The 284,960-nt window shown below is 43.4% G+C and overlaps 3 protein-coding genes and 3 long non-coding RNA genes across 8 annotated transcripts; 5 read left to right on the top strand and 1 right to left on the bottom strand.

The window, feature by feature from the left end:
• The first annotated feature begins 37,497 nt into the window (after nucleotides 1-37,497).
• Nucleotides 37,498-59,898, top strand: LOC137300109 (uncharacterized). The gene is made up of 4 exons (XR_010958028.1): nucleotides 37,498-37,756; nucleotides 44,602-44,778; nucleotides 54,017-54,266; nucleotides 58,521-59,898. It is a non-coding gene; the product is annotated as an uncharacterized lncRNA (long non-coding RNA).
• A 30,989-nt stretch (nucleotides 59,899-90,887) lies between these two features.
• Nucleotides 90,888-103,775, top strand: mrpl10 (mitochondrial ribosomal protein L10). Its single transcript, XM_067968830.1, has 5 exons — nucleotides 90,888-90,943; nucleotides 96,666-96,835; nucleotides 98,959-99,123; nucleotides 100,551-100,695; nucleotides 101,822-103,775. The coding sequence occupies exons 1-5, from the start codon at nucleotides 90,907-90,909 to the stop codon at nucleotides 102,082-102,084; spliced, it is 780 nt and encodes a 259-aa protein (XP_067824931.1). The 5' UTR covers nucleotides 90,888-90,906; the 3' UTR covers nucleotides 102,085-103,775.
• Nucleotides 103,776-112,440: 8,665 nt separating this feature from the next.
• osbpl7 (oxysterol binding protein-like 7) lies at nucleotides 112,441-187,057 on the top strand. 3 transcript variants are annotated; one of them, XM_067968827.1, is made up of 23 exons: nucleotides 112,441-112,802; nucleotides 135,136-135,367; nucleotides 137,581-137,703; nucleotides 138,108-138,161; nucleotides 138,265-138,378; nucleotides 140,994-141,164; nucleotides 142,266-142,398; nucleotides 143,785-143,888; nucleotides 146,736-146,819; nucleotides 149,515-149,665; nucleotides 151,692-151,828; nucleotides 153,121-153,228; nucleotides 156,366-156,491; nucleotides 159,075-159,171; nucleotides 164,904-165,154; nucleotides 166,487-166,624; nucleotides 168,753-168,816; nucleotides 170,108-170,186; nucleotides 170,296-170,440; nucleotides 170,922-171,066; nucleotides 174,576-174,702; nucleotides 177,443-177,565; nucleotides 179,259-187,057. In XM_067968827.1, the coding sequence occupies exons 2-23, from the start codon at nucleotides 135,269-135,271 to the stop codon at nucleotides 179,365-179,367; spliced, it is 2,682 nt and encodes an 893-aa protein (XP_067824928.1). In that variant the 5' UTR covers nucleotides 112,441-112,802; nucleotides 135,136-135,268; the 3' UTR covers nucleotides 179,368-187,057. The 3 variants fall into 3 exon arrangements, with proteins under 3 accessions (XP_067824928.1, XP_067824929.1, XP_067824927.1); XM_067968828.1 differs by having other exon boundaries at nucleotides 112,441-112,920; XM_067968826.1 differs by having other exon boundaries at nucleotides 112,441-113,090.
• Nucleotides 187,058-195,920: 8,863 nt separating this feature from the next.
• tbx21 (T-box transcription factor 21) lies at nucleotides 195,921-232,403 on the bottom strand. The gene is made up of 6 exons (XM_067968825.1): nucleotides 231,724-232,403; nucleotides 213,510-213,664; nucleotides 203,549-203,670; nucleotides 201,759-201,917; nucleotides 199,731-199,792; nucleotides 195,921-198,429 (listed from the first exon to the last, which is right to left on the bottom strand). Exons 1-6 carry the CDS (start codon nucleotides 232,248-232,250, stop codon nucleotides 197,727-197,729), a joined length of 1,728 nt encoding a protein of 575 aa, XP_067824926.1. The 5' UTR covers nucleotides 232,251-232,403; the 3' UTR covers nucleotides 195,921-197,726.
• LOC137299870 (uncharacterized) lies at nucleotides 229,132-249,099 on the top strand. The gene is made up of 4 exons (XR_010957998.1): nucleotides 229,132-229,371; nucleotides 240,855-240,927; nucleotides 243,483-243,594; nucleotides 249,033-249,099. It is a non-coding gene; the product is annotated as an uncharacterized lncRNA (long non-coding RNA).
• A 14,504-nt stretch (nucleotides 249,100-263,603) lies between these two features.
• LOC137300108 (uncharacterized) lies at nucleotides 263,604-268,809 on the top strand. The gene is made up of 2 exons (XR_010958027.1): nucleotides 263,604-263,683; nucleotides 268,459-268,809. It is a non-coding gene; the product is annotated as an uncharacterized lncRNA (long non-coding RNA).
• Nucleotides 268,810-284,960: the final 16,151 nt, after the last annotated feature.

The following is a 284,960-nucleotide window of genomic DNA, read 5'->3' as shown; positions in this document are numbered from 1 at the left end:
TGGAATGTGGATTTATTTTAGCAATTCACACACTCTGATTTCAACCATGACACAAGTTCCCTGCTGGTTTAAAAGAGTCTACCTGGTATTCCAATGCTGCAAAACTATTTTTGCCAGCAGAGACCCTCAGCAAACAATGCAAGTAGCAGAAAGCCATTACTACAAAACTATCATTTTCTATTTGGTGTGGCTGAATGGTCCACTGTGCTTGTTGTGAAGCTGAAAAGGTACAGTGTCCTTGGGTGATTCCCTTTCTTCCTCCTGGATGATGGGAGTTCCTATTTTGTGTGTGGAGATTGAACTCCAGAGAATGAGGAAGATGTGTCTCAGGTAGGTAAGATAATATTTACTCCATAGGCCTTATAGTCGTTACAAAGGTGTTCTGCATATCCTAACTATGAAAAACAAAATCAGATCCTGGATGTCAGACTTATGGAATTTCCCACAGCCAACTTGGGTAAAGGACTCCCAATAAAGATGAGCACCAAGGTGGAGCAATGAAGATGAAGGACTTACCAATCACAACTTTCTCTCTGGTTCTCTCTCCAACTCTCTCTTGCTTGATTGCCTTTGAAGGCCAGGAAGGAATTTCCCAGAGTTTTTTTTCCAAAATTGGCGTACGTTTTTTTCCTGGATATCCCAAGAGACTGAGTGGCGATGTTTTTTTTTTATTCGTTCATGGGATGTGGGCATCGCTGGCGAGGCTGGCATTTATTGTCCTTGAGAAGGTGGTGGTGAGCCACCTTCTTGAACCGCTGCAGTCCGTGTGGTGAAGGTTCTCCCACAGTGGTGTTAGGAAAGGAGTTCCAGGATTTTGACCCAGCGATGAAGGAACGGCGATATATTTCCAAGTCGGGATGGTGTGTGACTTGGAGGGGAACGTGCAGGTGGTGTTGTTCCCATGTTCCTGCTGCCTTTGTCTTTCTAGGTGGTAGAGGTCGCGGGTTTGGGAGGTGCTGTCGAAGAAGCCTTGGCGAGTTGCTGCAGTGCATCCTGTGGATGGTACACACTGAAGCCACTGTACGCCGGTGGTGAAGGGAGTGAGTGTTTAAGGTGGTGGATGGGGTGCCAATTAAGTGAGCTGCTTTGTCCTGGATGGTGTCGAGCTTCTTGAGTGTTGTTGGAGCTGCACTCATCCAGGCAAGTGGAGAGTATTCCATCACACTCCTGACTTGTGCCTTGTAGATGGTGGAAAGGCTTTGGGGAGTCAGGAGGTGAGTCACTCGCCGCAGAACACCCAGCCTCTGACCTGCTCTTGTAGCCACAGTATTTATATGGCTGGTCCAGTTAAGTTTCTGGTCAATGGTGACCCCCCCCCCCCCCCAGGATGTTGATGGTGGGGGATTCTTGTTGGAGATGGTCATTGCCTGGCACTTGTCTGGCGTGAATGTTACTTGCCACTTATGAGTCCAATCCTGGATGTTGTCCAGGTCTTGCTGCATGCGGGCTCAGACTGCTTCATTATTTGAGGGGTTGCGAATGGAACTGAACACTGCAATCATCAGCGAACATCCCCATTTCTGACTTTATGATGGAGGGAAGGTCATTGATGAAGCAGCTGAAGATGGTTGGGCCTAGGACACTGCCCTGAGGAACTCCTGCAGCAATACCCTGGGGCTGAGATGATTGGCCTCCAACAACCACTACCATCTTCCTTTGTGCTAGGTATGACTCCAGCCATTGGAGAGTTTCCCCCCTGATTCCCATTGATTTCAATTTTACTAGGGCTCCTTGGTGCCACACTCGGTCAAATGCTGCCTTGATATCAAGGGCAGTCACTCTCACCTCACCTCTGGAATTCAGCTCTTTTGTCCACGTTTGGACCAAGGCAGTAATGAGGTCTGGAGCCGAGTGGTCCTGGTGGAACCCAAACTGAGCATCGGTGAGCAGGTTATTGGTGAGTAAGTGCCGATTGATAGCACTGTCGACAACACCTTCCATCACTTTGCTGATGATTGAGAGTAGACTGATGGGGCGGTAATTGGCCGGATTGGATTTGTCCTGCTTTTTGTGGACAGGACATACCTGGGCAATTTTCCACATTGTCGGGTGGATGCCAGTGTTGTAGCTGTACTGGAACAGCTTGGCTAGAGGCGCAGCTAGTTCTGGAGCACAAGTCTTCAGCATGGGATGTTGTCGGGGCCCATAGCCTTTGCTGTATGCAGTGCACTCAGCCGTTTCTTGATATCACGTGGAGTTGGTGGAGGGAGGTTGTGTTTGGAAGTTACACTGTGCTGTGATGGGACAGGGTCATTTGGACCAGCTGGTCTTTACCTGACCTTGCTTGTATGTTCATGCCCATCAAGATCAGGAACTCCCTAATGTAGTGCAAAGACATGTCATACCACTCCATGTTTATGCCACATTTCAGAACCAACACACCACATCTCTAAACCAGAGGTTCTTCAAAATTTGTAATTGTAACTATGAAATCACAACAGTTTCACTTGGTGATTTTGAAGTGAAGTCACTATTCCTAAGCAGACAAATGAGGCAAACAATTTGTGCACGAGGGCCCAAATAAAGCAATGGGCTAAATGACCAATAATTTGTTTTGTTGGTGTTGGTTGAGGGATGATTTCCTGCTGTTTGAGTTATCCTATGGGATCATTTACATCCACCTGAACAGGTGCTTTGGTTTAACCTTTCATCCAAAAGACACTGCCTATAACAATGCACCACTTCCTCAGTCCTCACTTCCTGAAGTGTCCTGCAGTGGGAGTTGAACTCTTGACCTTCTGATACAGGAGGTAAAAGTGCTACTGCTGAGCCAAGCTGACATTTTGTATTAGAATCAAACAGATTCATATGCATATGTTTAATTCCAATTCTCTTGAATTTCCGTAAGTTATTTTTGTGAAAGAAAAACATTTGAAAAGAAAGACTTGCATTTATATATCGCCTTTCATGACTTTGGGATGTCCCAAAACGCTTTACAGCCAATGAAGTACTTTTGAAGTGTAGTCACTGTTGTAATGCAGGACATGCGGCATCCAATCTACGCACAGCAAGTCCCACAAACAGCTATGAGATAATGACCAGGTAATCGTTTTTTTTTAGTGATGTTGGTTGAGGGATAAATATTGGCCAGGACAACGGGGAGAACCCCTTTCTGTTCTTCGAAATAGTGCCATTGGATCTTTTACGTCCATCTGCGAGGGCAGGCGGGGCCTCGGTTTAACGTTTCATCTGAAAGACGGCACCTCCATCAGTGCAGCACTCCCTTGGTACTGCACTGGGAGTGTCAGCCAAGATTCTGTGCTCAAGTCTCTGGAGTGGGACTTGAACCCACAACCTTCTGACTTAGAGGTGAGAGTGCTACCCACTGTGGCGCTGTGATTGAATTTTTTAATAAGTTGGTAGGAATTACACACTACAGGAAATACTGACTTCTTTCTCTCAACACAAAAACAACCCCTCTGAGGAACTGAACAACATATTGCCCCAGTTTCTATTATTAAACCACAGTAGCGGACTGAGTGCAACAATATGTCCTTACTTACAAATCCTCCTGAAATTCAGCCTATCTCAGACATGGATGAGGAATTAAGCAGAAACTGTAACATCATTTATTTTTCTATTTCCAAATCACCTTTTAGGCCAACTATCAGTGATGCACTGAATACATTAAAGCACATTTCCTCATTTCGTGAAGCAGTCTAAAGGGACAGGAGACCCTCCGATGTGACCTGTTTGTATATCTGCTCAAACTTACTTTGAAGAATGACTTCTAATTCTAAAGAAATGCTAATCCATCTTGAACACTTTAATCGAGAATTCATGACTTGACTTCACTTTCACAGAATTAATCAGTCCAATTGTGATTTATTTATTAAAACTGTCCTACTCTGTGCTTTCCTTCACTGACTATATGTAGCAGTACTATTCTCAGACTTCAAAAGAATCTGTAACCAGTGACCGTAACCTCTTCAAAAACAGCTGCTGTCTTGTGACATAATCTGCAGATCTTTTTTATTTCCTTCTGTGATCAAACAGATTAAGATTACCCTTTGGCACAGTTTCTGATTTTTTAATTGAAAAACCAAGATGAAAGGTAGAGACCGGCTATGCAGGACATCACTAAGATTGAAGAGAATAAAACAGAAGATAAAGTGTAAAATAAAAACAGAAAATGCTGGAAATACTCAGCAAGTCAGGCAGCATCTGTGGAGAAAGAAACAGAGTTAACATTTCAGGTCGATGACCTTTCGTCAGAACTGGAAGAAGTTGAAGATTTAGCAGTTTTTAAGCAAGTACAGAGCCAGGCAAAAGTGTGTGTGGCGGGGCGGAGGGGGAGTGGAGGAAAGAACAAGAAGGGAAGGTCTCTGTTAGGATAGAGGGCAGGAGTGATTAAATGACAAAAGGGATGATCGTGCAAGGCAAGGAGGGTGGTAATGGGACAAGTAAAGAAACAAAAGATGGGTCTAGAGGAGCTGTGAATGGCAACAGCAGAACCATTACCAGGACCTGCTATCCAAAAAAATGGGAGCAGTGGTTATGATCTGAAGTTATTGAAATCAATGTTGAGTCCAGAAGGTTGTAAAACACCTAATCGAAAGATGAGGTGCTGTTACTTGAGCTTCCGTTGAACTTCATTGGAACAGTGGACGAGGCCGAGGACAGGGTGGGAGTGGGTCGGAGAATTAAAATGGCAAGCGACCGGAAGCTCAGGGTCTCGCTAGTGGACTGAACAGAGGTGTTCAGCAAAGTGATCACCCACTCTGTGTTTGGTCTCCCCAATGTAGAGGAGACTACATATCATGAGCAGCGAATACAGTATACCAAAGTGAAAGAAGTACAAGTAAATTGCTGTTTCATCTGGAACGACTGTTTCGGGCCCTGGACGGTGGGAAGGGAGGAGGTGAAATTGCAGGTGTTGCATCTCCTGCGCTCGAACGGGAAGGTGCCATGGGGTGGAGAGCGGGTGATGGACGAGTGTACTAGGATTTCGCGGAGGGAACAGTCCCTTCAAAATGCTGAAAGGGGAGGGGAAGTGTTTGGTGGTGGCATCGCGCTGGTGGTGGTGAAAATGGTGGAAGATGATCCATTGAATGTGGAGGCTGGTGGGGTGGAAGGTGAGGCCAAGGGGGACCCTATGGTGGTTCCGGGAGGAAGAGGAAGGGGTGAGGGCTGAAGTGCGGGAAATGGGACGGACACGGTCGAGGGCCTTGTCAACCACAGTGGAGGGGAGTCCTCAGTTGAGGAAAAAGCAAGACATATTCGAAGCACTGGTGTGGAAGGTGGCATCATCAGAATAGATGCCACTGAGAAGGAGAAACTGGAAGAAGGGAATACAGTCCTTACAGGAAGCGGGGTGGGAGGGAGTGTAATCAAGGTAGCTGTGGGAATCGGTGGGCTTATAGTAGATATTGGTTGACAGCCTATCCCCAGAAAGGGAGATAGAGAAGTCGAGGAAGGGAAGGGAAGAGTCAGAGGTGGATCATGTGAAGGTGAGGGAAGGGTGGACAAAGTTGATGAAATTTTCCAGTTCGGAGCAAGATTAGGAAACGGCACCAATACAGTCATCAGTGTACTGGAAAAAGAGGTGAGGGAGGGGACCTGAGTAGGACTAGAACAAAGAATGTTCCACGTATCCTACAAAAAGGCAGGCATAGCTAGGGCCCATATGGGTTCCCATAGCAACACCTTTTTTTGGAGGAAGTGAGTGGCGTCAAAGGAGAAGTTGTTCAACGTAAGAACAAGTTCAGCTGGGAAGCTATGGCTTTATGTTTGGCAGTGGGGTCATGGTTCAAGGGGAGGTAGGAGGAGGTGTTGGAGAGTAGGCATCCAACCTCCGCAAGGTAGAGGTCTGTTCGCCAAACAACAAAAGCACCACCCCTGTCAGCAGGTTTAATGACAATGTCAGGGTTGGACCTGAGAGAACGGAGTGCTGCAAGTTCGGAGGGAGGTAAGTTAGAGTGAATGAGGGGAATAGAGAAATTGAGACGGCCGATGTCACGCCGGCAGTTCCCAATGAAAAGATCAAGAGAGGGTAAGAGGCCAGAGGGAGGGGTCCAGGTGGAACGACAATTCCGAAGGCTTGAGAAAGGGTCCACTGTGCGGGAGAAGATTCCTGGCCAAAGAAGTGGGCACGGAGGAGAAGGCGATGGAAGAAGAGCTCAGCATTGTGTCGAGATAAAGTAAGTTGGAGCAGTGATTAGGTGATGCTAAGTTTGCACTTTAAAAGCCTGAAGATTCCAAGAGAGAGGAAATTAAGTTTTCACAGTTTTGAGGTACCGACAAAGAATAAATGGGTAGAAAAGCACGATGAGTTTGTTTTCAACACAGTGGGAATGCAGAAAGGGTGTACAGCATGGTATATTTTGAACTTAGAAGGAACAAAGGAATGAACAATGTTCGGAAAAATATTCATTGTAGTAACTTCAATAAATTAAATGAAAGGTTGGAGGCCAGATAGCAAAGAAAGATTGCTTATGAAATGAAAAGCTTTCTCCTGTACCCTGTACTTATTTAAGAAACATTTGAATGCTGAAGGGTCTATTGGATAGATGAATTAAGATGGGCTGAATGGCATCCCTAATTCATGATTATCTTGTGCTTATCAAATATGGAATGGAAAGGGTTGGCTGTTAAGTGGAAGAGGCCACAATGATGAAGAAGCAAAAGAGTGTGGAAGATGACAAAGCCCCGGGATACCCCTTAGTTCATTATTTGACTCTTTTCCCATTAACTATTGGTAGATAGATACTGGTAGAGCAATTAGAGAAGAAACTTGATAGCCACGAACATAGTTTTGGTGGCAAAACTATTTAATGGTGACTTGTTTAGAAATTCCGTTTCCATACACTGTTCGGGGCTTTGGTGAATCATCATCTATCACTGCCTTGGATATCTTCAGCATGTTCAAATGCAGAGATGCACAATATAGGCATTAGGGGAACAGCCATGCTGCAAATAATGAATTACACCAAAACTTTAAGGGTGATGGATAGTTTCAATGTTAACGTCAGTTTTCATTTCGACTGATAGAAGAATGAGGGAACACCTTTCTAAGGGATAGGATGCACATGAACATATCCCAAGAAGAAGGAATAGTAGACCAGAAGTAATGGATTTTAGACCAGAAGTAAGGGATTTAAGAAATGACATAGAACAAGGTTAAGTTCAGTCTCACATATTGAGGATGATGAAAGGCATACCATCAGGACCAGAAATCTTATTGGAGTCCAGAGCGTGTAGGATCTAGCAGGAATTAAACTTGATGTTGGTCAAATAGAATCAAGGAACGTTGTTTACCAAGGTCATTAAGATTACAGGTGAAGGAGAAAGTGATCTCTTTGGATTTTCAAAAGACATTCGATAAGGTGCCACATAAAAGGTTGTTATGCAAGATAAGGGTTCATGGGATTGGGGGTAACATATTAGCTTGCATAGAAGAAAACAGAGAGTAGGGATGAACGGGTCATTTTCAGGTTGGCAGCTGTAACTAGTGGGGTGCTGCAAGGATCAGTGCTTGGGCCTCAGCTATGTTACGATCTATATTAATGACTAATGATGAAGGGACCGAGTGTAATGTATCCAAGTTTGCTGACGATACAAAGCTAGGTGGGAAAGTAAGCTGTGAGGAGGACACTAAGAGTCTGTAAAGGGATATTGACAGGTTGAATGAGTGGACAAGAAGGTGGCAGATGGAGCAAAATGTGGGGAAATGTGTGGTTATTCACTTTGGTAGGAAGAATAGAAAAACAATATTTTTTTAAATGGTGAGAAACTATTAAATGTTGGTGTCCAGAGAAACTTGGGTGTCCTGGTACAAGAAACACAAAATGTTAGTATGCAGGTACAGCAGGCAATTAGGAAAGCAAATGGCATGCTGGCCTTTATTGCAAGGGGGTTGGAGTACAAGAGTAAGGAAGTCTTACTACAATTGTACAGGGCTTTGGTGAGACCTCACCTCGAGTACTGTGTACAGTTTTGGTCTCCTTATCTGAGGAAGGACATACTTGCCTTGGAGGCGGTGCAACGGAAGTTCAGTAGATTAATTCCTGGGATGAGTGGGTTGAGTAGAAAGGGCCTATATTCTCTGGAGTTTGGAAGAATGAGAGGTGATCTCATTGAAACGTATAAAATTCTTAGAGGGCTTGACAGGGTAGATGCTGAGAGGCTGTTTCCACTGGCTGGAGAGTCTAGAACTAGAGGGCGTAGTCGCAGGATAAGGGGTCGGCCATTTAAGACTGAGATGAGGAGGAATTTCTTCACTCAGAGGGTTGTGAATCTTTGGGATTCTCTACCCCAGAGATGGATGCTGAGTCGTTGAATATATTCAAGGCTGAGATAGATAGATTTTTGGACTCTAGGGCAATCAAGGGATATGGGGATCGGGCAGGAAAGTGGAGTTGAGGTTGAAGATCAGCCATGATCTGATTGAATGGCAGAGCAGGCTTGAGGGGCTGTATGGCCTACTCCTGCTCCTATTTCTTATGTTTTTATATTACAATCAGTTTTCTCTTTAGGAAGATTTTTACAGTCAACAGAAAGCTGCAAGGAGAGAACTTCTGCCCTTGTCAGCAAGAGCTTGTGCTTTTTATGTTAAGTAAACGGCTCACCAAAGTGGGCTAGCGTATATACGTTCTTTATTTTTGTTATCATATGCAAACAGAACTTACACTGACTTGTACCAACTATCTCTCATCATACCCAGTGTTCTGTATATTTTGCCTACTGTGGAATAAAGCAGCTTACAAATCAAACGAAACAACCTCTAGCCTAGTATTAACTCGGTCCACCTTCCGAGAGATTGATGGAGTACACGTGCTTAAGACACAGAGATCCAATCCAGAACACGAGAGTTTCATTACTACGAAAGGTCTTCGACCTGAAACATTAACTCTGTTTCTTTCTCCACAGACGCTGCTTGACTTGCTGAGCTTCTCCAGCATTCTCTGTTTTTATTTCATTGCTACGCTCCTGGTTTCCACTAACATGCTAGTCGATATAGGACAGTGGGAGTCAACGGACTGCTTGAGGAAGTAACTGACATTACTGAACCTGAGTAGATATTTGTAGCACACCCACATTTGTTACAGTCAGCTTGGGTCACTATAGCACTCTGTTTTCTGAATCAGAAGCCTGGAGGTGATGGTTTTGCCACTAAGACCTGTGAGAAAGAGCAGGGCCAATGATCAGATGTAATCCTTTTGACGGATAACTCTGTGGCAAAGGATTTCTAATGATGGATTTATATTGGGCTATCTGTACTTAGATCATCAGTCAGTCTGTTAGCCAGTTGAGAAGCTGGGCTAATTTGATTCCGTGGCAATATTTCACTACACAAGAAGTTAACAGCCATTTTCAAGGTTCAGTGTACGTAAGGAGGAAATTCAGGGAGAAGCACCTTTATTGTTTTCTGTGTCATGAGGAATAGCAAAGTTTGCAATGAGTATCGTTCATTTAATTATTCCAGATCATATAAACTGTCTTTTGGTTTGTGGCCTAAGTCTCGGTCTGATAACGTGTATATTGAATTCACCTATCAAAGATGAGAAGAAGCAAGTGGCAGCATGTGATATATTCTAACAAGTCGGAGTACAGAGGCAAGTATTCTCTGTTCAATATCTGGGTCTCGCTATCATTTACCTGGATATTAGGTAGTTAAAAGCAAACTCTGGATCGTAGAGAATTGGTGTCCACTAATGGGAATGGTTGGTGATGTTGAAGGCAAGTAAAATATCCAGCATAAAGCCCCAAAACATAAATTTAACTACCTCTCCCTTCTCCCTTCTCTCTTTTTCTCTCTCTCTCCCACCCTCATCGCCCCAATACTGCTTTAAATAAAAAATATTAGTTTTTTAGCTGCCATTGCCATGTAAATATCAATAATTATTTTTTATAAAATGAAAATAGACCAGAGCATTATTAGAAAAGATATGTTTCCCATGCATTCCTGTAATTCTAGTTTACAATATCTGAAGAAAATCACTTTGGCAGATAGAAACTTTCAAATTTCTCAACTTGTCAGTCAATTACTGATAGAGATACTTAGCTCAATAGAATAGATATACTGCAGAAAGATTTAAACGTAGATCAGATCACATCTCAAGTGTCTGAGTAGAACTGAAAGTAACACTCTAAATATTTCTGTCCCAGGCGAGTCTGAATATGTATTGTAGGCTGTCAACTTGGACTTTACCCTGGCTGTGAAATTGGACTCTATTGTCGGAAACCAAAAACCCTAATGAGAGCTATTCAGAGATGACTGCTCAGATCACAGAATGCTCACCACTGTGGGCATCAGGAATAATGTAGACGTCTGCAGCTACAAAACAACTAAGTATGTGATAGTTAATCAGTAGCAAATGTGGACTGGAAACCAGTGCTTCACTTGTGTGGTGATTCCCCTTCTGCACCCCTACCCCCACCCCCCAGTGCTACTTTGTACATTTGCACGCCATCCCTAGAGGCTATCGCATCCTTTTCTTTGCCGTGTTTCCTGCCAACCTGTAACTCTTAGTGTGGGCATTCAACTCTTTACACCAACCCCCTACCCACCCCACAAAACCAACCCATCTCATTATCACCGAGTCTCCGTCATTTATTGATCAGGTCCTTTTGAGGGTATTGCCTCCCAATTAGGCTCCCACAAGCATCCAGTGCAGTTTGAACTCAAGGATACTCTACGTCGTTTCCTACTGCACCATACAGTGGATACCTGCATAGTGTATTTACTGTTAGAATGCTATCAGGACTCACAATGGAATTAATTGATGGAATTCCTGATTTTTTTTTTCCTGATTTCTTCTCTAGCTTTTTTTTTCGCCCTCTTTCAATTGGTATCCAAAATTTGAAACCTGAGGCCTGGCAATCCAGCTCTTGAAGCCCAGGCAACACAATCCTTATGTTCCTTATTCCCTGGTTTGTCTTGTTTGAATTTGTTGAGCCTGGAAGTTTGGAGAGGGCTATTCTCAATACTACAACCTTATTGGTGAATAACTCTTGAATTAGGACAGCATTATCAGGACACGATTTTAATCGCTCCACCATTGGCGGCCGTGCCTTCTGCTGCCTAGGCCCTAAGCTCTGGAATTCCCTCCCTAAGCCTCTCTGCCTCTCTACCTCTCTCTCCTCCTTTAAGATGCTCCTTAAAACACACCTCTTTGACCAAACTTTTGGTCACCTGTCCTAATATCTCCTTATGTGGCCCGGTGTCAAAATTTGTTTGATAACACTCCTGTGAAGCGCCTTGGGGCATTTTACTACGTTAAAGGCGCTATATAAATGCAAGTTGTTGTTGTTAGTATCAGCAACCTGAAATGTGAAAATAATGCGAACACGAATTTAAACTTTATATGTGGGCACCCATGTAACCAACAACAACAAAGCTTGGACTTCTGCCTCAAAGGCATATTTGTTCATGGCTATGGTAATGACTCTTGATCACCCGACAATCGTCTGTCTTTTCTCATGCCTTTTTTATTTTAGATTTCCTCAGTTTCTGTCTTCCTCCCCAGTTCACAATACTTTTGATGATAATCCAAGAAATACACTGTGGGTTCATTAGCGATTGTAAAGAGAATTGGCAGGTTACATTTTCCTTGGACCCTTTGTCACATTTCAGATTTGCAGCTTTTGTAGTTCTTACTTTTTGATTACATGTATTTTTAAAAATTATTCTTAGCCTTTAGATTATTCTTGTCCTCCTTACTCAGGTACTTTAGTCTTACTCCTCATCCTGATTTCAATCTCTAACTCAGCTCCCCTTGCTGTCTCCTCTGAGAACGCAGACAGGATTAACATCTCATCCGAAGTAATGCAGCACTCCACACTATGACACTGGTGGGTCAACCCAAATAATGAGCAAGTCCTGGAGTGGGGCTTGAACCTACACCTTCTGACTTAGATGCAAGAATGCCAGCAACTGAGGTAAGCTGTGACGTTGGGGCATGACTGAACTCTCTGACTCCCCTGCCTAACTGGTAGCCCATTCCCCAACTGCTCCAAATTCAGCATACACTACCAAAAGCTTAGATATTGGGAGAGGGGGAGTTTGCAAATTGGGAGCTTTACCCCTTCAGTGATAAAACCTTCTATCATAATATTGGAAACAAATGGGTTTGCGTGGGGGAGATCTGACGGTGTACACAAAAAATACAGTGAAGTGTGCGTCTATTTGTCAAAAGTGGAAAAAAGATACTGCCCACCTCACTGCTACATGAAACCCCAGAGAACTGGCTAAATCAGACCTAAAAGGTCAACAAAATTTGTATCTAATTGTACTACTTTGGTTGACAAGGGTGGGGGGAAAGCCCAACCTACGTGGCATTTACAAAATCGGCTTGCTTGAACATTGGCAGTCTGATTCTGAAGACAGCCATTTTTGATTAGAATGGTGTGCATCTGAAACTAAAGGTACAGTTAATCTACAAAGAAATGATGCCTTGTTCACAGGTGCCAGCTAGCCAATGTTCTGCAAACGACTAATCTCAGAAAATGGTGGTGGGTAGAAAAAAAGACGCAAATACTAGAAGCTTGAAATACAAACTGGAACTGCAAGGTCAGACAGCGTCTGAAAAAGAAAATTAGACTAACCTGAAAGGGGAATTCCACCCAAAACATTAACTTGACTCTATGTAGATGCTGTGCTTTTTTGTGGTAGATAATTGAATTGTGGCTAATAACACTAAGAATGGCATAATAGCATTATCACATCGACTGGATGGTGACCATGTCAACTGGCATCAAATCAGTGGAGATCGAGAGAAGCCTATTTTGACGGAGGAAAAAAAGACAATCTCGTTTTCTTTTGATGCACTGATTTTAAAGACTTGGAGCTGTAAGGATCTTATTTGACCTGAAAATCATGAATCAGGTTGGGGTTGATGAGTGATATGGTTAATATACTGAAACTTACAAGTGTCTGGTCTACAAAAATAATTCTAATTCTAAGTCTAGATTATAATGAGATCTCTCAAGATTACTTTGCTATGCAACAATTCAACCAGTTCCCATGAAGGGATTGTTTTTTTAAAATGCAGTTAATTGAAATGAGTTTTAAAAAATAAAACAATGTTTTAGTGTCCTGTGGCATGCTATGAACACTAAGGAGCTCCAAATTGCTGCATAGCAAAGTGATGAGCTACAGATTCACATCTGCTATGTCTCAAAACTGTGTTCCCTAAAGGGATGAAAGAAACATCAGGAGGAACAATCACTGGAATGCACCCTCCCGATAGCTGGCTGTAAAGCAGCACTGACGTAGGGTCTGGGATAAAATCTTCAGCCTTCCCTGTCACTTGGAGAAAGTGCACAGCATGGAGAGAAAGCAAGATAAAAAAAGAGATTACTTACATTTACATAGCACCCTGTTACATTTCTCAGAAACATCTCAAAAGTGCTCCAACTAAAATTAATTACTTTGAAATGCAGTGAATGTTATGGAGGCAAATGCAGCAGCCACGCTGTGCACAGCAAGATCCCACAAACGGAATCTTGCTGTTATGAAAGAATGAAATGGCAGCTGCAGAACCAACTAGTAGGCCACCCTTTGGGTCCAAAAGCATTTCTTCCTTTGAACCTCCCGTACACTCCATTATAGAACCCAACACAAGCACCATGAATATTCCAAGGCCTAAATCTGCCAAAGGTCATCGTCGCCCGAACTCTGCTTAAATTCATAGCCCAGAGACCTGTTCCTATCCCATTTCAGTTCCGTCTGTTTTCAGTGATCTGAGCAGCAGTCCTCCACCTCCACCTTCTGTGTCAAATCCACCTACCAGGATCACTCGAGTGACTAAAGAGGAAGTCCCAGAACTTCTTCATCAAATTCCATATTGGCCATCCTCATCTTTAAATAGGTACAGAGTTCTACCATCTATTGGTTGGAGATAATCCAGTGATATTGGAATAAAGGGTATTGCACAACTCTTTTTGCAATGAATGACCAGTTAGTCTGTTTTGGTAATATTGGTTGAGGAAACAATGTTGTTGGGGACAAGAAAGAAAATATATAATATAAAAATGAAGTCTTCAATCTAGCACATTCCTGATGTTAGATGAAGTTACTGGAATCTATCATCAGGGTAACTGAGCACTTGGACAAGTATGAGCTGATCAAAGATGGATTTGTGAACTTGTCTGACTAATCTAGTTGCATTCTTTTTTAAGAGGTCACTTGCATGGTGGACAGGGGAGTGTCTCTGGATGCTGTTAAAATGGGCTTCCAGAAGGCATTCGATAAGTTTCTGCAGAAGATATTATCAAAAATGCAAGCGCATGGAATTGGAGGTAATCTTGTGATATGGGCTGGTAATTAGTTTGGAGATAGGAGACAGTGAGTAGTGATAAAGGTAAAATTCTCTGATTATTGGGATGTGACAATGGTGGATTGTCTGGGGCTTCAGCTTTTCACCATATTTATTAATGACTTGGATGAAGAAATAGAGAGTTGTATATCCAAGTTTGCAGATGACACCAAATTAGGAGGCATGGTAAATTGCATAAATGGGAGCAGGAAGTTACAAAGGGACATAGGCAGATTAAGTAAGTGGGCAAAACTGTGGCAAATGGAGTTCAACATGGGGAGGTGTGAGGTCATCCACTGTGGAACAAAGAAAGACACATTGGAATATTTTCATAACGGGGAGACTCTAGGAACTGCGGAGGAGCAAAGGATTTAGGTGTCTGCACACAAATCACTAAAAGCGAGCGCACTTGTACAAAAAGTAATCAAAAAGGCTAATGGAATGTTGGCCTTTATCTCAAGGGATTGGATTGCAAAAATTGAGGAAGTGATACTTCAGTTGTACAGCAGTTGGTCAAATCCCATCTGGAGGACTGCATTTAGTTTTGGGCACTGCACCTCAGGAAAGATTGAAACACACACACAAGATTATTGTTTCTTTGGAAATTTGAGGCAATCAAAAACACCAAGACTTACCTCACTGTCTCTGACCAGTGGTCTCACAAACTTCTTTATCAATCCTTTCAGAGGCCACATTGCTTCCTTATCCACCCCTTCCACATAAAACAACATATCCTCTGACTCACTGTGAGCACTGCCATGGGAGAGTCACGAATTCCACTATTAATTTTGTAATATTACCCAGCTGGTTACTTGGTTGCAATGACCCCACTTAAAAAAGTGCTAAAACTTAATTTTAAAAAAGAGTAGATTTTTCCTTTTTAATGCGTTTTACTCAGGTTGCCAATAGTCTGTAATTTCTCATTGCAGTATAGTGGAACCTCGATAATCCACCATAGTCAAAATTGATGGATGCCAGCCGCCCTGATGCCAACTGGTCTTACACCTGAACTGACCCCATTGTGACCCAAAGCTATGCCTCAATGCCAATGAAAGGCCCAAATCAAATCCCTGAGCTGTGTCATAGCACAGTGCACACAGACGATGCAGTACAAAGGGTCAAGTATTTTTTGCGCAGTCAGTTAAACATCGCAACATGACCCAAATCCAGATTCCCACTGATCTGTTTTATGGATAATTGTGATTGTGGATAATCCATTGCACTGTGTAGTGGATTTGGAGAAAGATTGTAGCTTCTTTTGATTTCAATGAAATGATTACCCAACTTGTAAACTTCCAGGGAATCCCCCTCTTCCTCCCTCGCCCTTTTGTGGAATTTCTCTCTTTGAATTTCAAGCCTTAGATGCAGGAAGGTTGTCTGAATGAAACGTGGGAACCAAAAAAATGACGTTGAACTCAACCGTTCCACTTTTTATATGTATCATATTTTGCTGCTAATTTAAAACCATGCAGTGATTCATCATTTTACTGCAGCAGTTGTGTTTCATAACTTCTTTAACAGGGATGAGAATAGCTGATTTCCCTACCCCCAGCAGGGTGTCAAAAATAGCCCAGAGTCTAACTCGTTGGTATTATGATGCACTCACAAGCGTCTGTTTTACTCAGCAAGGGGAAAGGCAAAGAAAGTGCCTTTTATCCTCTGGTGATCTACTATATTTTGGGTCATTTTGTGTATGTTGCTCAGAATTTGTATAACACTGTTTAACTCTTTTTTTTTCTTCTTTTAGCCTGTTTCATGGCGCAAGTTTCCTTTGACTGTCCTCAAAAAAAAGACTTGCATTAATATAGCGCCTTTCATGACCTGAGGACGCCCCAAAATGCTTTACAACCAACGAAGTACTTTTGAAGTGTAGTCACTGTTGTAATGTAGGAAGAAATATAGAAACATAGAAAATAGGAGCAGGAGTAGGCCATTCGGCCCTTCGAGCCTGCTCCGCCATTCAATATGATCATGGCTGATCCTCTATCTCAATACCATATTCCCGCTCTCTCCCCATTCCCCTTGATGCCTTTTGTGTCTAGAAATCTATCTAGCTCCTTCTTAAATATATTCAGTGACTTGGCCTCCACAGCCTTCTGTGGTAGAGAATTCCACAGGTTCACCACCCTCTGAGTGAAGAAATTTCTCCTCATCTCAGTCCTAAATGTCCTACCCCGTATCCTGAGACTGTGACCCCTCGTTCCGGACCCCCCAGCCAGGGGAAACATCCTCCCTGCCTCCAGTCTGTCCAGCCCTGTCAGAATTTTATATGTTTCAATGAGATCCCCTCTCACTCTTCTAAACTCGAGTGAATACAGGCCGAGTTGACCCAATCTCTCCTCATATGACAGTCCTGCCATCCCAGGGATCAGTCTGGTGAACCTTCGCTGCACTCCTTTTATGGCAAATATATCCTTTCTTAGGTAAGGAGACCAAAACTGCACACAATACTCCAGGTGTGGTGTCACCAATCTATCTCCTCAGAGATAGATTAAGAATTCTTGGGGCCTTGGGAGAGTGGTCCGAGGGAAGAGGTGGAACGAGAGAAGAGCATGAGAGAATATAAATCAGCTTTCATGAAAATAATTGGAAATCAAACATGTCAAATGTCATTTTGTTGGGCTAGGTGTGAAAATTTCTTGTATAGTATATTGCGCTACTTGTTGTTATAAGATCATAAGCGATAGGAGCAGGAGTAGGCCATTCGGCCCCTCGAGCCTGCTCCACCATTTAATGAGATCATGGCTGATCTGATTTTTACCTTAACTCCACTTTCCCACCCTTTCCCCATATCCTTTGATCCCTTGCTGATCAAAAATTTGTCTAACTCAGCCTTGAATGTATTCAATGACTCAGCTTCCACTGCTTTTGGGGTAAAGAATTCCAAAGATTCATGACCCTCTGGGAGAAGAAATACCTCCTCATTTCCGTCTTAAATGGGCGACTCCTTATTCTGAGACTATGCCCCCTAGTTTTAGAGTCCCCCATGAGGGGTAACATCCTCTCAGCATCTATCCTATTGAGTCCCCTCAGAATCTTGTATGTTTCAATAAGATCTCCTCTCATTCTTCTAAATTCCAATGAGTATAGACCCAACCTGTTCAATCTTTCCTCATAAACCTTTCCATACCCGGAATCAACCTAGTGAACCTTCTCTGAACTGCCTCCAATGCAAGTAGGACCTTCCTTAAATAAGGGCACCAGAACTGTACGCAGTACTCCAGGTGTGGTCTCACCAGCACCCTGTACAGTTGTAGCATGACTTCCCTGCTTTTATACTCCATCCCCCTAGAAATAAAGGACAATATTCTGTTTGCCTTCGGGATTAGCTGCTGCACCTCTATGTTGACTTTTTGTGTTTCATGTACGAGGACACCCAGATCCCTCTGTACCGCAGCATTTTGTAGTATTTCTCCATTCAAATAATATTTTGCTTTTTTATTTTCCCTCCCAAAGTGGATGACTTCACATTTTCCCACCTTATTATTCCATCTGCCAAATTTTTGCCCATTAGCTTAACCTGTCAATATCCCTTTGCAGACACATTGGGCTCGATTTTACCGTCGGGTTTCCTGTGGGTTTCCAGCGGGGGGGCCCGAAAATCCCGCTATCCAGTCACGTGACAGGATCGCGCCACGATCCCGCCCACTTCCGGGTTCCCCGATGACGTGCGGGGGTGCGTGCGTGGCCCCCGCTGGTGGGAATCCCGCAGGCAATTAAAGCCAGCGGGATGCCACTTGAGGTTATTTATTTTGCTTGTTTAGGTCATTAACTGACCTGATTAAGGGACTGTGTGTGATTTTGGGGAAATATGGGATTGTTTCACACACTGGGGGAAACAGTCCTAGTTGAACTGGACGTGTTGCAGCCGTCAGCCTGTGGCAGCTGCAAAGGTCCATTTGACAGGTGGCGGGGGGGAGACCCTCACCCATTGCAGGAGGCCGCTCTGCCACTTGGGACAAAGTGTGGCCTCCACCACCCCCCTCCGGACGGTCAAAGTCACCAACCTGCACACTTACCCCAGGGTCCGGAGACATGTGCCTACCTTGCGGACCCCCTCAGATGTACATATTGCGGATGGGGGCCGCCATAGCTGCAGTCATGACCTCCTCGGAGGGCGCACAACATCGCCAGCCTCGCCATCCACGCCGTCCACCTCTGACACGTGGAGCTCCACAACACAGTGCTGTGACACATCCACCTGTGCAGCAGGAGGGAGGGCTACCGCAGAGAGAGACGCGTCGCAGAGGGCACTACCCTCGCCACAGGGTCCACAGACTGAGGCGCAGCTCCCCGGACCTCTCCGAGCAGCAGTGCACACGGAGGCGCAGATTCACTCGACATGTAGTCGTGGACATCTGCAGCCTCTTTCATGCCGAGCTGCTCCTGTCTGGCCCCAGCACCATCTGCTTACCTGTCGCTGCCAAAGTCACCACTGCCCTCCACAACTTCTCCACCGCATCCTTCCAGGGTGCAGCCGGGTACACCGCCGATGTCTCTCAGTCGTCTGCGCGGAAGAGCCCTGCAAATACACCTGCACCTACTCTGCAGTGACACAATGGGTGGCATCAGTTGTGGGTCCTCATAGTGATACCCAGGAGCGGGCATTATTGCACAAAACAGACAGGATTCGCGGAGACATGACAGTGGTGGTGCCAATATAATGTGTGATGTGAGTTGTTCTGAAATTCAATATAGGTAACACCCATGACAAACCCTCAAACACCCTTGTGCATCCCCTTCATGCTCACGACACGTTTGCCTTACGCTGCCTACTGCACATATGTGATGCATGCCCTGTGGCTGCAGCACAGGTGGTGGCAGGTTGAGTGAGGCTGGCCGTGAGGGAGATGCACGAGAGGGTGAGTATGGGATAGAGCCATGAGATTGTATGAGGATTGGGTTGCGTGTTAGTGGCGGGGTGAGTACTCGCGAGGTGAGTAGGTGCAGGTAAGATGAGGATGGGGTTTGAGTGGGTATGAGGGGTGATGTGACAGAGTAGTATTGGCGGTGCCGAAGGAGATGTGGGGTGGGGGCAGTGTTGTGGCAGACGGAGTGTAGGGGAAAGACTACGTGTTCTCACTGTGGCTGACCTACTGAGGTCATTGGAGCACCTCCTGCACTGTATGCAGGTGGGCGATATGTTGGTGGTGCAGGTGACCTCCTCTGCCACCTCGAGCCAGGCCTTCTTGGTGGCAGAGGCAGGCCGCTTCCTCCCGCCCGCCGGGTGGAAGAGCTCTGTCCTCCCCCTCCTCCTCACCCCATCTGATGGTACCTGGGGTGAGGCATCATTAAACTGGGAGCAGCCTTCCCCCTGGGCTGCTCCATGCTGTAATTTGTTCTATTGGTTGCAGCATCTGTCAGTGGAGGACTGCCCCTTTAACTAGAGAGCCTCCAGCTGACAGATTGTACTGCGCATGCGCAGCCCGCCCGACGCGCAGACCAGCAGCGCGGAGCCCGGAAGAGCAGGTAAGTGGCTCCAATTAGTGTGTTGCCTGCTACGATCGTGCGGGCAACCCACTAATTTCTCCGAGCGTGTTGACCACGCTCCCGAAACCCAACCCGCCGGAAACCCGCAAGCCTGGTAAAATCGAGCCCATTGTGTCCTCATCGCAACTTGCTTTTCCACCTATCTTTGTATCATCAGCAAATTTGGCCACAAGTCACGCTGTTCCTTCATCCAAGTCATTGATATATATTGTAAATAGTTGAGGCCCCAGCACTGATCCTGACTCTTTGTTTTCTGTTAGTTAGCCAATCCTCTATCCATGCCAGTATATTACCCCCAACACCATGAGCTCTTATCTTGTGCATTAATCTTTTATGTGACACCTTATCGAATGCCTTTTGGAAATCCAAATATACTGCATCCATTGGTTCCCCTTTATCCACCCTGCCCATTACTTCCTCAAAGAACTTTAATAAATTTGTCAGACATGATTTCCCCTTCATAAAACCATGTCGACTCGCCTTGATTGTATTATGAGTCTCCAAATATCCTGCTACTACTTCCTTAATAATGGATTCTAGCATTTTCCCAATGACAGATGTTAGGTTAACTGGTCTATAGTTACCTGCTTTCTCTCTCACTCCCTTCTTGAATAGGGGTGTTACGTTTGCAGTTTTCCAATCCACTGGGACCTTTCCAGAATCTAGTGAATTCTGGAAGATTACAACCAATGCATCCACTATCTCTGTAGCCACTTCCTTTAAGACTCTTGGATGCAAGCCATCAGGTCCAGGGGACTTGTCAGCCTTTAGACCCATTAGTTTACCTAGTACTTTTTCTCTAGTGATAGTGATTGTTTTTAGTTCCACCCTCCCCTTTGCCCCTTGATTTTCTACTGTTATTGGTATATTATTAGTGTCTTTTACTGTGAAGACAGGTATAAAATATCTGTTCAATTCCTCTGCCATTTCCTTGTTTTCCATTATTATTTCCCCAGTCTCATCCTCTAAGGGACCAATGTTTACTTTAGCTACCCTCTTCCTTTTTATATACTTGTAGAAGATTTTACTGTCAGTTTTTATATTTCTTGCTAGTTTACTCTCACAATTTATTTTCTCCCTCTTTACTATTTTTTTAGTCATCCTTTGCTGGTTTTTAAAGTTTTTCCAATCTTCGGGCTTACCAGTAATCTTTGCCACATTGTATGCTTTTTCTTTTAACCTGATATCATCCTTGACTTCCTTAGTTAGCCATGGTTGGTTCACCCTTTTTGTGGAGTCTTTCCTCCTCACAGGGATATATTTTTGTTGTGAGTCATAAAATATCTTTTTAAATGATTGCCACTGCTTATCTACCATCATATAATCTAATCTGTTTACCCAGTCCACTTTAGCCAATTCCACCCTCATTCCTTTATAATTGCCCTTATTTAAGTTTAATACAGTAGTTTCAGACCCAAGATCCTCGCTCTCAAACAGGATGTGAAATTCTATCATGTTATGATCACTGCTTCCCAAGGGATCCCTTACTTTGAGATCACTAATTAATCCTGTTTCGTTACCCATTACCAGTTCCAAAATGGCCTGTTCCCTGGTTCCCCGACGTATTGGTCTAAGAAACAATCCCTAATACACTCTATGAACTCCTCCTCAGGGCTATTTTTGTCAATTTGATTTGTCCAATCTATGTGAAAGTTAAAATTGCCCATGATTATTGCATTACCTTTTTTACAAGCCCCCCTTATTTCCTGATTTATATTTTGCCCTACAGTGTAGCTACTGTTAGGCAGCCTATATACTACTCCCACCAGTGAGTTCTTTCCCTTGCTATTTCTTACATCCACCCAAATTGATTCGACCTCTTGATCTTATGAGCCAAGATCAAGTTATGGGGGTATAAATTTGTCTTGAGTACTAGCACAAAATGAGCGATAGCAAATCTGCAGCCCATTTTGTATGGCGCTCGATCTTTTCCATTGACTTCAATGGGCTGCCAAATTGCTATCGCTCATTTTGCGCTACCATGAATTCATACCCCATAGTGATAAAAGAAAGAAAGAAATTGCATTTATATTCATGACACCAGGATGTCCCAAAGCACTTTACAGCCAATGAAGTACTTTTGAAGTGTAGTCACTGTTGTAATGTAGGAAATGCGGCAGCCAATTTGCGCACAGCAAGGTCCCACAAACAGCAGTGTGAAGAGGACCAGATGAATCGGTTGAGGGATAAATGTTGTCCAGGACAATTGATAATATCAATGAGCACGCTAGGTTTAAAACTTGTGGCGTTTTATCAGCATGCAATTTCCTTTCTCTGGCTCTTGACCTTTGAAGCATTAGCCACAGCTGGTCTACAATCTTTGATTCGATACTGTAGTGAGTGGGGATTAGCATTCTTCTCTGGCCCAGGTTCTGATCCACACCTGTACTAGTTCAGATGATTCTGGACTGGGATCAGCATATAGGACACAAAGGGTCTGATGAGCTGAGCAATCAGTGCAACACCCATCAGATGCACTTTTTTAATTAAATCAGCAACTTCTTCTATTCATATCTGAACATTAGAGCATAGGATAAATTGAAATTATAATGTACCTCAAAAGTTATGATGAAATTGTCCACTACTCTGCAAACATTCCCATCAGAACCCAATGAATTCATGCAGTATCCTCTACGACCTGGTGACATAGGAACGTAGCAGTAAGCAAAATTGGAAGAGATCATCGCAGTCCATCTGGCTAGTCCCAAAGTCCAAACATATCATTCACAATCAACTCATACCTCTCAATTGCTTTCTCTGCCAAATATCTATCTAGTTCTGTCTTAAATTTTCCAGAAGCGTTCATCACCTTTTAAAAGCATAGCTTGGTGTCACTTAATTACTATTGCCTGATTTGTCTCATTCTCTCTCGTTCCTTTTCAACCTTGCTGATGTTCTGCGCCATGGCTATGACTCTTCTCTTCTTTCCTCAATTCGAAAACAAAGCATCTGGACACAAGGTGAACATGTGACACCTCACTCAGTCAACCTTTGTTTCTGCTTATATTGAGCTTCATTATATTAATTCGTAAGAGACCAATTTTAGACAGTGTGTTCAAACGTTTGACTTCAAAACAAATCTAGATGAGGGAGGAAAACTCATTGAAATTATGCACATTTTTTGCAGTTTAACACAAGAGTGAGGGAAATGGAAATTAAACAGAAATATGTTTCATGTACAGGGGGTGTACAGGGCACAATTTCAAAATTTTCAGATGGAAGTGTATTAAACAGTGAGGAGGATAGTAATAGACTTCAAGAGAACACCGACAGGCTGGTGGAATGGGCGGACACATGGCAGATGAAATTTAATACAGAGAAGTTCGTAGTGATACATTTTGGCAGGAGGGGCAATGTAAACTAAATGGTACAATTCGAAAGGGGTTGCAGGAACATAGAGACTTGGGGGTATATGTGCACAAATCTTTGATGGTGGCAGGACAGGTTGAGAAAGCGTTTAAAAAAGCAGACAGGATCCTGGGCTTTATAAATAGAGGAATAGAGTACAAAAGCAAGGAAGTTATGTTGAACCTTTATAAAACACTGGTTTGACCACAACTGGAGTATTGTGTCCAATTCTGGGCACTGCATTTTATGAAGGATGTGAAGGCCTTAGAGAGGGCACAGAAAAGATTTACTAGAATGGTTCAGGGATGAGGGACTTCAGTTATGTGGAGAGACTGGAGAAGCTGGGGTTGTTCTCCTTAGAGCAGAGAAGGTTGAGAGGAGATTTGATAGAAGTGTTCCAAATCACGACAGGTTTAGATAAAGTAAATAAAGAGAAACTGTTCCCATTGGCGGAAGAGTTGAGAACCAGATTTAAGGTGATTGACAAAAGAACCAAAGGCGATGTGAGAAAAACCTTTTTTACGCAGCGAGTACTTATGATCTGGAATGCATTGCCTGAAAGGGTGTTGGATGCAGATTGAATCATGGCTTTCAAAAAGGAATTGGATAAATATTTGAAGGGAAAAAATTTGCAGGGCTAGAGGGAGAAAGCGGGGGAATGGGACTAACTGGATTGCTCTTACAAAGAGCCAGCTCAGGCTCGATGGGCTGAATAGCCTCCTTCTGTGCTATCACAATTCTATGATTCTACCTCATATTATAAATTAATCTGCTTTCATATTGATATTCTGTTATTCTATATTTAAAAATTCTATGAAATGTATAATTTTTGTTATACCATCACTACAAACAGCACCTCCTGGATATAAAGTTTACTCAAGGGGCAGACCTTGGGTTATTTATCAGTCCTGCCTGTTTAATCAACAACAACAACTTGCATTTATATAGCGCCTTTAACATAGTAAAGCACCCCAAGGCACTTCACAGGGGCATTGTCAGACAAAATTTGACACCAAGCCACATACAGATGTTAGGACAAGTGACCAAAAGCTTGGTCAAAGAAGTAGGTTTTAAGGAGCGACTCAAAGGAGGAGAGAGAGGTGGAGAGGTTTACGGAGGGAATTCCAGAGCTTAGGGCCTAGGCAGCTGAAAGCACGGCTGCCAATGGTAAGACGAAGGAAATTGGGGATGGGAGAGTGCAGGCGATCTAAGAGGATTGTAGGGCTGGAGGAGGTTACAGAGATAGGGAAGGACGAGGCCATGGAGAATTTGAACACAAGGATGAGAATTTTAAACATCGTGTCGAACAGATTCTTGAACTGTCTCCACGCTTTTTTTTAAAGCTACTTCAATTATCAGTTTTGAGAATTGTCGCTGAATTAACTGTGGTCCATGTGCGTTTTGCAACGAGTATGTTGGCCTTTTGTGAGATTGTACAAAGGAGGGCTGAGGTGAAGGGAGCTACAGGTCACAATTCAAATCTAGGTTACAACCACCCTGGTGGTATTTAATTCAAACCAAAAGTGTTAATATACCTTTCCCAACGCCCAGCACTAAGTACTGATACAAACACTTTAGCCACAGTGGAAGGTGTTAATAACATCAGCAGATTTACTGCCACTTATACAACCAGCATTCATTTTCAATGCAAAGGCACTTCCTTTTAGAGTCATAACACCTTGTCTGTTGGATTCCATTGATGTAAGTGCACATTGAAATTTGTTATCGCACCATGACTAATTTATATCTAGTCATTTTTTCCAAAGTAAACTGACTTGTCTACCTACGAGTTTTATCACTCCAAAAAAACAGTGCCCTTTCTGTGGTCCCTGAAACGCCGCTGGACCCTGATATTTTTGGAGCGAGGGATAAGAACAGACTGATGAGATTGAGTTCTTTTTTGTTACCAGTTGATCTTTTGGAGGTGCATACTCATCAGTAGCAAAACTGTATTTTTAAAAAAGTAGCCAGAGGGGTCAGCAAATAAATCTGGTAGATGATGGTGGTGGTGTGAATGGGTTGAAAGTCTGATGTAGCTTTTTGATGGTTCTAAGTAACATTATTGTTGTTGTTTACCTGGAAATGCCACAATTAGAATCATTTGGTTTAATTCTTGAAATACATTTTGCATATTTTAGCCTGTGTGAAAAATCTTAGTGAAGACCAGTAATGGATTTGTGTAATTAGCCTTCAAATCCCAAAATGAGGAAGGGGAAAGAAAATCAGCTGGAGCTTCCATTCCTGATTGCTATCCAGTGTCTCTTGTTGGAAAGTTCATGTACGCAAACACCAGTTAGGGAACAGGATGAAACCCAGCCACGATGCCGTCCACGGTAGAATGGCCTGCCAGCACTCACTGCCTAGGTTCACGTGTGAAGAACGACAGCTTAGATGAGGTACTGAGCTGTAGTAGCAATCACCGCTTATGAAACTGTACTCCAGCAGGAGTTAGAGTCTTCAGGAGAGGAGGGAGTAAAACTGAGGGCGGGGGAGAAAAATGAAGATTTGCTGTTGAGTAACTTGAGTGATAGCATCGCAATAGGAAGTACGAAAAATAGCACAGATAAAGGGATTCAGATCAATGTCAAAGTAGTTTATAAAGTTATGTCAGTCGCACTAAAAAGTAGTAAATTATTCTAACTGTTCTGTTGGTCATAAATCACACGGTAATGCAGTTTATTCAGAAGTTGTTTATTCATTTGTACAAATAAACAATGCCCCTACAGGATATAATGTCTTCTGAATATACAGTTAAAGGAAAATTCTTTTACTAAACTGATTAGTTTATAATGACAAATAAAAATTCATCATCTATCACGATAAAGCAGTATCAGTTTTGTAAAATAATTTATTTTAACAGAGGAAAATATACTGGAAACACTATAATTAGATGCTGAAAACTCAGCACTATTTATATGGTTATTAGGACAGATTTTTTTCTCCCCTGCACAATGAATTTGGATTAGTAAATTATCTGTTTTGTTTTATGTTCAGTCTTTATGCAGTAATAAATGAGTTGTACACATTTCTTGAGTCTTTTGCTTGAAGAAAAGCAAAGTGCTAAAATGGTCACTGATGTGGTTAAAAACTGTTAGATGCATGGCGTCTCACACAGCTTTTCCTTGTCCCGATTTATTGCTCTACAATGAGTAAATCTGATTGAAAATGAATATTTTACTAATAGTCTGACACTATGCAAATGAAACATAAATGTAGAATGACAGTAATTGCTGCAGTGAGAATTGTTCATGCGAAGGACACAATTAATTTATTCTGATTGAATACACCTGAGGCTTAAGAGTTCTGTAAAGCTATCCTTTCTTTGATTAGTTGCTGACAAGTATTTCTAACATTGGTAGTTTTTTTCTATTTTTTTTTACTGTTGTTAAATTAACTGATTGGAAAGAGCTAACAATCGCTAAAATGTAGAAACAGGAGGTTGCCTAAGAGGGTTTTAAAAATAGAAATGAAATGTCGACTTTGCACTCCCCGTGGTGCAGAGTAAAACTGTTGTGAGATGACTTCCTCAAGGTGGTTTCATTGACTGCTGTACCTTAAAAATCACACACCCGAGCCCAGTGCCTACAGCATTGTTGGCAGTGGCACAACGAGAACCCCAGTGCCACATGCAGTATATATAAAAAAAACAGCTCGCCTGTTGTCTCTGTTCCTGCAGTACTCTAACTGGGATCGCCTCTCCATTGGAAATACGGGTACAGGCAGACTAATGCAGTTTCATTCATTTATTTCATGGACGGCACTGGCACAATTGAGGATTGTCAGTTTTGAAACTGAAGGGAAAACACAAGTCGGAGAAGTGTGCATCTGCATCATGTCCCTTTGTGTGATGTTGATCGGGTTGGGTTTACAAAGAGTGATCAGTACATGGAATGGACTCTCAGATAGAATAGTGGAGGTGAAGATCTTGGAATCATTTAAGAAGCAATTGGATACAGCAATGGGAAGGGGGGCTTTACGGTCATTCTGGATGGATGGGCCAAATGGGCTTCATCCATAATTATCTTGTGAACTTACTAATGCAAAGGAAATGTCACAACGCACAGTCGCGCACATGTGTACGCGTTTTTTTGACCCAGCTGCTTCTTCTCAGTTTCAAACTCAGCAATCTCTGATCATCAAATATAAACATACAATGCAGAGCGAGTCCCAACGCATGTAGCTGGCATCATGACACAGACTCACACATGCGCTTGTGAACCACGTAATAACACTACACAGCCAAGGCACTTTGCAGGGAGCAGCCTCTGGACCTGGAACAGTTATGAATTTAATTTGTTAACCTTGCGTGTCTTCCAATTTATGGAGAGGCTGTTTTTTTATGTGTAAGGATTCTAGGAGTAGGGGGCACAGACTAAAAATTAGAGCCAGACCTTTCAGGAGTGAGATTAGAAAACATTTCTACACACAAAGGGTGGTAGAAGTTTGGAACTCTCTTCCGCAAATTGCTAAATTTAAATGTGAGATAGATAGCTTTTTGGCAACCAAAGGTATTAAGGGATATGGGCCAAAGGCAGGTATATGGAGCTAGATCACAGATCAGCCATGATCTTATCAAATGGCGGAGCAGGCACGAGGGGCTGAATGGCCTACTCCTGTTCCTATGTTCTTATGTTCCTATGTTACATCTGGTCATAAATCTACCAGTTGAACAGTAACATTGAGGAATTCCCAATAAAATATTAGTCGAGCTGTTTATTTAAGAATGATTAGAGTATTGATTGACTCAAAATGATGGAATTATTTCAATAAAAATGATTAGAAGTTCAATATTGATGAGCCTCACAGTAAAAATGCTCTCTGATTAAAGGTACTGTACAGACTGTTAGTTTATGGACTTTTACCTCAATATTTTCCTCAAGTTCAGTGCCAAAAACCACCCCTGTAGGTGAACCCAACTCCCTAAAACCCAGAGTGTAACTTTCACCATGCAATATTGAATAATGTAACATGCCCAGGGGGTCGAACACAAATTTTGGTTGTCTGTAGCTTACTGGATCTATTGTAAACAATTTTACAACACCAAGTTATAGTCCAGCAATTTTATTTTAAATTCACAAGCTTTCGGAGGCTTCCTCCTTCGTCAGGTAAATGTTCAGGAGCTCCTTGAAGCCTACGCATTTATACATCACAGAACAATACATGGTGTTTACAGACTGCCCCTGCAACTGCCCGTTGCCAAGGCAATCACCGTGTTCAGACAGAGAGGTGTCACCTGCAGAACCCCCGAATACACATTCAACAAAAAAACAAACAGGAAAAAAAAACAAACAAAAAAAAAAAAAACAGAGAGAGGCAGAAACATCCGGAAGGCAGAGAAAGCCAGCAAATGACCCATTATATTAAAAACAGATAACATTTGTTCGCTGGTGGGGTAACGTGTAGCGTGACATGAACCCAAGATCCCGGTTGAGGCCGTCCTCATGGGTGCGGAACTTGGCTATCAATTTCTGCTCGACGATTTTGCGTTGTCGTGTGTCTCGAAGGCCGCCTTGGAGTACGCTTACCCGAAGGTCGGTGGATGAATGTCCATGACTGCTGAAGTGTTCCCCGACTGGGAGGGAACCCTCCTGTTTGGCGATTGTTGCGCGGTGTCCGTTCATCCGTTGTCGCAGCGTCTGCATGGTCTCGCCAATGTACCATGCTCTGGGGCATCCTTTCCTGCAACGTATGAGGTAGACAACGTTGGCCGAGTCACAGGAGTATGAACCGTGCACCTGGTGGGTGGTGTCCTCTCGTGTGATGGTGGTATCTGTGTCGATGATCTGGCATGTCTTGCAGAGGTTACCGTGGCAGGGTTGTGTGGTGTCGTGGACGCTGTTCTCTTGAAAGCTAGGTAATTTGCTGCGAACGATGGTCTGTTTGAGGTTGGGTGGCTGTTTAAAGGCGAGTAGTGGAGGTGTGGGGATGGCCATAGCGAGGTGTTTGTCCTCATTGATGACATGTTGAAGGCTGCGGAGAACATGGCGTAGTTTCTCCGCTCCGGGGAAGTACTGGACGACAAAGGGTACTCTGTTGGTTGCGTCCCGTGTTGGTCTCCTGAGGAGGTCTATGCGATTTTTTGCTGTGGCCCGTCGGAACTGTCGATCGATGAGTCGAGCGTCATATCCCGTTCTTACTAGGGCGTCTTTCAGCGTCTGTAGGTGTCCATCGCGTTCCTCCTCGTCTGAGCAGACCCTGTGTATTCGCAGGGCCTGTCCATAGGGGATGGCCTCTTTGACGTGGTTAGGGTGGAAGCTGGAAAAGTGGAGCATCGTGAGGTTGTCCGTGGGCTTGCGGTAGAGTGAGGTGCTGAGGTGCCCGTCTTTGATGGAGATTCGTGTGTCCAAGAAAGAAACTGATTCTGAGGAGTAGTCCATGGTGAGCTTGATGGTGGGATGGAACTTGTTGATGTTATCGTGTAGTCTCTTTAGTGATTCCTTGCCGTGGGTCCATAGAAAGAAAATGTCGTCGATGTATCTGGTGTATAGTGTTGGTTGGAGGTCTTGTGCAGTGAAGAAGTCCTGCTCGAACTTGTGCATGAAAATGTTGGCGTATTGGGGTGCGAATTTGGTCTCCATGGCTGTTCCGTGTGTTTGGGTAAAGAACTGGTTATCGAAGGTGAAGACATTGTGATCCAGGATGAAGCAGATGAGTTGTAGGATGGCTTCCGGAGATTGGCTGTTGTTGGTGTTGAGTATTGATGCTGTCGCAGCGATGCCGTCATCGTGGGGGATACTGGTGTATAGTGCCGAGACGTCCATCGTGGTGAGAAGTGTTCCTGGTTCAACTGGTCCGTGGGTACTGAGTTTTTGTAGGAAGTCTGTAGTGTCGCGACAGAAGCTGGGGGTTCCCTGTACGATGGGTTTCAGGATGCCCTCGATGTATCCAGAGAGGTTCTCACACAGGGTTCCATTGCCTGATACGATGGGACGTCCGGGTGTGTTGGCTTTGTGTATCTTTGGGAGGCAGTAGAAGTCTCCCACGCGGGGATCACGTGGGATGAGAGTGCGTAGGATGCTTTGAAGGTCTGGATCGAAGGTCTTGATCAGTTTGTTGAGCTGGTGGGTGTGTTCTTTGGTCGGATCTGCGGGTAACCGTCTGTAGTGTTCCTGGTTGTCCAGTTGTCGGTATGCTTCTTTGCAATAGTCTGTTCTGTTCTGTATGACTATGGCTCCTCCTTTGTCCGCTGGTTTGATGACGATGTTGCGGTTGGTCTTGAGAGCGTTGATGTATCACAAGCTCTCTTGTTTGCTCCTAGATATCAGGAAGCAGTAGAATTAGCACCATATCAGACCATGACTTAGGCTATGCACTATTGAATGAATCTATCAACAATAAAGAGATAAGAAAGCCATAGCAATGACAAACAATAGATGTAGAGTAATATAGAGAGAGCCGAACTACGCCACCTTGGAATATAAAAAATAACAAATAGTTGCATGTCCTATACTAAAACTCACAGTAAAACTGAAGTTAAAACAAGCCCTGACCATAACTCTATGTGGGAGTTTACTGTTAACCTTCCATAGTGCCTCCTGCCCTTAAATCTCAATCTCTCTCTCCCTCTCTCCCCTTCTCTCTCCCTTTCCCTCTCTCCTTCTCCCCCCTCCCTCCCAGCTGGGGCAAGTCTGCCTGATATACCTTACAACTCCTTTTGAAGTCTATCTGGGAACAAAGTAAATCAAATATCTATGTTTCATGATTGCATTATGATGTTAAACACAAAGGATCTTTATTGATCACCGTGACCCCTTGCACCCTTTCAAGTTCGTATTTGTGATGTAGGGCATACCCTGTACAGGTAGATATCAGGGCTGCTTCAGGACAGAACTGTGCTAATGGCTTCGCACTTAACAGGCATTACCATTTAAAACCACCCTTTGATTCATTGTAGCAACCTACAGAAGCTTCTCTTGTTTCTGTGCTGATGTGTCTCAGTCAGACTGGGTCATTTCTTAAATTGAACCTGATTTTAATCCCAAAAGTACTATAACAAGAAAAAAGCAAATAGCATACTACGCCATAGACAAAAGTATTTCATTTTCATCACAGTGACCAGCCTCATTTATATTTGACATTTCTGTCAATTTATATCAGTTCAATGAAGGAAGAAATATTAAGGGGTTTAGCATTTTTGAAAGTAGATAAATCGTCAGGCTCGGATAAAATGAATCCCAGGCTGTTAAGAGAAGCGAGGGAGGAAATAGCAGAGGCTCTGACCATCATTTTCCAATCTTCAGTGGCTACAGGCGTGGTGCCGGAGGATTGGAGGACTGCTAATGTTGTACCATTGTTTGAAAAGGATAGACCGAGTAATTACAGGCCAGTTAGCCTTACCTCAGTGGTGGGCAAATTATTGGAAACAATTCTGAGGGATGGTATAAATTGTCATTTAGAAAGGCACAGATTAATCAAGGACAGTCAGCACGGAATTGTTAAGGGAAGGTCGTGTCTGGCAACATCCTCCTAAATTGATTGAATTTTTTGAGGAGGTAACAAGGAGGGTCGATGAGGGTAGCGCGTTTGATGTAGTGTACATGGATTTTAGCAAGGCTTTTGACAAGGTCCCACATGGCAGACTGGTCAGAAAAGTAAAAGCCCATGGGATCCAAGGGAAAGTGGCAAGTTGGATCCAAAATTGGCTCATTGGCAGGAAGCAAAGGGTAATGGTCGACAGGTATTTGTGTGACTGGAAAGCTGTTTCCAGTGGGGTTCCACAGGTTCAGTATTACGTCCCTTGCTTTTTGTGGTATATATTAATGATTTAGACCTAAATGTAAGGGGCATGATTAAGAAGTTTGCAGATGACACAAAAATTGGCCATGTGGTTGATAGTGAGGAGGAAAGCTGTAGACTGCAGGAAGATATCAATGGACTGATTAGGTGGGCAGAAAAGTGGCAAATGGAATTCAACCCGTAGAAGTGTGAGGTAATGCATTTGGGGAGGGCAAACAAGGCAAGTGAATACACAATAAATGGGAGGATACTGAGAGGGTAAAGGAACAGAGGGACCTTGGATTGCAAGTCCACAGATCCCTGAAGGTAGCAGGACAGGTAGATAAGGTGGTTAAAAAGGCATACGGGATACTTTCCTTTATCAGCCAAGGCATAGAAAACAAGAGCAGGGAGGTTATGCTAGAACTGTATAAAACACTAGTTAGGCCACAGCTAGAATATTGCGCAAAGTTCTGGTCACCATATTACAGGAAAGATGTGATTGTACTAGAGAGGGTACAGAGGAGATTTATGAGGATGTTGCCAGGACTGGAGAGCTGTAGCTATGAGGAAAGATTGGATAGGCTGGGGTTGTTTTCATTGGAACAGAGGAGGCTGAGGGGTGATTTAATTGAGGTGTATAAAATTATGAGAGGCCTAGATAGATTGGATAGGAAGGACCTATTTCCTTTAGCAGAGGGGTCAGTGACCAGGGGACATAGATTTAAAGTAATTGGTAGAAAGATTAGAGGGGAGCTGAGGGGAAATTTTTTCACCCAGAGGTTGGTAGGGGTCTGGAACTCACTGCCTGAAAGGGTGGTAGAGGCCGAAACCCTCAAATCATTTAAAAAGAACTTGGATGTGCACTTGAAGTGCTGTAACCTACAGGGCTATGGATGAAGTGCTGGAAAGTGGGATTAAGCTGGATAGCTCTTTTTCGGCTGGCACGGACACGATGGGCTGAATGGCCTCCTTCTGTGCTGTAACTTTCTATGATTCTATGAATGTGTGCCCATTGAACTCGTACTGGGTGTCAAAAAAAGATTATGTGTGTCATCTTAACATGCAAACAGGCACACATCTCATGCAAATAAGACTTTGTGGAACTCTTTTAAATGTACTCTAGGCTCCCACCAAAAAATTATATGTTTTAAAAATAATTTTTAAAAAAAATAGCTGTAGAGAGTGATTTGCCTGTGTTTTGATGAAATTTATTTGTCATTTTCTTTTTCTTTTTAATGCAAACTCTAATCTCACTAACACTTTCACGAACCTTAATGTAGCTTTTGGCCAAACTCTCAGAGGCGGACATCACAGGTCAGAATATCTTGAGCTCTTTTTAATTCTCACATTATCTTCAAAACAACAGTAAGAATGAGCAGTGGCTTTACTGCAGCTGGCCTGATTAAAAGTCTGACTCCTTCCCAGAAAGTACGACTGTTTCAAATCAGAATGATTAATAATGTTTTCTTCTGAAAGATTCTCCATTTCCTTGTTATTTGACCTCATTTTCGAGTCAAGCAAAGCACAGGAATGGGCTGGTGAAAACTCTGAAACCTAACTGTTTCTCTCAACCACTGGGGCATGTCTGCATGAGAAGGGAGAAGTTAGTTGCACCTACCATCGTATACCATGTTCTGAACCGTCTCACAGAGCAGCTGAATACAGCCAAAGGTATATATCCAGACTAGAATTTAAGTAAACATCTAGCTGGTAAGTCTATTTATTGAAAGTCCATTTATTCATTTGGAAGTTCAATTGAAACAGACACATTTAATTTTACACAAAAGTGATTAGACTTCTAAACTGTGCTGTTGGATTGAGTATATGCAGGTGCTGAGCATTCAAAATCAGATCACCAAGAAGATCTTATGTTTAGAGAAGGAATTTGTATTTAAATGTTATGCTGGGATTGAATAAAGCGATACAATACTAGTGAATGTGAAGTGGTTTGATCTGTTGTGCTTCATTTAATGGGAGTGAATGGAGATGGAATTTTATACACCACAGGCGATTGGTGTGAATAGGAGTGGGTCTGGCCACGCTGGCCGAGCAGGCGCAGGATGTCCCGTCCAGCTGGACTGTACCCCACCACCTGTCCCAGGTGGAGAAGTTCCTGAGGAGGAACCCCTTCGACCACAAGGCCGTCAGACGGTGGTCGACACGGAACGTTCTGAGAATCCTGCAGGGAAAGAAGAGAGTGGATCTGATCAGGCAGTTCCCCAACCAGATGGTCAACGCCATTTGGCAGAATGTCTCATCGCCAGAACAGACCAAAAGGCACTAGGATGGTGTTGAGAAAGGCCCTCCCAGTGCGGTCCTTCCAACGCACACGGAATCTCAGCGCCACTGCGAGCTGCCCTCGAGGCTGCGGCGGGGAGGAGACCGTCATCCACCTCCTGATGGACTGCCCCTTTGTGCAGAAGGTGTGGAGAGAGATGCGTTGGTATCTGTCCCGGTTCATGCCCAATAGTTCGGTAACACAGGACGCTGTGCTCTTCGGGCTGTTTCCCGGGACGCACACCAAGACAGATATCAACTGCTACTGGAAGACCATCAACTCGGTGAAGGAGGCCCTTTGGTCCGCCTGAACCATGTTGGTCTTCCAGCTGAAGGAGCTGCCCACGACTGAGTGTTGCTGACTGGCACACTCCAAGGCTCTATGGGGAAAGGCCACCCCACCTTGTATTGTACAGCGTGTATTATAAGATATGTACTGTGTTTTAAATTGTAATATTGGAATCGTATTGTGTACGATCCGCTTTGTGTTGTTTTGAATTGTATCACTTTGGAATTGTGGTATCTCCAAATTTTATGAAATAAAGTATTTTGAAATATTAAAAAAAGAACAGGAGTGGTTTGACCAATTGCAGCACTGTACAGTAAGAGTGAATGAGGAACCAAAGCAAATAGAAAGCAGTTTGATCTATTGGAATTCTGTACAAAAGCGGTTTGATGAATTGAAACTCTGCAGTGGGGAATGTTTTCCAATTTAGATTATCACTTCCTCTAAGGGGAAGTACTGATAAATAACCCATCTCTCATTTTGTTTTATTTTAGTCTGCTTTTATATCCATGTATTTGTGGGGGGTGGGGGGAGAGAGAATAGGTTATTTATCTACAACTTGTGCAAAAATGCTTCAAAATCTGGGTTTTGTTAATTGATTCTGAATTTATTAATTTTAAACTTTCCTGAAATACTGACTCACATGTTGTGCAATATGTTGATTGTCTAATCTTTGACTCCAATCAGTTAATTGGTTTAAAGTTGATGTCTCATTATCGAATCTGTTGATATGGTATGGTGTGTGTTTTCTGTTATTTTTATATGATCGCATCGTATTTACTGAACAGGATTTCCATGGCTGCAGACGTTCTAATAACACACATTGGGGATTAAATTGGACAAGGCCAATAATCGGGCGCGGGTAGCACGATCCATGACTAACCCGTGCCTGGTGCTTCCTGCACAGGCAGGATGAGACATCCGTCTGGCCTGAGGACTTACCTGACAGCAACGTTAAAAATTAGGCCTGACATGAGGATTCAAGAAAATGCACACTTTCCACCAGCAGGGGGAGCCCCAATCTCTTAAAGGGAGGATGTCTCTTAAAGTCTCTTAAGGGGAGCCAGTATCTGTTATTTGCAGAAAATAACAGTCTACTGTCTGCATGGACTCTGATCAGAGATCAGACATCGCACACGTAAAATGCAGATGCAGCTCCCATCCCTATGTTTACAAACTGATGAGTTATGTTAAAACATTGAATAAAGGTTGCGCACTACTAAATCCCACATCCTCCAATCTGCATGCCAGACCTCACCAATCTGCCGATCTGAGTTTCTACCAGGTCTGCGAGAGTGCATGCACCAAGGTTCTCTGCTGATGCACTAGAGACCTTGATGCAGGAGGTGGGCAGAAGGAGGGACATCCTATATCTGCGGGGGGGAAGAGGCTCTCCAGACATATACTCAAGAGGCAGCAGGATATGAAGTCAATGCCAGGCGCACAGCACCACGAGCAGTGCACGAAGAAGTTCAATGCTTTGACATGAGTGGTCAAGGTGATTGAGGTCAACTGTAAAGTGGCGTCTCCTACCAACTACACCACTAGCCACATCCACTGCTCCACACACTATGCCCCCCATCACCCACAAACCAACAAACTCTTTTCATCAGTACTTAACTCTTCCAATCAGATGCTTCCTCTCACCCTTACACATTACCACTGTTGCAAGCTGCCCACCCACTCACAGGCCACACACACTGGCAGCTATTCAACCATCATGGGCACATCACCCAGACACACGTCCCGCTTTCTTGCAGGAGAAGGTGCCGCATATCAGGAGGCAGCAAGTGGCAGTGTCATTTAGCCCCTTGAGCCTGTTCTGCCATTCAATGAAATCATGATTGATCTGTGACCTAACTCTGTATACCTGCCTTAGCCCCATATCCTTTAATACCCTTGGTTCACAGAAATCTATCAATCTCAGATTTAGAATTCACAATTGAGCTAGCATCAACTGCCGTTTGCAGAAGAGCGTTCCAAACTTCTCCCACCCTTTGTGTGTAGAAGCGTTTCCTAACTTCACTCCTGCAGGCCCTGGCTCTAAATGTTAGGCTATGTCCCCTCGTCCTGGTATTCAAGTATAGAAAACCTCCAAAAACAGTTACAAATGCATCAGCAGCCAGAAGCAATAATCCTGCAACTAACCTGTAAATCCTGCATGGTCCCTTTAAATAGCGCTGGTGGGGGGGTCTCCAGGCAGTCTAAGACATGTTCAGATGGTCGTGGTTAAGACTGTGCGTTGAGTGCAGCGTTAAGTCCCAAAATAGTGTCTATCACTTTAAATCGGTGTTGCACACTGATTGTATCCATTTTCTGCTTACTTTACATGCTGCTGGTGTTCGGTATCTGCGCCTGTGTTAATACCTGTACCAATGATGTGGAGATGCCGGTGATGGACTGGGGTTGACAATTGTAAACAATTTTACAACACCAAGTTATAGCCCAGCAATTTTATTTGAAATTCACAAGCTTTCGGAGGCTTCCTCCTTCCTCAGGTTTATTCCCACAACATTCACCTGAGGAAGGAGGAAGCCTCCGAAAGCTTGTGAATTTCAAATAAAATTGTTGGACTATAACTTGGTGTTGTAAAATTGTTTACAATTACCTGTACCAAGATGGCGTCCGGTGCATGTCATGCTAGAAACGTGGCGTGCGCAGCCAAGACGCCATCTTGGCACTTCGGGAGGCCGCGTAGCGCCGAAACGACGGCCGCTAGACGGCCCAATTTCTAACCCGTAGTGCCTAAACATATTGACTGTTGTCATGGAAGGAAATGTAGCTGTGCCTCTGTGTCTGTGTAGACATTTGCTATCCCAATTATTGTAGTGAAAAAGCAATTCCGCAGAGCCTTCATGTCTCCTTCCTGATGGTGAAACTGTCCCATTTGTGCACCAGGGTCTTTGCACTACTAGGAGCGGTATCAAGCTCTTAACGTCTTTTGGCTGGAGAAATCAACGTGACTTTGGAGGCCTCACTGGTATCATGACAGCTCCTCCCATTCATGCCTGTTTTAAAAATAAACCTGGATAGGTTCCAACTGTTGTAGACACAGACTGCAGTTTTTTCCTCCCAAATTCAATTGGTGCGCTTGTGTAGAAATAGAGGAGCCATAGTTCCTATAAGGTCTTGCTATCTGGTAAGCTGAACTTTAGCTTTGGGAAGAAGCGCCTATTTAGAGAAACAAAGGTTTGGAATAGCTTTTCGGTCCAGACAATATGGAGGGCAGATTTCCTCATTTCACTATTGTGGCAAAACATGTGTTTGAAAGATAAGGAATTCTGACGATTGTTTTTCCCTTCCCTATTACCGGGGCAGTGTAGAAGCTTTTACCTCACATGTTTGCAGTTGGTATGATTCCCGGTGGCAGCATGGATAGGTAAGTGACTAAAGAACAGAGAGTTGTGTTGAATGGATTTTTTTTTGCACTGGAGGCGTGTAAATTGCTGATCTCAATAAAAATAAGCTGAACTCGTGTATAAGGGGCATGGTATCAAAGCTTGCATACGACAGAAGAATAGTGAGCTGGTTAACTGTGAAGGGGACGATAGCGACTTCAGTAGGACATAGATTAATAGATTGGTGGATAGATGCCAGATGAAATTTGCTGTGGAGAAATGTAAGGTGAGGAAGAGTAAGGAGACAATAAATGCAATAAATCATAAAACTTTAAAAGGAGGAGGAGTACAGATAATTTGAGTTTTTCATACACAGATCTTGAAAACTGGGAGGACAGGTTTAGAAAGTGGTAAAAAAAAGACAAGCATATGGGATCCTTGGTTTTATAAATAAGTGTGTACAGAGTGCAAGAGCATTGAGGTAATACCAAATCTATGCAAATCACTGATGAGGGCGCAGTTAGAATATTATGTCCAGTTTTGGTTGCCTTACTTTAGGAAGGATGTCAAGGCCATAGAGAGGATACAGAAGCGGTTTACTAGGATGATACCAGGGATGAGAGGCTTCAGTTATGAGGAGATAGTAGAGAAACTTTGTTTTTTTCTGTAGCACAGAGAAGGTGATCTGATAGAGCTGTTTAAAATTATGAAAAGTTTTGATAAGGTAAATAGGGAAAAAACTCTTTTTGTGGTTGGTGAGTTGGTACCTAGAGGGCATAACAGTAATATCATCGCTTAAAGAACAAAGGGAGAGGTTAGGATTTTTTTAGATAGAGGGTTATTAAGACATGGGATGCCCATCCAAAAACAGCAGTGGCAGCAGAACCTGCAATAGTTTTTAAGAGGGAACTGAATAAATATTTGAAAAGAAAAATTTTAAATGGTGTGGTGAAAGAGCAAAGGACTCGTACTAAATAGATGTTTTTCAGAGAGGTGGAGAATGTGTGAGAGGCTGAATTGCCTCTTCCCGTGCTGTAAAATTCTATGATTCCATGACTCAGTGTTTTACCCTGTGGTGTATTTTCCCATTGAGCTAATGTGGGGCCATTATCTGAGCAAAACCCACACCAATACTTCAACCTCACGCTATTATTAACGCAGCCACTTCAACCTCACACTACCAATGGTTAGTGAGCCTGTGCCAATGATAGTGGAAGGTCAGAGCATCTGTGTCAATGACATTGTGAGGGCGGAAAGCATGTGTTAATGGCAGTGTGAGGTTGGAGAGTTTGTGTCAATGGCATTTATGAGGATCCAGAGCCTGTCGATGATAGTGTGAGGTCAGAGAGTGTGTCTGATAGTGTGAGGTCAGAGAGTGTGCCTGATAGTGTAAGGTCAGAGTGTGTGTCTGATATTGTGGGGTCAGAGAGTGTGCCTGATAGTGTAAGGTCAGAGAGTGTGCCTGATAGTGTAAGGTCAGAGAGTGTGCCTGATAGTGTGGGGTCAGAGAGTGTGCCTGATAGTGTAAGGTCAGAGAGTGTGTCTGATAGTGTGAGGTCAGAGAGTGTGCCTGATAGTGTAAGGTCAGAGAGTGTGCCTGATAGTGTGGGGTCAGAGTGTGTGTCTGATAGTGTGGGGTCAGAGAGTGTGTCTGATAGTGTGGGGTCAGAGAGTGTGCCTGATAGTGTAAGGTCAGAGTGTGTGTCTGATAGTGTGGGGTCAGAGAGTGTGCCTGATAGTGTAAGGTCAGAGTGTGTGTCGGATAGTGTGAGGTCAGAGTGTGTGTCTGATAGTGTGAGGTCAGAGAGTGTGTCTGATAGTGAGAGGTCAGAGAGTGTGTCTGATAGTGAGAGGTCAGAGAGTGTGTCGGATAGTGAGAGGTCAGAGAGTGTGTCGGATAGTGAGAGGTCAGAGTGTGTGTCTGATAGTGTAAGGTCAGAGAGTGTGCCTGATAGTGTGGGGTCAGAGAGTGTGCCTGATAGTGTAAGGTCAGAGTGTGTGTCTGATAGTGTGGCGTCAGAGAGTGTGCCTGATAGTGTAAGGTCAGAGTGTGTGTCGGATAGTGTGAGGTCAGAGTGTGTGTCTGATAGTGTGAGGTCAGAGAGTGTGTCTGATAGTGAGAGGTCAGAGAGTGTGTCTGATAGTGAGAGGTCAGAGAGTGTGTCGGATAGTGAGAGGTCAGAGTGTGTGTCTGATAGTGTGAGGTCAGAGAGTGTGAGGTCAGAGAGCGTGCCTGATAGTGAGAGGTCAGAGAGTGTGTCTGATAGTGAGAGGTCAGAGTGTGTGTCTGATAGTGAGAGGTCAGAGAGTGCGTCGGATAGTGAGAGGTCAGAGAGTGTGCCTGATAGTGTGAGGTCAGAATGTGTGTCTGATAGTGAGAGGTCAGAGTGTGTGTCGGATAGTGAGAGGTCAGAGTGTGTGTCTGATAGTGTGAGGTCAGGGAGTGTGTCTGATAGTGTGAGGTCAGAGTGTGTGCCTGATAGTGTGAGGTCAGAGAGCGTGCCTGATAGTGAGAGGTCAGAGAGTGTGTCTGATAGTGAGAGGTCAGAGAGTGTGAGGTCAGAGAGCGTGCCTGATAGTGAGAGGTCAGAGAGTGTGTCTGATAGTGAGAGGTCAGAGAGTGTGTCTGATAGTGAGAGGTCAGAGTGTGTGTCTGATAGTGAGAGGTCAGAGAGTGTGAGGTCAGAGAGCGTGCCTGATAGTGAGAGGTCAGAGAGTGTGTCTGATAGTGAGAGGTCAGAGAGTGTGCCTGATAGTGTGAGGTCAGAGAGTGTGAGGTCAGAGAGCGTGCCTGATAGTGAGAGGTCAGAGTGTGTGTCTGATAGTGAGAGGTCAGAGAGTGTGTCTGATAGTGAGAGGTCAGAGAGTGTGTCTGATAGTGAGAGGTCAGAGAGTGTGTCTGATAGTGTGAGGTCAGAGAGTGTGTCTGATAGTGTGAGGTCAGAGAATGTGAGGTCAGAGAATGTGAGGTCAGAGAGTGTGAGGTCAGAGAGTGTGTCTGATAGTGAGAGGTCAGAGAGTGTGTCTGATAGTGTGAGGTCAGAGAATGTGAGGTCAGAGAGTGTGAGGTCAGAGAGTGTGAGGTCAGAGAGTGTGTCTGATAGTGTGAGGTCAGAGAATGTGAGGTCAGAGAGTGTGAGGTCAGAGAGTGTGAGGTCAGAGAGTGTGTCTGATAGTGAGAGGTCAGAGAGTGTGTCTGATAGTGTGAGGTCAGAGAATGTGAGGTCAGAGAGTGTGAGGTCAGAGAGTGTGAGGTCAGAGAGAGTGTCTGATAGTGTGAGGTCAGAGAATGTGAGGTCAGAGAGTGTGTCGGATAGTGTGAGGTCAGAGAGTGTGTCTGATAGAGTGAGGTCAGAGAGTGTGCCTGTTATTGAGAGGTCAGAGAGTGTGAGGTCAGAGAGTGTGAGGTCAGAGTGTGTGTCTGATAGAGTGAGGTCAGAGAGTGTGCCTGTTATTGAGAGGTCAGAGAGTGTGAGGTCAGAGAGTGTGAGGTCAGAGAGTGTGTCTGATAGTGTAAGGTCAGAGAGTGTGCCTGATAGTGTAAGGTCAGAGAGTGTGCCTGATAGTGTGGGGTCAGAGAGTGTGCCTGATAGTGTAAGGTCAGAGAGTGTGTCTGATAGTGTGGCGTCAGAGAGTGTGCCTGATAGTGTAAGGTCAGAGTGTGTGTCGGATAGTGTGAGGTCAGAGTGTGTGTCTGATAGTGTGAGGTCAGAGAGTGTGTCTGATAGTGAGAGGTCAGAGAGTGTGTCTGATAGTGAGAGGTCAGAGAGTGTGTCGGATAGTGAGAGGTCAGAGTGTGTGTCTGATAGTGTGAGGTCAGAGAGTGTGAGGTCAGAGAGCGTGCCTGATAGTGAGAGGTCAGAGAGTGTGTCTGATAGTGAGAGGTCAGAGTGTGTGTCTGATAGTGAGAGGTCAGAGAGTGCGTCGGATAGTGAGAGGTCAGAGAGTGTGCCTGATAGTGTGAGGTCAGAATGTGTGTCTGATAGTGAGAGGTCAGAGTGTGTGTCGGATAGTGAGAGGTCAGAGTGTGTGTCTGATAGTGTGAGGTCAGGGAGTGTGTCTGATAGTGTGAGGTCAGAGTGTGTGCCTGATAGTGTGAGGTCAGAGAGCGTGCCTGATAGTGAGAGGTCAGAGAGTGTGTCTGATAGTGAGAGGTCAGAGAGTGTGAGGTCAGAGAGCGTGCCTGATAGTGAGAGGTCAGAGAGTGTGTCTGATAGTGAGAGGTCAGAGAGTGTGTCTGATAGTGAGAGGTCAGAGTGTGTGTCTGATAGTGAGAGGTCAGAGAGTGTGAGGTCAGAGAGCGTGCCTGATAGTGAGAGGTCAGAGAGTGTGTCTGATAGTGAGAGGTCAGAGAGTGCGCCTGATAGTGTGAGGTCAGAGAGTGTGAGGTCAGAGAGCGTGCCTGATAGTGAGAGGTCAGAGTGTGTGTCTGATAGTGAGAGGTCAGAGAGTGTGTCTGATAGTGAGAGGTCAGAGAGTGTGTCTGATAGTGAGAGGTCAGAGAGTGTGTCTGATAGTGTGAGGTCAGAGAGTGTGTCTGATAGTGTGAGGTCAGAGAATGTGAGGTCAGAGAATGTGAGGTCAGAGAGTGTGAGGTCAGAGAGTGTGTCTGATAGTGAGAGGTCAGAGAGTGTGTCTGATAGTGTGAGGTCAGAGAATGTGAGGTCAGAGAGTGTGAGGTCAGAGAGTGTGTCTGATAGTGTGAGGTCAGAGAATGTGAGGTCAGAGAGTGTGAGGTCAGAGAGTGTGAGGTCAGAGAGTGTGTCTGATAGTGAGAGGTCAGAGAGTGTGTCTGATAGTGTGAGGTCAGAGAATGTGAGGTCAGAGAGTGTGAGGTCAGAGAGTGTGAGGTCAGAGAGTGTGTCTGATAGTGTGAGGTCAGAGAATGTGAGGTCAGAGAGTGTGTCGGATAGTGTGAGGTCAGAGAGTGTGTCTGATAGAGTGAGGTCAGAGAGTGTGCCTGTTATTGAGAGGTCAGAGAGTGTGAGGTCAGAGAGTGTGAGGTCAGAGAGTGTGCCTGATAGTGAGAGGTCAGAGAGTGTGCCTGATAGTGTGAGGTCAGAGAGTGTGCCTGATAGTGTGAGGTCAGAGAGTGTGCTTCTGGCGTCTACTATGGATCAACTCTGATGAGATTAAATCTTCCTTCTGATTATGACCTTTTCCCTTATAAAACCTCTTCCTGCTGTCTGAAATAAGATAAACCATGATAAATTGTAAGAGACAAGTGCCACACTAGATAAAAATGTTAGCAATTTCCCAGCTTCCTTTTCATACTGTAGTTATTTCTTTAATAAATCTGTGAATGTTTACTATGTATAATCACCTGAGCAGCGAAACAGGTGGAGTGTTTTCCCAGCATTGGGTGATCCTGAAACAATTCCCAAGCCAGTCGAAAGTTGCATCACCTCTTGCAATGAATGGACCCACTCTGTGACTCAGGTAGCTCCTCCCTGGCAGTGGCATCAGTGCAGCAGCACCCGAAGGAGACCAAAAATAGGTCCACCAGGGCAGTTTCCAATTTAATGCCAAGATTAATTTGGTTCGCTGTTTCTCATTGTCTGTTGTACAAAGGCAAGCAACAGTGTAACATCACAAATGGAACAATTCACATCCATTTGGTATCAGAAATTTTCAACTCACTCATCTAAGCATCCACTGCACTTACAATTCACAGATCTTACAATGGACAGGAAACAGCTGAAAGAAATAAAAGAGAACCAACTTAATCTTGGCACTAAAATATAAACTGTAAGGTGTTCTGGTGGATCTGTTGTTAAACATGCCATCCAGTGTGGAACTGGGACACGCAGATCAGGAAGATGCCAGGTTCAACCCCTCGCTCTCTGAAAAAGAGTCACTGCATTTATCCTCGGCATTCCTGGGCTAGAGGGGAAAAGCTCAGCAAAGATTCTTCTTTATAATCACTACCCAGTGACCCTCGCTGAAAAGTGCGTGTCCAGGGTTGGCTGTGATGCCCCAATGGGGAATAAGCTGTCAAAACTCACAGTCGAAGTTCACACATGAACAGTGGTCATTTGAGCAAAGTACTGGAGGGCAGGCAGGACCCACGAAAGCCCAGAAACAGATGATTGGTGCTTTTAGAAGGGGAGGAATTAAAAAGTATAAATTCAGACCTTTGAACAGACATCTGTTCGGTGCCAGATATTTTACGATAAACATTTCGAATGGGTTTGCTGTAAGACGATTCCTCTGTTTAAAAGTTCACCACTGGTTTCATCCACTGATCTAAGCATCAGTTCACACATCATATTTACAGTCTATTGGAAACCAGAAGCTTTCAATGACAAGAGTAGAAATTGAAGCTGAGAAAAGTGTTGTTATTTATTCACTTCTCCAATGAAGCTATTATTTATACTGGAATCTATCATGTTTGAAATTAGAAAACCCTGAATAAAGAAAATGTTTTAAATCGATATTTGTGTAGCTATAACATGCTGTTTACTTTTAACAGTGTAGAAAGATGACATGAATTGAAGTTTGCAGCGTCAGTAATATGTGTAATCAGCATAATGATCATTATAAGTTGCCAGTCACAGCTCACTCTAATAATTTAACTTCATTTAGATCCTTGTAATTATATAAATTTAATCAGTTAAACCTTTCTTTTCTTCCCTGCTCTCCTGAGGGCACTGAGTCACACTGAGTTATGGTTCCATGGGCACTGTGTGCCTTCCATTACCTTGGCCAAGTTGCTATTCGTCTTGTGTGAGCAGGTACTGTGACTATCAGCCATTCAACCTTGGTGGGTATCAATGTTGAGCCTCATACTGTCCTTACCTGACATGCACACACTTTCCAGCAGGGGATTCTGAGGAGGAATCAGGAATGGAAACCCTGGTTGATGTTTTTTCTCTCCTTAACCTAGGGACTGAAGCCAATTGGAGTTCCCTCCCCACCCGAGATCAATCAACTAACTCAGCACAGAATCGAACCTGGGACCTTCTTGACCTGTACAGTTCAATCCGACACAAGACAATACAACATTGCACAGAGCCATTGGGAAATGGCAGAAAACAGTGCTTCAGGACAGTGTACCAGCACGGTATAACAAAGTGTTAGGCACAACTTTGTTATCATGACTTCATAGACAGTGGCTAGTGATTTACCTTTTTCAAACTGAGAAATCTAATTGCAGGACAAAGGGTCATAGCGCAGGGCACCACTAAGATTGGAAAAAGTAAAAGAGATGAGGTAAATCAGGAATTAGTAATTAGGTGATGCAAAGCTTGGGTTTTAAAAGCCTGTAGATTGTAGAAGGAAGGAAAGACTGAAGTTGTACACTTTTGAGGTCCTGGGAAAGAATGGATTAGAGTCGGAGATGGTGTACAATCAGTCTTAGTTTGAACACAGTGAGGATGCAGGGAAGAGGAAGAACATGTAAGGCATCATGTTAAGAGCTAATGAGAAAAACAAGAGAGTGAAATCCAGAGAAGTCTGGGAAAATGTAATGTGACTTTAATAGGGTCCTGAGAGCAGATTGCCCACTTGGTCTCTGAAACAGGGAACACTAAAGGGGGCGAAAATACATTATACATAAAGTAAAATACTGCTGCTAAGACTTAAAAGTCGGATCTCTCTTTAAGATCTGTTCGTATAAAACCTTTGCTGCTGTTTTACAAGTAGGCAGAGCACCTGCAAAGGATTTTCTGCAAGCATGCAGTGTTGAATGCAAAAGGCTGGTGTTCATCCTGAGAGCATTTGTTACATTCTCAGAATAACTCAAAATGTAGATCAGTGCAGAGGATGTTACTGTAATCCAGGAGACTTTCATCTTTATGTGATCTAAGGTGAGAAAATATTAAGAGTAGAAAATAAACGACTTTTTGATTTTGTGCCATGCGTCGGGAAAGTCCGCTTGTGGTGGTTACTGAAATGTCTGTAGGTGCCATTCAGCGCTAACGTGAAGGGGTTTCGAAAAAGACAAGCCAACGGGTTTGTGCGGTGGGGAGGTTTTATGTCATGCGGTTTTCAACTCCCGAGCTACAGGTCATCATCGCACCATCCGCCCATCCTACGCAGGCAAGATACGTTCAGACGATTCCTTCCATTAACTCACTCTTGTTTATGTCATTGTTAAGGTGAGAGAGACGTAGGGCTGGCAGACGCGGGTTATACTGCTGGCTCAATACCACACCCCACTCAGAGAAGGTAGAACTCTGCATTGACATGCAGGTGCGGGACTTGGCTCATGGAAATCTGAACGTCAGCTAAATTTTAATGTTAGCAGATTCTGTGGCACATCAATGCAAGCCATGTAATATAAGTGGCCGCTATCACTGCCCTGAGACAGGCTTTCTGTACAGATACTCAATGTCAGCCTTTTTACTTGGTTTACACTAAACAATGCAATGTGATGCTGCAATGATTTTGCATCAATAAATCACACTTGCCCATTCTCTGCTTAATGAGGCATGCAATGTCGGCCTCTTCAACGAATCAGTGAAGAAAGGCTCTTCTATGCAGTTCCAGTTGCAATGAAATTGCCCCCAAATTACCCACTAGCATGACACAAGTCCATTGACAAAGATTGTATCGCAGGTTTTTCCTTGTGAACTACATAAAACTTAAGCCACTGAGACGACCATGTCTATCACTTGATGACTCACACTTTGTAAAGACTGAGACACAATTTGAATACCTTTCGTATTAAATGACACAGTATTAAAATCCCCCCCCAACAACCCTTCATCATGACAAGAGTTCTTGGTCAGTAGGAAAATATTTTTTCCTACTGACCAAGAACTCTTGTCATGATGAAAATATTTTTTCCTACTGCCAATTGCCAATATCCTGTGAAAAAATCAGGACTTTTGACTTTTATTCTTAAAAGACTAGTTCTTGTTCACTTCTGTATTTATGGTTCTCATTTGTTTATTTGTAAATCTTTTTTTTTACAATTTGCACCATTTTTACAACGGGGTGTAGAGAGAACTTTGCTCATCCATGAGATTTTTACACAGCCGTCTTTCCATTTTTCCAAAGTAAGAATTGAGAGAAGTTACAAATAAATGTTGAGGTTTTAAAGCAAGTGAATTCACACAAGTTTAAAGAAAAAGTTTTGAGGTGAAAGGTGGTTAAAATGCCTAAAAGTGGGTTAGATGTTGAAATTGTTTCCCCAAAAACTGAACATGGTAATCAATTTATTAACCTTTCTCAGTAATCGATAAACACCTCACACCCATTGTTTTGGTAGATCCCTGGTCCCAGGCACTCAATGTCTGAGATAGGTTCCTACCTCTGCCTGTGAATGCAGGGAGAGACAGGATCACTCACTAATGATCAGGTTTTTAATCGGAAAACTGTGAGAGCTTTCGCTGAACTCAGGAGGTTAGCATCCAGGAGAATAGTTAGAAGTTAATTTAAGTGTAGCAAGTTGACCCACTGAAATGGGAAGTGTTCATTATTTTGTGTTGCATGAAGGCAAATTGTACTGATTGAATGAAAACTGATTATAACTGTTGTTTGGCATGATCACTTGCTGTCTCAGAAGTAATGCAGCTGAACGATTCGTCCTTAAAGTGGAACAGTTCTGCCTATTGGAAGATTGGAGAAATACACCATTGAGTTCATGTGCTAAAAAAGACACACTATCCAGTCCATATTGCAAGGGGTAATTATTGTTACAGCCCCTGGATCACACTATCATACGGGTAGATAGTGGGCAGTGTGACTCGCCTCCGGAAATGTAAGATCCACCTACAGGAACGACTGATGCTATCATTCATGGAGGTTATCTTCTCCCCCCAATTCATTGAAAAAAACTATCTGTATCAATGATGTGGTCATCCCTGGTTTGTGATATCATCCAAACCTATCAGAGGTTATTATCTAGGAATCATCCCATCCTATTATTTGGAGGAAATCTCTCTGTGGTATTCATGGTGTGTACATAGTTTGTTTTAAAGTTGATTTTATTTAATTTTACCCAAGGCATTATGCTGCCATTACTGGTTGTGCTACTGATGTGTAATACGATTTCTGCTAACAGATCAGTAATTGTGGTGTGATTATTGCAGATTTGTCAGGAGATAAGACAATCTATTTCCAGGAAATTCTGTGGCCAATATATATGATGATGTGGTTCGCACATTGTAACTGGATGGATTATACAGTGAACACTCTCAAATGTTAATAAGAACATAAGAAATAGGAGCAGGAGTAGGCCACATGGCCCCTCGAGCCTGCTCCGCCATTCAATAAGATCATGGCTGATCTTCGACCTCAACTCCACTTTCCTGCCCGAACCCCATATCCCTTGAATCCTCTAGCATCCAGAAATCTGTCTATCTCTGCCTTGAACATACTGAATGACTCAGCATCCACAGCCTTCTGGGGTAGAGAATTCCAAAGAGTCACAACCCTCCTCATCTCAGTCTTAAATGGTCGACCTTAATATGGGTAGCAAGAGCCTTGCTCTGATGAAAATTGCAAACTCTTTTAAATTGTTCTCAGGTGTTCCCACTTGAAAGGTTAAAAACCCACAGCAATTTTTTTTTTAGATTTTGTGCCAATTTTGAGATGTGGGCAACCTCATCTCAGCTTCCTTCAATGCAATCTACCTGTCAATTGCCACTACACCCAAACTCTCCGACAAACATACTCTTTTGTTCTATTTATTTCTGACCCTGTGTAGCAATATTTCAAAATCCTACTATTTATTGTGCTTGCTAACTCCGGTGGATTAAATCAAGCTTTATTTGGGGCTAAATTTGTCAGGTTAAATGATAAAATATCCTTTGCTTTATCACCCATATAATAAGTTTACTTGTCCTGTTTCCAATCTATCTTCCAGCCTTGATGGAATCTGATACCATTCCCAGTTCTTTTTCCAGATTGACTAGTTCTCAATCTTGTAAAATTAATTTTCAATGGGGTAACTACAGCAATATCAGTTTCTGCCATATTTAGTATTGCCTGACACTGAACTCGCATTTTGGAATGTCCTGCAGCACACATTGCTTTGACTTTCCTGCTCACTGGCTTCTGTTTTCTGACTCACTAATACTTTATTTACTAATTACTAATTTCCCAAACAGTTTTGTCAGATTTCTGTGAAAATCAGATCCAAATATATCCCAGAAAAAAGAAAGAAAAGCATTCAGACTGAAATTCGCAGAAGAGATTCCAATTGATGAGTATGCTTGAATGTACACTTGAAGTGTTGCAACCTACAAGGCTACGAGCCAAGAGCTGGAAAGTGGGATTAGGCTGGATGGCTCTTTTTCGGCCGGCACAGACACGATGGGCTGAATGGCCTCCTTCTGTGCCGTAAATTTCTAAAAAAAAAATTCTAGCATTCTATGGTAGTTTAATAGCAGCACATCATTACTCACCCATAGGTATTACAGATTACCAGCTAATGCACACAAAAAAACAACTGCATAAGATTCCAGATTCACTGAGGAGAGCAATGAGACCTACAGTAGAAGGGATATGAAATTGGTTTGAGGAAATCCTACACATGAACCCACATGAAATTTAATGCAGAAAAATGCAAAGTGATACATTTTGGTAGGAAGAACAAGGAGAGGCAATATACACTAGAGGGCACAAGTCAAAAACAGGTACAGGAACAGAGAGATCTGGGGGTATATGTACACAAATCGTTGAAGGTGGCAGGGCAGGTTGAGAAAGCGGTTAAAAAAGCATATGGGATCCTGGGCTTTATAAATAGAGGCATAGAGTACAAAAGTATGGAAGTCATGATAAACCTTTATAAAACACTGGTTCGGCCACAACTGGAGTATTGTGTCCAGTTCTGGGCACTGCACTTTAGGAAAGATGTGAAAGCCTTAGAGAGGGTGCAGAAGAGATTTACTAGAATGATTCCAGGGATGAGGGACTTTAGTTACGTGGATAGACTAGAGAAGCTGGAGTTGTTCTCCTTGGAACAGAGACAGTTGCGAGGAGATTTGATAGAGGTATTCAAAATCATGAAGGGTGTAGACAGAATATAGATAGAGAGAAACTGTTCCCAATGGCGGAAGGGTCAAGAACCAGAGGGCATAGATTTAAGGTGATTGGCAAAAGAACGAAAGGTGACATGAGGAAAAGCTTTTCTACACAGCGAGTTTTTGGGATCTGGAATGCACTGCCCGAGAGGGTGGTGGAGGCATATTCCATCATGGCCTTCAAAAGGGAACTAGATAAGTACTTGAAAGGAAAAAAATTTGCAGGGCTACGGGGATAGGGCAGGGGAGTGGGACTAGCTGGATTGCTCTTGCATAAAGCCAGCATGGACTCGACGGGCCAAATGGCCTTCTTCCATGCTGTAACCTTTCTATGATTCTATGATGAGGCAAGCTGAACTGGCTGAATAGATCTTCTTTCATCCTTATCTTTTCTGAGGATATGTTGTGCTCTTTTATAGGTCTCCTTTATCTCTTACAGTTAAGCCAGCAATATGCTTCAACATCTATCTATACATGAGAACAGCCAGGGAAGACCTTATCTATGATTTTAATCGCACAACACCAGGTTATAGTCCAACAGCTTTATTTGAAATCACAAGCTTGCGGAGGCTTCCTCCTTCCTCACCTGACGAAGGAGCAAAGCTCCGAAAGCTTGTGATTTCAAATAAAGCTGTTGGACCAAAACCTGGTGTTGTGCGTCTCCTTACATTTGTCCACCCCAGTCCATCACCGGCATCTCCACATCATGATTTTAATCTTATTCCTTTTGAGGAGACCTTTGGTTGATGCTGAGTAATATAGCTGAGAACAAAATTTCAATGAAGGAATGTACTGAACCTATGTCCCACCATTCTGTGTCACTGCAACATCACCGTAATTGTCCCTACCTCCTTCTTACATTGTTATGTTACGTGCACACACACACACACACACACACACTTGATATTTCTAAGCAGTCATTTCTTCAGTTTGGAAAGCAATTATAATACTCTTTACTTCCATTCATTCCTTTCTTTAACGATATCAAATTTAATTCTTCACTTCCACTCTGAAGGTGCAATTGGAAAGAAGTATTTAGAAAGTATATGTCAAGCAATAACCAAATGAAATATTTTACAACTTTACTTCTGTACATTAAACAGTGCCAACCAGTGCAAGGTGCACAGCAATAAGACAAATAAGATGCTTATATATAGAATTTAGCCCTGAGATTCTCCACACCAGTCATGCAAGCCCATAGTTTGTTGTTATGGTTGATGTTATATGGAAATGCAAATGAATGTCATTTTTAATGATTTAGTGAGGGTTCTGTTTGTTTTCTGGAGTCAATTTATTTGTATATCTTTTTTAAATATATGTATCTTATGTCCCTCTATGTAAGGGTGAAAGTATTTTTCCTCTTTGCACCCACATCCAATACAACCCTCTGAGATGGTTTTCATACACAACTGGGTTAAGTTATCATTCTTTTGGCATATGGGACTGATATCAACAGAGAGCAATAAGCCAGCATTGAAACAAAATCATTTCCATAACACTGGAAATCAAGCTGTGAGAAGATCAGTGTTTTGATTTATTATTGAATTTGTCAGTCAGCATTGTTACTCAAGATGCATGCTTGCAGGTTGGTTGTGATGTAAAATGGTTGTTTCTTCTTCCCAAATTGTCAATCTTTTGTAATATCGAGGTATCTTTAAAGTAACTCTGTAAACTCAAGAGTTGTCCTCCCTTCCTGTTAAAGCCATCAGGATTAACTGTAGGACAAAATTAATGTTGAAAACATACTCTCTTTTAAATGCAGCCTTTTCATTGCTATTCAAACTGCTCCGAGAAAAAACACAGCTTCTCCCCAATTTCAAAGTGGTTGAAGCTTTTCCATTTCTATACCATGGTATTCCATTTTCACTTGTCTGGACAGTACCAGAGCTTTCAGAAAGTTGGGGAGGGGGATTGAGCATGTCGAGATTTAAAATGTTTTAACACTTTGTGCCCCAAAACATCTTTAATTGCTGTGGAAGCTTTGATAGCAAAAGCAGGGGTTAGGGGGAGCAGAAATGCTTGGAACTGGTGCTTTCAGCACCATCTCACAATGACAGGAAAACAAAGACATGGAGCTTGATTTGCACTTTCGACTTCTAAGATCAAGGCAAACAGTAAGATCCGACAAGCCAAAGGTGCAAATCCAACTACGGGTCTTCGCTTTCTTGTCATTCCAGTAAGTCAATCTTAGTGGGTCAAGACCTCATAGGGTTGACTTTCCAATAGAGTATACCACCAGTGATGATGTAAACTCCTAAACTTACCAGCATGATGTAAAACTGATTGATGATATCTTAACCTGGATTTAGGATAAGCATATTCCACACATCCTTTGATCCAAGAACATTGGTTAAAGTGTGACCAACAATGGCTGATGATGTTTATCGGAATTCTACTCAATTACCTGGTGATTGGATCACTGATATTTTATTAGATGACATGTTGTTCTCCTAATGGTCTACAGATAATATCCAGCTTATCAAATGTTTAAAGGATAGTACAAATGTGTTAGGTTATAGAGAGCTGCTAAGGTCGCCAAATCTAAGAACACGGAAAAAGACAAACTTTCGAAATACAGTTATGAGAAGGGAACCTCTGTGTACAGAACAGCCAGAGAAGCTCAGAACAGCTTTGTTAATTACATAAAGAAAGCTTCAGAAGAGAAATAGACCAAACGTTACTTGAGGTCAAAAAGAAGTGCTGAAATTGCAACTACACAGAAAGCAAACCAAACATTGGGGTTCATTTCTAGAGGGATAGAATTGAAAAGCAGAGAAGTTATGTTAAACTTGTATAAAACCTTGGTTGGACCACACTTGGAGTACTGTGCACAGTTCTGGTCTCCATATTATAAAAAGGATATAGAGGCACTGGAGAAGGTGCAAAAAAGATTTACTAGGATGATACCAGAACTGAGAGATTATACCTATCAGGAAAGATTGAACAGGCTGGGGCTCCTTTCTTTAGAAAAGAGAAGACTGAGGGGTGATCTGATAAAGTTCCTTAAGATTATGAAAGGGTTTGATAGGATGGATGTATAGAAGATGTTTCCACTTGTGGGGGAGACCAGAACTAGGGGCCATAAATGTAAGATGGTCACTAATAAATCCAATAGGGAATTCAGGAGAAACTTCTTTAAGAGTTGTTAGAATGTGGAACCTGCTACCACAAGGAGTAGTTGAGACGAATAGCAGAGATGCATTTAAGGGGAAGCTAGATAAACACATGAGGGAGAAAGGAATAGAACAATTCGCTGATAGAGTTAGATGAAGTAGGGAGGGTGGAGGCTCGTGTGGAGCATAAACACCGGCATGGACATGTTGGGTCGAATGGCCTGTTTTTTTGCTGTACATTCTATGTAATTCTATGTAATATTTCAATGAGGTGAAGTATGCAGAATCCTGTTGAATACATCATCAGATAAAGTGAAATGCCAAAGTTAAATGAAATGACAGTATGGCTAGAAGGAACTGTAGGAGGCGACTGGGATAAGTTAATTATTAGCAGTGATAAAGAGATTCGCCAAACATTTTTCACAAATATGGTCCCCTCTAAATGAGGAAATGAAACTCATACAGACAGTCAAGCTTGTTCAAAAAGAAAAAAATACCACTGGACTTTTATAAATAGCACTGTGTTTGTGTTAGCTCAAATCACAGAACCCCAATTTATGATGTGCCATTATGTATTATAGTGCAGTAGGTATCAGGGTAATGGAAAATGGCATAGAAAAGATAAATCTGGAACACTGGCCCAGAATTTCCTGTAATAACGCGATTTGCCACTTACGCCAGCTCATTCTGGGGTATGGTTCATGCTGTGCCAGCCCATACTGGGTACGGTTCATGCTGTGCCAGCCCATACTGAGTACGTTTCATGCTGTGCCAGCCCATACTGAGTACGTTTCATGCTGTGCCAGCCCATACTGGGTACAGTTCATGCTGTGCCAGCCCATACTGAGTACGTTTCATGCTGTGCCAGCCCATACTGGGTACAGTTCATGCTGTGCCAGCCCATACTGAGTACGTTTCATGCTGTGCCAGCCCATACTGGGTACAGTTCATGCTGTACCGGCTAATTCTGGAGTATGGTTCATCAAATGTGCAACAATACACTTATCAATATAAAACATCATCAGTCACTTCTGTAATTGTTATGACCAGAGTTATTTGCTGTTGTCCTTAACTGCAGTCAGTTGTTGTGTAATGCATCTACTGAATCACCTTGCCTCCTAGCTGACCCCGTGATATAGCCGATCTGGCAGCTGCTAGATAAGTTCTCATCGCCACTTGGATTTGTGACATTCAAACACTTTTTTCACTATTGCAGGATGCCACCAATGTTGAAAAGAATAGGAGAGAGGACCAGATAAATAAAGGAGTATTTGGTGATAGCAACCTTGGGGTTCCAAAGCCTGAAGATACTAATTGGAAGAAAGAGAGGTAACAAGTTCCACCATTTTGAGGTACTGGGAAAGAATGAGCAAGAGATGGCAAGAAGAATTATGATTTCAAGAGTGATTCGTGAAAGAAGAGCATGGAGAAGAATGTATTTGGAGCTTAGGAGGAACAAAAGAGAAGTACGTATACAGCCCAGAGTATATTTTTGAAATTGAGATTTTAAAAAGCAAAGATATTCTATTTAATTATTTTTCAGTTCCTTATTTGGGAGCAGACTGTTTTCATGAAAAGTGTTTTCATTTGTTTTTAATAATACATGATGCAATGATGTGTCAAATGCATCACTAGACCATGTGCATGTGAGGGCATTGTGATAAGAATGATGCATGGTTCTATCGAATATTTTTCATCATGGACACACTGCCCCTTGGGATTTAGTCATTTCTTTTTCAGTAACTCAGTGCAGAAACTTTCTTTCAAGATTCATGCAAACAAAACTTCCCACTGGATCACATTTTAATCACCTGTTGAATTAATCAACAGAATTCATTGTTCAGGGAGGCACGATCTAGTCAGAATATGAGTTACTATTTTCAAGTGACTCAGTTGATTTTTTTTTTAAAAAGGGAAAGTATACCAAAGTTCAGCCTGGCCCAAGTGACACACTCATAATTATTTTCAGTGGAACACAGAATACCTGTAAATGATAACTGTATTTTGAAGACTGAGTGTTTAGCAGTTTTTATAAAACAACATTAAATGCTTAATTGGATTAACAATTTTGGTAAATTAACACATATGAAGTTGATGCAGATGCCTTAACCAATGCTCTATAGAAGTAGCACAAAAAGGAATTTCAACATCCTCTCCCTCCATGTAACATCCACATCCGTCCATTGAAACTTGCAAGTTTAGTGATGCCAGACTACACCTCCTTAGAGGGAGCACAAATCTCATTTATTCGGATTCAGCGCGCCCTGTAATGTCCAGTCGTGAATGAGCCAGGACTTTCCGCAGCTCAATATTAGCAAGACTGAAAGCATCCTTGTTGGATTTCACCTGAAACTTTGTACCTTAGCTCCTAATCCCATCCCCTTCTCGGTTTCTCACTCAGGCTGAACCTAATGTCCTATTAAACCACACGTCCATTCCAAAACCAAGATTGTTTATAGCCACCTCTGAAATATCATTCTTACCTCACCCTCCCATTGCTGCTGAAACCCTCATTCATGTCTTCATCACATCCAGAGCTGACTTCCTACAATGCCTTCCTCACTGCCTTTATGACCTTCGCCCTACATAGAATTTTCAGCACAGAAACGGGCCATTCAGCCCAACAGGTCTATTCCGTTGTTTATGCTCCACGTTAGCCTCCTTCCACCTCACCGCACTTGAAACCCCCCCATTACTGCACTTGAAACCCCCCCATTACTGCACTTGAAACCCCCCCATTACTGCACTTGAAACCCCCCCATTACTGCACTCGAAACCCCCCCATTACTGCACTCGAAACCCCCCCATTACTGCACTCGAAACCCCCCCATTACTGTACTCAGACATTACACAGACTCCAACTTATCCAGAATTCCACCAACTGCATCTTAACCATCACTCCTTCGCACTCACCCATTAACCCCATCTGTACTAAATTTATTTCAAAATCCTTGTCCCTGGTTATAAATCCCTCAGTGGCCTTGCTGCATCTTACCTTTGCAATTTCCTGCCACCATTCATATCTTCTGCTCTTCTGACTGCACCACTATGTGACCCCTCCCTCTGCTCCATCACTGGTGGCAGAGCCTTCAGTTCTTAAAGTCTTGCATTCTGCAATTTCTTCCCAAATCCTTACCACCTTCCCATCTTCAAAAACTTCCTTAAAAGCTACCTCTTTGACTGTCGTCCTCAAATCTTCACCCGGCTCCTACTCTGATCTTCACACATTGTGAAGCACCTTGGTGCATTTTTTGCTGTGCTACTGAGGGAGTACTGCACTGTTGGAGTATGAGACGTTAAGCCGAGGGCCTGTCTGCCCTCTCAGGTGGACGTAAAAGATCCCATGGCACTATTTTGAAGAACAGCAGGGGAGTTCTCCACTGTGTCCTGGACAATATTTATCCCTCAACCAACATCATTAAAAAACAGGTGATCGGGACATTCACGTTGCTGTTTGTGGGAGCTTGCAGTGCGCAAATTGGCTGCCACAATGCCTACATTACAACAGTGACTACATTTCAAAAGTACTTCATTGGCAGTAAAGTGCTTTGGACATCCTGAGGCCGCAAAAGGTGCTGTATAAATGCAAGTCTTTCTTTCTAAAGATGTCACGTAAGTGCAATTTGTTGTTTTGAAATCACTGCAAATTTTTAATGCACAATAATGCCACAGCTCATCTCGTCTTGCCCTCAGTTCTCTGCTGATTGCCAGCTTTATTTCCTCTTACTGCACATAGGTTATTTATCCATAGATATGAGAGTGCTGCATGATTTCACTTTGGAACTCAATCTGGTACCGGCTTGACTAGTTTCTGATTGTACATCGCAGTCATTGGGTGCGGAGATCTTACAGCAGCGTATTCCTCACCTTACAAAACAACTGTACACACACAGTTGGTTCCCATTCCTCTTGCAGTGCTTCAATGGCTGTTGAGTAATGTCAATGATACTCCATACAAATGAGATAACCACAAGTAACACAAGGTTGTGAAAAATATAGGACTTTACTTAGAAAACAGTGAAAACTTTAAAAACTGAATAATTGCACAATGTAGTCTGTACGTCATACAAATAATCGATCCATGTAACAAAATAATTAATAAATATCGAAAATAATTTATCTTGGCATAATAACTTTAGTAACAGAAATAAATATCCTGAGATGTGTTCTGCTTATATAGTAATAAATGCTGTCCTTTTCAAAAATTTGAATATCCCAATATTCCCAGATCGCCAACCTCCTTACCAATCTGTGGATTGATCCTGAACTGGTCTGGCACTATGTGACATTTTGCTCAGTAAATAGTTCTAGTCTCATCTAAATTATGGAGCCTAGGGTGGCTGGAGTCTATGGCCATATTTTCCTCTGCTATCCCACCCAAAATTGGAGTCAGAGGGACTAGTGGTGGGCTCCTCTGTATCCAATATGGGGCCCAAATATTAACGTTTCTAGGTCTCTGCCGAAGCCTAAAGAAATTTCCTCTTTGGGGCTCTTCCAGTTTCCTTAAATCCCCTCCGCCTGTTGAAATGCCGCAGCGGTGGTCTCACAGCAACACTGCCGGAACTTTCCGGCCTTGCAGCAGCGGGCTCCCACTAGGTGGCGAGGATCCTGCCAGGTCCCTGCCCTACATGCCTGATGAACCCTGACCCAGGAAAAGGGTTACAACAGGGTCAAAGCAGCGAGTCAAAATCCCATCCTGCAACAATGAAGGAAACCCAAGCCGAATTTGTCTGCCCTTCTCACTACTCAAGGCTCCAAGAGTTGAATCAAGTGTCATACAGCTCAGCTCAGAGTGAAAAGCAGCCCTGTTTTAAACCAAATATTTTTTTCTTTCCATTTTCAACAACTGAATCAGACTGCCACTATGTCAAAAGTCAAGCAGGTTTCCTTTGCAGGGAGCACCAGAGAATATATTTATTTAGATGGATATTCAAGTTTGAAAATTGGGCATTAAGGAGAACCAAACTTTGTTTTCAGTGTCAGCCTCAATAGTAGTACTCTTGCCTTCGAGTCAGAAAGTTGTGGGTTCAAGTCCCATCCCAGGACTTGAGCACACAAATCTAAGTTGACACTTTGGTGCAGTACTGAGGGAATTCTGCACAGTCAGAAGAGCCTCCTATTTGACCTTCAGGCCACCTCTGACTTTTGGTGGACCTCCCAGCTCCCACATCACCCTAGGCCTCTTTTTTTTAAATCTTCACTGGCAAACAGATAGTTTGGTTCCCCTCCTACTGTAGATGCTCTACCTCCCACCCCTCCCTTACTGTAGTTTCTCCTCAATCCCAGTCCGGCCCTTGATTTGCACCCTCCCCCCCACCACCCCGCTTAACTGATTTTTTTTTCTCTTTCCCAGCCCTGCTCTTATTTAAAACCCATCTTGAGAAGATGTCCCTGAGATATTTCCCACAACATAAATATTTGTTGCATAATTTTCTCATTGCATAATTTAAAATCGGAGGGAGGGACGGTTTCCTCTGTGCTTATAAAGAATATATTTAGAATTTTCTTGCAAATATTGGTCAGAGGAAGTCTTCCCTCCAATGAATTGAATTCTAAAGTGTATACGCCTCTGTTTTTTTGTCACACATCAGCAACGGGTTTTAACCAGCGTGATATGCACTTGCCTCATCTGTCATCATTACCTAAACATTTTACATTCTAGCTAAAACATAGCTGAAAACCCGGGAAATATTTTCCATTAACCTTTTCATTTTTTTCAGTAAAAGCCGCAAAGACACTTGTTCCAGAAAGTCACTCCTGAAGTTCAGCTCTCCCAGTTCAACTCCAGATGGTGCTGGGGTGACATCTAAAAGATGCATCTGTTTTTAAAAAAAAAAATCAGGTCAATTATTTCAATTTGTTACAGAATTGCAGTGCTTATGTTTTCAGGCCCTGACAATAAAAATAGATCATATGCATGTTTGCTATGAGTGTGATTTTACACTAGCAAAGAAAGATAAGTCTCTAATAAAAACAGAAATTTAAAATATATTATTTCAAATAGTTATAGTTTAAGATGTGGGCTACTCTCTTTGCTAGATACAAAATAGGACAGAAAGCAGCCAGGCTGCAAGAGTTGAAATTCCTCTATATCAAGAATCAGTTAAGATAAATGTGGTTTGATTGCAGGGCAGCATGTTTAAAATGTTAATGGATGTAGTTTTGACAAATGGATATGTAATTTCTAGCTGTGGTCATGTATGAAAACAGCCTGCCTGAGGAGAAAATGCAAAGCAAACAGAGATGTTGGAGGTCATTTAACTTTTAACATTTTGTTTGCTTGATTGTTTCAAAAGAAATGATTTTACATTAAAGAGGTTGTATGGGATAAGTATCCCAGTTCTGACTGCAGCTTTGACAAGCATGCACCAGACTTTGTATATACTAGAAGACCATGGAGTAGGTTTTGGTCTTTACTGCTTGGGGTTTAAGCATCACCTGGGCGGAGAGCAGAAAGGAAAGTCTGGCAGAGAGGGTCGAACGCTGGTAACAGAACCCAGCTGATTTTCCTTCCATTGAAATTAATGGGACAAATTCTGGCATTCTGAAATAAACAGATAATGCTGGCAAATGCACAGGAGGGTCGACCAACTTTAGAAACAGAAACTCAGGTTAACATGTGTGACCCTTCATCAGTTACCCATTCCATTTCGGAGGCTGCTTTCCACTTCCAACATTGTCTGCCTTTATTTATGTTAACATCCAATGAAATGTAACAGTCACAAGATACGACAACACTGCTCTGGGTCATTAGTTTAAATCACCTGATGAAGAATCATGGGTGCTGTTGGTCAATTTCCTGTTGAACTTTGCAAGAAGCTTACGAATATTTTTATACAGATTATGCCAAATAGAATGCGTAGGAGTATGTATGTCGGCAGTAACACATCCTCAGCTTTCAATAATGCCAATAAAGCACATAAGCTTTGTTCTTGCAGTTTATGACACTAAGTGGGTGTTTCAACTTGTTATTACATGCTTCTATATATGTGAGGAATCTGACATGAACTATGTTGTATTTAGTGACCTGTGTAACAGCGGGAAGAAGATAAGGTATCTGAATGTCCAAATAAGTCTGATCCAATGGATGAAAATAAAGACAAAACACAAAAAGTACTCACTAGCTCCTCAATGTTCAGTCTGAGGTTGTTGAGATCGAAGTGGAGGCCTTCCACTTTCTGCAGCTTTTCCCCCAAATTCTTCCTCTCAATGTGCGCTGTTAGGTAACTGTGGTACTGCTGTAGCACGACTGTCATGTTAATCAGGCAGGTTTCCTGGAGCAAAAGTTAGCATTATTGCCATTGATTTTGTATGGAATTATTTTTCTCCCCTGATGTACTCCCTTAGTGTACAGGATCCTTGATCAGGTGGGCTTGCAGCTGACCTGCTCCCAAGCCTCTGCCTATGCTAGTCGATAACCAGCTGGTGCATGAGCCCAGCCTTATCTCTCCATGTTTGGAGTTTAATGACATTTTATTAGAGTTACACTTTCAAAGTGTATATATTCTATAAAAAGCTATACAGAGCACAGAAGAAAGCCATTCGGCCCATTGTGTCTGTGCTAGCTCTTTGCTAGAGCAATCTGTATTGTATCAACTAAAACAAATGTACAGACTCTATTAGTTAAAGCTGGTTATCTATGATCAGCAAAAGATCCAGGGCTCTATACTTTTCCCTATCAGTGAAAAAGCTGTGAACGTAAATTGTGAACACAATCGTTGCAACAGAGAAACATAACCCCCCCCTCACCTTCCAGGTATCACATTCCACCAATATTTATTCACTGAAATGTTTAAACTTGAGTAGGCTCAAGTAGTTGTACACAATCAGATGTCTTGTAAAATAAACCCAACCTATCTATTGGTGTGTAACACTGATACCTCATTCCCTCCACCCCTACAAATATAACAACCCAATACTACTCACCAGCTGGAAGTTAGTCAGGGTACACCTGCTCATTTGAACTGACATAAGGTTTTGGGATTCTGCCAGCAAGCCTAGTTGGTCTTCATACAAGTACGGATACTCCAATCTCTGTGCCAGGAAAGAAAAGGCAAGTCAGCTACAAAACCACCTTCTCTTTCGTGCCTAACAGTGCATGGGGCAGCCCATTACTTCCACTGCTCTACATCCAGCACATCTCTGCTCTGGGGTGTTTCTATAATAAAGTCCCTTTTTATGTGGACAGGTTGTTATCTTGTCTCACAACTCCCTACCAGGGAAACTGGCTAGATGAAATGGGTTGCCACTCCACTCCCATCAAACAACAGTACGCTGCAGTCCAGTATTCAGAGACCAGAACTCTTGTCTCCGTTCACCAGGGCTGTTTGGAGTGGGGCTTGAACTCTGAACCTTCTGACTCAGAGGTGGGAATGCTACCACTGAGCCAAGGCTCAATCCCTATAAAACTTTGATTGACCCAATTTATCCAATCTCTTGTCAAAACAGTCATTCCACTTGTTCACATCTTAAGCTTATTCACTCTGGCTTCTACAAATGCCTAGGTTGTGATTTGGATCTACGGTGTGATGGAGCCGACAGCATAGTCATTGCTACTTAAGGGTTTACAATACTAAACTGACATCTCATTGGAAAAAAAATCAGTGGGCTTTGATGGTTTTGCGGGCAAATGCAACATGCGGTGTGAAACTGAGATGTAGAGACCACCAAGATCTCAGTTTCTCTCGCTAGTCTATGGTGAATTTGCTGTATGTGAACATTGACTGAAGACAGGGTCAGCTGGGCTGTGTTGCTTCCAAAAGTTGGACTGTCCATTGACACTGTCCAGGTACACATTTGAAGAAGGGCCACAAGGATGCAGGAGGTACTGGTGGATTGCTAACACTCATGAACCATACCCCCCGCATGAGTGATTGTCTTAAGAAGATTCCCGACAGATTCTCTGTTGCTACTATGATGGTAAGTAGATATGCAGCCAACTGCAGTGTGTGTCCAAAGCATGTAATAAAGATGCTTTGGACAACAGTGAAGATGCCTTGCTGGTGTTTTGCCACATAACTGAAATTGGAGTCCGTGGGTATAAATGGCGCTGGAGATTCTACCGATCGACCACAGTAATTCTGAGGAAAATAGAGTAAACACCATTTATGCCATTTTTTCCCGGAATTTCTCCAGCTCTTTCACTGAAGTTACAGCAGACAATCGGGAGAACCTCCTGCGAAATTCACCCCCTCTTCTCTTAAACCCAAACACTGGGTTCAGCAACATCAGCCAATGTAAGTAAGGTTCATACCTGTCATACCTGTCAACTGCCCTACTTAATCATGTCATCCCAATTCCCTAAGTGAACTGAAATCTTATACCATTTCTGAAATCAAATATGTCCTTCAACCCTAAAACTATCAGCCCAAAGACTTTGTTTTGGAATTACAGCAGTGGGAGAATAACTTTTTTTCTCCACTTGTTTGAGGGTTAAGCTATGTACAGAATCTTACAACACCAGGTTATAGTCCAACAATTTTATTTGAAAATCACAAGCTTTCGGAGGCTTTCTCCTTCGTCACCTGACGAAGGAGAAAGCCTCCGAAAGCTTGTGATTTTCAAATAAAATTGTTGGACTATAACCTGGTGTTGTAAGATTCTTTACATTTGTCAACCCCAGTCCATCACCGGCATCTCCACATTTAAGCTATGTACAGTCAAATTACAATAAGGTATTAATCCTTCCAATTGAGAAGTGTGGAAACAAACAAATTAAGCACATACTAGACTGAAACTCCTTCAGTTTGTACTTGGATTTTTGGAAACCACAATGATGCATTAAACTTATTAGAAGTAGATAAATAATAATACACAAATGAAAATAGTAGGTTGTTAAAATATTAATGGAGCTACATATAGTAAAGTGTATCTGATTTTTAGCTAAGTATTTCTAAGTTTCAAGGTGCAAGTTGAGAAGTTTACAACCAGTGTTAAATATAACCATGGGATAGAAATTATTCTATGTGATAAGCATTCATATCAAATTTTTTGTCTGCTATTTTAATGGAGGAACTAACTCATTTATAATGAATGGAGAGGGGATTTTGATCCAAACTTATTAAGCATTCATATGATATCACATAACATGTAGGCTCATTATCTCCAAGTGTCCATTGGACTCTTGCCATTCCAATTGGATCTCACAGAAAGGATCTGTGGTGTTCAAACATGTCAAGAAAATGATAAGAACATTCAAAAAGGATGAGAAGAGACCATTGGGCCATCAAACCCACCACCTCCAGTCAAAAGTGCAACCTAGCTCACCGTTCACCCAACTCCAAGCTATCTCCTAGGAGAGGCACGTCAGGAAATACCCTGGGAAATTCTTCACCAACTCTTTAAGGATAAATAATGTTTTATTGCTAAACATACTTGGCATGTTTGGTCATTTCTACATCAGACATTTTAAAGATATTTAGGGCAGAAAACCACAACACCACCAATGTTTTCTCCATTTAAATACAATATTGGGCTTCTAAATGTTGGTTTTAAAGGATTACTGGAGTGAATTATAACTCCCCCTGCCCACTTTCCACCAGTCGAGGGGGGGCAGTTAAAAAGGAGCGGGTCAATATCACGCTCCACGGAGATTTTAACGCCGCTAAATCAGACGGGAGCCTCATACGTGTATGCAAATCGGGGTCCTATTACATCAAAGGACCTGAAGGCCTTTTCACCGCGCTCGATCCGAGCTGGGTGCCTGCCATGGCCGCTCCGCTCAGTGAAAGCTCCTCTGAAGACTGAAGGTGTGATTTTAATCAACTGGCCAGCCAGCTGCCTCTCTCTGCCAGTTTCAAGCGGGAAGCTGGCCGGAGGGATGTAATTAAGGCCCAGGAGTTAAAATAGCTACAAATCGATGATGTTAGGGGATCTGACGTTTGCCTTGCCCCCCGGTTAAAATTCCTCCCCAAATTCAGAATCCTAAATCTAACAGTGAATTCAACAGACAGACTGTAAAACCCACAGGGAACTTCTTACTTCAGGTTAGTAGGTGTTCAGCAAACAACGGAGTTGACATTTATCAAATGGTGCTAATTCTGTTTCCTTGGAACATGGCATGCGGTTCATATATAGACTCACACTCCCTGCAATTGTACAATATCTTTTGAGTAACTCATTGCATTAGAAACTTCCCTCCATTTTCCAAGCGTGCACAACATTTTTGAGGGGGAATGCTGCCAACTGAGCCAAACTAAGACTGCTTGAAGTTTCCCTTAACTTCTGAGTGGGTATTATCGAACCAGAAGGTAGTGAGGACAAACTTCCTTTATTTCCACACCACACTGATGAACGGAAGCTCAAAATGATCAGTGCATCGAGATTTTTATTTTCCGTTCTCTCCTGACAACATTTCCTCATTGCTGGGGTACAATTCCACAAGTGGGCATGCGCTTGTCGCTGTTTAACTTCGAGGAGCATCACTACCAGCCTGATACTGCTCCTCAAGTGACATCCACACATACATGCAATTTCTATTAGGTACCACTAGGTAACCATCAGGAGCGGGAACCCTGGGTGATATTTTTCCGTTCCTGAGCCAAGCAGTGCTGAAACCCTCTGAAGCACCTTCACAATAATCCTAGTTTAGATCAGTTAATTCAAGACTATCTTGGTCCACTACAACCGACAAAGTAACCTTCATGACCTAACTCTACTATAAAGTAAGGCCATTTCAAATGGATATACTGTACCCAAATGAGAGTTCACCTGTCTTTAAGTATTATTTCACTGATCCATCAATAAATTTTACCAATGTTGTTAAATGTTACTGAATCAGAATGCTTTGCCAGAAAAGTAACATCCACACTGATGTGACTTCAGGGAGGAGTCTGCTCCTGCTCAGAATATAAATCCTGTTTACTTTTAATTAAATGTGACCGTATCCATTGTAAATAGCCATTTGCATTTCAAATGATTTCAAACAACTAATCACAAAGTAATACCGTTGAGAAGGTATCCCCTTCCTTGTCATCCCCCTGGATGGGAAAGATAAGGCAAAAAAGGGAAGCTTACCTCAGATACCAAGAGCTCAATAATGCAGAAAGCCTAGAGAAGTATAGAAAGTGCAGGGGTGAAAATATAAAGGAAATTAGGAAAGCAAAGAGAGGGCATGAAAAAATACTGGCTAGTAAAATTAAGAAAAACCCAAAAATATTTTATGAATACATAAACAGCAAGAGGATAACTAAGGCAAGAGTAGGGCCTAATAGAGACCAAAAAGGCAACCTATATGTGGAGGTGGAAGATGTGGGTATGGTTCTTAATGAATATTTTGTGTCTGCCTTCACAAAAGAGGGGGATGATGCAGAGATTGTAGTTAAGGAGGAGGAGTATGAAATATTGGATGGGATAAACATAGTGAGAGAGGAAGTATTAAGGGGTTTAGCATCTTTGAAAGTAGAAAAATTGCCAGGCCTGGATGAAATGTATCCCAGGCTGTTAAGAGAAGCAAGGGAGGAAATAGTGGAGGCTCTGATTATCATTTTCGATCCTCCCTGGCTACAGGTGTGGTGCCGGAGGATTGGAGGACTGCTAACGTTTAAAAAGGGAGAAAGAGATAGACCGAGTAATTATAGGCCAGTCAGTCTAACCTCAGTGGTGGGCAAATTATTGGAATCAATTCTGAGGGAGAGCATAAATCGTCATTTAGAAAGGCGCGGGTTAATCAAGGACAGTCAGCATGGATTTGTTAAGGGAAGGTCGTATCTGACTAACTTGATTGAATTTTTTGAGCCGGTAACAAGGAGGGTCGATGAGGGTACAGCATTTGATGTTTGATGTTTTAGCAAGACTTTTGACAAGGTCTCACATGGCAGACTGGTAAAAAAGTAAAAGCCCATGGGATCCAAGGGAAAGAGGCTAGTTGGATCCAAACTTGGCTCAGTGGCAGGAAGCAAAGGGTAATGGTTGACGGGTGTTTTTGCAACTGGAAGGCTGTTTCCAGTGGGGTCCCACAAGGCTCAGTACTAGGTCCCTGGCTTTTTGTGGTATATATTAATGATTTGGACTTGAATGTGGGGGGCTTGATCAAGAAGTTTACAGATGATACAAAAATTGACCGTGTGGTGGATAGTGAGGAAGAAAGCTGTAGACTGCAGGAAGATATCAATGGATTGGTCAGGTGGGCAGAAAAGTGGCAAATGGAATTCAATCTGGAGAAGTGTGAGGTAATGCATTTGGGGAGGGCAAACAAGGCAAGGGAGTACACAATAAATGGGAGGATACTGAAAGGTGTAGAGGAAGTGAGGGACCTTGGAGTGCATGTCCACAGATTCCTGAAGGTAGCAGAACAGGTAGATAAGGTGGTTAAAAAGGATTACGGGATACTTTCCTTTATAGAATATAAGAGCAGGGAGGTTATGCTAGAACTGTAAAAACTTTGGTTAGACCACAGCTTGAGCACTGCGTGCAGTTCTGGTCACCACATTACAGGAACTATGTGATTAAACTAGAGAGGGTACAGAGGAGATTTACGAGGATGTTGCCAGGGCAGGAGAATTTTAACTATGAGAAAAGATTGGATCAGCTGAGGTTGTTTTCTTTGAAACAAAGGAGGCTGAGAGGAGATTTAATTGAGGTATATAAAATTATAATGGGACTAGATAGAGTGGATAGGGGTCAGTGACCAGGGGGCATAGATTTAAAGTAATTGGTAGAAGGATTAGAGAGGAGCTGCGGAGAAATTTTTTCACCCAGAGGGTGGTGGGGGTCTGGAACTCACTGTCTGAAAGGGTGGTAGAGGCAGAAACCCTCAACTCATTTAAAAAGTACTTGGATGTGCCTTAACCAACAGGGTTACGGACCAAGTGCTGGAAAAGTGGGATTAGCACAGACACGATGGGCCGAACGGCCTCCTTCTGTGTTCTAACTGTCTCTGATTGCAATATCTGTTTATCGCCAGTATTATATTTAACAAAAATCGACGACTGCTTCGTTTCTTTCTATGTCTTTTGATGCTCTCGGTTTTGACCGAACGCCATTAATTTGAAATCGGAACACGTACCCTCACATTTTACTCACTTGTTATTCGGTGCTGTGGGGATAACTGGGGTTTAAGTGAATGACTCCTGGCGGTGCCTGCATTCAGTCCGATTTAAAACCGGTTCAAATTTACAATCCGGAGCAGGAGTTGCTGGACTAGAAATTGCTTAAATCAAACAGTAATATTGAAATATAAGTTTACAAGAATCTCGAAAAAAAAAAGGAAATTGTTTCTTGCTTGTCCTGTGATTGTCTGGCAGATTGTCCCAAATTGTCTTTATTCCTCAATCTAATTTCACTTTGCGAATTACATTAGAACAACGCGGGGGTTAAAAGAGTGTAAGTAACATGGTTGAAATTGACCCTCTGGTTTTACTCACATGAACTTCCAGCAGAGTTTGCACGGTATTCCGGATTTGAAATACAAAGTTCTTGTTTCTTTCCAGTCCGTCCCGGAACTCCGGCGGGGTTTGCTCGCCCGAAATCTCCAGGGGAAAGGTCGGAGCAGCCCAGAGACAGCCCTTCATCGCCGAGAGCAGCATCCAGAGAGCTGGGGCCGGGGAGGGGGGGGGAGAAAGAACGAGGCTGTGATTATATGACCATCGAGCAACTGCAGTCACACGAAAGGAGTCAAAGTGTGTAAGCCCCTGGACCAGACAATGCTCAGCAAACCCTGGGTTGAGTTATAAGTTTTTTTTTTCTCGGTTAATTTTCTCCCTCCCTCCTCTCTTACCTGTCAGCTCTTCTCTTTTTCACATCCCTCTCTTTTTTTTTTGCTCTGTTTCTGCCTCTCTCCCCACATCTAGCTTCTCTCCTCCATCGCCTCCCTGGAACTGTATCCTCTTATCTCTATCTTCCTAATATCGTTACGTCATGTCACCGAAAGCCAATAAGGAAGCAGATACTATAACTAATATATAAAAGTTTTTTTTTGTTGGGGGGAGGTCCGATCATTAATAACTCTGCACTTACACATAATCAAAAGTCATACTTACAAATAATAGCATTCATATTCTTCATAAGTTCTTCACTTGTCGTTTGTTCCAGAGATGTCAGTGGCTGGCCTGCTCTGTTGTGGGCAGATTAACAAGAGGAGGTGTAGGAGGCATGCTGATAAATAAATATGCTGCATTTATATAGTGCCCTATATGATTAGTCAGCTGTTTCCCAATAAGAAGGGGGGCTGTAAGGAAATGAGGCAAGTGGAAAGTGAGGGAAATCCAAGAATTGGATATTAACATAGATTCAAATATATAAAAATTGAAAATGAGATTTGACAGGGAAAAAAAAGCCAATTTCAATTACATAAAAATGGAACTAGCCCAGATAAAATGGGGGCAAATTGGGAGATGAGATAATACACAAACAATGGGAAACACTTAGGGTATAAACTAGACACCTTCCCACAAGAAATAAAAAGGGTGTAGCAAAAGCTGGACTTCCTTGGATAAATAGAGAATTGAAATTAAAATAAAACTTACGAAAGTGGAATATGGTAAATGTAGGGCTAATAACAAAATAAGTCAAGAAGACTGGAATATTTAGAGAGAAAGCAAAACTGATTAGAAAGGCTGAATTAATGTAAAGAGAAATTGTAAAGAATTTTATAAACATATAAGAAGTAAAGGAATAGTTAAAAGGTAGTGCTGATCGGAGATGAAAAAGGAAATCTTATGATGAAGGGATGGTGAAGATACTAAAATGAGTACTTTGCCTCAGTTTTCATAGAAAAGTCTGGTAGTAGGAATTAAGGGATTGAAGAGAAAGAGGTGAAGCAAATAGGACAATGATAGAGAAGAAAGAAGTACTGAAAAAATTGGTGGAACTCAAAAGTGGAAAAATGCATCCTAGAATGCTGCGGGAAATCAGAGAGGAAATAATAGAGGCTTTGACTTTAGCCTTTCAAACATCCTTGTGTATGGAAGTTGTCATGATGTGGAGATGCCGGTGATGGACTGGGGTTGACAATTGTAAACAATTTTACAACACCAAGTTATAGTCCAGCAATTTTATTTTAAATTCACAAGCTTTCGGAGACTTCCTCCTTCCTCAGGTAAATGTTTTTGAAGTTGTGACAGAGAACTGGAGGATTGCCAATGTAGCACCTATGTTCAAAAAGGGAGAAAGGAATAAACGGGGTAACTATCGTCAGCCTAACATTGATGGCGATGAGCTTCCAGAGGTCATAATATAGGATGAAATAATACTAACCTGGAAAGACATGGGGTTAATTAGTGACAACCAGCATGGATTTTCAAAGGGCATTTGTTATAGTGCCACATAGGAGTCTTATTGATAAAATGAAGGCACATATTATTTAAGGGAATGTGGCAGCATGGATAGGAAGTTCATTAAAGGACAGAAAATAGATGGTAGCAGTTAATGGATATTTGTCAGACAAGAGGTATATAACATGGTGTCCCCCAACTGTGGATCAATGTTGGGACCATTCTGTTCTCAATATATATAAATGACCTGCAATATAGGGAATACAATATCAAAATGTTCAAACGACACAAAAATAGGGGCGGTAATTGAACAATACAGATGGGTTGAAGGTGGCTTTTTGAAGAGGGGGTGATAATGGCAGTTTTGAAAGGGAGAGGGAAGATGCCTGAGGAAAGGGAGCCAATAACAACCTCAGCTAGTGTGGGGGCCAGGAGAGAAAGTTGAGTAGTGTGAATGGGAGGAGATCAAGGGAACAGGAAATGGGTCTCACGGAAGAGTTAAGTTAGAGGGGACATGCGGGAAGTGAGTGAGAAACTGCAGAGCTTCAGGGGGTCAGCTGGATTGGGTGGGAGACGAGGGAAGGTTGGGAGTAAAGAAGGAAATGAAGAAGAACAATGGGCAATGACAGCTGCTTAGATGGTCTCAATCTTACAGTCAAAAAAAATCAATGAGGTCCTTGCATTTGGTGTTGGAAGCGAAGGAGTAGTGGGTGGAGGTCAGAGGTTTAAGGAGGTGAGAAGACAAGCACCAGGGGATCAGAGCTGGAGTGGGTGCCCTCTCAGGATGATCCTGGAGTAACAGGGGTTTTGAGTGCAGAGACTGAGACACAGTAATGCTTGGCAAATCTGACAATAAATAGCAAGACCAGCTGTGCGCCACGTGGACTCAAGTTTCCAGTTCTTAGACTTGAGGGCACAAAGAGACAATACCAGGGGAATGGCAGGGTGAGAGACGGTGACTATCAAAGGCAGAAGCGAGGGAGCAGTTAAGAAAATGAAGATGTCACGATGGGTAAAGGTTCTAGTGGAGAGGGAGTTGAATGGATTTAAGAGTAAATTAGTGAGGGAGCTGGTGAGAGTTTTCTCCATGGGCTGATGATAAGTTGTGGGCGAGTAGAGAGATATGAGTGGAAGAGACACAGAAGTGATTAGAGATAGCCTTGTTGGTGATCAAGACCTTAGGAGTGGAGAAGACATGAGCGATGATAAGATTGAGAGGATGGCCGTTACTGTGGGTACGGGTGGAGAGTTAATGTGAAGGGTGAGATTGAGAGAAGATAAGAGGTTAGGGAATTGGTGCAGAGGGGGCTAGGAGAGCTTAAGTGTAGGTTGAAGCCACCAAGGATGGGGAGACGCTTATTATAGAGCGTAAGGGAGGAGAGAAGAGAGGGAATCTCAGTGAGGTAAATTGGTGTGGAGTTTTGGATGGCGGTACCAAAAAGGACTTCAAATGAGAGGCAGGTGGGATGGAAGATGGCAAAGTGCTTGAAGAAAGGGAAGGAGCCAGAGGATTAGGGGGAAGAGACCAGGGTTCCATCACTGCAGCAGTTTGGGTGGTGCAAGTGATGGAATCTGTAGCTTCCGTGAGCGGGAAGGAATCAGCAGAGTATAAGCCAAATTTCTTTATCAAGTGCCTACTAATAAGGTATGGACGTACAGGCAGCTCTAAGAGAAAAATAGGAGTGGTCACCATGAGGAGGGGTAGAAAAAGGAAACCAAAGGGAAAGTTATGCTGGTTTTAATATATTACCAGTCCAGAAAGAAGCCTGGGATTCTAGGTTTCCTGATTTGGTATTTCTGACAGTCCAGTGGATGGATCTATTGAACATGAAGAACTGTATTGTTTTTCATCTAACTAAGATTTTTATTAATTGCAGTTTTTCATGTATTTGGAAAGTTTCTAAAGGATATTTTTGACCATTTTCTATAGAGGCCTGTTAAAAAAGTTATATTGGTTCAAACTGCATGGCAGGAAGATTTGACATTCGTTTAAACATTCCATTCTAATTTATGAGATGAATTGGTTTGGGAAACTCTTTTGAAACCTTGTTCTCAGCTGATTACAATGCCCCTTATTTCTGATTTTATTTCCATTAACCATGACCTACGTGAGGACACATTTTCTTGATCTCATTGCAGAAATGAACAAAGAATTGAATTGCAAAAATGATTTCCAATTTGCCCAGGCAATTCAGCTTTCCTCTGCAATTGTGTATTTAAGGTTTTCACCTACACGAAATCAGTGAATTTGTGCCCTCAGCGGTAAAGTTATGCAGTTCAGACATAGGCAGACCCCAGCTGAATAGAAGTTTGAGAAGTTTTTTGTACTGAATTGGGACCTTCACCATTAGATGGAAGTGAGCTTGACTGTATTATTCTTCAGGAGTGGCAACTGCTTAGATGTATTAGTATATAAAATACCAGGAATATCTGGTCTGATGATTAAATTTATGGACAGGATGGGGATCCAAAACAAGATAATTTGTATTGATGGCATTTATTATGTTGCCAGTTTTTCTTCCCTCCTGCTATGAAGGCACTGACACTTGCTGGTGGTACAGTTCTGTAGGTGTTGGGTGCCCTCAACTAGCTCAGCACAAACTGGCAATTGATCCTGTGGCCGTTTTGGTCCATATGTCTTTGCTCCACACTAGAAAGACTTGTCGAACCATCAAGGTCTGACACTAACGTTTATAACATGCTGTAAAATGTAACCTTTCCTTCATGAGTTCTTACCTGTGTGTTTTCAGAAATAAGATGGCCGGCTTTAAAAGCTATTTTCAATATTTTTATTCCCAGAGTAAGCTAAAGTTAAGAGGAGGTTAGAGGTGCCATAAAGTGGAAGGATGTGGGTTACATGTGATTTCCCAAGTGCAGAGCTGTTAACATTAGTTAACATTTATAGTAACCTTTGTGATCGGCAAGAGAGACATATATGGTAAGCCCAGATAAACATCGGTGCCATAATGGCTGAGTGGGTACTGATTAGAGGGCCCCAGGATCAGTTTCTGGTCTATGCTGAGTTATCTGATCTCTGCTGCACATCAGTTGCACTAAGGTTCCTACTTCAGAATTGGTGTAAAGTGTGTGCAGCAAGACCGCCTACTTCCACCTCGTAACATCGTCCGTGTCCTCCCCCCACCCCCCCCCTGCCTCAGCTCATCTGCTACTGAAACCCTCATCCATGCCTTTGTTACCTCTAGATTTGACTATTTCAATGCTCTCCTGGCCAGTCTCCATCATCCGCCTTCCATAAACTTGAGCTCATCCAAAACTCTGCTGCCTGTATCCTAACTCGCACCATGTCCTGTTCTCCTATCATCCCTGTGCTCACTGACCTACATTTGCTTCTGGTCTGGGAACGCTCCAATTTTGAAATTCTCATCCTTGTTTTCAAATCCCCCCTTGGCCTTCCCCCTTTCCTATCTCTGTAACCTCCTCCAGCTCTACAACCCTCCGAGATCTCTGCACTCCTCCAATTCTTGCCTCTCGCGCATCACCAATTTTAATCGCTTCACCATTGGTGGCCATGCCTTCAGCTGCCTAGACCCTAAGCTCTGGAGTTCCCTCCTCAAACCTCTCCACCTCTCTACCTCTCTCTCCTCCTTTAAGACGCTGCTTAAAACCTACCTCTTTGACCAAGCTTTTGGTTACCTGTCCTGATAACTCCTTATATGGCTCGGTGCCAAATTTTGTTTGAAAATTGCTCCTATGAAGCGCCTTGGGACGTTTTACTATGTTAAAGGTGCTATATAAATGCAAGTTGTTGTTGTGTGTGTAGGTGTTGGGTGAGGAAAATAGCAGGCTTAGCTTTGATTCCTTTCATGGCCAAATAGCTTGTTGATACTCTAGACTTATGAAGACTGGTCACTTGGACAAACTACTGGAGAAGCCCTGGAATCAGTGGAATCGTGGCCCAGCATGACTCACGTGTCTCTTGGAGAGATGAGGAGAAACCTGAGAAATAATATATGGAGCTGTGGTTATTTGTAACACTGACTTACATAAAGATAGGGCATATTTCTAACCAGCAAAATGAAATTTCATAGGAACAGGAGTAAGTCATTCAGTCCCTCGAGCCTGTTCCTCCATTCAATTAGATCATGGCAGATCCATTTACTTGCCTTTGCACCATATCCTTCTCACTATATTACTATTCACATCCCTTTCAGTATTATTACAAATTCATGACTTTTATGAAGTGCAGTTATGGAGGCAAACACAGCAGCCAATTTGAATACAGCAATCTCCCACAAATGGCAAATGAGAGGAACGGCCTTTTAATCTTGGTGTTGGGTGAAGGATGGATGTTGCACAGGTCACCAGGCGAACTCCCTTTTCCCTAAATATTGTGTGAAGTGCTTTAAGTTATTTTGACACGATAAAGTGCTATATAAATACCAGGATCATTATATTATTATTAATAATTGTAGGGATCTTGAGGTAGCTTTGGAAAATGATTACAAACATATAATTTGGTAGATTATTAACATCAGAATCACATAATTACCTTTACCCAGAAGGAGTAAGAAACAATTAAAATGTTTTAAATCAACACTCTCTGTGAAGCTCTCTGGGGATTTACAATGATGCGATAGGAAGTCACAGTCACAACACCAAACCTGATTCCTTCTCCTTTTGAGATTTAGTCAAATGAAAGGGGAAAAAATACAATCTTTCAAATGGGGTGGTGGTGGGTGGATTGAGTAGAAATCGTTTAAGAGCAATCAGAATCTCTGATGACACAAACAATTGACCTTTCTATTTGGAAATTTAAAATTCTTTAGAAAGATTGGAATATTTGACAGAATACACTTTCTCTTTTACACATATTGGGCCGAGTTTTCCTTTGAGTGTCGAACGGCTGTTTGTTAGACTTGGACTTTTCATGGGCTTTTGCACGGCAAGTTCCTCTCATCGGGCCCTCAATCCAGCGCGGCGTCCTCTACAGGGCATCTGGGACCTGTGTGAACGGGGCAAGCAACTGTGTATCCCCTTAATCAATCAGATTGAAGCATCGTTAATGAGCACCGCAGAGTCTGAACCAGGAAGTGTAAGTTAGAATAGTGAATTCAATGGTAAAGAAAGTGAAATAAAGAGAGGGTAAGAAATATTGAATTAAGAGACAGAAATAAAAGGGATAGAAAGAAAAAGAAAAAATAAATAATTTTTTTATTAAACGACCATCAACAATTAAAATCTGAAGGAATGAGACTCCACACTTGTAAAAGTTAATTTTCAGTGCCAGAGAGGTTGTTTGGCAGTCATTAAGACTTACTATGTTGTTAAAAGAGTGCTTAGACTTGAAATTACTTGACGTACCTTTTTTTGGCAGGATTAGTTCCGATCCATCAGGTCAGTGCAGGAACCTCACACTGTTCCATTCATTTGAATAGGGAGCCAGCTGGCGAGACGTCGTTCTCGCGGAGTTTACAGAGGAAGGTCGCATCTGGTACAGCAACGTCCGATTTCTGCGTTTAACTGCGCGTGTGCGATCACCGGAAGTTGCTGTGCCAGATGCACAGAAATAACAGTGAGCCCCGTTAGCCTCGCCATTATTTTCACAGGAAAATACGGCCCGATGTGATGCGGTGACTCAAAGTATGGGTTGGGGTTCATCAGGTATGAATGGCAGGCTTCCAGAGGGATTCCTGGCACCAAAACAGAGTCCGCCATTGCCCAACTGCCAATTCCTGGTGGTGCCGCTGATGCAGCACTAGAAGAGGCGGCTGGGCAGATAAAGAGACAGAAGCATCCTGAAGATCTGTACATCAGTTGCCATGTCGTCCTCGGCAGTAACCCAGAAAGCATGGAAAGTGGGGCCAGAATGGAGGGAGAGGAGGCCACTACAAGGCACTCTTCCCCCCCTGAGGGGACTGCAGGGCCATTACCACCAATTCCCAGGCCTCCTGACACCTATATATAGGCCAAGGAAGCAGTAGTAACACAGGTGGACACAAAGTAAATCTGCCAGGGACCTGGTCCCTGTCCCACCTGAGAGGGCAGATGGGACCTCGGTTTAACATTTCATCTGAAAGATGGCATATCTGACAGTGCAGCACTCCCTTGGTACTGCACTGGAGTGTCAGTTTGGATTTTGTGCTCAAGTAGCTGGAGGGGGGACTTGAACCCACAACCTTCTAGCTTAGAGGCAAGTGCACTACCACTAAGCCACGGCTGCCACACAGTGGACAATAGCACAGTCTGAGAAAATCATGTCATCTGTAAGGCAGAATCAGAATTTTTTTTTCTAAATCAAGATCCCCAAATCCTGGCTCGCTGCCAGCGGTCAGTTGGCACGCAAGCAACATAGGTTAAGCGCTAAGCATCTGGTCACATGACACCGCACCTGAATAAGATACATGTCAAAGCCCTGGTGATGCAACCAAAACTCACTGGACATTGACACAGCGGGCAATGCACGATAACACCACCGCCACTCCCTGGAATCAATTTCCAGGGTTGTCTACAACCCAAGTATATTTTGCCACATTCACTGTGAATGTAACACATGTAAATGTGTCCTAATCAAACAGCAATTGCATTTAAAAAGAAACAAAAAAAAAAGACTTTCTAATATCACACGATTCAGGTCCACGAAACCCAACCAGGTCTGCCATTTAAGCCTGGGAGCTGTGGGTAGACTCACTTGCCCAGTTCCCCAGGTAAGAGGTAAGGAAGAGTCAACTAGCTCATTACTGCACCAACCGAACTGATCTGGGTGAATTTGGGATTGAGTTGATGTGGTTTGGGGTTATGTTCATTTGACTATGTCAAAATAAACTTTTTTTGACAAGTAACCTCTGGAGGAACAAAGGTACCAATTGTCTCATTTAAAAATATATACTGACTTCAAGTTTTGTTTTCTTTTAAGTGGACTTGAGGCCTTACAGTGAAAATGAAAGTCAGGCCCAGACATTCCCCTCCCCCACAACAATAACAAAAACAGGGAAAAGTACAATTCTGGGGAATTTCTGTTTCATACGGGTCTATGTAATCCTGTAGTAACGTGGGATGTACAGGCTGTTATAAACCATGTGAGTCACTGGGTGACAGACGATCTTTCCAGATGTTATGCAATTGTGGTTTTCTGAGGAAGGAAAGCCCTGTCCTAACTTGTCTTTGCTGAAGGACCTAAAGTGGGCTACAGCGCCTGCCCGCTAACATGGGTGAGAGGTGCGGACCATTTTCGGATTTGTGTGTCACCTCTATATGATGAACGAACTGTCAGCGCTACTCATGCTGGCTTTTGGCAGCTCGCCAAAAGGGGAATGAGGAGGGAATCCAGGTGGGGAGTGATGCCATTTAAAGGTAGCCTGCACCTCTTTGCCTATGCACTTTGCCTGTGCTGCATGGTTGAGACTTCAAAATTGGAGCATACAGTCAATGTGAGTACTAGTAAGGGCCCCCCCCCATTTTCGGACAACGCCATGCAAATCCTTGTTGAGGAGGTCAGCAGGAGGAAGGAGGTCCTGGTTTTGCACCAAGAACCTGGCAGCGATGCCTCCCCACCAAAAAAAAAATGTAATGATTTGACCAGAGCTGCTAAATCAAAAGCAAAATACTACAGATGCTGGAAATCAGAAATAAAAACAGAAAATGCTGGAAATACTCAGCAAGTCAGGCAGCATCTGTGGAGAAAGAAACAGAGCTAATGTTTCAGGTCGATGACCCTTCGTTAGAACTCAAACAGAGCTGCTAAAGTAATGCTGCTACTCATACCTCTCTTACCCTCTGCTCTGCACCACTTGTTACCCCAACACTCCTTTGCCCTGCTTCCCATCACTGTCCTCCACTCACAACAGCACACTTTACTGAACCTCCTTCTGCTACCACTTGTACACTTTGCACCTGCTACTGTCCTCACAATTACTCCCCTCGCCTCCCAACACCTTTCATGCACCATCCAAACTCTGCTACCCTGACATGCACTCTTTGTTATTTGTATCCATATGATTTATATCAATTAGTGTTAATTGTAATAAGGTGGTGTGTATCAATTGGGGACTCTCTTGCATCCATTTATATGAGGGCTTATCTAGGGGGTTTACAGTGGGTAATGTGGAGCTCTGTGAATAAAGGCTTGGAAGCAACTGAAGATCAAGCTCTAGTATTCTATCCTTCACCACCTGGCAGTCCACTTTCTTACATGGTCGTAGAGGATGGTTGCCTAAAGGTGGAGGTTGGAAACTACAATTTCTTTTGGACACAAAAAAAAACTTGAAAGCCTAGTGGCCATTGTGGAAAATGGCAGAAAGCAAGTTTAAATCATCGAGATACAATTTAGCTCCGATGTTCTTGAAGTTGGAACCGTATGGCCTGTGGAAGAACGAGGTTGATACGTGGACACAGGTCACTACTCTGCCACAGAGAAAACAAGGCACGGCCTTGGCATTGTCGCTTCTTGAACGAAGTAAAATCAGAAGTAAGGTATTTTTTGAGATGGATGCAGATCTTTTGGATAATGATGAAGGTTTTACCCTTTTAATAGAATTTCTGGATCAAATCTACAAGAAAAATGACCTGATAAGTGCCTCTGAGGCCTGGTCAGCATTTGATAGATTTCGGAAAACAGATGGCCATTCAATGGTAGAGTATATCCTGGACTTTAACAAATTGTACAAACTGTTGACAAAGTTCAAATTGGGAGTCCCTGGATCGGTACTAGTGTTTAAATTACTAGATTGTGCTAAGGTGTCTCGTGTGGACAGGCAGCTGGTCCTAACTGGTGTCCATTTCTTGGAAAAAGAGACTCTGTTGGATCAAATGTCTCCTGCCTTAAAAAAAAACTCTGGAGAAACAGTCATTCCCTTCAACTTTCATGGAACAAATGAGGCTGGGACAAAAAGAATAGAAGATTCGATGGTTACCAGGTTTCAAAATGTTCCAGATACTAAACACAGACGCCAGACCAGGTTTCAAAATTCTCAAGAAGCCGGACGCAGGCCTCAATATGACGGAAGGATTAAAGACAGCCAGATTGGTGATGAAAGCTGGTACAGCAAATTCAGCTATTTCAAGAGAAGATAAAATTGGGACAATAATAATGGGCCAATAAATTCCAGGAATACCCAAGGAAAAATCAGTAGATGCTTCAGCTGTGACTCTAAGTATCATTATGAGGCGAATTGCCCAGAGCGAAGACGCAGGGTCTTTGAAATAACGCATGAAGAAAGTAGTTCTGAGGAAGAGGATGAAGATAATGATGAGTGTGAACAGATTATACTAGTCACAAGGACTTTCAATCCTGTGATGAATGTATTAGTCGCAGATTTATTTAATTGTGCAGTGTTAGATAATGCATGTACTTCAACTGTATGCGGGATACATTGGTTAAAATATTATCTTGATTCACTAAGTAGTGAGGATCGATGCAAGGTTAAGGAACATAAAAGTTCTACATGTTTTAGGTTTGGAGATGATAACACCTTGAGGTCACTCAAGAGAGTGGTAATCCCATGTAAGATAGCTGGAGTAAGCCATATTATAAGTACGGATGTAGTCTCCAGTGAGATACCTATGCTTTTTGGTAAACCTTCCATGAAAAAGGCAAAAATGAAACTTGACATGGAACACGATGAGGCAATCATATCTGGGAAATCGGTTGATTTGAAATTTATCCAGTCAGGGCACTATTGTATCCCCCTTAATAAAACCTGATGTTTCTCATCAGCTTGATAGACGAGTATTAATGGCATCAGGAGATAAGGATAAGAGAGAAAAAAAACAAATTGTCTTAAAGTTACATAGACAATTTGCCCACCCTACTTGTCAACATTTAAAAATCCTGCTAAAAGATGCAGGTGTAGCTGATGAAGAGTATACGAGGCTAAGAGAAGAGATTAGTGAGAATTGAGAAACCTGAAAGAAGTATAGACGGACATCCCCATGTCCTAGTGTAAGTGTTCCATTAGCACATGACTGTAACAAGGTTGTTGCCATGGATCTAAAGGTATGGGACAAAGACAGAAATGTTTTCATCTTACATTTTATTGACCTGGCTACGCAATTTAGTATTTCTACACTAATATATAGTAAGGAGAAGAACGTTATTCTAGATAAAATTATGGAAAAATGGATAGGGACTGGACTTGGGACACCAGCAAAGCCTTTGACCGATAATGGAGGTGAATTCACTAATGCGGAGTTCCGAGATATGTGTGAGAATATGAATATAATTGCCATGAATACAGCAGCTGAGAGTCATTTTAGCATTGGTCTTTGTGAAAGGAATCATGCTGTGATTGACAGCATGGTACATAGAATTTTGGCTGATCGAACAGACTGTAAATTGTCAACTGCCCTAGCAAGGGCAGTTCATACAAAGAATTCCCTTCAGATAGTTGGAGGATATAGTCCTTACCAACTAGTCTGTGGGCGCAGTCCCAAATTACCTTCTGTTCTTTGTGATAATCCTCCTGCTCTAGAAGGTACTACAATTAGTGCCATTTTTTCTGAGCGTTTAAATGCTATGTATGCAGGGAGACAGACTTTTATCAAGGCCGAGGTATCAGAGAAAATTCGTAGAGCACTAAGGCATCATGTTAGACCATCTGAGACAGAGTTCAATTCAGGAGATTTGGTATACTATAAAAGAGAGGGTCATAGGGAATGGAAAGGCCCTGGTAAGGTAATAGGTTGTGATGGTAAGACAGCACTTGTCCAACACGGTGATCAAACCGCTAAGGTTCATTCCTCGTGATTAATTGGAATTAATTATAAAATCTCGAACTCTGAGCAGTTGATAGAAGTTCATGATGTTCATGATGTTCATAATTTTTTTGATGAGGTTCATGAGGTACAGACAGAGGTAGATCAAGGGCCAGACAGTGGTAATGTCAGTGATCAAGAAACACATGACAGAGATATCACATCCACAGAACAATTACCCAAATTGGGTACATGGGTGACATATGTTCCAGAAGGGACTAATGAATGGAGAGATGCAACAATTTTGGGATGTGCAGACATAGCTACTGGTAAGTTTAAATTTTGGTTGGATGTTCAGGATGATGGCCATGAAGCGAGGTCCATGGACTGGCAGAATGGGGTAAAAGTGGAGTGCAAGTAGTGATAAGGAGTCTGGAAGTGAATCTCACGTCAGAAAACAATTACAAACTAGAGACGAAAGAGGGAGGTCTCGAAGTCGTAGTCCCTACAGACATTGTAGTGGAAGTGGAAGACGTAGCTTGACTAGATCAGACAATGAAACAAAGAACACAGAACAGTCATGTAACAGAACTAGATGCAGAAGTCCTCATGGTCGTGAAGTTTTGGTGGCTGCCAATAAACTTGAGGATAAATGAGTAAGAGAGGCAAAATAAACGGCGTTAGATAGTTGGAAAGAATTTAGAGTTTATTCTGAGGTAATAGATAAGGGTCAACCATCTTTGTCGCATAGATGGGTTTGTAGAAAAAGTCCTTGCAGATGGGACTTATAAGGCTAAAGCAAGGTTGGTAGCTAGGGGTTTTGAAGAGAAACTGGGTGATACAGATGTTCGAGTGGATTCTCCCACCACTGGAAAGGTAATCTACAAATGTCTTTTTGGCCGTTTTAGCAACATATTCATGGGAGTGTAGATCAATTGACATAAAAGCCGGATTTCTGCAGGGTGATACTTCTCAGAGAGAAGTGTTTCTGAAATCACCGAAAGAGGCAGCAGAGGCAGAAGGAAAACTATGGAAGCTAAACAAATGCATCTATGGGCAGAATGATGCTTCCAGGATATGGTATTTTTCGGTGTGATCTATTTTGCTGAAAATAGGTTGCGTTCAACTAAAAGCAGATCCCGCAATGTTTTATTGGTACATAATGGTAAACTTTCCGGCCTCTTCATGACGCATGTTAATGATTTCTTATGGGTGGTATTGCGGAATTTGAGAAATTCGTCATTAATAAGATTAGAGTAGAATTTAACATTGGGAGTCAGGCTTGTGGGGCTTTTAAATATATTGGTTTAGATATTAAATTAGATATTAGACCTCAGAGTGAGTCTGGTATAACTTGAAATCAGCAGTCCTATTTAGAGAGTGTTACTCCCATCCCGGTGAATCGTACGAGGTCATCACAGGAAGGTGATGTTATATCTAACGAAGAGACAGAACAATTATGAAGCTTGATTGGTCAGTTGAACTGGTTGTGCACTCAGACTAGACCAGATACTAGTTTTGATGTGTTGGAGTTAAGTACTTCAATAAAATACCAAATAGTAGAGAATGTTTTAAGGGCAAATAAAACATTACGAAAATTAAATATAGATAAATGTGTACTTAAGTTCCCATCCTTAGGTGACCCAAAGAAAATGAAGCTAGTTATCTTTAGCGATGCTTCACATGCTAATCTTCCTGATGGGTATTCTAGTGCAGCTGGTTTCATAGTGTTTCTTATGGGTGAGAATGGGAAATGTCCTTTGGCTTGGGAAGCTAAGAAAATAAGAAGGGTTGTTAAAAGTACTCTGGCTGCTGAAACACTGGCTCTTGTCGACGCAGTGGATATGGGATTCTATTTGACAAATATTTTGAGTGATATCCTGTACAATGGGAGTACTGAAGATAGTATACCCATTGAATGTTATGTAGACAATCATTCATTGTGGGATAATGTACACTCTACGAAAAATGTGAGTGAGAAAAGATTACAGATTGTCCCTGCTGGCTTGAAACAAATGCTGGAGAGAAAGGAAATCTCTAAAATTAAATGGGTGGATTCAAGCCATCAACTGTCCGATTGTTTTACTAAAAGAAATACATGTACGAAGAAATGATTAGAGGTCCTGGAGAAGGGTCACCTCACCGTATAATGCTTTGAGAGTATGGAAGTTTTCGATTTTTGAAATTTTTGTTTGTATTGTATATATAAAGTTTAATTTTTTTATAGTGAGAGAAGGGAATCTATTAATTGTATCCATATGATTTATATCAATTGTATTCAGGTGGTGCATATCAATTGGGGACTCCCTTGTATCCATTATTTGAGAGCTTATCTAGGGTATGGAGTGGATAATGTGGAGCTCTGTGAATAAAGGCTTGGAAGCAACTGAAGATCAGGCTCTAGTATTCAATCCCTCACCACCGGGCTATCCAGTTTATTACAATCTTCACAACCTTTCAACAGGTCACATACTAACTTTGTATTAGTATTTGTTGACCATGCCATGTGATGTGATAGAAATATCCGTGCTGGTGTTTAAGTTGAGGACATTCACTTGTAGAGCGGAAGGATTGGGTGTGATGGTAGGAGGGAGTGTTGGTGCATGAGGGGAGGCATGATTCAGTCACCGTGTTTCTTAGTGATCTGCTGACACTTGGCAGGATTGGTAGCCCTCATATCCTTGGTGTCCTGCTGTTCCTCTTGCTGTAGCTACAACTTCCTTCACAGGTTGCTTCAAGAGTTGCCTCCTTTGCAGGGCAAAGTTATGGAGCATTCAGCAGACTACAGCGAATCTAGAGACTATCTCAAGGCTACATTACAGGACACCTCCAGTCCGACCTAAGTAGCAGGACCTCTGTTTCAGGATGCTGATGGTTTGCTCAATCAGAGCTCTCGTAGAGGTGTCACTCCTCTGTGTCTGTGCATGGATTCCTGACAGGTGTCATGAGCCATGTGTCCAGGTGATAGCCCTTGTCCCCAGGCAGCCAGCCTGGGTGGTAAAGAGGGGATGATCGAGCGCTGGCGCGGGATAAAGGCTTTATGTAAACTGCCGGGAAACCCAGATGCAGACCTGCACAGCAGCTGCATGCTCAGTGAGTGGAAGCCTTTCCTCTTCATATATACTCCAGGGTCTTGATATGAAGCACACAAGGCTATATGGATGCAGTGATTAATACTCTGCACTTGGGGGCAGCCTATGATCCTGGCCAAGCCCAAAACCCTGTTTTCCTGCTTTTCTGCCTCCAAAGGGAAGGAGATGAACTCACTTGCTTTGGCAAAGAGTGCATCAGTGACCCGCTTGATGCAGGCATGCACCGCAAATTGACTTATGTTGTTTACGTCACCTATTGCAGCCTGGAATGACCCTGCAGCAATAAATTTAGGGCCAGAGTCACCTTTAGAGCCATAGTCAATGGGGTATGTGACCTGGTCCTGGGCTGCAGTTCATACTGCAACGGGGGACATAGTCCTGTCACTGCCTCCTGGACACAGTGCTCCTCGCTTAACTGGAGGTGCAGCTGCAGATCTCTCCACTCTTGCTTGCTGCTGTTCCTCCTCCTGGTCCTCCAGCCATAATGATAGACTGAGCAGCACACCCATGTAGTCAGAGGAAGTTTGTGCATAAGCTCCTTGACAGAAATTGTCTCCAAGCTCCAAAAAAGTAACTTGCCACAAATTTTGTAGTCAGCTACAGCAGCCAGAAATAGGCACAAGAGCCCAGCAGTACTCTGAAATGGCTAACATAAGAACATATGAATTAGGAGCAGGAGTAGGCCATACGGCCCCTCAAGCTTGCTCCGCCATTCAATAAGATCATGGCTGATCTTCTACCTCAACTCCACTGGCCCGCCCTATCCCCATAGCCCTTGATTCCCTTAGTGTCCAAATATTCATCGATCTCAGTCTTGAATATACTCAATGACTGAGCATCCACAGCCTTTTGGGGTAGAGAATTCCAAATATTCACAACTCTCTGAGTGAAGAAATTTTTCCTCATCTCGGTCCTAAATGGCTGACCTCTTATCTTGAGACTATGACCCATAGTTCTAGGCTCTTCAGCCAGAGGAAACAATCTCTAAACATCTATCCTGTCAAACCCTCTAAGAATTTTATATGTTTCATTCTGCTAAACTCCAGAGAATATAAGCCCATTCTACTCAATCTCTCCTCATAGGACAACCTTCTCATCCCAGGAATCAATCTAGTGAACCTTCGTTGCACCCCCTCTAAGGCAAGTATATCCTTCCTGAGGTAAGGAGACCACGGTACTGAACTAATTGCAGCTGAGGATCCCTTTAAATAAGGATGGTACAATGTCCCTCCTGCCCAGGAATTTGTGGGGGGGTTTTAGAATGGGTAAATCCAGTGCTGAGGAAGTTGACAATGGCGGTAGGGTCCTGAAGCAGGCGCAGGACCCTCATTTACATAATGTATCAGGCCAGTTTCGGGCGAGCGCCCTGGACAACTAAAACGCACCTGACTCAAAATGGCATCGGGCGCACTTGTCCAGACACCGGGCACAAGAAATCCCCACACAATATTTGGAGACCCAATGCCCATTTTACCAGCACTAAACGGGTTGAAATTCCTCCCCCTAACTCTTGCTGGGGTATTGGCAGCCCTCAGATATCTCATCCAAGTGGCCATTGTTCCACACATGAACCTAAACAGACCACCACACAACAAAATATGGGTAGCATCACAATGGAGCCCCATTCCTGTCCGCAACTAGAATACACAGGCTATGTGAGCAGTACACTGTCTAACCCACTCATCTTGGCTCCTCATTGTGAGTTTCACTATCATTAAGCCTCTGCCCATATCCTCTCTCTGTGGCGTGTGTGTGTGTGGATGTTTCCAAGATTTTCTGACTCACTTCCTCCAGTATTATTCTGCTTATTTGATCTTCCAGGGAATTTAGACTTGAGCCCAGTCAAAAGCAGAGTGAGATTTGAAAGCCATGAGTCAACATTTCTTCAGGTCTTCTTTCATATACTGGCCACAGCAGTTCTGTCTCCACGGTGTATATGACATGTGATTAATACTGAGTACATAATAAAACTAGATAAATAATACAAGTCATAAATATATATGAGAAATTTATAACATTCAGTAAGTAGAAATTAGGGAACAACAGATCATAGGGATAATTCTGCAATCCTCTGTTCCCAGCAGGTAGTTCCAGTTGAAGGGATTACAGACTGAATGTAGGGCTACAACACTGTAGCAACAATTTTTCGATGCATTTCCCAATTAGCTCTAATATTGTGAAGATTCATCATTTATGAAAGAAGCCCTGAAATTCTGGGTTAATGCATCCATCCAGATATACATCGTAAGCCAAACTCTACCCCGCCAACACAAGAAATTATGACACCAAGCCATACAAACAAGAAGATGATTCTTAAAGATTTCTTGGTGGGGATTATTGTTCAAGAGAGTCCAGAGCTGCCGTAGGATTTAGGGGACTCGAGTGAGATTAGTTATGGGGTCACTTACCCACCCTATCCTTTTCTGCTCTAATACATTTTCTCCTCACTGAACACCCCAGGACAGTGGGTGTGATGACAAGATTGACAAGGTGGCCATTAGTGTGGGTGTGGGAGTTCATTATGGAAGGTGGAGGTTGTGAGGGGCAAGAAGAGAAAGGAAGTCGGGGGCAGGGGGAGTTCAAGTAAAATTGAATCTGCCAAGGAGGAGAGGTAGTTTGGTGCAAAATCACCCAGTTGGAGAGGACGGAGGAGATTTGATCATAAAGGTGCCTGGGGCATGGGAGATAGACAGGGAAGATCCTAATGAAAAGATGGGGGTTAGTGGAGGGTGAGGTGTTCAAATGAGATGAAGCAGCTGGAGGAACAGAACGAAAGGCTGATGTGAGATCTCGATATAAGCACTACCTATTATGCTATTATCCAACTGCGTGGCATACTTTATGTCCAAGATGGCAGCATTTACCAGCAGGCTGTGACCCACACTGGCATCCAGGGTCCAGCCTAAAGCTGACCCTGAGGGAGATACCAAAAACAAATTACACGATACCAGAAACATTTCTGATGTCCTTCTTGAGACCAGAAAAAATGCCAGGTTCAATTTTCAGGTCTGTAGTGAGCAAACTGATTGCTCACTTTAAGTAATTTTACAACACCAAGTTATAGTCCAGCAATTTTATTTTAAATTCACAAGCTTTCGGAGATTTTCTGAGGAATTTGCCTGACATTTGCCTGAGGAAGGAGAAAATCTCCGAAAGCTTGTGAATTTAAAATAAAATTGCTGGACTATAACTTGGTGTTGTAAAATTGTTTACAATTGTCAACCCCAGTCCATCACCGGCATCTCCACATCATCACTTTAAGTACTGTGTCCAGTTATGGTCACTGAGACGTAGAGAGAGATTCAAACACTGCAGGCAGTGCAGAGAAAAGCCAGGAGATTGATCCCCAGTGTTAGAGGTCTCAGTTCTGTGAAAATACCAGAGAAACTTTGACTTTCCCTCCATTGGCAGTCGTTCCTTCAGCTGCCTAGGTCCTAAGCTCTGGTCTTCGCTCCCTAAACCTCTCCACCTCTCAACCTCTTTCTCCTCCTTTAAGATGCTCCTTAAAACCTACTTATTTGACCAAGCTTTTGGTCTCCTTTCCTAAATTCACCTTATGTGGCTCAGTGTCAAATTTTTTTTGATAATCGTCTCCTGCGAAGCGCCTTGGTACATTTCACTATGTTAAAGGTGCTAAAGGGGAAAAGGGAATAGACTTTTTAGTGTGTACAGGGCTCCTTTCTTACCCAATGTTTGAGAAGCCCAACAAGAGAGTAATCACCGCTGGATCTAGTAAAGGGAAATGAACCAGAGCAGATAAGAAGAGTTAGCGTGGGGGAACATCTGGGCAATAGCGATCATACCATAATAAGGTTTAAAATAATGATTGAGAAAGACATAAGTAAGTCAAAGACCAAAGTAATAGATTGGAAAAAAAGCTAATTTTGAGGGGATGAGAATGGAACTAGGGAAGGGAAAATGGAAAAAAAACTTTGACGGATAAAGAGATAGAACAACAATGGGAAATATTTAAAACGGTGATCAATAGAGTTTAGGAGAAATATATTCCTCTAAAAAACAAGAACAAATTAGCCAATAGTGAAACACCATGGATGAATAAAGAGGTAAGGGTAAGATCCCTGGATTGCATCCGCAAATATTAGGGAGGAGATAGCAGAGGCACTATTACATACATATAAAAATTCATTAGAAAAGGGAATAGTGCCAGAAGACTGGCGGGCAGCTAATTTTATTCCTATATTTAAAAAAGTAGATAGAACAAATCCAGGGAACTATAGACCTGTTAGCTTAACATCGGTGGTAGAAAAGATAATGGAATCTTTACTCAAAGATGTAATAGAGAAACATCTAGAGAACGAAAATATAATAAAGAACAGTCAGCATGGATTTCAGAAGGGAAAGTCATGCTTGACCAACTTTATTGAATTCTTTGGAGAAGCAACAGAAAGAGTAGACAAGAGTAATGTAGTAGATGTAATATATTTGGATTTTCAAAAGGCCTTCGATAAGGTACCGCATTGTAGACCCATGACTAAGGTCAGGGCATGTGGAGTCAGGGGACAGGTAGCCGAATGGATAGCAAGCTGGCTACAAAACAGAAAACAGAGAGTAGGTGTTAAGGGTAGCTACTCAGACTGGCAAAAGGTGGGAAGTGGTGTTCCACAGGGATCGGTGCTGGGACCACTGTTGTTCACAACTTACATTAGCAACTTGGATTCTGGAATTGGAAGTAAAATTTCAAAATTTGTAGACGACACCAAGTTAGGGGGTGTAGTTAATACAAAGCAAGAATGTGTCAAAATACATGAGGACATTAATAAACTTGCAGAATGGGCATGTAATTGACAAATGAATTTCCATACAGATAAGTGTGAGATGGTGCATTTTGGTAGGAAGAATAAGGAGGCCACATACTGCTTGGATAATAAGAGTCTAAATGGAATAGAGGAGCAAAGGGATCTCGGAGTAAAGATACACAAATCACTAAAAGTAGAGACGTAAAAAAGGCAAATCAAGCACTGGGGTTCATTTCTAGAGGGACAGAATTGAAAAGCAGAGAAGTTATGTTAAACTTGTATAGAACCTTGGTTAGACCACACTTGGAGTACTGTGAACAGTTCTGGTCTCCACATTATAGAAAGGATATAGAGTCATTGGAGAGAGTGCAAAAAATATTCACAAGGATGATACCAGAACGGAGGCGATATCCTTATCAGGAAAGGCTGAACAGGCTGGGGCTATTTTCTCTAGAAAAGAGAAGGCTGAGGGGTGACCTGATAAAGAGAAAATATTTCCACATGTGGGGGGAGTCCAAATCTAGAGGTCATAAATATAAAATAGTCATTAATAAACCCAAGAGGAAATTCAGGAGAAACTTCTTTACCCAAAGAGTGGTAAGAATATGGAATGTGCTATCACAAGGAGTAGTTGAGACAAATGGGATAGACGTATTTAAGGGGAAGCTAGATAAGCACATGAGGGAGAAAGGATTGGAGGGTATGCCGATAGGATTAAAGTAGAGAGGGAGGAGGCTCGTGTGGAGCAGAAACGCTGGCACAGACCAGTTTGGCCGAATGGCCTGTTTCTGTGCTGTAGTTTCAATGTAACTCGGTGCAACTCGATATAAATGCAAGTTGTTGTTGTTGAAAGGGAACATCTGAGAAATGATCTTAAAGCAGTGTGCGGGTTTATAAACAGTATCGAAAGGGCAAATCTGGAAAATTACTTTAAACTGTGAGAGTAGAACAATGGGTCACAGGTTTAAACTAGCTCTAGGCAAATTTAGAACTGATATCAGGAGATCTTTGCACAAAGACTGATCAACACGTGGAATGGACTCCTGGATAGGCTTGTGGAAACAAAAATCTTGCAATTATTTAAGAACCGATTGGTTGCTCCAATGAGTGGGCTTTAGGGTCATTCTGGATGGGTGAGCTGAATGGGCTCCCTCCTCCGTAATTACCTTGTGATCATGGCCTGCGGAAGGAGTGTGTTTGATGGGCTCAATGGCCTTTTCCCATTTCATGCCTTCTCAAACTCGAGCAGGATTGATGCCATCAGCAGCATTTTTCAGTTAACAGCACCACCTGCAGGTCCACTGAAGCAAGTAAAAGAACGTGGAAAAAAATCGAAACCTCCAATTTTTTCGTTCAAATGTTCACCAGCACCATTTTCCTTCCCACCGATGGCCAATAAATATCCGATCTCTCAGTGGCTTAGTGGACAAGTGTCTTGCCTGGTGGGGAACAGATCCACTCAGCCAAAAAGGGTCTCTGGTCTGTGGCCTGGTCTGTGCCGAGTCAGCTGATCTCAACCAGGGAAGTGATGGGGGCCGTTAACAACTGACCTCAGCACTCCTGGCCTTGGGAGTGCAAAAATCTGCAAGGAGTCCCATTCCAATGATCGCTGCTCAGCAACTCCAGCTGGAAGGTGTGCATGTGTGGACATTAGGTGAGTTCAGCTTCAGCTGTGATGCTTTTCACAGTTGACTGTCTCGTTTACACTCAAATAAAGTCAGATGAAGATATCGCAAATAAAGAATTATCATTTGAGTGGGTCTTTCCTTGGTTTCCCCACCTCTTTAGTAACATTGAATTCCGTGTCTACCCTCCAAATGTCACCTGAAAATGTTGGTTTTCTTGTTCAATCTCCTCTGCCAATTTTGCTTCCCTCTCCCCCTCTCCCGAGGGCATTGCTGCCTCACTGGAGTAAAGTTCCAGAGGTGACCAGACGTCCTCTGGCACCCGACCCAAGTCGCCGAGATTGTTGTTACGCTCTCCGACATTATGACCTGGATGTGCCAAAATTTCCTCCAGCTTAATGGCAGCAAGATCGAAGCCATTCTCCAGCTGCACAGAAAGGTTCCACAAACAGCAATGAGATAAATGACCGGTTGATCTGCTTTAGTGGTGTTGGTTAAGGGGTGAATGTTGTCCACAAAACCAGGAGAACTCCCCTGCTCTTTTTCGAAGTACCATTGGATCCTCCGAGTTCACCTGAACAGGTAAACAGGGTCTCAGTTCAACATCTCATCTGAAAGACGGCACCTCCGACAATGTAGCACTCCCTCAGTACTGCACCGAAGTGTCAGCCTCAGTTACGCGCTCAGATCCTAGTGGGATTTGAACCCACAACTCAGCAGTCAATTTGCGAACTGCAAAGTCCCACAAACAGCAATGAGATAATTGACCAGTATATCTGTTTCGGTCAAGCTGACAATTTAAAAACTGTGGTCCCTTTTCAGCCCTTGCATTTTACAGCCAGACATAACACGTGATTCTAATTGCATATTTCCTTGCCCCTTCTTTTTCCCTCTTCTAATTCCCGCCCCCCCACCCACAAAAAGTGCGGACACCTTGCTAGAATCAATTGTCACTGAATTCACTCGCCTTCCATACTTCAACCTTGACCTAAGTATTGGCTATTTGTTAGTGGGGGGGCATCGTGGCCAAGTCTGATCATCTCCTCACCCAAACGTCCAAACACATGCAATTCCAGCAGAGGTCATTGGTTCAGGAACCCTGTCTAATTGTATCCCCTCCCTGTAAGGTCGCCAACTCTCATTAGACATATTCCTGGAGGTTTCATCATATGTCCTCCCATCCTGCCCAGTCAAACAGCCTTCCCCTCCCCACCCACTCTCCAAACTAATAAAAAGTGGTAGAATCATAACAGCACAGAAGAGTCCATTCAGCCCATCAAGCCCATACCAGCTCTTTGTAAGAGCAATACAGTTAGTTCCATTCCTTCGCTCTTTCTACGTAAAATTTTTTCCCTTCAATAAATTTTTTCCTTCAAAAAATTCACACAATTTTTTTTTTAATAGCCCTATGATTTTTCTCCCGGTTTTGCTCGCAGCAGCGTCCAGGAGATTAATCATTAATTCCGGGAGACTCCAGGCCAGTCCTGGAGGGTTGGCAACCCAACCTCCCTAGTGCAGTGAGGCCATTTCTGTAACATCAGCTCCCCGTCCACCAGAGGGCACTGCGGCTCCGGGTTGCTGCGGGTTGGCCATTGGGCAGATTACGATTGGCTGCTGTACGTTTTGTTCTGATTGGCTACTGTGCAGCCAATACCTGCCTCGGATTCGGGCTACGGATTCGGATTGGTCGGTTCTGTGCTTCTCTCTGATTGGCTGCTGATCTCAGCCTGTGGCGAATCGCGCGTCAGTTTGCTGCGGGGTGTGTGTGAAGATGGCGGCGCTGTGCGGGCGGCTGCTGAGCCGCAGAGGTGAGAGCCCGGGGCGGGCGGGGTCGCTTCAATCGGGAACAGAAACAGCCAGAAGGCCGGTGCCGCCTCACCTCCGCCGGGACCCTGCTCTCAGTGAGCGTTCCGCTGTCGGGGATGGACGGAGGGAACTGCGGCCTCTGATCTCCCGCTACCCCCCTCCCTCCTCTCCCCTTCCCCCCCCCCTCCCTCCTCTCCCCTTCCCCCCCCCCCCTCCCTCCTCTCCCCTTCCCCCCCCCCCCTCCCTCCTCTCCCCTTCCCCCCCCCCCTCCCTCCTCTCCCCTTCCCCCCCCCCCTCCCTCCTCTCCCCTTCCCCCCCCCCCTCCCTCCTCTCCCCTTCCCCCCTCCCTCCTCTCCCCTTCCCCCCTCCCTCCTCTCCCCTTCCCCCCCCCTCCCTCCTCTCCCCTTCCCCCCCCCTCCCCTCCCCTTCCCCCCCCCCCCCCCTTCCCCCCCCCCTCCTCTCCCCTTCCCCCCCCCCCTCCTCTCCCCTTCCCCCCCCCCCTCCTCTCCCCTTCCCCCCTCCTCTCCCCTTCCCCCCTCCTCTCCCCTTCCCCCCCCCCTCCCCTTCCCCCCCCCTCCCCTTCCCCCCCCCTCCCTCCTCTCCCCTCCCCCCCCCTCCCTCCTCTCCCCTTCCCCCCCCCCTCCCTCCTCTCCCCTTCCCCCCTCCCTCCTCTCCCCTTCCCCCCTCCCTCCTCTCCCCTTCCCCCCTCCCTCCTCTCCCCTTCCCCCCCCCTCCCTCCTCTCCCCTTCCCCCCCCCTCCCCTCCCCTTCCCCCCCCCCCCCCTTCCCCCCCCCCTCCTCTCCCCTTCCCCCCCCCCCTCCTCTCCCCTTCCCCCCCCCCCTCCTCTCCCCTTCCCCCCCCCCCCTCCTCTCCCCTTCCCCCCCCCCCTCCTCTCCCCTTCCCCCCTCCTCTCCCCTTCCCCCCCCCCTCCCCTTCCCCCCTCCTCTCCCCTTCCCCCCCCCTCCCCTTCCCCCCCCCTCCCCTTCCCCCCCCCTCCCTCCTCTCCCCTTCCCCCCCCCTCCCTCCTCTCCCCTTCCCCCCCCCCTCCCTCCTCTCCCCTTCCCCCCCCCCTCCCTCCTCTCCCCTTCCCCCCCCCTCCCTCCTCTCCCCTTCCCCCCCCCCCTCCCTCCTCTCCCCTTCCCCCCCCCCCTCCCTCCTCTCCCCTTCCCCCCCCCCTCCCTCCTCTCCCCTTCCCCCCCCCCTCCCTCCTCTCCCCTTCCCCCCCCCCTCCCTCCTCTCCCCTTCCCCCCCCCCTCCCTCCTCTTCCTTCCCCCTCCCTCCTCTTCCTTCCCCCTCCCTCCTCTTCCTTCCCCCTCCCTCCTCTTCCTTCCCCCTCCCTCCTCTTCCTTCCCCCTCCCTCCTCTTCCTTCCCCCTCCCTCCTCTTCCTTCCCCCTCCCTCCTCTTCCTTCCCCCTCCCTCCTCTTCCTTCCCCCTCCCTCCTCTTCCTCCCCCCTCCCTCCTCTTCCTCCCCCCTCCCTCCTCTTCCTTTCCCCCCCCCTCCCTCCTCTTCCTTTCCCCCCCCCTCCCTCCTCTTCCTTTCCCCCCCCCTCCCTCCTCTTCCTTTTTTCCCCCCCTCCCTCCTCTTCCTTTTTCCCCCCCCTCCCTCCTCTTCCTTTCCCCCCCCTCCCTCCTCTTCCTTTCCCCCCCCTCCCTCCTCTTCCTTTTTTCCCCCCCTCCCTCCTCTTCCTTTTTTCCCCCCCTCCCTCCTCTTCCTTTTTTCCCCCCCTCCCTCCTCTTCCTTTTTTCCCCCCCTCCCTCCTCTTCCTTTTTTCCCCCCCTCCCTCCTCTTCCTTTTTTCCCCCCCTCCCTCCTCTTCCTTTTTTCCCCCCCTCCCTCCTCTTCCTTTTTTCCCCCCCTCCCTCCTCTTCCTTTTTTCCCCCCCTCCCTCCTCTTCCTTTTTTCCCCCCCTCCCTCCTCTTCCTTTTTTCCCCCCCTCCCTCCTCTTCCTTTTTTCCCCCCCTCCCTCCTCTTCCTTTTTTCCCCCCCTCCCTCCTCTTCCTTTTTTCCCCCCCTCCCTCCTCTTCCTTTTTTCCCCCCCTCCCTCCTCTTCCTTTTTTCCCCCCCTCCCTCCTCTTCCTTTTTTCCCCCCCTCCCTCCTCTTCCTTTTTTCCCCCCCCTCCCTCCTCTTCCTTTTTTCCCCCCCCTCGCCCTCTCTTCCCTTATAAATAGGAGCCCTCTGCACTCTTAAGTGAGTGGAAGTTAGAAAAAGATCCTGAAACAAGGTCCCAAATTGAGGTGTGAACCTGAAGATTTAAAAGAAAAACTGTTGGAAATCTGAAGTAAAATAAGAATGGAAATGTGCAGCATCTGAAGGAAAAGGCCGGTTAATGTTTTGGGGTCAGCCTCTTTGTATAGAGGTGTCCTGATCAAGGGTCCAGATCAAAACATTTGATGGGTTTTTTCCTCTTTTCACTGCATCTGCTCTTCTGTGTATTTCCAAAACTTTCAGTTGCTGTTGAGAAAAGTAATGAGCAAGATAATTATGAATGAGAAAGGCCAGTTAGCCAAACTTGATTCATCCATTGAAAGATCCTCCAGTGTAATCCCTCCTTCTGCAGCATCTAATTGTTTCCAGGGTTTTTGGAAACAGTTTTCATTTGATGCAATGACGAACGAGATGTCATATTAGTTCAGTACAGTCTCAGGTGACATCCTAAATAATGAAATGATGGATGATCCTTATTGTCCCACTAAATGGAGGAAAGAAAATGGAGAGAGGATGATGAGAGAATGCCCCCAGCTGCTTAAGGGAGTCAGGTACTTGCATGAATTCAAAGCAAGTGAAACTCATTCAAAGAAGTCAAATATGATCTCTGAAATCTAAAATAATGAAATTTTGAGCAAGAGGAGTATAACACTTATATTGGAAGAAAATATCAAGACCTTTCAAGATTTAATTAAGCATTGTTATGCTGGGTGAAAGCTCTGTCTACAAGGGGCAGTGCTGCTGTTCTCAAATCGATCACAGACTGAACTTTTTTTTAAAAAAAAGTTAACAACTGAAAAATGCAGTATCTGATTTCCATGAATCAAGTATTGATTTTGGAAAATAAATAAAGCATTTTGGATTGGAGTCGCAAATATAAGGTCTGACAGTTTTTTTAATTCATTCAGGGGATGTGGGCGTCGCTGGCAAGGCCAGTATTTAATGCCCATTCCTAATTGCCCTTGAGAAGGTGGTGGTGAGCCGCCGCCTTGAACCGCTGCAGTCTGTGTGGTGAAGGTTCTCCCACAGTGCTGTTAGGTGGGGAGACTAGGATTTTGACCCAGCAGCGATATATTTCCAAGTCAGGATGGTGTGTGACTTGCAGGTGGTGGTGTTCACGTGCACCTTCTGCCCTTGTCCTTCTAGGTGGTAAAGGTTGTGGGTTTGGGAGGTGCTATCGAAGAAGCCTTGGCGAGTTGCTGCAGTGCATCTTGAGATGGTACACACTACAGCGACAGTGTGCCGATGGAGGGAAGTGAATGTTTAAGGTGGTGGATGGGGTGCCAATCAAGCAGGCTGCTTTGTCCTGATATTAGAAGATATTAAGTTTTGCTGACCTGTAGCTTTGGTGAGGTTACATAGAAATTACAGCACAGAAACAAGCCATTCGCCCCAACAGGTCCATGCCGTTGTTTATGCTCCACACAAGCCTACTCCCCTCTTCATCTAACCCTATCAGCATAGCCTTCTATCCCTTTCTCCCTCATGTGTTTACTTAGCTTGCTGTTAAATGCATCTATGCTATTTGTCTTAACTACTCCTTGTGGTAGCAAGTTCCATATTCTTATCACTCTCTGGTTAAAGGTTGGGTGTCAATTGTGATATATTGGAATTTAAAAATTTTAACTTTATGGCTGACTGCACTGCTTGTTGTGGTACTCGGCTAAAGAGGAGAGGAAAGTCCAAGATTGCACTTTGGTCTTTGCTAAATTAGCTGATCTCAGACAGGACTGTGCTGGTGGTAACAACACTGTCTTCACTGTCCTTGGAAACAGTTTTCATTTGATGCAATGACGAACGCGATGTCATATTAGTTCAGTACGGTCTCAGGTGACATCCTAAATAATGAAATGACGGATGATCCTTATTGTCTCACTAAAAGGAGGAAAGAAAATGTGGGAGAGAGGATGAGGAGAGAATGCCCCCAGCTGCTTAAGGGAGTCAGGTACTTGCACTGGGTTCCCAGATCTGATTACTATTCAGTGACTCAAGGTGGCAAATGCACTTGTGTGGACATTGTGTAAGGACAGGTTCACATTTGGTTGTGATGCACATCGTGGTCAAATAGTCTGCTGACTTTCATTGCTCTTAGCTGCCATGACGAATGTCTACTTGTGCGTGGTACAGAAAGGGCAGCTGGTGCCCATGCAACTGTGTGATTTGGTGCCTTTAGGAGAGACTTTGAGGAAAGGTTTCACCGGGCACAGGGCCCTGCACACTTTTTTTAAAAAGGTAAATGTCGTAAATCAGACTTTTTCAAAAGAAAGAAATCAACTTTGGGCATTATGTTGCAGCCGTCACCATCTTATCCTTCTGGAGATGACCTAAGAACGTACTTTAAAATATTTACAAAGGTCTCTCCATACCTCCATCTTATGTGGCCAAGAGTATGGCCAATTGCTCATTCTCAGGCCCATGGCAATGCTGTTATGAAACAGGTTACCAGAAGGTGCCCAAGAAATGACTTCTGCCATAAGTTTTCATTCTCTTCCTTTGAGGAATCTCTTGGTTTCAGCTTAAGACCAACCCTGTGATTGGATCACTGAGGTTAGTGTCCCAGTGAGTTACATTGAGTCTACAGCACAGAAACAAGCCATTCAGCCCAACTGGTCAATGCTGGCATTTATGCTCCACACGAGCTTCATCTAACCCTGTCAGCATACCCTTCAATTCCTTTCTCCCTCATGTGCTTATCTAGCTTCCCCTTAAATGCATCTATCCTATTTGCCTCACCCACTCACACGGTAGCGTGTTCCACATTCTAACCACTCTTTGGGTAAAGAAGTTTCTCCTGAATTCTCTTTTGGATTTATTAGTGACTATCTCATCTTTATTTTCTCTATGTCTACCCTATCAGACCCTTTCATTATCTCAAAGACCTCTATCAGGTCACCCCTCAGCCTTCTCTTTTCTAGAGAAAAGAGCCTCAGCTTATTTAGCCTGTCCTGATAAGTATATCCTCCCAATTCTGGTATCATCCTTGTGAATTTTTTTTGCACCTTCTCCAATGCCTCTCTATCTTTTTTACAATATGGAGACGAGAATTGTGCACAGTACTCCAAGTGTGGTCTAACCAAGGTTCTGTATAAGTTTAACATAACTTCCCTGCTTTTCAATTATTTCTCTCTGGAAATGAACTCCGGTGCTTGGTGTGCCATTTTTATGGCCTTATTAACCTGTGTTGCTACTTTTAGTGAGTTGTGTATCTGTACCCCCAGACCCCTCTGCTCCTCTACCCCATTTAGTCTCTTATTATCCTCATTCTTCCTACCAAAATGCACCACCTCACACCTATATTGAAATTCATTTGCCAATTACATGCCCATTCTGCAAGTTTATTATTGTCTTCTTGCATTTTAACGCATTCTTCCATTGTAATAATTACACCCCCAGCATGTGCTGCAGTGAACTCTGCTGCTCAAAGAGTACCATTTTTAATTGCTTGAATTGTAAATGCTTAGCTTCTTGTGGGCCTGAGAAGGTCACCAAACCCAAATGTCTTTTTTTTTTCTCGAAGGGTGGCTTCCGTCCCAACAGATTGTGCGTCATGGATCCAAGGCAGTCACTCGCCACCGCAAACCCATGCACATCCACCGTCAGAAGCTGCTGGCTGTCACACAGTACATCGCTCCGAAGCCTGCCATCCCAGAAAGATGCATCAAACCCAGGAAGCGGGTGGTCCAAGAGGTGAAGATATTTAATGAGTGTGGAGTTGTGCTTTTTATTGCTATTTCTTCCATCCACCATGTGTAGCACAGGGATAACGCCTGAATCAGGCAATATATTGTTTTTATGGGGTGAAGATTTATTTATTTAATGTGGACTTTCTTGGCAAGGACCTGCCAATGTTCAAATGTGCTCACTAACTATTGCACTCGATTCTTGATTATCTGGTCATTATCTCGTTGTGGGACCATGTGTGCAAATTGGCTGCTGCGTTTCCCTACATTACAACAGTGACTACACTTCAAAGTACTTCATTTGCTGTGAAGCGCTTTGGGACATCCTGTGGTTGTTGAAAGTCCAACATGTGAACTATACTGGTAAAAGAAGTGGGAAAAAAACAATTTTTTTAAAAAAATGCTTTTAGAAACCCTCCAATTCGTAGTCATCAAATTCATCGAAGTATTGAAGTCAGTGTTGTCTAAGTTGTGCTCAGTGTCCACACAGAATTGTTATTATTGTAGAAGCCATTGGAATCCATAGTATCCATGTTCTGATAACATTCACTAGACACTCCCAACAGTTCCATTATTTTAATGGAATTACTGGTAATTGTATCTATGATGCTGCTTTTAATCAAAATTGCTTCTCAACCACAGGCTCTTTTTTTCCCTCTCACTGCTTATTTACCACCTTCTCTCTTGAAGGTGTTAACTCTCTGCTTGGGTACAGTTTCACAGGTGCCGACTGCCTTTCAGTACTTCACTAAAGTAGCATTACTCATGTGTGAGACCAGACAGAGTATGCCAGTAAGCTATTTTAAGCAGGAGGGGCAATACGGCCAAGCCTGATCATTTTCTCACTGGGTATCCACATGCATGCACTCCCCTGAAGGGGTGACTGGATAACGATCACACGTGGAAACCCCAGCTGATTTTATTCCCCTCCCTCCCTGACCCTGGGCGCCGAGGTCAATTGTAGTGCCCCCACTGCCAGCCCGACAGGCAGGAAGAAATATAATCCAAGCTGTTGTGGGAGTGGTAATAAATAACTGTATTTATTCCACTGTTGGCGATGGAGAGAGAAGTCCAAGATATTCAGAGGCAGGACTTGTAAAGGCGAAGCTTGGGTCGAAGTGGAAGGTTTAGTCAGTGAATTTAAAGCAGCAGAAACGGAAACATCAATGTAATAGATGAAAAGATTAGTGAGTGAGCCTGAGTAGGACTGGAACAAGTTCTGCATATTCTATGGAAAGACACACAAAACTGTTAACCTGTTAGATTTTGCGCTTAGGCAACCTGAGCTTCCTTGTCACCAATCTTTTTAATTAAAACTGAAGAAATAATGGTTCTTTCCCAAAGAGGACTTTTTGGGAATGTATTTCTTTAGAACCGGACAGAGAAAGAAAAGGAAACCACACAATACTGTGGGATGCTGTGTTTATACTGCTGCAATACTTGATCTGCACCACCAGAGGCCGCTTGTGAGCCACATAAACATAGCAAAAACTAGGTACTATGCTTGCAACAGTAATTTTCAGATTACATTCATTTGTGTTCAGTAAATGAAAACATGATAAACCCAATTTATAGATGCAGTTGATAAATCGTCTGTCCGGTGAGGAACTGAATCATCGGGACCAGGAAGATTCCATGTTCAATCTCGGGTATAAGTTGAGTTAGCTGATCTTGGCTGGGGCAGATGGTAGGAGTACAGCAATTTGCCTCAGTGCCCTTGGGATGGAGAAGGGAAAGGCCAGCCAGCATTCTCATTTCTGATCTCTATCCAATAATCCCTGGTGGAAGAGGCACGTCTGTGGCTGTCGCAGGCGGACAGGTATGGGCTTGACTCTGATGCTCCCCGAGGTAGAAAAGTCTACCAACACTTGCTCCCTGGGCTCAGACTTGGAGAATAGTCACTTGGGAGATACAAGACGCCAGTCAGTACTTGTGGAACTGCACCATGGCAACAGTTGGCATCTTCTGGGGGGTGGGGGGAAACTGCTTTGTTTCTAGCTGTAGTTAATATAATCTGCTGGTTGTTAACTAGAGCTTCTGTCTCTTCTACGCATGTAACAGCATTTCACTGTTTTCTATTAGTCGATGAGGCGCCGTGCATAACAGTGTTTTTATACATCTCTCCTTTAGCCGACGAGCTTAGAAAAGCTCCTACAGCGAGATGTTGAAATGACATTCAGGGAGAATAAAATGATTACAGTTTTCCAGAACAACTCCATCACTTCTGACGAGCTGAGGCTTCTTCGACATCGCTTAATGAAACACGATATTCGCATGAAATTCTTCCCTAATCAGGTTTGTGTTAACTTTACATCCTGGTGCTCGTGGAATTATCCCAATAGCCACTCCATTCTATTTTACTCCCAGGGATTCCTCCTCCCCCTGTTTTCTCCCTCCACTCCAGAAGCCATCAACTCTTGGGGCTTCCACAAGTATCGGTAGCTCTCCATTATTTCTCCTAAATGCATGTTCTCCATGTGGGAGCCTAGCTAGTGTTCTCCATCTGAAAATTGCATGTGTGTAGATGGGTGAAGACTTGGTTCTAATGCCATCTACAGTTGTAGTTGTAGTGAGGAATAGTATTTGATTGAGGTAAAGGCGACAGTTGCCAATGGCTGTGGAACTGTACCCTTGAGAAGATGTGGATGGACAACTAACCAAAAAGAAAATGAGGTCCCATTTAAAGTTAAAATTGAAATGTACTGGTCAATCTTCATTGGCATTGCTCTTGGGGAGTCAAGACCATGTATGGTTTTCAGGTGAAGCTGGGTTAGAGGCTGTGGGATAATCGAACCAGGGAGCACAGATGTAATTTAATACCCGTTTTAAAGTAATGCATTCTGTCTGTTTTATATTGCCATTATAAATTCTTGTGTCCACTGCCCATGCTCACATGTCACACTTTTGGTGTCAGCAAGTGGTGCTGTAGTGCTCCCACTGGAGGGATTTAATTACAACCTGACAAGTTTACATCTATTATAAATGTAGGCGTGGGAATTTATAAATGGGAAAATGTTACAAGAAGTACTTGCAAGATTTTTATTATTTTCAGAATTAAAACTCACTTGTGTAATATTAGCTATAAAGAATAAAGGGAGATGATGAGATTTTTAAAAACTATATTCTGTCTATGGTGCTGATCAGGATTCACTTGCAGCCTTTTTTGAGGGGTTATGAAGTCAGAGTGTATGTTTGAAGTGGGGCCAGTGTTGTTTTGTAGGCAAATTCGGGGGTTACTTTGTACATGGCAAGCTCCCACAAACAGCAATGAGATCCATGACCAGATAATCCGTGGTGTTGGTTGAGGGATGAATGTTGGCCAGGACACCCTGCTTATCTTTGAATAGTGCCATGGGATCTTTTGCGTCCACCTGAGAAAGCAGACATCCTATCAGAAAGATGGCACCTCCGACAGTGCAGCATTCCCTCAGTCCTGCAGTGAAATGTCAGCCTAGATTATGTGCTCATGTCTCTGGTGTGGGACTTGAGCCCACGACTTTCTGATTTAGCAGTGAGTGTGTTGCCACTGAGCCAAGGCTGACATTAAGAACAGCTTAACTAGTCATGCATCTGATTGTTGTTTGTAGGATATTGCCTGTTTAAGTCACGTTAATAGGTGGTGTTTTAATGTTACAATCCCCCCACTATATAAATGCAAATCTTATTGATGGTGTACTTCAAGTTTACATCTTGTAACGTTACTGATTATTTCTCTGTCCCAGGTTCTGCGCTCGTATCTAGCAGACACCAAGTACAAGAACCTGCTGCCCTTATTTATTGGTCACAACATCATGATTGTGAGTAAGGAGCCCAAAGCAAAAGAACTGCTGCAGACCGTGCGCAGTACAACTCAAATCAGCTTACTGGGTAAGAGCTGCTTTAGAGCAATGGCAGAGCTGGGTTCAAATCGGAACCTCCTGCCTTTGGGTGTATAGAGCACAATTTCAAAATTTTCAGATGACACAAAACTTGGAAGTGTAGTAAACAGTGAGGAGGATAGTGATAGACTGCAAGAGGATATCGACAGGCTGGTGGCATGGGTGGACATGTGGCAGATGAAATTTAACGCAGAAAAATGCAAGGTGATACATTTCGGTAGGAAGAACGAGGAGAGGCAATATACACTAGAGGGCACAACTCTAAAAGGGGTACAGGAACAGAGCGATCTGGGGGTATATGTGCACAAATCGTTGAAGGTGGCAGGGCAGGTTGAGAAAGCGGTTAAAAAAGCATACGGGATCCTGGGTTTTATAAATAGAGGCATAGAGTACAAAAGTAAGGAAGTCATGATGAACCTTTACAAAATTCTGGTTCAGCCACAACTGGAGTATTGAGTCCAGTTCTGGGCACTGCACTTTAGGAAAGATGTGAAGGCCTTAGCGAGGGTGCAGAAGAGATTTACTAGAATGATTCCAGGGATGAGGGGCTTTAGTTACGTGGATAGACTGGAGAAGCTGTGGTAGTTCTCCTTGGAATATAGATGGTTGCGAGGAGATTTGATAGAGGTATTCAAAATCATGAAGGGTCTAGACAGTAGATAGAGAGAAACTGTTCCCATTGGCAGAAAGGTCAAGAACCAGAGGACATAGATTTAAGGTGATTGACAAAAGAACCAAAGGTGACACGAGGAAAAACTTTTTTTTACACGGGGAGTGGTTGAGATCTGGAATGCACTACCTGAGGGGATGGTGGAGGCAGATTCAATCATGACCTTCAAAAGGGAACTGGATAAGTACTTGAAAGGAAAAAAATTGCAGGGCTGCAGGGATAGGGCGGGGGAGTGGGACTAGCTGGATTGCTCTTGCATAGAGCCGGCGCGGACTTGATGGGCCGAATGGCCTCCTTCCGTGCTGTAACCATTCTATGATTCTATAAGATGGTGGAAGGCGGACTAGTTATTCTTTTTATGTCTAGCAATTCCTCTGTTCCTAATACAAAGTGCAAGGGCGCTAAGATTTGTTCCATTTGATTGTGCTGTCTGTTCCCTATGCAGGTGCTTGTATCGAAGATGCACTCTTCAGCAGACAGGGAGTTGTTAACTACTCCAGACTTCCAGGAATGCAGATCATCCGTGGGGAGGTTGTAGGCGGCCTGACTCTTATGACGTCTCAGACGTGCCAACTCCTTCAGACTGGCCCCGCGCGTCTCGCTGTTTTATTGGAGCGGTACTTGAAACAGCAAAATGAAGCTGCCACAGGACCGAAAGAGGGAGAGAACCTTGAGCAGAAGGAAATGCAGGGGAGCCAAGCATCTTAGGGCTTCTGGTATTTCGGAATTTTCTGGGTGACAAAATACTTTTCACTTTGTGGGGTTCCCTCTCCATCTCCTCGTATAAATGGATCAAAGAGAGAAAAAAACACTGGAGTGTGTGTTCACACTTTGTGACTTGAAGGACTGTTTAATTATTGGGGAAGCAATTGTTTTTCCAGCACATGTCCCCCTGTTCTCAAATGTATTTTCTTTTACCGTCGTTGTCATTGTAAATGAGACTGATCTCCTGCACGGGTACAGATTAAAACAGTTCCCAGAATATATGAACAAAAGGCAAAATTTGAACCTCAGAAAACTATAATGCTACAAACAGTTAAAACTAAATACAAGTTTTTATCTTCCATCTGCCTATGTTCATTTTACTGGTATAATTCGATCAGTGAACCAGTCCAATTCAAAGAGGATCAATTGTGAAATTTGCCTTAACAATTGGGATTGACCGAGTATGGCAGATTTAGTCTTGTAGGTTATCTTGCTGTGGGATAAAAAGGAACAGTGGAACGCTGGATACCTGAAATTGAAAGTGTTGGAAATGAACGTTCAGCATCTGAACCAGAAAGAGAATGTGATTGTTTTAAATTTCACAATGGAATGGTTTTCTCTCTTTCAGAGGATGACCGAATTTGTGTATTTCTCCAGCATTTTCTGTTTCTATCTTAATTTGATATGATCCTGTTGGTGATAGTGATCTGTTATAACACTGGCTAAGCAAATATACTGGTCCGGCTTGTTTTAACACACGTATTCTGGAACTAAACTGTTGAATTTTACATGGTCCAATTAGAATAAAGTGTAGAACCTAGAGAATATAACAATCTTCTAATACTGTGAAATATGTTACAGACTGTGACTGCAGTCCATGATGGGCCTAGGCTGATTGACTCTTTCAGCATTTTGGAAATGGACTGTGGATGACAGGAGGTTTTAAAATACTATACAAAGTCATACAACAGTGTATTGTAGGAAAAAATGAATTCTGTTATGTAGAGTAATACAGTGGGCACCTCTGTTCATTTTGGTTTTACCAATCAAAAAGTAGACAAATTTGATTCTTGCTCTGTGCCGAGTTGCTATAATTGAGCTCAATTTCTACACTAATCCCCCCCCCCCTGTCCCCCCAGCTAGAAAGAGATAAAATGAGGCATGGTCACTGCTGGTGATTGTTATCTGATAACTCATGCTGGAAAGTGCGTATGTGTGGATGTCTGGTAAAATCAGTGATCCACTACCCTGCTGACTCTCTCTTGCCTTTCAAAGGAAGAATGACCACTTAGGCAAAGTAGTGGTGGCGGTGGCGGTGCACCGTAGGATGAGTCAATATCTTAAGGGGAGGAAGGTGGAAAAAGTAACGGAAAAGAATGGACAAGATCCTAATCACTGCTCCAAAGTAATGTTCAACTGTAGAGAAGCATTCGGGGTGAATACTTTGACTCTCGAAGTAAATGTCGCTTTATGCAATAACTGGAATATTGTGGCGACATTACCCACAGCGCATGTTGCTCTGCACATCTGCATCTGACAGGTGTGATTAAAGTGCATTCATGTCTGGGACAGCCAGGGGAAGTAATAAATGAATGTAGATTTGCTGAACAGATTGAGCTTTAGAGAACAGTGACAATAATTGAATACCACTGTGTATTAAAAACCTCCCACACAATAAAGTGCTTTTAAATGTGCTTCAATTTCAGTTTTTGTGGAACAGTGCATTTTTCCTTTTAAGCATTTGCAATGCTGTACTTGCTTGCAGAGCCTGTGTACAAATATCTACCATATTTAAGTTGCTCCTTAAACATGCAAAAACAAAGCTTAAGTTTTTTTTTCCAGTGAATTTTGTACTGTTCAAAATGAGCGCTGCTGGTGCTGGGGAATGCCCATTTCGGTCACTCAGTGAGTCAGCGTCGGGCACTCCCAACTCAGTAAAATTTGCTTTACTCTGCCTCAAGAATGTGCATCAGCATTAACATCGGGTGCAGCCCTACTGCACTCGTGTGCACACATTTCCCACACTGGCCATCCTGTGGCCTTTATAAGTGAGACTGCCAATTTGTGCTGAATTAAGGGCAACTTTGTGCCATGGCTCTGCGTCCACTAGGAACTGCAACTCAGTTTGTGTTGTACCTTTACAGCCAGCAGACAGGACTTCCATTCTATCAGTGTGGGCTGGATTTGAACTTGTGTCCCAGAGGTGAAACGCTAATGTCCAAAACATTGCACTATCCAGACGTCTCAACGAAGGCATAATTTACAGACTGGATTCTTCATGAAAGTTATTTTGTAAATTCCAAGTCAATTACAATTCTAAGCCATTACATGAGTCGGTTATGACAGTATTTTGCACACGTTGAAGAATACTGGGCTCTTACTGATACTGCTGGAGATGTTTCATCTGTGGAGCTACAGTTATCAGTGGAACAAGTCATATTTTCTCACTGGCTAACAATCTTAACTGAGTCAGAAGTTGTGAGTTCAAGCTCCAATCCAGGACTTGAACACAAAATCTCGGCTGACAGTTCCGGTGCTGAGGGATTTCTGTGTGAAAAAAATGAAGTAGAGGTTTCTTTAACTCAGTCACAAGGAGCTTACAAACCAGATCGATATGAATGTTGCTGTTTTGTCTTGCTTGAGGGAGGACCCAAGCCAGATCCAAACAAAAACAATATGATTTGATCAGTTATGTTTAAGACTGCCAATTATTTTTAATCTGGTTGACAGTTATTTAGGACGCCTTAGCAACTGTTTTCAGGGCTATTTAATGAACTGAAGCTGTTCAACTAGTTGATCCGAGTTGATTTGGTTGGAATCTTCAGAGGAAGAGGTTAGACTAGCTCAGAGAACTCAGAGTTAGACTAGCATAATCAGAGAAGACTACAGGAGAAAGAACTGCACTTAGAAAAATTACCTAAAAAAGAATAGCTTATCATTCAGATTGTGAACTCTTGTTTTTGCTTTAATGAGTTGTTTAGTATTTCTACTGTAAATATTTTAGTATTATGTTACACTTATATATTTCACCTTTTGCTCAATAAATTGGTTTAGTCGTTAAAAACCCAAAAGAGGTCTTGTAAAGCTCTACCACTTTTTGAAGGTAGAAGAACATTCTTGTGTAGGCACATATCCATGAGCTAAAGGAACAAACAAAGATATTGACCCAGCAGAAACCTATCTGGATATTGGGGCCAGTGAAAACATCCTTAAGACCATAGCAAGCTATGACTCACCAATGAGAGTAATCTAAAAATACAGAAGCTGAAGTAGGAGAGACAGAAAAGACACAAAAATGGAATATTATTCACCACAGAAGGTGCCTACCTTTAAATGAGATGTTAAACTAATGTGGATGTTAACAGTATTTGAAGAGCAGGGAACTCTTCTAATGTCAGGCAACATTCTTCCTTCAACCAACACCACAAGAAAGCAGATCATCTGGTTATTCATCTTATTGCCATTTGAGACCTTGCTGTGTCCAAAGTGGTGCTGTGTTTGTCTGTCTAACAACAGTGACTGCATTTCAAAGGAATTTGTTGTAAGTGAAGTGCTTTGAGATTCCCTAAGAGACATGATGAGTGCTATTTCAATCCAAATTCTTTCTTGGGTCTCAAGCCTTTCTAACAGATATGAATTACACAATTTTTTAAAATTAACAATGTACAATATATGGTTGCTGTGTTTCCTGCTTCAGGAAATACACTTAGTGACCTATTAAGTAGCAGTGCTCTTCTTTGAGACACGGAGATTTCTGTATTTATTTTTGCTATGGTAAATCCAATTTAAAAATAGCTTCAGCCAGTTGCACGCAGAGGGTTCCTTTGTTCTGTGGCACTGACTACAAGCAATCACACCTAGTCATTGTATTCAATTTGAAACATCTGCCCTAAATGGGTTTATTTTGTTGGTTCAATGCTTTTACTGGGAAACCAATTAAGTCAAAAAGTTGTTTGGTTATTGGAATGGCTGATTTGAAATATTAACATATTCAGACGGACAGACCTGAATAGATAGTTCTAATCTTTCTGAATGCTGATCTATTGAGGGTAATGTATGCAGGAAGTAGCAGTATCCAGACCTTAACATTGTCACCTTACAAAGTGTAAGATATGGTGAGCTCTCAGTATGTTTACATCATAAAGAAATAGCTGTAACTTGAAAGATATCTTATGGCATATATCACAGCTGTGATTGCTCAGATTTCGTTCTGACAAATGATTTGAATTCTATATATGAACTAGAATTTGTGCTATCTATATACAATATGGAATCTTGAAGGTTTACCAGGAGACAATCTGACTCATCCAAAAAAAAATTGTTTATCAGACTCTGTAGAAACGTGTGCTAAAAGAATATATTAATTTGTGGACTGATTCTATTTGAATTTTTTTATTAAATATGTTTTTTGCTATGTTGTACTGCTATATAATTATTTAACCTATCAATAAATATGAGCAAATGCTTTTAGCCTGTACACACTGGTCTTGTGTTGTTTTCTATTGGAAGGGATGGGCGAATGTGTAGGGCGTCCCATTTATTGTCCAGTGGTCAATATATCACGAGTACAGGTTAATTGCTAAGCCTGTTCATGGTAATCCATGTGCCACACATATGGGGGCGCAGGTTTTGGATTTGTTTTGCTTATGGAAACTAAGCCATGAGGACATTAAGTTTAAGACAAAAGCATTGGGAAATGGCCAAACGCTAAACGGGCAGGCTGTCTTATTTTCCCTTTCTCTAGCTTGTCCATATATTGGCAAAATGCACTCAAAAATCCAACTTACTGGCCTATACATTTGGGATTGATGCACTCTTACTACAGCACTCAAGAAGTTCTTTTTGGCGAATTTTGTACTCACCATGGTGAGGCAAGTCAAACTGAGTACTTTTCCAACTTTCAGATGTGGCGTCTGCGTCATCCCTCCCTTGTCAGACCCAGCATAGACTGGCTACAGAATAAAGCTCCCGCTGCTTTGCCCAACTACGAACTTTAATATCAGTTTTAACACTCCTTTTGTGTGTGCTTTTTGTTTCCATTCCCTACACCAGACATCCTTATGCTGCTCTAGAGAGAGACTGAAATTATAGGCAATCAGTTTGTTTCACGTACGGTCCCAATTATTAAGTTTAAAAACTTCATTGTTGATGTAATAAGTTAGCTGACAGACTCCAAATTCAGTAGGTAATTGATTAATTAGTATCTTGTATGTGGGTAATTATACCAAATGGTGGAATCTCTTAACTTCACACCTGAGATAAGCCATTTAATATTGTAACTTACCAACCAGTAAATTGGATGGTTAATTAATTTATTCATTTTTGTGACTTGACACAAGGATGCAGGAAGAATGGATGTCTCATAAATTTGATTCTGGTTTGTAGGAAAATGTCAAGACTTGGAGAAATTGAAAGCAGACAGGATGGATAAGGTGGGAAAAGCTCTAACTAAACTCCTTGTTAAGAAGGTTTGCTGCCTTGTCCACTCCAACTATGAGACACAATTATGCATCAAAAGTATCTCAGTGTGTGTGTATAAGGCAACCAAACTTCTAAATGTGGATCCTAATACTTTAGGTTTGCTTTTGGTGTATATCAACAGTTACATCACAGATGGCATTTTGGTCTGGACGTTTGAGTTTTTGAGAGGGCTTCAGAAATGCAAATCAGGCACTGGAAGTAAGCTGTTGAGTCTGGCATTAGCTCAGTAGGTCAGACTCTCACCTGGGTGAGAAGGCCATGGGTGCAAGCCCCACTCCAGAGACTTGAGCACATAATCTAGACTGACACTTTAGCACATTACTGAGGGAGTGCTGCACTATTGGAGGTGCCATGGTTTAGATGAGACGTTAAACCAAGGCTTTAGCTGCTCTCTCAGGTGGATGGAAAAGATCCTATAATATTACTCAAGGAAGAGCAGGGGAATTTTCCTGGTGTCCTGGCTAACATTTATCCCTCAACCAATATCACTTTTGAAAAAACAGATTTTCTGATCATTTTCTCATTGCTGTTTGTGGGACCTTGCTGTGCACATATTGGCTGTCACACTTCCCTACATTACAACAGTGACTACATTTTAAAAGTACTTAATTGGCTGTGAAACACTTTGGAACATCCTGAGGTTGTGAAAGGTGCTATATAAATGCACATTCTTTTTTTCTTCCCCTTACTCTTGTGTCATTGGTTATTATAGTGTTTTTAAGTTTTTTAAATGAATTTTCATCATCGGCAGAGCAAGCATCAGAACTTGAGCCATGAGCTCATGCCTGTCTTCCTCAATTTGTCCATGTCTGGAGTTTTGGACTTTGCAAAATGTGCTAACCCCATTTATAGACTTCCACTTGGAAAGAGTCAATTGTCTTTACTGCTGTATTAATCTGTTACAGATTTTCATAGATCATTACAGTTCTCTGGATGAACTCCAAGCACATTCAACTCAGATTTTTGTATACCCTGAGTTGGAATGTTCCATTTCCATGGCTATTTTCATTAGTGAACATTCAGCACTGGTTTCCAACACAATTACATTTTTTTTAAGAGGGCATAGTGCAGATATAAGAATAGTTTGGAATTAACTATTGGGATTTGTTTTTCTAATAAAATAGGGACAAGTTATAACTGGTCACAGAGATAAGTCTCACGAATGACAGAGCTTCATCTGAATGCTATCCTGTGCACCATAACTAATCTCAATGCCTTACGGCTTTAGAGGCTGGGGGGGGCAGCTTTGAGGAGGCATCGTCAACATTGAGTTAAATGCAGACCGCAACAACTTGAATTTATACATCTTTAATGAGAAAAATGTTCCAAAGTGTTTAATAGAGGTTTGAGGGAGATCAATGCTGAGCCAAAAAGGGATTGATTAGGAGGGATGACCAAAGGCTTCATCAAAGAAATGGGATTTAAGGAGAGGGAGATACGGGGCAGGGGGATTTAGTGAGAGAATTCCAGAGACCTTTTAACCTGTTAAAACTTTTATGAAGTTGATGGCTTAGTGAAGTCCCGAAGGTTCAACTTATCCAGGGATTTATAGGCTGCCAAAAACTTTGGGCTTTCACCAACCCTTCATTTATAGATTTGGATACAGGGCTAGAGGGAGTGGTGTCCACATTTGCAGATAATACTAAAAAAAGGAGGTGTAGTAAATAATTTTGAGGACCAAAGGTAGCTGTAAGGGGATATTAATAAGAATGGACAAAATTTGGCAGGTGGAATTCAATGCCAGTAAATGTGAGGTGGTACATTTTGGTTTAATAAAAAGTAATAATCATACTTTGGGGGAAATCTGGGTGATATGGAAGAACAGAGGGATTTGGGGATTCAGGTTCAGAAAAGCAGCTCCTCAAGTGGATGAAACCATTAAAAAAGTTAATGAAATATTGGGTTTATGGCAAGAGGTATAGAATATAAATGTCAAAATATAATGGTGAATCTTTAAAAAACCGCAATAAGACTGCAGTTGGCGTACTGTATGCAGTTTTGGCTCCACATTTTGGAAGGATATTGAAGCAATAGAGAGGGAACAGTGCTGATTTACTAGGATGTTGTTTGGTGTGAGGGAATACAAATAAAAATTTGAAAAATTGAGGCTGTTTTAATTAGAACGGAGGAAATTATGGGGTATGATATAAGTGTTAAAAATTATGAAGGGATAGAATAGCGTAGATAGACAAAGACTGTTTCCAGCATTTGAGGAGGTTAGAAATAGGGGACATAATAGACCATAAGAGATTGGAGCAGGAGTAGGCCATTCGGCCCCTCGAGCCTGCTCCGCCATTTAATGAGATCATGGCTGATCTGATTTTTACCTCAACTCCACTTTCCCGCCTTTTCCCCCATATCCTTTGACTCCCTTGCTGATCAAAAATTTGTCTAACTCAGCCTTGAATGTATTCAATGACTCAGCCTCCACAGCTTTTTGGGGTAAAGAATTCCAAAGAATCACGACCCTCTGGGAGAAGAAATTCCTCATTTCCATCTTAAACAGGCGACCCTTATTCTGAGACTATGCCCCCTAGTTTTAAATTCCCTCATGAGTGGTAACATCCTCTCAGCATCTACCCTATTGAGTCCCCTCACAATCTTGTATGTTTCAATAAGGTCTCCTCTCATTCTTCTAAACTCCAATGAGTATAGACCCAACCTGTTCAATCTTTCCTCATAAGACAACGCTTCCATACCCGGAATCAACCTAGTGAACCTTCTCTGAACTGCCTCCAATGCAAGTAGGACCTTCCTTAAATAAGGGCACCAGAACTGTACGCAATACTCCAGGTGTGGTCTCACCAACACCCTGTACAGTTGTAGCATGACTTCCCTGCTTTTATTCTCCATCCCCCTAGAAATAAAGGCCAATATTCCATTTGCTTTCCGGATTACCTGCTGCACCTGTATGTTGACTTTTTGTGTTTCGTGTACGAGGACACTCAGATCCCTCTGTACCGCAGCATTTTGTAGTATTTCTCCATTCAAATAATATTTTGCTTTTTTATTTTTCCTCCCGAAGTAGATGACTTCACATAAAATTAAATGTAAGAGATTTATGACTGAGAGCAGAAGAAACTTTACTTACGGGTTGCAAGGTTGTGGAATGCACTATGGGATTTAGTGACTGAAGCAGAGACCATGTCAACATTCAAAAATAATTTAGATAGGTGTTTGAAGGAAAAGGGAATAAAGGGGTATGGGAACAAGGGTGGGCACAAAAGATTAGGACTACTGCTCATGTGGAGTATAAACAAGAACATGGCCTGAATGGCCTGTTTCCATGTTGTAATTTCTATGTATTCCACTTGATACAGAATATACAGGTAAGTTACATAATAAGTGTGTGTATATATTAAAGTTACAGTGGGGATTAATTAGAAATGAAGGTTATATTCAAAATGAGATTGATTTAGAAGGATCTTAGAAAGAGGCTCTGCGCCACATTGTATAACACAGTCTGCGATGAATTTGGAGGTAATAACATCGAGGAATCGAGATGATGTAACTAAAGTGATTTACCAACATAATTTCAACCTTGAGATAACCTAGTGCCTTGAACTGTTGCACCATGCAGCCTTCTATATAATAGATCCAAGAGTTTCATGGTTTATTAGAGGGTGGGGGGGAGGGGCAGTGAAAATTCTCTCCTGTGTCCAGCTCCTGATTTGCTGTATTTTTTTGGGAGCTGGTAAAGGTAACTTGGCTGACAACATTTGATTTCAAATAAAAAGGGGGAAAAAACTGCAAATGCTGAAAATATGAAGTAAAAATGGAAAATGAGTCAGCATCTGTAAAGAGAAGACATATGCAGAAGTGAAAACTGCAAGATAAGCAAGTTCCTTAATAGGTTAAGCGAAAAGGGGATAGGAGAAACAGCAGGTACTCCAATCAGGTTAACCCTTACTGACTGACCTGTCTATTTCCAAAAATAGAATCCACGATTGAACGATATGACTTAAATGGGGGTAATATTGGGATTTATTCCAGTGCATGTTGTGAGGGGTATCAGTTGTTGTGCATTGTAAAATTCGAATACAGATTGTATGTTAGAATATAGAGCCAACAGTTTGATATTCATGGCGCTGCACCGCTATGGGAGAGGCTGTACTTTATTTAGCAGCATACCAACAGTAAAAGCACTTCATTATTTATCACTCAGGTATGAATGTGACCTTTGATCAGTGTGTGTTGGTTGGATCTCTCAGTCCTTCTCCTTTGGAGTGATCTAAGCACCGCCTTTTGCTATTGGCTTCAGCGGAATGTGTCCGTTTACCATGACGCGTATGCCCATTGGCTGCATTACGGTGTGACCATTTTCTATTGGCTGCGACATGTATCCATCTTCTCCATTGGCTGATGTATCCGTCTTCGCCATTGGCTGCGACATGTATCCGTCTTCTCCATTGGCTGATGTATCCGTCTTCTCCATTGGCTGCGACATGTATCCGTCTTCTCCATTGGCTGATGTATCCGTCTTCGCCATTGGCTGCGACATGTATCCGTCTTCTCCATTGGCTGATGTATCCGTCTTCTCCATTGGCTGCGACATGTATCCATCTTCTCCATTGGCTGATGTATCCGTCTTCGCCATTGGCTGCGACATGCATCCGTCTTCTCCATTGGCTGCGACATGTATCCATCTTCTCCATTGGCTGATGTATCCGTCTTCGCCATTGGCTGCCACATGTATCCGTCTTCTCCATTGGCTGCGACATGCATCCGTCTTCGCCATTGGCTGCGACGTGTATCCATCTTCGCCACTGGCTGATGTATCAGCCAATGGCGAAGATGGATACATGTCGCAGCCAATGGCGAAGGTGGGGGGCGGGGCTTGAGTCCAGATTGACAGGAAGAGGCGGGGGAGAGGAGGCACAGCTTTGGGAAGGTAATGAGGTAGCGGGCCCGACACGGAAGAGGCGAAACGGCCGCCTGCGGGAACCACCAGAGGAGGCGGCGGAGAGAGAGGAAAAGAAACACTTCAAGCTCGGTGGAGGAGAGGCGAAAATTCGGAGGAATTTGCGCCAAAAAAAAAAATAACGTCCCATATTGAAGTGTAAGAGGGGCGCTTCGCCGGAATTTGGACCCCCCCCCCCCCACTACTCCGGCCTCGGGGGGTTTCGAACCCACTTTGACAGAGAAAAAAATAAACCCTTTTGGAAAAACTCCTCGCACGTTGGAGGCTGTGGAGGAAGAAGGAGGTGGAGGAGTTGGGTGCAGCTCCGACCCATTTGCAGGTTGACGAGCTTCGGGATCTCTTTTTCTTTTCCATGGGATATATTTCCAATATTTTGTTTCCCCTCTGAGAAGAATCCGCTCTGTGGGATTTCCCTGGAGCCTTAGGAAGAAGGAGCTGTGAGTTGTGAGCGGGCGCCATGGTTTATGTGTGTGTATAAGTCTTGCACACGTCTGGGTCTGGGCTTTCACGTCTTAGTCGCACCGTAACAAGAGTCAGAGACCGATGCCAACGGTATAAGGCTTTGTGAAGTTGAAGGACGAGAGATTTGCAGAAAGGAATGAAAAAGGTGCTGGGCCAGCCACTTGCAAAAAGTAGCTTCTTTCATACACGTGTCTCATTGACAATAACTGAGACTTGATAGGTTTCAGTATCTATATATGGAATTATGAATGCTGTACCTGGGAGTTGGGGGAGGTTGCAATTGTTAGCAATATTGTGCTCACTGTTTATAATTGTGGGACTGTTTGAAATGAGCTTTGTGCAAGGCGATGTGATGGAGCCCAGGAAAGTGGGTCAAGGGCTGCAATGTAGGTTTGTGTTCACAGGTCCCTCACATGCATTGTTGAGTTTACAATCTTGGCTGCGTTGCAGTGGGAAGGGGATGAATGAATGGCTGGTGCTTCCTTCCTGCTCTTCTCTCTTCCACCCCCTCCCCTTTCAATAAAAGGGGAAGAATATCAGAAAGTGAGTCAACTTTCCTGTGACAGATCACCCTAGGAGCAGTGTGTTCACTACCTTCCTTGAAGGGTTACAGGTGATGCATGACTTGGGGAGAGCAGAGAAGACAGTAAACTTACAAAAAAAAAGAGGAGTTTGGATTCCCAGAGGGAAAGTTATTGCCTTTGAACATTACACACTGGCCCCAGGTTTAATCCCTGATCTGTGCTCTGTTAGCTGGGACCAGTGGTAGTAGTGCTACATTTAGCTGAAATGTGTTGGGGTTAGAGAAAGGGGAAGAAACGGCCAGGTTCGCCATTCCTGATCACCGTTTCGTGACCCTTACTGGACATGTGCACGTATGGACATCAGGTGAGGACACGATTGAGCTTCTTCGTTAGATAGCTTGTCGGGGTTCGCACGTGAACTTGCATCTTTAAATTAATTTGTTATTCCCACTCTCAACCATTTCGCACCTGTCTGCTGCTGCTTCTGCTGCAACTGCCTGGTGTAGATGGCACGTTCACCAGAACGTACACAGGTTATGTAAGTACAAGCATAGCATACAAAGTTCTGGTGGTGATATGGAGCCTCCCGTCTCTGAGTGCAGCCTTCCAGAATGCTGCTAAAGCTGGCCTCCAAAAGGGAAGGTACATGTGTTCTGGTGTTTGTGTGCTTTAGTTGAATCAAAGGTTTAATTGCTCCAAGTCAAAGTTTTAAGAAATGATAAAATGGTCACCAGAGTAATCATTTCCCCCCCCCCCCCCCCATAGTTTTCTAAACGAGACTGCATGGAGACCTGCCTGAGGAGATGGTGCTTCTCTGCATTGCCAGCAGCAATGGGTGCTACATGCAGCCATTTTGTTCTGGCTGTAGACAGGCTGAGCTGCAAACAGGCTGGCAATGTGGTTTTTGCATCGCAGGTCTATACGAACCTTCCCCTGACATCAGGGAAAGTCTGCGGCCAGAATTTGAAGTTGGGAGCAATTGCATATCCATGTGCAGGATCATGTGCCACTGCTTTTAAGGTACACAATTGTCACGTGATTAACTCCGCTTGCCCCGTTGGTGCTGTGTCTCCGTTTATAGCCTGGATCCCAGCTTCCAATGTAATTGGGTCTGTTTCAAAGCACTGTTGGCCTCCTGAGCAGCTCGAGGTGGGACCATCACCCGAGGTGGGTCTCTGAGTCTACTGCGTTGTAAACTGTAATGTGGTGGGCATGCTGAGATTTGTTTTTAAAGTTTGTTCACGGGATGCGAACGACACTGTCAAGGCTGCAATTTATTTGCCCGTCGCTAGTTGCCCTGAGTGGTGGGTCGCCTTCTTGAACCACTGTAATCCTTGTGGTGATGGTGCTCCCACAATGGTGTCAGGCAGGGACTGCCAATGGAGACAGCGCGAGTGGGTAATCATCAGCACATAAAATGCACACTGTCTCGTGACAGCTACTTATGTCTTTAGCATTTCCTTAAAGAAAGCATCCGAGCCAGCCTGAAGCTGAATGGGATTATGCAATTTCAAAATGAGGTGTTGAGACCTTTGATGGAACTCTGCATGCAAGCATGATTGAATTCAAGGGGCGGGGAGTCTCCTCACAAGGAGTCCTCTTAAAGCACAAACCGCAAGTGAGAGTAGTTCGTGTTTTAAAATGAACCTTCACTGACATCTGGGTAAGGTTCACACAGGCCAGCAATGATTAACTTCTACATTTTTTTAAAGCATAGCAATATGACGGGGCCTTTGGGAGTTGTTATAGGCAGCACCATTAGAAAACACAGCTCATTTGGACAGTTATAAAGTGCACCTAGTATTAATGGTTACACCTCTATTCCTGTTAATTCAGCTCAAACAGTTGAACTCATAACTCCATGAAGTTGGTTCTTCTAATGATGTAATCAGCATTCACTGATTAAGTGAACTATTCAAAAAGGATCAGTATTGGGGAAATTCACTGAAAATGCAGGAATCTGTGCTTTTCCTCCTGTCAACAGGTTCTGTTACTTAAAAAGTAACTCAAAGTATTTTTCCCTTTAAATTCCTTCTCCCACACCCAGCTCTGGCAGTTTACCTCCAATAACATCCCCACCCTCTCATATTGCCTTCTCAGTTGTTGACACTCTTGGTAGTACTTTCTGTAGAGTTTTGTGAAGTGCTTTAAAAGACTTGCTGAATTTGCCTGCATACATGTCAAGTGTTCAGTGTTATACGTGTATCTGAAGGCTTAGCTTTCCAGATACAATCTTTTGTTGTGAAGGGGAGGGAGAAAAATAATTTGTAAAGTGCAAAGTGGGAATACTTTAGTCATCACTGATATAAAGCCGTGTACTATCTTTAAAAAGCTGCAGGGGACTGTGTGCACCGAGAGTACTAATACACTGAAAGCAAGTTTTAGTGAGGTTCATAACATGACTGACTTTAGAAGAGTCTACAGTGTGAGAACTGGGGTCTTGAGGGAAACTGGGGGCAAATACTTGAGAGCTGGGCTAGTAAATCAATGTCATGGATGGATGGATGGGATGTGGGGATCATTGCCACACAGCTCCCCTCCTATAATCTGTATTCTGAGTTTAGATGGCTGTGTAAAGTATACTTGTTGCTGTGTGCGTATTATAATATGGGTGACAGTGGGCTAGATATTGACGTTTTACTGCTGGAAGCTGGGTCCAAATCTAACCCAGGCAGGTGGGATGAAAGCCTCCTCTGCACGTGAAATAACTTCGAGCAGCTCCTAGTGATGGTGGAGCCAAGGCACAAAATTGCCTCGAATACAGCGCCATTGTCACAGAATTAGCTAAATCTGACTAAGGATGGCTGGAGTGGGAAATGGATAATTGCCATAGCTGTGCAGTAGGGAAAAGTCCTGAGGTTAGACTGAGGGATATTGTCAGGGCAGATTAGAGAGATTCTAGCTCTGCATATAACTATCTCGTACCTGTCCTGGGAATGCTTGATGCGCACCTGGTTTGGAAGTGTTTCATTCCCTACATCTAACATCCCTCGCTGATGACCACAAAAAAAAATCTAGAAATCGGTTTCTTAAGAATTACAATTAATGCCAACAATTTTTTTGAGTGGTGGAATATTGTGAGTTTAAATAGTGAATATCGATAAGTCATAGTTTGGAGAAATTGAGACTAGAACGTGTGAGGGAGCAGCTCTTCTAATCATAACCCAAAGCCCCTCAGCAATGATAATGAATAAACTCCCTGCCCAACCCCATGCAGAGAGAAAGGTCCCAGGTTTTATCCTCCATCACTAGTGAATAAGCTGATTTTGATTGGCATGGTGGAAGGGGTGTTGCAATTAGCCCTGAGGGTAGGGGAGAGGAACCAAACTGGACCCCTGTCCCTGATTTTTATTTATTGACTCTTGCTGGAAAGTGCACGTATGTGAATGTGGAGTGGTGATTGTGATGCCCTGTATTGTTGAATAGCCTGACAGGCCCCTGCATGCAGAATGTATGGTTGGGTGAAGGTATTGGAGGGCTGACGCGCATGGTGCCATAGACCAGGAGAAATGAGGGGGGTAGAATGCTGTCGTTGATTGATACGGGCAGCTCCAGCTAGGTTCACTATTCCTCCCCTGAAGTGGGAGAGTCCCACTGGGTGATCACTAAGCAGCCAGTCAGTCGCAGACAAGTTTTGGCAGCAGATTGTCTGCATTTGCTTTCACCTGGTGATGGTGTTCCCCCTGCAGAAACCAGAGAGAATGGGGACGAGGGGGAGAGGAAATGCAAAAGTGTTATTTTTAGCGGTGGTATTGATGCTGAAACTCCCTCCTTTTAAATGGTATAAGGCGCCTCTGGATTGAAAAGCTAGATGAGAGTATAGATGTGGTGAATTTTAATAGAAGTTGCTCATATAAATGCCGTGCCCATGCTTCAGCTCCTAGATGGCAGCTGTTCCAGATGATGTGTGTAAACTGTACCCAGCTCCTTTTATTGCCTATTGCACAATGCACTTTGGACAATTACCTGGGCTACTGGGCTTTACACTTAAGCAGTAAAGCCACTCTGATTTATTGGATTGATCGACAGCACTAGGCTGATGTGGCATTCAGAACTTTATTTGCTCTGTGCCTTCGCACACTGCAGTGCACATGGTGAGAATGCAACTCTGGTGCTGCTGCTGCATGGGGAGGGAGGGATGAGGCAGATCGAGCCCACCTGGGGGATTATGCGAGAAATGCACTTCTTGTGTTTAAAAAATATTCCTATTTTTGAGGAACCTTCCCTCTGTGGGTGATTTCTGCTCTTTTCATTTTGTTCCCTTAGCCAAGCCCCGAGGACTTGTGCTGAGGTTTGTCTTTGCACAAAGTATATCAGCCCTACACCAGGCAGTACCTTCTTGCACTGAATCATTGGAGAGGACTAGTTCCAGTGTGGAGCACCCGTTGTCAATTTTCAAATGAAACCTTATATTAAGTTAAACTAAAGTCCCGGCTCAGTGGTCGCACTCTCTCCTCGGAGTCAGAAGTTCATGGGTCCAAGTCCCACTCGACAGACTTCAGCACAGAATCTCCAATGCAGTACTGAGGGAACGCTGCACTGTCGGAGGTGCTGTCTATCGGATGAGATGTTAAACCGTGACCCCGTCTGCCCTCTCGGGTAAAAGATCCCATGGCACGATTTCAAAGAAGAGCAGGGGAGTTCTCCCCGGTGTCCTGGCCAATATTTATCCCTCAACCAACATCACTAAAACAGATTGTCCGGTCATTTATCACATTGCTGTTTGTGGGACCTTGGCAAAGGTTTCCTCTCCTGTTAACTATCCAGTGACCCCTGCTGGAAGTGTGCGTGCGTGGACGTTAGCCGAGGGCAGGATTCAGCTGCGTTGTGATTCCCCCTACAGTTAAATATCCTGCTGACTGTCAGCTGTCATAAAGAATGTGTATTTGGTCAAGATACAGCCGGCCAACCAGAACCTGTGGGACAGTGTCTTGGGAAGGAATTAATGCCTTGAAAGGATCTTTGAGTTTGTTGTTTTAAGATTTTTTTTTTAGGCAGCTGCCTGATTCACTGGGCTCACCGCCTTGGACTTATTCTCATGAATGGGGCTCAGTAACGTGCTTGTGCTCCATGTTGTGGATCTCTCAGTAGGTTGCTGAATACATTTAATTTACTTGAATCAAGTAAAAGGCTCATTTGTTAAAACTGTCCTTGGATGGATTCCGATGGTTAATCCCCCTTCTTTGGCCCCCGCCGCCATTTCAAAATTCTTTGTATTGTACTTTTGAAAAATGCCACAATCAGCTGTGCGCTTGTGCCCATCTGATGTGGAACTGCGGGTCAGTGTCCTAGATAGTTTATAATTAAGTCCCAGTAAAAGGCCCGTTCATGTAGGTTGGCAATACAGCAGGGATTTGCTGTGCAACCTATATTCTGCAGCAGAGTTTACTGTAAATATCTACTTGCATAAGAAATCTTGGGAATAGGAAAAGGCAGTTATGCCCAGTGAACTGTCCTGCTCCAGAGACTTGAGCACATAATCCAGGCTGACTCTCCACTCCAGTACTGAGGGAGTGCTGCATTGTTGGAAGTGTTGTCTTTCAGATGGGATATTAAACAGTTCAGTTGGATATAAAAGATCCCATGGCACTTTTTCGAAGAAGAGCAGGGTAGTTCTCCCTGGTGTCGTGGCCTATATTGTTTCCTCAACCAACGTTGAAAAACGATGATCTGGCCATTATCAAATTACTGTTTGTGGGATCTTGCCGTGCATAAATTGGCTGCCGCATTTCCTGCATTACAACAGTGATGACACTTCAAAAGTACTTAATTGGCTTTAATGCGCTTTGGGGTGTCCTGAGGTCATGAAAGGTGCTATATAAATGCAAGTTGTTTTCCCTGTTTTATAAATCACTCCCACCCTCACCGTCTTCCCCAATCCCTTGTTCTTTGCACGAGGAGTGCATGCTCGATGTCAGATATTTTCCCATGAAAGTTGCCACATTTTGTATGCAGCTGAAGTCAGCTTAGAGCACCTGCTCCACACACCCTTCCCCACCACCAAAGGACGTGCCCGGTAAGGATCAAAGGCCCTGCTCTGCTGGATTCCTGCTCTACTGGATCCCTCCATTGGCAGCCATACCTTCAGCTGCCTAGGCCCTAAACTCTGGAATTCCCTCCCTAAACCCCTCCACCTCTCTCCTCCTTTAAGACACATCTTAAAACCTACCTCTCTGTCCTAATATGTCCTTATGTGGCTCAGTGTCAAATTTTATTTGATAACGCTCCTGTGAAAATGCCATGGGACGTTTTACTACGTTAAAGGCATTATATAAATGCAAGTTGTTGTTGTGTGACCTATACTTCATAGGCAGCTTTCCCATGAAAACGAGGGTTTAGTGGTGATTTGGGTGGAGTTGAGGGAGTAAAGCTGGTATGAATCCAGGAGGGCTGATCTGACAAAGGAGAAGCATCAAATCCCTTTGTGTCTTGTTTGCTGATTGATTTTGTGCACTTGTGAACAGCAGAGAACATCTGTTGTGGTAGTTTCCTCTAAACGCCCCGTTCTGCAGGACCTGTAGCATCCCCTGCACCATCTGCTGTAAAACAAGAAATTGGGAGAGAGAGAGGAAAATACTAGCTGGAGCATGTAATTGGGAATGATCTGAATGCAGATCTAATCTTGCAGTGAAAGTTCCCTGTGGTGCAACACCACACCAACAACAACTTGCATTCATACAGCACCTTTTAATGTATTAAAAAAAGCCCAAGGCGCTTCACAGGAGCATTAGCAGACAGAAATTTGACACTGAGCCACATAAGGTGATATTAGAACAGGTGGCCAAAAGCTTGGTCAAAGAGGTAGGTTTTAAAGAGCATCTTAAAGGAGGAGGGAAAGATTTAGGGAGGGAATTCCAGAACTTAGGGCCCAGACAGCTGGAGGCATGGCCATCAATGGTGGAATCCAGCAGAGCAAGAGCTTTGATCCTTACCGGGTGTGTCCTTTTGCGGAGGGTGGGGGGAGCAGCTGCTCTAAGCTGATAAGGGGAGAGGCCAGAATTGGAGAAGCGCAGAGATATCGGAGGGTTGTCGAGCTGGCGGAGGTTACAGAGATAGGGAGGGGCGAGGCCATGGAGGGACTTGAAAACACGGATGAGAATTTTAAAATCGAGGGGTTGCTGGACTGGGAGCCAATGTAGATTAGCGAGCGCAGGGGTGATGGGTGAATGGGACTTGTGATCTACCCCACTAGTAGCATGCAGTCTTGTACTCACTCTGTACACCAATACCTTGGTCGGATCATCGTCTTTAGCACCTGGTTGTAAGAGCTTGGCAGGGCAGAAATGCTGGTTGCAAATTCGAGCACAAGCTGCTGCACAATTTTCTGTCCACTAAAGAGGAAAATCTTCCCCCTGCCCCCCCTCCCCCCCCTCCTCCCTTTTGAAGATTAGAGTAGAATTTAAATTCCAGTCCAAAGCATGACAGGATTATGAAACTGTTTCCACTGGCAGGAGGGTTGGTAATCAGAGAACACAGATTTAAGGTAATTGGTAAAAGCACCAGAGGGGAGATAAGGAAAGATTTTATTTTTAAGCAGCGAGTTATTATGGACTGCGCAGCCTGAGAGGGCAGTGGAAGCAGAAGCAATGATAACTTTCAAAAGGGTTATTTACTTGAAAAGAAAAATTTGCAGAGCTATGGGGAAAGAGCAGGGGAGTGAAACTAATTGGATAGCTCTTTCAAAGCGCTCGCAAAGAAATGACGGGCCAAACGGCCTCCTTCTGAGCTGTATGATTGTATAGTTTACTGTTCTTGCAAGTCAGTTGTACTCCACACTTGTATGAACGCGAAGCAGTTATGGCTTCACATGAACCTTTAATAACTCGGGCGTGATGGCCTCATATTTTAGTCAGTGACGTGAGACCACCTCGGCTTTGCACTGGCGACAGTGTAATGGGCTTTTAATATCAGCAGCAAATTGGCTGTCCCATCAGCTCCTGCAAATAAAACGTTAATGTGCATTTGGCTGCCAATGAGCAAAGCTCTAAATCTGCTTGCCTTGGCTAGAGAGTGCTGTGGAGCCGGCAGTATAACTCCAGCCTGCTAGCTTCATTTCACTAGCAGTTTACGATAGCATAGTGGTTATGTTAATAGGCTTCTAATCCAGAGGCCTGGACTAATAATCCAGAGAATGAGAGTTCAAATCCCACCATGGCAGCTTAAGAATTTGAATTTAGTTTTTAAATAAAATTTGGGGAAAAAAAAGCTGGTATCAGTCAAAGTGACCTTGAAGCTGTCAGATTGTCATAAAAACCCAACCGGTCCTTACTTGGTCTGGCCTACATGTGACTCCAGTCCCACATCAATGTGGTTGACTCTTATCTGCCCTCTGAACTCAGTTGTATCAAACAGAAGGGCCATCGCCACCTTCTCAGGGCAGCCAGCGATGGGCAATAAATGCCAGCCTTGCCAGCACTGCCCAAATCCCGAGAATGAATTTTTTAAGAGAGAACTCTAAGCAGGTGCAAGTTTCAAAAAGATACACTGAAATCTTGATTATCGTCACACTCCATTTTATCTTCCAAGAATTTTCAGGGGTGTGGAGAGTCATTGAACCAACTCTGGGTCCTTGATCTCAGTGTCCAATATCTGATGGAATTCACTATCCATATAGTTTTGATATTTAGATCAGCTGGAGCCACATCAGCTGTGTTTTTTCAAGGATTTAAAAAAAAATGTGAGTCTTACCACCATGTGCTGGGAATTTGAATTGATAATCTAAACAGACCATTCAGAAGCTAATAACGCACTGCCACAGACTAAATACAAGGGCAGCTCTCTACCTGTCAAGGGAGTGCCCTCCAGTATGGTGGGTAATTGAAGTTCCATCGTGTCTATGATACAACTGTACTAGTTAAAGGCAGGATTGAGCTTGGCTGTAATGGAATAGACAGCATTCGCTGTCCAGGCTTCTACATGAAGAGTGGCCACGTGTGTGAGATACATGTGGGATGCTACATTCCAAGTGGAAAATCGTCCCGAGGCACTACATAGAGGCATGAGGGAAAGAAACAAACGCCAAGCCAAAGAAGGAAAGATAAGGAGGGGTGACTTAAAAAAAAAAAAATTGGTGAAGGAGGGTCATGAGGAGATGGAGAGGTTTAGGGAGGGAATTGCAGAGAGTGGGACCTCAAAGCTGAGGACACAATTGTCAGCAGTGAGGTGAAGAGAGGGTGGGGGGATTCACAAGAAGCTGGAGTTAGGAACGGAGTGTTTTGGAGTGTTATAGCACTGGAGGAGGTTACAGAAATAGGGAGGGGGCAGGGCTATGGAGGGATTTAAACACAAGGATGAGAATTTTCAATTTGAGATGTTTAAAATGTGCTGTCTCATTTAAAATTTAGAGGGGTGAGAGGAAAAAGACAACGGATGATGTCATCGTATTAGTTATGCCAATCCTTTTTTAAAGGAGGGTAAGAAGGAGCTGATTATAAGTGCTTGGTTTATCTGAGCTACATGACCAGTGGGGAATTATAATCCTGTGCTTGTCATGTGTACTGCAAAGTAGTATCCTGTTGGTGACTGATCCGTGCTGTGTGCTGGAAATGATGATGTACCAGTGATAAGAGTTGCTTCTCTGTTTCTATCCAGTTTGTAACCCCTCCCCCCACCTCCTCCCCCATAGCTTCCAATTGTGAGATGGTCATATAATACCACCCAAATCCCACAGGTAACTAGCCCGAGTCCAGTGTCTCTTACGCCACTGTGGTGTACCTTACTTAAAGCAGAGCCCTGGCATGTAGGAAGGAACTGAAGACATTGAACTCTACAGTAAGCCTTTGATAACATTTTTGTGCATTTCAAACTTTTTCCTCCTGACTCAGCCAAAAGAAAGCCAAAGTTCCTGTTTGGTATTTTCTGTAATGGGATGCTTGAAATTCCAAAACTGAGGATTGCATTCCAAGGATGGTGTTGATTATCAGAGACCTTGTCAGTGCTGTTTACTGTGGTGACTGTGTTTTATTTTCAAACTCTCTCTTGTGCTCTTTTTTTCTTTCTTTCTCTTCCTCTCTTTTTTTTCTCTCTTTCCCCCCCAATGACATATATCACGTCAAGCATTGGATCAACAAAACGTTCAGTTGACTCTGGGTTAGCAGGTGTGCATGCTTGTTATGCCACGTTGAAGAGGGCGGGATTGGGGGGGGTGGTGGTGGTTGCAGTGGGGGGAGAAATATCAGGCAGGTGAAGTTTCAGCTGAGGTATCAATCCAACCTTAAAAAAAAACAGCGGTAAATTGGAGAGAGTGGAGGAGGAGAGCAGGTGGAAACATGCTGTTAACATCAATGGCTAATTTTCCACCCACCTGTAAGTGTTGTGTGGTGCTGTGCCATGTACTGTAAGATAATGAGGAAAGGAGCTCCCATTTTATTATCTCAGGACTCAAATAAGAAAAGGCACAGGTACTGTACCCCAGGGCTAGAGACGGCCTCTCCACCTTATCTATTTAAGCAAGCAGCAGGGAGACTCGCGATGAGCTGCTTTATTAAAGTCGCTGCTAGCTTCCTGCTGTTGACCTTGGTTGTCGCTCCAGTTTTTGTCTTCAAGGACAAGTGATCGTAGATGAAATGAGTTCCCATGTCTTACTGCTTTGCTTTTTAAAAAGAAAAATCACCTGCTGAGGATAATCCTCTTCCTTAGCGTTCCCTCCCCCAGCTGCCTGCTCAGACTGAACCCAACAATGGACAACTTCAGTGTCCAGATAGGCAAAGGTATTAAGGGTTATGGAACCAAAGCGGGTAGATGGAGTTGAGATACAGATCAGCCATGAACTAATTGAATGGCGGAACAGGCTCGAGGGGCCAAATGGCCTACTCCTGTTCCTGTGTTCGTACTCGATCCCAAGCTGATCTTCAAACTACACATCCAGTCCATTACCGAAAGTGCCTGTCTGTCTCTGAGACGTTGTCTGCCTCTGGCCCCCCTTCACTTCCACCACTGCTGAAACCCTCATCTGTTTTTGTCACTTCCAGGCTTGACTTTTCCAATGCCCTTCTAGCTGGCCTCCTGAGCTCCACCTTACACTGACTCTGAACTCTTTTAAAACGCCGCCCCCCGACATCCTATTCCATACTAAGTCCCACTCGCCCGCCACCCCAGTTCTTGCCAGCTTCCACTGGCTCCCTGTTCTCTAGTTGGATTGATTTCAAAAGGCTCCACGGCTTCGCTCCATCCTACCTCGGCAACCTTGTCCAGTTCATTGTTTCAGTTCGCAACCTCCTGAGTCTGGACTATCCCCTCCCTCCCTGACCACCAATGACGAAGCCTTCAACTGTCACAGCTCTGCACTCTGGAGTTCTCTTCCTGAACCCCTCTGCCTTCTACACCTGTTTCCACATTCAAAAACCTTAAAACCTACTCCTGTTATCACCTCCGCCCAAGCTCTCTCTTTTTGCTCGGTATCTGATCTGTCCCTTTTGTGAAGCACCTTGAGATGTTGTGCTATGTCGAGGGGGCCATGTACCTGTAAGTTGTTCTGTTGTTGCACTTTCACTGAAACCAGTGTCCAGGGGATCCTAGTGTAGTGTGTTTGCAGATTGTCACTGAGTAATATGTATTTATTCTCTATGTATACCCTGATTTTAAAAGTCAGGTTTTCTTGGTTCCCCCTCAATGGCCTAGTGCTTAAAGGCACAGCCCATTGTGGTAGAAAGCTATACAGACCAGAAGGTCTCTGATTCGATCCCTGGTCTGTGCTAAGTTAGCTGATCTCTTTTTGGGGTATCAGGTGGGTTCTACAATTGGTCTCAATGCTCAAGAGATACGGGGACGGCGGGGGGGGGGGGGATGGTTCCTGCACCTGATCATTGCTGGAAACGGTACTTATGTGGAGATTGAGTGAGGACAGGATAGGCTCAGCTGTGGTAGTTTTACAGATGAACAGCCAACCAATTGGTTCATGCAGGCCAGCTGGTTTTTTCCTGTCCGACATTTCCGCCTTATGTTCGTTTGGAAGAAGAACGGGCGACATACTGGAGGGCTGATGCCGTCTGTGGAACAGTACCCCCGGCAAGAGTCAGCAAGCAGTGGAGAAATTTGGGGAGTTAGGGTGACGATCAGTGGCAGAGCCAGGGCCTGCTCTGTGAGGTCTGAAGCGCGCCCGCTTTAGTTAAGTCGACCGCAGGTGTTCGCCAGAGAAGTAATTTACAAGAGGAATATTCCAGTCACGTAAACAAATGCAATGGGGAAAAGGAGAGGGCAAGGACATCCCACAGCTGCTGTCTCAGTTAAAGTGAGAGGAGATGGGAGAATGTGCATCAAACCTATTTATAAACCCTGTACAAGATTGGGTTCCCAATGTCTTTCAACATGCAGTCATTATCTCTCTTCAATGATTCATTTATTTTATCCCACAGATTTAAGTGAGGCTCTGATCTGAAATTTTTGCACCAGTGCTATTAACTGGCTAGGTTCCCATCAGTTGTGTGGTTTGACATTTGAAGAATCCTACAGCAGAAATTTTTCATTTTTCTTGTGCACATTTAAGTAAGCTGTTTTCCGCCCTTTCTCTCTCTAAGTGAGATTTGCCAGTGAACTCGGTCAGTACCATGGAGCGTGAGTGTGCATTGCAAACCCTAAACGTCGATTTTCAGAAGGACGACCGAGACGTGGAGTCCATAATTTAACTGTTGGACTCCTGTTTATTTGATCTGCGACATTCAGAAAGGTTATACGGCGGCTAAAATGATTTGCAGGTTGCAATGGGCTTATTGTACATTTGAGGGCTTTAGAACATCTTGATCAACAGTCCTGATCAATGGAGAGGGTGTTTCCACAGTATGGTTAGTGGTACAGTAAGTTGCAGTTGATGCTTTGTGCCACCCACGCTTCCTTTTGTTCCCTTTAAAAGCCCTTTTGTTGGTGCAGAGTTGTAGTTTTATACTATATACAGGGTTGTATTCTGGTAAAATACAGTGTTTTTTCACTAAAACTCTTCCTCTCCTGAGAAGACCTAACATTTGGCCTTTTTTATTAAAACGATCCCCTCTCAACCCCACTCCCCAGGATAACTGTAATTTTATCCATTGAGATCCTAGAATCATAAAAAATTTACAGCACAGAAGGAGGTCATTTTCAGACTTTGCATTCCCAATGCAAAACCTGTGCTTTTCCACGCCGACGTTAAACCCGGAAATAAAGCCGGGTTGTGGTCACGACCCAAAACCCAACTATTTTCAACACCCTCCCGCCCCCAACCTACCCCCATCGTGTCTGTGCCAGCTGAAAAAGAGCCATCCTGCCTAATCCCACTTTCCAGCTCTTGGTCCGTAGCCTTGTAGGTTACTGCACTTCTAGTACATACCTAAGTACTTTTTAAATGCGATGAGGGTTTCTGCCTCTACTACCCTTTCAGGCACTGAGTTCCAGACCCCCAACGTCCTGTGGGTGAAAAAATTTCTCCTCAGCTCCCCTCTTATCCTTCTACCTGTACTTCAAATCTATGCCCCCTGGTTATTGAGCTCTCTACTAAGGGAAATAGTTCCTTCCTATCCACCCTATCTAGGGCCCTCATATTTTATATACCTCAATTAAATCACCCCTTAGTCTCCTCTCTTCCAAAGAAAACAACCCCAGCCTATCCAATCTTTCGTCATAGCTAAAATTCTCCAGTCCTGGTAACATCCTCCTAAATCTCCTCTGTGCCCTCTACAGATCTTTCCTGTAATGTAGTGACCAGAACTGTACCCAGTACTCTAGCTGCGGCCTAACCAATGTTTTATACAGTTCTAGCATAACCTCCCTGCTCTTTTATTCTATGCCTCGGCTGATAAAGGAAAGTATCCCTTATGCTGCCTTAACCACCTGCTTAACCTTACCTGTCCTGCTACCTTCAGGGATCTATGGACATGCACTCCAAGGTCCCTCTGTTTCTGTACACTTCAGTATCCTCCCATTTATTGTATATTCACTTGCCTTGTTTGCCCTCCCCAAATACATTACCTCACACTTCTCTGGATTGAATTCCATTTCCCACTTTTCTGCTTCAGAGATTTCAGCTTTAGTCTCCAGTCTGTGCTGGATTGGCCAATCTCTGCCGTGGTGGCGGTAGAGGCACTATGGTTACTTCCCAACACCTCTGGATTAGGAAGGGGGAAAATCGGCCAGGGTTCCTGCCCTTGATCGTTATCCAACATCCCCTGGTGGAAGTGCATGTGTATAGAAGTTTTGTGAGGATAGAATCAGTCTTGGCCATGATACTGCCGCTTCCTGTAGTTGAATAGTCTGTCATCACTCGTTGCTGAGGCTCCAATGTAAGTAATAGTCATTGATGTGAAGTACTAGAGGGCAGCTGTGGAATCGAACCGTAATGTAAGTCACTACCTTTGAGAGAGCATGGGTGGGCAAAGGGTTTAGATTTTAAAAAAGAAACTCTTCCCATTGGAGGAAGGGTCGAGACCCAGAGGACACAGATTTAAGGTGATTGGCAAAAGAACGAAAGGCAACATGAGGGAAAAACTTTTTTACTCAGTGAGTTATGATCTGGAATGCGCTGCCTGAATGGTGGCTTTCAAAAAGGAATTGGATAAATACTTGAAGGGAAAAAATTTGCACGACTGCAAGGAGAGAGCGGGGAAATGGGACTAACTGGATTTCTCTTACAAAGAGCCTGCATGGGCAGAATGGCCTCCTTCTGTGCTGTAACCATTCTATGATTCTAGGAGCATTAGGTATAACATGTTCTTGTAACTTAGGTTCAGATGACTATAAACCTCCTGAGTTTTGCTGTCACAGTTTGATGTTCTAAGACCTTGCTTGTGTCACACCCTTGTAAATACAGACCTTTTATATTCTTTGTGAAATTAAAATGATGTACACTGTTGAAGTTTACAGTGTGCTCTGTAGTTCTGATGAGTGTATTAAACTCTTTAAATAGCCCAAGCTACCACGTTGCATAGGATGAGCTGTTTAAACCAGTGGCATAGTTCCAAAAGTTTTAGTAGATTGAAGGTGAACACCCGAGACTAATTGGACATGACGTTGATAACCTGATCACAGGTCTGGCCTTTTGATGCATATCCAAAGGGTTAGTAATTCTAGAGAAATGTGTGTAATAAAATATAAGTTGACCTCTCTCCCAGTGTGTAATGGTCAAGACGATCCCAACGTCGATTCTTGGTCAATGCTGAATTAGCTGGTCTTGGCCCAGGGCAGTAATGGGAGCCAAAGTTGGCCTCTGCCTTCCACTGGGTGGGATGGTGGGGGAGAGGGAACTACGTCGGGGTTCTTGCTCCTTGACTGTACACATGTGGATGTTTGCCTCTAGTTATCTGCATGGAGATCAGTTCCACATAGCGACCACCATTCGCTTGAAGAGCTTCCTGACATCAGTCCTAAATTTATTTTTATTATTATTATTCTCCTTCTTCTGCTCCTTCTTCTTCTATAATGCCTTGTAACATAATAAAATGTCCCAAGGCGCTTCACAGAAGCAATTATCAAACAAAATTTGACATCGGACCACATAAGGCGATATTAGGACACGTGACCAAAAGCTTGGCCAAAGAGGTAGCTTTTAAGGAGCATCTTAGAGGAGAGGGAGGTGGAGAGATTCAGGGAGGGAATTCCAGAGCTTGGGACTTAGACAGCTGAAGGCATCTATATAGCTACTGTATGTTGCATGGCTAGCCATCTGATACACAAGATGCATGTAAATAGCAATTAAACTCAGCAGATTACTCTTAAGGTAGCTATTTCTTTCTATTTAAAGAAAACACGTTGGCCAAAACACTAGGAGAACTCCCTAGTCGTCTTTGAATAATGCCATGTGATTTTTTTTAAAATTCATTCATGGGATGTGGGCCTCGCTGGCGAGGCCAGCATTTATTGCCCATCCCTAATTGCTCTTGAGAGGGTGGTGGTGAGCCGCCGCCTTGAACCGCTGCAGTCCTTGTGGTGAAGGATCTCCCACGGTGCTATTAGGTAGGGAGCTCCAGGATTTTGACTCAGCAACAATGAAGGAACGGCGATATATTTCCAAGTCAGGATGGTGTGTGACTTGGATGGGAACGTGCAGGTGGTGGTGTTCCCATGTGCCTGCTGCCCTCGTCCTTCTAGATGGTAGAGGTGCTGTCGAAGAAGCCTTGGTTCACCTGAATAGGCAGATGCCTCAAGATTGACATCTCCTCTGACAACACTTCTGACAATGTAACACTCCCCAGTTCTGCACTGAAGTGTCAGCCTAGATTGTGTGCCCAAGTCTGGGGATGGGGGGAGAGGAGAAGTTTGAACCCCTCCCCCCTCTTTCCTCCCCCCAACTGACTCTTGAGATGAGTATCCTACCAATTGAACCAAGCTGATGCAATTGGTTTCTTTTTCTCCTCTTGATGAAGGTTCATTGGGTTTTCTGCTCTCACCCACCAGTGTGAGGAGTTTGAGCCTGTAGTACTATGAAGGCGTCACGGACTTCCTGTTAATTAATCATTGGTGCAGACTCTCCACTCCCGTCCAGAGGATGGTTCACAAGTCCTGGAGAAAACTTCTATTTATGATTTGAGCTGCTGTGTAGAACGTGACAGCCCAGTGAGCAATTTATGGGTGGATTTTGGCAAAGTGAGTAGCCTGCACCCATAACGTATAATCCTGACAACTGAATCATTTGAGCTGGTGGTGCTCTGTCTCTAGTTCTGTTCACCTTCACAGCCCAAGTTACATAATAGCTGTTCTTAGGTTTACTTTGGGGTTGGTGCCAGTTGCCTGGGTTCCTGTTCTGGATTAATATCCCATGATTTCTGCAGGAGAATGCGTGTATATGGAGTTTGGGTGAAGCTGGGATTGGGTTGGACGTGACTCCCTCAATGGTTGAACAGCTTACTGGCGTTCATCGCCAAAGGTTGACGCCTGAAAAATGGCCATTTGGCCAAAGTACTGAGCGAGACCTGCGCTTTCTGAAGAGAAAATTAATTGGTGGCAAAAACAAGATTTTGTACTTTGGCTGAATTGTTGATAACATAATTTGTGGTTACACATTATTCACTTCATCAGCAATTGGTTTAATCGGAAACCAGTGCAGATCTGTATTGTACAAATGAAACACTGAAGTACAAAAGATAACTCTTGTGCTGTAGCTGCTGGGTTAATTTTAAATATTTTAGAGAGTGGGAGGAGAATGCTTGAACACTCTCAATGTATAAATTAGCTGCAGGTTAACGGGTGCTGGGGAGGGGGAGGTAGAAGGGTTTCAAGGGACGTCTTGAGCACTTTTTAAAGTTGGTTTGACACTGCACTAAACTCCACGCAATGTGGAACCCAAGCAGTGCTCCAGGGAGCTCTTTTCTTTTCTGTCTCTGTCTGTCTGTCTTTCTCTTTGCCTCTCTCGCTCGCGCTCTCTCGCTCGCGCTCTCTCGCTCGCGCTCTCTCGCTCGCGCTCTCTCGCTCGCGCGCTCTCGCTCGCGCGCTCTCGCTCGCGCGCTCTCGCTCGCGCTCTCTCGCTCGCGCTCTCTCGCTCGCGCTCTCTGGATTCATACTGCATCTTTAGCATCATTCTGACGTGAAAGCTGCTTTACAGTAGCACAATAGTTAAAGTATATACACACAAAAGGCTATAACTTTCTCTGAAGATGAGTTATTAGTCAGTAGATGAATTAGCTGCTGCTAACTATCCTGGGCCAGTTTTTACTTGTAGAATAACCTTGGCAGTCAAACATGTTTGGCTGGTCTCTTTTTTTTGTATGTGTATGCTTGAACTTTGATCTGTGCCCTTTGAAGGGATGTAATTCCAGGAAAGGTCTGTGCAAGCCAAGAGTCCAAGATGTCTGTTGGGAATGCCTAAGGGAAAGGGTAGATCACCCATTATGTGTGTCCATTTGGCATGTGATAGACGGCTTGTCTTACAGGAACAGATTATCCTCTCAGCTGATTTGGGGGGGGTGGGGGGTAGGGGTAAAGTGCAAACAGTTGATATGTCTGCAAACGAGGAAGATTAAAACTGACTGTGATTCTCCGTACTGCAAGAATACCAGACTCTGGACTAGGATCAACTGCTCACTGCTGTACGTGTAGGATTCAAAGCAATCTTGCAAGAGGTCATTCTGAACAGTTTAACTTGATTATTAACTTGGCCACAACTTCCAAGTGCTGGAACCAAGCCCTTGAAACACACAATTTCATGGTATTGGGATCATGTGAAATAAGGTGGCCATGTGGTGTAGAGAGAGGGGTGGTCTACTGTTGGGGGTGGTGGGAGTGTGTGTTGGTATGGAAGATTAGTGCCCTGTGGGTGGTTTAGTGTGTGTTGGTGTGAACAGAACCTGTTCAAGAAAGGGTGTCAACCATCTTGAGCATCAAGGTAATTGAAGTGCCCTTCCGTCAGAACAAAACGTGTCTTGGAGAGGAGAGGGGATATGAAGTACAAGACTGTGGCCTAGTCTTGTTGTTGTTGTCATCTATACCAACAACTTGCATTTATATAGCGCCTTTAACATAGTAACACATCCCAAGGCGCTTCACAGCACCGTTATCCAACAAAATTTCATACCAAGCCACAAGTTATAAGTTATGACAGTTATAAACCGTTCAAGCATTTGTCTTTTGTTTTATAAAATTGTCTGAACTCCTAGGTTAGATTAGTCCTGTAATTCCTGGCTTACTCATGAACTCTCGTCATTTCTTCCCAGTTTATCTGACTTCAATGGTAGGAATGTGTTCTTGAGATACAAATCTGCCTGTCTTAACCCCATGATGCATTCCACAAACCCTAAATGATCCAGCTGCAACAAAAAGAAATGGGTTTCACGTTGATTAAAATGTGTATGATGCTGTATAAAGAATCTCGTCAAACTTTTATCGAAGCTTTATAGAAGTAGTATTTCCTGGCCCCCTGCCTGATCGGATTGCATACAGGAAAATCGGGCAGGGAGGAATGCGTGCTCGCATGGGAGCCTGCCCGATTTTCCTGTACTTGCTGCACCCAGACGCAGAACCCAGGGAAATCTGTCCTGTTTCCTTTCATAAATTCTCTCCTTTCCCTTCCTGAAGGCATTAATTCCTTGCTGGGGGACTGTTCCATAGCTGCTGCATGCCCTCTGGTACCTCACCCAGTGGCTACGTGTGATTGTTGGCCTGATAGCCGACAGCAGGGAGCATCTCACTGAGCCTGATCCTGCCCTCCCCTTAAAGAAAGACTTGCATTTATATAGCGCCTTTCATAACCTCAGGATGTCCCAAAGCGCTTTACAACCAATGAAGTACTTTTGAAGTGTAGTCACTGTTGTAATGTAGGAAATGCGGCAGCCAATTTGTGCACAGCAAGGTCCCACAAACAGCAATGATATAATAACCAAATAATGTTTTAGTGATGTTGGTTGAGGGATAAATATTGTCCAGGACACCAGCGAAAACTCCCCTGCTCTTCGAAATAGTGCCATGGGATCTTTTGCGTCCACCTGAGAGGGCAGATGGGGCCTCGATTTATTGCCTCATCCGAATGGTGGCACCTCCGACAGTGCAGCACTCCCTCAGTACTGCACTGCAGTGTCAGCCTAGATTTTGTGTTCAAGTCTCTGGAGTGGGACTTGAACCCACAACCTTCTGACTCAGAGAGCGCTACCACTGAGCTACAGCCGACACCTAAACATCGACACATATACACTTCCATAGAATTACATAGCAATTAAAACACGGAAACAGGCCATTCGGCCCAACCAGTCCGTGTTGGTGTTTATCCTCCACACGAGCAGTAGTCCTAATCCTATGTGCCTACCCTGTTCTCATCCCTTTATCCACTTTCCCTTCAACCACCTACCTCACCTAATCTTAAATGCTGACATGGTCTCTGCTTCAATCACTAGTGTGTTCCACAGCCTCACAACCTTCTGTTTTTTAAAAAAAAAAGTTTCTCCTGCTCTGTCCTAAACCTCTTAGTTAATTTTATATCTATGCCCCCTCATTCTAAGCCCCTCAATCACTGCAAACACTCTGCTTCTATTATATCCCTTCCCTTCATAATTTTAAACACCTCTATCAAATCAGTCTTTAATCTCCAAATAAAAACGGCTCCAATTTTTCAAGTTTGTCGTCTTTATTTGTATTTTCTCGTTCCAGGCAGCATCCTAGTGAATTTTCTCTCTCTACCCCCTTAATTCCCTCACCGTGTGGAGCCCAAAATACTTGAAGGGGAAAAATTTGCAGGGCTATGCAGAAAGGGCAGGGGAATGGGACTAATTGGATAGCTCTTTCAAAGAGCTGGCACAGGCACGATGGGCTGAATGGCCTCCTTCCTTGCCCTGATTCTATGAAAACTGCACACAGTGCTCCAACTGTGGTCTCACCAAGGTTTTCCATAGATGGTCCATTATGTCTCGACTTTTATATTCTATACACTCTTGCTGTACTTGCAGCAGGGCTCACTGAATAGTGATCTGCCATAGGAACTCGCGGCTGATTTCTTCCTTATCGTTTACTTGGCAGGAAGGTTCATTTTAGTTTTATTTTAAATAAAATTTACTCCTTTCAAAGCATGAATGAACTTGCATTTATGTAACGCCTTTTCTGACCTCAGGATGTCCCAAGGCAGTTCGCAGCCAATGAAGTACTTTTGAATTGTAGTCACTATTGTAATGTAGGGAAATGTGGCGGCCAATTTGCTCACAGCAAGGTTCCACAAACAGGAATGATATAAATGACCAGATAATCTGTTTTAGCCATTTAGTTGGTTGAGGGATAAATAATGGTAAATTCTGGGAAAATTGCTGTGCTCTTCGAATAGTGCCATGAGATCTTTTACGTCCACCTAAGGGGGTCAGATGGGGCCTTGATTTAACGTTTCATCAAATATTCAGCACCTCTGATAGTGCAGCACTCCCTCCTAGGTTATTTGCTCAAGTCTCTGGAGTGGGGCTTGAACCTACAACCTGCTGACTCAGAGGCGAGAGTACTACCACTGAGCCAAGGCTGACACCCTAAAGCAAAGGATATTCGTTCCAGTTCAGAACTCCTCCCAGGTGCAGAGTGAAGCTCCTTCTACGTGGCGCTGACATAAAGTGCCTCAACCACAATCTCAGAAGAACTCCTACTACTGCACCACTACGACAATTCCCACACCAGCCACCTGCGAGATTGCCAGTGAACTGTGCGGTTTTGTGCTGTGTGCATCCCTGGCAACTGGTTTGAAAACGTCCAAAGTCATTTCTTGTAGGACCCTTACAGCCTAGATGAGTTATCCACCTGGGCCGCATAGGAATCTGATCTTGGAGATAAAGTCTAATCCACCTAGTGTTTGGCTGGTTTTAAATCCAATGCACCAACGCCTCCAAAGATGTTTCCACTTGTGGGGGAGTCTAAAACTAGGGACCATAAATATAAGATAGTCACTAATAAATCCAATAAGGAATTTGGGAGAAACTTCTTTACTCATAAAGTAGTGAGAATGTGGAGTGGTTGAGGCGAATAGCACAGATGTCTTTAAGGGGAAGCTCGATAAAAGGGAGAAAGGAATAGAAGTATATGCAGATAGGGTGAGATGAAGTAGAGTGGGAGGAGGCTCGTTTGGAGCATAGACAGGTTGGGCCGAATGGCCTGTTTCTGTGTTGTAAATTCCATGTAATTCTATGTAGGTTGACAATTCAAGATAAGTACATTGTACCAGCAAAATGTAGCTTGTAAACATTTGCTCACCTGGCTTTTGCTGGAATAAAGAGTAACTGAATGTTTTTATTTTGTTTCGCTCTTCAGGAACGCTTGACTGCATCCAGATGTGTGAGAATGATCTCCCCAGGAGATCGGGTCCAATCCAGCTTTTAGAAGCCACTTCAATCCGTGAGTGCTAGAATTCATCGGGCTGGTGGTATCTGGACACCTGGAAGCAATGAACGGCGATGAGAAAGCGCTCCCTGCTTCCCAAAGAACGTCCACTCTGACGAGAAGCAGCAGCAGTGCATCATCGAAACCTACTAGCACACGCCAGGTAGGACAGCCTGTGTCACTGCGGTCCCTTCTGTACAATTTATTCTCCGGGTTTTAAAAAAATATATATAATTGTGCTGTTAGACTTTTAAAAAAATATATATTACAGACAAAAAGAGTGCAAAAGTTGGGAACTGGAAATAAAAACTGAAAATGCCTGAGCTCCAGAGCAGGGCTCCCAACATCTGAAAACATAGAAACATAGAAAATTGGAGCAGGAGTAGGCCATTCGCCCCTTCGAGCCTGCTCCGCCATTCAATATGATCATGGCTGATCCTCTATCTCAATACCATATTCCCGCTCTCTCCCCATTTCCCTTGATGCCTTGTGTGTCTAGATATCTATCTAGCTCCTTCTTAAATATGACCTCCACAGCCTTCTGTGGTAGAGAATTCCACAGGTTCACCATCCTCCTGAGTGAAGAAATTTCTCCTCATCTCAGTCCTAAATGTTCTACGCCGTATCCTGAGACTGTGACCCCTCATTCTGGACCCTCCAGCCAGGGGAAACATCCTTCCTGCATCCAGTCTGTCTAGACCTGTCAGAATTTTATGTTTCAATGAGATCCCCTTTCATTCTTCTAAACTCGAGTGAATACAGGCCGAGTTGACCCAACCTCTCCTCATACGACAGTCCTGCCTTCCCAGGAATCAGTCTGGTGAACCTTTGCTGCACTCCCTCTATGGCAGGTGTTGGGTAGAGAACTTTTGTCAGAATTCATTTCTAATGAAGGGTCTCTATCCAAAATGCTAACTGATCTCTCCAGTTGCTGACAGCCCTGCTGTGTATTTCCAGCACGTTCTCTGTTTATTATTGATTCTGTTGCCCTTAAGATAAGATACAGTCTTGGCATCTTTTGCAGTAGAACCACAGCTACGTTTTTTCCCTCTCATCACCGTGACAAGATGTGTGGAGCATTTGGGCATTTTAATTCATGAGCTGTTACTGCAATTATTGGATTTTAGAGTAGAGGACATGTAAGCTTTGGTGGGAATGATTGATATGTGCACCTCAGTGTGGCACATTGCCAATATGTACTGGAAATTTCATTATAAATGAAACTGTTGTTTGCTGTCGGATGAAATGGGGATTTCTTGTGGCTTTAGTGCCATTTGTTGCTTAATGATGATGATGAGTAAGTTTTGGGTTCCCCCACCAACCAATAGACTCCCCACCTCTCCCAAAGGCACTAATTCACGAAGGGGTAATGCTCCTGGGGAGACAGCATCCTATTGATATCTAGCCCCAAGTCACAATTTTCCGTGTGCCCAGACAGAGACTGTTTTATGAGGTGAGGTTACATAAACTAGACTTGTATTCCCTTGGACACTAAAGGAATCAAGGGATATGGGGATAGGGCGGAAAGTGGAGTTGAGGTAGAAGATCAGCCATGATCTTGAATGGCGGAGCAAGCTCGAGGGGCTGTATGGCCTACTCCTGCTCCTATTTCTTATCTTACGGGTTATGAAAGGTTAAGGGACGATTTCATTGAGGTTTTCAGGATTTTGAAAGGAATTGATGAGGTAGATAGAGAAAAACTTTATCTGCTGGACAGGAGAGTCTAGGATAAGGGGACGTAACCTTAAAATCAGAGCCAGGCCGTTCAGGAGAGAAGTTACGAAACACTCCTACGCGCAAAGGGTGGTAGAAGTGTGGAACACTCTCCCACAAAAAGCAGCAGATGCTAGCTCAATTATTAATTTTAAATCTGAGATCGATAGATTTTTGCTAGCCAAGAGTATTCAAGGATATGGAGCCAAGGCGGGTAAATGGAGTTAGGATACAGACCAGTCGTGATCTCATTGAATGGCAGAACAGGCTTGAGGAGCAGAATGGCCTACTCTTGTTCCTATGTTCGGCCAGTAGGAGCATCACAGACAACTCCGATGTCTGTGCGTGTAAGTGTCCACTGAGCCATTGGTAGAGCCCATCAGTATTTTTGTAATGTTTGCTATACATGGTGTTGTTTATATAGTAGACTCTTTCAATGTCACATGAATTTAAATAAGCAAGAAACATTCTGTTTGGGGATATTTTTTGTTGGTCCAAACTGCAATCCACCAAAGGCTGTTGTATCTTGATTTGATTTTATCTAACCAAGACAATCCGAATAGGAGGAGATGAACCAGTCATGGCATGTAACCGAGTTCAGAAAGTTTAACAAAAGCCATGCGTACAAAGCCCTGTGTTCCTCAAGTGTTGTCTCTGCTTCAGAACTCTGAGAACTGGGAGGTGATGGAGGAGCCACCAGGAAACAGCCATGCTTCTCTGGATCTTGAGAGGCAGGAAGGATATCTGCTGAAGAAGAGGAAATGGCCTTTGAAAGGCTGGCACAAGGTTAGAGTCTTATCATTTCTTTCAAAGAAGTGTGCGCTCCTCTAAGTTCCAAGACCAACAGGTCGTGCAAGTCTTACCTATTTATTCCTGTTTTTAAAAGCAAGCTTTCCCCACTCTTGAGTCACCTAGTTGACCCTGTTCCTACGTCAGCCTATGAACCTTGCTGGAAAGTGTACTCGCGGACAGTGACTGAGACTGGCATTGGGCTTGGCTGTGATGCATTCTATGGTAGAATAGCTAATCGACACCCAATGTCTAGGTTCACACATGAAGAATACCCACATAGGCAAGGTACTGGATGGCTGTAAGTACCTATGGAACTATACCTCAGCAGGAGAGGAAGGGGAAAAACGAAGGGAAGTTTTGTTTTTAGAAAGTGATTGAAAATCTTCCTTTTCTTTCAGAGATATTTTATCTTGGAAAAAGGGATTCTCAAGTATGCCAAGACTCAGCAAGATGTAAGTAGCTCTTCATTTGTCTTTCCTGTGCCAGCAGTAGTACAGAATTCATTAAAAATAACTGGGTCTCTGAGTGTAATCATAACTCCTGTTAACATTACAGCTTCTGAGAGGAAAACTCCATGGCTCCATCAACATTGGCCTCTCCGTAATGTCCATTAACAAGAAATCCAAACGCATTGACTTGGACGCAGAAGAGAACCTCTATCACCTGAAGGTAAAGTTAACTGGTTTTAAAACCAACCTTGGGCTGTGCAAATACATAAAACCAACCAGCACTTGGTAATATCTGTTATGGTGCTGCAGTTTGCAGTGTTATGGAACATAGGAACAGGAGGAGGCCATTCAGCCCTTCGAGTCTGTTCCACCGTTCAATTAGATCATGGCTGATCTCTATCCTAACTTCATCTTGGCTCCGTAACCCTTAATATCCTTGCCTAACAAAAATCTATCAATCTCTGTTTTGAAATTTTCAATTGACCCCCAACCTTAACAGCTTTTTGGGGGAAGAGAGTTCCAGATTTCCACTACCCTTTGTGTGAAGAAGTGCTTCCCGACATCACCCCTGAACGGCCTAGCTCTAATTTTAAGGTTATGCCCCCTTGTTCTGGACTCTCCCGCCAGAGGAAATAGTTTCTCTCTGTCTACCCTATCCAAACCTTTAATCATCTTAAACGCCTCAGTTACATCATCCCTTAACAGAACAACTTCCCTCAGTTGATAACTCCTCAAGCCCAGTGTAGACCTGAGGTATACAGACCAAGGTTTAATCCCTGCCCTGCGCTTTGTTCACTGAGTTGGGGAAACAGAAGGGATGCTACTTTTGACTTGGGACTCGGATGGGAAAATCAGCTATCTAACTGTATGCCATTGTTGGGTGAGGACTGGATTGTCCTTGTCTGTAATACTCCCTATTGCTAAGTAGCCTTTCTTAGGCACACACAGATGATAAAATGGTCACTTGGGTGAGGTACCGGAGGGTAGCTGGTGCCTGTGGAACTATACTCCATGATTTGGTGTCTTGGGTGCAGCGGGGAATGACCCAAAATAATTTCCTCATCTATAAAGTTGTATTTTTTTTTAAGTAATGGAAGTCCACTGGAGTATTTGCATTTTATTCAGTGAGGCATGAAAGGAATTGATACTAAACCATAGCTCAAGAGTTGGAAACTATTTGGGTCCTCGGATTTAGGTTGGGAATATTAATTTGGTGGTAATTTACGGGGTTCTTGGTGGTTTTTAGTGCGGACAAGATGTTTAAAATGTATGTACAAAGTGTTCTATTAACAGTCGTAGTCAGCCTCCGAGTTGGTGAAATTCCCTGTGTGCTTTATAATCACAAGATGAGAGGTCATTCAGCTCATTTTGGCTCATCCACTCAGCAAAACCTACACTTTCCACCCACCTCCATTCACAGCAACTAACTGTCTTTTAAATGATTTCAAGATTTGAGCCACTACTGACCTGCATAGAAACGCATTCCAAAAGATATTCACTCCCTTTGCATGAAGACCTTGATATCGATGCTAAATTTGTCTTTGACCCTTCCCCATCTTCTTAAAGCTGTTTCCAAGCACTGGCATTTAGCCTGATTGAGTTAAGAATTTTACCGCTCCTGTCTTTAACGGGTTCCAAACAGCTCCTCAATTCCATGTCTCTATTGCTCTATCTGTCGTGAAGCCCTGGTTTCATAGAATCAGACAGCACAAGAGGCCATTTGGCTTATCATGCCTCTGCTGGCTCTTTGAAAGAGCTATCCAATTAGTCCCACTCCCCATCTCTTTTTCTCCGTAGCCCTGCAAATTTCTCCTTTTCAAGTATTTATCCAATTTCCTTTTGAAAGTCACTATTGAATCTGCTTCCACCACCCTTTCAGGTGGTGCATTCCACTTCGTAACAACTCGCTGCGTTTATAAAAAAGAAAACTTCTCCTAATTTCCCCCCCCCACCTAGATTTTTTGCCGACTATTTTAAATCTGTGCCCACTGGTTACCGACCCTCCTGCCAGTGGAAACGTTTTCTCCCCATCCACTCTATCAAAACCCCTCCGATTTCTCTCGCCATCCTGTCTGCTACGGAAAGTAAAACAAATAGAAAGAAAAACTGGCACCAAGTAAATAAGCAGAGAGAGAAAACAGGTGAAGAGAAAAGGATGAAATTCAAAGATGCAAAGAAAGTGAAACAGGAAAGGAAAGTTCTTACTTTGGAACTTTTCTTTCATATGTAAAGGGAGAGCAGGACCTGTTCCTGGATGGGGTGGAAGTCGTCTCTTACAAAAGGTAGGTAATGTAATGCATAGAATTGTCAGGGCCAGAATGGTGATCTGGTCTAGTTTCAATCGCCAAAGGGGTCGGAGAGGAATTTCCCAAATTTTTGTCCCCCAAATTGGCCTGCGTTTTTATCTTTTTTTTTTTGCCTCGCCCAGGAGATCACGTGTGGGGTGGGGCGTGTATATATTGTGATACACAAGGTATCGTGACTGTGTGGGACAGGCTGGATGGACCAAAGCGTCTTTACCTGCTCATCATTGTTTGTAAAGTAAATGAGACTTACTGGTACAGTACAATGCTCAGTATAACTGCTGCTTGTCCAATCTGTAGTTTAAAAAAGAAAATTACCGTGTATTTATCCAGTTACAATGAAGGAGTTTGCTCAGATCTCACAAACAAACAACTCTGCCGTGCAAAGGAACAAATTCAGTTGAAACAATTGAGCTTTTAACACTTGCACTACTGACTCCTCGTCATCGGTGAACTCTCAGTAGGTGTACATGATGACTTTTTATACTAACGATAGAAAAAACTAGACGTGATGTTTGTTCTGTTATTGCAGGTGAAATCTCAGGAAGTCTTCAGCACCTGGGTGTCCAAGCTGTGCTATCACCGATTGTTCCAGAAAGGTGACCCCGTTAAAGTTCCATACGGAGCAAACGGATACAACTTTTCCATCTCTCCGACAGCAGACTTCCTGTCGGCCAGTCCCATTGTACCCCTGTGCAGCAAGGTACGGTCGCTGTAGTGTAATTGCTTTCCTCGCTGGCTCCTCCAGATGTTGTGCAACACTCCTTCACCTGCATCCTATCCTGTACTAAATCCTGTTCACCCCTGACCTCCACTGGTTCCCCACCAACATAGAATCATACACAGCACAGAAAGAGGCCATTTGGCCCATCGTGCCTGTGCTGGCTCTTTGAAAGAGCTATCCGCTCCCCTGCTCTTTTCCCATAGCCCTGTATATCCAATTGCCTTTTGAAAGTTACTATTGAATCTGCTTCCTCCACCCTTTCAGGCAGTGCATTCCTGATCACAACAACTTGCTGTGTTTTTTTGCCAATTACCTTAAATCTGTGTCCTCTGGTTACCAACCCTCCTGCCAGTGAAAACAGTTTCTCCTTATTTACTCTATCAAAACCCTTTGTAATTTTGAACACCTCTATTAAATCTCCCCTTAACTTTCTCTCGTCGAAGGAGAACAATCCCAGCTTCTCTCCACATAACTGAAGTCCCTCATCCCTGGTACCATTCTAGTAAATCTCCTCTGCTCCCTCTCCAAGGCTTTGTGTGTATATTTTACGTATCACTGTTCCCTTTTTCCTTCAATCCACCATTGATCCAACTTTCCTGCGGTCAACCAACATCACTAAAAACAGATTATCTGGTCATTATCACATTACTGTTTTTGGGAGCTTGCTGTGTGCAAATCGGCTGCTGCATTTCCTACATTACAACAGTGACTACATTTCAAAAAGTACTTAATTGGCTGTAAAGCACTTCGGGACGACCTGAGGTTGTGAAAGAAAATAGAAATGCAAGTTCGTTCTTTCTTTCCATGGTCTCAGTATCCACTGGAACTGGAAGAATGACAGTGTCACACATGAAAAATGGCCACTCAGGCGTGGTACCAGAGGGCTAACGCAACCTCTCCAGCCTCTCTTGTTAATCATGTGATTGTGCCGGCCCCTGAGCCAGTGACGCAGCCCGTTTGTTTTTTTTAGTTTGCGATGTGCACCACCTAAAATGCAAACAAACTTTGTAATCTCAGTGCGTTTTTTTTCCCCTCTGTTCCTGCGGAGACAATAAGCAGTTGTGTCATTATCTTGTTTAGGCACAAAAGAGTGAGTCCTTCAGCAGAGACATATTTAAAGGCAATGGTCACCTCCCTTCGGCATCTGTGACTGGGCAAACAGTGACACCAGCGTGGTTGCAGCAGTCTGAGGAATGGGACCAGTGTGCTAAAGGTAACTCTCTTTAGAGACTATTTGCATTTAATTTGCATTGGATTTATAGGCGTGCATTTTTATTAAATAGAATCTGTACCTTGTTCATCCATCTGGAGAGAACCTGCACCCTCAGTGCTCCCCCATTACAACATCAAGCTGTTTATTAAATGATTACTGTGGTTTTCGTCTCTACTGTGAAAGTTGAGAGCATTCAGATAGAGAGAAGAAAAATTGGAAATCTGGAAATGCACATCAAGGCTGTTCATGAAAATGGAAAAGCCAGATTAACCACCCTGCTGGGTATATCCAGCTTAGTCTATTTTTGTTTCAGATCAAGAGACCTGTAGTATTTCAGCCTGGAGCGCTAAGTGAGTAGATGCACTGAGCTGTACATGCAGCTGGAATATTGTGTCCAATTCTGGGCACCACACTTTAGGAAAGATGTCAAGGCTTTTGAGAGGGTGCAGAGGGGATTTACTAGAATGGTACCAGGGAGGAGGGGCTTCAGTTTTGTGGAGAGACTGGAGAAGCTGGGATTGTTCTCCTTCGAGCAGAGAAGGTTAAGGGGAGATTTAATAGAGATGTTCAAAATTGAGGGGTTTTGAGAGAGTAAATAAGGAGAAACTGTTTTCACTGGCAGGAGGGTCGGTAACCAGAGGACACAGATTTAAAATAATTGGCAAAAAAAACCAGAGGGTTGATGAGAAATTTCTTTATATAGCGAGTTATGATGATCTGGAATTCGCTGCCTGAAAGGGTGGTAGATTTAGTAACTTTTGAAAGGAAATTGAATATATATTTGAAAAGGAAAAATTTACAGGGGAGTGGGGCTAATTGGATAGCTCTTTGAAAGAGCCAGCATAGGCATGATGGGCTGCATGGCCACCTTCTGTGCTGTATGATTCTATATGGGTTAGTCCTAGCTTCAGTCCCTGATCTGTGCTACCGTGAGCTGAAGTGGAAATGGTGGCACAACTGTCCTCTGTATCTGTGGGGTAGGGAGTGGGAAAAATTTGCTGGGGTTCCTGCTCTTGATCTCTGTCCTGTCGTCCCTTTACTGGAAAGTGTATGCACGGTGAGGACAGGAATGTGCTTGCTTTGATGCCATCGAATAACCTGCTGACACTCACTCACTATCCGGGCTCTCACATGAAGAATGACCACTTGTAATAGTGCCATCAGTGCCCGTGATACAGTAATTGAACATCATTTGGTGCCTTTGCATCCAGTACAGGTTCAGAGCCCAAAAGGGAAGGGAGAGTTTTGTAACACACTGTATCATCCAGTGTTTTCAGATAAAGAAGCTGCTTCTATCTGGGCTTTCAACAGAGTCCTGGAGGAAAGTGTTCATACACAGCATGTTTTAACTTCTTGCTAAATCTTATTCATTCTGCAATCTTTTAGATCTCAATCAGTGTCAGTCAAACCTTGGCGAACTGAATAGACTCCTGCAGAAGCTGGAGGTGGTGGATAGGGTTCACTCAGCACCCGTCATTTGTGATGCTCAGGTATGGAACAAAAATATTACACCGACTGAACCAGGTGGTAAAGTGGAGGCCGACAGTTCCTGTAGTGTTCGTGTACGTGCGTTTTCATTTGTGTGTGTTCCCTCTTCTGTTCCTCTTCACTTGAGACAGTTTGCCTAACAGTAGATTTAGAGAAATAAACATGGCCTAAGAATACAAAAGAGAGAGATGTGTTTGACTTCGTTGGGGGTAAGGCTTTAGAGAGCCACTTGGTAGGATTAGAATCGTAGAATGGTTACAACACAGAAGGAGGCCATTCGGCCCAGCGAGCCCGTGCCGGCTCTTTGCAAGAGCAATCCAGTTAGTCCCATTCCCCTGCTTTTTCCCCGTAGCCCTGCAGATTTTTCCCCTTCAAGTATTTATCCAATTCCTTTTTGAAAGCCACGACTAAATCTGCTTCCACCACCCTTTTCAGGCAGCGCATTCCGGATCATAACCGCTGGCTGTGTTTTTTTAAAAAAAAAGTTTTTCCTCATGTTGCCTTTTGGTTCTTTTGCCAATCACCTTATATCTGTGTCCTTTGGTTCTCGCCCCCTTCCACCAATGGGAAGAGTTTCTCTTTATTTACTTTATCTAAACCCTTCATGATTTTGAACACTTCTATCAAATCTCCTCTTGACCTTCTCTGCTCCAAGGACAACAACCTTAGGAAGGAACTGGAAGCTGCACATTTGAGATTGAGTAAGATTGTAACTGGGTTTAAAAAGTTGGATAGAAAAAATTGTTACTTAAATATTGAAATGCTTGACTCCAGTAACTGAGCAACAACACAGGCGGTAGTGTTCACATACAGCAATTATTTTTTAAAATTCAAAAAGACAAAAGCCATTAGTTTCCAGCAACTTCACCACATCCTGAGTTTGGAGCTTCAGTGCAAACAATATGTTCTCCTAGTGTTTAATGGTTTAAAGGCATGCTATGAGATTAAGTAGATTATTATTTAAAGTTTCTGATGGTTATTCCCCTGCTCCAGCTGTAAGTGCACTGCCTTGTATTGTACTGGTCCATAAAGACAGGCAGGTCCTAGGTCCCTGTCAGTACCGAGTTAGCTGATTTCAACAATTAGAGCAGTAGGAGTGTTAACATTCATCTCCGTGCCCCTGGGCTAGGGAGAGAAATTAGACAGGGATCCTTCTTCTAATTACTCTCCAGTGACCCCTGTTGGAAGGTGTACTTGTACAGACATTGGGCGAGAGCAGGATGGAACAGAATTGTGGTGCCTGCCACAGTCAGATAGCCTGCTGAAACTTCACCGAGCCTTACGTAGAAGGAATGGCCACTTAGGTGAGATACCAGAGAGCTGCCAGTGCCTGTGAATCAGAGCAAGAGCCAGTGGCTCCAGAAAAGGAGGAGAGAAGCTCATCTGGAAAAAGATTGAAGAAAGGGAAGCAGAGTAAATGAGAAGCGACATTTAAAAGGAAGGCTTGTGGCAATGTTACAAAACAAGTGTGAGGAAATTGACTTAGCGAGTGGCCTGAACTGTTCACATGTAATATTAGTAGAACTCGTGATGAGGGAATTGATGCTTAGGCTGGATGTGAGAAGTCTTGCTTCTGTTAAATTCAGGTTAGTTGTGGCTATAAATGATTTAAACCGGAAACGTGGGATTTTAAATGGGTTCTTGTATGAACAAAATTGGGATTAATTGCATCGAAATTAAAAGCAGATGGCTTGTTTTGGAATAGTGCGCTCCAATTACAATTAATTTATCATCAAGGGACCACTCTTGATTCAGAGAGCTTTATTACATAGTCCCCTTCATCCGAGAGAGAGAGAGAGAGAGAGAGAGAGAGCCACGTTTTGTTAATATGGGTTTGGTTTCAATGTAAGTCCTGAGGGAAATGACTAAATTCTTATAAACAATCAGTTACACTGTAATTTTTAATAAATAGGGAGAATGTACTCCATTTTAGGAAACCGTGAGTTGTATTGGATGGTCACATGTAATAAAGCAGTGAGGGGGTATTTCCTAGGAGTTATTTTAATACTTTTGGAGATGGACATAGCTGATGAAAGTTTGTGGTGAAGTCAATGGGGATGAGCTTCTGCGGAGATTCTCCTGCTTGTCTGATGCAACTTCAGCCTAAGAGCCGCAGAAACCCCAGGGGGAAATGGCGTAATCGGTGTTTATGCCGTTTATCCAGAATTTTTACGGCTCAGAGACTCAACCCCTCTTCCTCTGAACGGTACGGGCCAGGAGGTCCTAGGTTGAATTCTTCCACCCCCTCCCACCTTGTGTGTTGAGTTGACTGACCTGGGAGGGTAACAGTGCGATGCCACGATTGGCCACAACGCTTCTGGGTTGGAGAAGGGAGCAATTGGTCAGTGTCTTGTCTTCTGACTGCTACAGAGCTACCCCTGCTTGGAAGTGCTGGTGTGGGTATGGATGGTGGGTGAGCACAGGATAAGGACAATCGTCGTGCAGGGCCTCACATAAACAACGGTAAGGTATCAGAGAGAGTGACTGCTGCCTGTAGAACAATGCCACAGTAAGGGAGTCACTGCCTTAAGGAAGAGAGAGAGAGAGAGAGAGGGGGGGGCGCAGGGGGAAAACAAAAAAAAAATACAATATATTTTGGGAATTCTATCGGAGACAGGCTGTGTTTGAGAATGTTCTCGCTAGTGTATATTAAAAATTAAAATGAGTAGCTTTGGTCCAGCATTGTGCAATAATTTAAAATAATCAAACGATTGTCTCTCAATTTATGACAGCTCCCCAAATGCATGAGTTTCCCAGCCTGAGGACATTTTGAATTTAAAAAGAATTTGCAGTTATATCAATCTGCTGTATTTACCTTTTTTTATATTTTTGTTTTTGAATTATTCCAGGGTTTACATGCTGACAAACCAAAAAAGGAAAAACGCTCGTCTAAAATATGGTGCACCCAAAGTTTTGCAAAGGATGAGACCAAGGTAATATGCTCGATGGGTCACTTGCATGACTAGTCTACAATCTATATTTCAGGCAATCTACTCAGATTGGAAGACCCCTTAAGGATGCCCCTAAGGTCTTGTAAATCCAATGAGATCAGGCTGCTCCCATTTTGACAGCAGTTTTAACTCAAAATTCTGTCAATTAGTGCAGAAGAACCAAATTTATGCTAGACCTTCACATTTTCCTTGAAAGTTGAGTAATATGGTGTTTCATTTATCAACATTGCCTTTCCTGCAGTTCCCTCAGTAGCTTAGTCGTAAATGCACTGCCCATTGTAGTACTCAGTTAGGAGTATTCCAGGTTTGTGTTGAGTTAGCTGATCCCAATCAGTAGGTCACTACATTTGGCCTCAGCATCCGTGGGCTTAGGAGTAAAGAAAACAACGTTTCCAGCTCCCAATCGGTAGGCACTGGGGAGAACCCCCCTGCTGTTCTTCCAAATAGTGCCATGGGATCTTTTATGTCCACCTGAGAAGGCAGACGGGTCCTTTGTTTAACATCTCATCCGAAAGAAGGCACCTCTGACAGTGCAGCACTCCCTCAGTACTGCACTGGGAGTGTCAGCTTAGACTTTGTGCTCAAGTCTCTGGAACAGTCCAACATGAAGCCATGTCTTGAGGAGAGAAGAGGGAAGAAAATTGGTTTTGCCACTAAAACTGTGTATGAAATGCACATTTATAAGTTAAAAATGTGCAACTTAAAATAAAAGCAAAATTTGAAATGAAAAGCTGCCAAAGCTGGAGAAATGCTGCAATGTTTTTAGAATGTCTGTGCCTAATTTAAAATCATTGTAAATCTGTCTCTACTCATCTATTCTAAATGTTCTGAGCCATGTCCTGCTGTGTTTTGGATAAATTAACTTCATGACACTGCATTGTTTCCAAGACATCGTAGGATTGAATTCACACTGTGTGATATTAAGAACAAGCTTACAACCATGTTCTTGTGACATTCCTCGGCTTTTTAACGAGAATTAATCTTCTTATTTTAAATGGGTTGTTGCCTTCATTAAAATAGCAAACAAAAGAATTTCATACAAACACACTGATGTGTTTGTTACTAATATCACATAGTTTGATTTCAACCCGCATGTTAGGGCTTGAGGAAGGGAATTGTCATCTGAGTTTAATCTCACACGATGGATGTTAAATGCTCATTGCTGTGATGTGTAACTCTCTAGAGTGTCAGCCCATATAACTGCTCTTTGTAAAGTTTTTTTTAAAATGAGGAACTCAATAGTAATGTTAGCCGTTGTTTCAGTTTGGCTCAGTTGGTAGCACTCTTGCCTCTGAGTCAGAAGGTTCAACCCCACTTCAGGATTTGAGCCCATAATCCCCTCAGTGCAGTACTTGAGGGAGTACTGCATTGTTGGAAGAGCTGTCTTTCAGATGGGATATTAAACTGAGGCCCCGTCTGCCTGTTCAAATGGACATCATGGCAGTATTTTCCTGGTCTCCTGACCAACATTCTTCTCTCAACTCATCTAAACATATTAACTGGTCATTAATCTCACTGCTGTCTGTGGGTCCTGCCTGCGTGCAAAACTAGTTACTTACATTACAACAGTGACTACACTTCAAAAGTAACATATTGGCCGTGAAGTGCTTTGGGACGTCCCGCGGCCATGAAAACTGCTATTTAAGTGTTGGGTTTCTTCTACAAGAATGAGAAAGGATTAAGTCTCTCTGGGCAGTGGAGGTGGAGGAGAAAAAAAGCAAACTTTCCCAGCTAGATTTCTCCATAACACAGTGGCACAAGGAGGTTCAGAGTATTTAACAGGTATTTTGATATAAACCTGAAAGGTGCCGGTTTAATGGCCAGCCTGGGTTAGCAACAGTTGGGAACTTCAATTTGCCCTTAGCGTTCCTCAGTTAGAAATTAGGAAAAATGAGCCAGGGTTCTTGCTCCTGACTGCTTTCTAGTGACCCCTCCTGGAAAGTGTGCCGGCTTGTGCTTCAGGTGAAGACCGCGTTGGACTCGGCTGTGACGTGCACTCATGGCAGAGGGTCAGTTGGACAAGGCACTGGAGAACCTCAGGCAGACAAAGAACTAAGAGTCAACACCTTCAGGAGAGAAAAATAGAGCAGGGCCAGAAGAATGCAAAGAGTTTCCTTGTGGCAAAACACAATTAATTTGCATCAGGCAAAAAGCATGTTGATTTTGATCAAGGACAAATGAAATTAAAATCCCTGTGTTTTGTGTAGGAAATGGTGTGTGTCAAGCGGCAGAGAAAAGCAACTTGTTGCACACTGCTGTTGGTAATTGAGAGATTATGATTTCTTTCATATAATTTACCAGTAATTTTCATAAAGCAATAGATGTCTGTTATGAAGCAAACTGTGAGGCAATAAAAGCTAACAGCAGGATTAAAGCCAAGCCTGCAGGTTATAGAGAGAATACTTTTATGCTGAGAGCAACAAACTTAATAATATTATCATTGTGGAAAACAAAACGCACACACAGGGTCTCTTTATATCCTGCTCCTCCACTGTCGCATCGGAAAGTACATATTATACGATCCACGTTTACAGATTACGGTTTGGGCCAATTTTGTTTCCTGAGCAGATTGTGAGTGCTCGTCAGGTCACTCCTCCAGGCTATGTCAGGCAGGAATATCTTCATTCACTGGTGACTGGGAACCGTTTTTATTGTATTCTAACATTTTCTGCTCTAGGCTTCCTCCGATGTCATGCGTTCTGCGAAGTTGCATGTTTCCACTCCCAGTCTGCCAGACTGCCTGGATTTGAAAAGCGTCTCCGTTCCCCTTACCGTAAAAGAAGATTACTTGCAACTGCAGCAGGATTTCTGTTCTGTATCACAGAAAGGTAATGACTAGGGTGCCCTTCTGGTTTTGGCCTTGGAAGGGGTACAGCACAGATTCACCAGAATGATACCAGGACTTGAAGTTAAATTATGAGGACAGGTTGCATAAACATGACTTGTATTCCCTTGAGTTTAGAAGGTTGAGTGGTGATCTAATCGTGGTATTTTAAAATGATTTAAGGGATTCGAAAGGGTAGATACAGAGAAATGATTTCCTCTGGTGGGGGAAATCCAGATTAAGAGGACACAATCTTAAAATTAGAACTAGGCCATTTAGCAGTGAAATCAGGAAGTACTTCACACAAAAGGGTAGTGGAAATCTAGAACTCTCTTTTCCCCCCACCCCCCAAAAGGCTGTGGATGCTGGGACAATTGAAATTTTCAAGACTGACATTGATATATTTTTGTTAGGTAAGAGTATCAAGGGAGATGGAACAAAGGAGGGTAAATGGAGGTAAGGTACAGATTAGCAGTGATCTAATTGAATGGTGGAACAGGCTCGAGGGACTGAATGGGCTTACTCCTATTTCTATGTTACAAAGCAGACTCCTTAACAGATGCTAACCGTAGGTTCCCATGATTTGGGAATGGCGTGGCCACATGGCTGTTTTTTTTACCAGCCCAGTATCACTTTTGGAATATTTGCTGATGCCAATTAGCAGTTTTAACGCTGGTTCAACATGTAACCTACAACTAAAAATCTTAAATAGAGCTCACACTTCCTGCCCACCCACTTTGCTTCCTGATGTCACAATTTTGACTCAGACTTTTGTGTCAATATTTCCCAATTGTAAATTACTCTCAACACTTCCCATTCAATCTACTGTCATGAAGCAGTTCCATGCTCTGGCTACTCTTCTCTGTGGAGCAAGTTTTTGAACATTGTCCCAAATTTTTTTGCCATCTTGTCTATAAGGAAAAAGCTCGTATTCATCAACTGATCAGGAGCATCGCCGTGGGAAATGAACACACACTTTTTTTTAAAACCACTGTATTGCTCGTTAAACCCGGCAGCAATTCCAAAAACCCAACTGGGCCGGTGAACAACCAGCCAGAAGTCAACCCTAATTGAGAGGGGCTAACTTGCTTGTCATTTTCCTCTACTATTCCAACACTTAACATTGGTTTTCTGCACTGGTCTGGATTATTTTAAAATGTATTTAAATCTGTCCTTTTCCCATGAGGTTTAATTCTTATTCTTGTAAAAGTGCGGGTGGATTCCAAAGTGTTTCAGAACTGACCGCTCTGCATGGGAGTGGCAATGCAGTGCCCCCCTCCCAACGCCATGTGCTGCAGAGCAGCAAGGCGTGGGTTCACCCTCGTGATTCTTTACGCAGTGAGTTCCTGATCTCGGCCAGGCTGCTGGGGGAAGCTCAGAGGGGAAGATGGGCACCTCCCCAAAGAAAGGGAAAGAAAATTGGTGAGAGAGTCACCATGGGCAACTTGCACACTTTCTAGTACCTGACTTGAGTGTCGCAACAGTATCATAGGCCATTTGCACTGCGGATATTGTCTGTATTTGTTGAAAATGTTTATGCGTTAAATGACTTTGTAGATTCTTGCGTTTTGGGATGACCTGTGGTCATGAATGTCATGCATGTCAGTTTACATGAATGTCAGTTCTTTCAAGATTAATGGAGCTAGTTAGAAAAAAGCATGGGCGTTACTTTAACGATTAAGAAAGAACAGGCATATTAGGAGAAATGACATGATGTGCCACAGATTCGATTCTTCTATGCTGTTTAGGGCCCTGCTCCCAGTCTCACCACAGCATGGAGGTGCTGGGTCTAGCCCCCAAGGGGCTGCAGGGGGAAGGAAGAGGTAATCCTTTGGGTGCGCTCATGCACTTCCCAGTCACCCATTCAAAGCAGCAAAGAAAAAGCAAATCATTTTCCCTACCCTCCTGCTGCAGTTCATTTATGGACCGGGCAGGCTGCCCAGTGAATATGAAAAGGAAAAAAGTGAGATTAACAGTTCAGTTTAAAAAGGGTGAACTCCTTTGTTTTACTTTTTCTCCTTTTGTTCCAGTTCACTCGAGTTTGAAGTCCCTGTTCAACACCCTCACAATTGAGAAGGAGAGGCTAAAGCAGATGTGGTTGGAGAAAGAACTGGATCCCACCACACCAGCCATTCAGATCACAAACCTGAAGAACACCTTATCTGAGGTGAGAACATCTCATGGGTTATCCCTTCACTTAGCTTCTGGCCGCACCGAATCAGTACCCTGCTACACACGCCTTCTCGGTTGAACCTCTTGCTGTTGTGCGTTTTCCTTTTTTGATTCCTTTGCTAACATAAAAGGATTTATTTTCTGTTAATTATTACATTCAGAAGAGATTATATCCCACTGTTCGCACATCTGTACTTTCCAGCGGGAATCACTGGATGGCAATCAGGAATGGGACCACCCGTTGATTTCCCCCCCCCTCCCTCGTTCTGAGATATTAAGGCTAATTGCACAAATCCATTACTGTGTCCATTAAGATTTTCCACATAGGCTAAAATATGCAAAATACATTTCAAAAATTAAACTAAATGTTTCTTTTAAGTGTGGCATTTCTATATAAAACCAGTAGGAACAGGTTCAGCCCTTCGATTCTGTTCCGCCATTCAATTAGATCATGGCTGAACTGTATCTTAACTCCACCTACCCACCTTGGTTCTGTAACCCTTAATACCCTTGCCTAACAAAAATCTATCAATCTCAGTTTAGAAATTTTCAGTTGACCCCCAGCCTCAGCATCTTTTTGGGGGTGAGTGTTCCAGATTTACACTACCCTTTGTGTGAAGAAGTACTTCCTAACTTTAAGGTTATGCCCCCTTCTTCTGGACCCCCCCCCACCAGAGGAAATAGGTTCTCTCCACCCAATAACTCCCTTGATCATCTTAAACACCTCACTGATGGCTCAGTGGGCACATGTGAGGAACTGGGACTTACTACAAATGTCCCAAGTTAGATCTGTGCTGAGCCAGCTGATCGGAATCGGGGTAGCATTAGGCACACTACCAGTTGACCTCAGCACCTATGGGGTGGGGGTGGGGGATACTATTGGCCAGGTTCCTGCTGTTTGCTCTCTAGTAAGCTATGCTGGAAAGTGCACTTGTTTGGAAATCGGGAGAGGACGGCCTAAGGGTTTGGTTGTGATACACCCCTCCCCAAATCATGGTCAAATAGACTATTGACCCTCACTGGTGAGCTATGAAAGGGCATCAGGTGCTCGTGGAAGAAGTTACTACCTTCAGGAGTGCAGAGTTTGGAAGTTCTAAACAAACTGTTTGTTCTTGGGATGTAATACCTTCAGACACCTCTTGTACTGTCCAAGTTTCACCAGATTGGAACCCCTCCAGTCACCAACACTACTCTGCACAGTAAGCCTTAGGCTCTCTTCCAAACCCTATCTTGAAGCTAAACTCCCGTGTGGCTAATTTATGAAATTAACCTATGGAGTGTCCCTAGGTCATGTCTCAGAATGCTGAACTCCGGAACCGTCTGCGCAGAATCCAGTGTCTGTCCAGTTTTACAGATGTAGTGCCTGATGCAGTGGCTCCTAGCAAAGCTGAGGAGGTAAGTCAGAATTCCTATACTGAGCACAGAGGATCTTAAATTGTTTCATTGTTTCTTTTTATCAATTTGCATCGGCAGACTCCCAGATGCATATACACCAACAGGGATGCATGGTTTAAAGCACCTTTATGTGAGAGTATCACAGACAACAAACCTACACTTCTGATGGTACTGTCTAGTATAAAACGAGGAACTTCCTTCAGCTCAGTGGCATTAGAAACCCACATTTTTGCAAGCTGCTGTTGGTCCTCACTTGCCTTTTAATAGTTTAATAGAAGGAGCAGTGCTGCCATTACATGTAAACAGGAAGGTGCTGCACAGAGATTGAGGGTCTCCATTTGAGTGCTGCTCTCCTGGGACTCCATCTTCAAAGTAAAGATGCCTTTAAACTGACAGTGACAGTGAGCTACCACTCGTGGCTTTCCTAACTGTGACCCAAGCACCAGTGTAACACACTAGACTGATCCTTTTAAAAAGTTTTGTACTATCTGTGGAGACACAGACTCTGGATCAAATTCTAATTCAGATTATCTGACTTAAATGATTCTTGATGGTAAACTCTGTTGATACCACCCAGTACAACTGAAAGTAGGGAAACTGCTTAACAATCAAATTAATAGTGTATATCCATCATTGTGGAAATTTTCAATGGAGTTCAGAAAGAATCTGTGGGTTATAAGGATTAACAATGTTGGCTATCCGTCACCTAGGAAATTTACTTTCAAGTCCAGCACATATTTTCCGATAAGCGTTATTAGCTGCCACTTACTTTGAATGTTATTGTGCAATCTTTTATCCTGGCACGATGATTGAGCTGTGTACACATTGTTTACTGGACTGGCTTAAGGTCAATTAGATTTTTTTAGCTAAATGCCCCATTGTGTTAGAATGCTTGCTCAATTAACCCTCTCATTATACATTAGAATTAAGCCACATAGCAGCACGTCACTAAAACAATACTTCAGTATAGTTTCTACAGCTACACAAAGGGGGCACTCTGTCGAAGGGACGTGGACCTTAGTGTCCCTACGCTGAGGATCCCGGAATGTCTGAGTGAAGACAGGGAATTCTATAATAAATCTCATACGTTACTCCCTGTGGCACATGGGAGCTGAGTTCATAGAATCATACAGCGGAGAAGGAGGCCATTCGGCCCATCATGCCTGTGCCGGCTCTTTGAAAGAGCTATCCATTAAGTCCCATTCCTCCACTCTTCATAGTCCTGCAAATTTTTCCTTTTCAAGTATATATCCAATTCCCTTTTGAGAAGTTACTATTGAACCTGCTGCCACCACCCTTTCAGGCAATGCATTCCAGTCCATAACAACTCACTGCGTAAAAACATTTCTCCTCATGTTCACCCTGGCTTTTTTGCCAATTATCTTAAATCTGTGTGCTTTGGTTACCGACTCTCCTGCCAGTGGAAACAGTTACTCCCCGTCTACCCTATCAAAACCCCATATAATTTTGAATGCCTCTATTAAATCTCCCCTTAACCTTCTTTGCTCTAAGGAGAATAATCCCAGCTTCTCCGATCTCACTAAATAATTGAATTCCCTCATCCCTGATACCATTCTGATAAATCTCCTCTAAACCCTCTCCAAGGCCTTGACATCCTATCTAAAGTGTGGTGCCCAGAATTGGACACAATACTCTAGCTGAGGTCTAACTAGTGATTTATAACTGTTTACCATAACTTCCTCGCTTTTGTACTTTGTCTCTATTAATAAACCCAAGGATCCCGTATGCTTTATTAACAGCCTTCACGACTTGTCTTGCCACGTTCAAAGATTTGTGTATGTGAACCCCCAGGTCTCTCTGTTCCTGCACCCCCTTTAAAATGTCACCATTTAGTTTATACTGCCTCTCCTCATTTTTCCTACCAAAATGCATAAATGAGTTATTGACTAAAAATGGACGATTTGGTCCCTGTTCCTGTAAACAGTGAGTTCATGACACATTTGTGTTGTGTGGTTCAGCAATGTTCTGAAGCTGATGGATCTTTGAACTTGCCCCGTTCACATTGTGAGGTGGCTACGGAGCAACACAAAGAAGCCTGAAACCGTTACGCACATGCAAATGTTCGAGTCACAATCACAACTTCAGAGCTTCTCCATCTTGTACATTTTTTGGCCACCGAGCTCCCATGTTGTTGGGTGGGGGGAGTGTCCGTTCAGGCCAGTAGTGTTTAAAAACTCACTCCCCTATATGCTCAGGCAGGCCTTTTATATTCGTTTCCCTCCAGCAAACCAAGCTTTGATGACAGAAACGGCTACTGTAGTAAAGTTCTTGCTGGATGCTGACTCAAGCAGTTTTCGCGTAAATTTCTTACTCTTCTGATTTAAGTTGACGTTGTTTGTTTAAAATCGCCTTTAAGGGGAGATTTAATAGAGGTGTTAAATTCTGAAAGATTTTGATAGAATAGATCGGGGGAAACTGAGTCGGTAACCAGAGGACACAGATTTAAGATAATTGGCAAAAGAACCAGAGGGGAGATGAGGAGAATTTTTTTTTAAGCAGTGAGTTGTTATGATCTGAAATGCACTGCCTGAAAGGGCGGAGGAAGCAGATTCAGTAGTAACTTTCAAAAGGGAATTAAATGTATACTTGAAAAGGAAAAAAACTGCAGGGTTGTGGGGAAAGAGCAGGGAAGGGGACTAATTGGATAGCTCTTTCAAAAAGCCGGTGCAGGCTCGATGGGCCGAATGGGCTCCTTCTGTGCCATATGCTTGAATAGAATTTGAATGAGCAAAGTTTAATCAGAATACGTTATTCAAGCAAAAAGAAATATTTGAGTTGCTTATTTTGTGCAGCAGAACTGGTGTGATTGTTAAACATATCTATGGCTTAGTTTTGGAATGATGTGGAGATGCCGGTGATGGACTGGGGTTGACAATTGTAAACAATTTTACAACACCAAGTTATAGTCCAGCAATTTTATTTGAATTTAAAATAAAATTGCTGGACTATAACTTGGTGTTGTAAAATTGTTTACAATTAGTTTTGGAAGGTCTGCTTGAAGTAAATTATTGAAGGGGAAGAAAATGATCCAAAAGGGGAATTGTTTGTTTTTAAAAAAAAATGCAGTAATAGTAAAGAATGAAGCTGATGTTTTCGATTTCAAACCTTATCTCCAGATGACTCGTAACCGGTCACTGACTCATCAGCTGTCCTTGGAGAGCAACGTGTCACTGTCCGAGTCCCATGTCGAGTTCTTCGATGCTGAAGATGTGTTGCTGTCCGCGTGTTCTTCTGACAATGAGGTAAACAAGTTGGTGACTTGTTTGCGTAGTCTCCAGGAATGTGAGGAATCAAAAGATTTCAGTCCCGTTCTTGGGTCGCACGGCCGTTTTCTCCACAGGTGGCTTGGTGAGTAGCTGGGCCCCACAGACAAAGAAGGCCTTGTATTTAATCCATGGTCTGTGCTGATGTCAGCCAAAAGCAGTGATGAGCACAGTAAAAACAGAAGAGTTCCGGGAAACACTCGGCAGGTCAGGCAGCATCTGTGGAAAGAGAAACCGAGTTAACGTTTCAGGTCGATGACCTTTCGTCAGAACTGGAAGAAGTTAGAGATTTAGCATTTATGAAATAAATGCAGAGCCAGGGAAAAGGGGGTGGGGGACAGAAGGAAAAAACAAAGGGAAAGGTCTGTGATAGAATGGAGGGCAGGAGTGATTTAAATGACAAAAGGGATGTTTGTGCAAGGCAGAAAGGGGTGGTAATGGAACAAGTTTAAAAAAAACAAAAGACTGGTCCAGAGGAGGTGTAAATGGTTACAGCAGAACCATAACCAACACCTGCTGTCCGAGAAAATGGCTGTGGTGGTTATGATCTAAAGTTGTTGAACTCAATGTTGAAGCCAGAAGGCTGTAAAGTACTTAATCGAAAGATGATGTGCTATTCCTCAAGCTTGACTTTGAGCTTCATTGGAACAGTGTAGGAGGGCGAGGACAGAGAGGTGGGAGTGGGAGTGGGATGGGGAATTAAAGTAGCATGCGACTGGAAGCTCAGGGTCACGCTTGCAGACTGAACGGAGGTGGGAGGTGTTCAGCGCACCACCGTCGTTGCAACATCCTTGGGTTAGGGAAGGGATAATGGTCAGGATCCTCGCTACTAATTGCTCTCTTGGTGATGCCTGGTGGAAAGTTTGCACGTATGGGATTTTTGGTGAGCACAGGATCAGGCTTGGCTCCGAGGCACCCTTGTGGTTGAATAACCTGCCAATACTTGTTAAAGCTCATCCATGATAAATCAACCGAGGAAACCTTTAAGGCCTCAAGACCTTCAGGGAGGATGGGTTGAAAATTGTTGGAGAAATTCAGTGAAAGGGAGGTTTCCCCACTGGGCCGTGCATTTCTTCTCCATCTTTCAAATCATGTGCGGAGCCATTCTCTCTCTCTCAGTTTGCAGTTTTTCCTCGGAGCGATGCACTTGGAGATAAGATTCTTGGTGCTGGAGTTTGAACCCTAATTTCCAGGTTTTCTTGGGCTCTGTCTTCAAAATGGAATACGGTTGCATTTTTTGTTCAAAAGATACTTTGACAACTAAAGTAATTTCAACATTTGAAGCCTGGTTAATGATATAACGTCAGCAGAATGATTTCTTTACAATTCTGAGTATAGTAAAGTAGACTTTGGAAATAGATAGAAATATCAGATCTTTAAATTGCAGGAGCTGTTTTTATATTGTGGGTCAGACCCAGGAGAGTGATGCAGAAGCAGGAACCAGAGATCGATGAGTGCTGTGCTCTCCGTGTATGTTCTTGCCGTATTCTATTGCCTGTTGGAGTCCCAATGGGGTAGATGGGCATAGAGAGATAGTGAAGGATGCTGGAATGATGAATAGGATGATCTAAGGAAAACAATCCCAGCTTCTCCAATCTCTCCACATAACTGAAGTCCCTCATCCCTGGTATCATCCTGGTAAACCTCCTCTGTACCCTCTCCAAGGCCTTGACATCCTTCCTAAAGTGTGGTGCCTGGAATTGTAAACACTACTCCAGCTGAGGCCTAACCAGTGATTTGTAAAGGTTCAGCATGACTTCCTTGTTTTTGTATTCACTGCACCTATTTACAAAGCCAATTATCCCATGCCCTTTCTTAACTGGGCTTATCAACTTGCCCTGCCACCTTCAGAGATTTGTGAATATGCAGCCCCAGATCCCTCTGCTCATGCACCCCCCTCAAAATAGGACCCTTCAGATTATACTGCCTCTCCATGTTGTTCCTCCCAAAGTGCATCACTCCACACTTATCCACATTAAATTGCATCTGCCATGTGTCTGCCCATTTCACCAGTCTGTCTGTGTCCTCCTGAAGTCTGCTACTATCCTCCTCACTATTTACCACATTGCCAAGTTTTGTATCACCTGCAAACTTTGAAATTGTATTCCCTATACCCGAGTCCAGGTCATGTATACATAAGAAAAGCAAATGGTCCTAATACCGACCCCTGGGGGACCCCATTGCATACTTCTCTCCGGTCAGAAAAACATCCCTTCACCACGACTCTCTGCCTCCTATCTCTTAGCCAATTACATACCCTAGTTACCACCGTCACTTTAATACCATGTGCTTCTGTTTTCCAACTAAGTCTGTTATGTGGTACTTTTATTAAACTTAATAGTTGCAGTCATAGCCTTTTAGACCTTAAATAGCAAAGAAGAGGAAGCACTGTCATACTGTCTGTACTGAGGCAGTGTGTATGTTCATTGAATGTGTGTCGTTGGAACATTTCTGGCTGTTTCCATGGTTAGAACTCAATCAGCAAACTCAATACCTCAATGTGGCCATTGGCATTCACTTTTAAACTTGCATTAAATCTAAAAGCACTTTTCTTTCTCACAGATGTCAGACGACGATGACTCAACCACCAGCGAAATCACCAACAGCAACTCTGAGGAGAATCTAGACACCGTGGACGCAGCCATGCAGGAACTGACGGGTTCGTTCGTGCTACATCAGTAATATGAGGAACCATCTGTAACTTGCACTTTCTGAATGTGTACAAAATAGCTACAGATCATTGTAGCAATAATATCCTGAGATCTTCTAGTGCAGCATATGATGTTCAACTGCTGCTAGAAATGCCATGCCCTGGTCCCCCCCGCTCATCTCTCTCCTCGGATGCCGACTGAAGCTCGACCTTTACCAAGTCTGCCTACTTCCCCCTCCAAAACTTTCAGTCTCAGTCCTTACCGCGCCCCCATTCTCTCCAAAATGCTCATTCACGTCTTTGTCACCTCCAGACTTGACTTTTCTATTCCCTCCTCTCGAGTCCTATCCTACTTACACTCTAACTCATTTAAAACTCCCGCCCAGATATGTGAGAACAGAATCTTTTTTTCCACCCTTTTGTGTTCTCTCTTTTCTCTCCCATTTCCTGCCCAAAATCCTGCTCACCTATCTTTGACTTCCATTGTACCCCCACCCCCGGCCATCGACTTTCAAAATCCTTCTATTCAGATTCCTCCACAGCCCGTTCCTGCTGACATGTGCAACCACCTCCAGCCCTGCACCTCTGCCTGCATGCTCTGTCCTTCCAACCCTGGTTTGCTGTGCATTCCCTCCTACTCCCCCAGCCTTGGCTTTACCATCGGTGGTCAGGTCTTCAGCCAACTTGCCCCTCCACTCTCCGAAACTCGCTCCCTAAAGGTCTCTGCCTTGCTAGATCTCTCACCAACTTCATTTGCCTCCTTAAGACCTACCTCTTCAACAGTACCTTTGGCCGTCTTCCGTAACTCCCTCCTACTCCTGTCTACTTTGAGTCTGGACAAAATGCAGAGTACCTAAGGATACTCTGTTGCATTAAAGGCGCTGTACAATAATAAGTTGTTGAAATAGTGTTTCAAGATGTGTGAAGCCGTATTAATTAATTTTACTATCTGAAAACTTATCTGGCGTTTGGCTAGTGGTACTATGGTGTGTGGGGTAACCACACAACCAATTACAACCGTTCATGTAGAAGTTGTTGATCTGCACAATCCAGTTTACACCGAAGAGCCACAGCACAAGAATTGTCACATAACTACATGGCAGCACATCATAGAATGATACAGCACAGGAGGAGGCCATTCGGTCCTTCTTGCCTGCGCCGGCTCTTCGAAAGAGCTATCCAATTATTCCCACACCCCACCTCTTTGCCCATAGCCCTGCAAGTGTTTCCTTTTCAAGTATATATCTAATTCTCTTTTGAAAGTTACTATTGAATCTGCTTCCACCATCCTTTCAGGTACTGCATTCCAGATCATAACAACTCGCTGCGTTTTAAAAAAAAAAGTCTCCTAATTTCCCCCCTGGATTTTTTGCCAGTTACCTGTGTCCTCTGGTAACTGAACCCCCCCCCCCCCCCCTTGAGAGTAGATGGGGAGGAAGTGTTTCCACAATCAAAACCCCTCATAATTTTAAGCACCTCTTATTAAACCGCCCCTTAGCCTTCTCTGCTCTAAAGGAGAATAATGCAGAACGTCAGACGATTGTGAGAGTTTACAGGACTTAACACTGGGGGTTTTTAGATGACAATGTAAACCACGATCTCAGGGGACTGGGTGGTGCAGAAGTTACTTTCACTTCTGCAAGATGCTTATTTTAAAACTGAGAAAGCAAAAGTGAAGAACCAAGACATAGTGAAGGGCACTGGAAAGAGTGAAAGAGAAGACGAGATAAGTAAGGCCAAGCTTGGTTCCGAAATACCTGAAGATTGAAGGAGGAAGGGACGACTGGGGGAGGCGAGGAGTTCCGCAGCCTTACGGTCCTGAGAAAGAATGTGTTAGAGAAGGAGATGGCACAGTGAGATTTGATTTCAACAGAATGAGGATGCAGGGAAGAAATGTGCATAGGACAGCGTGTATGGAGATTCAGAGGAACAAGAAAGGAAAGTCCACAGGTGCATTGACTGTAGTAATATTGATAAAGTAGACGGACCAATTCTGTGCTCTCACAATTAACCTTAATGGAGGGTAAATCGAGGGCTCCCAATGAGTGCTGCTCCCCACTGGAAGCACAAGAGCATGGAATCAGTCATAGAATCAGAGAAATTTACGGCACAGAAGGAGGCCATTTGGCCCATCATGTCCGTGTCGGCTGAAAAAGAGCCAACCAGCCTAATCCCACTTTCCAGCTCTTGGTCCGTAGCCTCGTAGGTTACGGCACTTCAAATGCACATCCATGCACTTTCTGCGTCTTCCACCCTTCCAGGCAGTGAGTCTTTGAGAGACAAAAAAAAAGAGAAAGTTTGGAGGCTGGGAGAAGGACTGCTTAAGAGATGTTATTTCTTGTACCTTGTCCAAGAGTATGAGATGTTGGAGCCTCCCCACATATGGGAGCAGTATTCATATGTTGAATTCTTGCTGGCTGTTGAAGGTCTTGCATAAAATGAGTTGGGATAGTCTCAGCACGGTTTCTAATTGGGAAGGGTTCACAGCATAAAACTGGTTGCGATTTAGCACTAACACTGGTCATCTCGCTCAGGAAGCCAGAAATATCACTGGTGTCGGGAAGTAGAAAGACTCCTGGTTGGGGTTAAGGCACCTTAATGGGAGGCAAACTATCCTCTGGGGAGGGGAGTAAGGGGAATCTCCTTGGGGTTGCATTCACTTCAAGGTGGCGCACATGACAGTGGGAGCTTGGAATTGAGTTCACCGTCTTTGGCACACTCTCCCCTGTGGTAAGCTCAGTTATCTGACCTGAGGCAGGCAAGCCTGCAGGGTGCTGTTGGATCATTGACCAGCCATTGTGGCTCACTGGAGGGGTAGACCTGTCATTCGGGCATTCGGATTTGTCCCGCCCAGCTTCATATAACCCTGCAGGCCAGCACTGTAACGGTGAGGCTGCTCCTAGCTGGGCAAGCAGTAAGAGGCTTCATTCCTTCTAGGTCCTCTTGTCTCTGCTGAGGCCTTCAGTGGGAGATTTGTTGAAATCATTGGCTTTTCTGCCCCTTTTAATGTGGCTTCCGCCTCTTTTGGTCCTGCAGCAACACCTCGATTTTTTTTTTTTTTTTTTTTTGCTTGTGACCGCTTGCTTGTTGGGATCCTGCCAGAAGTCTACCACAAATGCTTAATGTCTCCCGACCCAGGAATAAGGGCTGGGATCAGTGTAGCGGGTGCAAGTCCCACCCTGACCCTGTAGGGAAATCCAGGACTGGGAAGGTGTTCCATTCTCCAACACCAACATCCCTCACCTTGATGAACATACAACCTATTGCAATCTGACTAAACTTTTTTTTAAATATAAAAGTGGAAGGTGAAGTACAGGAGCTAACCTGAGAGTTTGATGTTGAAACCGGGTGGAAAAAATATGGAAAAGTATTCCATTTCCTGGGAATGACTTCCCTCCCCATCAGAGCACAAAATGCATGGATAAACTACAAGAATGAAGCTCCGTATGCAAAGCCTGACAAGAAATGCATGAGAACAGCCTCTTCCTTTTTATTAGTTCTCGCTTGCTCTTCTCCCCCCATGGTGGTTGGGGGATGGGGTGGGGGGGTGCAGTGGTAGAGGAGGGAAATCCACGACAGAGTAATCATATGTGATCTCCGCTTGGAGTAGGTTTGATGACCAAACGGCCTTTTGTTACTCCGAGCTTTGTCCTTATGGGAAGTATCTGTGCTCTGTTCAGCATCTCCCCCTAGTGGTAGAGTTGAGATTGAGAATTCTCTTGTGAGCCACCATGGGTTTGAACCCATATCACATCATTCCATGGTAGTGGAATTTGTTAGGGGCTACTGAGCTTACATTTTGTGCAAATTAAAACTTCATTTCCCTTCAGTAGTCGCAAATGTTCTATTTCTGGATGAAAAGAAACTTTTAATTCCCTTAATAGCAAATAGGGTTTCAATCTATACGCTGATGACACCGCCTCTGCCCCACTACCACCTCTCTCGACCCTTCTCAGACTTTGGCCCCCTGCCACTAACTCTGTTCCCTCGCCACCAATCCTTTTTCCCCCTCCTTGACCACTGACTCAGACTGTTCGCCAGCTCTACAACCCTCCAAGAACTCTGCATTCCTCCAACTTTGCCCTCTTGTGCATCCCCTGTTCCTTTTGCCCCACCATTGGTGGTTATGCCTTCAGCCATCTAGAACCTAAGCTCAGTAAATCCCTCACTAAACCTCTCCACGTCTCTACTGCTCCCTCCTCCTTTAAGACTCTGCTTAAAACCTACCTCTTTGACCAAACTTTTGATCACCTGTCCTAGTATCTCTTTCTTTGGCTCAGTGTATATTTTTGTCTGATTAAGCTTCTGTGATTGTTAAAGGTGCTATATAAATGTAATCTGATGGTTATATTTGCCAGTAAGGGGCTTTTTTCTCTCTCAACTTTTATTTTGTCTGATTTTAAAAATGTTTTTAATTGCTGAGTTAGCTGATCTGCAATTCCATCACATGTAAGTCTGTGCCGGGAACGCTAATTCATATAATTTACCCTCTAGTTTTGAAATGTGCCTGTCACTTTTTATTTATGTTTAAAAAAAAGTAACTCTGTCATTTCCAATCTACAGACAAACTTCCCCCCCCAGCAACAGAAATGCTTTCAGATCTCCAGATGTCCTAAGAGCAATTGGCATCAAAGTGACCTTGAGGTGTGCTTATTGAAAGCAATTAGACTTTGTGGCCTCAGAGGCAGTTATACACAGCTGCATCTTGGCAGCAGAATAACTAAGCACATTACGTGGTGTGATGTTCTTGCCATTCGAAGCACAGGAGGAGGCCATTCGACCCATCATGCCTATGCCTGCTGTTTGCTAGAGGAATCCAAAATTAATCCCCTTGCCCCGTGCTTTCCCCATAACCTTGCAATTTCCTCTGCTTCAAATATTTATCCAGTTTTCACTTAAAAGAAGCAGTGGTCTCTGCCTCAACCACTCCCTGTGGCAGAGTATTCCATGCTCCCAACCACATCCCTCCGACTTATCATGGACAACGCTCCATGTATTTTTGTGACGATGATTTCTTGGGAATGGGGGTGCCATCCACAGATTGAATGCGAGTTGGAAGGTTGCCTATGACTCTCGAGTTCTGCCACCGCTTTCAGACATGTAGATTTTCAGCAGTTATAAACTGGATAAACAACCAGTGATCTTTAGTCAAGTGAAAAGCCATTGCACCTGAGCCTGGTTCGTTATATTTGTTCTGCGGGTCTGAGAAAACTGCAGCTAAAAACTCACCAGAGTTTTCAGCAACAACAAAAACTTGCATTTTATAGCGCCTTTTAACGTAGTAAAACGTCCTAAGGCACTTCACAGGAGTGATTATCAAATAAAATTTGACACCGAGCCAAATAAGAAGACATTAGGACTAGTAACCAAAAGCTTGTTCAAAGAGGTAGGTTTTAAGGAGTGTCTTAAAGGAGGAGAGAGAGGCGGAGAGGTTTAGGTGGGGAATGCCAGAACTTAGGACCTAGGCAGCTGAAGACACGGCCGCCAATGGTGAAGCGAACAAAATCGGGGATGCGCAAGTGGCTGGAATTGGAGGAGCGCAGAGATCTCGGAGGGCTGTAGGGCTGGAGGAGGTTAGAGAGGGGTGAGGCCATGGAGGGATTTCAGTTCGGGGAATCCCTTAAACCAGCAAGAGCTTCTGCTTTGTTTGTCTGCGTTATTGGTTTCTGAGTTCGAAAACCAAGACGTGAGAAATTGGATTAAAGCTCTATTTTTAAAAATAAAAATCTTTTCTGAAACAGAAAACCCTCCGAGCTGCAGTTCCATTGATTGGATTCAACGAAGGGCATCTCTCCCGGCTCCAGGCCCAAATCTGAGCAACGTCAGCCTGTGGAACATCCTGAAGAACAACATCGGAAAAGACCTGTCCAAGGTCTCCATGCCAGTCCAGCTGAATGAGCCGTTGAACACGCTGCAGCGACTCTGTGAGGAGCTGGAATTCAGTGAACTGCTGGACACGGCAAGCAGGACTGTCGATCCCTTTGAGCGCATGGTAAGCTAATTAATCTGCTCGGTGGTACCAAGCAGCTGGGTGGGTACTGGCTCCTCCTCAAATGAGAGAAACTCCCTCTTTCCCCTCATCACGGACATGAATGCAACATATTTCTAGAGGACCCCAACAAAAAGATTGAAAGCTTTAAGACTAGGCTTTGGAACTAGCTGATTTATCGTAGCCTCGTACATGGGAAGTCAAGACCAGATGTAGTCTTCAGGTGAAGTGGGGTTAGAGGGCGGTGGATAATTGGACCAGGACATGCAGATGTAATTTAGCCCTTATACATCTGTCCCTATTTTTATATTTCCATTGTAAATTCCTGTGTCCACATTTATAATGGAAACTGCCTGTTGAAATTTCTCACGCTGTAATTATACACTCCTCCCAATGGTGGCGCCTCCACTGGGGAGTGGGTGTATTTACAGTCTGACAAGTTTACATCGGCTGTTCCATTATAAATGTGGACATGTGGAATTTATAATGGAAAAAGTTGGCACCCCAGCCATTGGGATGGCAGGGTGGGGGGCGAAACATCAAAATTAAGAAATATTATTTCATTGAAAAAATTAAGAAATTTGCAATGGGAAGCAGATTGTACATTGAGTACAGGTGGAGGCTGTAGGAGAGGACACAGAGTCAAAGGCCAGCATCTTGAGGAAGAAAGCCAATTTAAAATGTTACTTTCATGGGGAGAGGGCAAACAGAAGGCTGAAAAAACTCTATAAAGGAAATAAAAAGATTAAATTTAAAATTAGACCGCACTGCAAAAAAATAAAAGCGTGGAAAAGCTAAAACATACAACCTAAACTTACCTGAAGTGAAAACAACGTGAGCTTTGAAATTTTCATGATGTGGAGATGCCGGTGATGGACTGGGGTGGACAAATGTAAGGAATCTTACAACACCAGGTTATAGTCCAACATTTTAAAATAAAATTGTTGGACTATAACCTGGTGTTGTACGATTCCTTACATTTGAAATTTTCAGAGATGGGTCCTGAAGACCTTGACGCCACCCAAAGGCCAGACTGTGTAATTACAAGTTGACAAGTTTACATCAGCAAAACCCATAATAAATGTGGACATAGAAGTTTATAGTGGGAAAATATTGATCTAAAAAGTGACACTGGGAAATCAAGTTGTGCAGATGTAAGATTTTTGATATATTGTAGATAAGTTTTAATTACATAATCAAGACTGCTGGAAATTTGGTGTGGGACAGATGAGAATGATCAGGGTTCTGTGGTAATACTGAAGGATGTCTGTCCCGGCTCTCTCTTCCCCTCTGCTCTGTGTCACTTAAAGTTACTGCTTTCCTATTTCCTTCCAGATTTACATTGCTGCCTTCGCTGTGTCAGGCTACGCTTCCGCTTATTACAGAGCGAGGAGCAAGCCGTTCAACCCTGTCCTTGGTGAAACGTATGAATGTATAAGAGAAGACAAGGGTTTCCAGTTTATTGGAGAGCAGGTATTTATAATCTCTGCTGATTTCCTCTCTATTTTCTCCCCTCCTCTCCTGAAGGTGCTGACTCGTGCTGAGGTACAGCTCTAGAGGTGTTGACAGTCTGACGGTACCTCAGCCAAATGGCCACCTTTTGTGTGCACGCCAAGGCTGTGAGTGGTGGCAGGCTACTTGACTGTGGAAGGCATCGCGGCTGAACCTGATCCTGTCTGCACCCACGCTCACACTTGTGATTTTCAGCAGGGAGCGTTGGATACCAAATAGGAACAGGAATCCTGCCTTCTTTCTTTCCTTTCCCAGTCCCTTCCCTCTCTGGCTGAGGGACGCTGGGGGCCTTTCCCTTTACGAGGCATGTTTGTTCCTGCAAAGCTCTCCAGTTTCTGCTTAATGTGAAGTTATATTTGAACATTCCTTTTCGCACGGTATAGACTGAATATTTACAATTATCAGCCTAATGATCGTTCTCTGCTTGAGTGTCAGTCGATTGCACTCGCATCTCTGGGTCAGAGGGTTCTGGGTTTGAGCCCCTCACCAGTTTTGAACCCGTAATCTAGGTCACTCCTGTGCAGTACTGTGGAAGCGCTGCATTGTTGGAGGTGTAGCCTCTCGGCTGAGCTGTTAAACCATGGGCTCAGCTGCTTCTTCAAGTGAATGTTAAATCCCACGGAACTATTCGAAGAACAACAGGGTATCCTGGCCACTCTTCCTTCCACAATCAGTATCACCAAAAGACAGATTAACTGGTCATTCGTCTCATTGTTAATTGTGGGGAATTGCTGGCACAGAACGGGTATCGTGTCACTGCGTTTCAAAAGTTATTCGATGGGCTGGAACTTGCGCGGAGCAGCATGGCAACACTCGCCGCACCTCCTGCAAATTAAATTAACAAATGTATTTACTGCGGGCTCTGTGGCATCGACTTTCTTGATTTTGAACTTTTTTTAAAAAAAAATTGTGTGCTATCAACTCAGCCTCTGAACAGCGTAAGTTGATGCTCATGGAACAATCTGTGAGAATAGAAGACATGCCCACAAAATCTGTGAGGAAGAGAAGTCACGCCCACAAGCAGACTTCATTCATTTAAAGTTAGTATTCTGGAAGTCACTGTAAATAAAAAAAAATTACATTTCTTTAGCTTTTTATAAAAGAAATAATTGAATTAAATAAAGAGACAGAAGGGAAAAGTATTTTTTTTAATGACCAAAAACTATTAAAATAAGGAGTAATATAAGACTCCACATTTTTAAAATTTAATTTTTAGTTGTTTGGCAGTCATTAAGACTAAACGCGCTTTTAAAACTTAGTTTAGACCTGGTATTTTTAAGTGTACCTGTTTGGTGGCGTAATTAGTTACTTTCCAGCTGGGTGGTCGAGCAGGTTTGCGATTTTTTTTTCAGTGATTTCAATGATTGCAGTGTGCGATGGCCCTTTAATTCGAAGCTGCCAAATCGCCGGCGAACCAATAGGAGCAAGCTCACGATTTCCGCGTTTTAGTGCGCGTGTGCAAACACGGGAACTTGCTCCTTCGATTCGCCATTGAAAACGGAGAGCGCTGGTGAGCTCCTCCGTTATTTCGGGAGCAAGTTCTGCCCCCATTGTGCTTAAAGAGCTTTGAGACATTTCAGTGATGTGTCACTCGCCGCAGCTCCTGCAAATTAAATTAATACTCAGCTGGCGAGGCAGCATCTGTGGAGAAAGAAACAGAGTTCACGTTTCAGGTTGATGACCTTTCGTCAGAGCCGTTTCTACCTCCAGTCTGTGCTGAGTTAGCCGATATCAGCTGGTGTTGCAGATGGAGCATTGTAGTTGGTTGCAAGAAGTGTTGGCTCCTAGTTGCTACCTAATGACTCGTACTGGAAAGTCCAAGCGTAAAATGGAGTGAGAACGGAACTGGGCGTCGTTAAGATACCACTGGTGATGCGCTCTGACAAGAGTCGGCTGTAAAGTCTGCTCTGTTGAATGGGGTACCAGAGGGCTACCTGCATCTCTGTAGCTCACCAAGACCCAGCACCTTCAGGAGGTTGGGGAGTGGGGGGGAGCGGGGAAAATATTGGATGGCGGGGGACAAACTGTGATCGTCTCCTCGCACCCAGATAATGCTGCCCATCATAGTTTATTGCATTTCTTATTGCAGGTTAGCCATCACCCACCAGTCTCTGTGTCCCATGCTGAATCGGAAAACTTCATTTTTTGGCAAGGTTAGTTTGTTGGGTAGGAGAGGGTTTAATGGGCAGTGTGTAACCTTTGTTCTAGAAATTAAATCTAAAAGGGGGGGGGGGGTGGTAATTACATGTCACAGTTTCTGATTAATCACAGATGCTTACATGTTACTGGGGGGTAGCTGTGTGCAGAAACTGCAAGTGTAGTTTGGCTGATGTAGCAGTGGGGGTCAATAATAAATCATCTTGCTTAAAGCACATACCTAAATTGGAGCCTCAAGATACAGAAATCGAGTACCACTGATCAGGATATTCCGCATGGAGCTACATACAGATTCACTTACCGAATGTGTACGTTGATCAGGACTGCATGTTGTGATGCAGAAAGGTGCCATAATGTCAGTAATATTCTCACAATTCTCCTACTCCAGTTCATTCTTTCTCAAATCCTCAAAACTATGGAATTTCTTACCTCTTGCAGTCTTTGTGTTACAAACTACAGGCTTGACATCACACAAACACTACTACTTGCATTACCTGATCCTGTTTTCAACCTTGCCGGTGTCTGTACTGGGCCTTGACCTTCCGTCTAGGTTTCGCAATAAAAGGATAAATTAAAAGTGATTGGAGAATTGTAGCGTGGATGCTGGCAATTGTGGGATAAGAAGAGGCAGCTGAATTCAATGTGCAATTGCTGCTCCGTTATCTCTCCCCCCATAGTTAGCAGGTGGTAGAACCAGTGCAGGCCTGTTCAAACCATTTCAATGTTGAAGAAACTCCACCCCTCCTGCTCAGGAAAAATACAACCATAGCCCATAATAGGCTATTTTTTTTCTGAGCCTCCCACATCAACCTTGGCAAAGCTGCAGCGCAGTGAAACTGCAGACTGCTCCACTCTGCTGCAATTGCATTTGGTGAGTTGGGCAGAGGGTGAAGGACATTGAGTAGAAGTGCAGCCTCCTCCCCAGCTCTGTCCTTTTATGGTGCTCCATGGGTGGATTGGGACAAGATGACTGAAATTTAAGGCGGATGGACTGGTTAGCAATGTCAAAGTTGGTGATCCAGTTCAAGGCAATGGAGCGAAGTACCTCATCTGTTTAGATGTACAGTTTTGAATTAAACTTTTTTTAGATCGCCCTCTTGCTCTCTCTTTGACTTTGTTCCAGCTGCATAATCCAACTTTACATTGTCACAATTATTATAATACTAACATTTGCCTACAAAACAACCCTTCAAAAATAATTCATCGCCTGTGAAACACTTTGGGAGGTTTCTGAGAGACATGATGAGGTGCAGTATAAATACAAGACTGTCTTCTTGCTGCTTTCAGATGTGAGGTGGAAGAACAAGTTCTGGGGGAAGTCCCTTGAGATTGTGCCTGTTGGAATGGTGAATGTGAGCCTGCCAAAGTGAGTAGCTGATTTGAAGACATTCAGGGGTCGAGAGAGCAGGGCTGAAATGGAATAAATCCCGTTTGTGTTGTATTTGTTGCAAATGCGCTTTCTGTGCCATTCCCAGGTTTGGAGATCATTATCAGTGGAATAAGGTCACGTCCTGCATCCACAACATCTTGAGCGGGCAGCGATGGATAGAACATTATGGGGAAGTGACAATCACAAACATCAAGAGCAGTGGCTGCCACTGCAAGTTAACATTTTGTAAGGTAAGTTTGTTCAGTTGTCTGCAATACTTCCAAAAGGTAAACTGACTCAATTAAAATGTCGGTTTTGTTCTTTTCTCCACATTTCATGACTTGGAGGCATCCATTAAATAGATGGGGGGTGGGGGGGTTTGGGAGGGGGGTACAGACTCGAGCTCTGAAGAGGGAAAATGATCAGTTTAGACTTAACTGCTTCACACAGAGAGTGACACGTGTGGAACAGACTGTTCCGAGAGATAGTGGATAGTGTTAGCAAGTTCAAGGGAGAGCTTGGACGGTGTAGTTGACAAAAGAAACAAATGAGATATGGAAAAGAGGTAGAGAATGGGGCTGGCCAAATGGAATGCAATGGTCTTTTCTGGTCTTGTACGTTCCTGTGTTCTCCCAGGTATTTATTGTTGACAACAGTCTCCCAATGTAAAAGCAGTATAAAGTTTGAATCTCACTCTGGGTTTTGCTAATGGTGCTTTCTTTTTTCTTCCAGACCAAATACTGGAGTTCGAACGTAAATGAGGTTCAAGGCTCAGTGATAGATCAGAGTGGGAGGGTCGTCCATCAGCTGTTTGGCAAATGGCACGAGGGGCTTTACTGTGGCGGGCCACAATCAGCTAAATGCATTTGGAAACCAAGTAAGAACAGCTACATTGTCTCCCACCCTGGGCTCTTTCATATTTAGCAATGTATATAACGTACCCACTCCAGCCTGTGCTCTTCATTCTCAACAATGGTCTGGAGAGAATTCCCTGATGAAAGAAAGAAAGACAAGCATTTATATAGTGCCTTTCATGACCTCAGGATGTCCTAAAGCGCTTTACAGCCATTGAAGTACTTTTGAAGTGTAGTTACTGTTGTAATGTAGGCAACACGGCAGACAATTTGCGCACAGCAAGCTCCCACAAACAGCAATGAGATAATGACCAGATAATTTGTTTTAAGTGTTGGTTGAGGGATAAATATTGGCCAGGACACTGGGGAGAACTCCCCCTGCTCTTCTTCGAAATACTGCCATGGGATCTTTTACACCCATCTGAGAAGGCAGACGGGTTTAACGTCTCATGCAAAAGATGCACTTCCGACAGTGCAGCACTCCCTCGGTACTGCACTGGGAGTGTCAGTCTTGATTATGTGCCCAAGTCTCTGGAATGGGACTTGAACCCACAACCTTCTGAAGGCGAGAGAGCTACCCACTGATCCACCGCTGATGGTTCAGTAAGACATTGTTCAGTATGAAACTGAGCTAATGTCGAGCCAGATGACCCCAGCTTTGATCCCCAGTCTGTGCTGAGCTAGCTAGGGCTTTGGCTGGGGGAAGGAGGAAGGGGAAGGAAATCAGCCAGGTTCTGATCACTATCCAGTAAACCTCGCTGAGACCAGCAGTCCGAAAAACCCGCTACCGATCCTAACGAGACCCGGCAATTTGGCTTGTAGCCGGCTGTGCATGGCCTGCACTTTGGAAACCCGGCAACACTAACGCAATATAATAGCGGCTTCAGGTGATTAACAGACCTTTTACTAATTCAGAAGTTATTAATGAATAATTAACTGCACCTAAACTGGCTGGTTGGTCAGCTAATTTTCCCCCTTCTGTTTTATCAATTTGCCAGATTTTTTTTTGCACATTAAATCTTCCAGTACTCGGTCAGCCGACTGTTAACAATACACTAGCCCAACATATCGAGCTGGTCAGGGTTTTTAGTGTGAAATGAAAATGCTGTTGTTACATATGTCCAGCTTTAAGTAGTTCTGAAGCACAAGAGCCTGTTAAACTACATTCCTGCAGTAACTAGGCACTTCACTGAATAATTGAATCGGCCAGAGTAAATGTTCAGTTTACCTAGGTGATGATGACGGTGACTGGGTGAAGGCCAGCAGGTATTCAGGCTCCATTTTAAGAAGCGATAAGCATTGCCAGAGTAAAGCTGCTTGTATATTGTTTTCGTGCCCCCCCCCCCCCGGGCAAGTCTTCAACAGCTGCCGGCATTCCCAAAGTGTAACTTGCCGGATTCACCGAGACTGGTCACGGGGAAGACCCAATGAAAGAAATGGGACTTGCTGGTCGCTAGGCTTTGGGGCTGTTGGCAGCTCTCTAGGACCCGAATGTCAGCGTCACTAACACAACAGTTATAAGAGGGTAAAAGTACAGATCCATTAATCACTTACCTGTGGCTCAGCAAGTTTGTCCAGTTGAAGGCTGAACCATGTACACCAGGAAGCCCCAAGTTTATTTACTGGTCTGTGCGGAATTAACCTGGGCAACTGTATGGGCACGACAAGTGACGTTGGGGCCCCTGGGTTAGGGAGGGGAAAATCGGCTAGGGTTTTTACTTCTGATCGCGAGCCAGTGACCCTCCCTGTTGGAAGTGAGGTCAGAATCAGGCTCGGTACTGATGCCCCCTATGTTCGATTCATGTGCCCCGTTGAGACTTGGGTGGAAATAATATCCGCTTGGGTAAGGTATGGGAGGACGACTGAGCTGGGGAACTGCACCCAATTACCCTGTCAGCAGCTTCAGGAGAGGGAGGAAGAAAATTGCTAAGATTTTTTAAAAATTAAAATGAGTTAGCAACTACCACATAAAGGTAGAGGAGAAATTCCTTTCCTTCTCTAATGGAGCAACACCTGTAGGCACCTTATCAGAATTTGCTGTACGGCCACAAAACTACTATTCTATCACCTCTTACTGCATAGTGGTGCTACACCAACCTACTTAACTGCTGTTGCTATTCTTTTACCTACTTTATACTGAAGTCATCGCCTTGTGTTGATATTTCAGCAATGTTTGCCTCTGGTACCTCGGAAGTTACCCATTCCAGTTCCGTCACAATTACGCTGAAAGTGACGATTGTAATGGGACAAGTTTTATTGGCCCTGCAAAACCTTTTCTTTAAAAAGTGAAGCGTTTGTGTGGATTGTCTCATAATATATCCAGCAATAATGCAGCTTACAATCCACAACCCAGTCTGACAGTTATACTGCGAACTGGTGTCTTTAAAAACTTGGGTCAGTCCAAAAGATTGTACAGAGCATGGGCAAATTCTGGGCACCTCCAGGAATCAATGTGCAACTAAAGGAGCCCTTTAGTTCTGGCTGAGCTTTGGAGTCAAGTGTCTGTGTCGTGAAGCTGGCTCCCTAATGCAAATATCTCTATTAGAATAAAAGCAAAATACTGCGGATGCTGGAAATCTGAAATATCTCTGTAATAGACTCTTTTGCCAAAACTGGTCAGGAAGTTGGGCAGGGATTAGGTCATTTGTGATCTGAGTTCTGATTTTTTTTTTTCTCCTTATTTCCTGTTGATGAAAATTAAAAATGATAATAGCCTTAATAATAATTTCACGTTACAAGTCACAGAGCGAGGTGGGCGGGGGGGGGGAAGTCTATATTTTAAAATTCAGGTAAGTGGCTGAGCACTGTCTCTTTTGATTCTGTGTAGTGAGTTATTTGGAGGGGATGCAGAGGAATAGTTTTAATTTTATTGTAACATTTATACCGTACTTTGTGACGCTGATGTTATGCGTGTCTCGCTGATATCTAGGTGACTGCACCTCAACGTCTTCATTGATTATTAACCATGTTGGGACATCCTGATGACACGATGAGATTCTTCCTTTCTTCCCTTTCCCTTATTTCATTCTTCCTTTTTTCCTTTCCCTTTATTCTTTCCTTACTTTTGCTTGTTTCTTTTAATAGTGTGTGATTCAATCTTAACAAATAAATAAGTTCTTTTTTTAAAAAAAAAAAGAAAAGGACCTTTAGTGTCCAGTCACGTTTTTAAAATTTCTGGACAGCTGTTGGGGTATAAATAGAGAGGAAAAACAGCAAATTCTGAACATTCTGTTGAATGGTCTGCATCCAAAGTATTAACCTGTCTTTTCTTAGATGCTGTTGGGCCTCCTGTGTTGTGTATTTCCAGCATTTTCTGTTTTGAATCAGAAATTACTTCCTGTATGGGTTCTTTTTTTAAAAAAAATTAAACAGCCCCAGCTTTGTTAGTTTGAGCTCCAACTTGTGCCAGTGTTTTTTTACCTAGAACAAGGAAGCCTCACTATTTTTCAAGTGTCTGATTTCAAACGAGCGTACAGTATTTTACCGTGGCGATTCTCGTGCAGTTATGTTTTCTGTTGTTTCTGTCTTTCAGACGCCATACCTAAAGATCATGAACGTTACTACGGTTTCACCACATTTGCACGAGAACTTAATGAGCTGACCCCTGACCTTAAACGCATTCTACCCTTGACCGACTCGCGGCTGCGGCCTGACCAGAGGTAGGCCGAGGTGGCTGGGTTGTTTTGAACAAAGTCACCGTTAACACTTGGACTAATACAAGGTCGTGGTTTAAAATTTAAAATTCAACCCAGTTCAAGTCTTAGTTGGTCATAAAATACTCCACAGAGTTATGTTGTGATTCTCCAGGATATTTTTAGTAGCTTGTGTTGTGGAATAAAGTCTGATCCTAGGAATTTCTGCCGTCATGTTTGCGTACGGACACTTAACGGGTTTGTGTGAGATTACTTTCTCCGCTATTTTAATGGAGTCATTAATCCGCATAAAATAAGAGGGTTAATGCCGCAGTAACTTCACATGTTAAACATGACAGTGTAATTTCTGGGCTTTGGCTAAAGGGGTTCCAAGTAACAGGTGGATCTGGGGACCAGCGGTAACATTGAAATCTCCACACACCCCTGTTCAAACGTATTTGTGACTTTCCCGTTCTGGCTGCGGATCTTCCCTGATGTCAGGGGAAGGTCCACGCAGACCAGTAATATGAAAGCCACGTTCCTGGCCAGTATGGGCAGGCTGAGGGCTCAGCCATTTTTGTTGACCACAGGGATTTCAAAGCCACCAATGCTGCAAAATAAATAGGGTGTTCACTAAATAAAAAATAAAAACCTTACTTACAGCGGTGATCAGATTTGATTGCACTCATAATTGGCCACAGATCACATTGTTCATGCTTAATTAGTGTCACCTTAAACCAGACCCACTGTGGGGACAGGGGATGGATTGTTAAATGTTGATGTAAACCAAAAATTCATGACAATAGAATCATAGAAAGCTACAGCACAGAAGGAGGCCACTCGGCCCATTGTGTCTGTGCCGGCCAAAAGAAGAGCTATTCAGCTTCATCCCACTTTCCAGCACTTGGTCCGTAGCCCTCTAAGTTACAGCACTTCAAGTGCACATCCAAGTACTTTTTAAATGAGTTGAGGGTTTCTCTCTCGACCACCCTTTCAGGCAGTGAGTTCCAGAGCTCCCCACCCTCTGGGTGAAAAATTTCTCCTCCGCTCCCCTCTAATCCTTCTACCAATTACTTTAAATCTATGCCCCCTGGTCACTGACCCCTCTGCTAAGGGAAATAGGTCCTCCCTATTCACTCTATCTAGTATCGTCATAATTTTATATACCTCAATTAAATCTCCCCTCAGCCTCCTTTGTTCCAAAGAAAACAACCCCAGCCTATCTGATCTTTTCTCATAGCTAAAATTCTCCAGTCCTGGCAACATCCTCGTAAATCTCCTCTGTACCCTCTCTAGTGCAGTCACATCTTTCCTGTAATGTGGTGTACACAGTAGTCATGCTGTGGCCTAACCAATATTTTATACAGTTTTAGCATAACCTCCCTGCTTTTGTATCCTATGGCTCGGCTAATAAAGGAAAGTATCCCGTATGCCTTTTTAACCACCTTATCTACCTGTCCTGCTACCTTCAGGGATCTGTGGGCATGCACTCCAAGTTCCCTCACTTCCTCTACACCTTTCAGTATCCTCCCATTTATTGTGTACTCCCTTGCCTTGTTTGCCCTCCCCAAATGCATTACCTCACACTTCTCAGGCTTGAATTCCATTTGCCACTTTTCTGCCCACCTGACCGGTCCATTGATATCTTCCTACAGTCTACAGCTTTCCTCCTCACTATCAACCACACGGCCAATTTTTGTGTCATCTGCAAACTTCTTGATCAAGCCCCCTACATTCAAGTCCAAATCATTAATATAAACCACAAAAAGCCAGGGACCTGGTACGGAGTCTTGCGGGACCCCACTGGAAACAGCCTTCCAGGAATAGGAATTGCATACGTACACAAGATTTTTAATAAAATATATATTTTAGTAACACATTACCACAGTTGTGCCTCTGTGAAATTCTGCACATTAATTAGAAATCTTACAGTACAATTATTTTGTTTCCATGGTTTTAAAAAGCTCTGTTCAGATTTTTTTTGCACAGAGTGGAATTTCCATTATCCCCGCTTAGGTTACCCACTAAAATCTCTGTGGCACGAAGCTTTGTGTCGATGATTCATCATTACACAGCACACTTACATCGCTGTCCTTCTGTATGTCCTCAATTAACCTGCCAGTCCAAGGATGATTAATGCTGTTCTTGGGTTGGCCTGGGTGGGGGAGGGGAGAGAGAGGAGAGGGAGGCGAGTGCTGGCACCGCTGGATCCTAACACCAGATCTCATACATCACTGGGCAATCCCAGTGTAGCAGGTTCGCAAAGAGTGACCACCAGGAAGACTCTGCCCACGGTATCGCTGCATCACGTGCAAGACTAAAATTTGGGGACTTTCAATTCCTCACCAATTTCTGTTGTCCACTAGGGGCCCCTCCATTACAGCAAATCTCGTATAACTTTAAATGACGTTTTATGAAACTCACCATGTGATGGTTTCCACCCATTTGCCTGCCCACTTCAAATAAATGAGAGTAATGCCTTCTCCTGGAGTACTTGGTTAAAAGATTAAATATTTAAACCATGGAATCTCACCAAAAATAAATTTAACATTCTTTTATCAGTCACATGATTTGATATTATGCTCAGTTGAATATAGGCAGGTATTGCTATTCCGACACACTGATTTGAGCTTTTTGGAAGACTAGTCCCCTACACCTTAGGGACAGCATGAAGTTAGACAGCCAGCTGGCTGGCCATCGGGTTCCAGATTTTCTGCAAACAGAGTCATTATGAATGATTTTGTTTTAATATTTTTAATTTACACAGGTACCTCGAGGAGGGGAACACAGAGGCAGCGGAAGTTCAGAAACAAAGGATTGAGCAGCTGCAGAGGGATAGGAGGAGGATCATGGAGGAAAACAACATGGTCTACCAGTCGCGCTTCTTTACGTAAGTAATGAGCAGATACGGAGATCGGCCATTGCAGCTCTGCTGTTTTACAAGCAGTAGTTTCTGATTTACGCAACACTGCAAACAAACTTTTGATGCTGTGGAAACTGCGCATTTTGTGACATCAGCATTTGAGTGGAGACTGAAGCTGGGAATGAGGGGAGAATTACTCCAGCATCACCACCTGCTTGGTTTTGGACTTGACAGTTTGGTTTTTGAGTGAGGTTTCCAAAAACCTCTGAACTTTAAACTGAATGACAAAAATCAAGTTTTTAAGATGTCAATTTTCTCTGCCCCACCCTTCTCCTGACTCCTGTCTTGTTTTGGATTTGAGGAAAATGTGGCATTGCTGCAGCCCAGATTTCTTTTCCTTCTGTAAACTGTCTCACCGATACACATATCTGAAATTGCCTGTGCCAGCGACACACAGCCCAAAGATAAGTCCCACCCTTATTGTCAATTTTGGAGGCACACTGGAAAAATAGTTTAACACAAAGGGCTGTAAGAATGTGCAACTCAGCGTACTATAGATGTAAAGTCATTTGAGACATTTGAAAGGATCTAACTTGGGAAGTAAAGGTATTAAGGGATGTGGAGAAAGATCAGCCAGAGTTAATTAGCCTGCAGTCCCTGCATGTGTGTATCAGAGGGCTCCTGGCAATTGTACCCCTGTAGGAGTCGCCGACTTCAGGCGAGGAGGTGAGAAAATGGGAAGAAAAGAACTCACATAGGCATGTGTGTTGCATATGTGTACGACATGTAGAATCTGGATTACAGCGCTGGATGACTGCAAGAAGATTAACTACTCCACTGAGACCAGAATTGGACAGTCTACAGAGCTTCTGCCTTGTTCTTCTCTCAACCATACACATGTATATGGAGTTTCTGATCCTTCAAATACTGAGCACTCATGCCAGCTTTTCAATTGTCCTCCTTTATTGCACAACATCTTTTAAAAATTGCTATTTGTAAACGTCTAGTAAATAGTATTAAGCAAAGCCAAACATGTTGACATGTATTCCAATCAGGCTGTGCAACTTTAGATATACTTGCAGGATCACAGTGGGTGACATGTGGCTGTTTATCATTCGTTCGTCTTAGTGCCTTCCTCTGTCCGTTTTCAAAAGGACTCTGGCATCGGTCCATTTTCTAAAGAAAGAAAGACTTGCATTTATATAGTGTCTTTCGTGACCTCAGGATGTCCCAAACCGCTTTACTGCCAATGAAGTACTTTTGGAATGTTATCACTGTTGTAATGTAGGAAACGCTGCAGCCATTATAATGTAGGAAACACAGCAGCCAATCTGTGCACAGCAAGCTCCCACTAATAGCAATGTGATAATGACCAGATAATCTGTTTTAGTAATGTTGGCTGACATAAATATTGGCCAAGGACACCAGGGAGAACTCCCCTTCTCTTTGAAATAGTGCCACGGGATCTTTTACATCCACGTGAGAGGGCAGACAAGGTTTAACGTCTCGTCCGAAAGACGTCACCTCCGACAGTGCAGCACTCCTTCAGTACTGCACTGGAGCGTCAGCCTAGATTTTGTGCTCAAGTCTTTGGAGCGGGACTTGGACTCACGCCCTTCGGACTCAGGCAAGCATGATACCCACTGAGCCACGGCTGACACTATGCTGTTGTTGGATGATAAGCCTATTTTTAACAAGCTATACTATGTCTTCCTTCCAGGAAAACCATTGATGCCAATGGAAAGGAATCATGGATGAGCAACGGTACTTACTGGGAACTGAGGAAAGATCCTGGATTCTCAAAGGTGGACAACCCAGTGCTGTGGTGAGAACACAGTTACAGGCTGTGCTATGTCGAAGGCATGGCGCCTCTTCTTTCTTCCGCCCTACCCCCAGACCCTGCTTCTCAGGTATACCTCTCAGCAGGTGCCTTAAGTTTTATATAGAGAGCACAATTAGCCAGCACACATCTGTCAGAGGCAAAGAACAGTGTACCTGCTGCTAAAAGAACCCCCTCCCCTCCTCACTCTAAAGCAAATAAAATGAGCGAGGGAGTAGGGGCGTCTCTAGTTATCTCAAAGTGCATTATTTAGAAATACACTGTAAGGTTTCTGCACTTGCTACCCATATCACCTGTCTTAATTGTGACGTGTGCACATCTGTCCTTGTCTTTACTCCATCAACATCTTTCTGTTTGAAAGTTCCACACTCTGTTTCCCGTGTAAAATAATCTTCTGATGTTTTACCAAACCGCTCGTTTTATGAATGATTTTAGTTTCTAAAAAAAAAATCAAATTTTTTAAAAATATATTTATTGCTGGTTCTGGAAGATTAGTTTTCATTTTATAATTTAGTTCACTGCTTTTGAAAGTCTGACTGGTTACATGATGCCTTTTATATATCATTACTTGGAATCGGCACCCACACTTCATTGGGTAAAAGTTTGGTTTGGAACATAGGAGCTGTCTGTGATGCAGCTTTTTGGTATGGAGGTGTTCAGCAGTGGGGAAGAATCCCTAATGCAGTCTCCCTGCTCTCTGTGCAAACTTCTTAAAACTGACAATGTAACTGAATATTTGGGAATGGATCTCCAACCCCTTCCCCCCCCCACCATCCCTTAGATTATGAATTCATGTGAGATTCAAACGATGTATTGCATAAGTCAAAAAAGAGCATTCAACGATTTAAGTGTTGTAGAATTGATTTAAAGATCACTTTCTTTTTGTCTGAAGAGACTGTTCATTGCACGAATAAAGAAAATATCTCACTGGAGAGGTCATGACACTGTGGAAACAGTTCTGGCTGCACAAGGCACAAAGTGAGTGTTGCATCTTGTGCAGCAACTTGTGCATATGTACAAAACCCCTGGGAACAATGAGAATTAAAATATCAGCATATTTGCAGGGGGAGCACTGGTTTTCTGTTGTACAACAGCACTTATTAAAGAGATGAGTATTTGGGCTTTTTTTAAAAAAGATTATTTTCAATCTTTTCAAATACTTTTTTTGCACAGCAAGTATAGTTTGTAATTTCTTTAAAAGGCAGAATAAGCACTGGCAAGTGAAAAAGAACACTTTAAAATGACACCGGATCCTAAACCCAGCTTACATTTGTACGCAGTTCCTTGTGTACTGAGAGAGATGACTCGGAGCCCAATACAGGGCAGTGGTTAACAGGTGGACACTGAGTAAGAGTGAGGGAGTGAAAGCACAGTCAAAGGAGGGTCTTTAGGAGGCATATAGAGGCAGGTTTTCTGTTGTGCATATAATTGTGTAGAAACAATGACAGAGGCTTGGGAGGACTGTGCCATTAAATATGAATGATCCACAGGATTGAGCAATAAGGTACTGACACACTGGCATCACAACACTGTGTCCTTTTACTTCAAGGGACCAAGGATTGAATTACTGCCAGGATGTCCTGACTGGTGGGATCTCTGCACTAACTTTTTAGGAATGAGTTTAGAATGTAAAATGAGTTTAGGTGGTCTCAAAGCAATTCCTCGTGATGCACCAGCACAGCACAAAAAGAGTTACAAAAGTAAAAGTGGCACAGCACATAACGTTTCATATCGGTAATGGTCCGTAATATGCTGTCAGCACTATGGAGCTGTACTCCAGGATATAGTCAGCACCATCAAGAGTGTGGGGGAGAAATGTGATTAAAGTAAAGTGTGTCTAAGTGGTGCATAGTGTTACTTCATCTTATTTCTGTAGTGAGTTCTGGCTTTGCTCACTCAAACCTGTGCAGTTGTTTGTACCAGTTTCGTCCCCCTGCTCATTTGCGCCAGTCCATGCTCTTTGCCCTACTCACATGGCAGGAACTCACTCGGTTACAGGTCAGCAATCTTAAAAATATTACTGCTGAACTCACAGTCTGGGCATGGGGCCTGCAATCAATGCTGACTGCACAGTAGCAACTGCACTGCTGATGGCCGTGACCTTTGATACTAGTCGTGTTTTGCCTCCAGAAGAAAGGAATGGAAGCCCTCTAAGAAATGGTGTTTCTATCCTCCGCAGGCACGTATTGTCTCCTTGCCACCGTGTGCATGTTCGCCATCACGTTATATTATAGGCTGCCTCTAGAGACGTATAAGTGGCGTATAATGCAGTGTAGATGATATAAAATACTGGTGCTTGCCAAATTGTTGCTATGTTATATTGTGGGACCACTTGTAGTTTCGCAGCAAACGGCTGCGACTCCCAGTGATCAGGAATCCCTCTGCCCCATTTCAGGGTGGAATTCAAGGCACCAGTGACGACGGGGAAACGACCGTCTAGGCACAAATACGTGCACGCGCAGTTACTGAAGATTTGCGTACACAGCTAGGGAAGGCTGTAGTTCAGCAAAGGGTACTGTGAACGGTCTACAGCCACAAAAAAAATAGCCTTGCACAGGACCTAGTATTGGTGACACTCGTGAGGCCCTTTATTGAAGTTCACTGGACCTATGAGAAGAAACTTCCTTGTGCAGTCACTGTCTCTCATTTGAGACTGGGTGGCTCTGATGGTGATAATGGAATCCTAGATCAGGACTGGTACAATGACGGTCGTCTTCAGTGTTTTGTGTAGCGATTGTCATGAGGTTGTGATTCTTATCTACACAGTATCAAGAGTATCGTATCTTTATGTTGGATTGAATAAATTGTACGATCCAGCTCCCACCAGTGGATTTATCCCAGCCAGTAATTGAACCATAAAGACCTCGGAGTTCCCAGGTTGAGCCTTTGAGCGCTGGAGAAGAACGTCCCAGGTTCAGTCCTGTGTCTGTGCTAGGTTCGCTGGCCTCGGGTGGGGTGGGGGAGGGGCGGTGGTAGGGGCACTAGAATTGGCTCCAGCAGCTGTAGGTTAGGGAGGGCAAAGTCGGCCAAGGTTCCTACTCCCGATCACGTTTCATCGACACACCTCCCACCCCCCCCCCCCACCCCCAAAATCTTTGCTGGAAATGCCGTGTGGGCATCAGGTAAGGAAAGGATGGAGCTCAGCTGTGATGCCCCCTGCTGGTGATTAGACTGGCAACACTCCCTGTTGAGTTTTCCCTATCAATATTGGCCAAGGCACAACAGAGCCATAGCAGGAAGTTGGGTAGAATGATGGTTAAGCAGCAATAGACTCTGTGAAATTCATTGTTCTGAAATGCACCCTCAAGTGTCACACCAAGATGACTGAAATACTTCCTAGTATATCTAATGTTACCATTTACAATTAAATATTTAAGGCCTAGCAATATATTAATATACTGCTTAACTGTTGGGAGCCAGTGCTCATATTTATAGAGCAGTAAGAAGTTTGTTTATGTTTTTAATGTTTAACATTTTATTTTTCACGTGGGGGCATTTCCCTTACCTTGAACATGTACAATTATTTATGTGCTTAGTTTAGGCACTAAAAAAAACCCACCATTAATATGTACTCATATAATTTTGGGTGCCTCAATATAACTTTTTAATCATTCCTACGTTGATAATCTTGAATTGTTTTGTTGGGAAGGGAGAAAAGGCTGCCCCTCAGCCAGGGCAATTGCCAGGGAGTTACAATTAGCCTCAGTAGCCCTGGGCTTGGGTAGGGGACGAATCAGCTAGGTGTCCTGTTCCTGATTGCTCGTCAGTGCTTCATCCTGGACAACACGCAGAGTGAGCATTGCATCAGGACAGGGTGTAGATTCCCATTGTGATGCCCCTTCGTGATAAAATATCTGACTGACTAGGCTCACGTGTGAGGGGAAAAATGACCACTTGGATGGGTTAACAGGCCTGCGGAATCCTAGCCCCATAGGCGTCAGCATGAGGAGAGGGGGTGGGAGGAGTTTGCGAATGGGATGTCAGCAAATTCTTTCCGGTTTAAATGTGAGTGTACCAGACCATTGCAGTGAATAATCCTGGATTTCTCACTCCAAATTTAAAAAAAAAACATTTTTTTCATATCTACCTGTCACATGATCAATAACTTGGTGCTTGCTGGTCAAAACTGAGAGTCATAAAAATGAATAAAGAAAATTGATTTTGCTGCACATTTACAGCACTTTCTAGTCAGGAGCTGAAAGAGAAAAAAGTTCATGTATTGGAAGAGACCCTTCATTAGATGAGGAGCTGTGGAGAAGGTTGTTGGGCTGCACGCACTCTTGCTGCCCTCAGGCGAACCAAGATCGCATGAAGGTGCAGAGAGGGAAACTTAAAAGGAAATAAATTAATAAATGAACATCCGACTTGGAATCTCCTTCTGGTTATAGAAGGTTCCTACTCTCATACAGATTGTCCATCCCAGTTGTAGGTACTTTAGTGTCTGGACTGAATACCTTAGATGTGTTTTTGAAACTGTTCTTGGAGTGTGGAAATGTTCATCGCTCACTTTTATCATTATTAATTACTGTCTGATGCTTCGAATGCTGTATAAAGCTGGTATTTATACCTATGAAGTGGGATGTCATTGTCTGCGGGCAGACGGTAGACAACCTTATCAGAACACGTGATGTTACGCTTGTGTTGTAATTTACTGAGGTATGATGATTTGTCGGTTTATCGATTATTCTCAATACAATAACTCTTGTGATACATTTTCCAATCACTTCGCTTCCATGATATTTTATGAGACACTAATCCTTTTGTAAACCAGGGTAAGTTTTAAAGCTGCCAAAATCAAATCTGTAAAATGTGTGACCTGAGACACATGATGTACAGACCAAAACGACATTCTTAATACCTGCTAAATTGAAGTGGATTTAAGGAACAACTTTGGCATTGGTAACATAGAGAACGTTCAGTTTTTTTCTTAAATTATGTACCAATTTTCTGACTTTTTTCTCCCATATAAAAGTTCTGCCCGTTCAAGTTCTACTTTCAGTCTGGGAATGGGGTAATTGAGATCAGTCACGAGCTAGATTTGAATGAAGACAGTCCACTGATTTCATCCTTCCAAGAATACCAAATCTACCTGCTTTCCATTGCAATACCTAGCTGTCACTTGATGGGCCTGGTGTCCTGGACTCGATCGCCCTTCCAGTAATCCGAATCCAGCTGTTGAAAACCCTCTTGTGCAAAGAAATACTTCCTACACTCTGACTTTAAATGTGCTCTTGTCCCACAAATCTGAAAGTGTTGATCTGGATTTACTTTCTCGATCCGAATAAGTATCATGGGGTATAAATTCACCTTGGCAAATTTGGCACTCTGCCTGATACTCTTTTCTATTGACTTCATTCATAACTACTGCAATTCTGTGATAGTTTTGACAGGTCTTGCATGTCTAAGTGGATTAAAGATGGTTCTTGTTGAACTACCTTTTGCTCACATGCTCCATTATTAAGGCTTGCAAGGCGATGCCCAATTCGATACCAATGAACCCAATGGTGTCTCAGCTGGGACTTAGACTTCTGATCATGTTGGTTTTCAAATAAATGACCGATGACCATAGAGGGGCTCAAAGTGAAGCTACACGTGTTACCAAATAAGGAACAATGTACAATGTCTGAACTTTGGACACCTTTTGATATCCAGGTCAAGATCGGTCCCTTTTTTTCCCATCCTGCCCATGGATATGTTTTCAAAGTCTGCTTTCACTAATGGCATCAGGACTGTTTTTGACCCTAATCTTGTTCTGTTGCCCTTCTCTGCTAACCAGATTAGTAATCTAGCCCCGCCCACCATCACTAACATTTTACCTCTCCACCCAAAACGCGCCTGTAATGGTTGGTACCGGGAGGTGTACATGTGACCTTCATATGGTACGGACTTTTAGGAGTGAAAAATCATACATCAAGCAGATTTGATTTTGGACACTTTTAGATGCCACTCTGAGAAAGAGGATATTGTCTCTAGGGCAGTAGTTCAATGACCATTGTTTCTGTGCCTTGCTCACTACGGTTGTTAGAAATCCTTTCTTTTGGTTCAGTGCCAGAATCAATTATTTTCAAGATGATGTATCATGTGAAAAGACACATTGGCTTGTCACACCCCCTCCAATAAACTGGTACAGTTTGCACTGTTGTAGAGTCTCTCCAACTTGGTTTATTTCTGGAAGGAAATTAATAATGACACATAAAGCTGCCTGAAATTTCTTTCTAACCCTGCCACGGTAACAAGGTAAAACCCCAGGATGTCCCTGTAACCTTACAATCTACATTTTTCAATGATAATGGACTGTATTTCACAGATGACCTTCCTATGGTCCCAGCAGGACTGGAACCACAATAGTATTTCTTCGTATACATATCCCTGATTCTTTTATTAAGAGTATTTGTATCATTAGCTACATTTCATGGCTGAGAGGGGGGTTTGATGGGGACAAAGCTTCTTCTATCCTCTAATGTCACTGGGGCCGAAGCTTGCCAATGTTGCCCTGCGTCTAGTTTCTGTGATCACGGTTACAATGAAGAGTAAATTTTGTGAGATGACTCCTGTTGTGGGCCTCGCTGTCTGGGAGAGTGGAGTGGAGAATGGAGCAAAGGGGTCGGCGCACCTCATTCGAGGAGCTCCTCGTTGTGCAGTGATTAAATTTAAATCACTTTTCTTTTTTTACGGAAGCTGACCGCCCTGCTGTGTTTCTCCAGCGTTTTCTGTTTTTATACAAGAAAACGCAGATTGAGAAAAGGCCATTTGGCCCTTCATGCCCATTTCTTCTACAGGCGGTATACAATCTGCTATATCACGGACTGTCCCCCAACTTATTTAATATCCTGAAGAACGGTTTCTGCTGAGTTTATCTCTACCTTCCCAGTGGTAAAATCAAATCTCTAGAATAGCCATTTAACCTGACATCCCACGTTGTGATCTGTGAAGAGCGTGATGGCCACGCCCAATCTTACCCTCACCCAACATCCACGTACACATGGTTTCCAACAAGGATCGATAATAGTGACTATGAGGGGCTGCTCTGGTTCCTCCTCTTGTAGGTAAGTGCTTGGCTGCCACTCGTGCTGCCCCCTGCCAGCACTGAAAAGGGGAATTCTTGAGTAAACATTGACTCCCATGTCCTACCACTCCATAGCACTATGTTTTTGGTTCTCCAATACACTGCACCATTCATACTTGGGCCAATGTAAATCTGGCACCCATTTGCCACCACAATACAAGTTGTCAGTACTTCCATCCAAATGAAAATCCAGTGCCCATTTTAAGACACAAGTGTAGTATCACCATTACTGTCCTAAGACTGGCACTTTTGTTAGCGTCACTAACGCAGTATGTTGAGATTGGAGGGAAAACTGGACTGATCCAGGCACGGAAACAATTAGCAGGGATCATTTGAAATGTTAAAGCAAGTCTGGAGCTTGTGGAAAAGAGATGTCATGTCATTCTGTCTAAATTATGAAATTTAGGAAATCTTTGTATAGTTTGGGGAAATAATGATTGGAGCAATATACACATGGGTCTTGTGTAATCAGGAGTTTTACTTATACCTACTTTGCATTGAAATGAAATGAAACTTCCATTTGAGCACAGTCTGACAAGATGTTTAATAAATTATTAAAACCTTGTACTTTGCACCTTCAAAAAATGTTTATTAAAAACATAATCATGTCTCATTCCTGAGTGCTTGTAGTTTTTTCCTCCCAGTTGCAAGGCGACCAGGCCCTGTGTAATGATGTGTGTGTTTAATTATATCTTTATTTCCCATTTTTTCCATCCTTCAATTTTCTCCCCTTCTGCCCCAGAGACATGGATTCAAACTGGGATTTGGTTCTGAAGGCATTGGTAGCTCTCCTGTGCCTTGCTCAAGTGGCCATTCTTCATGAATGAGCCCAGAATAGTGTTAAGGAAGGCTATCAGCTGATTTTGATAGTGTATACGCGCGCACACACACACACACGTTTCTCTGGCAGGTGTCACTTAGGAACAGAAGTAGGCCATTCAGCCCCTCGAGCCTCTTCCGCCATTCAGTTAGATCATGGCTGATCTGTGTCTTAACTCCATCTACCCACTTTGGTCCCATGACCCTTAATACCCTTGCCTAACAAAAATCTTATCAATCTCAGTTTTGAAATTTTCAATTGTCCCCCAGCCTCAACAGCTTTTTGGGGGAAGAGAGTTGCAGACCTGATATGCTTCTGGAGTGGCAACTCTGACTGATGGTTTCCCCACCTCCTTTAGCCCAAGGGGAACAGGTCAGTTGTGGTACCTTGCCTTCCTTCTCAGCTGAGTTCAGCTAACTCGGGCGTTTCCAATGTAAGTGGTTCAGTAAATGTGCTTGTATTCGACAGATTGGGGAACACTGTGTGTGCAGTCGCAACAAAGTTGTGGCTGTCCTTCCTGCCGGAGGCTCCCTCTGGAGTATAAAGGGGGTATTTGGGACATTCTTTCTGAACCCTCATGCATGTTCATTAGCCCACATATTCTTGACCAGGCTGATTTTCCTGGACAGTTATGCTAGTAAATTGGTGTAATGCTGGTGTGCAGGGGAGGAAATTGGGTGGAGAGTTCTTCCAGGATTTCCTGCAGGAAGTGATGTCGGTCGTATAATACTTCCAACCAAATATGGATGGGTATAATGGTAAGAAGATGGAAATGACAGCATGATGTACAGATATGATGTACTTCCTGTAGTTTACGTCAAGCAACACAAGGCAAATAATGACATTCCCTATGTCCAGCATTGCTGTGTGCTACAGTGGGGGGTAAATTTTGAGTAATCGATTTGCCTTAGTCAATGTAGGAACCTCCCCGTCATCCTCTGTGGAATGGTTTACTTCGTACGTCGTTTTCTGAAGTAGGATGGTGTGTAGTTCATTTTTAACAGCAGTAGATGGTGCTGCAGCTTTACACAAAGTAATTTCAACACAATACAGGGGAAAATGATGCAAGTGTTTTAGAATTTACATGCTTATTGTGTTTTTTTTAAAGTTGTTCCATTTAATGTAAAAAAAGCTAATGCTTTGATACTGTTATCTAACAGACCTTATAAAGCATATGTGAGCTTCATAAACTGAGCAGTACCTGCACCTTATGGATCTGATTTTTAAAAGGGGTACTGAGGATGAAACTTGTTCATTTAATGAGACCCCAGTAACTCAACAACTTGCATTTATATAGGGCCTTTTAATATAGTAAAAATGTCCCTGGGCACTTCACTCCTGCATTATCAGACAAAATTTGACACCGAGCTACATAAAGAGATGAGGACAGGTGACCAAAAGCTTGGTCAAAGAAGTAGGTATTAAGGAGTGACTGAGGAGGAGAGAGAAGTAGAGGCAAAGAGGTTTAGGGAGGGGATTCCAGAGTGTTTCCAACTCCTTATTTAGCAGAGTATTCATCTACATAAAGTAACCTAACTTTACCAGAACGCCTGCCAGTTCAGCACAATGTTGTATTTACCCATAAAAGTAAGCATCAATCTGTGTCATCCTCTCTGGAACAGTTTGCTTAGTACATCTTTTTCTGAAGGAAGATGGTGATGACCTATTAAGATAGGTTCTGTTTTTCTAGATATGTTGCACCTTTGAACAAATGAAGAAAATGTACTGATTAACACTTATCAGATCTCAACATCTGGATTCGCATTGAGAGGCTGTTAATTCACAACAGGAACTCACAGCGGAGAGCTCAGTCACCCAGCAGCACACAGTATGCAAAGTTTCTGCATGGTTTGAACCTGGAAATAAACTACTGGCATTGGGACTCTGCTTGAAATACAGCACAAAGCCCAGGTACTCGGCAAGACCTGGTGTTAAGTGATGTGAACCAGTGACCAGCTTGAGAACCTGTACTTCTGTAACCTTACCATTAATAGCTCCACTCTTCAGCTATTAACATTCTTAGCCTTCTCTGCTCCTTCTGCATCTCCATTGCTCAAGCTGCCTCTTGCATGCCCGAAGAACAGTTCTCCGCTGCCTTATAAAGCCCAAGTCTGAACACTAATTGAAGCCTGCTCCCGCATCTGGAGCAGCCCTTCTCGCCCCTCTCTTGCACTTCAGGCCAGGATAGATATTGCCTGATGAATTTTTCCTTTGCACCTCCAGCCTGCAGCCTCCATCTCTATTGCTTTTGTTTTATTGAAACTAGATTATGGCCATTGATGCTCAGAACTTTCCCCTGTTCTTCCCAAGCTCCAAATAAGCTGACCTACATGCCCATCCTTCTCAGTGTTGAAATCAGTCTCAACAACAATAACTTTAACATAGTCCCATGGCACTTCACTGGAGCGTTATCAAACAAAATTCGACACCGAGCCACATGAGACATTAGAACAGGTGACCAAAAGAGAGGTTTTAAGGAGAGAGAGGTAGAGAGGTTTAGGAATGAAATTCCAGAACTTAGGGCCTAGGCAGCTGAAGACAAGGCCTTGGTGGAGCGATGAAAAGCAGGGATGCTGAAGAGGCCAGAATTGATCGTAGGACCTCAAAATGGTGGAACGCCTTATCACCCTCAGTCTTTTTCCTCCCCCTTTCAAACTAATTTTTAAAATGCAAATGTGGGCTGTTCAAATAGCTGCATTGACATTTATAATTAATTTCCTTTTGTACCATCTCAAAAATATAAGTTTAACATTTTATTCAATGCTGAAGTAAATCAGAAGAAAAGAGTTTCTTTTTTCTAAGAAGCTGACATATTGAAGTAAAGAATGCTGGGAAAATGCCAGTTCAATGACTAACATCTAAAATGGAAGATTCCAATAATCGATGCTGCTAATACTGTGATTTTTTTTTGTTTAATTTATTGATTCTGTACCAACCCTTAAAAATGTATGATTCATCAGGGTGAAAAAGAAAGATTTTTTTCCTCTCTCTATCTTGGTGAATCATGATCATTAAAACAATGGTGCAAAATCAATAAACTGTTAGCAACATTGTGGGTGTTGGCAGCGTTGATTTTCCATTATTATGGAAGGGGGTGAGCAATTTGCACAGAAGGGTCACTGCAGGCCTGAAATGGTTCAACCAAGCAGCATGGTGAGGTGGTGGGCAGGACAACATTAACCACCTCTCTCCTGGTCTTAGAAGAGCTTGTGTTCCAATTTTACTCATGTGAAGTTTCAGTATTAATGTATGCATCAAAATTTTAACATTAAGTACTGTACAAAGCTTAACACTAAAACAAAACCCAAAGTACTGATGGGTCAGGACAGGGTGGTGCTAAAGTTCGTGCAAGTTAAAACCAGTAAGTGTACCGTGACTCGTGACTTTGTGTTTAGTGATGTGCTTAGTTTTCATGTTGGTGCTGTCATCCACATAGTTCTTTACTAGACACCTGACAGGCAATTTAATCAGTTTATGGGGAAAGAAAAAATGTTCTGATAGGTCACTCGATACATACACTTCCCTGTACAAAACTATCCAGACCAGGAAGGTCCCAGGTTCAATCTGGGCTGAGTTAGTTGATCTCAGCTCAGCCAGCAGCTAAGGTCTTACTATTGGTTTCAGCTCACGGGCTTGGAAGAAGAAAACTGAGCCAGGGTCCCTGCTGCAGTGCTATACAGCAACCGTGCTTGAAAGTGCTTGTGTGTGCACATTGGATGAATGCAGGACCAGGCCTGGCTGCGATCCCCACACAAGTTAAATGGCCTTCTGACATTCGCTAGGCTCACGTTTGAAGGATGGACACATGGGTAAAATATCCAAGGGCTGGCAGTGCCCATGAAATAGACTCCATGGAGAGTACGGGCTGGGACTTTAGCATTTGGAAGAATCTCTGGCTGTCTCCAGACGGCTTTCTGTGTGACGCAGAGGTGCTTAATGTCATCCTCCAGTAGTTTATTTCTCAACCCCTCTCTTACTCTGTGCGGACACTGCGACCAAATCTTGATTGGGGCTCAATGATTAGTAGGAATTTTTGAGTAATTTCACACTAGAGCTGGTTACTTGGCGTAAATAGATATTGGATTAACTATCAGACGACTTTGATTCAAACCCCTAAACTTGCAAGTAAAACTTTTAGCTTCTGGTAAATGGTGGAATATTATTTTAAATTGAATCAAAGCTATTGAGGCATCACACGGTCATTTACATAGCAGGAAAATGTTTCTCATGATGTTCATGACATATTCAGAACTGCATATCATTTTCCAATTGTGTTCAGTGACTTTATAGAATGACCAAGTAGATGTCAGTATGATAAAGAAGAAACCTCCATCAGTGGGTTAAATGCTAGAGCAGGACAACCTCAGATGTGAATCCCCTGGTCATCTGTGTTAAGTTAGCAGACCTCTGGCGAGGTGACAGTAACAACTAGCCTCAAGGGGCCGTGGGTTGGGGTTCCTGCTCCTGATCATTATTCTATGTTGCAACGTCACGCCAGGACAGGATTGGATTGGATCACGTTGGCCTCATGGTTGATTAGACTGACAAACGTTCACTATCTAGGTTCACAAAAGAAGAATGGCCACTTAGATGAGGTACGAGAAGGGTTGCTAGTATGTATGGAACTGTACCCCCATCAAGAATCAGTATCTTCAAGAGAAGATGAAGAGGAAAAGGAGATTGAATTCCTGCTCCTGTAACCTGAATAGAAATGACCTTTATAATATTTATGTTCCACATCAAACTACTTCTAGTACAATAAAATTTCAGCACAGTGCAATAATACGAAAGGATACTTCATTCTTAGGTTAGATAATGTTATCTGAACTCAGCCTGTTACAATCCAGCCTGCATGATATCTTGTATGTACCTGCTATTAGAAATATTTTGTTTGTAAAACCTAGAAGATTATGACATAGATCAGCTCATTATGGTATGGATTTCAAGCATGGCATATTCTATATCATGTACAAATCATTAGTTTGGTTAGGATAGTATAATTTCAAATGTTGCATATACCTGAGGAATGTGCAACATTTGAAACTGTACTATTGTGACCAAACCAATGACTTGTATCTCAGTCCTGTTCAAACACCAACTTGCATTTATTTAGCGCCTTTAACGTAGTAAAATGTCCCGAGGTGCTTCACAGGATCGTTATCAGACAAAATTTGACACCGAGCCGCATAAGGAGGTATTAGGGCAGGTGACCAAAAGTTTGGTCAAACAGGTGGATTTTAAGGAGTGTCTTAAAGGAGGAGAGAGAGGCAGAGAGGTGGAGAGGTTTAGGGAGGGAATTCCAGAGCTTAGGGAAAGAGCTTTAACTGCACTTATGGATAGGAACGTACAGGCAGGAAAGTGAATTAAAATAATCTACAGTTGCATTGGTTCTCAAAGACATAATTTTACTGAGAATTCTGGGCAAGAAAGAGATGAAATGTTAATAGTTGATACATGGATTGTAGTTGCCAGTGTCTTGTAAGTAACTTAAAGTTACTAACTCAAGTGATAAAGTAGGTATAAAATGGATATATTGAGCTCCTTTTGTAGGACCAATCTCTTGAATGGCAAGAGCTGGGAGGTGATCAAAATCTGCTCAGTTGTACCAGATGTATTTAATATATTCCTGAAAAGGTCATCTAAACTTGTCACGATATTTGATTAACAGTATGAAAATGAGATTCTTTGGCTAGGAAAAATAGCAGGTAAGTTAATTTCTTTTCTTGTGTGACACTCTTATTTTATCATCTCAAAATTGCTCCCACCATAACCACCACGATTGACAGACCTATAACCAGCAGTACTTCATAGATACTCAAACTAGGGTCCACAAACCATAGTTTTCTATCTGATCATTATGTATTAATGGTCTTACTAACAGGCTTCTGTTGCAGTATACTAATATTTTTTAAAAATCTGCAATGATAGCACTGTTTTCCTTTGTGTAGCTGATACTGTCTGAAGTTAGTCAAAGGGTCAATATTTGCAGGGATCCTTCACAGAAAGCTTGAAACCCACTGCCTTGTTTTTCCTGCATCTAGCTCAACGCACTCTCAAAACTGCTGAGCACTTGTCATAGCCCAATTAAAGTATAACATAAAAATTTCACAAGCCTATAATTTAACTTTACTGAAATGTTGCTGATAGTTTTGGATAGAGGTTTATGTACTATGTATATGGTGCTTTTCATGGTTTGTAATTTTTCCCTGGCTTTCTTTTCCTTGTCCTGAACAAATGGCTACTCTACAATTGATTTATTTGCAATGGCGTCCGATTGAATTATTTTAGCCTTCTTTTCATAGCAAAATGACATCTCACCCAGGACAATCCTCGTATCACTTTGCTGAACCTTTTCCACCATTTTAAGTTTTTACATTTCTGCCAATCTCCTGGAAGAATGCATTGTAAGGAGAGGGGCATGAGCAAAATGCATGGTGAGGGGAGGGGAGGGAAGTGCCAGCATTAACTAAGAGGGAGGGAGGGGAGGGGAGGGGGCAGAATGGGTAGGAAGGGGAAAATGAATGGGGAGGGCAGGGGGAGAGAATGACATTGATGGGAATTTGATGGCAATGAAGAGAAGGTAAATGGATTGTGATGAAAAGGACAGAGAGGAGACCAACACTAGGGGCAGTGCTTTCAGAGGAAGGAGAAACATTGAAATGTACAAGATTCTGAGGGGGTTTGACAGGATAGATGTTGAAAGGCTGGAGAGTCTAGAACTAGGGGGCATAGTCTCAGGATAAGGGACTGGCCATTTAAGACTGAGATGAGGAGGAATTTCTTCACATAGAGGGTTGTGAATCTTTGGAATTCTCTGCTGCAAAGGGCTGTGGATGCTGAGTCGTTGAATATATTCAAGGCTGAGATAGATACATTTTTGGACTCTAGGGCATTCAAGGGATGGGGGATCGGGCAGGGAAGTGGAGTTGAGGCCGAAGCTCAGCCATGATTTTACTGAATGGCGTAGCAGGCTCAAGGGGCCATATGGCCTACTCCTGCTCCTATTTCTTATGTTCTTAAACTGGGAATGCCACCTTTAGTTGAGGGGGGAAGGAGTGCCAGCTTTAATGGGGGGGTGGGGGGGCGCGGTGATTGCATGAGCTCTGAGGGTAGGGTGCCATTTGAACTAGATTGGAGGGGAAGAAGAGTGCCCATATGAACGTGGAATACTGGGAGTGGGATGGGGTGCAGTGTCTCTGTGAACTGGGTCCGGAGAGAATCAAGTGCCTTTGTGAACTGAGGTCATTGGATATGGGAGAATGACTGTTGAGGTAACTTTTGGGAAGTCCTGCAAGTGAAGGAATGTTGTTTCTATTTATGGCTTAATTTACAAAAGGCTGAGTAACTACAGTACTTGTTTTCACGTATCATTTCTTGAGTTGTCAGCTTCGTTGAAGCTGTTGGTCAGCTATTTGCTAATTATCTAGAACTGGGTAACGTTGAAAATGTGCGATTACATCTTGTCTGGTTGGTATGTCAGAAAACTACGCCTTTTATTTAAAGGTATGACCAGAGAAAACAGATCAAAACCAGATAGTACAAGAAAGCTAGACTAAATGTTCCACAACTTGCAGCCTGTTATTTCTCTATTAACAAGACTCTATATAGCACACATACAGATTAAAATTGGCTTTAGGTAAAGGCAGTGTGGTGTTCCACAATATGGACCAGCAGATCCCAGATTCAATTGCCGGTCTGTGCTCTTGAGTTAGCTGATCTCAGTGAGAATGCTACCAGACAGAATTCCCATTGCAGGGGGAGGTGAAATACTTTAAAATCAAAAATGGGAGAATGACTTATTTTTCTCCAAAATTAACTGGCTAACAATATCACATATTCAGAAATAGCACATTTCAAAGTCGCACGTCCCTGCAATATTGTTCGTGGGCGATTACTGAGAAAAAAAAACAGGCATTCACCAGTTATTAGTTAAGAGGAGTCTCAGTGTCCTGAATTTATCCAGTGTCCCATATTGAAAAGCATTTGTGGGTGTGCACACGCGTGTGTGGGTGTGTGTACGCACGCATGTGTGTGGATGTCAGGTGGGGACAGGATCAGTCTCAGCTGGGTTTCCATCTATGGTCAAATAGCCTTCTGACAGTCACAGTCCGGGCTCACACCTGAAAAAAGGACACTTGGGAGAAGTTCCAGAGGGCTGTCGTAGTCACGGAATATCCCCAGCAAGTGGCGGTGCTTACAGGAGAGACACCATTATCGTATCATGTAAAACATTTCATTTACCTGTGTGTAACAGTTTGAGATACGCCCATCACACATTCAAATTTCTGTCACGCTTGAATAAAGGAAAAGAAAGTCAATCATTTCCTGCTTATTTTTCTGATCTTGGGGAGGAGTTGGGGATTTACAAGCAGCTGCCAATCTACAGAGAAACTTCAACAATTGGCCTCAGAATGTGCCTGTTTGCACTGGCAATAATTAACCTCATGATGTGCCTTTTTACATCAATTAATCCACAGCCTTAAAGGGACATGTCAAATTACACACTGTACCATCTTAACAGCAGAATAATACATTGTGTATTATATGGTATAACTCTTAAGTCCTTATTAAAAGAAGTATCTTCAGGAGATCCTGATAGTAGCTTCACCAAAAACTATTTCAATAAAAGAAAGCCAGACTTGATTTTTTTTTCTTTTTTTATTACAAAATGAAATAGCTACAGCCATTGTGCATTTCTTTTACATTTATTCAACATATACTACATTAACCTGTACAAAACCAGTAATATACACCAAGGGTTTTTGAATAAATTAAGTAGTCAGGAATAATACTCCATGCTCAAGAAAGGTTCCACACTTAACACTGACACAGGAGGAGAAATATTTTTTTAATTATATATATAAGTTATTTGTTGTGCATTTTGATATTTTTTTAAGTCACGTTTGGGTTCAGTACCGACATTGGTTCATTGTTTGATCTCTCAAAACCTTTACATTTTTTCCTGGGTCTATATAAATGAAACCATTTACAATTGGTCAGAAAATAATTACATAATATATATATACATGTGGTCTTCCAGGTATTTGTGCAGATACAGAATAGCCGTTCCCTTCCCCATGGCTCAGTTGCTAATTGCACTGTCTGGTGTGGTGCTGAGTAACCTAGGTTTGATTCCTGACTCTTTCCGACTTAGCTTATCTCAGCTGGGGTAGAGAATTGGCCTCAACAGCCATAAGTAGGGAGGGGTAAAAATATCAGTCAGGGCTCCTGCTCCTGCTCGCTATCTCAGAATGCTGTGCCGTAATGGGCACTGGTGTGGACATTGAGTGGAAGATAAAAAGACTGAGATTGTCAGTGATGCCCACCATAATTGTAAATAACCAGCTTGGCCCTCTTATGTCCAGGCTTACTCCTGGAGAATGGTCACTTAGGCGAGCCACTGGAGCAATGCACCATGGAACTGTACCCCAGCAAGAGGCAGTGCCTTCAGGAGAGGAAGGGAGAAAATAGGGGGGGGGGGGGGGGGGGGGTAGGGGTGGTTAAGGGCATGAGAGATCAGAGAAAGAAACCAGGAGGATAAAGGGAAAAGAGGTAGACAAAGTAAAAGATGTGTGTTACCATATTTATTTTAAGGTACAGTTAAAAACTCCAATATTGCAGAATATCTTCAACACAGCCATTCTTTTCTGGACATTTAATTTGTTCATTAAAAATAAGACAATTTTGTTTTTAAAAAAGCTTAGTTATGGTCCTGGCCCACTTACAACAACATCACAACCCCAATACTGTGCGTTCCTCTACTGCGGGAGGGGTCAGTTTTCTTCAATACTGTTTGTTGAATTTTGTGTTGCCATTTTCACTAGCAATGCAATGTAAAATAGTTTTATTTTTAAAAAAAGCACATTCTTAAAGTGAAACAATACTTCTCGAAACACAGTAAAAAAAAACATATTTGGGCTCCTCCTCTGGGCAGCCATTAAATGGTTCAAATGGTCTACAATTGTCACCAGTTTCAAAGATCGTTTTCCCTCTGTATATTGCAATCCTAAGAGACTGCGATGTGATCCTGCAGCCCACTTAACAGCGTAAGACATATCTGGACATGAAAACGCACCAGTGATTGATAAAATTGTGCTTGAATGAAATGCTTTATTTCCCTGCAACACAATATATCATATATTAACTAAGATACTAGTCCATCAATATATAAACACCTCATACCCCATGACCTCAAATATTGCAGATAACTCCCTCTGTAGCAGAGGCCACGCCCCCCACCCAGGGCTATATAGATTTATCTATCTCAAGGACAGTTTTGTTAAGATAACTTTCTAGCATGTGTAAATTGAAAGAACTGAAATGGTTTTTTTTTCTCCCCCCTCTGTGAGGTGGTGATCAGTCTCAGGACTCGATGCAGGGTTGGTTTATTCAGCACAGATGACATATCATATGGCATGTTGCGAAGCCTGGGTTTGTCCGTCACTGCCATGGTGGGAGGGATTCAGTTGGGGTAAAAGCTGTAGTACCCTGTATCACTTCCGTTTTCCTTGTCGTACTTCTCACCGTTCTGATTGGGGGGAGAGTTCTCGGTGCTTGAGGTATAAGGAGACACTTTCCTCCGTTTACATTCAACCTCGTACAATCCCGAATCCGAGGAGTCCGCTGACTTTACGGAATGAGGCTCGAGCCAGGAAGAGTCCTCTGTTTCCTTGCCTTTGTCCTCTACGTTGGCCAGCGTTGGCCTGGTATCCGCAACTGGTCTGTACCAGGTCAGTGCGGAGCCAGGCTTGCTGTGGTGATACTGAGAAGTTCCCCGGGTGCCCCATGCGTTCCCTGAACTGAACGGATGCTCCTGGTAGTAGCCAAGAGCGTGGGGTGTTGCTTGAAGAGGAAAACCTTTCATACTGTAAGTCATAAATGCATTCCCTGTGTATTCTGGATCGTACGAACTGAAATCCAGCCGGTTTGCGCTGGTCTGTTGGACTGGTGACATGAACCATCGGTGAGGGTTTGTAATGTCTTCTCTGTGTTTGGATGTGTGGGACACAGTCCGATCCCCATTGTAGTACCTGCCCTGTGGCAGGGCATTCATGTACTGATCATGCAGGAAAGGCTGGTACCGTGCCCCTGGAACCAACTGCTGGCAGTTTTGCTGGTCTGGTGGAGAGGGAGTCAGGCGGTCTCCTTCGGAATTGCTGTACATTCTGAAAGAAACAATTAGAGGGGGGGGATCAAACTGTTGAGAAATAAATGTACATACTCTGTCCACTAAATGGATGATCAATATAACTGGATGGTTGGATATTACATGCAGAAAACAAATTGGTAGGTCACACCCAGAGAAGTGGTTACAGAATTATAGTAAATTCTCAGGTATGAGTAGGATTTTCCTAGAATAATTCTGGACCATCCTCCCTGGGGAGGTGGAGGGGAGATAATGGGGGGCTCATTGCAATGGAGTTGGCTAAAAAATGGTACACCCAATGATGGGAAATTGGAATTGAATTGTTCCTGTATGTCAGACTCGATAAGCCAATACCTAAGCCATGTGGTCTCCAGCGGTCCAGCCAGCCTCACTCACTGAAGGTACCTGGAAGGGCAGACCTATCGTGTGGGGCTTGAATTCCTCCCACCTGGCTCCTGATAACCCAGCAAGCCAATGCCCCAGTGAGTAGGCTGGACAAGCAGCGGAAAGCTTACCAGCGCTCTGTACTGGTACGATGTGTGGTTTTAGCCACTAACCTCCGGCAGTAGCTCTACGAACACTTGGTGGTCCCTAATGAGCTGGTGTGTCCTTCAGGGCAAGGAAACATTCCATATTACCAAACAGAAGCGTCAGCCACGATTTTAACCCAGGGTGCATTCAAGGCGGGTGGGATGGGAGGGAATCCCTCCACCGTGCAGAGTTGAGCGAGAGACCTGAACCATTTTAACTCCCGGGCTTTCATTTTAAACAGTGCAGCACCGTCTCCTGCCTGAAACCGATGGGGATGGGAGGCCGAAGCGAGCAGTGCCCTGCATCAAGTTAGCGTTGGGGGTGATATTGAGAGGAGATGCCGGCGCTGGGAGGGAGAGGAGAGGCCGGGGTTGGAGAGGCCCAAGGATGTCTCGCGGGGCCCGGGGAAGCACTCCTGCTCCTCCTAGCCCACGAGGAAGTTTTAAAAAAACCTACCCTTTTTGGGCCTCTTTTGGCCCCCGCTCCTCTTACCCGCTACGTTCAGTTTGGCAGAAAACCCACTGCGGCGTCCTGCTCGGGCGAGCGAGTTGAAATGGCATCAGAGACCCGACATGGGCAGGCGTCCCTGCCACCTGCTCAGTTGAGCAGGTAGGGAATCGTCAGCTCCCGGCGTCTCCGGGGCGGGTAAGTAACCGTGATTTCAACCGTCTACCCGTCTGGTTTACGCCTTCCTTCGATTCCGTACAGCATCATGTTAAAAAAAAAATTGAAGCAATTTGTAGCTTTCCCCTCAGCTTGTGTAGCTATTACGTGATAAAATATACTTACGAGTCAAAATTGTCTCGGAAGCCTTTCGCAAAAGGGTTGTGGTCTATTTTAAGTTGTGTGATCTGGAAAGGAACCATTCCATAGCAGTTAGGCACCAGTACACTTCCCTTTACAACTCAAAACATTGTCGTCTACACCACTTTTATCGGTGTATTGTGCTGAATAAGTCTGGTCCGTCTTTTCTGTTTAGTGGAAAAGATTTTTAAAAACTATTCCCTTGTTCCCTGAATTTCCACTCTGGAAATTTAGAATCCCTTTAACCCATTCAGTACTGCAGACACCGCTTGGCCTTATCCTCACTGGAGTTAATGATCACAAACAAACACCTCTGCTAAAATCAAATAATGTCGCACATGCGTGCTTGGGGCTTCTCCATCTCCGGTAATTTCTGGTCTCGTATCCTACAGGGTTGCAAGAGTGGTCTGTAAACCACCTTCCATAAGATACCATAATCCATCATGATTTCCTGTGGTTACATATAAACATATCCTGAATTCAACAGTAAAAGCTTCTATTCTGCACATTGTTCCCTCAGCCGTGGCTCAGTGGGGAGCACTCTGAGTCAGTAGGTTGTGGGTTCAAGTCCCACTCCAGAGATTTGTGCACAAAATCTAGGCTGACAATCCAGTGCAGTAGTGAGGGGAGTGCTGCACTGTCGGAGGTGCTGTCTTTCAGATGAGATGTTAAACCAAGGCCCTGGTCTGCCCTCTCAGGTGGATGTAAAAGATCATAAGGCATTACTTTGAAGAAGAGCAGGGGAGTTCTCCCCAGTGTCCTGGCCAATATTTATCCCTCAACCAACATCACTTCAACAGATTACCTGGTCATTATCACATTGCTGTTTGTGGGAGCTTGCTGTGCGCAAAATGGCTGCTGCATAGGAAATTCAGAAAGCCGCTCCCACGTTTCCCATCTGGATTCCACGCCTCAATATCCCACTATACCCGAGGAAAGAAGGCTTCCATACTGTTTGAGTCTATGTTGGGAGATGGCACAATGAGTGGCTAGAAGAGCAGGTCAGAGGCTGGGTATTCTGCGGTGAGTGACTCACCTCCTGACTCCCCAAAGCCTTTCCACCATCTACAAGGCACAAGTCAGGAGTGTGATGGAATACTCTCCACTTGCCTGGATGAGTGCAGCTCCAACAACACTCAAGAAGCTCGACACCATCCAGGACAAAGCAGCCCGCTTGATTGGCACCCCATCCACCACCCTAAACATTCACTCCCTTCACCACCGGCGCACTGTGGCTGCAGTGTGCACCATCCACAGGATGCACTGCAGCAACTCGCCAAGGCTTCTTCGACAGCACCTCCCAAACCCGTGACCTCTACCACCTAGAAGGACAAGAGCAGCAGGCACATGGGAACAACACCACCTGCACGTTCCCCTCCAAGTCACACACCATCCCGACTTGGAAATATATCGCCGTTCCTTCATCGTCGCTGGGTCAAAATCCTGGAACTCCCTTCCTAACAGCACTGTGGGAGAACCGTCACCACACGGACTGCAGCGGTTCAAGAAGGCGGCTCACCACCACCTTCTCAAGGGCAATTAGGGATGGGCAATAAATGCCGGCCTCACCAGCGACGCCCACATCCCATGAATGAATTTTTAAAAAAAGTGTCCACTCCATGCTTTGTGTTAAGACCTACAAGAGATACGAACATGTGAAATGAAAGGGCGAGAAAAGACCATCAGGCCCACCCATGCTCACCCTCGCCATTAAACGGTACAACCTCATGCAGCACTCCCCCCAGCCACTAGTAATTAGTTCCTGGTCGAGCCAATCTCAGCAAAAGACTCTAGGAAGTTTCTCCCTGCCTCCCTAACGCAATAACCAAGTTCGATGAGATCATGAGCTGTTGCTAAACGTGCTTAAATAACACCCCCCCCCCCTCTACAATATATCTCAATCTCATTAGGAACATACACTATACTCCATTCTTTCTCTCATATCCTCCTCAGTAATCCTGCCTGACAAAAGGTTTTTATCATCAGCTGAAACGTTTACTGATGTCAACTCACGTCTGCGTTCTGGTAGGCTGTGACTGCGATAAATTGTGTTTCAGGGAACGTGAACGCTTGCATTTTTGACGTGAGGTATGGATCGTCCGTGCCGTCCTCCTTTACTTGTACAATGTGGAGCCGCGGCTGGTACTTGTGCAGAGACTGCAACACGATCATCTGCAATGGAATCACACAAGTGTCATCGGGAGTAGAGGAAGCCGTCACATTGCAATGCCACCTAGTTAAATGAAATGTGACCGCAGCATGGTCCTGGCGAGACTCAAATGCCTGGACACGGTGAACTCCCGATCAGTTCAAAACCGACGGCAAGTCAGCGTGAGATCCAAAATTTGGCCTCGGGCCTCATCAGGCGAGCTGTGGATGCCAATCAGGCATCCCAATGCCGCTCGGAGGTTGGAGCTGGAGAATTTCAGCCGGCCCCAACACCAACCCAGCCTGCAGGTAGGTCCTGGGGGAGGAGAAGCCCAGACTATCAGTGGCTATCAGTATCGTGCTCCTCCTGGCTCCACAGAAATTTAATCTTTAAAAGTGTTTTCTGCTCGTTTTTTTGTGTGGTCCCTTTAAGGAAAAACCGGTAAGGCCGCTCAAGACCTGGTACAACTGGTGGAGCATGTGCAGCACAAACTCTGCCCATTTGTACACCAATTTCAACCGGGGTCCTACAACCTTTACAAATCACTGGTTAGGCCTCAGCTGGAGTATTGTGTCCAATTCTGGGCACCACACTTTAGGAAGGATGTAAAGGCCTTGGAGAGGGTGCAGAGGTTTATCAGAATGATACCAGGGATGAGGGACTTCAGTTATATGGAGAGATTGGAAAGGCTGGGATTGTTCTTCTTAGAACCGAAAAGATTAAGGGGAGACCTAATAGAGGTATTCAAAATTAGTTTTGATAGAGTAAGTTGGGAGCAACTGTTTCCTCTGCCAAGTGGGTCGGTAACCAGAGGTCATAGATTTAAAATAGTTGGCGAAAAAACTAGAGGGGAAATGAGGAGAAATTTTTTCACACAGACGGTTGTTACGATCTGGAATGCACTACCTGAAAGGGTGGTGGAATCAGATTCCATAGGAACTTTCAATAGGCAATTGGACATGTACTTGAAGAGGACTAATTTGCAGGGTTATGGGGAGAAAGCTGGGGTGTGAGACTAAATCGGACAGCTCTTTCAAAGAGCCGGCACAGGCATGACGGGCCGAATGGCCTCCTTCTGCGTTGTAAGATTCTAACCGGCTTAGGACCCTCTTTTTCATATATAAGGCGCATTTCAGGGGAGATCCAATTGGGCAGCCAGCGCACTTCTAGAGAGATCTGGTGTGGGAGATTATGAACCTATATTGGTCTCCCCAACCTTCATTGCCCACCCAAAAATCGGACGAAACGATGTTGAATTTCTCCCCCGACAGGTTTTTCAATTTTGGTGGTGTCTCACACTATGAGCTTTGACACTTCAGCTACGCTTCTCTTTTAAATAAAACGCTTTTATTAAAACTTCTCAAGGGGACATTTCCTCTTCTTTGTACCTGTCGGAGACCCCCTCAGGCCTGGAGCAGCGGCTGTGTTTCCATCCCCAATTCTGGGCCCAGACAGACCCCCAACAAGAGGACTGGCCTGCTCCAGGGGGCACGTTGAGGCCACACTAATGGACCTGAACCCAGAAATACAAGTGGGTGCACCATCCATGCTGGGGGGTGGTGCTCGCATTCGGGAGGAAAATCAGCCCCTCTATTAAATAGAATTCATTTGTAGGACTGAATTTTCTTCAGGAAAATGGAAGGGGTCAGCTTACCTGAGTGACATTATTAGATGCTCCTTTGTTGTTGGTCAGCTTGAGTTTACCGAAGGAGATCTCCTGGCGCATCCAGTGCGCCCCTGTGTTCGGTGAGTCTGGGTGCACGTACGTCCGGTTACCTGCAATGGGATTATTGTGTGCCCATCAAAGTCAATCCACAGGCACATTGAGTACATTTTCAAGCTGACTTCATGAGGAACTGATGACTCACAACAGGCGGAACTGAATGCTGCAGTTAACAGAATTTTAAATGAGTCACCAGTGCTTCCAAGAAAGTGATTAGTACTGACACCAGTTACCAAGTTAACAAGCAGCCACTTCAATAAGGGCAGGCTGCTGTAACTAGTGTTAAATTTTAGTGTGTAATCAGTGTATTACTGCAATTTTAGTTGTTGACTATTTTTCCATTGTCATCGCCCAGTGACTGTAGAAATATTTAGAGCTGCTTGGGACACTAGATTAATGCAAAGCTGAACATGGTTCCCAGAGAATTTGCTATAAAATTGGCCCACCGGCCGAGTCACTTTATACTGAGGTAAGACCAGCGGTCTCACGTCGCTGGCTGCAATCCAAAAGTAAAAAAGGGTCTTCCTGCTTCCTGGCCATAGCGAATCCCAGCAGGTTTACTTTTGGATTGCAGCTGGCAGAACTAAGACCAGAGCATCAGGAGGCAGCTCTTGGCACAGTATGAGAAAAGCTGTTTTTTCCTTTGCCCGTTTCCAGGCTGCCAAAACTACTCAGCAAATTCAGCATGTCTCAGTAAGACACAGCCAATGAAGTACTTTTGAAATGTAGTCACTGTTGTCAGAGAAAGCGGCAACCAATTTGCACACAGCAAGGTCCCACAAACAGCAACGTGATAATGGCCAGATATTGGGGCACAACATATTGGGAAAATGTGAGGTTATGCACTTTGGCAGGAAAAATCAGAGAGCAAGTTATTATCTTAATGGCGAGAAACTGGAAAGTACTGCAGTACAAAGGGATCTGGGGGTCCTAGTGCAAGAAAATCAAAAGGTTAGTATGCAGGTGCAGCAGGTGATCAAGAAGGCCAACGGAATGTTGGCTTTTATTGCTAGGGGGATAGAATATAAAAACAGGGAGGTATTGCTGCAGTTATATAAGGTATTGGTGAGACCGCACCTGGAATACTGCATACAGTTTTGGTCTCCATACTTAAGAAAAGACATACTTGCTCTCGAGGCAGTACAAAGAAGGTTCACTCGGTTAATCCCGGGGATGAGGGGGCGGACATATGAGGAGAGGTTGAGTAGATTGGGACTCTACTCATTGGAGTTCAGAAGAATGAGAGGCGATCTTATTGAAACATATAAGATTGTGAAGGGGCTTGATCGGGTGGATGCGGTAAGGATGTTCCCAAGGATGGGTGAGACTAGAACTAGGGGGCATAATCTTAGAATAAGGGGCTGCTCTTTCAAAACTGAGATGAGGAAAAACTTCTTCACTCAGAGGGTAGTAGGTCTGTGGAATTTGCTGCCCCAGGAAGCTGTGGAAGCTACATCATTAAATAAATTTAAAACAGAAATAAGAGAGTTTCCTAGAAGTAAAGGGAATTAGGGGTTACAGGGAGCGGGCAGGAAATTGGACATGAATTTAGATTTGAGGTTAGGATCAGATCAGCCATGATCTTATTGAATGGCGGAGCAGGCTCGAGGGGCCGATTGGCCTACTCCTGCTCCTATTTCTTATGTTCTTACGCAACTTGCGCAGAGCAGCGTGGCAACGATGGCTGCAGCTCCTGAGAAATAAATTTACGAATGTACTTACTGCGGACTCTGTGGCCTCGACTTGCGTGATTTTAAACTTTTAAAAGAATTGTGCCCAATCAACCTAGGCTCTGAGCAGCGTAGGTTGATTCGCGTGGAACAGTCTGTGCGAACAGAAGTCACGCCCACAAAATCTGTCAGGTAAGAGAAGTCAAGCCCACACGCAGACTTGATTCATTTAAAGTTAGTATTCTGGAAGTCATTGTAAACAAAAATTTTATTTTCTTTTAATAAAAAGCCAAAGAAATAATTGAATTAAATTAAAGAGACAGAAGGGAAAAGTAAAAAAAAATTTAATCCACCAAAAACTATTAAAATAAAGGCGGCCTTCGAGACACACGACAACGCAAAATCGTCGAGCAGAAATTGATAGCCAGGTTCCGCACCCATGAGGACGGCCTCAACCGGGATCTTGGGTTCATGTCACGCTACACGTTACCCCACCAGCGAACAAATGTTATCTGTTTTTAATATAACGGGTCAGTTGCTGTCTTTTCTATGTTTCTACCTCTCTATCTCTGTTTTTTTTTTGTTTGTTGTTTTTTTTTGGTGATTTGTATATTCTGTGAGACCTGGCAGGTAACACCTGTCTGTCTGCACACTGATTGCCTTGGCAACGGGCAGTTGAAAAAACTGTCTGTACTCACCAAGCACAAGCATTGTTCTGTGAATTATAAATGCGATTTCATTTCGAGGATTTCATTTTCACATCGTTCACCTGACGAAGGAGGAAGCCTCCGAAAGCTTGTGAATTTAAAATAAAATTGCTGGACTATAACTTGGTGTTGTAAAATTGTTTACAATTATTAAAATAAGGAGTAACATAAGACTCCTCATTTTTTAAATTTAATTTTTAGTTGTTCGGCAGTCATGAAGAGTTACCGCGCTTTTAAGACTTAGTTTAGACCTGGTATTTTTGGTGGTTTAATTAGTTACGTTCCAGCTGGGCGGATGAGTACGTTTGCGATTTTTCAGTGATTTGTATAATTGGAGGGTGCAATGGCCCTTTAATTCGCAGCTGTCAATTCGCCCATGAACTGACAGGAGCAAGTTCACAACTTCAGCATTTTACTGCGCATGTGTAAGTGCAGCAACTTGCTCCTTCAATTTGCCATAAAAAATGAAGAGCACTGTTGAGCTCTCCATTATTTTGGGAGCAACTTCTGCCCCCATCTGTTTTTTATTAGTGAGGGATAAATATTGGCCAGGACACCAGGGAGAACTCCCCTGCTCTTCTTCGAAATAGTGCCATGGGATCTTTTACGTCCACCTGAGAGAGCAGACGGGGCCTCAGTTCAATGTCTCATCCGAAAGACAGCACCTCCGACTGTGCAGCGTTCCCTCGGTACCATACTGGAGCGTCAGCCTGGATTACGGGCTCAAGTCTCTGGAGTGGGACTTGAACCCATGACCTTCTGACTCAGAGGTGAGGGTGCTGCCACTGAGGCAAGGCTGACACCTTGACTTCTGCTTCTTCTGGGTTTGTAGACTAAGAGAGAACATTCACTAAAACAAGCTCCACATTTTCAGAGAAAGACTCACTAGGCCAGAAGGTGACTAAGTGGTGCAACGTATCTGTGAGGGCCAGCTATGGATCCTCTGTGCAGCAGAATCCCCTATCCCAGGGTTGTTGCTATGTGAAAGCATCAAGCAGAGGGGGGGGGAGGTCACCCATGGGCCACCTTGGCGCAGGTTGTAAGGAGTGGGAGGAGTAAGCTCAGTGCGTTCCCAACATTTGAAACGCATTAGTCCAATTAATATTCTAATCATTTTTATTCGGGAAAGGGATGTTGCCATGAATGTAACTTCCCCCAGTGGTTTAACTGGTATAAATCCACCGCCCAACATGGAGCTGAGCCATTGCAGACAGGAAGCTGCCAGGTTCAGTTCCCTGGTCTGTATTGGGTCAGCTGATCTTAGCTGCTGCAGCAATTGGGGTGTTACAATTTTTTTTTATTCGTTCATGGGATGTGGGCGTCGCTGGCGAGGCCGGCATTTTTTGCCCATCCCAAATTGCCCTTGAGAAGGTGGTGGTGAGCCACCTTCTTGAACCGCTGCAGTCCGTGTGGTGACGGTTCTCCCACAGTGCTGTTAGGAAGGGAGTTCCAGGATTTTGACCCAGCGACGATGAAGGAACGATGATATATTTCCAAGTCGGGATGGTGTGTGACTTGGAGGGGAACGTGCAGGTGGTGTTGTTCCCTTGTGCCTGCTGCTCTTGTCCTTCTAGGTGATAGAGGTCGCAGGTTTGGGAGGTGCTGTCGAAGAAGCCTTGGCGAGTTGCTGCAGCCACAGTGCGCCGGTGGTAAAGGGAGTGAATGTTTAGGGTGGTGGATGGGGTGCCAATCAAGCGGGCTGCTTTATCTTGGATGGTGTCGAGCTTCTTGAGTGTTGTTGGAGCTGCACTCATCCAAGCAAGTGGAGTATTCCATCGCACTCCTGACTTGTGCCTTGTAGATGGTGGAAAGGCTTTGGGGAGTCAGGAGGCGAGTCACAATTGCCCAAGGCGTCCCAGGGCTGAGGATGGGAAAAACCAGCCATGGGGCAGCCCATTCCTGATTGGAAATGGGGGAGCAAAAATGAGTTTGTGCACTTTCCCAATTATCAACCATTAGAAAGTTTCCTGAATCCTCCCTTTCTGGAGACTACATCATAGGTCGGTCTGAATAGTGAAGGGGTTAAATCACAGGAATGTCATCTGGTGAAGGAGCTTAGGAACCTTGTGGATAATGTGTAGGGAAACAGCTGCTGTAACACTAGATTGTTATAATAGAAAGAATTAGCTGGAAAATATTACAGTACAGTGGCTGCTGGGATAGCTGATCACTGTCGGAAAATTCATGAGTCAGAGAAAATGCTTGTCCAAATGTCTGAGGGGAACAGTGAATTTCAGCTACAGCACAATAGGTTGGGATGGATCAAATTTATTTACAGACTGTGCCATTCTGCCCTGTATAAGGAACAACATTAGGACAGAGTAACAGTTTGTATGTGTTAGGACAGGAACTACCAGCTCAGGGACAATATGCAGCCTCCCAAGCTCAGGCATTCCAGCCCTTGAAGCCCTGGCAACTTAGAATTATAGAATGATACAGCACAGAAGGAAGCCATTCGACCTAATGTGCCTGCTCTTTAAAAGAGCTATCCAATTAGTCCCACTCCCCTGCTCGTTCCCCATAGCCCTGCAAATGTTTCCCCTTCAACAAAGTATTTATCCAATTCCCTTTTAAAAGTTATTATTGAGTCTGCTTCCACCACCCTTTCAGGCAGTGCATTCCAGATCATAGCACCTTACTGCGTAAAAAAAATTCTCTTCATCTCGCCTCTGGTTCTTTTGTCAATCACCTTCAATCTGTGTCCTCTGGTTAGCGACCCTCCTGCCACTGGAAACAGTTTCTCCTTATTTACTTTCTCAAAACCCTTCATGATTTTGAACACCTCTATTAAATCTCCCCTTAATCTTTTCTGGTCTAATAACAACAACAGCTTGCATATATATAGCGCCTTTAATGTAGTAAAACGTCACAAGGCATTTCACAGGAGCGTTATCAAACAAAATTTGACACGAGCCACATAAGGAGATATTAGGACAGGTGGTCAAAGAGGTAGGTTTTAAGGAGCATCTTAAAGGAGGAGAGAGAGGTGCAGAGGTTTAGGGAGGGAATTTCAGAGCTTAGGACCTACGCAGCTGAAGAACAACCCCACCTTCTCTAGTCTCTCCACGTAACTGAAGTCCCGCATCCCTGGTACCATTCTAGAATATCTCCCATGCACTCTCTCCATTTGCTGATTTGTTTTTCTATGAATTTTCTGGGCTTGGAGTTTGGAATTGTACTTGCATATGAGTACGACAGTTTCACTGTTGCTGCAGAGTTCGCTCTGTGTTAACTAATATGATTCCACGGTACCGGCAGTGCCAGCGTAGCATGAAAACAGTGTAACAAGTTCTGCCGGGAATCCTTTTGGTTTAGGAATTGGAAATACATTGTGCATTTAACAGCAGCAAATTACCCAGCTATCGGAATAAAGCATCGTTGTCAGTTCTTTAGGCTACAAACGCTGCTGTAACAGGTGCCACAGATTTACAATGTGTGCTGGATTTGATACAGGTATGTACAAAGTTCTTTGTCACTTTGTAAATGGGACATTAACAGCTGTAAATCAAGCCTTGACATATCTACTCACTTAAACAATAGCCAAAATGTTCTACTCATTTGTAATTTGTCAACCTTCAGATGAATGGGTGCCTTCAAGACTGGTTGTTAATGTAGCCATTAACAAGTCATTAAGCTGAGGGAAGGTGATCTGAAGCTGCATTTATGACCCTACTGCTGCCAGCAACCAACTTCAACTCCAGAACTGAAAGGTGAATGAGGCGGCCCATGTAGACTACAGGGTGGATTTGGCAACAGTAGAACTGTGCGAGCGAAGTTCTCACTTTAAAAGTGACGGGACAATTTGATGAAAGCTGTAAAAACACGCCATGGGACCTGAGGTTTTACAAATAGGGGCACAGAGTACAAAACCTGAGGGTGTTGTTAAACCTATACAAATGGTTGATTAGGTCACAGTTACAATCCAGTTTTGGGTTCCCTACTTTAGGAAAGATGCCGACGGCTTGGAGAGGTACAGAAGAGATTCACGAAAATGATACCAGTGATGGGAAGCTTTAATTATGTGGAAAGACTAAAAAAAACTGGGGCTGTTTTCACCAGAATAAAGAAGGTTAAGTGGGGTTCAAAATTATGAAGGGTTTTGATAAAGTAAATCTGGAAAAACTGGGTATGAATTTAATACGATTACCAAAAAAAAATGGCGAGGTCAGGAACATTTTTTTTTACGCAGTGGGTTGTTCAGACCAGAAACAGAGATGGAAGCAGAATCCATACTATTTTGAAAGGAAAGTGGATCAGTATTTGAAAAAGAAAAAAATTAAAAGAGTATGAGGAAAGGGCAGGGAGAATGAGATTAAATGGAAAGTACAGGTACAGGTGTGATGGGCCGAATAGCCTCTTGCCTTGCTGTAAAATTATGATCCGACGATCCTGTCTGCAACTTTGCCAGTCTGCCTGACACATTCACTGATGGTGGTGAGATGGTTCTGTACAGTCCCAGCAATTGTATTACTAACCTGCATGGCTACCACCGTTTTAAACCAGGCACCAATGGCGCCCAGAGGACAGTAGCGCAGGACAAAGGCCCGCTGAAGGACATCGCTATGTTTACGTGCTTGCCTCCGCCAGCATGCAATCCATTGTTAATTGGGGTACCAAGGATACCGGACTGAAAGGATGATCCAAGATTTGGATTCTGTTATCCCGTGTTTACATGGGCAAACTGTTGCCGACAGCAGTGCAAGTGATGTCACACTGCTGTGGTTGAAGGGTGGAAATGCAGCACCAAACTTGTAGCAGCAGCTTTAAAGGTAGCTTCAGAGTTACATTGCCCACTTTAAGCCAGCACCCATCGGAAACTGCTTTGCATTGATACAGAAATGGCAGTATAACTGCACCCTTAAATAATCTGCCACATTCAGAGGCTGTGAAACATGGAATGTGTAATGTCGACAGTCTTTGAGCTGTAACCATCATTCGTAATATCTCAAATACACTACAGAAATAGGTAGGAAAATCACCAGGAGCAAAGCTATCATACAAATTCCAAACTCTCTGCTATTTTAATGGAGGTGTTGTACCATTTAAAATAAACGGGCTCACACCTCTGTTAAAAGTAGTGGAGAGGGAAACTGCTGATGAATATTAATGATGTGGAGATGCCGGTGATGGACTGGGGTGGACAAATGTAAGGAATCTTACAACACCAGGTTATAGTCCAACAATTTTATTTTAAAATCACAAGCTTTCGGAGATTATCCCCTTCGTCAGGTGAATGCTGACGAAGGGGATAATCTCCGAAAGCTTGGACTATAACCTGGTGTTGTATGATGAATATTAAAGTTAGAGCTAGGCCGTTCAGGGGTGATGTCAGGAAGCACATCTTCACACAAAGGGTAGTGGAAATTTGGAACTCTCTCCCCCAAAAGGCTGTTGAGGCTGGGGGTCAATTGAAAATTTAAAAACTGAGATTTATAGATTTTTGTTAGGCAAGGGTATTAAGGATTACGGAACCAAGGTGGATAGATGGAATTAAGATACAGATCAGCCATGATCTAATTGAATGGCGGAACAAGCTCGTGAGGCTGAATGGCCTACTCCTGTTCTTATGTTAAGCGTACATACACAGACATCATTCTCAGTAATTACTAGGATTTTTTCCCCCATCTTTGTCAGCATGGAGTGGATGAGGAAGTCTGAGAGACTCACTCATTCAGTCCAGCTGCAAACTTGTCCTCTCTGGTGTGTGCACGTATGCTCAGCAAGTTCCATCCAGATCAAGAATGTCCCATGTTCAGTCCCTGATCTGTGGTGAGTTAGCCAGTCTCAGCCAGGACGGAACAAGGGCCAGGACTCCTGTTTCCTGATCACAAAGATATTGACCCCTAATCTGTTCATGTCTGGATGTCAAGTGAGAACCTGCTGATATACCCCTGTGGTTGAATAGCAGGAAGACCCTTACTCTCTAGGCTCACACAGAGATAAACAATGGCTACTTGGTATGGTAGAATTGTACCCCAATAATGCCCAGAAGGGGGGAGGAGAGGAGAAAATCACTGACAAAAACCGACTGTTTTAGCTTTACAATGAATATCTCATGTACCAAATGTGATTATAACTGACATCAATGTATATTGTGCTGACTGAAACTATTCCAAATTATTGATGTGCTTGGCATGAATTAATTTTTAATCTATGAGAAGGAAAGTAAAACCAGGACATGCAATATACTCTGAAATACTGGAGGGGGAATGTCATGAGAGTACAGTCTGTTGCATTTAAAGTATGTAAAACATGAAATGTGGAATGTAGTTCTGTGCATTTGCCAAACACAGGGAGGTCCTGGTTGTGTGGATGTATTGAGTGAGGGAGTCTCTCTGATTTCTGAGTCCTTTGGGGAGAGAGACAACGAATGAAAGAAAATGTGAGGTAACTTTTGTTCTAAAGTGGATTTAATTTTTATTTTTAATGATTTTCTCCCTTATGTGCGCTGGCTGTCCCTCTCTCATTACCTGTTTTTCATGGAAGTCATCACAGCCGAGTCTAAGAGATGCTGGATAGCGATCTGGGGCAGGAACTCTGGACGACTAGGCCTCCTGTACATCCCCATCTCCCTCCGCTCCATTATTGGTGGCAGAGCCTTCAACAATCTTGGCCCTAATCCATAGAACTCTCTCCCTCAGCTCCTCCAACTCTTTTCTCTCCCAGCTTTTAAAAGCCCCTTAACCCCATCATTTTGACCATGCTTTCGGTGATGATCTGTCCTAAGTCTTGCAATCCCCCTCGACATCTGTCTGTCCTTTGTTGAAAAATTACCTCCCGTATAAATGTGAGTTACTGAAATATTACCTGGATTTCTAAAATCTCTTTCCTAACTTTATAGTGTTCAGCCCTTGGGGGAAGAAGTATTATTGAGTCTCCCCAGTGGGTTGGTGAATTTAAAGAAAGAAAAGCTTGCATTTACATAGCAGCTTTCACATCCTCAGGACATCCAAAAGCATTCAGACTTTGCTTTTAGGCTAAGAAACTGTCTGATACGATGGGACTAAATGAGACCTCTAGTTACAGACTATAGTGAGTGGGAAATAGTTTTAAAGCTCTACTTGGATCGAGTAGGCTTTTATGCATTGCTAAAAATTGGCCACTGCTCAAAGTGTTAAGTACTAATGCAGTGTCTGTGCAATATCAAATGCTCCATCATGCGCTAACATTGAATTTTCGCCATTACCCAGTGAAATAACATTAAAGTGTAATGACTTAAGTTTGATTTTTCCTGTGGCGTATCAACACCGATACACTAAAATATGTTGAGTGGAAACACTGAGACAAAGCTGTTTGCATCCTGCAGAGTTATGATTGCAGAATTATACATGTATTTGAGTCCATACACAAAGCTTGGCATCTGCTGTCTTGTATAAAGTCCACATGCATACCAAGCATACATATCAGACCCCAGTGTGCATCTCCCTTTCCTTGTGGAAAGATTTAAAGCACAATGTAGAACATTCTGCAACACTACACATGGGTGTACACTCCTATGGTCTCTGGCACACTAACCTTGCATATTGCCTTCTGCTTTGCCACACTGTACCCACTTTCCTCCCTGGTACCTCCAGTGATGCTGATCTGCCAGGATAACATCCACATAAATATTATAATAAGCAGAAGGATCCAGCCCCGTGATGTTAAAACTCAGGAAAGGAAACATCCGCCTAGAAAAAAGAGGGGGAGAAAAAGGTCAATACTTTTGCATGTTCGGAATAGAAAAAGAACGGGTCGACAACATAAAGGACTTTCTACCACTCTGACTATATTCACGTTGTTGAGGAAATAGCCTCTACTTTTAGCTTTTGACTTTTCAGTATGATTGTTGTTTCCAGAGACGGACACAGTCCTAGCCCACCCCTCAACCAACATCACTAAAATTACCGTGTCGTTATCTTATTGCTGTTTGTGGGGTCTTGTTGTACGCAAATTGGCTGCCGCGTTTCCTACATTACAACAGTGACTACACTTCCAAAAAAAAAGGTCCTTAATTGGCTGTAAAGCGCTTTGGGATATCCTGAGGTCATGAAAGGCGCTGAATAAATGCAAGGTCTTTCATTCAAGGGGAGAAAGTTGAGAAACCGAAAGACATCAAATTAAAAAGAATGTCACAGGTTTTTATTATACCACTGCCAATTATTTATTCAATAATGGAATTTAAATAAAACCTCGTAAGAAACTATAATTTACACGAAAGCCATCAGGAAAATGGGCAACTGGCTTTGGATGAAAGTTGACCTTTTGTCCAGTGACCAACAAAGCGTAACTGGGAGCATATCATATGTCAGTATTTTGCATTTTTAGTGTTGGGCCTAAATTCTGCGAATTTGATAAATTAGAACCTTCGACTTGGATTGGGATTCTCCTTGTAACTAGTGACATGTGTTTGGGTTTAATTTTCGATTATATTAGATACTTAAATGTAAACCAACTATTTAAAATTAGTTTTTAAAAAAAATCTAAAGCTTGTAAACAAAATAACAGGGTCAGGGAGCCACTTATTAAGGTTCATTGGTCACAAGAGAGAGATTTTGCTGACTTGCTCACGCTGTTGGGTGCAGGAAAGGAGAGTGGGTCACATGGGCGAACGGTTCTCAGTAAAAACCACTCGAGCGGAGAAAGAAAACACAACAGCCGTGTTCCATTACCTGTTTCCGACGAGTGTTGATTCGAAACAAAACCAAGATGCGCGGTGATCTTAAGTATCAAGAGTTGGGGGAGGGGTCACAACTCATGTCGTAGTGGAGTAGCATTCACTTAAATGGACTCCAAAATGATGAGCAAAATGATTTCCTTTTCCTCACAAGGATGCTAACTAAAGTTTGGGGCAGTATCAACCTAATAGGCATAGGCCCCAACACACAAAGCCGCCCAGGATTCAGCGTTAAATTGCTGATGTTGAGTCATCCTGTGGCCCAGTACCAAGTCCCACTCCATAGTTTTGAGCACAAAATTTAGGCTGACACTTCAGCGCAGTACTGAGGGAGTTCTGCGCTGTCGGAGGTGCCATCTTTTGGATGAGACATTAAACCGAGGCCCCACCTGCCCTCTCATAGATCCCCAAGCACTGTTCAAAGAAGAGATGGGGAGTTTTCCCTGGTGTCCTGGCAAATATTTATCCCTCAACCAACATCATTAAAAAAAAATAGATTATCTGGTCATTATCACATTGCTGTTTGTGGGAGCTTGCTGTGTGTAAACTGGCTGCCGCATTTCCTACATTACAACAGCGACTACACCTCAAAAGTACTTCATTGGCTGTAAAGCGCTTTGGGATGTCTTGAGGTCATTAAAGGCGCTTTAGAAATGCACGTCTTTCTTTCTTTGACCACATGGATGGCAGCTGGGTTAAATGAACGATTTACCTCGCTACCGGTATCTCACGTAGGAATGTCCCCTTTCTTTTTATCCACGATAAAACAAAAATCATAAGAGTTGAATTTGTTGGCTGGAGAACACGGGGATAAAGAATTTTTTAAAGTCTAAGACCAGGATATTTTTGTCAACAGAGAGGCATTTCTACTTTGCTGGGCCCCATCAGCTTTTAGTTTTGAAGTAATTTGGTGGAGCAATCACAAATCTCTTGGAACAGCAGAGACCAACGTGCAGCTGAGGGAACAGTGGGTCTAATTTCCTCTGATAGTGCGCTGGTTATTAGGTTTATGTAGAATTAATTTGGGCAGTCGGTAGTCCAATGGCGTGTGCCATTTTAACACATTTGTTAACCCTGTGACACAGAGAGTGGTTTCGCAAACCTATTAGACAATGCACTACCCGTGGAAATTAAGCCCCAATGTGTCACTCACTGCAATATAAACCAACGCAGCAATTAGAAAATATACTATCCACAGATTTAACAGACTGAATTTGTTTTAGTTTTAAGAAATGTCTACACTTCTAAGTCAACGCATTGCAGATCAGACCACAGTGATGCAGATGGATAGTGAAAATGAGAAAAAACACTCATTATTCTCTTCAGGCATTCAATGAGACACCTCTGTGCACCAGCACACGGAACTATTACAAAACAGTTTACTGAAAAGAAACTTTGCACGGTTATCGAATTTGAAATACAGTAAAGTCAAAACATCTTTGTCCTTTACTATATATCATAGTATGTTGCAGCACAGAAGGAGGCCAATCGGCCCATCGTGACTATGCCAGCTCTTTGAAAGAGCTATCCAATTAGTCCCACCCCCGTGCTCTTCCCCATAGCCCTGTAATTTTTTTCCCTTCAAGCATTTATCCAATTCCCTTTTGAAAGTTATTATTGAATCTGCTCCCACCGCCCTTTCAGGCAGCGCATTCCAGATCATAACAACTCTCTGCGTAAGAAAATGTTTCCTCATCTCCCCCTCTGGTTCTTTCGCCAATCATCTTAAATCCGTGTCCTCTGGTTACTGACCTTTCTGCCATTGGAAACAGTTTCTCCTTATTTACTCTTATCAAAACCATTCATTATTTTGAATATCTCTATCAAATCTCCTCTTAACCTTCTCTGCTGTAAGGAGAACAACCCCAGCTTCTCCAAACTCTCCATATAACTGAGGTCCCTCATCCCTGGTATATGTTGGAGAATACTGGTGAACTGCTACAAGGATCATCTGTTTCTATTGTATGATATTATTCCAAATCTTCAGCATTCATTATATCTGATTTTATGCTGTTTTTAGTCTGTGATGTTGAAAAAACCACAGCAGTCCTGAGTGGATTAAATGGCAACCACAGATGGGTAGAAAATTCAGATGTTGGAACACGGTTGACTAATCAGCTGTCATTAATTCCATCTAAATATTTAAACAGTCAATGTAAATTGGAGTAAATTCTAAATACTTAACACTACTGGCAAAAGAAAAATGCTAGGGCTCTTCTAACCCAGACATCACTCATTATCTGTTGGCTCACACCCAATCTCGCACTAGTTTCCTTACATCTTATATTCCAGGATATTCAATGCCACTACACCCCTCATTCCATCCCCAAATTATAGCAGCCCTATCTGAGAGCAGTGATTCATATCAAAAGTAGTGCATTTATCAATATTCCCAGGTACCATGCAAGAAAGACATGCGCCAATCCACATAGTAGCTCATGAAATTATAGCAACAGTCAAAAAAATGATCAGTGGACATCACCATTGCTGCAATAGGTAACCCAAATATCAATATCAGTCCCCAGAACTAGGACCTCAGTAGTCCATGCGTACACCCACTACTCTGTATTATGTATGCTCCATTATGTACACTCTATTATGTACGCTCTGTATAATGTATATTTTATGCCATGCACTGAGGAAGTGCTGCACTGTCAGAGGTGCTGTCTTTCGGAGACATTAAACCGAGACCCCATTTGCCCTCAGGTTGTCTCAGGTGGACACAAAATCCCTTGGCACTTTTTCGAAGAAGAGCAGGGGAGTTCTCCCAGTGTCCTGGCCAATATTCATCCCTCAACCAACATCATTAAAACAGATTATCTGGTCATTATCTCATTGCTGTTTGTGGGACCCTGCTCTGCGCAAATTTGCTACCGCATTTCCTACATTAAAACAGTAACTGTATTTCAAAAGTACTTCATTAGCTGTAAAGCACTTTGGGATGTCCTGAGATTGTGAAAAGCACTATATAAATGCAACTGTTTTTAACAATAGCGTGTGAATGTATGACTGACTATATTGTTCCTGAACAACAATTTAAAAAGAAAGTACATACATAAAAAGGAGCCCATTTCTACAACACGTTCAAATGAAAAATCCGATGTATAGTTTAGAACTCATTCAATGTTATTGCACTAAACTTGTGTTGGATGCATTTCCCTTCTCTTTCTGGGAACATTTCTTCCCTGGCACTGGGCAGACATAATTAAACTGTTCATTTTGAGCCATGTACTAATGACTACAATGGACAGTCATACAGATTATACGCTGAAACAGGGCACATTGTACCAACCAAAAGAACTTGGTTCTGCATCCCCTCGACATGAAGCCTGCTTCACCATTCAGTATGGCTGCAACAATACAAGAATGGACCAACTGACATGGGGGCCACGTTGGTTGTATATATTTTTAAGCTAAAACTGAAGACATTCGCACTGGTGAATATCTCAATTTTAAGAAGCCCTTACATCTGATATTGATATTTGGGTTGCCTATTGCAGCAATGGTGATGTCCACTGATCATTTTTTTGATTGTGTTGCTATAATTTCATGAGCTACTATGTGGATTGGCGCATGTCTTTCTTGTATGGTACCTGGGAATATTGATAAATGCACTACTTTTGATATGAATCACTGCTCTCAGATAGGGCTGCTATAATCTGGGGATGGAATGAGGGGTGTAGAGGCATTGAATATCCTGGAATATAAGATGTAGGAAGATATAAGAAGACTACTGTTCTTGGTAAAAAAGACAAAGAGGCTGTGGCAAAAAGATGTTTGTCCGGTTCTTTGTGAATATTTAACCTGCATTAATGAGAACTTTGGTTTGGGAGCTGTGGATGTCCAGAACTGCAATCTATATCCATATATAAAAAGACATTTATATTGGCATAAAGGAGGCGATGAAATGGTTTTATTAAAGTGGGCATTGCATACACATGCTGATTTAAATGGAAATCAGACTGTGAAAGTTAAATGTTAGGAGTTAACATTTAACTTAACTGTTAAGGCCGCAGGTTGCTTAAACTTTACAATGTGCACATGGATCATGAAGCTGCTGAATGTGAAAATTATATATTTAAGAACAGACTGCCTGAAACTAATGTCAGTGAGTTAAATTCGGTTTGGTGCTAATCGCTGATTAAAAACATACTTACCCATTAAGAACCAGAGAAACAAGTTCAATGATTATGTTCGACATTTAGCTCTAATGATAAATGGAGGCACACAGACCAGGAAGTCCATAGCTCAATCCCTGGTTTATGCTGAGTTAGCTGAGCTCAACCAAGGCAGTGTTATAGGTGTTACATTTAGCCTCACTGCCTAGAGAGATGAAAAATCTGCTACGATTCCTTCTGCTGATCACAATCTAACAACTTCTACTGTGCAGTGTGTGTGGGTGTTAGGATTACAAGAACAACAACAGTGTGCATTTATGCAGCGCCTTTAATGTTGGAAAACGACCTAAGGTGCTTCACAATAGTGTAATCAGACAAAAATTGACACCGAGGCAAAGGAGGAAGTATTAAGAGGGGTGAATAAAAGCTTGGCCAAAGAGGTAGGTGTTAAGGATTACATTTGAATAACCTGCCAACACTCATAGTCTCGGTTTAAATATGAGGAATGGCCATTTGATGGAAGTATTCAAAGCAGACTGAAATCTGTGGAACTCTACTCTGACTTGATATAGAGTATAGTTCCACATGTTACACTCAGACCTGTCATCCTTAACATCAAAAACCTAGCACCTGCCTTACATATTATTTTCCAAATGCAATTTTTTAAACTTCAACTAAAGTGGCAGTTTAAAAATCCGGCATCATTTAAAAAGATTCAACTCTTGTATTTCAAGACCGACCTATGCCATGGAACAGAAAACCTTTCCAGGTTGATTTGATTTTGGATTCCAGATTGATGTTCTATATTTGGTTTCCTCCAACTTTTTTTAAAAAATGATTCATGAATCTTTAATGAGTCTTTTTTCTGGGTCAATCCTCTGTCATATTAGCCACTGACTGTAACATTGTGCAGTGAAGTCTCCTGTATAAGTAACTCAGGATAGGACAGCTGGTGGTGGTGTGATACAACTGAGTGGTTTGCTAGGCCACTTCATACAAATTGCGAGACGAGAAAAGACCACGGTCCATCTAGTTCGCCTTCTGCCATAGTCGCGTGATACAACGATAATGGTGTTTTTGACTAATTATAGCAATCAATCTCTATCAATTAGTCCACAGCAGACCCAGACACGAGGCAAGGAAAACTCCCAGTGGTGGAGGGCTTTGGGAACCATAGATCCAAAGTCATACCAAAGTGCAGTCGCACCAATGATGTATAAAGTGGCAGGATCACCTCACTATTTTGGCTCAACATTGACTGTTTAATGGATCCCCACATCTGATTTTTGCTTTACTCACTGCCACCAAGCATTGTTGTGATAGTGTCAATTTACTGTCAATCAGGACCCCCAGATCTCATTCATTTTCCTGGTACATTAATTTCTTTCCATTTAACTAATTGTCCATTCCTAGATTTTTTTGTCCCCATGAGAAGCACTTTGCTTTTCTCTACACTGAATTTCATCTGCCACCTGTCTGCCCAATTCCCAAGTATATTCAATTCCAATTGTAGCTTATCCTGTTCATCTTTGGAGTCCACCACTTTCATTAGCGTTGTATTATCTACAAATTTAGCCATTGTGCTTGTGACTCCTAGCTCCAGATCATTTATGAAGATATTAAGCAAAAGAGGTCCCAAAACAGAGGTCCCTGTGGGACCCCACTGGCCAGAAACGTCATCTATTAACCAGAATACACCTGGACCAACTATTCCAGTACCAAACCAAAATCTGTGGAACCATCTTCTTGTATTCGCTTTGCATATAAAGAAAACCTGAAAGTAATGTCACATTAATGAGGGGCTGGGTTAATAGGCAGTGATTCCATTAAACTACAAGAGTGGCACTCGGGTTTATAGGTCTTAGTAGAATGTTGTCACTGGACTGTCTGTAAATTGTAATGGCATGGGTGAAATTCTTGTACTATGTCCATTTGAGCTGTAAAAAACAACCAATTGGTCAGGCAGCATCTGTGGAGAAGGAACCATTGGGTTAACATTTCAAGTCGATGACCTTTCGTCAGAACCTAAAGATTTTATTAGTTTTGTCCGGAGAGAGAAATTTGAATTACAGAAATTATTGTTTGTGATATTAACATCTGACCGTTTGTGGCATTCCTTTATCTACCATTTTAACAAAAACATTAAGCAGACAAAGTGAATTAAGAAGTGTGCTGGTGCACTATTAGAGAGTACTAGTTTAAGTGAAATTTTTCCTCTAGCCTATTGGTACCAATATACTAAATAAGCCTGGGCGCATGAATTATGAAAACCTCAGCAAGGTGAATTAATGCTTCATAACCCCTTCCTCTTTTTAATTGCAGAATATACAAATTGATGTTTAGTTTCTTATCTGCATTGAGGACTTTCTCTGATGTGGTAGCTTTGCTGATAATTGCAGTTTGAAGAGTGCTATGTGTAAATATAGGTGTAAAGGGATAAGAAAGATTGAGGTTGGATGACCTGAATAACAGCTTAGCTCGGTACTGTGGTACAACATTGCTTTATCCTTCCCTTTTGTCTCCCCCTAATTTTCTCCCTTGCTGTTCTGATGGTGCAAACTCATGCCAGGGAATGGATCCAAAAGACACTGTCAGTTCTCCAGTACCCTAGTCTGTCCAAGGGGCCATTTATCATGTTTGATCCCAGATGTTACATGCCACCAAATAATTTGACTGTGGATGGTCACCACAGCCCAGACAGATACAGTGCTCACCCAACATTCATTTTCTCAACAGTGGAGTGGGGGGTCACTGGATATTAATCAGCATTGGAAACCCTAGCGGAATTTCCCTCTCCTTAAGGATTCTGAGGTCAATTATAGCACCTCAGCTGATGTCTGGCTGAGATCAGTCAAATCAATCCAGACCGGGAATTGAACTTGGGGCTTTCCTGGGATCCTTACCACGCTGGTTAGAAAATTTACTGTGCAGGCCATTGGGAAGCCGTACATCATTGCTTTTTTTCCGCATGTCACCGGAGAATACTTGTATCTTGATAATTGCTCTGTAATTATAAACTACTAGCTGTGTGGTGGGTTATTGCTTATGAGGCCACTGTTGTAAACCGGGGAACTTTCAGGCTGAAATCCGCAGCCTAAAAGAATAAAGCAAAAAAATTGGATAAAACTTTTACCTCTGTCCAGCTCAGACGTGGGTTTTCTGTTGTCAGTTGTCTTGTGTACACACTCCCCTTCCCCTTCCCTCTGGCGTGGGACTAAACCTCCCTAGATTTGCAGATGGAAGTTAGCAGTAAGGCGCTACAATCGGCCGCAGCACCCCTGACCTGGGCAGGGCGGCAAGAATCGGCCAGGGTTCCAGCAAGTTCTGCTGGAAAGTGGATGTCAGGGGAGGATGAGGATTAGGCTCATCTTTAATTTTGTCCCCACCCCCACCCCCCTCTCCCCAGTCAGAAGGTCCACCAATAATCCCCATCTAGGCTCCTATATGAAGAACGCCCAATTGAACAAAATACTAGAAGAGCGGCCAAGGATCAGCACCTTCTATAGAGAAGGAAAGAAAATTTTGGTGGCAAAGTAGCTACTAGCAGAGCTTTTTAGGACATGCGTAGAGTAAAATATATTTATCACACACAGAGTTAACACAACCAGTCCTAGGCTTTAGGCACATGCTCACATTTAGAAATTACAATTCTGGATAACTATTACCTTCTGGGCATTTTCTAAAGCCCACTGAACTGTGTTAAGGACGACATGCAGTTTTGTATATAAAATACTATTTTATTTTTTGAACCATTTCTTGTGCTGATCAGATATGGAATGGCTGCTGATGTCGGCTACACAAAAGTGGGTCACTGGGAAACAAACAATAATCATCAATTTCTATTGTAAAACATCTATTAAACAAGTCGCAACCTCTCTCTGAGATTAGATTGCAGAACTCACTGGGATTTAGGAATTCCCTTGCATGGCAGATTACAGCAATCAGAGTACATCTCAATCTTTTTTATATAACTGATCAAGCCTACACTCTGAAAACTGTTGTATAAATTGTGGCTTTTAAGACGCACCGTAATCAAATATTGAAAGATACAATAGTTGGACACTGCCATTTGAAATCCTGCCCTCCTAAGTGGGCTTTATTTCATATTTAATGCAGTTTGAGGAAAGGTTGCTTGTAAGAAGCTAGGTCTCATCTAGCCGCAGGGCTGACTATGCCGTGGCTCATTGAACAGGTTTATAAACATCTCTGCTGACAGCATTGGGGTAACACAGAGTTCAGCTACTCCCAGAACAACACCAACACGTGCTACTACAGAGCTGGCAAGAACCTCGCACAGGCCAAGAAGAGGAATGCTCTCAACACTCTCAACATTGAAAAATAAACAATGCACAGTGCCTTCAGTAAAATACAGTAGCGCATGATCTCACTCACACATACTCTCATTCATGCACAACACACAAAAGAGAGTCTGGGTAACTAGAGATAAAAGGGGGAAAAAACACAACATCCTGGAGATCTGAAATAAGAGCAGAAAATGCTGTAAATACACAGCAGTCAACCTGCATCTAAAAGACAGCCTAAACATTTGAGAATTGAAAGGTCCATCTGAAATGGTAAACACTCTATTCAGTTTTCCATGCTAATTGACTTGCTGTGCATTTCCTGTTGTTTTACGTTAAATGAATACACCACCTCATTTGAGCATGAAATCTCCCATCAGTTTTGTGTAAGAAGAAGAATCCGGGAATAAAGTTTCCCATCAAATTAAGCGTGCATTTATCACAGAACTTGCTACACAAGGAGCACTTGTTTGCACACATTCAGTGTGAAGGAACACGCATGGTCATATCAGACACACTAAATACAACGTGCAGGAAAGCTGCAGAGCCAGATATTGCAACACAATCACATACAAAGCGTATGAATGTATGTGAGAGAAAAATAATAATTAAAACGGCACAGCGCCTATAATACACACAAACACCGCAGAGACTAATAGGTCATGATGATAAACTTGCTGCAGGCCTCCAGTCCTATCTAAACACACATGAAGACCTCAATGCTGCTTTGTAAATATTTAGACAAGTTGGTCTGACAGTCCCCCATCCCCCCATAATATTTCAATGTGCTGAGTTAATCAAAAATCCAAAAGATCGGTTTGTTGAACTCCACACGTGCACCTCAGTATGCTGCATATTTGGGCCTTAATACCAAAGGTGGGATGAGGGAATACTTTTTAATCCTGGAAATCAAAGATAGGCAGCACTGGTTTAATGCTTATACATCAGCTGACAATCAGTAACACTGGATACAAATACTCTGCAGGCAAAACTGTTCTAAAAACACAAAGTATATTGTACCCACATTCAGAATAATGCAGGGAAGTTATATGTATATTTAATCATAAAAAGAGATGAAATCCCATTTTTTAAAGTAAGCTAGGACAAAAACATGTACATCTTTGCTTTCTTATTATTATGATGTGGAAATGTCGGTGATGGACTGGGGTTGACAATTGTAAGGAATCTTACAACACCAGGTTATAGTCCAACTGTTTTATTTGAAAATCACAAGCTTTCGGAGGCTTTCTCCTTCGTCAGGTGAGCGAGTTCGCTCACCTGACGAAGGAGAAAGCCTCCGAAAGCTTGTGATTTTCAAATAAAACATTTGGACTATAACCTATTGTAAACAATTTTACAACACCAAGTTATAGTCCAGCAATTTTATTTTAAATTCACAAGCTTTCGGAGGCTTCCTCCTTCGTCAGGTGAACGATGTGAAAATGAAATCCTCGAAATGAAATCTCCACATCAGGACTATAACCTGGTGTTGTAAGATTCCTTACAATTCTTATTATTAGGATTATTTAAAATATTGGTACCAATATATCAGAGAAAAATTGCACTTAATTCTCTTTGCTGTTGTGCAATCTCTTTGCTGTTCTGGATTTGTCACCTCAACTTGTTCCCACCACCGGTGTAATTCACTTTAGTTTTATGTAGCTCAAAATACTTTCCCTGGTCACAACCCCAAATTTATATGGGCAAAATTGATACTGTGTTTTTCACAGTTCAAATGGACATGGTACAAAAACTTCAGGCATCCGCTGTTGCACTTCACTGAAATACGATAACAGGTTGCAGTAGGATCCTATAAGATAATATGTAAATGATGCAGTTTTGCTAACAAGTGGGCATTACAGTCCATCATTCAGTCTGCTGAAAACAATGTGAGAAAACCAACCTTCATCCCATCATTATCAATTATCATTCAAAAGCTTCCCTGGTGGGTCATATAATTTAGAGTCATCCAGACTAGGTCTCAGGTTCAATTCCTGATGTGTGCTGAGTTAGATTGTTTGAGCCAAAGCAATAGTTGCGATGTTACACTTGGCCTCAGCATCTTTAGCCTAGGTATGGGGGGAGCCTAATTGGCCAGAGTTCCTGCTTCTGATCATTATCCAGTGACCCCGGCTGGAAAGTGCATTTATGTGAACGTTGGCTGAGAACCTGCTGTCACTGATCGGGCGGGAAAGTGGAGTTGAGGTCGAAGATCAGCCATGATCTTATTGAATGGCAGAGGAGACTCGAGGGGCCGTATGGCCTACTCCTGCTCCTATTTCTTATGATCTCACTGTCTAGACATAACACATGAAGATTGACCATGAGTAAGGTACGAGTGGGTAGCCAGCTCCTATGAAACATCAACAGTGGAAGATAGGAGTAAGAAAAACGTTCCAGACACAAATAACAATTATAAGCAATTTAAATGGAAGGAATGGACCTGTTGGGCCGAATGGCCTGTTTCTGCACTGTAAATTCTATGTAATCCTATGTATGAATAAGTGACAATTAATGTTGTTATCTGGAAATAATTTGCATTTATGTACAATGAATTGCTTTGTTACTGTTTGTTACGTGGGTAAATTTTGTGCACAGCAAGGTCCCACAAACAGCAATGATAACTGGCTATATCTTTTTTTTAGTGGTGTTGCTCAGTTGGCCAGGACTGCTTGCCCTTCTCCCAGCAGTACCATGGGATCTATAACACCCACTTGAGTCAACGTCAGAACAGGCAGAGGACAGTTACATATTGGGGTATGATATATTTATAAATGAAAAACTTAAAAGAGGCTTGCTGTGTTCTTTAAGAGTTTGTGATACTTTAAAAGTCGCTATAACACACTGAAGTGACATGAAGTCCGCAAATAACATGTAAACTATGAAGCCTACAGAACTCCTCCCTCGAGACCCCCAGAATAAATTAGCGATATTTTTAGCGATTACTGCTAATGCCTAACTATTTGCAATGCTGTGGCACAACTACTAGTTACAAGGAGAAGATGGGCTTCTCAGTGAACATAAAATAGACAGTGGAAATACGTTGAATGGATCAAGTTTTATTCTCTCAGCAAATCAAGCTGCCAAAATGATAAAGGGTCCGCAAGTCTCCAGATGGTTGACGTTAGCTGTTCCAGGGTGCAGGCTTCAGTTAGTATTTCGGTTTAGACGTGTCAGAATACAGGAGCAAGAGAGTATTATTTTCTACCAACGTTCCCTTGAAGTGGAATGCGCAATGCTGTCTGAAGACATTTGATTAAGTCAGCAGGGTCGACTTTAATCGGTCTGGGTTTTTAATGGCTTTTACTATAGAGGGCGAGAGAAAGAAATAGAGAACCCAGAAAGGACAGGCTTGTGAATGATTCGTGCTGCCGAGTGTACGATGTAAAAAACTCATCAGTTCAGATGGCCCTCAGGTCATCTTAAGGGCAACAAAATAGGAATTGAGAAGCAATTAAATAAGTTGGTGCACTAGAGAGGAACTTGAAAAGGTATTTGAATCTCATTAAAGACAAATACTACTGCTTCCAGTTAAAAGTATTTATATAGAAGGAAACAAAAATGGATTTTGTTTTGAACGAGGAAGAGTCACTTGATGCGCTGAGAAATGTTATAAAAATGTGCGAGGAGTCTCTTCAACAAAGTAAAGCTTGAACAATCCGGTTAGAACTGAACTAAACAGCTGTATAAAAACTGTGTAAATAATCTGCTAAACTCTGTCTTAGATTCAGAGAATAGTCCATAATACGTTTCGCATAACAGGTCGTTACTCAACGGGAGGATTTATTTAGAAGGAATTTCAGTTGTGAGTAGGGGAGAACTATTTTTGAAAGAGAATATTGTGTACAGTAGATTTTTTTTTCTTTTAGACGGTTTTGAATGAAGTGGGCGAAAGAGAGGAAGACAATTTCTTTGAAGAGGAGAGGATTAAAATAAACTCCTACACTTTAAAAAAAATTCTATCTTAGTTTGATGAATCACCTCCCTAGTTACTCATTTCACATTGATCTTATTCTGACGAAGCCAGTGAGGGAGGGGGGTAGGGCGGGGCCTGCTTTTTAGAAATAATTCCATACAAAATATTTCTATACCTCTCAATTTCAAAAGTTCAATCTGTCCATCGAAAATTCAGCAGTTTATCTAGTCTTAGTCCCTCTTTGCTTAGTGGGAGGGGCAGTAGTCAGCGGTTATTGCAAAGTGCTGCAGAAAAATTTAGAATACAATGCTGATCATGGAGAAGTGTCTCGGTGCTGGGGAGAAGATGCAAAAAAAAGTTCGACTTGCGGTTTTAATATTCATTTCCGTAAAATTGAGATGAAAGCAGTCAAGTTAGACACACACACACAAGGCAAGCACAAGCTGCTGAAACTACCTCAACATACAGATAAGACTCTTCAAGAAATTCCAATATGGTAATTCAACACACAAGGGCAGAGAGAGAGAAACGGTCAGAGGGAAACACACAGGCAGAGTGAAAGCAAAAAAATACTCACAGGCAGAGTGGGAGGGAGAGGGGTGGGGGAGACGGTCAGAAATATGCGTAATGAGAGAAATAAACACACAAATAGAAAGAGAGCATCCACAAAGGAAAGAGAAAGAAAGCAAAAGCAGAGGGAGGAAAGCAAAATTACAAGCAGAAAGAGGAAAATGGAAAAATGTATAGATGCTGAAAATAAATACAGATACAAATAAAAACACAAGGGGGAGAAAACACAAAGAGGGAGAGAGAGAAATAAGGAAAAACACGGATAGAAACACAAGTAGAGAAAGAAATACGGGCTGAAAGGCAAAGAAATACAAAAAACAGTCAGAGAAAAGGTATGGAGGAGGAGAAAATACATAGATAAAGACGAGAGAAAGACAAGGGCACACACCAGCAAACCCAAATTGTTTAATTTATTTCACAAAATTGATCTTTTCAAAGGTAACTTTAGCAGTAGGATTTTTTGAATGGGGAGAATGTCACTATTCTTCAATGACATTGCATTTGGCTAGACTTTTTGTTTAAACAGTTACAGCAAAAATCGCCATAATAAATCTTATGTCAATTTTACAAGAAAGACCTTAAAATGAAACAAGTGACATGACAACATAGCTCGTCATAAAGACAGTATCTTCTTCGAACGTTGTTAGTCTAACAGCTCATCTACACACTTTCGCCCAAACTGAGATTCATGGGTTGACTGTGAATCTAAAAATGCAGTGATACTGAGATAAACTGTCTAAAAAAGACTAAAATTAAGCCAAACATGAAAATCTTTACGGAAATGAAAACTGAAAATTATTTTAAAGAAACACACGTGTACTTTGATCTAAAGCAAAACTTTAATGATCCGGGGTTTGCACATTGTTAGGGTTGAAATTATTGTTTTATCAAACAAATACAATTGGATTACAAATCTACAGAGCTAAAGCCAACTCTTTATACCTGCAAAAAGACGTTGCTTTCACCTGGATCTAGTTTAAATGCCAGGAAGCTTATTGTGTTATTGTTCCATGCTATTTAGCTTCTGTGGATGGGTATCTATATTTTTATGCACTATGCACATTATCAAGTGCATCTCCCAAGCACACTTGTGATAATTGCTTTTTCTGTGTGTTAAGAGCACAGTTGCATTTTCTTTTTTTGCAAACGATCTCAACTCCCATTTCCTACATTACAACAGTGACTACACTTCAAAAGTACTTCCTGGGCTGCAAAGCACTTTGGGACATCCTGAGGTCGTGAAAAGCGTTATATAAATGTAAGTTCTTTCTTATGCCTGTTGATATCCTGGTGCCAAACGGCACTGCAATGTTTTTAAGAACCCCTAAACTACACCCCTTCCCCCACCACCACCCAACACTAGTACTGTCATAGGATTTCTGTATCAAATTTTGTAAATTGTCCACAAATTCTGTACTAGGAATAGGACTCAGCTGGTTAAAACAGTGCGTGGTTGATTTGAGACAGACCAATGAGGTCCCAGGTTATATCCTGATCTGTGCTGGTTTATCTGAACTAACCCAGGCTAGCAGTACAGGAGCTACAATTGGACTCGCTGTTTCTGGTTAGGGAGGGGCTCCTGATCCCTATTAGCCAACCCGTGGTAGAAAAATATTTTGGGTATGTCAGGCGAGAGGACGATTGAATTTGGCTGAGATGTTCCTCCTCCCCTTTGTAATCTAATAATCTGCAGTCATGCTATCCAGGCTCACATGTGAAGAATGCCCATTTGGTCAAGATGTCTGGAGATGTCCGTGGAACCCACAGCCAGCAAGGGCTCGACCCTTTCAGAAGAGATGGGAACGTGGAATCTTGGGTAAAAATACTATGAATTAAAAATTATGCGGTTCTGTATAATCGCATTAAGCATGTGGAACATGTTTGGGAGGTGACGTTGGACATATGGTTCCCAAAGCTCTCCACCACTGGGGCTTTTCTCGTACCATGTCTGGGTCTGTCGTAGACTAATTGATAGAGATTGATTGCTGTGATTAGTCAACAAATTCATTATCATTGTATTATGTGACTGCCAGAATAGTAAAAGGTGAACAAGATAGACTGTAGTCTTTTTGCGTCTAGCAATCCCTATATGCACAGTTACATCCTACAAAAAATGAGATGGTGCCTAAGTGTTTTTTTTTCAGTACTGAATGGGTTAAAAGGCTTTGGGTTTGGCAGTACTAATAACTCAATGTTCATATGGCAGTCGATCTCAAACCTCTTTGTAGACCACATACACTACAGATTGGCTGTGGTACAGGAACATGTGCGCACACACGCGCAGCAGACTCCGGGTATTAAAGGAGTTGATTAAATTTACAAACCTCAAGCCTCAATCAGTCATCAACAAAGTCTCTGACATGGCAGAGACAAATGGAAAGAAATTGCTCTTAGTACAGCTGAACCGTCTCCTGCACCACTGGAGTGTAGTGATGTCCGTTTAAACTAACCCAAGCCTTATTAAGTCTGCTATAAACGCTTTGAATGTCAAAATTCATATATGACATCTAATCGTTAAATAAAATGTTTTGAAAATCATGTATTTAAAGGAATCTTAAGATCATCCTCGATTACAGGAAATTCGGTGTCTCTGAAAAACTGAGTGACAGGTGCGACTTCAGGTCTCCATTCCCCCCACCCCCCTACATATAGACTCAAATTTCAGTTTATCGAGCAGATCGCTTCAGAAACCAGAACGGAATAAGCAGCCACCTGCACTCTGGTGTTTGAACGGTTTGTAAAAAAAAAGTTTCAGATTCGGGGGGAGGGGAGTTACAGCAACTTTATTCAGGGACAACTTTTTAAAGCTCAGATTTCAACTTCAAGCAGAGAGGGGGGCGTATCTCAAAATATTCCCATCCCCCCCCCCTCTTCCCCGGTTTACTAATAGTTATTAACCCCTTCAGGCACTAAAACATTTTTAAATGATTCAGAGACGCTGTAGACCGATATTGCGTATTGATTAGGGATGGCGCCGATTACAATCGCTGCCTTTATTAGAATTGTCCAAATGGTCTTTTAAAACTAAACTGTTACCTCCCTGAATCCCCGCCCTGTATTAGATCATGCGTCTGCCAGTTTTAAATGCTTTCATTCACCTTCCCAGTTAGCCGGTTTGCCAATCCCCCTAGCCACTTCCTATTTTGGAAAGTGGAATAAAGTTTTTTGAAACAGTACTTTATTCCTGAAACCCTGATCTTCAGCATGGGACAATTTGCTGTCTCAAAAGCGTGTGTTAAAAGGGACCAGAAGTTCGGTGATAACTTTTTTTGCCGCTCACTCTGTTGTCGCCGTGCGGGCAGCTCAACTTCGCTGGGAACCTGCTCCCGAGTCTCCTGGTTGTGGGGATAATATGTGTATTTGGGTTCATTCAAACCAGGGGGGGCAGTCTGCTCTACTAGATCAGCGATGGGTCGATTACTGGTTATTTAGAGTGAAAAAAACTAAACGACGCGGAGTGAAACTGAGTTTTCACCAGTTTAACAAATTTACAATGTAACATTATTACAAATGGGATACATTTAGTGATAAAGGAACCCTGATATATTTTTGTGGATAATGGGGAGGGGGGAGTTAATTAAACATTTTTTTGTAGGAAGGGGGTAAATTTATGGCCACCCAAAAAACCGCCACGGAAATAAGCAAGTAACGGCCCCAGTGTTCTGGCGGGTGGGGATGTCAGGTTAGGATTTTTAAAAACATTTTTTGGCCCAGATCTTATTATCCACTACATAATTTATACCCTTGGCATAACAGTGAAAGCGATTTTCGTGTTTGGAAATTACACGCTCACAATGTAATCCTGAAACTCAGAGGTTTTGGTTTATAGTCTCAGCACCTATCAAATATAAAGTGGGTAGCAGAAATGGAAAGAGCGTTTCAAAGAAGTGCAGGGACTCTAAAGCGGGCAGGCAGATGTCAGCAATAGGCGCAGCCAAGTGTGTCCTGAAATGCAAGACATTTGAAAGCGCCGTTGCAAGATTCTTCCTCATTGGAAAAGGGCATAATGTGAATTATATATCTCATTTGTCGCTTTTATTGTGTTATCAGTCTGAGCGTTTTACTTGCAATCCGTTACTTTAAATTTGACATTTAATTCATTATTTTTCCAAAATCATAGATGAAATCAAGGCAGGATAGAGTGGGAATAAAAGGTCTGGGGACTTACCTGCCCTGTTTGGTGATGATCATCTCCGTCTGGTGTTTGTGAAATTTAGCCCAGAGCTGATAATTGCAGAGTAGAATCTGCACCTTGCCGGATACCTGCAACCCCGGCACGCTGTAGAGTGAAGTCCGCTGGAAGGAGTGAGGGTACGGGGCCGAGAAGGAGTCAGTGCCCGCCGAGTAGACCTCGGCTCCCGGGGCCGGGTAGCTCGGTGCTCCGGGGACCTGAGATCTGTTGGCCGGGTAAGGACAGTTGGGCAAGGCTGGGCTCAAGTACCTGCTGGCGTTGCCCACGGCGATGCCCGCGGCCGAGATGTGCTGACTCGGGTACGGGAGAGGGACAGAGTCCGGGCTGGTTTGGCATTGGTCTCCCGTTAAATAGAACCTGTCCTGCATCCCATATCTCAGCTCCTGGTATTCTTGCATGGATTTATTCCTCTCGGCTTCTTTGCTGAAGTTCTCGCTGGACTCTGGCTGGTTCAACATGCTGATGGGGAAGTCGGAGCCGGAGTTTGGAGTCGATCCTCCCATGGACTGTCCAGAGAGAGAGAAAAAAATGTAACTTAAAAAAAACCCTAAAAGTGATCAAACTTTGCTGGAGCTGCTAAAAGGTGATAATGTCCATCCTGGTGCCAACCCTCCTGTACCAGCCTCTCAGGTACCAGCCCCTATTAAAGATTACAGTATACAGCCTGAGGCTCTTTCAACTCCGATTGGCTCGGTCCTATTAGTAGCTAATATCAGCTTGCGCCTCATTGGTCTGCGGTAAGGAATTATTTGCATAGACAACGCTGATTTGTCCAAACTTAGCCAGACCCCGCCCAGGACACAAGAAGTGGGCGGGAGGATTAGGAAACCTCAGGAGGAGAAACGATGGAGGGAGTAGAAAACCAGGGGAAAAAATGAGCGGTATGAATTTATAGAGATTATACACACACACACACATATATATATATATATATATATAACATGACGTATGTGATCACCCTTAAATGTCTATAGTGACACGAGAAAAGGAAGAAGAGAGGCTCTGAATATTTAGTCTACCTTAAAAACTGGGTCTTACTAAGAAAATTCCAAGATAGGTAATTTTTCAAACCAGCACCATATGTGATGAATTTTACTTCAACTAGACATGCACCATTTAGTTTAGCTCATTTGATCTAATGTTTCCCTGTTACTTCAGTCTCCTGTTGTTTTTTTTTGCGGCAACTCCTAGATGCTAAAGTATTTAAAACCTATTTGTCGACTATGTTTTGACGATTATTTTAATTGTCCTAATAACTTTGATCTGAAAAGCAAGTTAAGTATCGGTGAGATTATCAGTTTGATCTTTCCATTTTCAAAAATATAGTTGAATTCATTTGGAAAATATCAACTCTCACATATGTATATGTGACCCTTTAAAGGTAGAAATATTTAAAGGCTGGTTGCAATAAATGATATAAAATCAATAGCAAGGAGTCATCGTTTCCAAGAGGGGAGAACGATGACGAAAATGGGGGGAAACTACAGCAATAAAAAAAAATTCATTTAGTTAATAGGATCACATCCTAATTTTTGGGTTTAACGTCATACAATTTTACGGCAGTTTTGTGTCTGTGAATTTCTCCAGAGCAGCTCACTAACCTCAGCCTGTTACTTTCATGTTTACCTTACAGTAAGGACAGCGTTACATCGATAAGAAGCGATTGTAAATCAATATAGCCAAAGGAAAATTGGTATCTTTGTAGGGAATGGAAATTACATTAATAATTAATACAAAGACAATGGGTTATACATAGTGTCCAAAACAAGTCTTAACCTTTATAAAAAATACATTCAAACGGAGAACTTTAACAAAACTAGGGGGAAACGCTAGTCATTAGCATTTTTCGTTCCATTTCACCTAAAATGGGAAAGGAAACAAGCCCTCGTCTCCCTGAAATAAAGATAGCAAATATGGGAAGCGGAAAATGCAACGATATTCCCAGTTAGAACATTATCATCTACCACCCACCCCCCAACCTTCCTGTGTTTTGCAGCCAGACATGAATTCCAGGCAGCTTCCTACGGTTGTGTACTGGGACCTATGATGTGGAGACAGCTGCCCCCCTACACGTGTTAAACCATTAGCTCTCTGATTGCTTGTGAACTATTTAGGTGTTAACCTGAAACTTGCCCCATTGTGACACACCTCTCCGACCTGCACTTCACAACAATAAAGCATTTAAAGAGCTATTAACTGAACAGAGCGACCCTTCTCACGTCGCAGCAGTTGTTACACTGGTGATCCTTTACATGCGGGTCAGCATCTCACGATAAATTAAAGTGTTGTCGAAATTGCAATAGCTAGGATGATGATTTAGTAGTTTCACACTGATCTGGGTAAACCGAGATCAACTTATACAGTACTGCTAATGGACCGGTAATCAGAACCGGTAACTTATTTATGAAGTTATTGAAACATATTATTAATTTTTAACAAAAGCAAAATACTGCGGATGCTGGAAATCTGAAATAAAACCAGAAAATGCTGGAAAACACTCAGTGGATCAGGCAGCATCTGTAGAGAGAGAAATGGAGTTAACGTTTCAAGTCGATGACCTTTTTATCAGAACTCAATTTTTAACGTTTATTTTAAAACAGCAAAAAAGACAAGAATTAAAGAGGCACATACCAGAGGAATTCTTAGAGTAAATGAAAGAAACACACAGCCTACAGTTTGCATATGAAGCAACCCTAACGACAAATAGGACCTGGGAGCACAGATTATTTGCCGTAACTAGAAAGCAGCATTTTAATATATATATTTTAAACCATGGACTTCCCTATGTTGTACCTACATGAAAAACTATCTTTTCCTCTTAGTAACATATTTTACATGTAGGAAATCTAATTTGTTGATTCTGAATATTTTGTAGGGCGCCCAAAAAGGCAACTTTTATCAAGAGAAATGGTTTTCTGAACGTCGCTAATAGCACTAGTTACAACAGGTTGGCAATGTGCATGTAAGATTTAATCAAATACTTTTCGTAACTCAAATCAAAATGTGCGGCTCCCCAAGTAAAATACTGCCATCTTCATAAACTGACAATTTAAGATACAGTATAACCTTACCTTGGTCACAGGCACCACACTAATTCAATGGCTTGCTGGCTGTGATTTAGGAGGCTCTGTAAATCTTGCCTGCGATCTCCCCCACACACTATAACCGAATATGGCTTCATTAACTGTCCATTACATTTACAGTCGTTTTCCATTTGGTTAACCCGAACAGTTTAGGATCGATGGTTGAATTAGTTATTTTGAACGAACTGCGGTGTTTTCATGCACGTATCGGATGGCCTAGGCAGTTCCTTTTATTTTGCAGCGAGCCTCATTAAAAAAGAAAGGGAAGGACAACTGGGACAAGGGGACGAAATGAGAATATGGGAATAAAAGCAATACACAAATCAAGGAAAAGCTACCGCGCCATTTCACATCAACCAAATGATTAACTGGCGCGGTACAATAAGTAAATGTGTATGTTAAATTATTTACTGCCATTGGATAGGTGTAGCTTTCTATTTTAAACCATGGACCTACCTATGCTGCACCTAAATGTCTCAACACCTATTTGTGTAGAAAAGAATTTGTTGACTCTGAATATTTACAGCACCCCTGATATAAACCCCATTACAAGTGGCCGTCCGTAAACTTCCACTTCCATGTCCCGCATCAAACAACGGGTATTTTCTTCTCATTTATTAGAAAAAATGTATAATTTCAAAACAGTTACTCTTGAGATGTAAGTCGATTTTAGAAACATACACTTAAAAAAACCTCTACTATATTTTGCATCGTAGGAAACCCTTTTCAGGTCCAGCCAATATGCCTTAAACACTGATTACAGTCACCCAACGTTTCTATGTTAGCTAATTAAAAACTAAAATGACCACTTCAACCTAACAACTAAATCTTACATTTTATGATAGGGATATTTCCAACATAAAACGTTTGCTCAAGTACAGCACATTACCCAATATGTTTAGAGCTACTCTCCCTCCTCCCCAAAGATAGATAAAATTCAACTATATTGTTGAAAACGGTCGTTGAAAACAGGTAAATGCAACGAGGAGTCATCAGTACATGAACCTGCAGACTTTTCTGATGTAGTAACTAAATCTCGACACCTTCCAGTTTGGCATAATAAACTTAGTGTCAGTCTTGGCTCAGTGGTAGCACTCTCGCCTCCGAGTCAGAAAGTTGGGGGTTTCAATAATATCAAAACAGAAAATGCTGGAGATGCTCAGCAAGTCAGGCAGCATCTGTGGAGAAAGAAACAGAGTTAACGTTTCAGGTCGAAGACCTTTCCTCCGAGTTGGGGGTTCAAGTTCCACTCCAGAGATTTGAGCACAAAATTTAGGCTGACCCTTCAGTGCAGTATTGAGGGAGTGCTGCACCGTGCAAGGTGCCGTCTTTCGGTGGGTGCAAAAGATCCCATGGCACTATTTCGAAGAAGAGCAGGGGAGTTCTCCCTGGTGTCCTGGCCAATATTTATCTCTCAACCAACATCACTGAAACAGATTATCTGGTCATTATTACACTGCTGTTTTTGGGATCTTGCTGTGCACAAATTGGCTGTTTTCTACATTACAACAGTGACCACATGTCAAAAGTAGTACAGCAAATTGGCTGTAAAGCGCTTTGGGCTGTCCTGAGGTTATGAAAGGTGCAAAATAAAGTCTTCGGGTCTTAGACTCAACAGTTAGACCTGAGTTAGACAGGATGCAATGTCTCAGAGCTGGGTTTGGATGGGGTACAGTGTCTCTGTGAACTGGGGTGAGGTGGGTGGATGTGGGAGAATGACAATTGAAATCATTTTTGGGTGAGCTTACAATCCAAATGCCACTGTTTTTCCTTTTTAAATTTAAAAATCAATTCATTGTGAAATATTAATGTAAAAATTCAAATTTTCTCTGGGAAACCACCATTCAGGTCCTTGCCTGGGACTATTTTAATTGGACCGGAAAGGATGGCACTGGGTAACCCAGAGTCATTGGGACAGAAATCAACACCACAAGTGCCCCATTGAAAGGGGACGGGGAAGTGGATGGGGAGAAGAGTGAGCAGAGGATGGCAATGAAAGAGGGGGAGGAGCGGATGGCAGTGAAAGAGGAAGGAGGTAATTATTGATAATGAAGGGGGAGGTAAATGGGTGGCAATAAAGGGAAGAGGAAATAGATGGTAATGAAGGGGAGAGAGAAGAAGGCAGAAACTGGGATCATTACTTTGGGGGAAGAGGGAGAAGCCGGGAGTGGTGCTTTGGGATGGGGAAGGATGGAGAGTGTCAGCATGAACTATGGGAGGGGGAGGGACGTATACCAGCTTGAATGGGGGAAGACTGGAAGAAGACTTCCAGCATAAACTAGGTTGGGAGAAAGAGAAGAAGGTTGGAGGAGAGAGTGAAAGGGTGGTGAGTTGGACAGGATGCAATGTCTCAGAGCTGGGTTTGGATGGGGTACAGTGTCTGTGAACTGGGGTGGGGAGGGTGGATGTGGGAGAATGACAACTGAAATCATTTTTGGGTGAACTTACAATCCAAATGCCACTGTTTTTCCTTTTTAAATTTAAAAATCAATTCATTGTGAAATATTAATGTGAAAATTCCAAATTTTCTCTGGGAAATATCATCTCTCCAGAGCCACCTAGAAATGTAATGTTTGATTCTACAATGTTTGGATTCTCCCATCAGACTTTCACATCCTCATGTTTTTGTATTCTCCAATACAAGTAAAGGAAGGCCAGGTACACCTGCAGCTTAAGATGCAAAGCCCTTGCACCTATTTGCAGATTGTTAAGTTGTCAGCTTTTTGGAGGCCGTGCCAGCTTGTTTTGAATCCGTTGGTTAGCTTTTGCTAGTTTTCTAGGTTGGCATGTATGGTTGAGTCATTTTTGTGTGACACCACTGTGACCAAAATGCTGCTTCCCTTTTCTCCCGAACAAAATAAAAGTAGTTTGCCGATTAATTTTTTCCATGCAGGTCAATGTCATCACAGATCACAAGGGCAAAGCATACCATTAAACAAATAGTCTATTACCCACTGCTTACCATCCATATTTATTATTGAGAAACTAAAAGTCAAGGCCCATACTGCTGTAGGAGAGAAGAGGGGAATCAAATAAATAGTTAAGTGGGACTAAATTGTAGGAGAGGAAGACTGATGGAGATGTTTTGAGGTCCTGGGAAATGTATATGTAAAGATATTAATAAAAATAAAAAACTGGATGTACCCAGCAGATTAAACAGTAATTAGGTCAAAAGCAAAATACTGCAGATGCTGGAATTCTGAAATAAAAACAGAAAATGCTGGAAAAGCTCAGCAAGTGAGGCAGCATCTGTGGAAGAAGAAACAGAGTTAACGTTTCAGGTTGATGACCTCTTGCCAGAGTTCTGAGCTTTTCCAGCATTTTCTGTTTTTATTTCTGTAACTAGATGTTTTGGGTGTGTAACCCTTCATCAGAACTAAAGACTGTAAGGATATTGATTGTTTTTTTGAGACTATTGTGATGTCACTACTCATTGTAAGTTAAAAGTTTTAAGGCCTGTTAGCCCGAAAGTATTAAAATAAACTTCCATGCAGAATTTTGCACTCGATATCCCACAGTCATTCGCATTTCAAGTGTTAATCTGCTCTTTGTTAAGTAATCACAGTATTCTATGGTATGTGACGATGACAGAAGTTAATGAGTTACTTTATCAACCCAGGTCATAATTTCTATGGAAATTACATTCCGGTAAATTTATAATAGCATTACATTACAATGGTTAGTATTACTACAATACTATATAGATATTCCTCGTAATATATGCTAATATCAGGCACTTATTTATTCTCAGAACAATTTTTTTAGAGGAATTTGTTGCACTGTTAAACCATACATTTAAAGCTAGACAAGGACTTTTCTGAGAGTCTTCCCTTTGATAAATAGTACAGAATTAATTTCTCATCAGTTAATCCTAGTTATGTCACTAAAAGGGCACCCTATTCCTTTAAGACTGAGTTCCACTGAAGAATCCTGCCTGAAATATTTATCTTCCTCTTTCAGACACTGACCTACCTACTGTGCATTTTTGCTTTAATGGACGTGTTGCAAAGGGATTGACTATCTGCATCTTATCACAGTCATTTTAAAATATGGAATTGTGTTAGTTATTGGAAACAGCAGGTTCCCAAAAAAGTACGAGGTGTTTATTAAGTTGCAGCAAGCTGTCAAATGTGCTTTTCTCCCTACGATCTTCTGCTGCTTCCTTCTCGGATGAATGAATGTGTTCTGTTCTAGTTTAGGTTGGCGCGGTTACCTGCAGACTGGCAGAGTCAATCCGAAGTAGTTTTTGAAAATCACAGTTGAGTCAGAGACTAGTACAGATGGCTGGAAGGTTGTGTGTTTCCTTTCACTTCTATAAATATCTCTTATAGTCAATGATTACATTTTTTGTAACTATTCCATAGTCGCTGATTTGAAATCTGCTGCACAGTAATAGAGGCTAGGGTTGAACATTAAAGGGTGAATGATGGCTCTCTCTCTTTCTGTCGGTCTCTCTCTCTCTCTCTCTCTCTCTCCACCCCCCTCATCCCAGCTCCCCAGCAGGTGCTTAAGCGAATGGATCCACCTACTGTCTATCCAAACCGAACAATTTTCACAAAGGATCAAAGTTCAGATTTTGAAATTAAAAGATTGAACTAAGAAAGAAAAGAAGGGGAAGGGAGAAAGAAGGAAAGGGAGAAGAAAGAGAAGAGAGGCAAAAGTGAAAGAGAGAGAGAGAAGGGAGAGAAAGAGATGTCAGACTATAGTGGCATGGTGCAGAAATTTCAAGTTGAGGTGCTTTGGATTGGTTATGTGTGTACAGTCTTGAAGTGCCCCAGTACTGAAACAGAAAGTTAATGCCTACTGTTTGATTTCAATCTTAGTGGTCTGAGAGTCACAGAAGTACGATGGCAAACAGATAATTCTGTTAAACCATGACTTCTGCATTTATATTCACCAGACACTTAATCCCCCTGCATTGTGTTCTCAAACTGAAGGAATATTTGCTTTATGTTATGGGTATTGTGGTCAGAAGATGCTATATGAATGTAGTTAACCCTTTGATGCCTAGTGTCTTTTTCCCCATCAATGCAAAAATCAATTTAGCAGCTACAGATAGCATTTTGTTCATTTCCGCTGTTCTCAGTAATTACCATTGGGGGTTTTCTGATTCCTTTGTTAAAAACACTATGCGATAATGTTGAAACCATGTTAGGAATCAAGGTCCCTTTTCCACTGGCACTTCTTATACTGAATGGCAATAAAATCCTTGTGCCATTCAGCAATATCTGGTTTCTCAATAGAAATGAATGAATTCCAAGAAAATTAAATAGATCAAAAAAAAATGCTGGAAATAGATGGCAGGCCCATTGGCACCTGAAAAAAGAGAAGTAGTTAATGTTACATCTAACCGAGTCTACACTCCTAAGCGCCAACCTGTGTTCACTCTTTGATCAGATACTGATAGACCTGCCATGTATTTCCAGGAGATTCTGTTTTAAGTTCAGATTTCCAGCACTTGCAGTTTTTTCTTTCTATTTGTACAGTTTAAATTTCCTTATACTGTTGTCACAGATCCCAATACTGTTTAGGTCCATCTAAAGGAGGCAATGCATTTATAACAACAACTTGCATTTATGTAGCACCTTTAATATAGTAAAACGTCCCAAGGCGCTTCATACAAAAAAAAATTGACATTTAGTCAGGTTTTAAAGAACAGCAACAGATTTACAAAAATTGCAATTAAAAATGTTTTTCATCGCATTTTAAGGTGAAACATTTTATGTGATATTTTTATAAGTTTTGCTTGTAAGTGCTGCTTGAATATACTGTTTATATATAATGGTAGGATGGCCCTGGATTAAACTGGGTTATGATGCAGCCCATTTTTTTGTTGCTTCATTCCCATTCTGTGCAAAAATAAATACGTTTGAGATTTAGGGAGTGACTTGGGCTGGTGTCAGGCTGTTTATGAGCACTGCAAAAAGTTCAGGGTTACCAGTTCCTGAGGACGTTATCATCAATCTTCCTCTTCAACTCTCTGCCTTACAGCATCTTACCATTTTTTTTTGCTGAGAAACTTAGGTGAAGAGTCAAGGCCCCTTTTACATCAAGGCTGAAAACAGTAGGAGAGAAGACCAGACAAGTCGAGAAATAGGTAAGGCCAAGCTTGGCTTTTTAAAAACCTGTACATGGTAGAAGGGAAGACTGAGGGAAATAAGGACCTTCGTAGTTTTACAGTCTTGGGAAAGAATTAGAATAGGAGACAATACAGCGAGTCTTGATTTGAACATGGTGTCAGCTGTGGCTCAGTGGTAGCACACTCACTTCTGAGTCAGAAGGTTGTGGGTTTAAGTCCCACTCTGGAGACTTGAGAACAAAATCTAGGCTGACACTCCAGTGCAGTACTGAGGGAGTATTTACTGTTAGAGGTGCCGTCTTTTGGATGAGATGTTAAACCGAGGCCCCATCTGCCCTCTCAGGTGGATGTAAACGATCCCATGATACTATTCAAAGAAGACCAGAGTAGTTCTCTCCGGTGTCTTGGCGAATATTTATCCTTCAACCAACGTCACTAAAACGGATGATCTGGTCATTTATTTCACCGCTGTTTGTGGGATCTTTCTGAGCACAGATTGGCTGCCGTGTTTCTTACATTACAACAGTGACTACACTTCAAAAGTACTTAATTGGCTGTAAAGCAGCTTGGGACGTCCTGAGGTCGCGAAAGGCGCTATATAAATGCAAGTTCTTTCTTTATAGTGAGGATGCAGGGGAATTATTGTTACTTTATTTAGGTCGTTTATTTAGTTTTAAAAAAATCAATTCCAAAATATTCAGAAACAGTTGACAGTGTGTCAGTTCCCATACTAATTATCACGAAAGATTTTGGAGGATTTTTTATTTAAACTCTCCAGTCCAAAGTACTGAAAATATTGATAGGTCTGTAGGAATAACGTGAGCAAAGTAAAGACTATAGATATGCTTGTGGGATGGCGACTAACACTGCACTCCAAAAAGTAATTCATTGTGTGAAATGCTTTGAGATATTTCAACTTGAGACTTTTTGACCCTATAAGGTGCTATATTAATGCAAGTATCACTATTATATCTAACTGTTGTGATTTAATGAGTATCAAACACCCCATCTGTTGGCTGAAAAGTGATTAATTAACGGTAGCAAAACGTTCTTTGGAATTGAATTCAGTGTGAAAAAAAATCGATAGAAGCACTAGTACGGAGAGCAAACAGTTCAGGGCTTTGCTCTCTGTCTTGTACGTCACCTCACAGTTACACTCACGGGTTGATTTTGATTTTGTGCGATAATGTAAAATGGGTGATAGCGAGCCAGCAGCATTCACCCGTTTTACACTAACGCACAAAGTCAAAATTACCCCCACTGAGCGGTCTGGTATTTGGCTGATGTATTGTTACTGCAGCAAAGCATCTTCATTTATTAAAAGATTTATACAGCATTGACATTTTCTGGGCCGATCACTCCTTAAATCCAAATGGTTCTAGAATGCTCCAAATTTTATTTTATTTTTTCAGATTTCTATTTTTCTTGCTATGACCATATTGTTCAGCTGTAACTTTTACTCCGTTCAGTCTACTTAAGTGCATCGTATCCAAAGGTGCATGATTCTCTTGCTTCTCTATTTCATTGGAAGTTTTCTGCTAATTGTTTATCAGAGATAAATTTTGTCTAAATGTACAGTTTAAGTCCACAAACTCAATGAAGGTTTCAGCATGAGATAAGAAAGAAAAGAAAGAGCTTGCATTTGTATAGTGCCTTTCACAACCATGATAATCTGTTTAGTAATGTTGGTTGAAGGATAAATATTGTCCAGGCCAGGATAGATAACTATCTCCTTTAACTTGTGTCAGCTTATTATTCATCCACGCAGATTGATGTGATGCTTCATTATCCAATTTGTAGAGTACATCTAATGTAAGTATCTTTCGAATTCCTTAAATTATGGGTTACTGTTAATGTAAAATACGATTCTTTCCCTGTGATTTTTGCACAATTCTATATGGACAGCAATTTAATCTGTACATATCCTTAATGATTAATTATAGGGTGCAGTGAAATGTTAGCATCTTTAAGGAGGTTTAAGTGATTCATTCAATGAAACACCCAGCAGTTCACTGCCCTTCCGTACTCATCATCTGAAATGGTTGGATTTATATCTGCTTAAACTATAAAGCTTCAGTTACATGCGTCAGGTTTGAACATTTGTCTAGTACGAAATGTTGAGTATCCACAAGTTGAAGTTTTAGCTCTTGTGACTGCAGTATACTGTTGATACTTCAAAGTCATTTTTTTTGGTGCTAACAAAAATCAAATTATCCAATAATTCAAATCAAGCAATGGAAATAACGCAGTGAGTAGGAATTTAGTGCCACAAAGTTGACTGATCAGATCATTCAAATTAAGCAACTTTGAATAAAGAGGAGTAGTGGACTGTTTAGCACAGTAAACAACAAACAAATCACCAGCTTAAAGAGATCAGAATGATTCCTGACAAAATAATCTTCATTTGGATGGGTTAGTTGGTAAAGGTTTGAACTTTGTGGAATAGTTTATTTGGTGAAGTTCCAAGGCATGGACCATTTAAGAATGGAATGCATTTGGAACCTTGCATTGCAAGTTAGTTCAAGTTGTGCTTTGGTTAAGTTTCTGAAGTGCATCATGTGCTCTTTAAACAGGTTTTTTCCTTCTCAAAAGTGCAAGCTATCCAACTTTTCCATTAAAAAGAACAGCTGTAGAAGATGACTAGATGTGGATGTCCATCAAAGGTCCTCCTACTGACAAGGGAAGGTACTGATCGATGAGATGCAGTATGGTTTAACAATTCACACTGCCACCGAGGGCAGGTATAAGAAACAACTTCTATATATTTTAATCAGTTTTGTTTTCATTGCACTCGCTGGTGTATCTGACACCTATTAGATCGATGGATATTTTTGGATGACCATTAGTACTGGGACTCGTCATCGGTGCTGATTGGAGGATGATAAATAATGTCATTAGGGCAACATAATAAAATTGACAGGAACCCAATTCCAGACATCTCCCTAGTATAGCTAATGACTCTTGGAAATAGCTGTTTAAAGGGTAATCTTTGTAATCTCACCACATTAAAGTCTCCTGTACATCTTCTAACAACCTATATATTCTATATAGAGTTGGAGGTCCTCTATGTGAGCAGCAGTGTTGCCTAACAGTGTTGATCTGGGGTCAGTACTGGATTAAGAAGTACCAAACTTTCAAATTATCCTTTAATGAAGGCAACCATGGAGTCTAAGACCCAAATTGCATTAATCTGTTTTAGTGATGTAGGTTGAGGGGAAAACATTGGCCAGGACACCTCCTTTTCTCTTCTTCAAATAATACAATGGGATCTTTTACTTCACCTGAGAGGGCAAATAGGGCCTCAGTTCAACATCTCATCTGAAAGACGGCACCTTTGACAATGCAGCACTCCCTCAGTACTGCACTGAAGTGTCAGCCTGGGTTATGCGTTCAAGTCTCTGGAGTGAGGCTTGAACCACCACCTTCTAACTCAGACAAGAGAGATACCACTGAGCAAAGACTGACTCCTTCAATGTAGCATGATAATTATGGGTGATGTTATTATAACATCCTGGTACGCCATGCGTGCAGTACTGATGCAAGACCATTCCAAATTAATAATCAGTAAGACAATCACGAATGATGTGAGCCAGTTCAGGTGACCTGGGATGTAATCAGATTGCTTCTAGTTCTCTCGAAGGTGAAGCCAATATAAACATGGTATCCTTGAATATGAATTTCAAGCCTGAAAAACATTGTAATTTTATTTCTGAAAGTTACTTTGTTTTAAATTCAATTGTATTGCACTATTTTTTCATAAATTGTCCTACAACTTAATCCGGAAAGCTGATTCAATAATTGTATTGAATCGGGATTCAGTTTGAACCTGTCTAAAGCCTTTCTGGTGTTTGCTGCATGCAGTGCAGTGTCCTAAGGGCTGAATTCTACCTTGGAAATGTTGTGGCCTTGATGATATAAATGTCAAACTGCTGAACTACTGTCATTCTTGTCAACAAGAACTGAAACCTACCCGACTAAAACAGCGTAATGATTGACAGGCAGTCTTTGCAGTTGGGCTCAGATACTTAAGGGGGAGTTTTAAGTCCCCATTCCCGGCGGAAACCGGTCAGGGGAGGGCAGTTAAAATGGAGCAGGTGAAATACTCGCTCCGTTCCGATTTGAAAATGCCTGATTTTTCTGGTGTATGAGGGGCCTATCTGAGTCAGGTGGGGGCCTCATACATATATGCAAATGAAAATCCTACCACATTAATTGGACCCCAACGACATCTTAACCCAGAAGAGTGTGGGGTGCCTGCAGCAGCTGCATTGGCAGGTCTGAACACCGACGAGGCCTTTACAGGTAAGTTTAAAACTTTCCTTTGTGGGGCCAGGAGGAGAACCCCTGGGCTCCACCTGGGCCCCACAAGGGAGGTGTAGGCTGCTCCAGTCCGAACTTCACAACACTTTCTGAACCGCTGACCGCCCCAATACCCCAATCTCTTCTCCGATGCCCCGCGCTTACCTTGGGCCTGGCTTTCGGGCCTCCGGGCTGCCCGACTTTCTGCTGGTCAGGAAGCCAGCCAGTGGCATGTTAATGAGGCCCAGCCATTAACATCAGTTGGGCCTCCTGCTGCTGCACCTGGATGGGTCGATGCTCATTGGCCTCTTTCCTGCCTGGGAGTTAAAATCCCCACCTTATTCTTTGCTTTGAATGCAATTCCATTGTCTTAAAATTTCCTTTTAAATGTGAATATCATAAAATAAGAATTGTACATCAGACAGTGTATTCATTCCCTGTTCAATGGAGAGCTTAAAATAGATTCTTTACTTTTTATTACAATTATTATTTCTAGCTTAAAATTCCCTAGTTTCTAGTTCATTTTTTAAAAAAAAAATGATTCTGTAAGAAATGCAGAATCAAATGTTTTCCTTTGGCTTGCTGCAGCCTTTAGGGATCCTGATATCATTAATGAGCTGACAGAACCAAAATAAACAAGATATCCTGTACATGAGCAAAACACAGCTCTTAGGACATTCCTCAGAGTGTGTGTAAGAGAATGGGGCCTTGAGCAACAGCTTGGATAATAGACCCAGGCAGGAGTAAGAATTCCTCCAGTCACCATGAGCAGCAACATCAAGTACATTGGCAAAAGTTTTCTCTGCTCGATATTTCTAGCAAAATTGTGAATATTTTGATATCCCCAGAAACACCAATCTGAACAAATCTTCACAAACACATTTACCATATCACTACAAGTAGTAGCCAGAGGAACCCTGTTCTCTCCTGAAAAGGTACAATACCCATATGGTGTCTGTATACTGCACTGGTAACAGAGTGTGCAGGGGTGAGGGGGAGGTTGGAGGCTACAGGCTATCGTCTTTCATTGCTATGGAGCGGGAAAAAAGTAGAGCTTTACGTAAAAAGGAAGAAAGAAAGACAGACTTGCATTTATATAGCACTCTTCACGACCTCAATCCCAAAGCACTTTACAACCAATGAAGTAATTTTGAAGTGTAGTCACTGTTGTAATGTAGGAAACCTGGCAGCCAATTTGCGCACAGCAAGCTCCCACAAACAGCAATTTGATAATTAGCAGATGATCTGTTTTAGTGATGTTGGTTGAGGGATAAATATTGGCCAGGACACCAGGGATAACACCTCTGCTCTTCTTCGAAATAGTGTCGTGGGATCTTTTACGTCCACCTGAGAGGAAAGATGGGGCCTCGGTTTAATGTCTCATCCGAAAGACGGCACCTCCAACAATGCAGCACTCCCTCAGTACTATACTGGAGTGTCAGCCTGGATTTTGTGCTCAAGTCTCTGGAGTGGGACTTAAACCCACAACCTTCTGACTCAGAGAGAGCTACCAACTGAGCCGCAGCTGACACTCAAGGATACCCACGTGCATGCATGGAGTCTGTTGCCATCTCTTTGTCTGTAGCCATTGAGATTATTTTGAGTGTCGGCTTGGCTCAGTGGTAGCACTCTTGCCTCTGCCCCATTCCTTCAATACTGCACCGAATTGTCACCTTAAACGAGGTACGTAAGCACACGTTGACAATTCAATGCGGTGCTGAGGGAGTGCCGCACTGCGGGAAGTGCTGTCTTGCCGATGAAACGTTAAACCAGCTGCCTGTTCAGGTTAAAGATCCTGTGGCACTATTTGAGGAATAGCAACAAATCCTCCTGGTGATCTGGCCAACATTCCTTTCTCAACTAATGCCACCAAAGAAACAGGTTGTCTGGTCATTCATTCATGTAAAGTTTGAGGGGCTTTACTGTGCACAAGGTGATGGCCTATGTTTGTCTACGTAACAACAGGGACTGTACTTCAAAAAGTAAACCGTTGGTTGCAAAGTGCTTTGGACATTCTGAGGATGTGATATGGTGACATATAAATGCACAGTCCTGCGTTAGCGTTGGAGCGTAATGAAAGACTCTGAACAGTGAGGTTCATGTTTAGACTTCCTCACAGATATGGTGCAAATTACAGGAATTCACAAAGGAAGAACATAGGAACAAGAGTAGGCCATTCAGCCCCTCGAGCCTGTTCCACAATTCAATTAGATCATGACTGATCTGTAACTTACGCATCTTGAGCAGCTACAGGCAACATTAAGCTAAACTCACCAGATTGTTTTTAAAACTGGTTGTCAGGATGACCCTTTTTTTTTGGCTGGGTTTTCCTGACTGCTCAAAGACTTCCTGGAGTTAGTAAATACTCTGTTCTATCAGCAGCATTGTGATTCTGGTAGTACATGACTTAATCACACATACAGATGTGGGGGTGATTCCCTGGACTCATGCTCTGGCTTTAACGGGGCGACTGGCTGCACCATTCACCTGTAGACACTGGCGGGTGGCAGAGTCAGTGGTAACACTCTTGCCTCCAAGTCAGAAGGTCATGGGTTCTAGTCCCCCTCCACAGACCTGAGCACATAATCCAGGCTGACACTTCAGTGCAGCATTGAAGGAGGTGCCGCCTTTCAGATGAGAGGTTAAACCGAGGCCCCGTCTGCCCTCTCAGATGGACGTAAAAGATCTCATGGCACTATTTGAAGAAGAGCAGGGGAGTTCTCCCTGATGCTTTAACCAATATTTGTCCCTCAACCAACATCACTAAAACAGATTATGTGGTCATTATCTCATTACTGTTTGTGGGACCATGCTGTGCCAAAATTGCCTGCCATGGTTACTAATGTTCAAAGTACTTAATAGGCTGTAAAGCGCTTTGGGAGTTACTGAGGTCATGAAAGGCACTATATAAATGCAAATTCTTCTTCTAACTGGACACCTAGTTTGCTCTCCTAAGACCTAGGCTATTAACCTCTCCTTTCTCCCTTGTGTGATTCCAGAACTTTTTATTTTTACATAAGATTTCCAACAATTGCAGGTTTTCTTAATCTCTGAAGATATGTCAAATTGGAATGGTATCACTAACACACAAAGTGGTTTAATTATCAAGTAAGGAAGATCTGAATAGATTAATTTGTAACAGCATGGAAAAGAAGTTCAAGCCTTAAATAACTGGACCCATGAAAACATACGTCGCCAATGAAGCTGGATCTCTGAAAGTCAGGTTATTATAAAAAAGGTCCTTTTATACTAAGTTTTTTGGGGAGACTGAGCTTTGTGCATTGCTTTCCCTTCCCAGTTTAGGTTTATCCTCAGTTGCTGTTCTCTGTAGGCCTGTTGGGTGCTGCTGTGTAACAAAGCCCTGATATCAGAGGAATACAGACCAGCCCCTCATGTTTAGCTTCCACAATGAGGGGGGCCTGATCTAATGGCAGTTTTCTACGACAACAACTTGCATTTATATAGTGCCTTTAATGTAGTAAAGTGTCCCAAGATGCTTCACAGGAGCGCTTTCAAACAAAATTTGACGCTGAGTCACATAAAGAGATATTAGGACAAGTGACCAAAAGCTTGGTCAAAGAGATAGGTTTTAAGAAGCGTCTTAAAGGAGAAGAAGTAGCGAGGCAGAGAAGTTTGGGGAGGAAATTCCACAACTGAGGTTCTAGGCAGCTGAAGGCACGGCCGCCAATGGTGGAGCGATGAAAATCGGGGATGTGCAAGAGGCCAGATTTGGAGGAGCACAGAGATCTCGGTGGGTTGTAGAGCTGGAGGAGGTTTCTAGATCCACATTTCTGTGAGTCTAAGATGCTGTTGGTTCTCTGCAGGTTTGTACTTGGGTGTGTGGCCGATGTTGGAAGAATGCTATCGTGATTGATGCTGTGTATCATTGAGTGCATCAATAAAATCACCTTCATTCTCTTACTTGTGTATGGGCTCTGTGACGTGAGAAACTCATCACCAATTTTCTGTTTTATTCAAGAGTTTCCTTGGCATGCGGTTTCTAAGGAAATTCTCCCTTCACTCTAATTTTAGCCTCTAGCTACATGCTGTGCTCTTTTGAATTGCTTCTGGTCAGGGAAATTGTAACTTTCCCATCAGGATGTCACCTGTGTTTGCAAATTACCCGGCTACTTTGAACTTGAGTGAAAGCCTTAAATGTTTATTCTGCAAGTTACATTGTCTGTATATTTTGTGGGACCACTGCGCTCAATTTGCAATTCAAAGCGATCGAGCCAACACTGATTCCACGGCTGATCTCAAGTCATGCTCCTGTGTTGGTGGCGGGGTGGGGAGGGGGGGAGTGGAGTGAGGTCTGTACAGCTCAGCAATGCAAAAGCCACATTGCGGGGCCTTTCTGGGTGAGTTGCAAGCTCAGCTCATCTGTGGCCGGCAGGAACTGCCAGCCTGTGACATGCAGCGCTGTCTAAGTCTGGAATTGCAACTATTTGCTGAGATCCCAGGATGTGGAGATGCCGGTGATGGACTGGGGTGGACAAATGTAAGGAATCTTACAACACCAGGTTATAGTCCAACAGTTTTATTTGAAAATCACAAGCTTGTGATTTTCAAATAAAACTGTTGGACTATAACCTGGTGTACTGAGATCCCAGGTTAGGGGACCCATGAAAATGCGAGTCTGCACAGTTTGTCCGATTGATAGCAGAAAGTGGGAGAGTCACACGTCTGGATGTGGACTGCACTCTTTCAAGGTACAAAGTGCCAATGTGTCTTGTTGCTTCAGAAAAGATGGTACCGTGCCATCCTTCTGACAAGGTGAACCATATGGTTTTCAAGATGCAAATCCAGAGGGCTAATATGCTTGTGTTTCCCAATGCCTCAATCGGTAAATTGTAAACAATTTTACAACACCAAGTTATAGTCCAGCAATTTTATTTTAAATTCACAAGCTTTCGGAGACTTCCTCCTTCCTCAGGTAAATGTTTCAGGAGCTCCTGAAACATTTACCTGAGGAAGGAGGAAGTCTCCGAAAGCTTGTGAATTTAAAATAAAATTGCTGGACTATAACTTGGTGTTGTAAAATTGTTTACAATTGTCAACCCCAGTCCATCACCGGCATCTCCACATCAATCGGTAAAGGCAACGTGCTGCTGAACCCTATGGACCAGAAAGTCCAAGATTTGATTCCTGGTATCTGGAGGAGTACAATTGCCCTCAATGCCTCTGGGCTACAGAGGGAAAAATTAGCCACTCCTTCCCTTTCCTCACCGCAATCCAGTGACTCCTGCTGGAAAGTATATTTGCGAATGTTGGATAATACCACCTGGAAACCTGTTCCTAAGAAAGGTGTAGCACCTGGACTGCCCTCCTTTCTCTTTTCATAGCTTCCAATGGGGATCACATGGCTTCCATCAGTTATTGTGGGTGTGAAACCCTGTCCTCTGTTCGTGGTAGGCTAACCTCTATGGTCCATAGGTCAGAAAAAAAAGCCAAGTGGCATCTTTGTGTTACCGTGGGTTTTAGTGAGATAATTATATATGGGTATGTTCATGTAGGAATAGAGTCCAAATCCCAGTATGGCAAGTTGGGAAGTTATTGGCTGGGACTGGACAAAATAACTATGAAAACTGAAAAAACAAACCCATCTAGTTGACTACTGTCCTTCAGGGTGTTGGCCAGGGGCTGCAGTAACCTGAGATTCCCAGCTGCTGACACATAGGCAAAAGCAACTTTTGAACTGAAGTAACCTGAGTTCAGTCGCTGGCCTGAGCTGGCTGGAACCAGTTTGAATTAGCTAAGTTTTGTGAAAGACAAAGGAGATGTGATAAGACACAAGTTCTTATTTAGAAAAGGAGTAATGAGGTAATGCTACCTAAGTCCTTGGGACAGAGCCAATGAGGAGAAGACACAGACTAGGCGAGCAAGCCTAAACCAACGGGAGAGAGAGACAGCACAGCTTGAAGAGATAAGATTCGGAATAAGAATGAAGAATCTGGGGCGTGGAGCCAGAGCGAAGACTCCGGAGACCAATCATCGCAGAAGTGGAAGAACCTACGTCAGGGACGTAGAGACGACGTCGAGAGAGAGAGAGAGAGAACGGAACGCCTGGCCCGCGTCAGCTCTCCTTTTCGGGTATTTTCCTTTATATTCTGTGACCACTCAGGGAGTGTCAGAGAAACCTAGTGGGTGTGCGTTTAGATCCTAGTTTGGGTATAAAACTGTATAACCTGGTGCAAACTGCATGTCTATATCTAACCAGACGTATAAGCTATATGTATATGATCTAATGGCTTGAATAAAGCGAATTGAGAGTTAAGAGAGAATTGACTCTTCTCCTCTTTGTACTAAGCCAATAACTGGTGACCTCCGGTCAACAAGGGAAAGGAAGCTGCCATGCCAACCCATATAAGACTTCAGTGTCATACTATGTGGTTGACTCTTAATGCCCTCTGAATTGGCCCACCACCCTTTTCTCATGGCAATTAGGAATGTGGTCTTGCCAGCATTGCCCACATCCCAAGAATGAATAAAAATTTATGAGCGATGGCCTTTCCTCCATTTTTTCCCATTAATTTTTCATGGGCCTGCGGTTCTGCTACTAGAATAAGGAGATTGAATCTAGCAGTGCAATTGTGGGGAACTGGCTAAAGGACAACAATCTCCTGGAACCTGAACTAAATAACCAACAGTGTAAAAGAATCTCGAGATCAGTTAACCCAGAAGTGAACCTGGGACCACCTTGGTCTGCATGGTTCAGTACCACACATCAGGTAGACCTTTCCACCTGGCTCCTCATGGGGAGCAGTGTGTTCATTTTCAACAAAAGTATTTTTTTTTACCCCCAGTGGCTAAATGTGAATTTGACTTTTCTAATGCATCTGTTTACATCCCTTGTTGCAAAACAATGTTGGTGCTCCAGCCTTAACCACATTGCGGTGCGGTAAGATGCATCTCTGCTTAAGACACACACACACACACACACAAAAAAAATGCCCCACTTCCTGCCTTGAAGGCATTGACAATCTAAGAGTCTATAGAATCAAATGGCCAGGAAGTTACTCAGCTAAACTGCACTATTCAAGCTGTACAAGAACAGCTGCATACCAGTCTAGCTTTTGAACTGCTGCATTGTTTCAGTGGGGCACATTTCACTTGAGATGTAAAGTGCTTTCGTGCTGCTTATTTTTATAGTTCCTGTCTCCGTGCGTCACTTTCCCTCCCTTTTGGGTTGGTTGGTGCTAGCCGTGCTGGGATTGGCTGCAGAACGTTACTTCATCAGTGTAAACATGAGGGCACTGGACCCCTGAGATTGGTCCCCTTGATCCATCAGCAAATTTGCTAGTGCACATTCCTCAGGCTGTGCTCTGCAATGCTGTTTGATTCCAAGAAACTATTGGGTGTTTTATGCTATGGAGTGGGGCCAATAGAAGGAGGCAACAACAACAACTTGCATTTATACAACACCTTTAACATAGTAAAATGTCCCAAGGCGCTTTGCAGGAGCATTGTCAGATAGAATTTGACACCGAGGAGATGTTAGGACAGGTGACCGAAAGCTTGGTCAAAGAGATAGGTTGTAAGGGGCGCCAAAGAGGAGAGAGAGGTAGAGAAGTGACCAGGTTTAAAGAGGGAATTCCAAAGCTTAGAGCCTAGGGAGCTGAAGGCACGCCTGCCAATGGTGGAGCGATGAAAATCGGGGATGCGCAAGAGGCCAGAATTGGAGGAGCGCAGAGATCTCGGAGGGTTGTAGGGATGGAGGACGTTACTGAGCTAGGGAGGGGCAAGGCCATGGAGGGATTTGAACCCAAGAATGAAGAGTTGCTGGACTGGGAGCCAATGTAAGTCAGCGAGTACAGGGATGATGGGTGAATGGGACTTGGTGCGAGTTTGGAAACAAGCAGCAGAGTTTTGGATGAGCTCAAGTGTACGGAGGGTGGTAGATGGGAGGCCGGCCAGGAGTGCATTAGAATTGTCTCTGCTCGTGTTCCAGCAGCTGCATTCTGCTGATAGAAAAGCACCTTAGATGTATCCTTGTAAATTTGAAAATAACTGCTAACTTTAATTACAGAATTGCAATGTGATATTTGATATAAAATGCCTCCTCCTCACACACATTCTCCATCACATGCGCTCTCTCACTTTTTTTTAATTCACACACAAACATTCCTATTTGACACATTGGTAAGATACCGTTTGTGATTAACCTTGAGCTCTAAGCTTCCTTTTGACTCCATGATGATTAAATGAGCCATAGAGTCCAAAAAATTCCAGGTTTGATCCCCAGTCTGTATAGTGGTGCTAATTTTGGCCTCCGTACCAGGGAGAGGGGAAAAGAAATGGTTCAGGGCTGATTCCCATTCCTGATCACGATCCATCAGCTCCTGGTGAAAGTGTCTGGCCAACAGGTGAGGACCTGACTGTGATGCCCCTTACAGTCGAACATTCCGCTGACACGGGTTTTCAAAGCCTATCCATGAACGATGGCCACTTTGACAGGGTACTGGTGGGAGCCTGTGGAACTATTGCAAGATGTCAGCATTTTCGAAGGGGACAGGAGAAGGACAGGAGAAAAATGATGAAGAATAACATTTTTTTTAAAAAAGTGCTTTGAAGTTAACTCATGCTGGTTCATGTTATGCTTCTTCAATTGTGCCTTTACCCTTGGTTCCAATTTGTTCGCTAGTTATAAAAGTATCGAGCGTGGGGAGAAAAGGCTGTTTGACTGACAGTCAAGGACCATCCAATCGGGTAACAAAGAGTCTATTCACTTTCCAATTGGCTGGGAAGGCGAGGCATCACGAATATGGGCGTGTTGGGCAACCAATGGCAGGAATGTGGGGGTGGGATGGTTGGAGGCAGCAGGTCATGTGGTGACACCTCCAGGAATACATCTAACCAGAGTTGGAAACTCTATTCACCAGTCACAAGATGTATTCTTTCACAACATGTTTCAAAACTTCAGAGTTCGCCCTAATAACATTACAGGGATGACAATTCCCCCTTTATATATATAAAAAAACTCTTTTTCTTTCAATGAACTCTAAAAGTCAAATTGCTTTCTATTAAGATGTACTTAAAGTATAAGAAACTGCTGCGGTTCACACTTGTAGCCGTGACGTTGAAAACTAATATCTTTCTGATGCCAAACCACAGAAATGGCCTCCTCAGAGCTGTAGAAGAGATTTGTTTCCATGCAAGTCCAGTCCTGGCACCTTCCAAGATCTAATTTGGGCCTAGTTCTGTGGTATTAGCTGCAACTTACAACTTGAATAGCTGTGTGAGTAAACTCCTGTGACATTTCTTTTCCTCCTTCAGTCTTCCTGGTCTTCTGAGGCCCTATATGTTCTGTGGCTGGCTGATGCCTCTTTCAGTGCCACTCCGATTTGGCAGTTGGGTTTGCTTCTATATCACAAAAACCAGGGAGGTCCCATGTTTGACTCTTGGTCTGTGCCAGGTTGGTTAAAATTCTGTTTCCCCAAAGGCCAGATGGCTAAAGGCACAGCTTGGTATATGGCTTAGTACTGAGTTATACAGAACAGAAAGTCCCAGGTTCAATTCTCAGTCTGTGCTGAGTTTAGCTGGGGTAGTAGTCAGGTACTACAATTGGCCTCAGTCCCCCTATGTTAATTGTAAACAATTTTACAACACCAAGTTATAGTCCAGCAATTTTATTTTAAATTCACAAGCTTTCGGAGATTTTCTCCTTCCTCAGGCAAATGTTTGAGGACATTTGCCTGAGGAAGGAGAAAATCTCCGAAAGCTTGTGAATTTAAAATAAAATTGCTGGACTATAACTTGGTGTTGTAAAATTGTTTACAATTGTCAACCCCAGTCCATCACCGGCATCTCCACATCATCCCCCTATGTTAGGGAGAGGAAACAAATCAGCTAGGATTCTTACAACTGATCTGTCCAGCGACCCCTGCTGTAAAATACAGATAAAAATACAGATGAAATATGAAGTCAGCTGTGACTCAGTGGGTAGAACTCTTGCCCTGAGTCAGAAGGTCATGGGTTCAAGCCCCACACCACAGACTTGAGCACAAAATCTAGGCTGACACTCCAGTGTAGTATTGAGAGAGTGCTGCACTGTCGGAGGTGTCATCTTTGGGATGAGACGTTAAACCGAGGTCCCGTCTGCCTTTTCAGATGAACGTAAAAGATCCCACGGCAATGTTTCGAAGAAGAGCAGGAGCGTTCTCCCCGGTGTCCTGGCCAATATTTATCACTCAACCAACATCACTAAAACAGATTATCTGGTCATCATCACATTGCTGTTTGTGGGAGCTTGCTGTGCACAATTTGGCTGCCTCATTTCCTACATTACAACAGTGACTACACTTCAAAAGTACTTCATTAGCTGTAAATCAGAGAGATCCTGAGGTCGTGATATCCATCCCTTGAGGAATAAAAACTCCACACGAAAGTGATCCAACTGTGGCTAACTAGAGAAGTTAAGGATAGTATTAGATTAAAAGAAGAGGCTTACAGTGTTGCCAAAAAGAGTGATTGGGAGGGTTTTAGAAATCAGCAACGGATGGCCAAGAAATTGATAAAGGGGGGAAAATTGAATATGAGAGTAAACTAGCAAGAAATATAAAAACAGATTGTAAGAGCTTCTACAAGTATGTAAAAAGGAAGAGAATAGCAAAAGTAAATGTGGGTCCCTTACAGGAGAAATTATAATGGGGAATAAGGAAATGGCAGTGATGTTAAACAAATATTTTGGGCCCGATATTACCATGGCGGGGGGTCGATTGGGCGCTTGGTTAATGCGCCCGATGAAATCGGTCTGCCCTGCGCGCAATCGCAGGCTGATTGGATCCACTTACCTATTGTTCCGGGTTCCCCGCTGCTAAGCTGCGTGGCGGGCGGACTGCGCATGCGCGGTACGGTCTGTCAGCTGGAGGAGCTCCATTTAAAGGGGCAGTCCTCCACTGACTGATGCTGCAAGAAATAGGAAAAATTACAGCATGGAGCAACCCAGGGGGAAGGCTGCTCCCAGGTTTAATGATGCCTCACTCCAGCTCTTATTGGATGGGGTGAGGAGGAGGGGGAGGACAGAGATCTTTCCCCCCCCCCCCCCCGGCGGGCGGGAGGAAGCGGCCTGCCTCTGCCACCAAGAAGGCCTGGCTCGAGGTGGCAGAGGAGGTCACCTGCACCACCAACATATCGCGCACCTGCATACAGTGCAGGAGGCGCTGCAATGACCTAAGTAGGTCAGCCAAAATTAGTACACTTACTCATTCCCCTACACTGTCTGCCACATCACTGCCCCCACCCCACATCTCCTTCTGCATTGCCAACACTACTCTGTCACATCACCCCTCACACCCACTCAAACCTCATCCTCATCTTACCTGCACTTACTCACCTCGCCAGTACTCATCCTGCCACTACCACTCAACCCAATCCTCATACAATCTCATGGCTCTATCTCATACTCACCCTCTCATGCATCTCTTTCACAGTCAGCCTCACTCAACCTGCCACTACCTGTGCTGCAGCCACAGGCCATGCATCACGTATGTGCAGTAGGAAGCGTAAGGCAAATGTGTCGTGAGCATGAAGGGGATGCACAAGTGTGTTTGAGGGTTTGTCATAGTTTTTACTTATATTTAATTTCTGATCAATTCACATTATATTATATTGGCACCACTACTGCCACGTCTTTGCGAATCTTGTCTGGTTTGTGCAATAATGCCCTTTCCTGAGGATCACCTTGAAGACCCACACCTGATGCCACCCATTGTGTCACTGCAGAGTGGGTGTAGGTGTATTTGCAGGGCTCTTTTGTGCAGACGACTGAGAGACGTTGGCGATGTACCCGGTGGCACCCTGGAAGGATGTGGAGGAGAAGTTGTTGAGGGCAGTGGTGACTTTGACAGCGACAGGTAAGAAGATGGTGCTCGGGCCAACCGGGAGCAGCTCGGCATGAAGGAGGCTGCAGATGGCCATGACTACATGTCGAGTGACTCTGAGCCTCCGTGTGCACTGCTGCTCAGAGAGGTCCAGGAAGCTGAGCCTCGGTCTGTGGACCCTGTGGCGAGGGTAGTGCCCTCTGCGACGCATCTCTCTCTGCAGTTGCCCTCCCTCCTGGTGTGCAGGTGGATGTGTCACAGCACTGTGTTGTGGAGCTCCACGTGTCAGAGGTGGACGGCGTGGGTGGCGAGGCTGGTGAGGCTGGTGATGCTGTTCACCCTCCGAGGCGGTCATGACTGCAGCTATGGCGGCCCCCATCCGGAAGATGTACATCTGAGGGGGTCCGCAAGGTAGGTACATGTGTCTGGACCCCGGGGTAAGTGTGCAAGTTGGTGAATTTTGTTGTTAGGAGGAGGGTGGTGGAGGCCAAACTTTGTCCAAAGTGACAGAGTGGCCTCCTGCAATGAGTGAGGGTCTCCCCCCCACCACCTGTCAAATGGACCTTTGCAACTGCCACAGGCTGGTGGCTGCAACACGTCCATTTGAACTGGGAGTGTTTCCCCCAGTACGAGAAACAGTCCCAGTTGTTTGTAAAATCCCAACCCTCCTAAAATATCACATTAATCAGGTCTCTAAACGACCTGAAATACCTTGATAAATACCTTAAGTGGCACCCCGCCGGCTTTAATTGCCGGCGGGAGTCCCACATGCGGGGGCTACGGCACATGTCAGCGCGTCAGTGGGGAACCCGGAAATGGGGTGGGTTGGAGCCGGGCTCCCGACCCACCCCGGGAATCCCCGATTTTTGTAGCCCCCCCCCCCCGCCAGGAACGCACCCGATCGCGGGTGCGAAAATCAAGCCCTTTGTGTCTGTCTTCACAGTAGAAGACACAAAAAATGTACTGGAAACAGTGGGGAACCAAGGGTCTAAAGAGAGTGAAGAACTTAAAGTAATTAGGAATAGTAAAGAAAAAGTACTGGAGAAAATAATGGGACTAAAACTGACAAATCCCCTGGACCTGATGGCCTACATCTGAGGGTTTTAAAAGAAGTGGCTGCAGTGATAGTGGATGTATTGGTTTTGATCTTCCAGAATTCCCTAGATTCTAGAACAGTCCCCGTGGATTGGAAGTTAGCAACTGTAACCCTGCTATTCAAGTAAGGAGGGAGAGAGAAAACAGGGAAATATAGGCCAATTAGTCTGACATCAGTAGTAGGGAAAATGCTGAATCTATTATGAAGGACGTGGTAATGGGGCAGTTAGAAAATCATAATATGATTAGGCAGAGTTAACACAGTGTTATGAAAGGAAATCGTGTTTGACAAATCTATTATAGTTTTTTGAGGGTGTAACTAGCAGAGTAGATAAGGGGGAACCAGTGGATGTAATATATTTGGATTTTCAAAAGGCATTTGATAAGGTGCCACATAAGAGGTGGTTGTACAAGATTAGGGCTCCTGGGATATTAGCATGGATTGAGGATTGGTTAATGGACAGAAAATAGAGAGTAGGAATAAACAGATCATTTTTGAGTTGGCAGGTTGTAACTAGTGGGGTGCCACAAGGATCAGTGCTTGGGCCTCAGCTGTTTACAATATATGTCAATGACTTAGATGAAGGGACCAAGTTTGGTATCCAAGTTTGACAACGATGCAAAGCCAGGTGGGAAAGTAAGCTGTGATTAGGACGCAAAGAGGCTGCAAAGGGATATAGACAGGTTAAGTGAGTGGGCGAGAAGGTGGCAGATGGAGTATAATGTGAGGAAATGTGAAATTATCCACCTTGGTAAGAAGAATAGAAAAGCAGAATATTTTTTAAAAGGTGAGAGACTAAGAAATGTTGGTATTTAGAGGGATTTGAGTGTCCTTGTACACGAGTCACAGAAAATTAACATGCAGGTACAGCAAGCAATTAGAAAGGCAAATGGTATGTTAGTCTTTATTGCAAGGGTGTTGGAATATAAGAGTAAGGACGTCTTGCTGCAATTATATAGGGCTCTGGTGAGACCACACTTGGAGTATTGTGTACAGTTTTGGTCTCCTTTCCTAAGGGAGGATATAATTGCCTTAGACGAGGTGCAACTAAGAGTTTCACTGGAATGATTCCTGGGATGAAGGTTGTCCTATGAGGAGAGATTGAGTAGAATGGCCCTATATTCTCTGAGAGGTGATCTCATTGAAAAGTATAAAATTCTTAGAGGGCTTAACATGGTAGATGCGGAGAGGCTGTTTCCCCTGGCTGGAAAGTCTAGAACTAGGGGGCATAGTCTCAAAATAAGAGGACTGAGATGAGGAAAAATTTCTTCACTCAGAGGGTTGTAAATCTTCTGAATACTCTACCCCAGAGGGCTGTGAATGCTCAGTCGTTGAGTACATTCAAGACTGAGATCAATAGATTTTTGGAGACTAAGGGAATCAAGGGCTATGGGGATAGGGCAGGAAAGTGGAGTTGAGGTAGAAGATCAGCCATGATCTTATTGAATGGTGGAGTGGGCTCGAAGGGCCATATGGCCTACTTCTGCTCCTATTTCTTATGTTATTTGTGGACTTAAGGTGTGAACAGAGTTGGGGGTCATTGATGATCCCCTCCACAATTGAATATGAAGATCTTGCAACAGGGGATTTCCATTTACATTTGCTGAAAATCTCTTCGATCTTCGTGAAGCTCTGAGTAATCTGCATACATTTTCTGTCCTCAGTTTTAATTTGTGTCAGGTTGAGAACTGATACAACAGGAAGTAACCTTTGAACCTGGCCATTATTAATTATAGCTGAGCTGTCTTTAGGCCATGGCAGAGAGAATTGCTGGCTAGATTGATGTACTGAAGTGAATCTTATCCCCGTTGCCTGGCTGCATAAATGGCCTAGAGGTTGCACATACCACTGACATTTGCAGATCTGTTTTGCTAGAAAGCTGTGTAGCGGCATCTCATGCCTTAGCAACACTGGGTTTCACAGTGAGGACTTGCAGGCTGCGGGTGATTTCTTGATCTGGCCCGGCCTGGCGTATGTGATGGAATAGATTAAGAGCTGAGTCAATCGGCAGACTCCATGAGTCATCGCAACTCACAAACGCATCGATGCAATTGACGAGTATTACGTTTTAATGGCAGCTGCAAACAGGTTGATAGTGGTGCATTAGTCACCCAGTCAGAGATGGACTCACTGTCATTGCAAATGCAGAGCAAGGGACTCAGCTCTTCACACTTAAGAGTGCAACTTCACCAGAAGCGTTAGAACTTGTGGCTAACGAGTCCTGACGTATGCAATAAACTGGAAAGTTAAACACAAACCTATCTACAGAGGCTTGAATTACATCTTATTCATTTTTCCTACAATGTTTGAGATCGAGTATAAATTTCAGTTAATGGCTTATTCAGCATGACTCAGGAGACCAAGTTGTATCGAGCTGGACCTTCACTGTGTACGAGTTACCCTGGTTTATTTTCATTTTTTTTCCCTCTCATCAGTTCCCTCCTGTCCAGAAAAGGTGGGACTCCTTGGTGGGGGACAGCAGCACTGGTGTTCATCGTCCCCTCACCCGAGGGGTCACTATTTGCAGATAATTTGACTTTTTGACTGTGGGACATCACAGCTTACCACAATCCTATCCTCGCCTGACATTCACACACACATTGGGAACCCTGCTTTTTTTTAACTCCTCCCTAATTGAAAGGCTCTGAGACCAATTGTTGCACCCCTACTACTGTCCCAGCTCCAATCTGCTAACTACTCACAGACCACCCTGATCTGTATCCCTGACTTACTCACTGGATAAGTCCCAGTAAAGGTCCATTTTTGCAAGTTGTGAAGGTGCACAATAGAGACATATTTTTTGTTTAAACTTAACATTGCCGTCAGCTGTCTAGGCCCTAAGATCTGGAAATCCCTCCCTAAACTTCTCTGCCTCTCTCTCCTCCTTTAAGACGTACCTTAAAATCTACCTCTTTGACCAGGCTTTTGGTTATCTGTCCTAATATCTCCTTATGTGGCTCGGTGTCAAATTTTGTTTGATAACGTTCCTGTAAAGCGTCTTGAGACATTTTACTATGTTAAAGGCACTATATAAATGCAAGTTGTGGTTGTTATTTCACTGACAGTAATACTCGTAATTTCTATAACCAATAGGTGCTGGAACTAGAATCTCTGGATCCTAGTGGACCCCTGAGCTCATCTGATGATTTCTGATTTTTTTTCTGTATCTGTTGTCTTACTAGCCCATTATTTCTGTTGCTGTATTTTTACAATGACGGAGCTTGTTTTCCTTTGGGTAGCTGATACTGTCAATCGGAAGTTAGCACAGAGGGTCCCCCCGGAGTGTTGTTAGTTGCAGGGGTCTTCTTGCACAGAAGAGCTTGAAAACCTCACGAAGAAACCCTCCACAATTGCTTTTTATTTAAAAACAAAACCAGAAAATACTGGAAAAGCACGGCAGGTTTGTTTACATTTTGTAAGGAGAAAAGATCGATTTATGTTTCGGGTATAACACTCTCCCGAAGAAAATTTAACCAGCGTTTTCTCTTTCCTCCTTCTCTGTCATTCTTTAAAAACATTCTCAAAACCCACCTTCAAGATCCTCCCCTAAGCTCTCTCTGTTCCCCTTATTATTCCTGGTAAAGTGTCTTGGGACGTCTTGTATGTTTACGATATAAAATGGAAGTAGTTTTGTTACAGTTGGGCCTGCTGTGTATTTCTAAATATAATGTTTTTGTTTTGAATTTCCAGCATCTGAAGTTTTTTTCTTTCGATTTGATATTTTTATTAAACCCCACAGCAAACTGGCTAAGGTTGACCAGTATTTCTGAAAACTCTGACCAGTGCATTTGGTCAGGTTTCTATATATCCTTTTATAATTTTTGGTTGCTCAACAAAGGCAACCTAAACATCACTCCAACAACACTCAAGAAGCTCGACACCATCCAGGACAAAGCAGCCCGCTTGATTGACACCCCATCCACCACCCTAAACATTCACTCCCTTCACCACCGGCGCACAGAGGCTGCAGTGTGGACCATCCACAGGATGCACTTCAGCAACTCGCCAAGGCTTCTTCGACAGCACCTCCGAAACCCACGACCTCCACCACCTAGAAGGACAAGAGCAGCAGGCACATGGGAACAACACCACCTGCACGTTCCCCTCCAAGTCACACACCATCCCGACTTGGAAATATATCGCCGTTCCTTCATCGTCGCTGGGTCAAAATCCTGGAACTCCCTTCCTAACAGCACTGTGGGAGAACCTTCACCACACGGACTGCAGCGGTTCAAGAAGGCGGCTCACCACCACCTTCTCAAGGGCAATTAGGGATGGGCAATAAATGCTGGCCTTGCCAGCGACACCCACATCCCATGAACGAATGAAAAAAAAGGGCAAAGCTAAAGTGAAAGCTCATCTCTGTCAGGGGCTCATCCACACTCTGCTAAATCGAGGTCAGTGCTCAGCTTGTCCACAATGTACTTCATCCTAATGTTATTCTCCATCAACATCCATGTATGTATCTATTGCATGCACTTGCAAGGAAGATTAAAGCTCAAAGGAAGGTAGGAAAGGGGAAATGGGTAGGGTGGTGTAGTGGTTATGTTACTGGACTAGTAAACCAGAGGCCAGGATTAATAATCTAGAGAATTTGAGTTTGAATCCCATCATGGTAGTTTGAGAATTTGAATTCATTTTTGTTTAAAAATCTGGAATCAGTAAAAGTGATTGTCATAAAACCCAATTAGTTCACTAATGTAGGAAATTTGGCAGTCAATTTGCACACAGCAAGCTCCCACAAACAGCAATGAAATAAATGACCAGCTCATGTTGTTTGAGGGATAAATATTGACCAGGACACCAGGAAGAACTCCCCAGCTCTTCTTTGAATAATGCCATGGGATCTTTTATGTTCACCTGAGAGGGCTGATGGAGCCTCAGTTTAATGTCTCATCCAAATATGGCACCTCTGACAGTGCAACACTCCTATAGTACCGCACCAGAGTGTTAGGTCTGTGGAGTGGGACTTGAACCCACCGACCTTGTGACTTGGAGGCGAGAGTGCGACCCACTGAGCCAAGGCTAACACCTAATTTGGTAGACAACAATTTTTTTTTATTCGTTCATGGGATGTGGGCATCGCTGGCGAGGCCGGCATTTATTGCCCATCCCTAATTGCCCTTGAGAAGGTGGTGGTGAGCCGCCTTCTTGAACCTCTGTTGTCCGTGTGGTGAAGGTTCTCCCACAGTGCTGTTAGGAAGGGAGTTCCAGGATTTTGACCCAGTGACAATGAAGGAACGGCGATATATTTCCAAGTCGGGATGGTGTGTGACTTTGAGGGGAACGTGCAGGTAGTGTTGTTCCCATGTGCCTGCTGCTCTTGTCCTTCTAGGTGGTAGAGGTCGTGGGTTTGGGAGGTGCTGTCGAAGAAGCCAAGGAGAAGGGAAAACATGAAGCATGAAACTGAGAGTAAGAAATGGAAGGGTCAATAGGGATTCATCTAATTGTTTCCTTCTCCCTTTTCACTCCAGGGCAAATTTTAGGAATCTGTTCAAAGGTTACCCAAAAGGAGCCTTGAGGAGAGGAGAACATGAGGAGGGGGGTTGCGAAAGTAAAGGTGTGATATAAATCTTTTACATTTTAAACACTTGAATTAAACATCTAGAATTAAACCTCCAGAAACAACTAGATTGTTTGAAGGGGAAGTGATTTTTTTTTCCCTCTCGCACAAAGTCAGGAAACTCACTTACATTTGAATACAGCGTCTAGCAGCAGCAAATCAAATACACAAAAGTGGCAGATGAGGAGAACCTCCACTGTGATCTCCATATTCAGAGCTTGTCGTTTTGTCCCTTAAGTTCACGTCGACTTACTTTGCCATTAGTCCCTCATTTTGTGAAGCTGCTCCTTTAAAGCAGTTTAAATGTTGGGTTTAGTCAGGTGCTCGTGCTGCCAGCTCCCAATGGGGGGGGGTTCTCGTGTAACCAAAGCGATACCAGAGTAACCCAGCTGGGCTCGTTAAAAATCTCCCTGGCGGCCGGGCTCGGCCATTGTGGCAAGTTTACTCTGCGTCCGTTGCCAGCTGCACAAGACGACGACGATGACGACAACAACAACAACTTGCATTTATACAATGCCTTTAATGTAGTAAAACATCCCAAGGCACTTCACAGGAGCGTAATCAGACAAAATTTGACACTAAGCCACATAAGGAGCTATTAGGACAGGTGACCAAAAGTTTGGTCAAAGAGGTGGGTCTTAAAGGAGGAGCAAGAGGTAGCGAGGGCCTAGGTAGCTGAGAGCCGAGATACAATCTGTTGTAATTACAGTGCCACTTCTAGAGAAGCACTTATGTGGTACCCTGGGGCTCTTGGTGCTTTGGAGTCCATCTTGTATTTGGGCAATTTTACATTATAAAACTGTCTTTATATTTTAACTTGGATTCTGGGACCCTGGTGTCCAGGAGTTGGCTCTGGGTGTTTATGCTGTTCAATCCCTTTTCTGTAGCCTTGCAGCAGACCACATAGTCCCAATTTTAGTTGCCCCCACTTCCCCGGAAATTTTGGTTTAGCAAGAATTAAGTTTCCCTTTTCCTTCCACTCCAAAACCTGTGATTGCCCTGATGTTCCCCTGCCCTCCCCAGCTCTCTGATCATGTTTGTGCCTCTGCGGTTACCTTGCTGGCATTGAGTTTTTACCAGCTCAGGCACTCCCAAGTTGGCATTCCAATGGAACTGCTTGCCATTCCTGTAGCCAATGTCAGCTGTGTGGCTTCCTGCAGAGAGGGAAGGCCTGAAATGAGTGAAAAGATTAAAACTACAAATGGCTCAGTGAGTTTATCCATCACGTAAATGAATCACACAGGCCGGGAGATTTGAGATTTGTTCCCCGATCTATGCCGAGGTGGGGGAGTCCAGGAGAAGGGGGCGTAACCTTAAAATTAGAGCTAGGCCGTTCAGGGGTGAAGTCAGGAAGCACTTCTTCACACAAAGGGGTTGTGGAGATCTGGAACTCTTTCCCCCAAAAAAACTGTCGAGGCTGGGGGGTCAATTGAAAATTTCAAAACAGAGATTGATAGGTTTTTGTTAGGCAAGGGAATCAAGACTATGATGCCAGCATATCCTGGTATTCTGATGCAGGATGTATCCACAAATGACCCAACATTGATGAGAAAAGCTCTTTCCAAACCCACGAGCTCACAAAATTCGAACAAGAAATATAAGTACAAATAGGACCGAGTTGCCTGGGGCTTTGACAGCCAGATTGCCAGGACTTGGAAACCAATATGGGGGTCCATGAACCTTGATATTGATCATCCCAAAAGTAAGTTGTTTTTGCTGTTGGTACCAGAGAATGGCTGGTGTTTGTGAATTTGCATCTCCGTTTGAGTCAGCCTCCATGGAGGAGAAAATTGGACAAAATATGGGATTATGTATTAAAAGAATAATTCGAAATGCCGTCCGGTGTTATGGTAAAAGCGCAGAAGAAAACCTGGCTTTACTTTTGTTTTAATTGATCCATAAAGATGACACTTACTTTCATAAGGGAATTGGATGTATACTCGAAAAGGAAAAATTTGCAGGGCTATAGGGTAGGAGCAGGGGAGGGGGCTAATTTGATAGCTCTTTCAAAGAGCCGACACAGGCACGATGGGCCAAATGGCCTCCTTGGTGTGCTGTATGATTCTATGACGCTGGGTTGTCCCAGTGTCATCAACAGAGAAAGAAATTTGCATGTGCCCCTTTGTTTTAAGGAGGCACAACTAACAAAAGAATTGAAACATAAAGTCCGATGTCGACAGGGCCAAAAGGGAAAGTTATAAAGCTAAATCACAATGTTATTACCAGTGTCTATCAGATGCTCTGTTCCCTGTGGTGCCCACCGATCACGGAAGGCCTCGAGCGTACCGGTGAACACCGTGTGCTCCCTCTCCAGAGCTGGGTTGCAAGGGTGGGGCCTAAGCTGTGCTACGAGTGCGATACAGCTTTAAGAGTCACAAATGAAGCCACCTTCGGTCTGCACCCACCCCTGCCAAAAATTACCTCAGCTTTATATATTATTTTTTTTTTTAAATGCAAGTAACTGAGAGGTGGCTTTTCTTTTTTAAAAAAGTAAATTATTCGGGAAAGGGGGAGGGAAGAGGAGTGAGACGCTTTGCAGCTGGTTCGCTGTTACTTCTGAAAATGAGCCAAGAGAGGATGTGTAAAGGAATCTGCCTCCCATCCCATCTGGCCTCCCCTATCATGTGTTAAATGTGCGATCCTGCCTCGTCCCCTGCAGTCGAACAGTCTGCACTGTCAAGGCATTTCAGATGTGGCGCGATAACCCTATCCTCGCCAGCTGCTCCCCTCAGCCTCTCTGCCAAGCAACAGAATGGAATTATTACCGTCTAAATATAAACCAGGAAGACGCAGATTACTAGGCTCTTGCGTTGGGGCATATTTTCGCTGTGTTCCCGCGGGCCCAGCTCACATGACACAGGGTGAGAATACCACAAGTTATTAATTATCAGTCTTAGCGGGTGGTCTCGTGCCCTGACAGTCTTTTTAGCAACAAAAAAAAGTACGGGTTTTTACCTCTATACACACACACACACACACACACACACACAGATAAAATGGAGTCAGTTAATTGCCAGTGAATGGACATTTGACACACTGCTCATTCCCAAACTGCATTTCAAGCTCATTAAAACCTTTAACACGAATTGTTCCCCTCGAGCGATTTTTCTTTTTCCCAAGTTTCACCCCTCGTCTCCTGAAGGTGCTGAATCTTGCCTGATGCAGCTCCTCTGAAGCCTCTGCACGTGAGAGCCTAGACGGTGAGTGTCGGCAAGCTATTTAGTCGTAGGGGGCATCATAGCTGACTGAGGTACAGTGCTTGCCCCACATCTACAGCCATGCCTTTTCCACAGGGGGTTACTGGACAGCCATGAGGGCAAGAATGCAAGGAGATTTCTTTTGTCCATCCCTAAACCAGGGGTGCTGAAGCCAGTTATTGCACCCTTAGAGAAATAAGGTGAATAGCATAGGTATTTAAGGGGAAGCTACATAAAACAAATGAGGGAGAAAGGTATAGAAGGATATACTGATAGGGCTAGATGAAGAGGAGTGGGAGGAGGCTCGTGTGGAACATAAACACTAGCATAGACCAGTTGGGCCGAATGGCCTGTTTCAGTTCTGTACATTCTATGTAATTCTATGTAGAGTAGCCCTGGTTGACTGCTGCCAACTCAACAACAACAACTTACATTTATATAGTGCTTTTAAAATAGTAATAAGTCCCACAGTGCTTCACAGGAGCGTAAATCAGACAAAAATTGACACCGAGCCAAAGATGAAGACATTAGGACAGGTGACCAAAATTTTGGTTAAAGAGGTAGGTTTTAAGGGGTGTCTTAAAGGAGGAGAGAGAGGCGGAGAGGTTTATGAAAGGAATTCAAGAGCGTTGGGCCTAGACAGCTGAAGGCACGGCCGCCAATGCTGGGGCGAAGGGAGTGGAGGAACTTCGAAGGAACACAAACCAGGCATCAATCCTGAGGCCATCCTGCCCGATTCCCACTGCACTCTTGCTCTGTAAAAGTGCCTCTAGGAGCTGTCATGAACGAAATTGAGAAAACGACTGGAAGCAGGTTGCGGAACAGAATGCAGTCCGAAGAAACTCGGGGGAGAAACAGAATCGAATTAAGAATTCTTGGGGCTCTGGGTACCAAGAACATTCGTTCCCCCAGCACCCCCCCCCCCGCCAATGCCTTAAGAACTATCCCAACAGAGAATGCTGGGCAGCTGCTCTGGTGCTGGGACCTACAGGCATTGATGGGTGGCTTCTTGTTCCAATTGGATCGGGGACGGGCAGGCTGAGCTCCTCGGATTGTAACAGGCAGGATGCCCATTGGACACAGCTCGCTGCCCCTGGCAGGCGCCCCATATTTGATTGGGTTACCTGGGCCTGAGTTAAAGGGGGAGTTGGTTGTGGAAAAGCAGATATTGCATTCAGCTTGTTGACAATGCATTTAGCAATGAATTGTATGCAATTAGCATTCTCAAGGTCCGCCCGGTGGGGAAAGGCAACCGTTTGGAGCCTTCCCACCATTGTATACCGAGGGGCTGCAATCAGGGGAAAAAAAAACCCTCGGGCATAATGTAAAATTCAAATTGATGTAATGTAATGAAACTGTAATCAATAATCTGTATTGACTGTAATGCAACGAGGCACCCCAGAGTGTCATGAACTGTAATTATGTACAATGTGTTCATTGAACTGTACTTGACGTAACCTGCAAATTGGTATAATCTGTATTGTGTATGTTTGGAATGTGATATGACGACTGTATTGTATGTATTGCTGCAAATTTTATGAATAAAGTATATTTTTTGAAAAAAAAATTCTCAAGGTCCGCCTGAAACCTGCTGGTCTTCCAGCTGAAGGAGCTGTCCACGGCCGAGTGTTGCCGACTGGCACACTCCAAGGTCAAGGAGTACGTGCTGCGAGAAGAACTGAAGAGAGGGGCGACCCTACGCAAAGGGCCGATGGGCAAAGGCCACCGTGTAAGGAATTATACACACACCTTGTATTATATACCATAAGTCATAAGAAAGACTGTGTTTGACTGGTAATATTGAGTTCACTTTGTGTACGATCTGTAATGTATTGGTTTAAATTGTACTGGTTTGGAATTGTTACATTGAACTGTGTGTATCTTTTAAATTCTATGAAATAAAGTATATTTTGAAATTTAAAAAAATTCTCAAGCTCAATACCATTAATGGTGATTCTTGGAGTTTTACCTTCAGGAAGATGTCTGGGTGAACCAGATAAAACAGGTTTGGTTTGACTTGTGTTTGGAACAAGCTAACTGTCCTTTACGCGCTGACAAGAGTTTCATCCTGTCTGCAATTAACACTCAATCAACTGTCTCAGAAGATAGTGAGCTTGCATCAACAAAGGACTTGATACAATCCATGGGGTGCCATTACAGTAACAAAAGAATAGTAATTTGAAGATCTAACCAGCTTTCCATGGCTTCTACACCAGGTGTACAGACATGATTTTGGGAAGAGTCAGAGACTTTGAAGGGTCCTTCGGGTTTACCGTCTCATTTCTGAGCTTTTTCCTTGCCCTTCCCTTACTTTGTTTAATTGTAAACAATTTTCCAACAAACGTTCACCTGAGGAAGGAGGAAGCCTCCGAAAGCTTGTGAATTTAAAATAAAATTGCTGGACTATAACTTGGTGTTGTAAAATTGTTTACAATTGTCAACCCCAGTCCATCACCGGCATCTCCACATCATGGCTACTTTGTTTAAGCCCACATTCAACAACAACAGCAACTTGCTTTTAGGTAGCATCTTTAACGTAAAACATGTCCCAAGGCGCTTCACAGATCGGCAGAATGAAAATCCATCTGTTGTGACTGAATTGATTTCGAAAAGCTTTACTTTCAAAGCTCCCCCCGCCTGCTCCCTTCCTCTCCTCAAAGCATTGACTCCCTCGCTGTGGTTCGCTTCCGTGGGCACCAGTATGATGCCCAAGTGGCCAGTCTCCACATGTGAGCCTTGACAGCGAGTGCCAGCAGGTTAATTGACCAAAGGGGCATCGCAGCATAGCCTGATCCTGTCCACACTTGCACTGCCAGCAGGGATCATTGGATGATAGAGATCAGGAGAGGGAACCCGAGCCCATTCCCTGCAACCCCCACACCCCCCAGCCAGGTGATCAGGCCATTTGTAGCACCCCTACTGCCCCACCAGCTGAGATCAGCTAACTCAGCATAGACAGGGGATGAAAGCCGGGCCCCTTTCTGGGTCTGTAAACCTCAGCTCTTTGATGGATAAATTTACTAAGCCATTGGGGAAGCTTTTTAAAAGTTAAGTGAAAATTTTCTCTTCTCCATCACTCTCGGGAACAAAGATTTGCTTCTGACAGATGCTTTTTCATATAATTTTAAGTTACTAGAAACCTTTCTCCTTTACCCAAAGGGGAAAAAAACACACACACACAACCTAACAGTACAGCTTCGTGCAGTCAGACAGTGTAGTTTGAACTGTGAAATGAACTAATTACCATCTTAGAGAGGTGTTAACAAGCTGCAAACAGGGCCTGTCTGGCAGGAGAAGATTAACTTGCTTTGGCTTTGTTTGCTTTTCTTAAAGTAACCCCTATCCTCCCCGATCCCTCTGTTGTTAACCTTGCGCAACGAGTCAGTAAATAGTTCTCCCCCCAGAGACACTGCTGATGCTGTAAGCAATCCTATTATCACATGCTTAACTTTGGACCCTCATGGTGTAGAGACATTATTAGATTTCATTACACAAATCTGAGGAAAGGCCGGATTGTGAAGAGTGAGTGAGATGGATCCGTTTGACTGTCGAGGAAGTGAAGTGACACACAGACATGGCAAGGCCCAACCTGCAAACTACTGTTAAGTTTGGCGAGAAACTAGGTTACTTTGTGCCCAGAAGACCAAATAAAAATATACGCGGAAAGTCATTCTTGCCACCCCCTGAAACACTTGTGAGCTACTTGTCACTGTGTTAAATATTTGCAAAATGTAACTCCATTGTTCCAACAGGGCCCAATTTAGTTTAAGTCACAACTGCATATCCTTCATTGCAACCTGTACAGTTCAGCAGCCTATTTGACTCAAGGGGCAGGAAGGAGAAATTAATCCCAACTTGACCCTGTTCTTTCCCAACACCCACATATATGCAATTACCAGCTACGTCACTGGTTAGTGATCAGTAGTGGAATAACACCTTTTTCTCTATCAGTGAGGGTCACACTATCACAAGATAGATACAAATTAAGAAGCCTGTTCGGCCCATCTAAATTCATCTATCCAGAAAGACTCTGAAGTTGCCCCCTTGTTTCTTAATTGCTTCTAGGATTTTCAGGTCCACTACTCTATCTGGAAGTTTATTCTATGTGTTGATCACTCTGTGTGAAGAATAATCTCTTGATATCAGTCCTAAATTTACCTTTTACTAGTTTGACCCCGAGTCTCCTTGTCCCACTCCTACAGTTTAATTTAAAGTAATATTCCAGGTTTACCTTTTCACTAAGGCCATCTGAAGTGTCCCTGCCACCAAGATCAGCTAACTGGCGTCTCATGGCACTATTTGAAGAAGAGCAGTGGGGGTTCTCCCAGTGTCCTTGGCCAATATTGATCGCTCAACCAACATCACCAAAAAACAAATGATCTGGTCATCTATCTCATGCTGCTTGTGGGATCTTGCTGTGCACAAATTGACTGTCGTGTTTCCCTACATCACAACACTTCAAAAGTACTTCATTGGCTGTGAAGGGGTTTGGGACATCCTGGGATTGTGAAAGGCGCTAAATAAATGCAGTTTCTTTCTTTAATTGAGCATGAAGGCAGGACTGTCCTGGTCTGTATAGTTCAGTACCAGCTAATGCTGTGCATTTATTCATTGGTGTTGTGGGTGTTACTTTTGAGATGGGTTTATTCAGATTTGGCTCTCTTTCGACTGACAGGGCGGTGAGTAGTGCCGGTGACTTGGTATATACTCTGTGTTACTGAGGGCAGTGACTCTCTGTGGAAAGTCTGCGCAGTGAAGTAGTTGCTTCCGCTTCTGCAAGTGCCCAAGAAGCAGCAATTTCCGAAACCGCCTGCCGTATTTAGTCCTGCTACCTGAAGAATTGTAGCTGCTAACTCCTCTCGGGTGAATAACTCTCTCACGTTGCACTAGTTCAAAGTGCATGGTCTCCTGTTGCTGGATTTTAGGAGTTGACTCTTGCTGGGGTTCGGTGCCTTTGGCCATTTTCAGCTCTTTGGTACCTTACCCAAGTGACCTTTCTTCATGTGTGAACCTAAACAGTTGGCAGGCTATTCAACCACAGAGTGTATCACAGCCACTCCTGTCCTCTCCCAACATCAGCAAGCATTCACTTTGCAGCAGGGGTCACTGGATGGCAATCGGGAGTGGGAAGCCTTGCTGATTTTTTTCCCAATTTTTCCATCGTATTGCACATCAAAGCCATCCGGAGAGAAATTAGAAGAATACTTTTAGCGGGGGGGGGGGTGGGGGGGGAGGGATAAGGGGGAGGGGAAAAGGGGCAGAAATTTAAAGTAAAATGGGAGGTTAAAGATCAAAATAGACCAGTCTGAGAGCGTTGGTTGTAAGAGATCCCGTGTCCCAACCCTTTAACTTAGTTCCTTAGCCAGGGCGAGGAGGCACTTGTACTCCTTTGTGAGTTTGTTGGCCGACGGAAACTGTATTTAGAATGATTGAAGATCAAAGCTGTACGTGAGCCCTGGACGCCTATTCTTTTCCTTGTACCAATATGGCGGGTGGCGTTCCTCGGCCCCGAAATGCGCGCGCACTTCCTGCCCGCCATATTGGCGTCTTAGGTTAGCGCCCGAAAAATGGGCAGTGTGCGGCCGAATGTATCGGCCCTTACTTTATAGAAAATGAGAGATTTGTTTTGTCCGTCACATCCATCTTAAGATTCTGGGACATTGCACGGTGCTGTTTTAAAAAAGGAAACAAGGTTCAGTTTACACGCAGCTTGATCTATTTCCAAGTGATATCATGTTGGCATGACAAGTAGAGTGATGATAGGACAGGCTGGTGAATCGGTATAACTGGTGCTTCTTGGAATCAATACTATCATTACACTTTCACCTCAGAATAACCCTACAAATCTTGGATAAACATGTTAAATAGGGAATGCTATAAAGATAAAAATAGATAATCTCGTACAAAAGATAGACGCTGCATAGAATTATCAGGACGAGAGTGATCTCCTGGACTAGTTTCGATCGCCTCAGGGTGGCGGGGGGAGGGTCGGAGAGGAACATTCCAGATTTTTTTTTGCCCCCTAAATTGGTCTGTGTATTTATTTGATCTTTCACCTCTCCCGGGAGATCACATGGTTTCGGCTCGGGGTGGAGAGTGTATATATTGTGATACACTGGGAATCACAATTGTTTGGGACAGGCTGGATGGTGCAGAGGGTCTTTTCATGTCCGTTTTGAGTGTATGTTCGTAAGGAACTGACGTTAAATTTGTTTAAAACATTGGTTAGTCCACAGTTGGACTATTGCATGCGGCTCTGGGTATCCTGATAATGGGAAGGAAATTCATCCCATGAAAAGGGAGATGGTGAAGATTTGCTGGAATAATACCAAGAATGAGAGGTTGCAGTTATGAGGAGAGGCTCAAAAATTGAAGTTTTTTTCCCTAGACTTGAGGAGGTTCAAGTGGGATCCGATGGAGTTTTTCAAAATTGCACAAGATTTTGAGAGGGTGATTAGTGAGAACTTGTTTTCACCGGTTGACAAATCAGTAACAAGGAGCATAGGCTCAGGATAAAAAATATTCACACAGAGGGTTATTAGAACATGGAATCCTTTGCCACAAGTGGCTATTGAGGTCGAGATAATATTTTAAAACAGAGTTTTGACAAAAGGTCTTCGACCTGAAACATTAACTCTGTTTCTTTCTCCACAGATGCTGCCTCACTTGCTGAGCTTTTCCAGCATTTTCTGTTTTAATTTAAAAGAGAATTGGCTAAGTATTTGAAATGAAAGAATATAAAAACATGCAACTCCAGCTGAAGCACAATGGGCCGAAGGCGTTCCTTCTGTGCTTTAATATTTATGCTCCTATAACTCCATGGCCTCGCCCCTCCCTATCTCTGTAACCTCCTCCGGTTCTACAACCCTCTGAGATCTCTGCGCTCCTCCAATTCTGGCCTCTTGCACGTCCCCAATTTTCTTCGCCCCACCATTGGTGGCCTTGCTTTCAGCTGCCAAGGCCCTAAGCTCTGGAATTCCCCCCCACCAAAAAAACCTTTCTACCTCTCTCTCCTCCTTTAAAATGCTCCTTAAAACCTATCTCTTTAACCAAGCTTTTGGTCACCTGTCCTAAAATCTCCTTATGCAGCTCGGTGTCAAATTTTGTTTGATAATCGCTCCTGTGAAGTGCCTTGGGGCGTTTTAATATGTCAAAGGCGCTATATAAATGCAAGTTGTTGTTGTTGTTGAATGCTGCTCCACTGCTTTTCAGTCAGTGATTCTCCTCAATTTTCTCAACTTCCCAGACAACAGCACATCGCACACATGCATTGCCAGTTGGCAGTAGTGTTGCTCACATGCATTGCCAGTCAGCAGTAGTGTTGCTCACATGCATTGCCAGTCAGCAGTAGTGTTGTTCACATGCATTGCCAGTCAGCAGTAGTGTTGCTCACATGCATTTCCAGTCAGCAGTAGTGTTGCTCACATGCATTGCCAGTCAGCAGTAGTGTTGCTCACATGCATTGCCAGTCAGCAGTCGTGTTGCTCACATGCATTGCCAGTCAGCAGTAGTGTTGCTCACATGCTCAACTGATCTATCCTCAGCTGATATGAAGTGCACAAATTGAATCGGAAAATCACTGGTTGGTAACGTGATTTGTTATCAATCGGAAACGGCCTCTGGGACTTTTTAAATGCAAAATGACATTGGGTATCAAACCACACTATACAAAGAAAATGTACGAATTTGATGAATTTGTCATCAGATGTTTATGTTGTGACAAATCACCTGTCCTAATCATTGGGCAGCAAACAGGAATGGGAATCCTGAATGGTTTTCCCAAATCTCACCCCATTCCTTAGCCCATGGATACCACGTCCACTAGACTCTGCTCAGATCGAGGATTGAACCTGAGACATTCCAGCATCCCATCATGAGGCAGCACCTTTAGCGGGGCGGAGGGGGGGAATTGAGGGAGAGAAAGAATGATTGGATCCTGATTGGAATTACAGCATTTAAAACAACAGTTGGTCTAAACCCTGTCAAATTACCGTGAGTCTTTTAATGAGGTCCAATGAGACTGAATCCCATTCACAATGGAGCTATTGCTGAATTCAATTATTATATCCAAGCCCCTACATCCCTGTTGGGTACACCAATGGACTCCTAACACAAACAAGAGCATTGGTTTAACAAAGTTGTGGTGAAACAATCAACAATTATTATGCCGGCCATTTTTTCTGTGCTCCCAGCTGAATATTTTTACACAGAAAATCCAATACAACCTTTATTGATAATCTTCTTTCTTTCTAACTATGCCAAATGGCAAAATTATTAGAAAAGAGAATATACTGTGGTAGGAGGCCACCGAAAACAAAGTAAAATTCAGTGGCTGATTCGATTACACAATCTACAACAGCAACAACAGCAACAACTTGCATTTAAATAGCACTTATAACGTAGTAAAACGTCTCAAGGTGCTTCACTGGAGAGTTATCAAACAAAATTTGACATCAAACCACATAAGGGGATATTAGGACAGGCTTGGTCAAAGAGGTAGGTTTTAAGGAGCGTCTTAAAGGAGGAGAGAGAGGTAGAAAGGTGGAGAAGTTTAAGGAGGGAATTCCAGAACAAGTTACAACTGAACAATGGGTTGTGATGGTCTTTAAATCTTTACATTATTTTGTGACAAATTTAAACAATGGAATTGTCTAACCCATTTTTTTTTTAGAAATGATCGCCTCAGCGCTCTTGTCTTTGGTCCTCACTGAGGTAAGCTTCCTTCTACAGCATTCGTCATCTGCCAGTCCTTCCACTGGGTGTCCATTCTTCACGTGTGGGCATGGACGGTAAGTGCTGGCAGGTTATCAAACTGTGGAGGACATTTCATCCAAGCTCGGTATATTCTTGGGCAGGACTTCTTGGTCACTGCGATTGAGATCAGGGCATTGTGATTGAGATCAGGGCGTTGTACAAGGCATTGGTGAGGCCACACTTGGAATACTGTGTACAGTTCTGGTCACCCTATTATAGAAAGGATATTATTAAACTAGAAAGAGTGCAGAAAAGATTTACTAGGATGCTACCGGGACTTGATGGTTTGACTTATAGGGAGAGGTTAGACAGACTGGGACTTTTTTCCCTGGAGAGTAGGAGGTTAAGGGGTGATCTGATAGAAGTCTATAAAATAATGAGGGGCATAGATAAGGTAGATAGTCAAAATCTTTTCCCAAAGGTAGGGGAGTCTATAACGAGGGGGCATAGATTTAAGGTGAGAGGGGAGAGATACAAAAGGGTCCAGAGGGGCAATTTTTTCACTCAAAGGGTGGTGAGTGTCTGGAACGAGCTGCCAGAGGCAGTAGTAGAGGCGGGTACAATTTTGTCTTTTAAAAAGCATTTGGACAGTTACATGGGTAAGATGGGTATAGAGGGATATGGGCCAAGTGCAGGAAATTGGGACTAGCTTAGTGGTATAAACTGGGCGACATGGACATGTTGGGCCGAAGGGCCTGTTTCCATGTTGTAACTTCTATGATTCTATGATTCTATGATTCTCACCTGATGTCCATGCACACACATACATTCTGTTAGGGGGTGGCTCGATAGCAACCCAGGAATGGGAACACTAGCCAATTTTCTCTTCTGTAGTCCAGGGATACTGTGGCAGTTGAAGCACCCGTGTGGTGCCCAGGCTGAGATCTTACTCAGCATAGATTGTGGATCAAAATTGTTACCTTTCTGGTCTGTATGGCTCAGAGATGGAGACTTCACCTCTGCAACTTTGGAATGCCTGTTAACCATGTATTTTTTTTAAATGAGTGATAGAGGGGCTTAGATGTGTGACCAAGACATTGATTCCACTAGACTCTAGGAAATGGATTTCAAAACACCTTTCTTTCTAATAGCAGATCATTTACATCCAAACACAACTTTTGGTCTGTCATTGCCAAAAACACTGATTAGGAATGTTGAATCATAGAACTTTACAGCACAGAAGGAGGCAATTCAGCCCATCGTGCCTGTGCCTGCTCTTTGCATGAATTAGTCCACTTAATTTCATTCCCCTGGCCTTACTCTTTACCCTTTTAAATTTTTTCTTCAAATATTTATCCACTTCCCTTTTTAAGAACTCTCATGGATTCTCTTCCACTACTGCTTCTGGAAGGGCACTAGTGAGAATGGGGGTCAAGAAAGCAGGAAGTGGGCCTCATGGAAAAGATGAGCTCGGAGAGGGCATTAGGGAAGATAGGAGAAAAACTAGACAAAGAAGCAGAAATAGGGCTGGGGAAGGAGAGAGCCTTGGAGAGGGGGAGGGGGGGTTTGGGGGTGGGGGGAGAGGGCTTGTTGGGCAAAGAGAAAGGGGGAAGCAGCAGAGGCAGCTGAATGGGTGATCTCAATCACAGTGACCAAGAAGTCCATGAGCTCCTTGCACCTGTGGTTGGAAATGAGAGTAGAAAGGGCAGGGGAGAGGGTTTTAAGGCAATACTGAGTGATGATGGTGATGTCGATAGAATCAGGCTCTTGCAGAGCATTTTTGAACTTTAATTATCCTTGAGTCCAGACTATGTTTAGTGGGAAGCAGTCAACGCTTTGGGAGACTTCAGCTTTGCTAATATGTACTGATAGCTCCTCGGGCCAAGAAACGACCTTCATATTAGACTTGTAGACAGCTTTCCTTCATCTTTCTCCCTTTAAACCCAAAGTCTCGCCTACATAGTGTCAAAAATTAGGTTAAAGCATTTCTTTGGGTGGCTTTAGGTACAAGTAACGTAAAGCAAAGAAAATCAAGTTACACAAAGCTTATTATACAAGATAACTGAGGGCTGACTCTTCATAAATGTGTTAAAATCAAAATCTCTAAAATACAGAGATGAAAGCAGGAGGGAGAAGGAAAAGGAGATAAGGGCATCAACTTGATCAGCGGAGAATGTTGGTGAAGTCCTGTAAACTGTGATACTGAGGAATCTGGGGTACCAATGGCCAGAAGAAGCAGAGAGCAGAGCCAGAGCAATTAGGCCAGAAAGAAGCCAAGATATGGAATCTACTGCCCAAAAATGAAGGGTCCAACTTTCCTGACTTTTACCCTGTAGAATGTTCACCCTCCGGCGCAAAGGTCAGGAAAAAGGAGACCGAGACGTGTTACACTGGTTCTCTGTCCCTTTTACGTTGACCTGGGATTTACAGGGCAATGGAACTGGGCTTGCGCCTGCACACGATGATGAGGTCTTCTGCCTCTTTTTTTCCCATAGGACGTCCAGATGCTGGGGTGCCCCAAGAAGCTGGCAGAACGCTTGAGGTAGGACTCACCACCTCCCCAGAGAAGAGAGTCTGAGAACAGCCCGATAGTGAACCAAAGTGGAGCCCAAAGGTAAGCACAAAATGTTTTCAAGTGCTCACCCAGCACATCCTCGGGCCTTAGGGCCAGGACTGTAGCTGCAGTCCAGTCAGACTTGTAGTTATGCTCGATTTTACATAGAATTACATAGAATGCACAGCACAAAAACAGGCCGGTGTTTATGCTCCACACAAGCCTCCTCCCACCCTACTTCATCTCATCCTATCAGCATAACCTTCTATTTCTTTCTCCCTCGTGTACTTATCTAGCTTCCCCTTAAATGCATCTCTGCTATTCCCCTCAACTACTCCTTGTGGTAGCAAGTTCCACATTCTAACCACTCTCTGGGTAAAGAACTTTCTCCTGAATTCCTTATTGGATTTATTAGTGACTATCTTATATTTATGACCCCTAGTTTTGGACTCCCCCACAAGTGGAAACGTCTACCCTATCAAACCCTTTCATAATTTTAAAGACTTATATTAGATCGCCCCTCAGTCTTCTCTTTCCTGGAGAAAAGAGCCCCAGCCAGTTCAGTCTTTCCTGATAGTTATAACCTCTCAGTTCTGGTATCATCCTTGTAAATCTTTTTTGCACCTTCTCCAGTGCTCCTATATCCTTTATGTAATACTTCCTCTTTTGCTGGTGCAGCCCTGCACTGGAGGGCTATGTTAATGGCCTGGGGCAGGAAATTCCAGTGTACCTGATCGATGTAGCACACTTTGGATGCTCTCCTCCTGTGCAGCACTGGGGCAGAGGGGGGAGGGGACCAGGAAATTTGGCCCCCATAACACGAACAACAACAACTTGCATTTATATAGCACCTTTAATGTAGTAAAACATCCCAAGGCACTTCACAGGAGCGTTATCAAACAAAATTTCACACTGAGCCACATAAGGAGGTATTAGGACAGGTGACCAAAAGCTTGGTCAAAGAGGTAGGTTTTAAGGAGCGTCTTAAAGGAGGAGAGAGAGGCGGAGAGGTTTAGGGAGGGAATTCCAGAGCTTAGGGCCTAGGCAGCTGAAGGCACGGCCGCCAATGGTGGGGTGATTAAAATCGGGGATGCGCAAGAGGCCAGAATTGGAGGAGCGCAGAGATCTCAGAGGGTTGTAGGGCTGGAGGAGGTTACAGAGATTGGGAGGGGCGAGGCCATGGAGGGATTTGAAAACAAGGATGAGAATTTTAAAATCAAGACGTTCCCGGACCGGGAGCCAATGTAGGTCAGTGAGCACACGGGTGATGGGTGAACAGGATTTGTTGCGAGTTAGGATACGGGCAGCAGAGTTTTGGATGAGCTCAAGTTTATGGAGGGTGGAAGATGGGAGGCCAGCCAGGAGACCTTTGGAATAGTTCAGTCTGGAGTTAACAAAGGCATGGATGAGGGTTTCAGCAGCAGATGAGCTGAGACAGGGGTGGAGACGGGCGATGTTACGGAGGTGGAAGTAGGCGGTCTTGGTGATGGTTCGGATATATGGTCGGAAGCTCATGCCAGGGCCAAACTGGACGCCAAGGTTGCGACCGGTCTGGTTCAGCCTCAGAAGTGGCCAGGGTGAGGGATGGAGTCGGTGGCTAGGGAACGGAGTTTGCAGCGGGGACCAAAGACAATGGCATAAATCTTTAGCAGAACTAGTACAATCAGATTGAAGTATAAACTGAATGGAATTCACAACTGTTCTGGTTTCTGGGTCCCAGAAGACCAACATGACCGAGGCAATTCTATGTCCTACGCACGGTAAAAGAAATGTAGACTCCCCGTTATGAGAGCACAGGTTACATACAGTAAAATGTTTCTCTTATAGCTCAATACACCATCCCCAACAGTGCACATTTAGTTGCTGCACATCATTGTACTGATAAAACTTAATTATTATGGTCAGTGTAACTGCAGTCCTTGTTTCTCGAGTGGCAGCTGGTTAAACCACATGCCTTTATTTATTTTTAACTGCCCATTTTCATTTCACTGGCGGTTGAGGCTGCACCTACAAACGATTGAAGCTACAATCGAGGTTGTTTAAAAGTTCTTGCTTAGAGCAGATGTGTGACAATAAATGTTGACTTTCTCCTGCCTAAAAATGCCTCACAGCCGAAGAGTCGTCAAAAAGAGGTTCCTGTGTAGACAATATACAAATGGAGACCTCGAGGCCCAGAAAGCAGTGGGCTGAATTGTCTCAGGCTTCCAGGAAGGCTGCTTTGAGTCAGTTTCATGCTAAGGCCAACTGCCTGGAATATCCCATCGCAAAAACATATTTTACTCGATCGTCCAGCGGCTAGACTTTGCGAATCCATCAAGTTAACTTTGGGATTGTCTCTGGCTGCGCAAGACACACGTGCTGGGAGCCAGTAGCTCTAACACTCCACTAAAAAAGCAGCTTGAGTGGTGCAGTATGCCTCTTACATGATGCTTTTAATGGACACTTAGATGAAGGAAAGGGGAAATGATGACTGCCACTCATGGGGCTGTTACCTCAGTGAGGGAGATAATGCCTGCAGGGCAACAGGGGAGAAGACTGTGGGGGGGGGGGTGGAATTGTTAAAATAAATGGATTAGACCATCTGACATTTGGCCTACCTTTTATTACTTCAATTTGTCACTGAATAGTGTAAAGATTTTAAGACTATCGCAACCTACTGTTGGCTTTGTGGCTTGTCGAACATGTAATTGGATCACCTCAAGTTGCTCGCACCACCGGTGACAGACCTGTAACCGCCCTAGTGTTATACAGCTGACAATATATTCTCCAGATACATCGCAGTTTTCAGTGATAACACTGTTGACTGTTCCTCCACAGTAGAAACGGACGTTTAATGAAAGTTCTGGTCACAAGTGACTGAAATCCCAGGGGCTTCCTTGTGCCTCTTTGAATCAATTTCAAAATCACTGTCCTTCCCTTCAAGTGTCTTCATGGCCTTGTCCCACTCGACCCCACTGACTGCTCCTGCTTTTTGCTCCTCTGGCACTAGTTTGTTCCCAGTCATCGTCACTACATCATTGGCAGTTGGTCTTTCAGCTACCATGTCCCTGCCTGCTGCAACCCTGTCTGAAAATCTTTCGTCTTACTCCCTCCCTCCCTTTTTTCAAAAGCTTCCTCAAAACTTTTCCCTTCCCTTAAAGGTGTTAGCCTCAGCTGTAGGTGGCAGCTGTGGCTCAGTGGGTAGCCCTCTTGCCTCTGAGTCTAGAAGGGTGCGGGCTCAAGCCCACTCCAGAGACTTAAGCACACAAATCCAAGCTGATACTTCAATGCAGTACTGACGGGGTGCTGCAAGGTCAGAGGTGCTGCCTTTAGGATGAGACCTTACACTGAGGCTTTGTGGATGGGACAGGTCCCATAGCACTATTCAAACAAGAGCAGGGGAGTTCCCTTGGTGTACTGGCCAATATTTATCCCTCTACCAACATCACTAAAAAAGAGATGATCTGGCCATTATCACATTGCTGTTTGTGGGAGCTTGCTGTGCGTAAATTGGAGGCTGCAGTAGATTAAAACAGTGACTACACTTCGACAAAAAAGTACTTCATTGGCTGTAAAGCACTTTGGGATGTCCTGAGGTCGTGAAAGGCACTGTGTAAATGCAAGTCTTTCTTCCTTTACTGCTGAATGTGCTTTGATTGTGAAATCACCTCCGCACTTAGTTCTGCTGACAAAGGTAAAGACCAGAGCTGTCAAACATTTGCTCCGTAACCACTGCAGATTGTTTTTTTTTAAAAAAAATAGAATTAAATGATCTTTGTACTATCAAGTCACAGTTTCACACAATTTGATTCATCCGAACAAGGGTTTGCTTGCAATGTGTTACAACATTGCCTGGAACAGTGTCCAAACCTGCTGTAACAAGGGGCAGCTGATCGCCACGGCAGCATTGAGTGGTAGGTGGCTGCGGGGTGTCCATCTCTCTGCCTGTCGGATTCCGTGCTGTTGCTGTGATGTGGGCTGACTGCTCAGAAAGGCTGGTAAATGGAACATGTGTTTTTTTTTTGGTGCTAAGGGCAGAGGTCACCGCACAGTGCGCGCACACGCATATCGACGGCTTGCCTCTGTCTTGGGGCAACGGGACCTGGCACGGGGGCGAAGGAGTAGCAGCCTCACCGGCGTAGCTGTCCGTGCCCTCTGTGCCGGGAAGGCCAACCATTCAAAGAGCCGGGGCACTGTTCTGTGGATGGCAATGGAGAAAAATGCGACAACTTGAGAGTTCGTGATAGTCTTGGTGTTGCGAGCTCTCACTATGGCCTTGTGAGTAAATGCACTGCCCAGGGTGGTACTCAATCAGAAAGACCCCGCGTTTCAGCCCCCGGTCTATGACCAGCCAGCTGACTTCAGCTAGGGGAATAGGGGGGAAATTCAACTTCGGCAGAGGCGCGAAAGAGGTGCTAGAAGATCAGCCGCCTGTTATGTTCCCTACTCAATTTTTCTTCCCGTTGAAGCCAAGCCGCTACAGCCCGCTTTAAGCACAAGCCAAAGTTAAATTTCACCCCCTTAGTAAGAATGCAGGAAGTGGAGCTAAGGACAAGGTTGCTCGGGCCTAAAGGCCCTGTCCACAGAATCATAGAATCTTACAATACAGTAGGGAGGCCATTCGGCCCATCGTGCCTGTGCCGGCTCTTTGAAAGAGCTATCCAATTAGTTCCACTCCCCTGCCCTTTCCCCTGGCCCTGCAGCTTTTTCCTTTTTAAGTATATTTATCCACTTCCCTTTTGAAAGTTACTAATGAATACATTTCTACCATCCTTTCAGGCAGCGCATTCCAGATTGTAACAACTCGCTGTGTAAAAAAAAATTCTCCTCATCTCCTCCCTGGATTTTTGGCCAATTACCTTAAATCTGTGCCCTCTGGTTACCGAGCTTCCTGCCAGTGGAAACAGTTTCTCCCTATCTACTCTATCAAAACCCTTCATAATTTTGAATACCTCTATTTGTGTTCCTAAAATTTCCTTTGTTTCTATCTCGTAGCTGTTCAATTAAACCTTGCTGTGAATCCCTTCGAGAGGCTTAGAGGTAATAAGTTAGATGTTCAACTTGCTGCCTGGGTGTAAAACCAAAATCAATGGGCGGTTTCTATAAGGGTGGCTGATCCACCAGTTTTACACCCAGGCAGCAAGTTGAAAATGTACCCCAATTTACCTCAACCATGTACACTCTCAAGGTCCCAGCTCAAACCCTGGACTATGCTGAATTAGCTGGACAGAAGTAAGGGACCACAAATGGCCACTGCAGCCCTGGGTTAGGAAGAGAAAAATGAGCCCAGGTTCCCTGTACATGCCAGCTGCTTGCATTGAACGCAGATGGTTAGTGATTCGGGGCACAGTATGGGTTGGTGGATGAGAATCAGTGTGGAGCAGAGCCCTTATCTCAAGCATAGCTCCTGAGCTCCTACCTGCTATATCTAATTGACACTGGTACACACCGTGGGAATTCTCACGTGGTTGCGAATTCCTGCCCAAAGAGTGCTGCGGCATCAATCACAACAGAATTGCCAGGAGATAGAAACTTGAGGGGAAAAGAGAGAAGCTGGGTGCAGCACCCTGGGGAGAAAGAGAGGGAGTGGGGAGAAAGCCAGAAGCAGCACTTTTAGGTGGAGGAGAAGGGGGTGGAGATGCTGGGAGCACTTTTTGGAGGGTGGGGAGAAACTGGGAGCAGTGTTTTTGGGGAGGGGATGAGAGAGGGGAGAAGCTGGAAGCAATGCTCTGTGCGGGAGAAGCTCAGAGCAGTGCTCTGTAGCGAGGGAGTGAAAGAGAGGGAGGAGCTAGGAACTATCTTTTGGAGATAAGGGAAGAAGCTACTACTAGTGCTTTGATGTGGAGGATATTTAAGGATGGAGAGTGCCTGCATTAATTGAGGGTGGAAGAAGCATACACAATTCTAAATTTGCAAACCTAATGTCCTGACTGGAATTATCCTATGGTCAATAAAATGGGTTCAAATCCCTAATTTAATATTAAGCAATTTTTAAAAATAACATCAAATATTTTCTCCCATTAAATTATCCGTTGTTACTGGGATAAAGAATTAAAATGCAAATTAAAATTAGTCATTCCAAAATGGCAATAGAGAGTAGCCTTCAATAAAATTGAACAAGCATCACTTCCTTTTTAAATGGAAAAAGTTGCAATGCTCACGGTTATTGTAGGTTAAAAAATATTGGAAAATGCACCAAATGAAGTGTCAAAAAATCAACATTTATTGGAGAGGTCTCCAGACCACCAAGAAAATAAACTTTGATTCTTCTTCATTCAGATCCGTCTTCAGGTTTTCAAAAACATATGTCCTTTTTCCCTTCAATATGTAACCTAGGAATTGCTAGACGATAAAAGAGCAAGGCCCATCTAGTTCGCCTTCTACCATTGCATGGTACAATGATAATGGACTTGTTGACTAATCATAGCAATCAATCTCCATCAATTAGTCTATAAGAGACCTAGACATGAGGCAAGAAAGCACCCAGTGGTGGAATGCTTTGGGAACAAAAGAAGGAATGTTGAGTATACCTACAGCTTAAGTCACAAACCCATATCCCACTCCACTTTCAGTGTAACTATTTGGTTTCACATGTCATAAGCTAATATTCAGGGCAGTTTTTGAGCTGTCAGCTTTGTTTTTGGGGTGGGGGGCAGGGGGGAGGCTGTATCAACTTTTTAAAAACTATTGGTCAGTTTTTACCAGTTTTCTAGGTTGGCACGTGTGATTCTCACTCCTCACTGCGATATATTGACACCCAATTGGATGTGCACGTGCGTGGATGAGGAGGGGATTAGGTTCGGCTGTGATGAACTCCACAGTTGCTTGCCAGCAGTCACACATAAATAAT

The sequence above is a fragment of the Heptranchias perlo genome, chromosome 30, assembly GCF_035084215.1.
Source record: "Heptranchias perlo isolate sHepPer1 chromosome 30, sHepPer1.hap1, whole genome shotgun sequence".
NCBI lineage: Eukaryota > Metazoa > Chordata > Chondrichthyes > Hexanchiformes > Hexanchidae > Heptranchias > Heptranchias perlo.
Note: the sequence above shows the minus strand (reverse complement) of the source record. Positions and strands in the feature narration are given on the sequence as shown.

Bases quoted from the DNA above. Each gene is read 5' to 3' on its own strand.
- tbx21 (XM_067968825.1), bottom strand. From the start codon at position 232,250: ATGGGAGGATCGACTCCAAACTCCGGCTCCGACTTCCCCATCAGCATG. The intron at 213,665-231,723 runs GTAAGTCCCCAG...TCTTTTTTCTAG, and splicing joins ATCATCACCAAACAGGGCAG to GCGGATGTTTCCTTTCCTGA. The intron at 198,430-199,730 runs GTAAGTATATTT...TGTTTCTTTCAG, and splicing joins TTCCGAGACAATTTTGACTC to AATGTACAGCAATTCCGAAG.
- osbpl7 (XM_067968827.1), top strand. From the start codon at position 135,269: ATGAACGGCGATGAGAAAGCGCTCCCTGCTTCCCAAAGAACGTCCACT. The intron at 159,172-164,903 runs GTTCGTTCGTGC...TTTCTGAAACAG, and splicing joins AGCCATGCAGGAACTGACGG to AAAACCCTCCGAGCTGCAGT. The intron at 168,817-170,107 runs GTTAGTTTGTTG...TGCTGCTTTCAG, and splicing joins AAACTTCATTTTTTGGCAAG to ATGTGAGGTGGAAGAACAAG.
- mrpl10 (XM_067968830.1), top strand. From the start codon at position 90,907: ATGGCGGCGCTGTGCGGGCGGCTGCTGAGCCGCAGAG. The intron at 96,836-98,958 runs GTGAAGATATTT...TCTCTCCTTTAG, and splicing joins GGAAGCGGGTGGTCCAAGAG to CCGACGAGCTTAGAAAAGCT. The intron at 100,696-101,821 runs GTAAGAGCTGCT...TTCCCTATGCAG, and splicing joins AACTCAAATCAGCTTACTGG to GTGCTTGTATCGAAGATGCA.